Source organism: Bos javanicus, chromosome 14, assembly GCF_032452875.1.
Source record: "Bos javanicus breed banteng chromosome 14, ARS-OSU_banteng_1.0, whole genome shotgun sequence".
Taxonomy (NCBI): domain Eukaryota; kingdom Metazoa; phylum Chordata; class Mammalia; order Artiodactyla; family Bovidae; genus Bos; species Bos javanicus.
The window spans coordinates 45,187,190-45,475,547 of NC_083881.1; the positions used below are offsets into that span (position 1 = coordinate 45,187,190).

The window sequence follows — 288,358 nt, forward strand, 5'->3', positions numbered from 1 at the left end:
CTCAGTTTTTTTTTTTTTTTTCCCCCTTTGGAGTCACCAGTATTACCCTAAAAGCAGTTTCACTCACTCCTTTTTGTTTAAATGACAGTTTAGCTCTGCAGTTTTATAGAAACTGATTTTTCAACTGCTGTTACTAATGGATGTCAAAATACCAAATGTATACTGTTGAGAAAATGTACACATGTATATATGTTTTCAATTGCACACAAGTGACATTTTGATACCCACCAGTGAAAAGAGTTGAAAAATCAGTTTCTATGAAGTTTTGGAGCTAAATACTCTATATAAGCTGAGTATCTAGTATCTGAGTATCTAGTAACTAGTATGTAACTAGTTACATAGTTTGCATGTATGTGAAATATAATGTTTGAAATTCACATTTTATATTATATAAGCTATATAGTCTATATTTATATGTATATATGATATATACTAGATGTTCATAATGGGCTTCCCTGGTGGCTCAGACGGTAATGGATCTACCTGTAATGCAGGAGACCTGGGTTCGATCCCTGGGTTGGAAAGATCCCCTGGAGAAGAGCATGGCAACCCACTCCAGTATTCTTGCCTGGAGAATTCCATGGACAGAGGAGCCTGGCGGGCCCCAGCAAAGAGCTGGACACTGCTGAGCGACTAACACACTTTCACTTTTCACTGCTTATCAGGAGCATCACTTGGAGCAAGTACCTTTACCTCTTTGTGTCACAGTTTCTATTCCTGTTGAAAAGGAATAATAATAACACCTTCCTCCTGATGTCAGAATGAGTGTTAGTGTTTAATCAGAGAGGAGAACCCAATGAGTGATGATTAAAGGCTACATTGCAGGAACTCAACCTTATATACTGTGGGAAGAATCTGGGGAGTAAAGGTTAGGAAAAAGTTTTTAACCATCTTCCCGGGCCTGGGTGAATGAGCAGGAGATTTCCAGAAGCTAGACACCTCCAACTGTGTAGAAGTCTGTAGAGGCTGTTGTCTCTTGTGACGGCTGCCTCTGTGAGTTCTCGGGAGAGACCCTGGAGGTAGGCCTATATATTAAGAATTATAAAGTGCAGAATGCCCAGTTAAATTTGAATTTCAGATAAACAACAAATAATTTGGGGGGTACAAGTATGTCCCAAATACTGCATGGGACATACTTAAACACCTTTTAAAAATTGCTGCTTATATGAAATCCAAATTCATCTCAATGTCTCTGTATCTTTATTTGCTGAATCTGGTAACCTTAGGCTTAGGTCACTTTTGGTCAGCAGGGGCAGCAGTTGGGATGGAGAACTGGACATGGAAGAGGGGGAATCAAGAATAAACTGGAAACTACCAACACCTTTGCCCCTGCCTCTCATCACCTCTAACCAATGATGACAGAGCACAGTGGCTGCTGCTTCACTTCAGTCTCACCAAATCTCACCCAAATCTTTTCTGTAACCAATCTTGACCTGGAACTATACAAGGGAGGGACTCCAGGAAATCAAGTTCCAGCTTAGCTAAAATTGACCAAAATTCCACGTTGTGGAGTAAATGAATTCTCAGGCAGCGCCTATGCATGATACACACAAAGAATACTAGGAGGCATTCTTACAGGTGCTGTTGTCTTAGCAAGTCTGCCAGATGGCACCTTGGGCTGAGAAGGGGCATGGAATTTGGTGAAGAGCTGTGAATAAGAAGGAAGATGTGGAGCTTACTATCAACCCACAAAAAGTTTCTTTACTGAGACAAAAGACAACTGCCTTATGAGGATAAAAAGGAACTCTTTCCAGGCAGTAGACAGCTTCTCCCAGATGGCCCGGGGCCTAAAGGGCAGGCCAGGGAAGAGTATGATAACCCTGGGCTCTTGGCCGCTGGTGCCTTTGGTCCTGTCTTGATGATTGCTGTTGTAATGACTACTGGACACTTTAACCTTGGTGGTGCCTTATAATCCTTTCAGTGCAGACAGAAGTGTTTGAAAATGGGCTGGGAAGAGGTCGTGCAGCACTGTTTTACATACATGCTCCTAGACATGGGGACTCCTGGCAGCCGGGCAAGAGACAGATGCTACCTGAGCACTTTACTACCTCGGTCCTTGCAGGACCATTTGGCATCCGTTGTCCCTCTTTCTAGTATCAGCAGCCTAATTTTGCTTTTAAGGAGCTGCCTTTCAGTCATCCATATAAAGATTGATGTTCCTTGGCTCGGGAGTGACCATGTGATCCACAATTGCCCAACCTGATGTGTGCTTCCTGGCATAAAGACCATCACCAATAACAACAGAAAGCAGGATTTGATTTTCACCATCAACAAAACTATGACTAGACCATCATAATTTTCTGCCACCTAGATCCTTTTTTAAAAAAAATATATTGAAGTATATTTAATTTACAATGTTGTGTTAATTTCTTCACAAAGTGACTCAGTTATACACTGCTGTTTTTGTTCAGTTGCTAAGTTGTGTCTGACTCTTTGAGACTCTGGACTACAGCTCGCTAGGCTTCCCTGTTCTTCCCTATCTCCCAGAGTTTGCTCAAACTCACGTCCATTGAGTCGGTGAGGCCACCCAACCATCTCTTTCTCTGTTGCCACCTTTTCCTGCCTTCAATCTTTTCCAGCATCAGGGTGTTTTCCAGTGAGTATATTCTTCTCATCAGGTGGCCAAAGTATTGGAGTTCCAGTTTCAGCATCAGTTCTTCCAATGAATTTTCAGGGTTGATTTCCTTTAGGATTGACTGGTTTGATCTCCTTACTGTCCAAGGAACTCTCAAGAGTCTTTTCTAGCACCACAGTTCAAAAGTATCAGTTCTTCAGTGCTCAGCCTTTATGGTCCAACTATCACATCCGTATGTGATGACTACTGGAAAAACCATAGCTTTGAATATACAGACCTTTGTAGGTAAAGTAATGTATCTTCTTTTTCATATTCTTTCCCATTATGCTTTGTCATAGAAAACTGTTCCCTGTGCTATACAGTATGACCTGTTGTTTATCTATCTTATATATAATAGTTTGCCTCTGCTTATCCAAAACTCCCAATTCCTTCCCTTCCCTACTGCAGCCATGGGTCTGTTCTCTATGAGGCTGCTGTTTTTTTGTTTGTCTGTTTAAATTTTTATTTATTTAATTTTTTAAATTGCACTGGGTGTTCGCTGCTATGCAGCAGTGTGCAGTCTTCTCATTGCAGTTGCTTCTCTTGTTGCAAAGCATGGGCTCTAAGGATGTGGGCTCAGTAGTCGTTGCTCACAGGCTTAGTTACCTCAAGGCATGTGGGAATCTTCCTGAAGCAGGGATTGAACCTGTGTCTCCTGCCTTGGTGGGTGGATTCTCAACCACCGGACCACCAGGGAAGCTCTGAGGCTGTTTTTGTTTAATGGATGTGTTGATTTGTATCTCAGATACAATCTGAGAAAGATCACACAGATCTTTCTCTGTGTGAGTTACCTCACTTAGTATGATAATCTCTGGGTCCATTCATGGTGCTGCAAAAGTCATTACTTCACTCTTTTTAATGGCCATGTGGAAGCCTGACGTGCTACAGTCCATGGGGTCACAGAGTTGGACACGACTGAGTGACTGAACTGAACTGAATGGCCAAATAACACCACCGGTACTTTTTTTTTTCTTCGCTGCATGACTTGTAGGATCTTAGTTCCTTGACCAGGGATTGAACTCATGCCCCCTGCAGTGGAAGCATGGAATCCTATCCACTGGACTGTGAGGGAAGTCCTGGAACAGCCCCACTTTTGACTGTTTGGCGTGCCTTTTCCCCTTTTGGTATTAGGTGATTACATTTTCTTTAATGAGGTATATGTTTCCAATCTCAGTCCATGTAGCTTGGGCAAGGATAATACCATTCTTACCTCCAATGTTAAAAATGTGGCGGAAGCTTAGGCAATCTTCATATTTCATTCATAGCTCAAATCAGCCCTTTGAGGTTCAGTTTTGTGATTCCTATTGGAATGTATGGGAAAGAGAAAACCTGCTTTCACTGGATTTACCTCTAAAGATCCTGTGAACCCGGATGCGCCTGGGACCATCTTATGGAACTAGAAGGTGTGAAAGCACCATCAAACAAAGAAGTAAGTGGTCTATAATGAGCAGAGAGAATGCATCATAATTTGAGCTTTTGGGTCCAGTTTTCAGTTAAAAGGGTCAATTCATTTCCTCCTCTCGAGTAGGTTTCGGTTGTGCACACATTTAACACAGGCAAAGCCAAGCCTGGTGCCTAAGCGATTTGACTGGTGAAGACACAGTGAACCACTTTTAGAATTAGACAGCTTATTACCTACACAGAGAGCAATCGGAAGAGTAAGCCAAAAGTCTTTGTAAGAGTAAGCTACACCAGTCTTTGTCCCACACACCAAAAAAAAGTAAAATGTTACTCTCTCAGTTGTGTCTGACTCTTTTGTAACCCAATGGACTGCAGCCCACCAGGTTCCTCTGTCCATGGGATTCTCCAGGCAAGAATACTGGAGTGGATTGCCCTTTCCTTCTCCAGGGGATCTTCCTGACCCAGAGATCAAATTCAAGTCTCCTATATTGCAGGCAGATTCTTTACCATCTGAGACACCAGGGAAGCCCCACACATGAGAAAGGATGACATGGAAACAAAAGGAGCCAGATGAATGAAACCCAAGTTGTGAAATACACTGTTGCTGAAGAGCCCATTCTAGTTGGCAACTATTGAGTTTTCTATGCTGCATCTCAGTTCTGAGGAGACTGGAGCAAAAGTCTTACACTTCATCCGAAGCCCGGGAGGCAAGGAGGGAGATAGGAAGGCAGGCGGTCCATGGCCTCATAGCTGTTTCTTATAGACCTTTCATCCCCTTGTGTACCTGGGGAAGCACAAGTTCTTCTGCCAAGACTCAGATAAGCCGTGACTTGAGCCTTTGCCTCTGTGGATGCATGCTAGGTGTCCAGGGCACCAGGATGAACTGTTCCCTCAAATGTCCATCTTCCGTTTTGGACACTTGTCCTTGTTTTTGTCTACAGTGCAGGAATCTCCTTCCTAAAGTCAGGACTTCTTCCTCCTTGAAAAAGAGCCCATCTCCCATTACGGAAGTTAACAATGTTAGATGCTTTCTAAAGTCCTTTGCAGTTGGGATTAAGCAAGTTACATACCCTCTATCACCTATCACATGCTCTCATTTCCAACTTTGACAAAGAACAAGTGTCAAAATGAAGCTGAGACCCCATAGAATCTATCCTGATAAGAGTCACCATTTCTATAGCATAAATATTGAACTTTCAGTGGCTGCAGTGGAAGCTTTCATCATGGGAAGCAAAGGGCAGTGACCCAGACCAATGGAGGCAGGAGAAATGTCTTCATCACATATTTAGAATGATTTTCACTGTCATTTTGGGTGCATCACTTGCCACCTTTATCTTTGGACTCTCCTGGAGATTTAGTGAATTACTCAGTATCCTTTAAGAAAACCATTTTATATTTAAAATAGTTAAAGTATTTTTTTCTCAATGGCATATAGGGTCCTTAAATGATACATCCTCTAACACAAAATTTCTACAGCTAACCTGCCACCTTCCATTTTCCATTGATAGTACTCAGGCAGCCCATCCATCCATCCATCCATCATTAAGCCATCTTAATATGTGTCTTGGTTATCAAATACCTCAATATCTAAAGAAATGCAATTCTAGTGATGGCATCTCAGGTTTCAAGATTGAAATTGTGTTTGACTAAAAATGATGCACATTTGGAGGCAGTATGGAGCATACATTATACGGAACACATATTAGAGCAGAAAAAAAATCATTCATAATCCTGTCAGCCAATACTTTTATTTTTTCTTTCCTATCACTTTTTTTTCATACCAATCAAGGAAATTTAATATTTTCTTTGAATTACATACCACATAGACGCTATAGCAATTTTTTAACACTCATAATTGAGTTTGTATTTCTTAACAAGAACAGCTACTTTGACTTATTCTCCAGCATTTTTCTATGCTGTTTGAGATTTTGCAAAGTTCTTTTGCTTATTCCAGTCACTTTTTGATGCTTATTTTCACAGTACTGATAATAGCATCTCAAGAGCTTCTTTTTCCTTTTATAAAATATAACCATTTCTCATAGTATTTAGAAAACTAATTGGAGGTTACTTTGCCTATTGTGGTTTGTAGGCTGTTTTCAGTATTGCATTATTGTAAATACCTCATGTTTTGAATATATTTGTTCATAAAATATTTTTATGTTTCAGGTGAGTTTCTTAGCATGTATTCAGCCCAGATATAACTGCTCTTAACTTTTTCTTCTTCCAGTGACCTTGGGAAGTAATGATGGATTTGCCCCTTACTTGCAGACAGCATGCCTGATATAAGTGGGACAGGATTTTTACAGCCAGAGATTTATTCTTCCAGGTCACATTTATCTTTTCTGGAAGATGATGTCTCATCCCAACACCCTTGTCAGTAACGGTAGCCCAGCATTGTTGTTGCTGTTGTTTGTTATTGCAAAATGGCTTCCTCTTTTCTTTGCATCGTGGGTGGCATTACTTGATTTTCTTGTTGATGCATATTTTATTGGCTGCTTGTTTCTTAATGTGTGTACATTTCCCCTTTACATTGTACATTTAAAAATGCCTCTTGTAGGCATATCGAACTTCTGACCTTACCAAGCTTCATATTTTGTATGAAGCTAAAGAAGGGATGTACTGGATGCCTTAGAAGTGTATTGGTCTCTTTAAAGCAGGGGTCACACATTAGCTTATCATGAGTTGTAAAGGCCCATAGACATGTTTGCCATGAAATATGTAAACAAAAGCAAATCACCAATGTTTAAAAAGTGTGAGATTTTATTTACAAGTTCATATTTCAGCTTCCTCTCTGAAAAAAAAAAATTCTTATGATCTGGGAACACTGAGTCCACATTTTTTTAAAACGTTTAGACTGTTGCCTGCACATAATAGCTGCTTAAGACACATTGGGTGTCATTATTAACTGCCTGGTCCTGTAGCGGTTGAGTCTGCAACCTTGTTTTAGAATCTCTAAATCTGGCTTGAACATCCCTCACTGATGCAGTATGTTCAAAACAGAATGAAGATTTCCTTGTGGGAATTTTCACTTTCTTCTCAATAGAACCTCATTGAGAAAGGTGGTCTTCCCCATCACCCACAGACAGACAGACATACACACACACTACCACCACCACCACACCAGGTGTCAAGATGGATACTACTACAATACTGGAGAGAGTTAGGGATCTCTGAGCAATGTCTTTTCAGCTAGACAGCCCAACAACTGCTGCCCTTAGATTAAGGGAAATCCAAAGGCAGAGTGTTTATTTTTATTCTTCCTTTACATAGAATGGTGGTCTCTTATGGAAGGATAATCCCTTTTATTTCTCTAGATTCCACCTCCTCTTACACCTTCCTCAGTCAATTTTTTTTTTAACCACAACCACTCTTTTGTATTTTCCCCTCCTATTATTTCATTTCCTTTAGCTCAAACTCCTCTGAGTTATACTGTGGGTTTATTTTTTTTCCCTCTTCACAGCTAGACTTTTTAAGAAAGAGATCTATACTCATTGTTTACACATTCCTTATGTTGGCTCTCTCCCAACTCAGATTGAAGTTGTTCAAGCCAAGGTCACTAGTTACCTCCTAGGTGTGAAATCTAATGCTGTTTTCCTTTCCATTTTTTTTTCAAATTGTATTTCTTTTTGTGTTTATTTTTTATTGTGCTGGGTCTTCCTCGCTGCATGGGCTTTTGTCTAGTTGCAGCAAATGGGGGCTACTCTCTAGTTGCAGTGTGCAGGCTTCTCATTGCAGTGGACTCTTCTGTTGCTCAGCACAGACTCTTGGGCACTTGGGCTTCACTAATTGTGGCTCCCAGGCTCTAGAGCACAGATTCAATAGCTGTGGTGCATGAGCTTAGTTGCCCTGCGGCCTGTGGCATCTACCAGGATCAGGGATCGAACCTATGTCTCCTTCATTGACAGATGGATTCTTTACCACTGAGCCACCAGGGAAGCTCCTCTATTTTTAATATAATACCTTTCTTAAGATATAAATCGTATCTCTCACATTTTACCTAAAGTATGCCATGGAATTGTTCTTAGGATACTCAAAGAATCCTTCAATCATTACCACAATCACTTTTAGACCATTTTCATTGTCTCAAAAAGAAATTTCATACCTGTAAGCTTCCACCCCACCTCCTGCCCAGCCTCAGACAACCACTAATCTATATTTTCTCATCTGTATATATTTACTGATTCTGGACACTGGATGAAAATGGAATCATCAATATGACCTTTGCAACTGGCTTCTTTAATTTAGTATAACATAGCCAAGTTTCAAACATGTAGTAGTATATAGAATCAGTGTGTGTGTGTGTGTGTGTGTGAGTACTCAGTTGTGTCTGGCTCTTTGCAGCCTCATGGACTGTAGTCCGCCAGGCTCCTCTGTCCATGGGATTTTCCAGGCAAGAATACTGGAGCAGGGGGCCATTTGCTACTCCAGGAGATCTTTTCGACCCAGGGGTTGAAACTGCATTTCTTGTGTCTCCTTCATTGGCACACAGATTCTTAACCACTAGCACCACCTGGGAAGGCCATAGTATCAGTGCTTCATTTGTTTATATAACTGGTTACTATTCCATTGAATGGAAATATGCCACATATTGTGCATTTATTTATTAGATGACAAGCATTTGAGTTGTTTCTACTCAATGAGTCTATTGTGAATCAATCTATTAAGAATAATGTTCCTATGATCATTTGCATGCAGTTTTTCATGTGGATATATTTTTTTAATTCTCTTGGGTTTTGGTGAATTTTTAACTTGTATCTTTCATCTCTAGAAATTCCGTTTGGTTCTTGAATGTATTTTCCAGTTTTCTTCTTTCATGTTTATGTTTTAACTTTAGGTCCTTGAGCATATTGAACATATCTACGGTAGCTATTGTCTGCTAATGTCACCGCCTTTATCATTTCTATGTTTCAATTGATAGACACCTACTTATAGGTTACATATTTCTGCTCCTTGGCATGGCTACTAATGTTTGCTGGGTGGTGGACATTTTAAGTGTTATATCATTGTCTAGATTTTGTTTCATTTTCCTTTTCATGTGGCAGGTAGTTCTTACTTGTAGATGGATTTTATACTTTTCAGGCTTATTGGTCAGTCTTGCTACAATGAGTTTAGAGTAGCTTTTTCTCTAGTTCAACTTTAATCTTAACAACTCAAATACAACCCTCCTGGAGTCTCTACTGAATGCCTTAGTTATTATCATAGTGTGGTTCTTTGAACCAGCAATGTGGGCATCATCTTATTCGTGATAATAGTAGGTCTAGTCCCACTCTAGACCTACTGAATCAGAAGCTCTGGGGTTGAGGCCCAGTTATCTGTGTTTTAACAGGTGCTCTGGTGCATTCTAATGTCTGACAACCATTATACCAGAGCAATCCTTCTCAACGCATTTTCTGATTCAGTAGTCTGGATAATGTCTGAGGTTATAAAGTTTTGACAGGCTCTTAGATACCGGTGTTGCTGCTGAGCCTCTGATCTCAGTTTGAATAGCAAGGGCCTAAAAACCTTGCTTTCAGCCAAGGAGTCCAATTTCAATGTCACAAGAGTGTTTCCTTTTTAAGTATCTACATAATGATAAGCAATCTATTCATGAATTTCTATATTGAGGCTACAAAAATAGGAGCCTTACTGGATAAGTGAAAGTGAAAGCCACTTGGTCGTGTCTGACTCTTTATGGCCCCTTGGTCTATACAGTCTGTGGGAATTCTCCAGGCCAGAATATTAAGGGAAGCACACTGATTGAAACCACCTACACTGGCCAGGCACCATAGTAACCATTTGCATGAGTTGTTTTATGATAGGATGTTCTGGTAAGGAACATGGAACTAATAAGCCACCACCAACTGGAAGAGTTCCGGAAAGCTCAAAAGGAGACACCACATGTCTGACCACCTCCCAGAATCCTTCTCTCTGGCATCCATCTTGGCTGAACAAGGTGAGCACCACCAGGAAGGACTCTGAGTCAGAATGATTGGCTAAAGACAACCCGGAAACTAATCCCATCACCATAAAACCCGAGACTGCAAGCCATGTGACAGAGCTGTACTCCTGGGTTCCCTTACCCTACTACTTTCCACCCGGGTGCCCTTTCCCAATAAAATCTCTTGCTTTGTCAGCAGATGTGTCTCCTCAGACAATTCATTTCTGAGTGTCAGACAAGAGCCCAGTTTCAGGCCCTGGAAGGGGTTCCCTTTCCTGCAACAAGAATACTGGAGTGGGTAGCCCTTACCTTCTCCAGGGGATCGTCCCAACCCAGGGATCGAACCCAGGTCTCCCTCATTGCGAGCAGATTCTTTCCCAGCTGAGCCACAAGGGAAGCCCATTACTGGATATATCCAGTAATATACTGGTAGCATATTACTGGATATGCAACCCATAAAAATATGTATTTTTAGGTGGAAATAGAGTAGGTATTTCTTTTAATTCCTAAATCTAAGTGCAAATAGGATAAAGACATTGAACTGGTAATAAGGATAAAATGTTATTTGCTAAAAATTTTTATATTCTAGATACTGCCTAATTCTTTAAATCCTGACATTAACCTGAAGAGGTCAATATCATTATTTTTACTTTTTTATATTTCCTATTTTAATCCCTCCAATGGAAACTCAGATTAAACTACTCATTTGATGCCATCCAGGATTGTCAAAGACTTCCCTGGTGGCTCAGACGGTAAAGCATCTGTCTACAATGTGGGAGACCCAGGTTCGATCCCTGGGTGGGGAAGATCTCCTGGAGAAGAAAATGGCAACCCATTCCAGTATTCTTGCCCAGAAAATCCCATGGATGGAGGAGCCTGGTAGGTTACAGTCCATGGGGTCACAAAGAGTCGGACACAACTGAGCTTTCACTTTCAGGACTATAAAGTTCAAATCCCAATACTACAGTGTTTTTGTCTGTTGTTTTGCTTTAGTGTTTTAGTTTGAATGCAATATTAAAGTGAAAAAAAAGAACCAATGAACTTCCTATGTGTTAAATTATCGTGATTATTACAATAAATCTAAATTAAACATGGATTCCATGTAATGCCATCCCACAGACTGCGTGTACTGCTCTGCGTTCATGTTGGCCAGTTTTAAACAAGATTTCCATTACCTCAAAAAGTCATGTACTGGCACAAGTATTGTATTATTTTCTTTATATTAACCAGCAGAACAATGCCTCTGTTTTAATAAGTAGGAGGTTAATCTTGGCAAATAAAGGAAAGACTTTGAAAGGACAGGCAAAAACTGGAGCTTTGTATACTGTGGTTAAAGCTATGTCACCTCTGTTTCAAAGTCAGGACACCATGGTTGGTAAATTGAAGTGGTTCAGTGAGGGCTCCAGTGAAGGAAGACGTGGGTTTACCCAGTGTGCACGGCAGCACACTCACTCTCTTTTTCTCTTTCTCTTTCTCTCTCTGTCAGGCAAAACTCTATTCTGAAACACAGATTTAAACTCTGTTCTCTGCAGCAGTTATTCTTCTGTAGCCTGAAGTATGAGATTTCATGATTAATATCTTGGATAAGAAAACAAATTATTATTAGTTAAAAAGTTTAAAAAAAATAGCGAACCAGAACTGTGCTTTCTAGTTTTAGCTATTACATACTGAATTTTACATCTTGGGTAAATGCCACTGGAAAGACTTTCTCCCTTTATAAAAATCATTCAAACTAATTTTTTTTTCTTTTTTTGTAACTGAAACTCTTTCTTAAATCTCGTTCCTTAAATCTCCAGTATGAATGGCTTGAGGTGAAAGATGTCCTAAACAGATGATCCCCTGAAGATTTTTTTGTAGAAATGTGATTCACATTCTCTTCCTCCCTCCCTGTCGCCCCACCCGTAAACTTTAGCCTGTTCTTACCTGAGGATAAAAGGCAGGCTAAATGGCCATTCAGAGATCTCATAGCCTTGTGATACTGTAACTATCTTCTTGGGCCAAATTTATACATAAACCAGATTTCACTGTCTGGGTATTCAGCTTGTAAGAAGTAACTGGGTCTAATCATATCCTACGTCCTTAATCAAAACAGAGAGCTTCAGTGTCACATCACAAAGCTCTTTACAACTTAATTTAGAAAAATAAGGCAATATTATTTTCTACATGCTCAGTGGTAGGAGCTGGTGGAAACAGAGATGTTTCTAAGGATGTCTCTTGTTAGGGGTGAGATGAAAAGGACTGGCAGGCCTTGGGTTGGAGAGCCCTATAGATGCTTGGCAACCTGGAGGAAACTGGGTTCTGCCTGGGTGGTGCTTGGCAGGTGGGGCTTTGAGGGGACAGAGAGGAGGTGAAACACTGGAATATGGGTAGCCCAGAGTTGGGCATAACCCAAGGAGGAAACAAGGTATACCCAGGTGAACAGTTAGGACTCAGGAGGCTAGATACCCGAGGGCAAATTAATATGAGAACTCCAGAGTCTGAGCCGGTAGGTAGTCATAAACTGAGAATGCCACACGGAAGCAAAGCCAGGGAACCAGAAACTTGGCAAGCTGTGTGAGCACTGGCATCAGTAACTAAAGACCTCAGTCACAGGAGTGGAGCCCTGTTTATGATGTAGTTGGAAAGGCATGAGCTGAAAGAATCTGACCTCAAATCCCTCCCCACCACACCCTGTGACCCTGAACTTGTAGCCCAGTGCCCCAGTGTCCCGCACTGTGAAAGGAGAAATGAATCACCGTATAGTCCAATCTCTAACGTGCAGTTTAGGGACTTTACCTGCCTCACAGGGTTGCTAAGAACAAAATGAATGTAGTAAAGGGATCAGGAAATACCTAACATGCCTTGAACAGGTGTTCTGTAAACACAAGTCCCTCTTTCTTCCTTTCAGTGATGATCTTCCATATTTACTTTCACCTGGGGCTGGTGACAAGGGATGAATGATGAGAGCAAGTAAAGGCTAGTGATTCATGCAGCTTGAAAGGGAGTGAGAAGCAGGAGAGACAGACTAATGCTGACACAGGGCTGGGGATTCGTTGGGGGAGGTGGTGTATTTAAATTGTTGATAACTTTCAGAAGCAAGTTCTAGCTGGAAAGTCCTGTTAGGACAGGATGACGGAGGGATATTTTCTATTTTGAATTAAAATAACTTCCTGCTTAAAAAAGAATCCTGATCTGTTTCTGCTTGTGGTCACTTGACTTTATCTCGATGGTCAGTGAACTTTCTTCTAGGAGGAGATGACAGTCTGGTGGGAACTGTGTATGTATCCATGTGCAGTGGCTGAGATGGAGAGATGGAGGGATCATCTTGAAGATGTTTTTGCAAAGCAAATCTACTGTCTTTACTTACATAGTGTGTTGCTGAGGGTGGTTTTTCAAAGGGAGGAGAGAGTTTAAAGTAGATAACTTTCCACTACAAAAAGTTGTTCTAAAATTAAATTCTGATGATGCTCTTCCCTTGGTTATAACCCTCAGTGACCCAACCTCCCCTCCTTCCCACACTGGTGCCCCAAGGATAAATTCCAAACTCCTTAATATGACAGATAAACCTTCACAATCTATCCTTATTATGCTCTGTGGCCTCATCGGTCACTTCTCCACCTCCCGCCCACTAGCTTAAATCTGAACTAAACTATTTAAGATTCCAATAGTATCCCATGTTCTCTCCACATCCTTATAAGTGGTATTCATACTACATGTAATATTTTTCTGCTTTACTCTGTTTATCTTTAAACTCCTGCTTGTGCTCTACATCCTAGTTTGAAAGTCACTTCTTCCAAAAAGTCACCCCGAATCCCTTAAGACTAAAACCAACTGTTCTCTTCACCACACGTGTCTATAGTACCCTATGTTTATTCCTATTGCAGTAATAAATAAATAAATCACATTGTGTGGTAATTACCTAAACACTAATTTTTCTCTCCCACAAAGCTGTGGATGCTTAAGGGACAAGAACTGCCTGGTCAACCCCATACTAGGAGCACCTGAAAGATAGTAGATATTCAGTAAACACTTGTTACATAAATAAAAGAATGAACTGAATGTGAACAAAAAATTTCCTAACAACAACAAAAATAATCCAAAGCAATTTTAGTGCTAATAAAGCACATACTGGAATATCAGTGGCTCTTGAGGAAAACTGATTTAAAGTTATGCAGTGGCACATGAAGATGCTCAACATGCTAATGATCATGCTTCATGTCTGCTTAGTTGATCAGTCATGCCCAACTCTTTGTGACTCTGCGGCCTGCCAGGTTCCTCTGTCCATGGAATTTTCCAGGCAAGAGTACTGGAGTAAGTTGCCATTTCCTCCTCCAGGGAATCTTCCCAGTCCAGGGATAGAACCCATGTATCCCGTGTCTCCTGCATTGGGAGGTAGATTCTTTACCACTGAGCCACTAATTATCAGAGAAATGCAAATCATGTGATCCAACCTATTAGGTTCTTAATAAAGATTGTTGAATTTACACATTAAGGGAAAGAGGTTTTTTTAAGTCTCAGTGGCTGGGCCTGAGTCCAGTTGCCCCCTCTTGCTGTTCCCTAATCAGAAAAGCCAGAAAGATCACATGGGTGAGCAAGTCCCACTGCTAGAAGTCACTTTTCCTGTATTTTCTTGCTCTGTAAATTTAAAAACTACAATCAATTATGGAATGTGAGCAAACGCCTAAGACAAAGACCAGAAACCTTGATCTCATAAAGTGTTTTGCAGGAATTTGCTAAGCAATCCTGGCAACAGCCCTGAAAGTAGATGCTATTTTATTCTCACTTTACAGACAAGGAAATTGAGACAGAGAGTTGAAGTAACTTGCCCAGAGTCGTGTTTCTTGAGAGTGGCAGTGCAGGGATTCAAGCTCAGTGTGACTCCAAAGCCCACCCTCCATGCCTTTGAGAGGCACCAGGTGGAGGAAACACTGGTAGCACAAGATAACATGTGAGAAACACGTGTGTGACCTCCTGCCCTTGCTGGGATGGGTGTCTCTGAGTCCTGGCATGCTAGGGAGGGGTAAGGTCTTAAAAAGGATTGCCTAGTACAGCTGAGCACGGTGAGCCCCATTATTGATGAAAAAACATAATGCTGCTGCTAACTTCCTCCTGCAAAATAGTGAGTTCAAGTTTTCTGCAAGCATAGGAGCTAATATTTATTGCCATAAAACTGACATTTTATAAACCTGTAAGTTTAAACAGTTTAGAAAGTTCAGAGAAAAGAGGAGCCAAGGAGAACGGGTCTGTTTGAAAATAAAATAATTGCATACAAAACTCCTTGAAGTACTCATCTATTAGGGTGAAACTAAGAAATGTCAATGAGCAAACTCCTGGAGACGGTGCAGGACAAGGGAACCTGGTGTCCTGCAGTCCACAGGGTCGCAAAGAGTCAGACACGACTTAGCAACAGAACAACAACACCAACAAAAAGCAATGTAAACTATTATTGTGTCAACATCCATAATTTTATTAGGATAATTTTACTTGATATGTTTATTTGTGTCCCAGACTTATTAAGGTATAATTGACAAATAAAATTGCACATATTAAAGGTGTACAATGTGGTGATTTGATATATTATAATTGTGAAATGATTACCACAATCAAATTAACTAACACATCCATCACTTCATAGAGGTACCTTTTTTATTTTCATGGTGAGAACATTTAAGATCAAGTCTCTTAGCGAATTTCAAGTGTAGAGTACAGTATTATTAACTCTAGGTACCATGTTGTACATTAGATCTCAAGAGTCTATTCATTATATAGTCAAAATTTTGTACCCTTTGACTAACATCTCTCTATTCTCCCGACCCTCAGCCCCTGGTGACTACAATTCTAGCTTGTTTCTATGCTATTGACTTTTTAGAGTCCACAAATAAGTGATATTGTATACTATAGGTCTTTCTTTGTCTGACTTACAATAACTAAATTTTCATATTTTTATATTGCAGACAATTTCCTGAGAGTTATCATTTTGCAAAATCAAACAAGGTCTAGCAAAAATATAATCAATGGGTTTTAAATAATAACAATGGTAGATATAACATTGCCTTACTGGCAGCTTGAGTGTGCTAATTCAGAACTCTGGGGTTTTGTTATAAAAAGGCTGTTAATCTAGTCTTCTGAAACTAACAACATGATGCTGCTGTGTGTCTCATTGCAAACCTTTGAAGATACAAATGTCTAAGATTTTTTTCTGTTGTATTTAGTTGACTTTCTAAATATCAAGAGAAACAGTTTACAAGGCAAATGAATGACGCCAAAGGTAAAGGAATCTGCTGTGTTTCATCTCGTGGTGTGTTTTACCAAGGAGTAATATCCTTTTTATGACTGAGGAAGCACTGGTGTTCAAACTCTCATTGTGGTGTCCACTTGCAATTTCCTTCTTTATCATTCCAGAAAAGAGACAGACAGTGAGGGGCACTCAGGACCCTCATTTACTCTATGTGTAACACCGCAGGTTAAATGGAACTTCTGATTCAATTTTGTCAGATATGGTATTTGTTGAACGTCAGCTATTTACGAAACAGATTGAGAGTTGATGCAAACAGCTAGAGCTGTTGATTGATTGCTATTATTCAACCTCTTCTCCTGGAGCCCATCAAAAGTCAAAAGGACTGGCTGTGAACACGTATACCTGGAGGCTAGGTAAAAAGAACTTAGTCAGAGGTGTGCTTCCATGGACCCAAGTCCCTGCTCAGGAATTCACTCGAATGAATGAGTTTGGTAAATATGTACTGTGTAACTATTTTGTGCCTATCTCAAAACACAAGTGCCAAATAATTCATTCAGTGGGCACGCAATGTGTATTTATAGAACTCCTGTCATATGCCAGGCACTGTTGAGTGTAGGGCATTCCATATACAGCAATAGAATTTACTTCAAAAGATCCACAAGATAACAAGTGCAACAAAGAGGTGACAGCAAAATGAGTCAATAACGGGGGTAGATACCAGACAGCAGAGCCTTGGGCAGTTCAGTGTTCAGCAGGAGTATCTTGGGAGTTTCCCTCACCCGTCTTATAAATGGTTCCTTTCTTCATCTGTTCTCAAATGTCTCCCTGTGTGCTGCTGACACCCAGATGGTACAGTCCTAAAATTACCAGGTAAAGTGGAATCTTCTGCTGACCTAAAGCCAACTGTTGTTGGCTTATGCCTCTGAATGGAGGTTAATTGACAGCATCGCTAACAGGACTGAGGCCATGTGTGAGGGTCTGAAATACCATCCAAGTCTACAGGATTAGAAAAGAGCATCTCAACAGTGTGGCTTTCTCAAAAATAAAAGAATACATTTTGGAAGGGAATGAAGTATGTAAACAGGCTCCATGCTTGAGGGGTAATCGGAATTTGACATACCTGATGGCTGAAAGCAGAATTTGCAGCAAGATGCCTCTCTTCGATAGCCCTTTGAAGAGCTGAGCTCAGTCAGGCACTAGACATTTAGATATTTCTTCTTCTGATCCCCCTCAGGTGGTTTCTGCCAGATATGCTGCGGGAATGTGGTCCTGACATTCTCCCAAATAGGAATCCAAAAAAGTGTGGGGAGCACTGCTTATCTTCCTTTCCCATTGTTTTCCTTCAGTGGAGAGTTGGAGCTCACTAGAATATAAAGCAGTTTAATTCAAATAGAAGAGTTCAACTTTTGCCAGGAATTTGGCTTAAGTCACTTGAATCCACATGGATATTTATACAAATCCAAAAACCATTGAAGCAAAACTGCCAGGCTTTGAATTACCTTAGGCAGAAGCAATTATTTATTTTTTGTTTCATCTTCAGCACACAGCACAGACCTTCATACAAAAACTCAACAAACATTTATTTAACGAATGAGCAAATTCAGGACTAAAAGAATAAGAATACAGACAAAAGTAAATTAGAATAAATTTCTTTGTATTTCTGCACATTTTTTAAAGTAGACATAGGTGGCTCAGATGGGAAAGAATCTGCCTCCAATGTGGGAGACCTGGGTTTGATCCAAGTTGGGAAGATCCTGTGGAGAAGAGAATGGCAACCCTACTCCAGTATTCTTGCCTGGAGAACCCCATGTACAGAGGAGCCTGACGGACTACAGTCCATGGGGTCCCAAAGAGTCTGACACAACTGAGTGATCGACACTTTCACTTTCACAAGAAAGTAGCAGGTAAGAGTGTTTTCCCTTAAAGTAATCACCTTTGGGTCAGGGTGAGTAGTAGGCAAAGACATTTCAACAACAATGGCACCCCACTCCAGTACTCTTGCCTGGAAAATCCCATGGATAGAGGAGCCTGGTAGGTTGCAGTCCATGGGGTCGCTAGGAGTCAGACACGACTGAGCGACTTCACCTTCACTTTTCACTTTCCTGCATTGGAGAAGGAAATGGCAACCCACTCCAGTGTTCTTGCCTGGAGAATCCCAGGGACAGGGGAGCCTGGTGGGCTGCCGTCTATGGGGTCGCACAGAGTTGGACACGACTGAAGTGACTTAGCATAGCATAGCACTGGCGAAGTGGTAAAGAATATGCCTGCCCATGCAGGAGACACAAGAAATCCAAGTTCAATCCCTGGGAATAGGAAATGGCCACCCACTACACACACACACACACACACACACACACACACACAAACACTGCTGTTTATATACCACTTTTAGAGTCAGTCACACATTCTCTTGCTGCTGCTGCTGTTGTTTAGTCACTAAGTCATGTCTGATCCTTTGCAACGCTATGGACTATAGCCTGCCAGGCTTCTCTGTCCATGGGGTTTTCCAGTCCAGAATACTGAAGCGGGTTGTCATTTCCTTCTTCAGGAGATCTTCCCCACCAGGAATCAAACCTGCAGATCCTGCAGGAGTATTCTTTACCACTGAGCTGCCTAGGAAGCCCACACAGGCACTCCTAGAGAGTGGCAAATCTTCATCATTTGGGAAAGGATTTAATTTTTTTTGAAGCTGGTAAAAGTTATACAGAGTCACGTTTTGTATGTAAGATGAAAAATCAAAGTAGGTCATACTATATATCAGTTCAGTTCAGTTGTTCAGTCGTGTCCGACTCTTTGCGAATCCATGAATTGCAGCATGCCAGGCCTCCCTGTCCATCACCAACTCCCGGAGTTCACTCAAACTCATGTCCATAGAGTCGGTGATGCCATCCAGCCATCTCATCCTCTGTCGTCCCCTTTTCCTCCTGCCCCCAATCCCTCCCAGCATCAGAGTCTTTTGCAATGAGTCAACTCTTTGCATGAGGTGGTACTATATATATATGTATGTATGTATTTTATATCTATATATGTATCTACTTATAAATATACACACAAAATATATGTATATATAAATAAAGTGTGAGTACAAAGTAATGAAATATCTTATTTTTATTTTTCTTGATGACACTCAAATATGCTTGGAAAGCATCAGATTTCAAAGTATGGCAATTCCACAAATATTCTGAGCAATGACAACTTGAAAAAATGAGTATGTAGTTTTGCAACATGATTACTGTAAAGAAAAACAATCTTTTGAATATTTAGTTTCTACCCTGTTCATTGAAGAAGTGGTACTATACAAGGCCTGATACTTAGCATTCAATACAAACTAGTTGCATGAAATGAAAGTATCATTTCCTTATAACTGTACCTCAGTTTTCCCTCCCTCTCTCTCCCTTCCTTCCTCCCTTCCGTCCCTCTCTGGATCTCTTGCACAATTCACGGCACCCTCTCATTACTGGTCTATGGGACTTTACTTTTAAAAGTATTACTTTAACATTTTCCCATTATTTCAGATCTCCACTAATATTTCCTACCCGTCCTCTTTTGTACCTTTTTGAGTACATTAGCTTATATTTTCAGATATATTTGTGTCTATGAAACTGCTTAGTGTTGTATGGTGAGATACATTTTTTTTCTCTATTTTTTACTCAATATTATGTTTTTAACATACTGTCCTGTTGCCAGATATGTCTCCCGGGCATTGCTTTTAACTCTTGCATGGCATCCCTTTGCACCTGGTGATGGATACCCAAGTTGCCTTCAATTCCCTGCTACATGTTCCCTTATGGAACTATGGATGACTTTTGTCTCTGGGTACCAATAAATTAGGTTACAAATTCAATTCCATGGTGCTGTCAGATTTCCCTTCAAACTATACTGTAATGTACTCCAACAAATAGGGCCTGTGAGTCCCTGTTTCCTTTCTTGAAATGATAGCTTCATTTGGAATTATCTTTTTCATTTTCACCAACCCAGTGGATGTAAAATAGTTCCTATTAGCATTTTAAGTTGCATTACTCATAGCACTTGTGGGCTGAAGCATGTCTTCAGATGCTTATGATCCACTTGGGGCTCCTCTTCTGAATATTCTGTTTTTATTTTTGCCTCCTCCCACCACTTAGACCCATGCCTATCATCTTGTTGATTTACCAGAGTTCCATATACATTCTAAGTTTTTTTCCTAATAATCTGAATCTATATTTATTCTTTTCTAAGTGATTCAAACCCTGTGACCTTCTGGTTTTCCCTAGACTATTGGATTATTTGAAATCAATGACGCTAATTAAAAATATATCATAAGAGTTTTCATGCTTCAAGACTTTTGAGTTTCATCCTTTTTAATGTGTGTTCCCAATAAGTGTATTCTGTAGGGAACTTCTGCCACTGATGCAGATTTCTTTCTGATCTAGCAATCACTGAATTCTGTTTTCTGATTACAGATCTCATCAAAGGTACTAATAAACTTAGGACTGGCTAGCAGATGAATCCTTCAGTCCTAAAGACTGAAGGCTGAAATACCAAATAAATCACAACACCTAAAGCAAACAGTCCCAATGTTTGTTGAGTTTAGATTACTCTGTTTACATACATTTTTTTTCTAGCACCATATATTAAAAACTGCTTTTTTATTTCAAAGTAAGATTACATTTTAGGAGACTAGTAATATAAAAAGAAATTTCTTCTAAGAGTACTTTGTCCTTATCTCCTAAAATAAACAAAGAATTTAAGATTAACTGATTGCAACAGAAGACCTAGATCATCTCTAGGTAAGTAATGATGAGGATATTTCATGAAAAATAAATGTCAGTGTAGCAGTAGCTCCTTATACTGATTTCCTTTTTATTTTTATGTTTTTTAGCTAACAGATTATTCTAAATTCAGTAACCTTGGTTGCATATAGCAGTGCTCATGAAGAATGAACTAATCAATTTAGTTAACATAGAACATATGTGTACCCAACAGTGGACTGGAGTTAAGACTTAGACTGGAATTTCAGCCCCTTGTCATCTGGCTTCTAATTCAGTCTTTGGATTTTACCTCTCACAACCTTCTTATACATTCCAAATTGAACTGGACACTTCACAATTTGTTGAACGCTCCAGTACATTCCCACTTTTCTGCTCTTGATCCTGTAACATCCTCTTCTGGCAGTTCCCTTCTTTCATGCTGAAATCGTCCCCATCCCTGAGGGTTCAAAAAACTGCCCAGTGGCCAGTTCTCAGTGATGTCATCTCACCGCCCCCTAGATGTATCCTCCTTTTTCTGTTAAATCCCATCACATTTAAAACATGCCTCTCATGTGGCATTTTAAAAATACTCTATTTCCTAAAATTCTGCATGTTGGGGTGTTTGCATCTGTTACCAGACTAGAGTTTAAACTTCACAGGGGTAGAGCTTGGGTCTTGTTGATCTCCAGCCCCAGCAATGCCTAGCTTAGTGTCTTTCATAATTAATTGTTATTGTTCAGTCACTAAATCATGTCCGACTTTGTGACCCCATGAACTGCAGCACGTCAGGCTTCCCTATCCTTCATTGTCTCCCTCAGTTTGTTCAAACTCATGTCCATTGAATTGATGGAGCCATCCAACCATCTCATCCTCTATTGCCCTCATCTCCTCATGCCCTCAGTCTTTCCCAACATCAAGGTCTTTTCCAATGAGTGGGCTCTTTGTATTAGGTGGCCAAAGTATTAGAGCTTCAGCTTCAGCATCAGTCTTTGCAATGAATATTCAGGGTTAATTTCCTTTAGGATTGACTGGTTTGATGTCCTTGCTGTCCAAGGGACTCTCAAAAGTCTTCTCCAGTGTCACAGTTCGAAAGCATCAATTCTATGGTACTCAACCTTCTTGGGCCACCTGATGCAAAGAATTGACTTATTTGAAAAGACCCTGATGCTGGGAAAGATTGAGGACAGGAGGAAAAGAGGACAATAGAGGATGAGATGGTTGGATGGCATCACCAACTCAATGTACATAAACTCCGGGAGTTGGTGATGGACAGGGAGGCCTGGCATGCTACAGTCCATGGGGTCACAGAGTCTGTCATAACTGAGCGACTGAACTGAATTGAACTGGACAACCTTCTTTATGGTCCAACTCTCATATCTGTTTGTGACTACTGGGAAAAGCATAACTTTGACTATATGATTGTCAACTTGGTTGACAAATGATTAATTATATTTAATTATTGAATATTAAATGAATGTCTAGGAGATCAATGAACTGTTAAAAATATTGCACCAAAGGTGAGGAAGAAATTGCTTCATATTGACAATGGATCGAGGATGAGTGGCAGTGAAATCAATGAAGCCTGGGAAAGCCGAGACAAACCTTGTCAGTTCACATCCCTGTTCCACTCTTCAGAAGGTTGCCTTCCTCGACCAGATGGTTTAACCACTTGATTTCCTCATTTGTATAACAGAGATAATAATATCAGCCACCAAGATGGTCTCAGTTCAGTTCAACATATCACCAAACTCCAGGAGTCCACCCAAACCCATGTCCGTTGAGTTGGTGATGCCATATAACCATCTCATCCTCTGTCGTCCCTGTCTCCTCCTGCCCTCAATCTTTCCCAGATGGTCTCAGTTAGGATTAAATAAGTTTTAATAATTTAAGCATAAAATCAAAAAGTTTCCCTGAATGTCTATACATTCATTTATATGTCAGTTGAAGTGAACTGAAGTGGCTCAGTCGTGTCCGACTCTTTGCGACCCCATGGACTGTAGCCTACCAGGCTCCTCCATCCATGGGATTTTCCAGGCAAGAGTATTATCATTGAGTATTAATTTATTTGTCTGGGAATGGAGAATGGAGATGCCTCACTTTAGGATTTGTTGGGGGAGGAATGAAAGATTATAGAAGACATTTTTGGAACTTAGCTGGTACTCAAAAAGTGTGAATTCTTCTACAATTTTTTTTCTGATTAATTTTCTTTTCCTGTAGTCACCTCAACCTTAAGAAACCTTTGATACAAGCTAAAAGCAAGGGTTAATGGGTAATACAGGAAAACGAATAGATCTGAAGATAACATGCAAAATAGATATCTACCCCAATGAATTATCATTGCCTTGTCTGTCCAGTCATCTTTTCTTCCTTCTGGAAATTATTTCTCCTTCTTTATTCCCTCCTGGGAGATAATATTTATCTATTTTTGGCCATCTAGTCGGAGAAGGCAATGGCACCCCACTCCAGCACTCTTGCCTGGAAAATCCCATGGATGGAGAAGCCTGGTGGGCTGCAGTCCATGGGGTCGCTAAGAGTTGGACAGGACTGAGCGACTTCCCTTTCACTTTTCACTTTCCTGCATTGGAGAAGGAAATGGCAACCCACTCCAGTGTTCTTGCCTGGAGAATCCCAGGGACGGCGGAGCCTGGTGGGCTGCCATCTATGGGGTCGCACAGAGTCGGACACGACTGAAGCGACTTAGCAGCAGCAGCAGCAGCAGCACCAGCCATCTAGTTGGAATGGTAGCTGCCACTCCCAGCCACACAGAATGATCAAGATGAGTCAATAAAACATGAGTGACAACACTCATAGACTGACCTTAGCTGATTGGTCTGGGAGTGAGGGCTTCCCGGGTGGTGCAGTGGTGAAGAATCCACCTACCAAAGCAGGAGAAGCAGCTTCAATCCGTGGGTGGGGAAGATGCCCCGGAGAAAGAAACGGCAACCCATGCCAGTATTCTTGCCTAGGAAATACCATGGACAGAGGAGCCTAGTGAACTACAGACCATGGGGTCGCAAAAGAGACTAAACAATAGAGAAGCAATATTTATTATACAGATACTGATGCTCAGATACAGATACAAAGATACTCCAATCAAAGATGACTGTGACTCCACTTTCAATGAAAAGAGTGCTTGCTGTTAAATGGATGATATGGATATGGACAGAATGTTATCCCACCTAAGCTAATAATTTCATTGAGAAGAGAGACAATACTCAAATGACAGAGTTCTAATTCTCCATGTGTATTGTCTCTTGGTTCAATGTAGTTCCTTCTGGATCATGAGAGAGGCTCTCAAGTCAAGGGAAAAAGTCATAGTGAAGTTATGTTCCCACTTTTAGAATATTAGGCATGTAAAAGCCTAAATTTACAAGGCCATCATTTTTTTACAGTGAAGGGGTTCTTTATTCTGCAAAAGATTTACCACACCATTTCTTTAATCAATAAAATCTCTTTCCAAAATAGTTAAATATGTAACATTTCAGGATATGCACATCTTACATGAAGAAAGACAAAACTATAAGCACAATAAATTGTCCAGTGTATTTAATCTTGCAAGGTTTAGCCTAATATAGATGATACATGAGAGTTCAAAGGTTGGACTCAAACCCATCCCATTGCAGATGAGATAAATATACTTTATTATTTTAACAGTTCTCAGATTCTCTCATACCTACCATCAAGAGAAAAACATTGTAAGCTCTTTAGAATTCAACATAAAAAGTCATAGATTCATTAATACTATGGCAAGGACTACTGTATGGAAAATAATAATCACCATTCTTAGATGAATATCCTTTATAACAGAAAGCATGTTCTCATTTATAATCTTAAAGGAATCTTACAGCAAATCATTTGAAGTAGGTATCATAGCCTTTTTAAGAATTATAAAATTGAAACCAGAACATTAAATGACTTGTCCAAGATTACACATGGAAGTGGTATATGAGAGAGATAGGATCCTCATCCTTTTTTTAAAAAAAGTGAAAGTACAGCTGGCATACAATTTTATGTTAGTTTCAGATGTACAACATAGTGATTCAACATTTAAATACATTATAAAATGGTAGGATAAGTCTAGTAATCATCTCTCCTCACACAAAGTTATTACAGTATTATCAACATATGTGAGGGAATGCTCAGTCGCTCAGTCACATCTGAGTCTTTGGGACTCTGTGGATTGTAGCCTGCCATTCTCCCCTGTCAATGGGATTTCCCAGGTGAGAATGCTGGAGCAGGTTGTCATTTCCTTTTCCAATCAACCACATCTTTGATGCTGTATATTACATCCTGTGACTTATTTATTTAAAACAGGAAGTTTGTACCTCTTGATCCCCTTTACTTATCTCCCTCAACCTCCCAAGGCCCTCTCCTCTAGCACACCAGGTTGTTTTCAGTATCTAAGAGTCTGTTTTTCATTTTGTTGTGTTTATCCTTTTTTTTTTTTTAATTAATTTATTTTTTATTGAAGGACAATTGCTTTACAGAATTTTGCTGTTTTCTGTCAAACCTCAATATGAATCAGCCATAGGTATACATATATTCACTCCCTTTTGAAACTCCTTCCCATCTCCCTCCCCATTCCAACCCTCTAGGTTGATACAGAGCTCCTGTTTGAGTTTCCTGAGCCATACAGCAAATCCCCACTGGCTATCTATTTTACATATGGTAATGGAGAAGGCGATGGCACCCTACTCCAGTACTCTTGCCTGGAAAATCCCATGGATGGAGGAGCCTGGTAGGCTGCAGTCCATGGGGTCCCGAAGAGTGGGACACGACACAGTGACTTCACTTTCACTTTTCACTTTCATGCTTTGGAGAAGGAAATGGCCACCCACTCCAGTGTTCTTGCCTGGAGAATCCCAGGGATGGGGAAGCCTGGTGGGCTGCCGTCTATGGGGGTGCACAGAGTCAGACATGACTGAAGAGACTTAGCAGCAGCAGCAGCAATGTGAGTTTCCATGTTACTCTTTCCATACATCTCACCCTCCCCTCCCCTCCCACCATGTCCATAAGTCTATTCTCCATGTCTGTTTCTCCACGGTTGCTCCGTAAATAAATTCTTCAGTACCATTTTTCTAGATTCCATATATATGTGTTAGAATATGGTGTTTATCTTTCTCCTTCTGACTCACTTCACTCTGTATAACAGGTTCTAGGTTCATCCACCTCATTAGAACTGACTCAAATACATTCCTTTTTATGGCTGAGTAATATTCCATTCTGTTGGCTTAAAGCTCAACATTCAGAAAACGAAGATCATGGCATCTGGTCCCATCACTTCATGGGAAATAGATGGGGAAACAGTGGAAACAGTGTCAGACTTTATTTTTGGGGCTCGAAAATCACTGCAGATGGTGACTGCAGCTATGAAATTAAAAGATGCTTACTCCTTGGAAGGAAAGTTATGACCAACCTAGATAGCATATTGAAAAGCAGAAGCATTACTTTGCCAACAAAGGTCCATCTAGTCAAGGCTATGGTTTTTCAAGTGATCATGTATGGATGTGAGAGTTGGACTGTGAAGAAGGCTGAGCACCGAAGAATTGATGCTTTTGAACTGTGGTGTTGGAGAAGACTCTGGAGAGTCCCTTGGACTGCAAAGAGATCCAACCAGTCCATTCTAAAGGAGATCAGCCCTGGGATTTCTTTGGAAGGAATGATGCTAAAGCTAAAACTCCAGTACTTTGGCCACGTCATGTGAAGTTGACTCATTGGAAAAGACTCTGATGCTGGGAGGGATTGGGGGCAGGAAGAGAAGGGGACGACAGAGGATGAGATGGCTGGATGGCATCACCGACTCGATGGACTTAAGTTTGAGTGAACTCCGGGAGTTGGTGATGGACAGGGAGGCCTGGTGTGCCGAGATTCATGGGGTCGCAAAGAGTCAGACACGACTGAGCGACTGAACTGAACTAATATTCCATTGTGTACATATACCACAACTTCTTCATCCATTCATTTGTCAGTGGACATCTAGGTTGCCTCTACATTCTAGCTATTGTAAATAGTGCTGCAATAAACAATGGGATACATGAGTCTCTTTCAATTTTGGTTTTCTCAGGGTATATGCCTAGGGGTGGGATTGCTGGGTCATATGGTGATTTTATTCTTAGTTTTTTAATATTCATTTGTTTTTGTTTCTTGTCACCATTTTGCTTTGCAGTACGATACATCTGCTTCACAGCAAAAGACCTTATCTATCCTTGAATGCGGAGAAGGCAGTGGCAACCAAATCCAGTACTCTTGCCTGGAAAATCCCATGGACGGAGGAGTCTGGTAGGCTGCAGTCCACGGGGTAGCTAAGAGTTGGACACGACTGAGCAACTTCACTTTCACTTTTCACTTTCATGCATTGGAGAAGGAAATGGCAACCCACTCCAGTGTTCTTGCCTGGAGAATCCCAAGGACAGAGGAGCCTAGTGGGCTGCTGTCTATGGGGTTGCACAGAGTCGGACACTACTGAAGCAACTTAGCAGCAGCAGTCCTTGAATGAGCTGTCTAAGATATCTTACAAATGACAGTAACAACTTCCTCTTAAGGCAGTTTCCTGTTTTCCAAGCATGATACTGCATAATTGGCAGAGGACTGAAATTCTTGAAAACTGTTCAGAAATCAAATGCCAAAATCCATTCAGGCAGTTTCTCTATGACCTGACACTAAACTGTTTCTGGCTCTGATTCTGCTGTCGGATAACTGAAAGACATGCTCCAGTTTTTAACTACTACTATTTGTCTGTGTTAAACTTATTTAGGAAAATTTATTTATTCTACAAACAGCTGAACTGTGCTAAAGTAGAGTAGAACTTTTGGTTGTTAGTTTTGTACAAATAGGTTAAAGAATGTAATGTCAACCTCCATAAAGTGGTCCAGAGTCAAAACCATCCCAATTAGAATCATGGTAGGATCATCTGAAAACAAATTTACAAGCTGATTTGTAAAGATTTTGTGAAATTGCAAAGGACAGGGAATTGTTAAAATGAGCTTGAAAAAGGATAAATTAACAATTTAATTTGTACTTAAATATTTGGATAGTTTCCCATTTTAAAGAGGTTTTATAACATTTTAGAGGTTTATATATGTATAAACCTATAATGTATAAAAATATATATATTTTTGTGAATCTGAGAGATATGTAGCCATTATTTTTATTGCAGTATGTTTGCTCTATTGAGCACATCCTAGGCTAAAAATTCATTTGAGAGAAAGGATAATTGCATAGGATAATGAGATTGTTTTGTTTTAACCGATGAATAGATTTGGGAAAGAACAAAATATTACACCCTTCATTGAACTAAAACACTTTTTTGGATCAATCAAACGTATTAAGGAAAGCTTACATGTGCTTATAATTTCAGGCAAGAAAAAAGATTAGAAAATAGTTGATTATCTGGGTTCTATAATAAACAACTAGAAAAAATTCTTCTCTAGTCAACCAGTTCAGCATATTACTTCTTTTCTCCAAATGGAAAGTTTTAATTATGTGTTAAAACACTGTTTGTATCAGGAATGACTAACATTAGGTTTAACATTTTCTCATTATGGTTTTATATACAAATTTACAAGTGGAAAAAGTAAAAGGAAAGAGTCACTTTACACTAGAGATTTTTGAAGGGCCCAAAGCTTTAAGTGGCTTCCCTGGTGGCTCAGTGGTAAGGAATCTACCAGTCAATGCAGAAGACACTAGAGACATGGGTTTGATCCCTGGGTTGGGAAGATTCCCTGGAGGAGGAAATGGCAACCCACTCCAGTATTCCTGCTAGGATACTCCCATGGACAGAGGAGCCTGATGGGCTACAGTCCAGACTGAGCAACTGAGCACACAGAAAGCATTGAGCAGCCATTATTAATCTTCAAAATCTATATTAACTCAATCGTATTAATGATGGTGACATTCAGAGAATCCCTTAGTACGTATGTTCAATCTTCAGTTAATTTGAATCTATGAAAAGATAATGGGTTTTCTGAATAAACCTGTTGCAATAGTTGCTTCCATCTTAAAATCAGATAATGTCAGTTGAGGCCTTTTTCTTCAAGTGTATATGCACAAGACATTTAATTTATTTCTTCATTTAAATTTGTTATTTACAGGACAAATTTTGCAGTAAGAATTTCATGCTTGGAAAAGTCCTCTTGAAATAACTGCTTGTTTTGCTTAATTTACAGTGTTGCAATATGCAGTCAACTTTTCAATAAATACCATATTAACAGGAAAATTATTCACATGTGGGCTCATCTTAAAGTAGGAAAATCCAAGCCTTTCATATATTGTACCAAACGCTGTGTCACAAAATTAAGTCAATAAAGCATCATACCTGCGCATGCTTGAAATATAGGTATTTATAAAAAAATTTTTTTTCCAGACATCTGGCCTGTATTCATGGCCTTAGGGAAAGTGTCTCTCAAGGGAAACCAACCAGGGTTGGCACTTTATCCTGTCTTGGAATAAGATATTTGTGGGTTGGATTCCAAATGTTATTTAAGTTGCCTAGCTACCACATCTCAATAAAAGGAGAAATTGAAAATTGTTACAGAATTGGCCATGAAGCAAATTACCATGGCCTTTTTTGACAGATGGGTTGTAGGGAGTTTTCCATTTTCACCTACCATATTTCCTTTTATTGAGACCGACCATGAGCAAATGCTAAGGTTAATAGTCTTCCACTGCTCCTGAATCACATCAAGTTTCAGTAGCTCTCAGGTGCTCATGAACTGGAAGAGAATTACAAGGTTAAATATTTTTGAGCCCTGATAGCATATGTTGTAGGCATATATAGTATCTGATCTGAGGAAGTGGTGATGGTGAGGAAGAATTTCCCTGAGGAGGCAATCATTAATCTGGAACCGGATAAGTGTGTTAGCACAGAAAAGAGCAAGAGCCCCAAGCAACTGGCTGTGTGATGACTCAAGGACAAAAGCTTCGTGTGTTCAAGGGTCTCAAGAAAGCTTAACTGAGCTGAAAAGAAGACAACTGTATGAGAAAAGCAAGAAGTAAGTCTAGGCCAATTATTACAAGGTCTTAAAATAATATTAAGGAGTTTGGGCTTTATCCCGAAGACAATAGAAAGTTAATAAAGGACCTTAACAGAGGAACTTAATGAATTATGATTATGGTTTTCAAGAGATCCTACAGCTATGATGATAATGGAGCATGGATTCTGCAATATTAGATGTAGGAGACCAATTAGAAAACTACTGTACATTTATTGTAATTTCAGACAAAAGATAATGGAGATATATATTAGGGTGGTGCCACCAGAGATGGAAGAAAGGAGATGGATTCAGGGGGCTATTTTAGAGGTAGAAATGGATAACTGGCTGTGCGATGTGATAAAGAGAAGGTAGGCATCAAGGATGAATACATATTCTCATGCATGATCATGAAAAACAGAGGAGGAGTAGGAATATTTTTCTGGGAAAGTAGAGCTTTGGATGCTGTAAGATGTCTAAACAGAAAGGTTGCATGTGACCAGAGAAATAGAAGAAAAAAATCAAAAGCAGAGGTATCAGGGAAACCAAAGGAAATGATGGTTTCAAGAAAGACAAAATGTCTCTGTTGAATGAGGCTAAAAGATAAGAAGAAATGAGGACTGAAAAGTATACTTTAGTAATGTTTACTTTTAAAAGTATACTTTTAAGTAATGTTTAAATTATTAGTGACCAGGTAAGAACAATTTTAGTGAAATGGTAAAAGAAGAAGACTAAGTGGGTAATGAAAAGAGAAACCAAAGAGAATGAATATAGACAACTCTGAAATTTTGTTGTGGAAAGGAAAATAATTAGGACAGTAACTAGAAGTGTTGTTAGTCTTGATGGTGGAATACATACATACTACATGCATGCATACATACATACATGTATAGAACAAGTGCATATATTTGACAAATGATGGAGATGACTAAACATGCTAGGTTCCTAAGAAGGTCATTAATACGATTAAAGGAGAACAATTGTGGAGTCGACGACTATTTATAGATTTCTAGACTGGAAATTGAGACAAATTTCATCTGATGGCTTCTCTTTTTTGGATAATTTGGAAGATTACTTGAGATCATCTGCTGAGAGGGACTGAGGATAAGGACACAAGAAATGCTTGAAAAGAATAGAAAAAGAACTATTGTAAGGTGTGCACAATGAATATCATAATAGGGTAGAGTTTTCAATCCATACTAAGGGCTCAGCTGAGAATGCTGAGTATATATTGATAAGGATGTCAGTTTGCCCAATAATGGGATTTTCCCCAGGAGTACTCATCAACCAAGTTTGTTGTTATTATTGTTTCTTTGCTAAGTCATGTCTGATTCTTTGGGACCGCATGGATTGTAGCCTGCCAGGCTTCTCTGTCTGTGGGACTTCCCAGGCAAGAATACTGGAGTGGGTTGCCATTTCCTCCTCCAGGGGATCTTCCTAACCCAGGGATTGAACCTGTGTCTCCTGCCTTGGCTGGCAGATTCTTTACTGCTGAGCCACCAGAGAGGACCCTCATCACCCTAAGTGTAGTCACAAAAGTGATAGATAACTAGGTTCTTGGCTGTTGGTTGGCTACCTGCCATGGAGGAGCAATCAAAGGACAAAAAGCAAGAGAGTTTAGGATCTTAGTATGGCATACCATAAAATCAAAATGAATAGGAATAAAACTAAAGAAGTTAACACTAGGAAAGATGGCATACTTGATTTATTTCCCATCACAACACACACACACATCTTTATCTTGTTTATTCTCCTTTAATATTGATGATACTTGCCTTTCAATATGCATCAATTCCTCTGTGTGTTATGAAACATTAATAAATTCCTTTAATTTTTCTCATTCCACACCCCTCCTCTTGAAGTATAATATTCTTTATGGCAGGGGATTTAAAATTTTTATCTGCTTGTACACTGTTGCGGTCCATTATTTTCCTAGACCATAGCAGTCTGTGAGGTGCTAATGTGGTCACATTAACTGTACAAAAACAAACATTTTCTTTTGTCCCAGTCCCCTTTCAGGACCTTGGACTCTCCCATCTTTTCTGGGAGTCCCTGAGGGTATTTTGCATATTCTCTTAGTCACTTTGGCCAAAGGTTCCAGCCATTCAGGAAAAGAAAACAAATACCAAGAATGCTATTTCCTGTTTCTTTGAGAACAATAATGCTACCTCTATATCTTGCTCCTCCCTCCTTCAGATTTTGTAGCCTTGGTTCTGAATGCAATAAGGGCTCCCCTCTGCATACTAATTTACTCAAGGCAGTAAGAAAGGGGCTGGAACCTTAAGGGTAAAAAAGCTTCATTAGATTTTGTGTACCATGGGAAAATTCACTATGTTCTATGCTGAGAAATTTTTCTCTCTAGAGATAAAACCAAGTAGCTTTCTCTACTTGGCTTGTGGCTCAATTCTCTTTTGTTATTACCATAACTTTTTCCCTAGCAGATTGTTCTTGTTATGCAAAGAATTTGTATTCGGTACATCAACCAATGTAGACCTGTGAAAGAACTGGTCCCCATGCTCAAAATTCCATAATCAAAACCTAGGATTTCCCTAAGTATCTCTTTCTATTTACCCATCAGCCAGGAGAATCGGCATTTCCCTTATGTTCTCAGTTCTTTCTAAGCAAATCTATGAAAAGCCCCTTTATATGCAGACACCAATCCCAAACCAATGCGATAGTGACAGCCATTTGTCCGTACTTCTCTGTGAATCTTGAAATTTTCTTTTTCTTTTTTTTCTATTGTTCCTCTTCTCTATCCTGAGTGATCTCTGATTTTAACTGGCTCTCCGTGATCCATGGCTTATAGCCAGTTGGCTCATCTGGATTTTTGGTGGAGCTGCCTTTATGTTCATTGCTTGGCTCTGACTTCTTATAGTTAATTTGTGAATATGATGGGCTTCTCTAGTTGCTCAGACAGTAAAGAATGTGCCTGCAATGCAGGAGACCCAGGTTCAATCCCTGGGTCAGTAAGACACCCTGGAGAAGAAAGTGGCTAACCACTCCAGTATTCTTGCCTGGAGAATTCCATGGACAGAGGATCCTCTCAGGCTACATTCTATGGGTTCGTAAAAAGTCTGACATGACTGAGTAACATTCAGTTTTCATGGACAGGATAATAGGATTTGGATGGGAAAGAAATTTCTCCCTTATTTGTGTCTCAATAATATTGTCCACAGATTTATTTTTTGAGACCATCCAGAAAGGGTATGAAGAATAGAGTGGAAGGTTGTGTGGGTGCGTGGATGAGTGAATCACTTTTAGTGTCTTGGGAAGTTTTAGCTTGTAGAGTTTCTACTGATGATTGCTAAAATCACATTAAAACCATCATTCCTAAGACTTAAACTCGAAAATGTATGATATTTTAATATAACAGCTCTGTAGGGAATTTTTAAAGAACTGTGCCTTTTGCTAATAGAAAATGCATGATCTCTCTTGTTACTGAGCTTGTGAGATTGTTGTAGCCACGCATTCCAGGAAACAAACTCACTCAGAAGGACAATGCAGATAGTGGAGTGCAGTTTATTACACCAGCAGGCCTGAGGCAGAGTCTCCTCTTAGCCAAGGACCCCGACCAGTTTTTGTGAAAATCTTACACACCCTAAGTGTACATGGATAAACCCGCCTCCCCAAATTCCCTGAAGTTAATCTGAAAAGGAAGATACAATGAAAGGAAAAAGAAAGATACAATCAAAGTTAACCCGTGATTCATATGCCTTAACCCTAGGTAGTTAACAGTGGACAATTATCAAAAGGCATGTGGTCATACCCCAATGTGGAAAAGGCAATGGCAAACCTACTCCAGTCCTCTTGCCTGGAAAATCCTATGGACGGAGGAGCCTGGTAGGCTGCAGTCCACGGGGTCCCTAAGAGTCGGACATGACTGAGCAACTTCACTTTCACTTTTCATTTTCATGCATTGGAGAAGGAAATGGCAACCCACTCCAGTGTTGTTGTCTGGAGAATCCCATGGACAGAGGAGCCTGGTAGGCTGCTGTCTATGGGGTTGCACAGAGTCGGACACTACTGAATCGACTTAGCAGCATCAGCAGCATACCCCAATCAGTTCAGTTCGGTTGCTCAGTGGTGTCCAACTCTTTGTGACCCCATGAACCACAGCACACCAGGCCTCCCTGTCTATCACCAACTTCCGGAGTTCACCCAAACTCATGTCCATTGAGTCGATGATGCCATCCAACAATCTCATCTTTTGTTGTCCCCTTCTCCTCCTACCCTCAATCTTTCCCAGCATCAGGGGCTTTTCAAATGAGTCAGCTTTTCGCATGAGGTGGCCAAAGTATTGGAGTTTCAGCTTCAACATCAGTCCTTCCAATGAACACCCAGAACTGATCTCCTTTAAGATGGACTGGTTGGATTTCCTTGCAGTCCAAGGGACTCTCAAAAGTCTTCTCCAACAAAAAGCATCAGTTCTTCAGTGCTCAGTTTTCTTTATAGTTGAACTCTCACATCCATACATGACCACTGGAAAAACCATATCCTTGACTAGATCGACCTGTGTTGACAAAGTAATGTCTCTGCTTTCTAAATAAGCTGTCTAGGCTGGTCATAACTTTCCTTCCAAGGAGTAAGAATCTTTTAATTTCATGGCTGTAGTCACCATCTGCAGTGATTTTGGAACCCCAAAAAATAAAGTCAGCCACTGTTGCCACTGATTCCCCATTGATTTGCCATGAAGTGATGGGACCTGATGCCATGATCTTAATTTTCTGAATGTTGAGTTTTAAGCCAACTTTTTCACTCTCCTCTTTCACTTTCATCAAGAGGCTCTTTAGTTCTTCACTTTCTGCCATAAGGATCGTGTCATCTGCATGTCTGAGCTTATGGATATTTCTCACAGCAATCTTGATTCCAGCTTGTGCTTCCTCCAGCCCAGTGTTTCTCATGATGTACTCTGCAGATAAGTTAAATAAGCAGGGTGACAGTATACAGCCTTGATGTACTTCTTTTCCTATTTGGAACCAGTCTGTTTTTCCATGTCCAGTTCTAACTGTTGCTTCCTGACCTGTATACAGATTTCTCAAGAGACAGGTCAGGTGGTCTGGTATTCCCACCACGTGAAGAATTTTCCACAGTTTATTGTGATCCACACAGTCAAAGGCTTTGGCATAGTCAATAAAGCAGAAATTGATGTTTTTTCTGGAACTCTCTTGCTTTTTTGATGATCCAGTGGATGTTGGCAATTTGATCTCTGGTTCCTCTATCTTTTCTAAAACCAGCTTGAACATCTGAAAGTTCATGGTTCACATATTGCTGAAGCCTGGCTTGGAGGATTTTGAGCATTACTTTACTAGTGTGTGAGATGAGTGCAATTGTGAGTAGGTTGAGCATTCTTTGGCATTGCCTTTCTTTGGGATTGGAATGAAAACTAACCTTTTCCAGTCCTGTGGCTACTGCTGAGATTTCCAAATTTGCTGACATATTGAGTGCAGCACTTTCACAGCATCATCTTTTAGGATTTGAAATAGCTCAACTGGAATTCCATCACCTCCACTAGCTTTGTTTGTAGTGATGCTTCCTAAGACCTACTTGAGTTCACATTCCAGGATTTCTGGCTCTAGGTGAGTGATCACACCATCATGATTATCTGGGTAGTAAAGATCTTTTTTTGTAAGTTATCTTGTGTATTCTTGCCACCCCAATAAGCATAATGAAATGTATGATTCTACATGGTTACACAGATAATTAGGGTATTCTTTTAGGTGATGGAGAGTGTAGGTATGAGCCATGGGGTTCTTCCTTCTGGGGGCCTGGTTTTCCAGTTGGTATGTCATTTCCATAGATACTGGGCATATAGCTCAAAGTCCACAGTCTGGCCCAAGATGGAGTCCTGCTTTCATGATATAGCCTGTTCTGTTTCCTCCTTCAAGATAATATGAATTGCTCTATTGCCTAGAAAAGAGTCCTGACAAACAATGGCAGGGAGGGAAATCAGAAGAATCCATTTCCTCCCTCTGTTATACTCAGAACAGTTTTTGTTAAGTGTATTCAAAAGTCCTATCGAAGTTTCAGAATCCACATTGTTTAGTAATTTCAATTACTCACAACAAGATGTATATGAAACACATGTAATCTTAAGCTTCCTTTGTAATGGAAGAATTCCAGCTAAGAGATGTAGAGAGAATGGGAAAATAATAGAAAGCACAATTTTTATATTTCTTAATTAGGTAAAAGAAGGCTCATATTTGATTTGCTTCAGCTCCTCAGAACCTGTAATTCTCACAGAGTCTCAGGGCCAGGAATCACCTGGTTAACTGAGTAGACTGAGGTGGCTTGATTCTAATGTCACCACTTTCTACCCACGTGACCATCCAGGAAAGAAATACCACCAGAAATTTTAATTTCCAGTTTTCTTATCTGTAAAATATTGCTATGAATAGTACTGATCTCTTAGTAGGATGAAATTGTCTATGACCTAAAGTGTGTAACCTGTATTAACAAAAAAATCACCTACTCTAACAGACACTAATTTGACACTCACTTTGTCATAGGCCTCACTCTGCTGCTGCTGCTAATTTGCTTCAGTTGTGTCCGACTCTGTGTGACCCCATAGACAGCAGCCCACCAGGCTCCCCTGTCCCTGGGATTCTCCAGGCAAGAACAATGGAGTGGGTTGCCATTTCCTTCTCCAATGCATGAAAGTGAAAGTGAAGTCGCTCAGTTGTGACTGACTCTTAGTAACCCCATGGACTGCAGCCTACCAGGCTCCTCCATCCATGGGATTTTCCAGGCAAGAGGACTGCAGTGGGGTGCCATTGCCTTCTCTGAGACCTCACTCTAGGTGCTAGAAATAGAAAGTGGACAAGAAGAACCTCTGGCTTCATGCAGCTTAACTTTTGTTGGTGGGAAGACACCAAACACAGTGCAGAGGCAAATTAACAATTGATTACAAGTTATAATAATTGGTGGGAATAAAGTAACTCTCCCATTCTTGTAACCTGGAAGGGTTAATTTTGAATTTATACTGGATCTGCTTCTGTGACTTTAACTCTTTTTGTTATTATAAGCATGCATAATGGTCACCTGATGCGAACAGATGACTCATTGGAAAAGTCCCTGATGCTGGGAAAGATTGAGGGCGGAAGAAAAAGAGGGAGTCAGAGGATGAGATGGCTGGATGGCATCACCAATGCAATGAACACGAACTTGGGCAAACTCCGGGAGATGATGAGGGACAGGGTGGACTGGTGTGCTGTAGTCCATGGGTTTGCAAAAAGTAGGACATGACTGGGTGAGTGAGCAACAGGACCAACAATGGCCTACCTCAGGGATATAGCCTGACCCTGCCTACCTGTGAAGGAATGTGAATCCTCTGTGTGACAAATGGTGTGTCGCCCTGCCTCTCCTCAGCAGCTTACCAGTGCTGCCCAGAAATTCACATTTGGGGAAGCCAGAATGACAGATAGATATGAAAACTTTGTTTGTTGATATGACAGAGAATATTTCATTTCATACCACCCATGAAATGACTGAAAGGAAGTGGAACTAACACGTCCCCTTACCCGAGGCTTGTCATTCTAGGAGATGATTGCAGGAATTAAATGGTATTTTAAATTTTGTTTCTTTACCTCCCCCTGTACCTCTCTGATCCGTAAAAGAATCAGACATGTAGGCTCCAACAAGATGGTTATTTTGAGGTGCTAGCCTGCTATCTTTTTGGCCAGCTGGCTCCAGAATAAAGTCCCTTCCTGATCCCAACATCTCGTCTCCAATTCATTGACTTACCTCGTGGTGAGCAGAGCAAACTTGGACTTGGTAATAGTCTAAGTAGAGTGGTCAGGGAAGGTGCCTCTGAGGAGATGACATTTCAACAATGCAAGAAGATGTGGAATCTTTGGCAGAACATGGAATGTTTGTGTGAGGATCCTAAAGCCTAAAGCTTCTTTTTGGAACCTGCTGTAGATTGAATATGTCTGCCCCTAAATTCATATGTTGACAGCTAACCCTCAATGTGATGATATTAAGAGGCAGGGAACCTTTGGAAGGTGATTAGGTCATAAGGGTGGAGCCCTCATGAATGAAATTAGGACCTTAACAAAGACCCCAGGGATTTTACTCATCCCTTCTGCCATATAAGGACACGGTGAAAACACAGCTGTATTTGAATAAGGAAGTGGACCCTCACCAGACACAGACTCTGTGGGGGTCTTGATACTGGACTTTCCAGACTCCAGGACTGGGAGAAATAAATTTCTGCTGTTTACATGCTACCCGATCCATGGTGTTTTTATTATAACAGCCTGAATAGACTAGAATAGTCAATTCTTTAGAAAATCAACCTTGAATATTCTTTGGAAGGACTGATGCTGAAGCTGAAACTCCAATACTTTGACTACCTGATGCAAAGAGCTGACTCACTGGAAAAGACCCCAATGCTGGGAAAGATCGAAGGCAGAAGAAGGGGACGACAGAGGATGAGATTGGATGACATCACCAACTCAATGGACATGAGTTTGAGCAAACTCTGGGAGACAGAGAAGGACAAGGAAGTCTGGAAGTCTGGCACGCTGCAGACCATGGTGTCTCAAAGAATCGGACACAACTTAGCAACTGAACAACAACAAAGAACCCATGGAGATAAAGCCAGCAGTGAGTCAATGAGCAGCAGACAATGAAGGTGCGGGGAGAAAATGAGAAAATGAGCATAAAATGAGTCTGAAAGGATAGGCAAAGCCAGATCAGTCAGGGTATTTCAGGGCCAGGGTTAGAAATTCAGATTTTGTTCCAAGTGCTGCAGGAAGCTAATGCTAGGTTTTGAAACAGATAAGTGACCCCAAGGTGTGTTTTACGTATACTTTCAATGTTGAATGGATTTAGAGTGAGAAAGAGTGAGAGGATCTGTTTGGGGGCTGTTGAGTGATCCAGGAAAGAAGCAATGGTGGTCTGGGCTAAGATAGGTGGAATGAAGGTGGAGAGAAAGACATGGATTCCACACCTACTTATGACAGGATAAAGAGGACTTGGTGGAGTGACATAAAAAGCACTCATGCTTACAACCTAGGATCGCGGCTGATTCACTGGTAGGGTGGTCACACCATTTACAGAGTTGAGGAGAGGACAGGAGGAAGGGGGACAGATTTGGGAAATAACCGAATCAAGTTAGCAATCTTTTCTTTATGTTCTTCAATTATGATTTTGTTCTCGGCCCCCCGCACTCCCCAACCTTTGACTGTGACGTGCAGGCATGCAGGATCTTAGTTCCCTGTTCAGGGATCAACCCTTGCCCCCTGTAGAGGGAAGCTTGAAGTTAAAACTTCTGGTCCACCAGAGAATTCTCCTCAAGTCCACAGTTCCTTTTAAGACATACTAAATTTGAGATGTCTCTGAGACAATCAAGCACAGCTACTCTATCCCAGCCTGGGAATAAACAAATATCATTTTATTTTTTAATAATAACTTTGATATCTTAGTGAATAAAATTGTTTTGTATGGAGTTTTTCCTTAGCAATTCTTAATTAAGAACCCACCATAATCATAAGTGACTATTCAAAGATTTGAGGATTCTATTTTGGCTAATATAATTTTATCATGATTAAATTCAGTGTATTAAATAATCTCAAAATCTGTTAACTTTTGAAAAGCATGATTTAAAAAAAATATATAAGTATAAAAAATATATAAATATGAAACCTTTTGTGGCCAAATTGAAATAGAGATCTTGGGTAGCCAAATTGAAATAGACACTCAGTTCATTTAGTTAGCACTATTAGTGAATAAAATTGTTCAACTTTGACAGCCAAATGATGGCTTCCCAGTTTTCATCTTAGTTATATGAATGGAAAACACCATTCTTGGATTCAGTTAACGTGTTTGTTTTAGGTTCTGAATTACTTTAACAGTAGCATTTTTGAAAAAGCAAATGGTATAATATCTTTCCCTTGTGTCCTGAAGAATTTAATCTAAATTAGTTTAAAAACAGGTATTCATTTACACTGTCATCTAAAAATATAGATACAAGGCCCCAATGTGAAATAACTCAAAGTTATGGTTCCTTCAGCAATTATAAATTGTTTCTGTTCACTGACGTTTCTAGTACAATTAGGCTAGAATGTGATGCTACAAAGTGAAATGATTGCTGGAGGGATTGTAACTGAGAACTGAATGGTTTGAAGGTTTGCTTTTCTTTATTATTTAAATAATATAAGGCATCGAATTTTCTTATTGCTTTTTCAAATAGTGAGATAAATAAAGTGTATTACTTAAAGTGTATTCCTTGTCAAAAGATCAAATTCTTGGTTTGAGCACTAATTAGTTCATATACTATTCCTAGCAGAGTGCTGGGCATACATGAGAAAAACAAGGCATATTTTTTTAAATTTGGCTAACTTGAACCTGGTCATGCGTAAGAAGCGTGACCACCTGTCTCAGCTGGCTTGGGACTGAGAGGGATTTTCAGCATATAGGATTTCAATTCTAAAACTGAAGTTTCCTTGGGAAAACCTGGAAGAGTTGTTCACCCTTTAAGGAATCTGGTTAATCATGGCCTTTGGAGTAGGAGGTGGGGTCGGGGGTGGGGGGAGTGTTGTCTTTGTTGTTTTGTTTAGTCGCTAAGTCCTGACCGACTCTTTGGTGACCCCACAGACTGCAGCCCGCTAGGCACCTCTGTCCGTGGGATTTCCCAGGCAAGAACACTGGAGTAGGTTGCCCTTTCCTTCTCCAGGGGATCTTCTTGACCCAGGGATCGAACCTGAATCTCCTGCACTGGCAGGTGTGTTCTTTACCACTGAGCCACCAGGGAAGCCCCAGTGTTATTTTTGCATACAGATATATATATTTTTTAATTTATAATTCCCCAGCAAGAACCAAAAATCAGTAAAAGTAATTAAAATTGAATCTGCTGATCTTAAGACTAAAAAATATAGATCTTAAAAAATATCTAATAGACTTTTATTTGTCCTTTGAAAGACATGTTTCAAGCTGGAACTGTGTCTATTCACTTTATTCTTGACATTTAATATTAATGTCCACAATAGGTACTTTATATACATTGATTTAACTCAGTGGTGATTTGTCTAGAAAATGAAAGAGAAGAATGACACCACAATGTAAGCTGCCTTTCCTCCTCCAGGCCCCTGACTCTTAGATTCCCATGAAAAGGGAAAATGACGATAACCTATGCTTTATAAAATTTATCTTGGGGGGGGGGGGAAATATGAGAAATTTCCAGTTCCAAGGCTGACACAGAAAATTTTATGAACCAGGATGCAATCTCTTGGTAATAAAACTAAATTTTTAGAGCCAGAGTTTTCTGTGTTGCTATAACAAAGTCAAATTTTAAACCCACTTTTTTCCAATTGAATCATTCTTGAATGTATTTTTTCAACATTTAACTGAAGCATTAGATATGTAGATTTTAATGAAACCCAAAATTAAAGAAAACATTTGCTTCCTGCTTCTTTTCATTAAATGTTTTAAAAATAAATAAAACCAATCAAACCAGTTCATCTACATTCTTGGTAAAGCATTACCTGTTTCTTGACACAAGGAAGTAAAAATACACAATACACATATAAAGAAGTCTTGGATCAAGGCCATGTACCTTACTACTTGTGTTGGCCTTTGAGATCAAGGATCAAAAACCTCTCTTAATCTAATGATTAATCATGCATCATTAAGTATGACCAATCATGCTGTTGATTCAATGGAAATGCTAATTACACGTATGCACACAAGTAAAGTTTGAGTGTAAACGGGAAAAGGAACAATTTGGAGATGTTTGTGGGTCATCTCTTCACGGCATTTAAGCGTGGGAATAAATGAAAACTGTCACACGAGAGAATTAGGTGTGGGGTGCCAAGTAACAGGTGCGGTGTTTACCGTCAGCAGAAGGTGGAGCTTCCAGTGCTGCGCAGATTTCTCTGAAGAGTGGTGGAATAAGCAATTTCTCACCATGTCAATTGTATCCTAACTTTTACAAAATTGAACACATTTCATAGTGGCAGATATTCTTGAATTATTGGAAATAGTTGTGTCAATAATAGGTGTCTCGTTAAGACAGAAATATACTTGCTAGTAGTTTTTCATGCCTGCCTCCCAGCACACATACATATACACATCTTTTTTGCCCTTTTATATAAGAACTCTGCATTTAAAGACATGTCTGACTCAAGGTACTCATATTTGGGAATTTTAATTAAACTAATCTGAGTTTTTGGTGGCAATTTGTAATGCATTTAAAGAGGTTTTGATGTGCTATGGGCTGTTGCTGCTGCTAAGTCACTTCAGTCGTGTCCGACTCTGTGTGACCCCATAGACGGCAGCCCAACAGCCTCCCCCATCCCTGGGATTCTCCAGGCAAGAACACTGGAGTGGGTTGCCATTTCCTTTTCCAGTGCATGAAAGTGAAAAGTGAAAGTGAAGTCACTCAGTTGTGTCCAACCCTCAGCAACCCCACGGACTGCAGCCTACCAGGCTCCTCCATCCATGGGATTTTCCAGGCAAGAGTACTGGAGTGGGGTGCCATCGCCTATGGGCTGTTAGAATAAGCCAATTCTGAAAATATGTAAAAGAAAAGGTATTAGTTGCTAATGCTTTTGTAACAAATTTGGTGCCAAGAAGCAACATAAATTTATTATTTTAAACTTCTGAAAAGCAGAAGTGAAAACATATGTTTATGAACTTTGTAAAACATGATCAGAGTAGGTTTTTTTCATAATAGCCTCAAGTTAAAAACACTTTGAATATTTACCAGTAGTTGAATGGATAAGCAAATTGTGATATTACTCAGTAATGTATTTATATACACAGCTACATGGATAAGTCTCCAAAATATTGTGGTATCAAAAGAAGTGGGACAAAAAAGAATACATTCTGCAGGCTTCCATTTATAGAAAGTTCTAGAATAGGCAAAAGTAATCCATGTCCATAAAAATCAAAACAGGGATTGCCATGAGTTGAAGGCATTGATTGGAAAGAAACATGAGGAAGGTTTCTGGGGTGACAGAGCCACTCCAAACCTTATTGGGTATGTGGGTATACTCACGAGCCAAAACTCAATGAATTGTGCTTTTAAATGAGTGAATTTTACTGTATCATAGTTTTACATTAATAAGTAAATCAAAATAATAACACAAAGTAAATATACAGCATTATTCTAACTTTATTTTAAATAATGTGAGCATACTTTATGCTTTCCACAAATAAATTACTAGAAGTAAATAAGCTGATTTATAAACAAAGGAGATTGTCAAGTGGTAAAATCATTTATTTTTTTGTTTCTTTACACTTCCAATATTTTCTCTATTCATTTTTTGTAATAAGGTCATTTAATAAGTAGTGCAATCACACAAACAGCAGATCTATGGTTAGACTGTCATTTTGGGGTCCTATTTTACATTTATTTTATTTATGTGTTATTTATTGATAGCACTAATTATACTAAATTTATTTATTTACATTATCTTATATGTTTATATATATTGTGCTTTATTTATTTTGTTGTATTTATATTTTAATTGCTTATTTATATAATATAGTTTTGCTTTAAAATGTTTATTGTATTTAGTTATTATTTTATTCAAATAATGTTTATTGGAATACAAACATAATTCATTAGCATGGAAATTGTTCAGTAATTAAGATTAAATATTAAAGAGTCTCTTGAAGAAGTCAAGCTTTGGTCTTGGAAGCATGATGGAACTCTTTAAATCTGGTTATTTCTAGGCTTCCTCTCCTTGATTTCCTATCTTTTTTTTCTACTCTGTGTATCATTTTGAGTGTTTAATCACTTTAAATAATTGCCTCACCCCCAATGGCACCCCACTCCAGTACTCTTGCCTGGAAAATCCCATGGACAGAGGAGCCTGGTAGGCTGAAGTCCATGGGGTCGCTGAGGGTCGGACATGACCGAGCAACTTCACTTTCACTTTTCACTTTCATGCATTGGAGAAGGAAATGGCAACCCACTCCAGTGTTCTTGCCTGGAGAATCCCAGGGACGGGGGAGCCTGGTGGGCTGCCGTCTATGGGGTCACACAGAGTCGGACACGACTGACGTGACTTAGCAGCAGTAGTAGCAGCAAGCTGACAATTCCCAATATCTTTTTCTATAGGGTTAATCTCTCTGAGTTTCACTCCTACATGATTATCTGCCTTCTGAGTATCTCCAACTGAAGGCAATTACCTCAAATTCAAGATTTTCCTACTAGACATAATTAACAAACCAGTTTTCTAAATCTTCATGCATTTAGGGGGCACATTTTTTCATAACTTAACCAGGAACCTAAGGATTTTCTTTGTCCCTTTACCATTACATCTAATGGATGCTAAGTTCTGGCCAAGCAGTCTCCTAAGTAGCTCTCGCCTTTGCCTCTTCCTTTTCAGATCCATGGTCACACATGGCTTCAGTCTGGCCTCTTATTAGCTCAAGCCTGACCAAGGTCAGTAGTAACCTGCTGATGTATTTGTCTACTTCCACCTCAAGATTTACAGTAATTGCACTTGGGCCAGTTGCTCATGTGCCCTTAGCAAATGCAACCCAACTTCCAAAGAGTTTGGGTTTCCCAAGTAGCTCAACTTCCCGACTTCCCTGGTGGCTCAGATGGTAAAGCCACTGTCTATAATGCAGGAGACCCGGGTTCGATCTCTGGGTTGGGAAGATCCCCTGGAGAAGGAAATGGCAATCCGTTCCAGGACTATTGCCTGGAAAATCTCATGGACAGGGGATCCTGGTAGGCTACAGTCCATGGGGTCGCAAAGAGCCGGACACGACTGAGCGACTTCACTATAAGCAGCTTGAACAGTAGAGAGTCCGCCTACCATGCAGGAGATCTGGGTTCGATGTCTAGGTCAGGAAGATCCCCTGGAGAAGGGCATGGCAACCCACTCCAGTATTCTTGCCTGCAGAATCCCATGGACAGAGAAGCCTAGTGTGCTACAGTCCGTGGGGTCGCAAAGAGTTGGACACAATTGAGCGACTAACACTTCCAAAGAGTTTACAGAGCAGTGAAACCGTATGCGTGATAGAGTCAATCCGCCTGTATTCAGATGAAGCTCTAGCACTTGCTCTGTGTAACCTGGGATAGGTTATTAACTTCCCCTTTCTCGGCCTCCTGATGAGGAAGTAATAACACCATCAAAGAGCAGTTAGGAACAGCAATGGGATAATTCAATGAAATACCTGGCTTATGTAAATAATGTGATACCTGGCTTATGTAAAGAGATAAATAACTTATATTTTACATAAATATGAATTTTTAATATAAACACATATTTAAATATATATGTATAAATTACATTTTTATAAAGTATAATTGCTTTACAATGTTGTGTTAGTTTTTGCTGTACAATGAAATGAATTAGCCATACGTATTGGGGGCAGGAGGAGAAGGGGATGACAGAGGATGAGATGGCTGGATGGTATCACTGACTCGATGGACGTGAGTCTCAGTGAACTCCGGGAGTTGGTGATGGACAGGGAGGCCTGGCGTGCTGAGATTCATGGGGTCGCAAAGAGTCGGACATGACTGAGCGACTGATCTGATCTGATCTGATACATATTTTGAACTATGGTGTTGGAGAAGACTGTTGAAAGTTCCTTGGACTACAAGGAGATCCAAACAGTCCATCCTAAAGGAGATCAGTCCTGAATATTCATTGGGAGGACTGATGCTGAAGCTGAAACTCCAATACTTTGGCTACCTGATGTGAAGAGCTGACTCATTTGAAAAGACTCTGATGCTAGGAAAGTTGGAAGGCAGGAGGAGAAGGGGATGACAGAGGATGAGATGGTTAGATGGCATCACCAATGCGATGGACATGAGTTTGAGTAAGCTCCGGGAGTTGGTGATGGACAGGGAAGCCTGACGTGCTGCAGTCCATGGGGTCGCAAAGAGTCAGACACGACTGAGTGACTAAACTGATACATATATCTGAGGAGGGCATGGCAACCCACTCCTGTGTTCTTGCCGGGAGAATCCCCATAGACAGCCTGACGTGCTGCAGTCCATGGGGTCGCAAAGAGTCAGACATGACTGAGTGACTAAGGACAGCACATACATATGTCCCCTCACTCCCTCACTCCCTCTGTAACCTCCTTCCCACCACCCCCATCCCACCTTTCTAGGTCATCACAGAGCCCTGAGTTGCGCTCCCTGTGCTATACGGCAGCTTCCCACTAGCTATCTATTTTACACATGGTAGTGTACACATGTCAGTCCTAATCTCCCAAGTTGTCTTACCCTCCCCTTCCTCCCCTGTCATACAGAGTAAAGTAAGTCAGAAAGAGAAATATAATGTATTTGAACAAATATGTATGGAATCTAGAAAGATGGTACAGATGAGCCTGTTTGCAGAGCAGGAATAGAAATGCAGACATAAATTACATTCACTGTCTAAATGATAACTCTCTCTGCAAGCTGCATACAAAGCTGTGCAGACAGACTTGCGGCATTGATAAAACTTCTTCAGCTTGTATGTTAGGCATCTCAGGACATAATTTCAATTTTACATCAAGATAAACTTAGTTTCCACTTCATAAAGAGCAATGGAAAGGTCCACCTTGCACTATCTTGGCCTGTGATAAGATCTTTTATTTTCCATCTGTTCTGGGCTCCAAAATCATTGCAGATGGTGATTGTAGCCATGAAATTAAAAGACGCTTACTTCCTTGGAAGGAAAGTTATGACCAACCTAGACAACATATTAAAAAGCAGAGACATTACTTTGTCAACAAAGGTCCGTCTAGTCAAGGCTATGGTTTTTCCCGTGGTCATATATGGATGTGAGAGTTGGACTATAAAGAAAGCTAAGCGCCGAAGAATTGATGCTTTTGAACTGTGGTGTTGGAGAAGACTGTTGAGAGTCCCTTGGACTGCAAGGAGATCCAACCAGTCCATTCTGAAGGAGATCAGCCCTGGGATTTCTTTGGAAGGAATGATGCTAAAGCTGAAAGTCCAGTACTTTGGCCACCTCATGTGAAGAGTTGACTCATTGGAAGACTCTGATGCTGGGAGGGATTGGGGGCAGGATGAGAAGGGGACGCCAGAGGATGAGATGGCTGGATGGCATCACCACTCAGTGGACATGAGTTTGGGTGGACTCCGGGAGTTGGTGATGGACAGGGAGGCCTGGCATGCAGTGGTTCATGGGGTCTCAAAGAGTCGGACACGACTGAGCAACTGAACTGATGGCTAAATTTAGCTTGATTCTGTGGAATCTTTAGTATACACAAAGTCTCAGAATACTTGGTGCGATTTGCCATTTTCTGTTTACTTAGTCATTCTGTTTACTCTGTCTGCTCTGTGCAATACAAAAAGCAAGCCTGAAGTGAAAAAGGATGAGTGACCTATGGAACATACTGCAGTGTATATACTGCACAACTTCACCCGGTTAAACTGGCTTTTCTTCCTGCATTAGGTGACATAACCTGGTTTATAGCTGAGTGGCCTTTATTGATGTATACTTAATAGGATTGATCAGGAACTAATTAACTACCTTTCTTTCTTCTCTTTCCTTCCCCCACACCCCCACTGTGGTCATATAAGAAGCTGGTCGAACTGTAAAGATGACATTGTTTTCCATTTATTTTATAGTGCCTGTAGAATTACACTGTTTCTTTCTCTGTAAAAGAGGATAAAATTATACTTACCTAGTAGAACAGTTGTGAGGATTAAATTAATTCATACATGTCAAGCACATAGCTTCTGGTACATAGTAAGGGCTTGATAAACATTTATCTATACTATTATTGCTATTATTTTTATTACATTCTCAGCATTCAAAGTCTATGATAATCTAGAAATGACATCAAAACAGATACATGCAATACATACTTATATATCAATATCAAAACCAAACACATGTATGAAATATATGAAAGATTTTAGTTAATTTCCTTTGATGTAGGTTTAATTTCCTTTGCATGTTGAAATGTCTCATTATACTTTCAATAAGTGGTTGGAAGAGCTTCTATGTGACTTTACCTTTCCATTTTGTTCTTTTCAACTGATATTTATTGGATTATTATGTGGCAGATGCTTTTGTGTGCATTGGACATCAAGTGGAAAACAGTACTAATACATCCCTCTCTGATAGGGTTTAGAGTCTAGCAGTGAGTATATTTATTAAACAAAATATTCCAAGTTTGGTTAATTATGTTTGGGGAAATACTATGGGAAGGTATAACTATCATCCACTGATATTTTAGTCTTCAGACAATGAATAAAGTGAGCTATTTAATTCATTTTAATAATAGTTTCTCAGACTATATATCCTAAATAAGTAAACCTTTGCTCATTTTGCCTAAATTATTTTAAAACCAGACCTTTGTGAGCAGTGGACTTATCCTGGTAATCAGACATTTAATAGCTTAGAATAAATAAACAAAGATTTTGAACCAAGTTATTGACAAAATCAGAGTGTACAAAGTTAATAAAAGAAATTTAGGCAAAAATTCCTCAGCAGTAAATAATACTTTTGAACAATCAGTGCATTGAATGAATGAATAAAGGAATTCAGCAAACAGAACAGAAATTTAGTTCTGAATGTAAAATTCTGAAATATATTCTTTAATTTCAGATTGATTCCACAAATTGACTATAAATTTTGGCAGGTCATATTTTATCTCTTTTAAAGATAAAGATTGTTGCCCTTTTAAAACAAAATAATTAAGAGAAGTAAAATTGTATACTTTAAGTTTATAAACTACATTAACTCTTTTAAATTAAAGTAGGTAATAAATGAGATAATGTTATAAAATTTTATGTTTCAGTTTTATCTGACACTTAAAAGAGCTATGTTGATCAATACTGCAAACATAAACAAACCTTAGATATCATAATGTGTATTGTATTCTTCAAAGAAACTACATCCCTCTTCAAGGCAGAGACTATCTTTTTAACCCAATTAAATTAAAGACTATAAACATCTTTGCAAAGAACAAAGGTTTCTATCTATAATTAAACAACCAGTGAATAATTGTTTCCTGGTATATTTATCTATATATTCATGCATAGGTATACCTCTATAGCCAGGCAACCAGTCATTTAAGTTTTTGCAAGGGTAACAGTCATTATTTCAATAAGCCTTTTTTTGAGCATCTGCTATGTGCAATGCTGGGATAGACGTTGAAAAAAGACAAAATAAACAAAATTGGTCCCTGTTTTCCATAGGCCATGATTATTATCTAAAGATCATTCTGTAGATATAAATTTTGTTAATCATTTGTTTGCTTGAAGGCACTAATTTTCTTTACAGAAACCATTTGGTTCATGTAATTTGGAAATACCATAGAATATAGTGTGAACTGAATATTTCTTGAAATAATTTTCAGCCTTTATATTGAAATTCTTTTCTATTCTGAAATTTCAGAATTTGAAGTTTTGGACTTCCATTAGTCTAAAATTTTTGTGTCAAAGTTTTTGTCTTGATCTCTTTCTTACTCTCACTCACTTTGCTACATCCTCAAGTATACACATATAGTTAGAATTTTCTATTTTTAAATCATTAACCAACAGCCCCCTTCCTTCTTTATACCATATACTTTCTTATTCTCTGTGTGTTTGCATATGTGTGTGTTTACATATCACACACAGTATTATTACTTTCACATCAAACATGAGACTACCGCTGTATGTAGGGCACAGTGAGATACACAAAAATGAAAAAAAGAGAAAGAGGTGAGTGGGGTGGGATGGGAAGAAATTCTACTCGTTGAGAATCCAAAATAGCTGGCAAATTAAGCACAGCTTAGAGAGTCAATGAATCTACTATCAGGTTCATCTATTTTAATTCTTTAAGAAACCACCAAGTTTGATCACAATTTGGTTTTCAATCCAGATTTGATGTCTGCTTGCTTATGGCTTATAATTTTATTTTTCCCCTTCTTTTTTGTTTCTTCCTGGTCATTCACATTCATTCCTCTTCCTTCTGTTAACCCCAATTTTCATCCTTAATAGAAGGCAGTAATTGTGGGATATTTATCAGGTTTCTCTGATCTTCCTGAGCCAAGAGGGATCTAAAGTCTCAAAGACTGAAATCCAAATTAGCATAAATGAGTCATACTAGAATGCAGGAAGATTCTAGCTTTTATACTTTATATCAGAGAAAGAATTGGTAACAATGTATTTTTATGTGCTAAATTAAGTGATTATTTTTATGAGTTATTCCCACTCTTTTCTGGTGTAGGTGGCTTCCTCCATTAAAAAAGGAAAGATGTCTGTGACAACTCCAGTTTCCATCACCTTTATTATTTGTAGTCCCAGAGGAAGAAAGATACTTCATATCTTCCATTATCCATATGTTAAATCTCAACAAAAAGTGATTGGCTTGTGCTTGAGCCACATTCTTGAATCAATCACAGTGATTAGGAAAAGAAGTTTATTTGCTTGGCCAGCTTAGAGCATGTTCCCTCCCACACAGGGACAGAGATAGAGTAACATGTTTACCAGTCCCTGCTACAGCCACTTGGAAAAAGAAATATTGAGCAAATAATCAATATCCATTATAGGGAGCATTCCAGGGCACTATTTTCTTATAGACCTGGCTTTATTTGTCATATTAGACACAAAAATTCTACATTAAATAAGTGCTAACTGCTAAGTCACTTCAGTTGTGTCCGACTCTGTGCGACCCCATAGACGGCAGCCCACCAGGCTCCCCCGTCCCTGGGACTCTCCAGGCAAGAACACTGGAGTGGGTTGCCATTGCCTTCTCCAATGCATGAAAGTGAAAAGTGAAAGGGAAGTCGCTCAGTCGTGTCTGACCCTCAGCGACCTCATGGACTGCAGCCTTCCAGACTCCTCCATCCATGGGATTTTCCAGGCAAGAGTACTGGAGTGGGGTGCCATTGCCTATCATGTGTCAAAAGCCCATTGTTCAGACATGTAACTTTGTCTAAATGATACATGGTAAATTGTTACCCTGAGTGTAGGTTGACTTTTTTTTTAAGCATGTCTGTTGCTGCTGCTAAGTCACTTCAGTCGTGTCCGACTCTGTGCGATCCCATAGATGGCAGCCCACTAGGCTCCCCCGTCCCTGGGATTCTCCAGGCAAGAACACTGGAGTGGGTTGTCATTTCCTTCTCCAATGCATAAAAGTGAAAAGTGAAAGTGAAGTCGCTCAGTGGTGTCCGACCCTCAGCAACCCCATGGACTGCAGCCTTCCAGGCTCCTCCGTCCATGGGGTTTTCCAGGCAAGAGTACTGGAGTGGGGTGCCATTGCCTTCTCCGAAGCATGTCTGTTAATAGTGCCTAAGGATGACAAGTTGCAACATAAAAACAAGGAACATGAAATCTAGATCATGTAAGAGCAGAATCATGTTAACAGCAGTGCAGTCTATTTTAAATCCATTAGAAAAGCTTCAGTAGGTACCAGTAATGAGTTTTAAAGTACCCAGGTCAGAAATACCAAGCAAGCTGCTAGTTCATGACACAGGATTCATTAATCATTGACACTGCCTGCAAAACTAGGCTGTTAAAATGGACCAAACAGGCAGTTGGAGGAGATGCCGATCCATGAAATTTTCAGACATGAGGATTGCACAGAAATTAACCATCATTGACAGCTTTGATAAGAAACTGAAGACTGTTGATATTGTAAGAAAAGATTAGATAAAATGACTTGAAATATTCTAGCCAGACAAATGTTTCTCCATTTAAGATATCAGAGTAAAACAACCAGATGCTTAGCAACTAGAAGCTCTCTTCCTTGCCTTTTCAATCCTATTTGCTGGTTTCACTGATGTACTTCATCACTTGTTAAATTACAATGACCCATTGCACTGAATTCTTGCAGAGAGTGGACATCTGGGTTAGCCTGCCTGCTTCAATTATCACCTGTTAATATGTGCGCTTACTAAGAGGCAAGTGTGTTTGCTTCCAAACTTGTTTCACCAGGTCACATTACTATAATGAAATAATTCAATATCAATGAACAGAGGTAAGTAATATTTACAGTAAAAGAGGGCTGTTTCTATGAAGATTAAGTTAAATCCACTGTAAATTCTTGACTAACATAACTTCCCAGAAAAAATGCTGTATAAATAGGTGAGTGTACCCTTTATGAAAGTGTACCCTTTATGGCTGTGGTGACTACCTTGGTTGCCACTTCAGAATCATTTTCCTTCATTTTCCACTTGGGGTATCTTCATATGCTCCCTTCTAATTCACTCTCTTTCTTCTTTTTCCAACTTCTTATTTTCTGCAAGAAGCTGAACAGCCTCTCTCCAGCTTCCAAGTGCTTTAGGCGAATGAGAAACGCTGGCAGGAGTTCCAAGGGAGGGAGACTTTGAGTATTTATGGCCCTTAACCCTTCCCTGTGGGGTCACAGTGGGTTTCATAAGTCCCTGGAACTAAGTTCTCATTTTTTTTAATTTTAATTTTTGGGGCATATAGTTGATTCACAATGTTGTTTTAGTTTCAGGTGTACAGCAAAATGATTCAGACATATATATATATATATATATATATATATATTCATTCTTTTTGAGATTCTTTTCTCATATAGGTTATCACAGAATATTGAGTGGAGTTTCCTGTGCTATACAGCATGTCCTTGTTGGTTATTCATCTTATACATATTAGTGTGCCTGTGTTCATCTCAAGCTCCTGGCTTATCCTTCCTCTCACATTTTTCCCTTTCTCTGACTTACTTCACTTAGTATGATAATCTCTAGTCCATTCATGCTGCTGCAAATGGCATTATGTCATTCTTTTTTATGGCTGAGTAATATTCCATTGTATACACACACATCTTCTTTATCCATTCATCTGATGATGGGCCTAAGTTCTTATTTTCTTATACGTAGGCTCCTCTCTCTCACTTCCCATAGTTATTTTTTATTCTTTCCATTCAGACCTGTAGGTGGGAACTGTGCTCAATTCCACACTGCCCACAATTTTGTTAGTAGTTCCTTTTTTTCTGAACATTAAAAAAAGTATTTATTTTTAAATCTTTGGCTGCACCGGATCCTCATGCCTGCATGTGGGCTTTTCTCTAGCTGCAGAGAGTGGGAGCTGCTCTCCACCGTGGTGGAGACTTCTCATCGTGGTGGCCTCTTGTGGTTGAGCGCAGGCTCTAGGCATGCAGGATCCAGTAGTTGTTGACCAGAGGCTTAGTCGCCCTGCCACATGAGATCTTAATTCTTGGAGCAGGGTTCAAACCTGTGTCCTCTGCATTGGCAGGCAGATTCTCAATCACTGGGCCACCAGGGAAGTCCCTATAGTCCCTTTTTAAAACCCACCTTGACTTAGCCATTTTGAGTGTACCAGCGGTTTCCCGCTAGCACTCTGCCTGATATGCTGGAGGAGGATAAAGAATCTGGGTGCTGGCACGAGATCTCCTGGATGCAGATCTTCACTTCATTTCCTGTGTTAGTGAAGAAAAGTAGAGCATCTATAGCACCTTCTCAAACTCCAACTTCTAATTTATTAAAATGTAGATAATAATGAATTCTACTCCACAGGCACACAATCTTCTACCACCAGGTGGAAAATCAATTATTTAGAGCTTTTTTGTTTAACTCCATATCTGGCACATAAGAACTGCTTATTAACTTTTGGTAAATAAACTGTTTTATAAATAAAAGACAATATTTTCTCATTCACATTCGATTCCTGGTGACTTTGGCAGTCATTAATCAGATAATTCCTTTACAGCCTTCAGGAGGAGTATTTCTTACGTGAGTATCAAATTAGGCCCATCTGAAGAATTTTCACGAGTGTCTTATCCTATTGGCTCAACACACAATCTAAAACAAATCTTGCGAAATTGAAATGAGCTAAAATAGGACACAGAATGAGAGGCGTGCGTTATTTTGGACTTAGAGCCACACGGGCTGGGATTTTTAAATATCTGTCTTTCTAGTCAAATCAACTTATTATAAAACGGCTCCTTTGCTAATTATCTTGGTGTGCTCTGTACTGACATTTCAACAGCTTGCTATGTAACACTTTTATATAACCTTACATAGCACTTACTGTGTGCCAGGCTTGCTCTAATTACTTTATGTATATAAACCTATGACCCTCTGATGTAGTTACTCTTTCACAATCCCCGTTTTACATGGAAAGAAACTGAAGCACATGGAGGTTAAGTAACTTGCTTAATGTCCCATGACAATACACAGTAACATCAGGGTCATTATACTTAACTACCAGTTTGTATTCGCAGGCAGCAGAGAAAATGGTATGTGTTTACTTCATTTTCCTCTTCCAACACACAGAAAGGCTTCATTTGCTAGATTGCCTTGCAACTAGATAGGGCAAAATATGACTGAGTTCTAGCTAGAAGAATGTAGGCAATAATGATATGAACTTCCTTCCAGGCATGGCCTTTAAAGTAATTTTCTGCAGTCTTTCAGATCTCTCTCTCTCCTTTGTGGCAACTAGGAAGCTAGTGGTTCTACATAGGGCCACCAAGAGATGGAGAAGTACTCCCCAGTCTATTTTTAAGGGTCATATGAATGAGAAATAAACATTTGGTGCATTAAATCCCTAAGATTTGAGAGTGCATTTACTTAGACATACCTCAGTGTATCCTGACCAGTAAAGGAATTGGTATTTTGAATCAGACCACTTTAAATAAGTTATAATATGTGACAATTGGCTTCATTATTAGGCATCAAGAAGATCCATGTCACAGGCTGGGATTATGAGAAACTAGCTATTCTATTTATACTGTAGAAGAGCAGCTGGAAAAAACTGTACTTCTAGTAACTCCAGAGACAGAATAAGCGCCTTTAACTTGTTAGCTTTAGGAGAAATGGATGCATAAGATGAGAACACTAGTGTCTATTGGCTATTACTGGCTGCCTTTGGCAAGGTTATTATGCAAAAAAATCTGACAGCAACTAGCCAGTATGTAAGTAGAATTGAAAGAGAGTAGCATGCAGAAATTGAGTTCTTGCCATGTCAGAAGGCTTCCAAAAATTAAAGAAGATGCTCCTTTCTTTTAGTTTCTTTTCAGAACTGCCATCTTTTAGTAATTTGCCAAAATGACCAGCACAAAGGGAAAGGCATTCCCACTACACATTCTCTAGGCCTTCTAGAAAACTTGGAGTTGTTCCTTTGGCTACATACAGGTGAATCTACAAGAAAGGTGTTATTGTAGATATCAAGGGAATAGACATTTTTCCAAAAGGAATGTCCGACAAATGCTACCGTGGCAAAACGAGAAGAGTCTACAATGTCACCCAGCATGCTGTTGACATTATTGTAAACAAACAAGTTAAGGGCAAGTTTCCTGCCAAGAGAATTAATGTGCCTTCCAAGGCTATTAAGCACTCTAAGAGCAGAGAAAACTTCCTGAAACGTGTGAAGGAAAATGATCAGAAAAAGAAGGAAGCTAAAGAGAAAGGCACTTTGGTTCAATTGAGGCACCAGCCTGCCCTACCCAGAGAAGCATACTTCATGAGAACGAATGGAAAGGAACTTGAGTTCAAGTTGAAGCCTATCCATATGAATTCACGGCGTGATGGGTGTAAAAAAGATAGAGGACCTGGACTGTTAAAAAAAAAAAAAAAGATGTGATGCTAGAAGACATTCAATAAAAGGTTTAATAAAACTTCTCAGTTGAAATAAAGTAATCTGGGCAAAGACAGATGAAGACTGTAGACTTTCCAAGCACTGCCCCAGAGAGTCTCCAAGAGAGGAATGGGACAAGCACAAAGCAAGCAAGCAGAGAAATACATCAGGTTGGAAAATTCTTCCTATCAGAGAATTATGTGTGTGGTTGCTGGCACATGGAACCTAGAGCAAGAAGAGGAGAAGACTACTTATTTTGAAAGGAATTGCTTTCCTGAAGAGATCACAACTCTGGCTTTAAAAATTCCCTTGGATGAGACCTGACACAATCCTTTGGTCCCAAACTTTGGAAGAAGAGTCAAGCCTCAAAGGGGCTTCCCAGGTGGCGCTAGTGGTAAGGAACCCACCTGACAAAGCAGGAGACATAAGAGAAGCAGTTTCAATCCCTAGGTCAGGAAGATCACCTGGAGGAGGGCATGGAAACCCGCTTCAGCATTCTTGCCTGGAGAATCCCATGGACAGAGAAACCTACAGAGGCTACAGTCTATAGGATAGCAAAGAGTGGGACATGACTGAAGCGACTTAGCATGCACACACACGCAAGCATCAAAAGCTATTTAACCCCGAAAGAAGGCATGGTCTTTAACACCCGCATCAGTACAGGCCAAGGAGAACCATGAACAAGAAGGAACTTCCCTGGTGATAGAAACAGGGGTGCTAAAGATCAATGGTTAAATGTATTCCCTGTCGGACCAGAAAGAGTGGTAGGTCAGCAGAATAAAAGACCACACATGCACTTATTCTTGTAGCTGGAACAGCTTTAGAGTCTCAAATTGACTGATGGTGCTGTCAAATTGCCAGGTATAATGTGTCAACTTAGCAGCCATATGTTTTTTAAATCACAGAAAAAGCCTTTCTCACCTTGAAAATGTCAACTTGATAAAAAAAAATAGATACATAGGATCACCATGAACATAATGAAATGCCTCATGGTCATTGCCATAATTGCTAGTTCTTCATTTAGGAAATGTCTGGTAATTGTAAAAATATTCAGGGCAATTAAAATTTCAGTGAGTGTAAAAGTGATCCTGCACAATCAAATTGATTTCCAGCTGGCAATCACACCCCCATGGTCTTACCCAAGTTGGGTTTCTGTGTGAGGCAGTAACATACCCCTGCTTATTGGACCAAGATATTTCTAGCAGTGTGCCAAAGAGGTCCAGCGCAAAGGAGAAATATGGTCCGTGTTTCTCTACTGCCTGAAACAGCCAGTAGGCATATTGTTTTATATTAAAACAAACATACTGTATTGTAGATGAGATTGCAGCATTGAGATGAATTTTTGAGATGAGATATGGAAGTGCAAATACATTTATTTTTGCAGCATTGGCAAACTTCAGCTTCCATGGGCTGACTCACTTGGCAGAGACAAGCCTGCCTGCCTTCGTTAACTGAGAAACTGGGAGGCGAGGATGAACAGAAGGGGAGAATGGCTGTAGGAGGCAATTTACAATTTAGCAGGATGGATATTGGTGCCTCCTTAGATATTTATATCAAAAATCCCAGTGGTCTTAACTCACTGGATACGAGAGCAAAATTCAGGTCTAGGACTTTCAAGGATGCATGTTCCTTACAAGTAATTGGGGTTGATTGTGATGGATGATGTCTCCTGGGCAAAATGAAGGTGGAGCAATGGCACACCTAGGTCCTTTATCCCTCTTCATTTCTTTCCCTTCTTCCTATTCAGGCCTTCAATTCTAATCAACACAATTCAAAACAGTATTACTCCATACAAAGATAGATGCATTTCTAGATAGGTAGATGATTAGAGAAATCAAAATACAGAAAGAAAAAAGAGAGACATAGAAAGAGAGAGATTCCATGAGTTACTGGAATTGTTACTTACTCCTTCCCCATCCCACCTGTTCTCCTGCCTTAGTGCCGGGACAGACCAAAACCAAGCTCTGTGGGGACAATGGGATCTTGTGCCACAGCCAGCAGGACACACTGTATTTTCGCTGGGGTTGGTGAAGAGGAAGAATGAGAGTCTACATGAGGCTGACAAGTGGCCAGCATCCCATCAAGGCTTGAGAGTCTGTAAGGACATAAAGACAAGAACCCAGAAAAGGCAGAGTCCTTGCAGGACTTGGATCCAGATGAATCACAATGTAGCAACAGTGTTTCCCACTTTCTTCCCCTGCTTCAGTCGGTCTGAGTTGAGTTGCTCTTTCTTGCTGTTTAAATATTCTGGCCTTGGCATTGACATGTACACACTGCTGTGTTTAAAATGGATAACCAAGAGGGATCTACTGTAGAGCAAAGGGAACTCTGCTCAATGCTCTGTGGCAGCATAGCATGTGGGTGGGAGAGGAGTTTGGGGGAGAATGGATACACGTATGTATATGTATGCTCAGTCGCTCAGTCATGTCTGACTCTTTGCAATCTCATGGACTGTATGTAGACTGTCAGGCTCCTCTGTCCATGGGATTTTCCAGGCAAGAATACTGGAGTGGGTTGCCATTTCCTTCTCCAGGGGATCTTCCTGACCTAGGGATTGAACCTTTGTCTTCTGCACTGCCAGGCTGATTCTGTACCACTGTGCCACCCGGGAAATCCATGTATGTGTATGGCTGGGTCACTTTGCAGTGCACTTGAAACTGTCACACCATTGGTAATTGAGTATACTCCAATATAAAATAAAAAGTCAAAAAAATATTCTGGCCTGAAGCAGTACAAAGGGAGAGCTCTAAGCCCAGAAGTAGTGGTGCAGAGGGAATGTGGAAACACACTCTTTGTACAAATGACTTTTGCTTAATTGAGTTGACTCTGATTGAGAATAAAATTTGAGTCTTTCTTTATGTGTTGTTATGATTAGAATTAAAATAGACTCATGATAACCAATTTATTGGTAACTTTTTGAAGAATTTAAACATAAAGCTGTATATACACATTTTCCTTTCTTACATATGATGCCCATGATAGCAAAGAATTTCAGGGTCTTGTGGAAACATTTTTTTTAAGTTCTCAAGGATTAGGGATCACAAGAGTGTGCTTAGATGTGAGATGATAGAATATGCAGATATGGATGGCATAGTTGAATTCCATCTGACCCTTTTGCATTGGCGATTTAAAAACTCCTAAAGTTTCAAGCTGGTTTTAGAAAAGGCAGAGGAGCCAGAGATCAAATTGCCAACATCCGCTGGATCATGGAAAAAGCAAAGGAGTTCCAGAAAAACATCTATTTCTGCTTTATTGACTATGCCAAAGCCTTAGACTGTGTGGATCACAATAAACTGTGGAACATTCTGAAAGAGATGGGAATACCAGACCACCTGACTGGCCTCTTGAGAAATCTGTATGCAGGCCAGGAAGCAACAGTTAGAACTGGACATGGAACAACAGACTGGTTCCAAATAGGAAAAGGAGTACGTCAAGGCTGTATATTGTCACCCTGCTTATTTAATTTCTATGCAGAGTACATCATGAGAAACGCTGGACTGGAAGAAGCACAAGCTGGAATCAAGATTGCCGGGAGAAATATCAATAACCTCAGATATGCAGATGACACCACTCTTATGGCAGAAAGTGAAGAACTAAAGAGCCTCTTGATGAAGGTGAAAGAGGAGAGTAAAAAAGTTGGCTTAAAACTCAACATTCAGAAAACAAAGATCATGGCATCTGGTCCCATCACTTCATGGGAAATAGATGGGGAAACAGTGGAAACAGTGTCAGACTTTATTTTGGGGGGCTCCAAAATCACTGCAGATGGTGACTGCAGCCATGAAATTAAAAGACTCTTACTCTTACTCCTTGGAAGAAAAGTTATGATCAACCTAGATAGCATATTGAAAAGCAGAGACATTACTTTGCCAACAAAGGTCCATCTAGTCAAGGCTATGGTTTTTCCTGTGGTCATGTATGGATGTGAGAGTTGTGAGAGACTGTAAAGAAAGCTGAGTGCCAAAGAATTGATGCTTTTGAACTGTGGTGTTGGAGAAGACTGTTGAGAGTCCCTTGGACTGCAAGGAGATCCAACCAGTCCATTCTGAAGGAGATCAGCCCTGGGATTTCTTTGGAAGGAATGATGCTAAAGCTGAAACTCCAGTACTTTGGCCACCTCATGCGAAGAGTTGACTCATTGGAAAGACTCTGATGCTGGGAGGGATTGGGGGCAGGAGGAGAAGGGGACAACAGAGGATGAGATGGCTGGATGGCATCACTGACTCGATGGACGTGAGTCTGAGTGAACTCCAGGAGTTGGTGATGGACAGGGAGGCCTGGCATGCTGCGATTCATGGGGTTGCAAAGAGTCGGACACGACTGAGCGACTGAACTGATCTGAACTGAACTGGAGCCACTTAGCATGCACACACGCATATTATCTCTACTTCTTTGCAGTCCATTACCCTCTAAACCCAACTCTACTTTACCTCCTGATTCTCTTGTCATGTTGAGATTTCTTTTGCTAAGTTCTTTTAGGACTTCATGTTGACTTCACGTACCAGTCCAACAGGTACTTGTTAATGGTTTGTTTTTGAGTTCTCATAGACTTTGAATAAAGTTGACGCTCCCTTCTTGAAATGTTCCTGAGTCTACTACTATTCTCTGTCTACTCTTTAGCAATGTATCCTGAGAAACCTACCCCTATCCTTCTCCCTAACCTTTAAATAATAGATTAACTCAGATCTCATGTTTGGGATATCTGGTCTCCTTACTCAACATTGTAACCCAAAGCAACCTACCTCATTTCTGTACCTTCAAATCCCACCTCTATGTCCAGGATAGCTGTGGGGAACTCTGGTCAGGACTCCCCATGAAAAGTCTCTAAAATAACATGAATGGGAAATGTCTATGTGCTATGATACAGACTCAAGTAAAGTGAACTTTTAAAATTGCTAGCATAGAATTTCAAATTCTGGAACCTACTCTTTAGGCATATATGATGTGGCTTCCTGATTTGCAGAATTATTGTCATATAATAACATAAATTGTTTTTGACAAGGACTTTCGAAGAGAAGGAAGCTTGATTTGCTCAGGACTTCTCATAGTATAGTACTCTCCTCATGTGGGGTGCTGAGTATTACCAGTATTTTGAGTGAATCTTAGTGAGAAATGAAAAAGGAAACTTATTCAGATGTATAATTTGATGGATAACACTCTTGCTAATTAATAAAGCATTGATGATTTTTATTTCTTCAGTCCTTGAATTCATCCTTGATTTCTTTGATCTAAGCTTAAGACCTTTAGCATCATGAGCTGGATGGTAAAATTGATCGAATAGCTTATATGGGAGAAAAAGAAACAAGGAGAATACAGCAGATTAGGTTAAGGCTAAGCCTAATACCAGGTGATAAAAGAATCAAAGTCTTATTTTGCATAGTCCGTTAATGAGAAAAAAAGAATTTATGCTTCATTCAAAAGGAGGTAGATGAGAGACTAACTCTTCCTTATTGTCCTAGGATAGTTGGAGAGGTCAAGTTTAGCAGAAAGATGGGATGCTGAGAATGTGAACATGGAGACAGAAAACAGAAGCTACGTCTTAAAAAATGACAGTGCGTGAAGCTGCTGATTACGTAGGTCACAGGACCGTGGCCAGAAACCTCAATGCCCACAAAATATCTTGAAGTTAGAGGTACTTGATTTTAAACATGAGACTTCTGAGAAGCCGTGGAAGAGTTGAGATACAGAAAATGATAAAACATGACAAAGTCTCAAAGGTTTAATTCCTTGAGGTTTTTAAAGTCCAGTGAGTCTCAGGTTCTTCTGCTGCTTGCCATTGAATATTTTCCACATTATCTTTTACCACACCAAATAGCCTCAGCCAAGGTCATCCAGTAGAAGCATGGTGAGAAGTGTTTGTGACCCCAAGCTACACAGTATATCAGTAAAAATGACATTCTTCTATGACAAATATTTCCCAAAGCTGTGATACCAGTTAGAATCGATTTGTCTGGTTCTGGTGAGGTGAAGTGGACTTTATTGAACTTGAAGGGAGGGAGATTCTCTAGATCAAATGCTTATCCAAAGATCTCTTATGGATGCTGAGCACAGAAACATAATGAAGGTGCGGTTACTTCCAGAGATCTTTGCACAAAATAAAGTGGAATTGCCTTTTACTCTTCATCACTGGGTGTCAATGGAAGAAGCCAAGTTAAGAATAAAGGAACTAAGGAATTCTAACCCTGGTAACCATGTGATACTTATACTTCTGCCAAGAGTGAGGATGTTTTCCAACAACTCTGGCTAGGAGTTCTCAGGAATTCATAAACCATCACAACTATGTTACATGTAAGATTTCAGAATCCCAAGTATGCAAATTATTTAGGAGTGATTATAAAGTTTGACAGTAAAGATTTCCAGTGGAAGAAGTTTACATACCAGGACCCAGATATCATGTTATTTCTGTCCAAATGGACCTGAGGCTTTGTGGTGATCAAAGGAATACATCCCCCCTTTTTTTTTTCTTGCACAATTTCACTCTGTGCCTACCATCTTGATAATCCATACAGGCATGAATTGGTGAGACCTGGATATTAGTTCATACTGAGCTGTTGAATTTTTTAAAATTTCTTTTTGGTTGTGCTGGGCTTCCTTGTTGCTGTGCGTGGGCTTTCTCTAGCTGTGGCGCTCGGGCTTCTCAGTGCAGTAGCTTCTCTCATTGTGTAGTATGGGCTCCCGGGTGTGCAGGCCTCAGTACTTGTGGCACATGGGCTCAGTTGCCCCTTGGCATATGGGATTTTCCCAGGCCAGGAATCGAACCTGTGTGCCCTGCATTGGCAGGCAGGTTCTCAACCACTGGACCACTAGGGAAGCTCTGAGCTCTTGAATTTTTGAAAATGTAAGAATGAGGAAAACTTAAAACACAACATTTTAAAAGGAGAAGTCATGTAATGCTCCATCCCACCCCCAATAATATAGGAAATTATATGAAGAAAGAAGAGCTTAGGAATTTTTTTCTTTTACACATTCAAAGATGGAGACACAAACATATATATTTATTCCCTGCCCTACATTTTTTATAAAATCTCTCTGTGCAAGGGTGTTTAGGGTTAGAAAACTCAGAAAAATATTTTCAAGCTTCTCAAAAAAAAAAAAACTGTTTTTTGATATTTCACTGCAGTGTCTCAAAATGTATTTTTGGATTTCCTTTTTCTCAAATGTAGAGGCCAATATTTTGGACTGTGTTGGAAATAGCTTCCTGTGTTGGCTCACTCTATTCGTTAAGTCCTAAGGTCCTTTAGGGCAAAGATAATATCTTGGTTTTGTGGATGAGAGAACTTTGGGGCTTGTAAGTGCCTGTACAAAAATCCTTCATTCTTCCCGGAGATTGAGTCCCTGAAATGTACCAATGTCAGCAGAATCAAAGATAAGACCAGAAAAATCAGGGAGCTTGGGGAAATATATTCTGAAACATATTATTATTTTAAACATAAACATTTCCAGAAAACTTCTATGTATAAAAACACATATACTTCTTCTGGTAAGATTTCTTCAGAATCATCTTCTCTGAGTTGATTCAGGAAATATACATATGAAATTGTGATCTCCTAGGAAAGAGTCTCCCACAATTATCCATTATGTGTGCTATATTTCTTTTTTATATATTAATCTTTTTATTGGAATATATTAATAATTGGTTTACAGTCTTGTGTTAGTTTTTGCTGTGCAACATCGTGAATCAGCCATATGTATACATATATATCCCCTCCCTACCACCCAACTCCCATCCCATTTTCTACACTTCTTAGTAAAAATATTCACCTAGATTTTATTGGATTTAAGTTGAATGTGTTTTGTAATTATGTCTCCACTTATCTCATTTTCTCAAGACTTAGGAAATGTTTCTGTATCTTGGCTTTTCACATATTGTGATGGAGCTTATGATTACTCTTCGCAACTGACATTCTATAAATGTATCAGGGGATGGGCTGTATACAATCTTCATCTCCATCACCTCCCCCCAAAGCCCACAACCAGATTTGTACAAAGAATAAGGCTTACTTAACTCTTGATAAATTAGCCTGTGTAAGGGTTTTAAAGTGAAAAATACATCAGCCAAAGTGTTATATAGATTTTTAAATTGTATGGACACAGTTTGATCTCTTATTTTCCAGCTGCAGATGCCAACATGGTGATTAATTCAAGGTAACCGTACTCACATTTTAATAAATTATAAAATGTCTGATTCACTTCTCCCTTCTTCCTACCTGTCTTTATTATGAAAGTGACAATCTGTGGCAAATCTGGGTTTCATTGAATTTTGGTGTAGGTCACCAGAAGAAAATAATGTGGAGGAACGTTTATCAGGGGTCAGTGTTCATCCAAGCACAGACACAAGGATATATTCTGTCTTGTAAAAAAGTGGTGTGGGTGGGTATACCCAATGATGCAGGAACTTCTTGTTCACATCAAAATTAGTCAGCCTACAGGAATGTAAAAATGTATTTGAAGAAATATGTTAATGTTGCTCTTCAAGAAATGGTACTGTGGTACTTTTATCAAAAAAGTTTCCTTGTCTGACTTGTTTCAGTATAATTTTGAAAAGGTGTTACATTGAAGAGGAAGTAGGAGTAAAAATAGAATAGGTTTATATATTCCACCCCCAACAATGGATTAACTTTTCGGCTTTATTATGGTAGCGTTGATGTTCGATGAGCCAGAGGAGAGTTCTGTTCATGAGGCTGGGAATCTGATCTGTCTTCATTTTCATTGTGCCTCTGGCCCTCATATCATAGTAAACGCTCAAGTATATTTGCTGAATTAATGAGTTAGTGAGCTCTACTCTCCACCTAAGTCAGTTGTTCACCATGTATGTTTTAACACATCTGGACTCTGACCTGGACTTCATCCCACTGGCATTGGACACCTGCCTTGAACCCACTCAATGAGGTCTTACCAAACCACTGACCTCTTAATAGCCTCCTCCCTTGGAGTTTAATCCTGTCCACCATATACCTTCTCCTAAACTGGGTTGGCCAAGAAGCTCATTCAGGGTTTTTGTAACACCTTACAGAAAAACCCAAAAGAACTATTTAGCCAATCCAATAAATAGATTATTTATAATTGAGATTCTCACATGATTTTGAATCTCAGTTCTACTCTTTATCTGTGCCTCTAATGCCTCACCAACAAAATCTGAACTCACTGGGTGTAGGGCATAACATCTAGGTTTAGAGACATGTGCAAAACTTGATATTCACCTTAGTAACCAGTGCCATAGTGAGCACAGTTCTCCTGCCCTGATTTGTATTTTCATTAAGAGCCTGCCCTAGCTTGTCTCAGGGCCAGGCCTTTCAGAGTTATAAACAGCAGAAAGACAGATGGACATCAGAGGGAAGTATTTTAGTTCACTGTAAGAAAAAGAATTCAAATGGGGTTAGCAAATTACTAAAACCCTTCGGATATGGACTTTATGGCCATCTGTTGGGGGGCAGTAAAAGAAAGTCTCATATAAAAAAATGTATGTATACCATAACTGCGGCAACTGCAGTGGGTACTGCTATTTTGTTAACTTTTCTTATTCCATAGCTGTTTTATGTCTCCAGGTATGCAATCCAGAGAGCTAAAAATTAATTGGTTAATAACAGTCAAAGCAGTTCATATTTGGGCAACACACGTCTTAGCAGGAAAAAATACATTTTTTTTAATACCAGTAGTTTTTATGGGTGAATTATCCAAACTGTAATCAATGTTGGTTATATGTGTCTCAACACAGGACCTTTTTATTGTGTTTAGGCGATGACTCTGGACATAAGCTCTTTCCTCTTGCCTAGTTATAGAATGTGTTGCTTTGAGAAGGCAGTGTTGTGCAGCTGTGAATAAATTTTTAATTTTCATCCCCTGGAACCTTTGTGTCATCCTTGGGAAATGCCCAGCTATATTCCTAAAAAGTTGAATCAATAGTTATCTTTTGAGAATGAAATTTATTTTAAATGCTATTTAAGGGAATGCTCTACTTAATTATGTTATGGGACAAATAATTGCTTGCTCATTTTATATTTTTATATTGGAGTATAGCCGATTAACAACGTTGTGCAGTTCAGGTGGACAGCAAAGAGACTCAGCCATACATATACACGTATCCATTCTCCCCCAAGCTCCTCTCCCATTCAGGGTGCCACATAACTTGAGCAGAGTTCCCTTTGCTATACAGTAAGTAGGTCCTTGTTGGTTATCCATTTTAAATACAGCATTGTGTATCTGTCCACCCCAAACTCCCTAACTGTCCCTCCCCCTATCCTTTCCCCACCCTGGCAACCGTAAGTTCATTCTCTATGTCTGTGAGTCTGTTTCTATTTTCTAAATAAGTTCATTTGTATCATGCCTTTAAGATATTTGTTTTGCTTTCCCTATAGTTATCCCTGTAAGTTATCTGTAAGACTATAGTGATGCTGCACTGTCACCTCCTCAACTTTAATGACATGTGTGCTGCTGCTGCTGCTGCTAAGTCGCTTCAGTCATGTCTGACTCTGTGCGACCCCACAGACAGCAGCCCACTAGGCTCCTCTGTCCCTGGGATTCTCCAGGCAAGAATACTGGAGTGGGTTGCCATTTCCTTCTCCAATGCAGGAAAGTGAAAAGTGAAAGTGAAGTCGCTCAGTCGTGCCCCACTCTTAGCAACCCCATGGACTACAGACTACCAGGCTCCTCCGTCCATGGGATTTTCCAGGCAACAGTACTGGAGTGGTTGCCATTGCCTTCTCCGAATGACATGTGTAGACATTCTCAAATTTAAAGAGAAACCTGCTAGAACCATATCTGTAACACACATTTCTGAACTGCTAGCATCTCTGTTAATTAGCCCTGATCTTTAACTTTGGAAAGTAATAAAGAGAGATTATCTGAACCTCTGTTATCACAAGAGAATCATGGATGAAATTCCATTCAAAATAAGAGTAAAATCAGGAGAGAACACTGGATTGAGAGCTTTAATCAGCAGGCTGGAGTTCTGCTTTTCTCACATATTGATTTTGGTAAATTGCTTGGCTTCCTTGGACCTCAGTATTCTCTTTGGGAAGATGGCATTAAAAATGTCTGCCCTTCATACTTAGAGTTTATCAGGATTACTTGGAAAATAAATATGTGAGGGCATTTATTTTGTAAGCACAAAGTAAGTTTCACCACAAATCTAATCAAGTATGTGGTGTCTTCGAAATTTCTCCCAGGCAAGATTGCAGGATAAATCCTATTTACTGAAACTCTGTCATCTTCTCTTGGAAGTACTGGCAGCAAAGATGAGTCATTAAGAGAAATGTTGTTATTATTACAAAGATCATAAGAGAAATAAGAATAGAGTTGACAGTACACATGATTAATATTCACACTTAGGGGAGCTTAGAACGACTCAGAATATGGGTCCCGATGTGAGCTGCCTGTCGGCAATGTTTGGTGTCTGTTCCCTCTCTATTTTCTTATCCTGGAAGTCATCCCTGGTGGATCATTCGGTAGAGAGTCTGCCTGCAATACAGGAGACCAAGGTTCGATCCCTGGGTCAGGAAGATCCCCTGGAGGAGGACATGGCAACCCACTCCAGTATTCTTGCCTGGAGAATCCCATGGACAGAGGAGCCTGGTGGGCTACACACCTGGTGGGTGTGACCTCATGGGGGTCACACGAGCTGGACACGACTTGGCGACTAAACCTACCTACCAAAGTATTTCTAGACTCTTGTTCCTTGAGCTCTTGGCTGGCATTCTACTCAAGGATCCTGACTTTGATCTAACGTCTCGCTCTGTAATTCTGATTTAATTGCTCTGCCTTCAAAATATGCCATATTCTCAAAAGTCTGAATCCATAACTAGTTTATTAACCTGATGAATGATAAACATTGACCAAATTCCTGTTATTGAGCTGAATTGAATGTGGTATAAATGGCTGGCCTTGACTTTGGAGCTGAATTGAGTGTGGTATAAATGGGCGACCTTGACTTTGACGTCACTGTGTCCTAATGACCTACTATATAGTTAGAACCTTCAGAACTTTTCTTCAGAGGTGAGAAGTGGAGAGGTCACAGTTTTGTCTAGCAGACTGTTTTATATGACTTAGAATTTAGATTAAGAATCATGAGTCACCATCTTTTAAAAATAGAAAACTATCTCACAAATTTCCAGCTTTCTGACTTCTCTTAAATATCAGATCATGTAGTGGCCCTGGGTCCTTCACGGCAAAAACAGCAACGACTAAAGCAGTTTCTTTAGGAGGGCAGTCTGTGTTCATTGTACCAGGGTCCCCACCTGTACCACGTCATTTATTTATGTCATCTGTGTGGCCCCTGTAGGACCTGAGTTTGTGACCCTTGAAACATTCACGGAAATAACCTAATTAAATCCATTCTCCTAACCAGTTAGTCATGGATGAAATCATGAACAGATGGTTTAAGGTGAACATATGTTGTTGATCTGTTTCTCTTACTTCATTAACTATTTTGCCAGCATTTTAAACAGTCTAATTATATGTCACAAACTACAACAGGAGCAGCAGTTTACAAGGGGATAATCTAGGGTTTGGCTGAACTTTTATTTTTAAATTTCAAATGAAGCTGCTTTGAGGTTTGATCTGCAGTTCAAAGTAGAATTTTACCAGTTTAGTATTATAATATAGGTGAGTCTTAGGCATGTTCCAAATGCCATACTTGACACACTGTTGTGATGTCATGGGAGAAATGTCATAGGAAATGACATCATAGGAAATGACATCATAGGAAATGACATCTTGTGATATCATAGGAAAGCACCACTGATGTGAGGTTTTTACAACATACAGTTACACAGAATAAAGCACCTGCCGTGAAATGTCACCATGAGTGATATATTAGAGGCAAAGACCTTAGAGACATGATGTTAGTAGCACTGTGAAGTTTCCAGAGTTCTCTGAAGGCTTCACAAACTCTTTCCCTCATTCTCCAGGCCCAAGAGAAGGAAAGTTGCTATGGATAAACCTAAGATGAGGAAAAAATGGAGACATATTAATAGAAGGAGGTCATCTTAGCACAAGAGTATAAATGATATTGTTTGGGAACTAACCTTTGCTCTTTTGGGATGGTTCTTTTTTGGGCGGGGCTGTATAGTTGCCTTGCAACGTTGTGTTAGTTTCTGCTACACCACCAAGTACATCAGCTATAGTATACATACATCCCCTATCTTTTGGAACCCCCTCCCTCTCCCCTACCCTACCTTTCCAGGTCACCATAGAGCACCGAGCTGAGCTCCCTGTGCTATACAGCTGCTTCCCACTAGCTATATGTTTTACACATGGCAATGCAAGTACATCAACCCACATCTCCCAGTTCTTCCTCACTCCCTCTTCCCCATTTCCACATGACTGTTCACCACATCTGCATCTCTGTTCCTGCCCTACAAATAGATTCATCTGTACCATTTTTCTAGATTCCACATACATGCATTAATATACAATATTTGTTTCTCTTTTTATCTTTTCAATTTCTAGAGTTCCCTTTTCCTCAGATCAGAGGGTTAATATCTGGAGGCCTGGGATTAAGTTGTGGGTGTACATAAAGGCGGCCCATGTTTGGTATACTTCAGTGAAGGCTGTCAATCAGAAGCATAAAATTTAACTATATGATTCCACATGGCCTAGAATAGGTCACTAGGCTAGAAGGTCCTCACATAGAGGTGTAAGGTTAAAGTATTTCAATGCCTGTGCAAACAGAGGACCTTGCAAGTGTGGCTATGGCCGTGGTGGGTGACTGGTCAAAGAACTGGGGACCTTGGGTTCAAAGACAGATAATACCTTGACATTACTAATAGAAGCCTTCTCATATATCTGGCTTTGAGCCTAGTCATCAACCCACTGTCCAATTCATCATCCACTGGGCCATATAGACAGTGGTTCAGGGCCTTAGAGAGAGTCAACAGAGCAAATGTCAAGAGAGCATTCCATTTGAGAAGTAGACAGCCATCTCCTATACAACGAGTGATTCACGTTCTCTCTTGGGACACCTAACCTGGTGAGCTACTGAATCAATAACATACCATGTATGAAAATGATCAAAATCATCGTGGATAAGCATGGCGATGAAGATCCCAAAGTTTAGTCTAGCATTTCTCACTTGGCTGGAGTCAGAATGAATGTAGTATAATTAGAAAAGGATGGATAAAAATAACAGCGACGATAGTCCCAGGGAAATGACGAATGTGTAGGGTGAGGGACGTTACTTTTTCTTCTTGATGAATTCACAGACAAAGTACATGGTAAGATGGCACTCGGTATCATTCCACCTGCCTGAGCTCAGCATCTCCACACAGTCCTCGTGGCCATAGGGGTCGCTGGGCTCACCCTCCTTCCAGTTGCTGTAGTTCTGCAGGGGAGTGTTATCTGTGAACACATACTGACCCTCCCTCTCCAGGTCGTTCACCCCAATGAACACCCGGAAGAAGCCACTCTTGGAGACGTAGTCAGCCAGCAGCGTGTTGGCAGCTTCGTCCTTGGGCATGGCTAGCATTCCACCCCGGATGCGGCAGTGGGTCAGGGATTCCCTGTAGTTCTTCTCCTCCTGCACGATGTAGTAGAATTTCTCTTCGGTTTCCCTAATCCCTGCTATGACTTTGCAGTGAGGAAAAGAAGAAGGTGATTATCTGTCTCAAACAGAGAAAAGCTAAGTATATAATATTGCTAGATTTAAATAAATTTATTCAAGATTTAACAATTCTTTTGCCTATCATGAGGTAGGCACTGCTTCAGTGTTTTGTCCACCTTTGTAGCTGTCTGATGGAGAACCAATTCCTGTCACTGGCCCTCCCCTGTCTTTCCTCCTTTACTTCCCACACAGTGTGAAGCAGAGAGCTGTTTGGACAAAGATGTGTTATATGAACTGTCACCCAGCTCATCTCAGATAATCTTTCCCCCCTAATGTATGCTTTTTCCACCCTTATAGTTCCATGAGCACACCCTTCCCTCTTCCCCTTCCATGCCTTTCATGCCTGGAAAGTCTTCTTGGTGCTTAATCTGGCAAATTCCTACCCATCCTTCAGATTTCCGTCAAAACGTTTTCTCCTATAAGAGCCTTTCCAATGCCCCTGGACAGAGACAGGTGCTGTTGCGCTTTCTCCCCTGTGTTCCCACTGACCCCTTCACTTCATAGCACTCAACACATTTTAGCCTAATTGTGTATCTCTTAAGCTTGTGAACATCTTAAGGCCCAAGACCATGTCCTTGTCACTCTGTAGTCTCAGTGCCTGCAACAGTGCAGGATAGTGGTAAAGGCTTATTGGACTGATACAGAAATAATATAGAATTTCATCCACTTCTGGCCAGGTTCCCAGACTGTGAATATATGCATCAACTGAGATGGTCTGTACGTCACTCCTGGACTGCAAGGAGATCAAATCAGTCAATCCTAAAGGAAATCAATCCTGAATATTCATTGGAAGGACTGATGCTGAAGCTGAAGCTCTAATACTTTGAACACCTGATGTGAAGAGCTGACTCATTGGAAAAGACCCTGATAATGGGAAAGATTGAAGGCAAGAGGAGAAGGGGGCCATAGAGAATGAGATGGTTGGATGACATCAGTGAATCCACGGACATGAGTTTGAGCAAGCTGCGGGAGACAGTGAAGGACAGGGAAGACTGGTGTGCTGCAGTCCATGGGGTCTCAAGGAACTGGACAGGACTTAGCAAACTGAACAACAACACATAATTCACTTCAGGTACATAAAATAGATTGAGCTTCTGAGTAAGATTCAGGAGAGAATTAGGAAGTCAGTATCATCCCAAGATCATGATATGCTATATATGTTTTGGGCTTTGTGGTCCAAGCACACACAAACACATATATATGTATATATACCCTTAAGGGCCTATAAGTTAAAATTTACAAATAAAACTATGAGAACTCAAATGTTAAGAACTATAGCACTATGTTAAACCTCTGGAGTTTGGTTTATTCATTGGGGTCAAAGTCAGGTCAGAGGCAGCATCTGTACAGGTTATAACCAGAGTTATAACTGAGGGTTAATTAATATCAAACATTTCCTATGCCTCTAGTATTACAAGATGAGGATGGACACAAGGTAGCATTTGTGTGCCTCTACTAATGTAAATAAATACTCCTGGATTATAATATTTCTGTACCATTGTATGGAAAACCCCAAATGAACTTTTTGGCCAACCCAATAAATAAAAGTACAACAAAGTGAAAATAGTTGTAACAGCAACTAGAACAGCCCCCTGATTCATACTGTCTCAGGAGCGAGCACATAAGCCCCACTTTAAGGGTCTTACTGCTAACCATCCTGGGGAAATACGAGAGAAAACAAAAAGGGCTAACGTGGACTAGCACAGTTTAGAGAAATGCATGACGTTCTCACTGACTTGTACTGAGGGCAGAGGAGTCAGTGAATTCAAATCCTTGTATTCAAATCCTTCCTCCACTGCAAATTAGCGTGTATCTATGGGCAAGGTAATCTCTCTAAACTTCAGTCTAATCATAAAAATTAGTATTATTGCAAGTAATCAACAAAGCAACTACTGTTTTCATTACTATTTTTATTTTCTAAGATGCTGGTTGTTGGGCTCTTGTCTCTTTTTTTCTTAAGGCCCAGGTACTCAAACTCTGCCTTTTCTCCCTTCCCCTCTGTCACTAAAATCCCCTTTGCTACCTATAGGAATGGACATATGTATGTCCACAGGACCTGAAGTATACTAGAGTAAGTGGATAATCAGGATTCTAAGAGAGCTATAAACTGGACACACTATCTCAATAATCCTTTGCCCAAACTAAGTTAGTTTCTGCTAGGGATATTGGAATTGCAGTGGTTTGTTTTTGTTTCTTTAAGAAAAAGATTGTTTTATTTTTAAATTTGTATTTATTTATTCATTTAGGTCATGTGACATTCAAGATCTTGGTTCCTCAGCCAGAGAAAGAAACCATGCCCCCTGCAGTGGAAGGGAAGAGCCCTAACCACTAGACAGCCAGGAAAATCCCAGAATTGCCATGTTGAAAGAGATAGATCCGTGGATAAATATCACAAAGCAAATGAGAATAGACTCACCATTCTTAACAAACTTCATTGAAGTCTTAAGGCGAGCCACACTGATGTCTAGCTGTCCAACAACTTTTCGGTATCTTCCACAATCACAGACAGTACCTTTTAAATGACAAAGCTGTCAATTCATGTTGATGCCCATGAAGAATGGATAAGAGAGGCAATTGCTCTCTTCCCAATATTTACTGTCTTTTTCTAGTCTAGCTATGTTTTTCTGTGAACGGTGATGCTTTTTGTCTTTTATTAAAGACAAGGTTTCCAATATACAGGAATTCTGAATATATCTTTTACAATAATTTGAAGGAGTTAAAAGAGAGTTCTAAACCAGTTTTTTAAAAAGAACAGTAAATGTGACAAACCACTGCTCACATATTGGGAATCATTTGGCGTTTTTGTTGAACACAGAGTGTACCTCTACAGTCTCAGAATAAAATCTTTACAGCGTTTTAAAAACATATTTCTAGTTTTCTCTTGTGTTACTGTATTGTTAGTTGGGAGAAACCTTTCATGACAAAATTAATGTTAATTCTGATTATCCATTTGGAGTATAGCTTAATGTTTCGAGGACTAAGTTTAAATCTTGTGAATAGATTCATCTTATAATTTTAAGAGCAAGTTGTCCCATTTGTGGATTAACTATGATTTTAATTTCTGCCACTAATTTCCCTTCACTCATTTACCTTTTCAATCACCTACTGATAATGTGGCTGAGAAAAAGCTGTAAGGAAAATGATGTAAAGTAAATGCTTCTTTTTTCCTATTTAACGATGCTTCATGTCAACATTTCCATTTGCTTTTTTCTCTGATGGTTGAAAAGCAAAATGAATTTTACTAGCCAAAGGGGGGGGGGAATCTGTGGCTTTATTTATCCATATTCACAGTTAAATATAAGGAATTTAAAACAGTTCTTAGAATTACGCTTCTCTACATCTTTATGGATAAGGGCTTCCCAGGTGGCTCAGTGGTAGAGAATCCACTTGCCAATGAAGGAGATGCAAAAGATGTGGGTTTGATCCCTTGGGTTGGGAAGATCCCCTGGAGGAGGAAATGGCAACCCACTCCAGTATTCTTGCTGGGAAAATCCCATGGACAGAGAAGCTTGGCAGGCTACAGTCCATGGGATCACAAAGAGTCTGATATGACTGAGCAACTAAGCACGCATGCGCTCACACCTTTACGGATAGAAATAATAGAAGCTCACCAGGAATGGGCTACTTTCTTTCCCTGCATCAAGCACTGGAAAGAGTCCTCTTTTCAGTATCAGGGAGAGGCTTCCGGACCACTGATGCATGTTCTGTAACCGCCAGGACTCTGTCCATCAGGCCAGTTTGCTGGTGGCAAAATGCTTGGCCAGTGTTTGGTTGAGACTCTGGTGAAAGGCTGAGCCTATTGCTGGTCCTATTGCTGAGGCCCTTGTGGATTTTCCTCTTGGTCTAGGGGGATGAGGGCTGCTTCCTGATGTACTAGAATTGCTACCTCAAGCAAGCGTGGCAGAGGTGGAATGAACCACCGTCCTTCCACCCCTTCCACAGGGCCTGAAAAGTCACCACTAGAGAGAGAGGAGAATTTCCTTCCTTCCTTCCCTCTGGCCCAAGGAAAAGGAGGTTAATCACACTGAACAGACTATTGTTCTTCTATTAAATATATTTATTTTTGAGACAAATAGTTTTGTAATGATGTTAAAAATTAAAAAGAAAAGCAACCTGAATATCTATCAACAGAGGAATGGATAAAGAAAATGTGGCTGATTCATTTTGCTGTACAGTAGAAACTAATACAACATTGTAAAGCAACCACACTACAATAAAAATTAATTTAAAAAAGAAAAAATGAGCATATTATACCTGCTTTGCCTTTTCCACCAGGTATTCCAGGCAAACCCTTTTCCCCTTTGTCACCTGAAGAAAAACAATAGCCATGAAAAGAACAACTAAATAAAATAGTACTATTAAGGAGTAGAATTAAATGCATAAAATATAATGAAATATAATTATATCAGGCAGACAATATATTACATACCTAAAATAAGAAGAAAGAGGTTTTAAACTTCATTTGTAATATCTCCAAGTAATATTTACTAATATTATAAAAATAATTTGGTTTTGAGTTGGCTGCACAGGTATAACTAATCAAATAAGTCATAATTTAATTAGATGGAATACAGAATTCCAGCTGAATGTATAAACATTTAATTTTGTGTCATTTATGCCACTAACATGTTTTTATAATGTGGCCTTCTAGGCACAGCTAATACAATATTTTGCATGTTTTTAATTTTTAAAGTTCCATTGCTTTACATATCTGAATCAATTGATTAGCATAACACAGTGTCTGTGTATTTATTATATTATGCTCCTAAGTTCTTCCATGTGGCTTTGCCCTTGGATTTTCAAAAACATATATTGTGCTTTTTCAATTTAATTCAACAAATACATACTATTTACTTACTCTATGAAAGACAAAACATTTGCTTGGTACTTTGAAAAGAGATAAAGAGACACAAGATTAAACTTTTGGCTTGAAAGAATTTATGCTTTTTGGAAGAGATGTGATGTATGCAAATACTGATAATATTAAGTTGTGTCAAAAATCTTATTCTGAAATGTCAACCTTGATAATTTTCCTTTCTGCTCTTTTTTTTATGTGACCTTTTTCTTAGTCAGAGACATCGACAAAATAAATTTGAGAATCAGAATTGTTAAAGCAGAGAGAAAAAAAAGTTGACTTTTTTCAACTTCAAAATAGGCTCTTGAAGTCCACATCAGACACAATAATTGAAAGCAAAAGCTTTTGATTTATAAGAGGAAATGTTTGGCTGAACTTTGGGGGAATCAAAAGAGAAGATCCTGATAGAAGTAAAATAGAGCTTATGCTTCAGTGGAGATCTGGAAAAAGAATAAGAAAAAATTCAGGGAGATAAATACAGGATGATAGTCATACAGGCTAAAGAAGAGTATGAGGTTTACTCTTGTAGGACAATGATATGGCCAGGAATTGGGTAAATAACGGAGGGGACAATGTAAAGGGGAATGGAGTCAGCATTGAGGTTCTGCCTAATTCCTTCCTTTCCCAACAAAAAGGGAAAACTGAAAGGATCCCCCATATTGCCTGTCCATTAGCTATTCTGTCTTTGCTGATCACTTTTCATTAAGAGTCCTGTGCTTGTTGATCATTGATCATCCAGAAATTCATGCTGACCAGGGCATCAAGGATTTGCTGAGCCTTTCCTAATTGACCCACATGGATGCTTTTCTTTACAGTGATGCCAGACCTTCAGGAGCTCCCCAGATAAAAGGAGGGGGCTCCTTGAAACTCTGAATGTAGTTTGAGTATGCACTGGAATGTCTCTGAACCTTGGGCTTAGATGAAATGAGACCATGGTGAAATCTATGACAATGGAATGTGGTAAATATTGTAAGAGATACCATGAACAGAGATAACATACTCTGTCCAATGTTAGAGGGAGCTGGCAGAGATAGTGCTCCAGCTGGAAGAATGGAGGAAGGCTCTCCTGAGGCGATGGTGCTAGAGTTTCAGCAGGTGGAGGTGGGAGCCAGGTAGTAGATCCCGTACAGCAGTAGTTGGGAAAGAAGCATAAAAGTATGCCAAGCATCCTGATAAGGAAGATTGATCTGGACACATCAGATCTGTGTCCTGAAAACTCCTCATTTCTCTTATGTGTAAACTGGAAAAGATAAGACTGGATTTGAGACAATGTTAATGGAAGAAAGGGAATATATGTTTGCTGAGTGCCAATCATTTGTCAAGTACTGTTTGGATACTTTAGAGGTATTGTTATATGAAATCCAATGAGCTATGTGCTATCATTATCTTTATTCTATCAACTGAAGAAATTGAGAGGAAGGCAAAATGAATGACTCAAGGACATCCAACAATTCAAAAGCAGTGCTGCTATTAAAACCCAACCACTTCTGACTTCCCAGATTGCGGTACTTTTCAAATAATTTAACCAACAATATAATGAAGGGAAGCAAAATCTTCAAAAAGAGCTCTAATGTTGAAAGTAATGTAAGTCTTATCATCACCAAAAACAGTATGGACTTGAAAGATCATATGAATCTGGCTTCATATTTTAATTTAAAAATAGTTTATTTTCTTTATATGTGAATCTCTTTCAATTCAACATGAGTTGAAAAGTGATTCTAGCTCTGCTATGATCCTAGTTCTGGTCTAAGTCCAATAATAAACATTTAAAAAGTATTCATAAAGTATTTGCTTTAGAAAATTTTAGGCTCTTGGAGAACTTCGCTGGTAGTCCAGTGGTTGGGACTCCATGCTTTCACTGCTGAGGATGCTGGTTCAATCCCTAGTTGAGGAAGTAGGATCCCACAGGCTGTGCAGCACGGCCAAAATGTTAGGTTTTTAAGGAAAACAAAGCGCACATAAGAGACCAAGGAGATGAGACACTACCTTTATTACTCCCTAACAGAGAGAAATAAAAGAAATGTCTGGTGGGTATTCAAAGAAGGCAAAGATGACTACGGATCAGAGTAGGAAAGGAAGGCCTCTTTGAAACAGCAGCCTTTAACTGGATGTTAACAATGTGGAGAATAGATTCTTGAATAGATACATGGACGTTTTCTGAGAAGATGTAAGCACTGTGACTATGTTCCAGTATTTTGACATGAATTCCTTTCCTTTTTTTAACAGATGGGGAAGTCAAAACAGTATGGTGGAGTGAAAAACTGCAGAAGTCTGAACAACCAGGGTTTGAATGCTGACTCTGCGTCTTACTAGCTAAACATGGACCAGTTACTTAATTCCTTTAAATTTCCATTTCTTCATTTTTAAAGTGGAATGATGGTGCCTAAAGTCATAAGAAGGATAAATTAGACAATGTCATGGGATTAGGTCTGTGCTTGACTTGTAGAGGGTATTTAACCAATGTTTGCTTCCATGCATTATATCAGAGTTACAGTAACAGAAAGCATGCCAAGTAGTTAGCCAGTTCATGGTGGATGTGAGCTCATTGTGTCTATTTCCCCAAAATGAAATCTGGTTTAAAGCCACATATAAAAATTAATTTTTGACCCATAAGTAAGAACACCTCTGTATTAACTGTCTTAAGGTTGAAGAATCAGAGGTTGCATTTAAACAAACAAAACACTGTGATACTGTCACTGTAAAAGGATTATCGACCTTAAATAAAAGCATCTATTTTGCTATGAGATTGAATTTACCTATACTAAATCATCCTTTCCTATTCCTGAAATGAAATATTGACATCCAGAAAGCTACCTTCTCCATTCAAGTGACAACATTAAGGTCAGCCCAGAAAGTTGAGATTAATCTGAGTCAGTGAAAAATTTAGAAGGACCAGCGACAAAATGAGGACAATAAATTTCAAAGTACAGATTAAAAATGAAATTAATCCAGGTGAGCCAGAACACTGAACCTCCATTTTCAAAAATATTCCAGGACATGCTCATAAATTTTCAAGGCATATCTCTGGAGGAGAAAAAAACTTAGCCAGTATTGAAAACTAATGTTAAGGGAAAGTAGTAGCTAACAGAAATAAAGAGTAGAAAAGAGAGTCACATCATAGGAAATGACATATATCATTTATTTTTTCATTCTTAATGCAATAAACATTTAGTTTCTCCTTTATAGTAGACATTAGAATAAAATGATTAAAAAGCAGGATTTCCCCAATACAACTTATATGTATTTAAACAAATAGATCTGATATAGCTTCCGTTCATTTCCTCCAGAAATTCATAGCCTGTTGAATGACAGACAAGTTAACAAGGCATAGTGGTAATACAGTGATAGGTGTGCACTAGGTGCATATGTATAGGAGTTTGAATAAGGAATTGGCCTGAAGAAGATCAGATCAGTTCAGTTCAGCCGCTCAGTCGTGGCCGACTCTTTGCGACCCCATGAATCGCAGCACGCCAGGCCTCCCTGTCCATCACCAACTCCCGGAGTTCGCTGAGACTCACATCCATCGAGTCAGTGATGCCATCCAGCCATCTCATCCTCTGGCGTCCCCTTCTCCTCTTGCCCCCAATCCCTCCCAGTATCAGAGTCTTTTCCAATGAGTCAACTCTTTGCATGAGGTGGCCAAAGTACTGGAGTTTCAGCCTCAGCATCATTCCTTCCAAAGAAATCCCAGGACTGATCTCCTTCAGAATGGACTGGTTGGATCTCCTTGCAGTCCAAGGGACTCTCAACAGTCTTCTCCAACACCACAGTTCAAAAGCATCAATTCTTCAGTGCTCAGCCTTCTTCACAGTCCAACTCTCACATCCATACATGACCACTTGAAAAACCATAGCCTTGACTAGATGAACCTTTGTTGGCAAAGTAATGTCTCTGCTTTTGAATATGCTATCTAGGTTGGTCATAACTTTCCTTCCAAGGAGTAAGCGTCTTTTAACCCTATCCGTTCCAGACTGCTGCTTCTCCAATATTTGGAACTTCATCCATTTTGAGGCTCAGATAATCATAGTACAGTTTTCGACCTTCCCCTTGTCTCTGTTGTTTACCACCCTCTCTTCAAGAGTTATCTAGTCTTAATCTATGGAAGGATTAAGACTTGGCTCAAAGTCATGAACTTCAACTCTCCTGGTTGGTGTCTCATCTAGATTTGACATATCTAAATCTAGGAAAGTTCAACATCTAGAATAATTCACTGAAAAATGAAGGTCTTGAATTTTGGATGTGTTCATTGCAATAACTTAGTCTTCCCCTCCACTTCTGCTCATCTCTAGGGAAATACTTGAGATTTTAACCTTATATAATGTGATTGCATCTCAGAAATCTTGAAGTCCAACATCCCATACTCTAGTTACACCTTTCCATCCCTTAACCATTTGTTAAGTGAAGCTGATATAACCAGAGGCAGATTCATGATGATTTTATCCAAAGCTTATACAATTTGAGGAGGCTTTTTAAAAAAAATACCAAATTCCAAATTAAAAAGTACTGATAAAAATCAACACATTATAAGAAAAGAAATAAAACTAAATGACTAAATTTTACAAGTAAAGTGCCACATTACAAAATTCACTTAAAAATGTAACATTTTAATTAATAAATGAATTTTGTACATCTATAATTGTTCTTTTCATATATAATATGCTGTGTATGTTTGGCTGCATTCATATTCATCCACTTGACCTAGCAATATTTATTGATAGGTGTCTCATTTCCCATTTCAAAATATCACCTTTGCATAACTCAAGTTTGGGGTCTGTTTCTGCATTGTTTATTTCTTTCCACTGGTCTATTTGTCTCTGCACTAAATCAACATTATCGTAATTGTTTAGCTTTATAATAAATGCTTAAATTTATTACATTATATAAATTAATACATTAATTTATAACATTTATTTGATTTAAATCTTTCACTTTTGTTTTTATTTTTCAAGATAGTCTTTGGGTATCCATGGTCCTTTTCATTTCCATATAAATTTTGAATTTGCTTATCAGATACCAAGAGAACTACTTCTGGGATGTTAATTGAGAGAAGAATGAAACTACAGATCAAATTTGGGACATCTTAACAATATGTTTAAGGGATGTGTTAAGGGATGGAAAGGTGTAACTAGAGTATGGGATGTTGGACTTCAAGATTTCTGAGATGCAATCACATTATATAAGGTTAACATAGATTGAGTCTCCCAATCTATGAATGTAGCTTTACTTCCATCTCCTTAGATAATCTTTAATTTCTCTCATTATAATCATGTAGTGTTTGTTGTAGAGAGCTTATACATCTTTTGTTAGATTTATTTCTAGACATTTGCTATAATAAAGGGAATCTTTTTAATTTCAGTTTTTAAAATTGTTTCTAGTACTTAGTAACAAAAATTGATTTTTGTAAATTAAAGCTCTGCCTGCATGTTTAGTCATGTCCAACTCCCACCAGGCTCCTCTGTCCTTGGGATTCTCCAGGCAAGGATACTGGAGTGGCTTGTCATCCCTCCTCCAGGGGATCTTTTTCGCCAGGGACTGAACTTGCATCTCCTTCAGCTCCTGCATTGGCAGGTGGATTCTTACCATAGCACCACCTGGGAAGCCCCTTGTTAAGCTATCTTTAAAAACAATACAAATAGCTTATCTGTAGATTCTTTTGATTTTTCTGGGTATGTTACATGATCAGGAAATAATCACCTTCTTAATCACCTTCTTATTTCTCCATTTCCAACTATTGTGATTCTTATCTCTTATTCTGGCATTTTTCCTCTGGCTAGACCCTCTTCTATAATGTTGACTAGACTTGATGAGGGCTATACTTATCTCATTTCCATTATCAGGAGAGCAGTGTTCAATATTTCACTACCAAATATGATTTTTAAATAAGTTTTCATTGATGCTATTCCTTTTTATTTCTTTTCATATTAAATGTTCCCCTTGATTTTGTTTGCTAAAATTAAAAAAAAATTAATGGGCATGTGTTGACTATTTTATTCAAATTTCATAAGTTCTAACTGGAGGTTCTTATTTTTGAAATGAAAAATAAAAGAGTCCCATTTCCTGGGCCACTCATCTCTGGCAGACTTTGAACACCAATTAAGTCTGAGCAACTTTCTGCTCGAGTCTCTTGGTCCTTTACTGCCTCACATGTGAATCTGTAAATAAGGAAAAATGGATCAGGATGTAGAGCCTACCTTAGTGCAGTCCCCTTCTTCTCCAGATCACAGCCCCTAAAGTCTATTCAATTTGGTTGCCCTCTCATGCCTTCAAATATGTTTGTTTGTTTGTTTTTGACTCAACTAGTCATTCTTAGCAGAAGGATTCATGCAGGTGAATCTCTCATAGCCTGTAGCAGAAATCTGAATTTTGTCTTTGTTATAAACAATGTAAGTCATTTTTCTCACCTCACAACTTATTATTGATGGTGTATGTAAATTAAAAATATTGTCAAACTTGAAAATACCTCTGTAAAGTCTTGTTCACATATGAGCTGTTAGATTTAAAAATTTTTCCACTGATGAACAATGCCCGGTACATTTCATACCCTGTTTCTTTTGTACAACCTACACATTTCTTGGGCTGGATGCCCTGGACATATTCCTATGATGATCTGACCTCTGCCCCTGCACTTTTCCATCATGACTTTGGATACATCTGCACGGTAGGTGGTAGAAGTATTCCTGGAAGCTATTCCTACATCAGAATTGTCAGCAGGAGCTTAACTGTACGTGGAAGTGACGACAAACTACAGAGATATATTCCATTAAGTCCAAATGAAATATTTCCTCTATTCAAGTTCTTCTTAACTAGCTCCCAAAACACTTGTATCCATTCCAAAAACTGATACAAGGAGAAGTATGATGGAAGAAAGTTGGATTAGAAGACAGGACTCTTTTTTTTAGGCTGTTATTGTCTTTATTTTGTCCATGAGGGAACTGAAGCACAGATAGATTAAGGAAAGTACACAAGGTCAAATATATATAAGAAAGACCCTGAGTGGATTGAAACCCAATCATTCTGATTTCAAACCTCAAGAGCTTAAATACTCTGCTGTATGACAAACCAAATAATCCCTGGTACAAGATGTTCATAGCTTAATGGATGATCAAGCTCAGGCTGGGAGCACAAAAGAAAGGAGGGGTTCAGGAAAAGCCTTATCAAGAAGTCTATTTTTCTATGGTTTCAAAGAATGAGTGCTGTTTTGACTGACAGTGATGGACAAAGAGGTGTCGAGGGGTAGAAAATTGTCTGAGTAAAGGCAGAGGGCAGGAGAAGACACCTTGACGTGTCGGGGAAAGAGCGAAAGGAGACAGTACTCTTAATCCATGCATTCCAGTGGGGACAGAATCACCTCACAGACCAACAGGCAGTGCAGCAGGGGTGAAACATCTTACTCTTTTGAAATTCATAAAGTAGAAATATACACAAACTACATAACGTGGTCCACTGGTGGGAAGTTTTTGGAGATTCGCAACAATTTGAAAAATCTCACATATAAACTTCATAGACTAGACATACAAAAAAAATTAAGATGAAGGTATGTCATGAATACATAAAATGTATGCATTAAATAGAATAGATATACCATAAAATATCTACAAATTGATTATAGAAGCTAATATTTATCAAAACTTCCATACACAATCGCAGACCATACATGGTGCCATTCCCAGCTATGAGAAATGTAAACATAATGATGCAGTATTAAATCATAACTGTATAAATTTAACTGGAGTAAATACTGTCCCAACAACACAAGAGAAGACTCTATACATGGACATCACCAGATGGTCAACAAAAAAATCAGATTGTTTATATTCTTTGCAGCCAAAGATGGAGAAGCTCTATACAGTCAGCAAAAACAAGACCGGGAGCTGACTGTGGCTCAGATCATGAACTCCTTATTGTCAAATTCAGACTTAAATTGAAGAAAGTAGGGAAAACCACTAGACCATTCAGATATGACCTAAATCAAATTCCTTATGATTATACAGTGGAAGTGAGAAATAGATTTAAGGGCCTAGATCTGATAGATAGAGTGCCTGATGAACTATGGACGGAGGTTAGTGACATTGTACAGGAGACAGGGATCAAGACCATCCCCATGGAAAAGAAATGCAAAAAAGCAAATTGGCTGTCTGGGGAGGCCTTACAAATAGCTGTGAAAAGAAGAGAAGTGAAAAGCAAAGGAGAAAAGGAAAGATATAAGCATCTGAATGCAAAGTTCCAAAGAATAGCAAGGAAAGATAAGAAAGCTTTCCTCAGTAATCAATGCAAAGAAATAGAGGAAAACAACAAAATGGGAAAGACTAAAGATCTCTTCAAGAAACTTAGAGATACCCAGGGAACATGTCATGCAAAGATGGGCTCGAGAAAGGACAGAAATGGTATGGACTGAAGAGAAGCAGAAGATATTAAGAAGAGGTGGCAGGAATACACAGAAGAACTGTACAAAAAAGAGCTTCACGACCAAGATAATCATGATGGTGTGATCATTCACCTAGAGCCAGACATCCAGGAATGTGAAGTCAAGCAGGCCTTAGAAAGCATCACTACAAACAAAGCTAGTGGAGGTGATGGAATTCCAGTGGAGCTATTTCAAATCCTCAAAGATGATGCTGTGAAAGTGCTGCACTCAATATGTCAGCAAATTTGGAAAACTCAGCAGTGGCCACAGGACTAGAAAAGGTCAGTTTTCATTCCAATCCCAAAGAAAGGCAATGCAAAGAATGCTCAAACTACTGCACAATTGCACTCATCTCACACGCTAGTAAAGTAATGTTCAAAATTCTCCAAGCCAGGCTTCAGCAATATGTGAACCGTGAACTTCCTGATGTTCAAGCTGGTTTTAGAAAAGGCAGAGGAACCAGAGATCAAATTGCCAACATCTGCTGGATCATTGAAAAGGCAAGAGAGTTCCAGAAAAACATCTATTTCTGGTTTATTGACTATGCCAAAGCCTTTGACTGTGTGGATCACAATGAACTGTGCAAAATTCTGAAAAAGATGGGAATACCAGACCACCTGACCAGCCTCTTGAGAAACCTATATGCAGGTCGCGAAGCAACAGTTAGAACTGGACATGGAACAACAGACTGGTTCCAGATAGGAAAAGGAGTACGTCAAGGCTGTATATTGTCACCCTGCTTATTTAACTTCTATGCAGAGTACATCATGAGAAATGCTGGAATGGAAGAAGCACCAGCTGGAATCAAGATTGCCAGGAGAAATATCAATAACCTCAGATGTGCAGATGACACCACCCTTATGGCAGAAAATGAAGAGGAACTAAAAAGCCTCTTGATGAAAGTGAAAGAGGAAAGTGAAAAAGTTGGCTTTAACATTCAGAAAACGAAGATCATGGCATCTGGTCCCATCACTTCATGGGAAATAGATTTGGGGCTCCAAAATCACTGCAGATGGTGACTGCAGCCATGAAATCAAAAGACGCTTACTCCTTGGAAGGAAAGTTATGACCAACCTAGATAGCATATTCAAAAGCAGAGACATTACTTTGCCAACAAAGGTTCATCTAGTCAAGGCTATGGTTTTTCCTGTGGTCATGTATGGATGTGAGAGTTGGACTGTGAAGAAGGCTGAACGCCGAAGAATTGATGTTTTTGAACTGTGGTGTGGGAGAAGACTCTTGAGAGTCCCTTGGACTGCAAGGAGATCTAACCAGTCCATTCTAAAGGAAATCAGTCCTGGGTGTTCTTTGGAAGGAATGATGCTAAAGCTGAAACTCCAGTACTTTGGCCACCTCATGAGAAGAATTGACTCATTGGAAAAGGCTCTGATGCTGGGAGGGATTGGGAGCAGGAGGAGAAGGGGACAACAGAGGATGAGATGGCTGGATGGCATCACTGACTCAATGGATGTGAGTTTGAGTGAACTCCGGGAGTTGGTGATGGACAGGGAGGCCTGGGGTGCTGCAATTCATGGGGTCGCAAAGAGTCAGACACAACTGAGCGACTGAACTGAACTGAACTGAAATACTGTTCTAAGGTATAGTTTTGTAGCCACCTCCCACTACTATTGTGTGAGCTCAAGTGTTGCAAGTGTCTGCTTAAAATGCTCCTCTGATGCAATTTATCTCCACTGGAGCAGTTGGTAGGTTCAAGCAAATTGTGTATCCAAGTAAAAAGTGATCACTCTGCATCTTCAAACCAATAGTACAATGTCTGTATGAATTGGTAAATATCAGAAGCAGTAAGAACCAGCTACCGTTGCGGGGCTTTAGGAAAAGAAGATAAGAATGCTGAGATAATAAACAGAAGGCCATCTCCATTTTACATAATAGTGAAGCAGGAATGTGCAGGATCAAAATATGAGTGAAAACAAAAGGATGTAGATATATACACTTCAGATTCCTACTCTGTTAACAGATCTCAGACATAGAATTATTATTATTCCACTCCAATTAAAATACAATATTATAGTGTTCTTGGCTATCTTCATTTTTATGAATGATTGTTTTCTACAACCGAATGTGCTTCATGGTCATGACATCCATTTTAATGATTTAAAGGATTATAACCAGTAGGTCCCAGGAGACATTTCTATGTAGAGTTTAACTGAACTTTATATTTGACTCTGTCCTTGAATTTCAATTGAATTTTGCTCAAGGTCTTTTTGTAAAGACACATTGCTTACATATGGAAGAAACAGCCAAGCTAGGAAGAGAGAACTCATATTTTAAAAGAACTCATATTTGTGATACAGAACATTTCAAAATAGATTAAGGGTAGGTTCCATCTGCTTTAAATTGCTACTGGAGAATGGTAGAATACAGCTTACCCTTCTTGCCTATGGGCCCAGTCTTGCCAATATTGCCTTGATCTCCTACATCACCCAGTTCTCCCTTAACTCCTGAAAAGCAAAATGTGTCATCTTTATATCTTAAGGTTTTATCTTCCTTTTAATGATATGCTTAACATATGATATTCACTTGAAGGAAATACTTAAAAGTGCATTCTTCTATCTGCGATATATAATATATATTCTTTGCTATATCACCTATTTTAATAGCATTATAATGTATGCACTAAAATTAAAGTGTGAGTAAGTATGACTCCTGGGTTTGATGATATTAAAATGCTTACAGATTCAATATTTCTAAAGAACTTGAGCAGAGGATGTTTAATCTAAAGGTCAGATAAAGGACTGAGTGAAAAAATTATTGTATTTTATTCTAATTCTATTCCTCCTGAGATCCATTTTAGCTTCATGGGATTCTATTTCCTCACTACCTTAAAATAAGATTTGACTATCTTACCATTTTTTTAAAAAGGGAGCAAATGCACAATAATAAAACCTAATAATCAAAGGAACATCAAAGATTGTTCCACCATATTTTTATTTTTAAAAAATATATATATATAATCAGGAATTCCTGAGTTCCTACAAAATTATTATTAATTTGGGTTTTTAATCTGTGATTATCTAAAAAATAGTTACCAGTTGTAAAGCTGTCTATATGTGAGAATAATTCTGCAGTTGATTGTACATATTTCTTCCCAATCCAGGGATCTAATCATGTCTCTTACATTTCCTGCATTGGCAGGTGAGTTCTTTACCACCGGCAGCACCAGGGAAGCCTATTTTCAGACTAAGAAGAGTTTAAGTCAGCATTTCTCAAATTGAGGCCTCAAAAGCCAAGAGTCTGCTTCTCTTTAAATTACTGAAGATATGAAAATCAGTGGTCCAGGGCCGCCACCTTGCAGCAGTTGGCGAGGAACGGTTCTAGCGTTCAGGACACACACACACACATCACAATGCAGAAGCTGTATTTTGTCAAGGTTAAGTCTTGTCTTGTGATGAAAACATTCACAAAAATCCTTTGTGTTATTCTCATTTCCTTTGCTTGTATCTCTCCCATAAATACCCCAACACTTGCTGGGAGATCTTGGGGAAAAGTGAGTAAATCCATGGATCAGACAGTTCTTTCTGTTCTTTCTTATCTTCCTCCTCACACTCTAAACCAGAGCTGCTTAGTGTGGCTTCTGAGAAGAGACACAGCAATTAACAAAGCTGTATTTCTAACACTAATGGTTTCTCAGATATTCCCAGAGACTGCTATGCTCCAGAATTCCCAGGGTGTTCCTCTTTCATCAGCCCTAACAACGCAGCCTGAGAACTGTGTCTGACTCTTGCTGACAAGCAATCTCATGGGAACTGTCTGGTGGTGACTAAATTCACATGTGAAATACAGTTCCTGACTCTTTGGAGCAGAGGGTGTTATGGAAGCTGCTAAACTCCCAGGCCAAGTCCTGTATAGAGAAAAGTGTCAAAGTCACGTCGTGTCACCTACCTTTCGGCCCCATGCGTCCCACTTTGCCAAGCTTTCCCTCCTCTCCTGGATCTCCTTTTTCACCATCATCTCCTTTTGAAATGAAAAATGAATGAGTGGAGTAGCTCAAATAGTAACATAAGCACAGATTCCCCAGGAGAAACTGAACGTGGTTAGAATTCATCTCTCAGCTCAGTGCTTGCCTTACAGCTTCAAGGTGATTATGCCTAATAGGCACACGTGAACTAGACACTCAGAGATAGAGAAGACACTCCTGTTAACTCTTTTCTTTCACTTTTCCCTTGTTGTTGGAGGAGGTAATCAAGAGGAGGTGACCGTTGGTTGACCAGCAAGCTAGACCCTAGCTCCTCACCCTCTCCCTTGTCCGTGGCATGTACATTCCAGCCTGTTTGCGTAGCTCAAGCCATTTCAAGGATGCGGCCTTGAGACAATAACGTGTTGAAATCACCAAGGCTGAAAACATGACTGAGCCCAGTTAAGGCATCTATGTAAATAAACCTTTAAGATTCTGGTGGGTGAGTGCAGAGATATTCTTGTCTTAAGGCTGTTCAAGACAAATCTTGAAACTTTCATTGTTTATGAAACATTCCACCTACCAATTTGGAGTGCGCTGCCTTTCTTTTTCATTCCTTGCCCTCCTTGTATGGGGACATGTTCAAATTTCACTGAGGAAATTCCCCAAATTGCAAACCAACACACATCCAACTTGGTATTTAAAGAAATATCCTTGTTGGTAAAACCCTGAGAAGTTTGTTTGGCCTGGAAAATCTTTATTCTTGCTGGAGAATCTGACAAATTATGGAAGCATGTGCATGTATATACATCCATATACATGCATATCAATGTATTATATGTATAAATATATATATTTATATATTTTATATATTTATATATATAAATATATATATTTTATTTATTTATATATTTTATATATAAAAAATATATAAATATATATATTTATATATATACATAAATTGTGTAATTGTGTAATTGTGTGATATATATATTTTATATATTTATATATATATAATATATATATTTTTTATTTATTTATATATTATATATATATAAACATATATATATTCAATATATATATACATAAATTGTGTAATTGTGTAATTTTTTAATTTATTTATATATTTTATATATATATATTCAATATATATATACATAAATTGTGTAATTGTGTAATTTTTTAAATTTATTTATATAGTTTATATATATATATTCAATATATATATACATAAATTGTGTAATTGTGTAAATATTTTTTATTTATTTATATATTATATATATAAATATATATATATTCAATACATATATACATAAATTGTGTAATTGTGTAATATATATATATAAAAATATATATAATTTATATATATACATAAATTGTGTAATATGTGTATATGTGTCCATGCTCAGTTGTGTCCATCTGGAAAGCCCATATATATTTACTGCTCTCTGACTTGAGAATCACAGATGCTTAAGAATCCCAAAATCGTAGGCATGGACCTAGAAGGTAAGAACAGAAAACTAGCCAGGAGAGGGGAACAGCTGCAAAGCAGGTCAGTGTGAGCAGTGACCATTCTAGTCACAGGTGGGTCGAGCTCTAGCAGTTCACCAGTCAACAAGGACTGAATGAGTGGTTTGGTGGAAGGTGTCCTAAACTGTGACCCAGGAATCCTGACTTTATGTCGTGTTAGTCACTGATGGGTTAAGCAAATTTGCAAAAGTCAGTGACTGAGCTTATTGGCTTTGGTATGAGATCAATCTGGAGTTTCTCAGCTGTAGTATTCAGTATCTGGAGAAAGTTGAATATGTGACTTCATTTTATGAGCCTCATTTTTGTCTTCTATTAATGGAACTAATAACATCTAGTAAAGAAGGCTCCTGAGAAATTTAAGTTAGATACTATGTGTAAAAGGAGGGCTTCCCTGGTAGTCAACAGTAAAGAATCTGTCTGCCAATTCAGGAAATGCAGGTTATATCCCTGGGTTGGAAAGATCCCCTGGAGAAGGGAATGGCCACCCACTCCAGTACTCTTGCCTGGAAAATCCCATGGACAGAGGAACCTGGCAGGCTATAGTCCATGGGGCCGAAAAAGAATCAGACACAACTTAGCAACTAAACAACAAAAATGCAGAAAAGACTGAAACATTGCGTACACCTGAAACTAACACGACATTGTTAATCAACTATTCTCCAGTATATAATAAAAAATTTAAAAAGACCCAGAATGTAATGATGCTTAGAAGTGGTGGTGGCTTTTGTTCTTTCCTTTATAGTTCAGTTTCACCACCCTTCAAGTGGGGATAATCACCGTCCTCCTCAACTCTCCCAGTGTATTAGGATCAACAAGGAAGGCATGTGAATCTGCTTTGAAAATAAAAAGCACAACCCACAATATTATTAAGAACAGCTACCTGCCTTATCACCACAGCAATCTCAGGACAGGAAGGAGTCCTGGTCATCTCCAGTGGAAAGTGGTAGATAAGAGACTTCAAAAAACAAAAATGAAATTCCTGGGATTAGATTAGATTAGTGTGGGAGAGAGAATGTTGAGACATTTATTTATCCAGAAAAAGCAAAATCAGCCATTCTCTAATTTTTTTCTGAGAACAGAATGTTTAAATGAAAGCATAGCAAAGTATGGAACAGGTTAGATTTTCAGATCATGGGACTGGTCAGGCACTGGAACCCTGCACACATGAAACTCTAGTATCTCCTTCAGGGGAAGGCTTTCAGAAAAAAATTCACAGGTGATTAGTGTGATTAGGCCAGTGACATTACGTGGATGAACTAGATGGCATTTCTCTAGCTACAGTTATTAGTGAACGTTTATTGAGCAATTATAATGTGTGCCAGCACTGTGCTAATGTGCTCATCACAGCAATTCTAGGAGATAGAAAGGATTGCTGCTCCATTTTATGGATGGAAAAACTGAGACTCACTGAGATTAAGTTGTGACCCTATTGCCATAGAACTTGTGAGTGGCAGAACTAGGATTCAACAATATGTCTGTCTCTGGCCCTCTGGATCCCTACTAAAAAAAATTTGTCCCTTCTGCTCTGCTGCTGCTGCTAAGTCGCTTCCCTCATGTCCGAGTCTGTGCGACCCCATAGACAGCAGCCCATCAGGCTTCCCCGTCCCTGGGATTCTCCAGGCAAGAACACCGGAGTGGGTTGCCATTTCCTTCTCCAATGCATGAAAGTGAAAAGTGAAAGTGAAGTCGCTCAGTCGTGTCCGACCCTCAGCGACCCCATGGACTGCAGCCTACCAGGCTCCTCTGTCCATAGGATTTTTCCAGGCAAGAGTACTGGAGTGGGTTGCCCTTGCTTTCTCCACCCTTCCACTCTAGAATTGTGCAGTTCTTAGCAGATTGTGGATTTTATAGAACTTGACGCTGCACCAGATTTTTCAAGGAGAACAGGGGAGATGCAGAAAGTGAATTTTTTGTTCCTCTTTAAGTAAGAAAGAGAGTGGGGAAGACAAAACCAGCTCAATGTCTCAGTGACTTAATTCATAGGGAATGTATCCTTGAGGCAATTTACTATAAGTGAGATCTGGCTCTGCCACTCATGAGCTGAGGGACCTCTGGAAGCCCTTGACCTTGGACCTTGTTTCACTCATTTGTAGAATGCCAGAATAATACCCTTTTCAGAGAGTTTTGGTACAGGTAAAATTTAAAAAGTATTTCCTTCAGGAAGCTCTCTCTGACTCCCTCAGGCTGTACTAAATTCTCCTTAAAGTACCACCTTCTATGCATCTGTTCATCCATGCTGTGTGTTTATCTGTTTATCCTTTATACTCGTCTGTGACCTGTGGGATCCCTGAGGTCTTGAGTGATTTTTCCAGTACCCCCAAAACTTAGCAAAGTGCTTGACTCTGGAGCTTAATAAATATAGTTGAACCGGGTATGTTTTATGAGCCATAAAACAAATAGAGTGATAATGTTTATTGAATATTAAGCACCAAAGAGTTCCTAGTCCTGGACCTGCATTCTGTCATTTGAGCTCCACAACAACCTCTGAGATAGATATCTCCCTTTTACAGAAGAGAAAATGAGGTCAAAAAGAGGTTAAATAACTTCCCAAGGTCACATCGATCATAAATAATAAAGCTAGAATTCAAACCAGGGAAAATGCCTTCAAAACCAATGTTCTGAACAATGTGTATGATTGGGAACAAATTTCTGTTCCAACATTTCTGGGTCTGGGGATTGTTATTCCGAAACAATGAGGCTTCCTTGATGGCTCAGTGGTGAATAATCCGTCTGTCAATGCAGGAGGGAGAAGGAAACGACAACCCACTCCAGTGTTCTTGCCTGCAGAATCCCGGGGACAGTGGAGCCTGGTGGGCTGCCGTCTATGGGGTCGCACAGGGTCAGACACGACTGAAGCAATTTAGCAGCACCAGCAGCAATGCAGGAGATGCTGGTTCGATTCCTGGGTTGGGAAAATCCCCTGGAGAAGGAAATGGCAACCCACTCCAGTATTCTTGCCTGAAAAATCTCATGGACAGAGGAGCCTGGCAGGCTACAGTCCCTGCAATCACAAAAGAGTTGCACATGACTTGGTGACTAAACAACAATTCTGCACAATTAGACCAAAGATGCATGTCTGGCTCACCAAAAGGCAAGATCAAACGCAGGCAGGTGTGTGCTTTTCTGAATCATAAAACCACACTAATAGGAATTATTAATGCCATGATTATTTCTCCTCTCTCCCTTCTTGTAAGCTTTCCTATTCATTTTCAAGCAAGTACTTAACTGGAGGCAGCCAGATGAGTGACTTAGTCATCTGCTGCTCCCTGGTGGTTGCTGATAGAGACCTGGGAGGGTGAAAATAGGATTATTATCCTTTTGACCTGTATGCCTGAACCCCGCCTGGTGGTGAGAGGGCTGCTGGCTGCTATGAAGTAAACAACTTGTCCCCTTGCCTTGAGCTTGGGCTCCAGCTTCATTTGATCTTTGGGACTTGTTTTAATGAGAACAGAAGAGAAGCATAAAAGCAAGCTTTGGAAAGGATCCCCGCATGGCTCACAGTTGTCTGCTTTTATCCTCTTGGCAATATTTCATTGGATTAGTAGGGCAATTTAGACTTACTTTCCTTCTTTTAAAAATAGCCACTTTACATTTAAAAATTAAATGAAAAGCTATCAACTGTAATGAACTCATTTCAATTTTACAAAAATGATTTGTTTCAGCCCCCCGCCCCAGGCCACCAGCTTGCTGCGGTAATCTCTCCAGCATAATTCCAGCAGAGCACACAGTTGAGCAATTTTTCTTTAGGTACAATTTTTTTTTTTCCCCAACAAGCAAAAAGTCTTTTAAAATTAAATTCTAGTTTGAAATGAAATAGCTGAGCCTAGGTCATTACCCCCTGCTCAAAGGAAGTAATTATTAAAAATTAGAGAATTCGTTTTGGAAATGTTAAAGAAAATTTACAGGAAGTTTTGTACTTTTTCCACTGCCAGAATAATGTTATATATGATGGGGGTGGGGATGGGGGACATTAACAGTCTTTCTCCTGGTTTCAGGATGATTCAAGGGCATTACATGTATTCCTAATATTATTACATCAGCTCCACCTCAGATCATCAGGCATTAGATCTCAGAGGTTGGGGACCCCCGGTCTAAATGGTTTTATACTTGAACTGGTACCGATTGGTTAATGGGAGCCAATAAGAGAAGATTATCTTTAGATATATAAATATATTTCTTTAAGGAAAAGATTAAAGATAATATTAAATATTATTATTAAAGATTATCTTTAATTTAAAACCAGGCATGACTTGCTGATTCCCCCAAAGATAGCACTGGGGGATAGTGTAGTGAGATTACAGATCTATGGTGACATTTTTTATCACAGCACTCTTTCTTCATTTGAGATTCTAAGGGGCAATTTTCTTCATATTTTTTTTTTTTAAATGAGCAGGTATGATTTCTAAAAAACAGTATTTTCCCCATCTTCATGGCCGGGAGGCATGCTATCTGTGGATAAGGGAGATCCTGACCTTGGTCAACCTTGCTTAAGAAAAATAAACAATATGTTTCTCCATGATTAGTAAAGAGATGGCGGTAGCACACAGGTTCTCTAAGATATCTTTCTGAGATGCTTCCCTAACATTACGTCACTTCCTTATGATGAATGTGCATGAGATAAGAGCATTCTTGTAAACAGCCAACACTTTTCCTAACACATTTAAAATGTTCACAGGGACCTCCTTGCTGGTCCAGTGTTTAAGAATCTGCCTTGCAATGCAGGGAACATGGGTTTGATCCTTGGTGGGCAACCTAAGATTCCACATGCCACAGAGAAACTAAGCCCGTGCACCACAACTAGAGAATTCATGCACCACATCGAATATCCTGCTTGCAGCAACGAAGACCTGAATACAGTCAAATAAATAAATAAATACTAAAACATTCACAAAATATTGCTTGTACCTGTCCAGAGGAGGAATATGGTTACAAAAGAACCATGTTCAGGAAACTGCATGCCTTCAAGGAGAAAAGCTGTCCCAGGGAGAATCTTACATGAAAGGTAACAGCTTTTGATCAAGGTGAAATTTTCAAGGGGCTCAGTCTTAAGAACCATGTCTATTCAAGTTGAATGTAGCAATGGGGCCATCATTTAGGTTTCCTCCAGAAGCTTGATGCAATGGATAGAACAGGAGTTTCATAGTCTATTATGGGCTGAATTGTATCCTTTCTCCAAAATTAAGTGAGCACTGAAGAACTGATGCTTTCAATTGTGGTCTTGGAGAAGACTCTTGAGTCCCTTGGACAGCAAGGAGATCAAACCAGTCAGTCCTAAAGGAAATCAACCCTGAATATTAACTGGAAGGACTGATTCTGAAGCTGAAGCTCTAATACTTTGGCCACCTGATGCGAAGAGCCAACTCATTGGAAAAGACCCTTATGGTGGGAAAACTGAAGGCAAAAGAAGGGGGCAGCAGAAGATAAGACAGTTAGATAGCATCAGCAACTCAGTGGACATGAATTTGAGCAAACTCTGGGAGATAGTAGAGGACAGAAGAGCCTGGTGTGCTGCAGTCCATGAGGTCACAAAGAGTTGGACATGACTTAGAGACTGAACAACAACCATAACCCCAGAATCCATATGTTCAAACCCTACATAGCACTTTAGAATGGGACTGTATTTGGAGATAAGGCCTTTAAAAAGGTGGTTCACTTAAATTGTGGCTTTTAGGGCAGTCAATCTAATCTGATTGGTGTCCTTATGAGAAGAGAAACTTGAACACACAAAGGAATATGAGGGATACTTGTGCTCATCCCTGACAAGGCTATATAAGGACACAGTGAGAAGACAGCCATCTGTAAGCCAACGAAAGGGGTCTTGGCTAAAAGAGACTAAATCTGCCAACTCTTTGTCCTTGGACTTCCAGTCTCCAGAATGGTAAGACAATAAATTTCTGTTGCTCAAGCAACCTAGTTTGTGGTATTTTGTTATTGCAGTCCTAGCAAACTATTGGAGAAGGCAATGGCACCCCACTCCAGTACTCTTGCCTGGAAAAATCCCATGGATGGAGGAGCCTGGTAGACTGCAGTCCATGGGGTCGCTAAGAGTTGGACACGACTGTGTAACTTTCAAGTAGACAACCTGAGCGACTTCACTTTCACTTTCACTTTCATGCATTGGAGAAGGAAATGGCAACCCACTCCAGTGTTCTTGCCTGGAGAATCCCAGGGACAGGGGAGCCTGGTGGGCTGCCGTCTATGGGGTCGCACAGAGTCGGACACGACTGAAGCGACTTAGCAGCAGCAGCAGCAGCAAACTATTAATAAATCATAGTCATGCGGGATCTAGTTCCCTGACCAGGGATGGAACCCCAGTCCCCAGCACCACTAGACCACCAGGGAAGTCCTCGTTCCTCCTTTCTGTCTCCCATCTTGATGCTTATTTTTTCTGACATCCATCCTTTCTTTTTCCTTCCATTTCTACTGCCGTTATTTTACCTCTTCCTGTCCTCATACACTAACCTTGCAAGTGAGCACTAAATGGTCTCCACAGTCTTTTATTCCCTGGTGATTCCAAGTGCCTAGAACTGTGTCTTTTCAATACATAGTTGTTGAAATACTGGTTTCTTTGACACTGAACTTCAGTTTTTCAAACCACTGTGCAAACTTAATCTTTATAAAATCACATTTTCATTATAAAACTGCCCTATTCAAAACATTTCAGCAGTTCCTCTGTGTTTCTAGGTCAGGTCCAAACTAATTAGTCTAGTGTTTGGACTTTCGCAGACTGGCAGGAGTAGAACTTTCTGGCATTATTTTTTGACACTGACCTGTATAACCTTCTATTCCTGCCCAATGTGTCTGTTCATTGTTCATTAAATGTCTTTCAATGTGTGTCTCCATTGAAAGGCACAAGTATTTCTCTCTATTTGAAATTCATCTCCTAGGAAAAAGTTATAAAATAAAAGACTTATATGACTATATGAGAAATTTAAAGTTTTTATATGATAAAAGATGCCACATAAATATATAAAGTTTACCAACAAAAATATGATAGATATGAAAAAATCAAACACTAAGACATAAAAACAATTAATATTTTTATCATACAAAAAGTTTTTGCAAATCACTTTCCAAAAAAGACAATAAATGAAATTAAAAGATTAAAAGATAATCTAAAAATATTAACAGCAAATGATGGATGAAAATGTCCAGATTCGCTATTAGTCAGAAAAACATATATCTGTGTAAATGTCTGTATCATATTTTGCCATCAGATTTAGTAATAATTTCAAAAGATTAATTGTATCTGAAGGTACCAGAGAGAGAAAACAAGGTCATTGTTTTTGGCAACATAAATTGTTACAACACTTTTGGAAAATAATCTATCGATAATGATTAAAATAAAAAATCCATACACTCTACCTTGAAAGGAAAATGAAAGTGTTAGTTGCTCAGTCACATCTGACTCTCTACGACCCCATGGACTCTAGCCCACCAGGCTCCTCTGTCCATGGAATTCTCCAGGCAAGAATACTGGAGTGGTTTGCCATTTCCTTCTCTGGGGGATCTCCCTGACCCAGGGATGGAACCCGAGTCTCCTGCATTGTAGGCAGATTCTTCACCATTTGAACCACCAGGGATAGGAAACCTATTTTATGGGAATAACTATAAGAACAAATGTATGTCTGTATATATGCCTGCAGTGGTAAAAACAAAAAGCCATTAACAATCTGAAAGTTTATCATCATGAGACTAATGAAAATATGAGGAATGTTATGCAACTACTAAAAATAATGAAAGATCCCTGAATTAAGGAGTGAACTCCACGTTCTATTATCTGAAGAATGCCTTTTGGAAAGTCAGATGCACACGATCCGATTTAGAAGAAAGAACAAATAAACAGAAAAAATACAGAGAAAAGTTAATATCAAGCTATTAATGATGGTTACATGAGAGAATTGGATCTGAAAAGGAAGCCACAGTGAAAAGAGAGATCATTAGCTTTTTCTTTATGCATCTTTATTTTATACACATTTATACATGTTATATGTTACAACAAGCTTGAATTACTCTTGCAATTAAAAAAATAAATCGCAAATAATATAAAGGAATCATAGCCCTTTTCTCCTTTTATAAATCCTACCCGTAAGTCTTGTCTCAAATTAAATTCTAAATTCTCTGAATTTATTGATGGAATTATTTCCTTGGAAACTCACCATCTGGTTCCTTGTTACTACTTTCTAATTGCTGCCTTGAAGTATTATTTTTAAACGCATTGTTATTTAAATTAAGAGTGTAAGTTCTTTGTGATAGGGGCAGACATTCTACACTTTGTTCTCAAGAGTTGTTCAGAGCTGCACAATGTGCTCACTCATTCATTGCTTGAACACATATTTATTGAGTTTCTACCAGTTCCCAAGTTCTGGGCTGGATCCTAAGGATACAACACTGCCCCAGACAAAACATGATCTAAGACTAAAAGTTTGGTAGGAAGAAGGCACCAAGCAAGGTCCTTTAACTGTCATGAAGTTATAAAAGGGGGAAATTACTGTGTATTTTGTTGGCAACTGACACAACTGAAGCGACTTAGCAGCAGCAGCAGCAACAATGATGTTGGAGAAGGCAATGGCACCCCATTCCAGTACTCTTGCCTGGAAAATCCTGTGGGTGGAGGAGCCTGGTAGGCTGCAGTCCATGGGGTCGCTAAGAGTCGGACATGACTGAGCGACTTCATTTTCACTTTTCACTTTCATGAATTGGAGAAGGAAATGGCAACCCACTCCAGTGTTCTTGCCTGGAGAATCCCAGGGACGGCGGAGCCTGGTGGGATGTCGTCTATGGGGTCGCACAGAGTCAGACACGACTGAAGCGACTTAGCAGCAGCAACAATGATGTAGGGGTAAGGAGACTAGGGCCTTCCCTGATGGCTTAGCAGTAAAGAATCTGTCTGAAATGCGGGAGACACAGGAGATGTACAAGACATGGGTTCGATCTCTGGTTTGGGAAGATGCCCTGGAGAAGGAAATAGCAAACAACTCCACTATTCTTGCCTGGGAAATCGTATGGACAGAGGATCCTGGTGGGCTACAATCGATGGGGTCGATAAAGGATTAGACACGACCTGGTGACTAAACAACAACAACAAAAGAGACTCGGCTTTTATTCATCTGTACTGCTCTTTCCTCTGATGACAAAATAACCTATCAAATAAGAAAATAAAATGGAAGTGCTTTTCCTCTATTAATACACTAAACAATTGCAAGGTAATACTGGAATAGGTAGCCATTCCCTTTGTCAGGGGATCATCCCAGCCCAGGGATCCAACCCAGATCTCCTGCATTGCAGGTAGATTCTTTATCATCTGAGCCACCTGGAAAGTCCTTAAGGAGATACCTGTAATGTACTAGGGGCTTCCCTGATGGCTCCGTGGTAAAGAATCCGCCTGCAGAGCAGGAAATGCCAGTTCGAGCCCTCCATCAGGAAGATCCCCTGGAGGACAGCAGGGTAACCCATTCCAGTATCCTTGCCTGGAGAGTCCCAAGAACAGAGTGGCCTGGTGGGCTACAGTCCATAGGGTGGCAAAGAGTCAGACATGACTGAAGCACCTGAGCACGCATGCATATTGTATGAACTTATCTACTAATGATATCAATGTTAATAATGATAACAGCTAATGTTTATTGGGTGCTTACTATGGGCCAAGCCGGGATGTTAATATGCATGGCCACGACGTCAACCAGTCTCTTCACTGTGTTTCATCAACTCCGGGGACCATAAACTTCATTTCTCCTTCACCTCACCCGTGTATAACCTAGCAAAGTAAAAGGAGAATCTCAAGAATCCTACAATCTTTCTTACTTGAAATACAAGTACCTACTCTTTGTTTTCAGGCTTATCTACCTTAAAAAGATTTCCTCCTTGGAACCTTCAAGTCTTTTGCAGTCACTGCATGTCTGAGTAACAAGGAGGAAAACAACAGCAACTAACATTATCCTTAATGTCAAATACAACATTAAGCTTTGTGGGACAGCTTTTCTTCTGCCTGAACATACATTCAATATTTAAACGGACTCATAGCCAAGTCAGTAGAAACAAATGCAAGGAGGGTGTATCCAATCTGTCTAGACTGCGTGGTGACCCACAATGCAATGCGGTGGTGAAGAACAGGGCACGGGGGATCGGCACTCACAGGCTGTGAGAACTTAGCAACCCGCATCAACTCTTTCAGCCTCGGTTTCCTCAGTAAATCAGAACAGTGAAATATCTTCCTCAGAGTGCTGTGGAGATGAGTAAAGTGATGATACCTGCAAGGGCCACGTGGTACTGGAATGCAGTGAGTACTCGAGAAATATTACTGGGTTGGTAAAAAACATCATTGGGTTTTTTCATAAGATGTTATCTGATCAGATCAGATCAGATCAGTCACTCAGTCGTGTCCCCGACTCTTTTCGACCCCATGAATCGCAGCACGCCAGGCCTCCCTGTCCATCACCAACTCCTGGAGTTCGCTGAGACTCACGTCCATTGAGTCAGTGATGCCATCCAGCCATCTCATCCTCTGGCGTCCCCTTCTCCTCCTGCCCCCAATCCCTCCCAGCATCAGAGTCTTTTTCAATGAGTCAACTCTTCACATGAGGTGGCCAAAGTACTGGAATTTCAGCTTTAGCATCATTCCTTCCAAAGAAATCCCAGGGCTGATCTCCTTCAGAATGGATTGGTTGGATCTCCTTGCAGTCCAAGGGACTCTCAAGAGTCTTCTCCAACACCACAATTCAAAAGCATCAATTCTTCAGTGCTCAGCCTTCTTCACAGTCCAACTCTCACATCCATACATGACCACAGGAAAAACCATAGCCTTGACTAGACCAACCTTTGTTGGCAAAGTAATGTCACTGCTTTTGAACATACTATCTAGGTTGGTCATAACTTTCCTTCCAAGGAGTAAGCGTCTTTTAATTTCATGGCTGCAGTCACCATCTGCAGTGATTTTGGCACCCAGAAAAATAAAGTCTGACACTGTTTCCACTGTTTCCGCATCTATTTCCCATGAAGTGATGGGACCAGATGCCATGATCTTTGTTTTCTGAATGTTGAGCTTTAAGCCAACTTTTTCACTCTGTTCTTTCACTTTCATTAAGAGGCTTTTTAGTTCCTCTTCATTTTCTGCCATAAGGGTGGTGTCATCTACATATCTGAGGTTATTGATATTTCTCCTGGCAATCTTGATTACAGCTTGTGTTTCTTCCAGCCCAGCGTTTCTCATGATGTACTCTGCATATAAGTTAAATAAACAGGGTGACAATATACAGCCTTGACGTACTCCTTTTCCTATTTGGAGCCAGTCTGTTGTTCCATGTCCAGTTCTAACTGTCGCTTCCTGAACTGCATACAAATTTCTCAAGAGGCAGATCAGGTGGTCTGGTATTCCCATCTCTTTCAGAATTTTCCACAGTTGATTGTGATCCACACAGTCAAAGGCTTTGGCATAGTCAAGAAAGCAGAAATAGATGTTTTTCTGGAACTCTCTTGCTTTTTCAATGATCCAGCAGATGTTGGCAATTTGATCTCTGGTTCCTCTGCCTTTTCTAAAACCAACTTGAACATCAGGAAGTTCACGGTTCACGTATTGCTGAAGCCTGGCTTGGAGAATTTTGAGCATTACTTTACTAGCATGTGAGATGAGTGCAATTGTGTGGTGGTTTGAGCATTCTTTGGCATTGCCTTTCTTTTGGATTGGAATGAAAACTGACCTTTTCCAGTCCTGTGGCCACTGCTGAGTTTTCCAAATTTGCTGGCATATTGAGTGCAGCACTTTCTCAGCATCATCTTTCAGGATTTGGAATAGCTCAACTGGAATTCCAACACCTCTACTAGCTTTGTTCGTAGTGATGCTTTCTAAGGCCCACTTGACTTCACATTCCAGAATGTGTGGCTCTAGGTCAGTGATCACACCATCGTGATTATCTGGGTCGTGAAGCTCTTTTTTGTACAGTTCTTCTGTGTATTCTTGCCATTGCTTCTTAATATCTTCTGCTTCTGTTAGGTCCATACCATTTCTGTCCTTTATCGAGCCCATCTTTGCATGAAATGTTCCTTTGGTATCTCTGATTTTCTTGAAGAGATCTCTAGTCTTTCCCATCTTGTTGTTTTCCTCTATTTCTTTGCATTGATTACTGAAGAAGGCTTTCTTATCTCTTCTTGCTATTCTTTGGAACTCTGCATTCAGATGTTTATATCTTTCCTTTTCTCCTTTGCCTTTAGCTTCTCTTCTTTTCACAGCTATTTGTAAGGCCTCCCAGACAGCCATTTTGCTTTTTTGCATTTCTTTTCCATGGGGATGGTCTTGATCCCTGTCTACTGTACAATGTCACAAACCTCATTCCATAGTTCATCAGGCACTCTGTCTACCAGATCTAGGCCCTTAAATCTATTTCTCACTTGCACTGTATAATCATAAGGGATTTGATTTAGGTCATACCTGAATGGTCTAGTGGTTTTCCCTACTTTCTTCAATTTAAGTCTGAATTTGGCAATAAGGAGTTCATGGTCTGAGCCACAGTCAGCTCCTGGTTTTGTTTTTGGTGACTGCATAGAGCTTCTCCATCTTTGGCTGCAAAGAATATAATCAGTCTGATTTCGGTGTCGACCATCTGGTGATGTCCATGTATAGAGTCTTCTCTTGTGTTGTTGGAAGAGAATGTTTGTTATGACCAGTGCATTTTCTTGGCAAAACTCTAGTTTTTGCCCTGCTTCATTCCATATTCCAAGGCCAAATTTGCCTGTTACTCCAGGTGTTTCTTGACTTCCTACTTTTGCATTCCAGTCCCCTATAATGAAAAGGACATCTTTTTTGGGTGTTAGTTCTAAAAGGTCTTGTAGGTCTTCATAGAACATAAGATGTTATACAAACACTCAAATGAAAGTTTTGTTTGGTCAACCAGTGCATTATGATAGGCCCCTAGAATTTCTAGCCACTAGAAGAATTAGAGGGATACAAATTTTGTAATTACCTATAAGGGAAAAGAATCTGAAAAAAAAAGCATATATATATATATATATATATATAAACTGAATCACTTTGAAATTAACCTGAAACTAGCACAACACTGTAAATCAACTATACTTCAAATTTAAAAACTAAAATAGAATGAGAACCCCCCTCAAAAAAAAATGTGAAAAAAAAGAAAAAGAAATTATAGCAATAGAAAGAGAAGCCAAAGGGAAGCAATGTCCCTCTCAGCTCACACTTTGGTCGTGCTGGTTTCCAATGCCCTGGGTGATACGTATTTTTGCTTCCAGAGATCTGTGTTTCTGGCATTGAAATGTTTACAAACTCTATAGATGGAACATACAATATCTTGTCTAAAGTTCATTCCAGTACATAATTTTGCCGAAGCAAATTTAAAGAAAAAGAGTAGTAGTCTTATTATTGTGTAAGTCATAACTGTTACTATATAAATGAACAGCCCAATCCATGGACATCCAAATTGTCTGTGAGAAAGGCAGTCCTCCCTGCTGACTCTCACTGAAAAAGACCAAAAGTTACTGAGCAGGACCCATTGGGCCTTCCTAGGACAGGCCTTCCCCTACCTATATCCTTTGCTTTAGCTCCTCTCTGAAGTACCTAGATAATGGTATCTGATGCACATTTCCTGAGTTTTTTTGCAGTTGTGAAAACCCCCACCAAATGAAGATGTTCCACTACTTGATGACCATGAGCACATAGCCCCAGGCCTCCTGGAGCCTAAAGACTATAAAATTAACCCCTGTGACACCACCCTGTTATTGCACCATCAGCCAGTCAGAGACTTGTACACAAGCAGATCAGGTACCCTGTGGAGCCCACCACCAACACACCTCACATAGCTCTTTAAAATGCTTTGCTGAAACCCTTTGGGAGCACGAGGCTTTCTGGGTCGTCAGGAACCTCATCTCCTTCACGGCCCTGCAGGAAATACGTCTCTGCTTCCAAACTCCGACGTTTCAGTTTGGCCGCACTGTGTGTTGGGTGCATGAACTTGGTGAACAAAAATATAATAACTAAGAGTAAAGACTGTAGGTCATGTGATTATCTTCTATAGAGAGGAAATGCCTAAAAATTATTTAGGATCTCTGTTTTCAACTGCCTATTGCATTTTTACATCTGGATGTTCACAGGCAACTCAAAGAGAATTTGGAACTCAGTATAATCTGCCAATTTTCTTTTGAAATATACACCCCCTTCACCCTCTCCCAACAGCTCTAATGTATGGCTTCTTTTTAATTTATGTTCCACCAGGACCTTCTCACATCCTTCAATCTATTGTCACCCCTTCCAAGAGATTAATCTACCTAAAAAACAAGATGTGATTTATGTCATTCTCCTACTCAAAACCTTGCATTGGCTCCTTGGGTTTAAACTATCATTTCATTGGTCAGACCTGATAAATATCACTACTTCTACAGAACAGCTGTGAAAACTTAAAAGAAAAAGAGAAGAAGAGAGAAAAGAAGAAAAAAGAAAACCCAAAGTACAATGAAAATTAGATTAACAAAGCATAAGGAAGCATATGAATATTTTCATAGAAGTCATTGGAGCTAGGATAGGGAAAATAATTCTGCCTTCTACTTTTTTAAAATATCAATCTTATTTACCTAAATGGAGGTAGAATAACACTTAACTCCTCCTCCGCTGGATACCACTTCTCTAAGACTAGGTTTCTGATGACCAGAAAATTGAGTCAATAATTTTGTTACATTGTGATACTTTTTTTGACAGGGAAGGGTACTGCATCCTAACCTCCCACCCCTACTCATATTTCTAATTTCAAAAAGTAAGACAGAAAGAGATGGAGAAGGATGGGCAATGGAATGAAGCATTTTCGTAGATTCTGTTACCAGTAAAAAAAACTTTTCAGGAAGATGCAGAAACACCTTGGCTGCCATGAATGCTGAACATTTTAGTTTTGCACATGCTCATTTGTTGAGAGTTAAAATATGAGTGAGTCAGAAAGAGGGAACAGAAAAGTGTGCCATTTTTGTATGGTTGAACAACACTGGAATAACACCAACATGGTATTATTGCTCCCTGTGATCATCAGAAGAGGATGATATAGATGATATAGATCTAGATCTAGATATTGTCGACTAAAAAAATATGTACAACCTAAAAGCTGAGTTATGTTTTATTCAGCAGAAATTTTTAGTACTTCAAGTCCAAGAGGAAGGTAGTATCTCAAGTAACTTTGAGAGAACTGCTTCGAGAAGTAAGCAGGGAGCTAGGATATATAGGAGTTTTGCAACAAAGGACAGCTAGTTGGAACAAAATATTACTGTTAATTAAAAAAAAAAAAAAACTAAATACCCCATGGAATCCAACACTTTTCTATGTATGGGCGAATGCAAGAGTCGTGGCTCACTGAAATAATTTCTTTGATGTGTACCTCAGTTATCTGGGCCAGTATCCTGTGTTCTCACATCCTGAGTTTTCTCAGGGCTCATGTAGGGAGTGGCTGCAGTCTGATCGCTACTGTTTGCTATGCTAAATCACTTCAGTTGTGTCTCTCTCTTTGCGACCCTATGGACCATAGCCTGCCAGTCTCCTCTGTCCATGGGATTCTCCAGGCATGAATACTGGAGTGGGTTGCCATACCCTCCTCCAGGGGATCTATTCCATGTCTGTTAGTCTCCTGCGTTGGCAGGCAGGTTCTTTACAGGTGGCACTTTACCACTAGTGCCGCCTGGGAAGCCCTGATGGCTGCTAGATGAAAGGTATTCTTCATTTCCTTTCTGAGTTCCCTCAGGGCTCACTGGTTGATCCTCGGAAGTGGCTGCTATCACTGACGACTATGACATCTTTTGTTTACTGATATGGCAGGCAATATTTTATTTCTCAATATATATACATATATATGTTCATATATGTACATATATATGTACGTATATATATATATATATACACACACATATATATATTAAGTGTGTGTGTGTGTGCTCAGTCATGTTCAGCATTTTTTTGCAACCCTAAGGATTAAGACCACCTGTTCCTCTGTCCACAGGATTTTCTAGGCAAGAATACTGGAGTGGGTTGCCATTTCCTACTCTGGGAGATCTTCCCAATCCAGGGATTGAACCTGAGTCTCTTGCATTTCCTGCATTGGCAGGTATATTCTTTACCACTGAGCTGTCTGGGAATATATATTAATAAAAGTGGCCCATTTTAACAAAAGTATAATATCCCCTTAGGAGTACTCTCATCTAGGAAAGCAGGTCATATCCCTCGCCTTTGCACACTCTGTGTGAGCTTTATTTCAATGAATTTGGTCTCTGTCTATGGTCTATCACTGGCTTTGCCCCGAGATCATTGGTCACATTGTCCAGCCTTGCTCTTCAAGTGCTAGGGCAGCACTGATAAAAACAGATCGAGAGACCCTCCTTTTTGGTATATCAAAGCCTTCCAATCTCTGCGGACTTTCATTTTGGTCTGTTGCACGTTGCCACACTTGCTGCCTCACTCCTTCTCCCAACTTCCTATTGGACATATGGGCCTCTTCCTTTTGGTTGTCTGGTCATATGGTCACTCAGCATGTGGTCTGATGAAAGAGAGGTGACTTTGTCATAGCTCTGAATATCAAAATCTTTTTCTAGATATCTGTTCATCTCAGGCCAGGCAGAATGAGAAAAGGGATATTTCCACCCATATCAGCAAAGAAAGGATGTTAGAGTCAACAGCGACTGCAAGTCACCACTGATGGTGAGTGCTGAGGGAACTTAGGAAGGAAAGAATATCTGCCATTTAGCAGCCACCAGAAGAAGGCAATTGCAACCCACTCCAGTAATCTTGCCTGGAAAGTACCATGGAAGGAGGAGCCTGGTAGGCTTCAGTCCATGGGGTTGTGAAGAGTCAGACACGACTGAGTGACTTCACTTCCACTTTTCACTTTCATGCATTGGAGAAGGAAATGGCAACCCACTCCAGTGTTCTTGCCTGGAGAATCCCAGGGACAGTAGAGCCTGGTGGGCTGCCGTCTATGGGGTTGCACAGAGTCGGACATGACTGAAGTGACTTAGCAGCAGCAGCCACCAGACTACAGCCAATACCCAAACCAGATTGATTCATTTTTTGCAGCCAAAGATGGAAAAGCTCTAAATAGTCAGCAAAAACAAGACCAGGAGCAGACTGTGGCTCAGATCATGAACTCCTTATTGCCAAATTCAGACTTAAACTGAAGATTGTAGGGAAAACCAATAGGCCATTCAGGTATGACCTAAATCAAACCCCTTATGACTATACAGTAGAAGTGAGAAATAGATTTAAGGGCCTAGATCTGATAGAGTGCCTGATGAACTATGGAATGAGGTTCGTGACATTGTACAGGAGACAGGGATCAAGATTCAAGGGATTAGATCTGATAGAGTGTCTGAAGAACTATGTACACTGTACAGGAGGCAGTGATCAAGACCATCCCCAAGAAAAAGAAATGCAAAAAGGCAAAATGGCTGTCTGAGGAGGCCTTACAAATAGCTGTGAAAAGAAGAGAAGCTAAAGGTAAAGGAGAAAAGGAAAGCTATACCCATTTGAATGCAGAGTTCCAAAGAATAGCAAGGAAAGATAAGAAAGCCTTCCTCAGTGATCAGTGCAAAGAAATAGAGGAAAACAATAGAATGGGAAAGACTAAAGATCTCTTCAAGAAAATTAGAGATACCAAGGGAACATTTCATGCAAAGATGGGCTCAATAAAGGACAGAAATGGTATGGACCTAACAGAAGCAGAAGATATTATGAAGAGGTGGTAAGAATACACAGAAGAACTATACCAAAAAGATCTTAATGACCCAGATAACCATGACAGTGTGATCACTCACCTAGAGCCAGACATCCTGGAATGTGAAGTCAAGTGGGCCTTAGGAAGCATCACTATGAACAAAGCTAGTGGAGGTAATGGAATTCCAGTTGAGCTATTTCAAATCCTAAAAGATGATGATGTGAAAGTGCTGCACTCAGTATGCCAGCAAATCTGGAGAACCCAGCAGTGTCCACAGGACTGGAAAGGGTCAGTTTTCTTTCCAGTTCCCAAGAAGGGCAATGCCAAAGAATGTTCAAATTACTGCACAATTGCACCCATCTCACATGCTAGCAAAGCAATGCTCAAAATTCTCTAAGCCAGGCTTCAACAGTACATGAACTGTGAACTTCGAGATGGTCAAGATGGATTTAGAAAAGGCAGAAGAACCAGAGATAGAATTGCCAACATCAGCTGGATCATGGAAAAAGCAAGAGAGTTTCAGAAAAACATCTACTTCTGCTTTATTGACTTTGCCAAAGGCTTTGACTGTGTGGATCACAATCAACTGTGGAAAATTCTGAAAGAGATTGGAATACCAGACCACCTAACCTGCTTCCTGAGAAATGCAGAAATGTATGCAGATCAGGAAGCAACAGTTAGAACTGGACATGGAACAACAGACTGGTTCCAAATCAGGAAAGGAGTACATCAAGGCTGTATATTGTCACCCTGCTTATTTAACTTCTATGCAGAGTACATCATGACAAATGCTGGGCTGGATGAAGCACCAGCTGGAATCAAGAATCCCAGGAGAAATATCAATAACCTCAGATATGCAGATAACACCACCCTTATGGCAGAAAGCAAAGAAGAACTAAAGAGCCTCTTGATGTAAATGAAAGAGGAGAGTGAAAAAGTTGGCTTAAAACTCAACATTCAGAAAACTAAGATCATGGCATCTGGTCCCATCACTTCATGGCAAATAAATGGGGAAACAGTGGAAATGGTGAGAGATTTTATTTTTTTGTGGGCGGGGGGTTTCCAAAATCACTGCAGATGGTGACTGCATTCATGAAATGAAAAGACACTTGCTCCTTGGAAGAAAAGTTATGACCAACCTAGACAGCATATTAAAAAGCAGAGACATCACTTTGCCAACAACAGTCCGTCTAGTTAAGGCTATGGTTTTTCCAGTGGTCATGTATGGATGTGAGAGTTGGACTATAAAGAAAGCTGAGTGCTGAAGAATTGATGCTTTTGAACTGTGGTGTAGAAGAAGACTCATGAGAGTCCCTTGGACTGCAAGAAGATCAAACCAGTCCATCCTAAAGGAAATCAGTCCTAAATATTAATTGGAAGGACTGATGCTGAAGCTGAAATTCCAATACTTTGGCCACATGATGTGAAGTACTACTGGTTGGAAAAGACCCTGATGCTGGGAAAGATTGAAGGTGGCAGAAGAAAGGGACAACAGAGGATGAGATGGTTGGATGCCATCACCGATGCGACGGACATGAGTTTGAGTAGGCTTCGGGTGTTGGTGTTGGTGTTGGACAGGGAAGACTGGCCTGCTGCAGTTCATGGGGTCACAAAGAGTTGGACAGGATTGAGCGACTGAATTGAACTTAACTGTGACTACAGCCACTCCTTAAAAAAACTCACCTCAGGATGAGTTTTCACTCCAGATATGAAAACAAAGAACACTGGCTCCAGGTAGCTGAGATGCATATCAAAGGAACAGTTTCTGAAGTGATAAATTCCTTAACTTGAGATATCTGGTTTTCCTTTAATTAACAATAGTCTTTTGATGTTCAGACTACCTGCCCTTTGTTGCAAAACTTCTATATAACCTGACTGCCCCCATCACCTCCTCAGAGCAGTTCTTTCAAGGTTACTTGAGATGCTCCCTTCCTGGCTTGAAGTCCTAAAAATTCCCACTGAATAAAACATAGCTCTCAACTTTTAGGTTGTGAATACTTTTTAAGTCAACAAGAACACATCATGTGAATTATTTTTGACGCAACTGATATTGTAATGTCTTATATGTATACCCATCCTGGGTGATATGTCAAATAAATGACCTTCAAAAGGATCATAAGCTTTAGTTTCCTTCTCTTTAAATAGAGATAATGATTCCTATAGCATGTCAGTGGAGCCAAAGCAAAATAATGGATAAACCTTTGTGAATTCTAAAAACTCATATTCATATAATTTATTTCATAGATACAACTATTTTCAAGAGACTTGGTGTTTTTAGATCAAGAATAGCCATGATAAAAAATTTGAAAACAATTAAATTATTCAGATGCTACTTCACTTGAGTCTCTGAGTGTCAGATTTTAATCACATATATTTATAACTCCTTCATAAAAGAGTAGAGAAAACTGTAAAGTATAATTTAAAGGATTCTAGAAAATTATAGAATATTACAGATCAAATAACAGTACAAAAACCAGACAGACTGGTTATCAGTTGGAATATCCTGTAAAGATGTGGAGGTACCAAATAAAACCATTTCTAACAGAATTAGAAAGTGTCCAGAAGTAGAATTTCATAAGTACAAATAAAAAGTTAGATCTAAGTTGTATCTGGCATATATATACAGCTAATGACCTAAGACCAACAGAAATGCCTGCCCAGGGCACAGACTGTGGCTATAGGAAAATGGTTCTTAAAGGAAAAAAAAGAAGAAAAACCCAGGAATATCATTTTCATTCTCCCTTGGATTTTGCTAATCTATGATTTTCTAATACTTAAAGAGTCCTTGATAGTGTGTTAGGGATAGTGCTAAGCGCTTTATGTGGCTTAACTCATTTCTCCTCATCACAGTCCTATGAAGCAGTCATGCCACCATCAACCCATCTTACAGATAAAAAGACTGAGGCTTGGTTTTTTATGTCTTATTCATTTAATCCTACTACATTCCTGGGGAGTATTTACACTATTATTCCTATTTAACTGACAAGAAGCCCCAGGTTCAGTTGGAGTTAGGAAAAAGAAGCCACATTAACAAAGAGAAAGGGTGGACTCAAGTTTGTGAACTTTGATAAATGAAAGTTTACTTTGCAGTGAGACTAAAATAGGCAGGAAATGGCAGCAAGCAGCAGAAGTGGGTAGTGGATATCCTTTTCCCTGGTAGATTTCTGTCTGTAGAGCCAAGGTTACCACCTATGAGCCTTTGTTTAGGGATGTGGGGAGAGGCTTATGGTGACTAGTAACAGCAGTGGTTCGGTTCAGTTCAGTTCAGTCACTCAGTTGTGTCTGACTCTGTGACCCCATGAACTGCAGCATGCCAGGCCTTCCTGTCCATCACCAGCTCCTGGAGTTTACTCAAACTCGTGTCCATTGAGTCGGTGATGCCATACAACCATCTCATCCTCTGTTGTCCCTTTCTCCTCCAGCCTTCAATCTTTCCCAGCATCAGGGTCTCTTCAAATGAGTCAGTTCTTTGCATCAGGTGGCAAAGTATTGGAGTTTCAGCTCCAGCATCAGTCCTTCCAGTGAATATTCAGGACTGATCTCCGTTAGGATGGGTTGGTAGGATCTCCTTGCAGTCCAAGGGACTCACAAGAGTCTTCTCCAACACCACAGTTCAAAACCATCAATTCTTCAGCACTCAGCTTTCTTTATAGTCCAACTCTCACATCCATACATGACTACTGGAAAAACCATAGCTTCGACTATATTGACCTTTGTTGGCAAAGTAATGTCTCTGCTTTTTAATATACTTGTCTAGGTTGGTCATAACTTTCCTTTCAAAGAGTAAGCGTCTTTTGATTTCATGGCTGCAGTCACCATCTGCAGTGATTTTGGAGCCCCCAAAAATAAAGTCAGCCATTATTTCCACTGTTTCCACATCTATTTGCCATGAAGTGATGGGACCAGATATCATGATCTTAGTTTTCTGAATGTTGAGCTGTGGGAGCTCATGAAAAAAAAGAAATAAATAAATAAAATGATAGCTGAGCTCTATGCTATGCTATGCTAAGTCACTTCATTCGTATCTGACTCTGTGTGACCCCATAGACGGCAGCCCACCAGGCTCCCCCATCCCTGGGATTCTCCAGGCAAGAACACTGGAGTGGGTTGCCATTTCCTTCTCCAATGCATGAAAGTGAAGAGAGAAAGTGAAGTTGCTCAGTCGTGTTCGACTCTTAGCGACCCCATGGACTGCAGCCTACCAGGCTCCTCCGTCCATGGGATTTTCCAGGCAAGAGTACTGGAGTGGGGTGCCATTGAGCTCTATGCTAAACACGTCTTAATTTTCAGATTAAGCATTTGAGATTGGCAATATAATTATCTCCATTTAGAAAACAGGGACACCAAGGCTGATAAATGTTGTTTGTTGTTGTTTTAGTTGCTAAGTTGTGTCTGACTTTTGCGACACCATGGACTGTAGCCTGCCAGGCTCCTCTGTCCATGTGATTTCCCAGGCAAGAATACTGGAGTGGGTTGTCATTTCTTTCTCCAGGGGCTTTTCCTGACCCAATAATCAAATCTGTCCTGCATTGGCAGGCCGGTTCTTTACCACTGAGCCACCATGGAACTCCAGATATGTAAGTGACAGAGGTCAAATTAAAAAAACGTATATTCTATCTTCAAAGTGCATGATCTTTATCAACATGTGAGTTTTTATTACTACAGTCCCTAGTAATGATTGATATATAGCCAACTTATTATGTAAGCAAGTTGTAGGAAAAAATGGCATAGGTCGTACATAAAACTTTATTAAATGAAACAAACTATTTTTTTCTTGTCATTACCTACTGACTCATCTTTGTCCACGCTTTGATTGACTAAAGTTTTATTCTTCCTGTCCGGACCTAACCTTGAACTCTTTTCTTGACATCTATTCAAAGGGAAAAGGAGAGGGGAAAGAATGGTTCAGAACACCCACATACTGGAATATAAAGTTGAAAAAGCCAAGCCACTTAAAATTTTGGTCCGTCCTCATGCATAGCATACATATTAACACTCTTAATGAAAGACTGTAGTGAATTAATATAATTAATATAAAGGTTTTAGGGAAATACCTACTTGCTTAACCTCTCTGATAAAGTCACCAGAAAGAACTCAGCAGCTTAATCTGTATCAAGGTGACCGAGCTAAAACAATTCTGTACCATGTTTATACACTGACCTCCTTTCCTAATGTTAATTTATACCTCCAAGGGAAGGATCATTTCATGCCTAATGAGGATGACAAAACGTGAGGACAATGATATAACACGGTGAAATGGAACAATGTTTACTGGTTGGGAATCTGGAAGATGACTGTTAGCTCTGCCGTCAATGAGCAGCTGTGTGACCTAGAACAAGTTACTTTATGTCTCTGGGCTTCAGTTTTCACAAATGTGAAAATAACGGGGGTTAAATTAAGTAATCTGGAGTTACTTTAAAAGGTAGTTACACTTCCAATCAGAGTGTGAAAGTAACCCAGATACTGCTGGGCATACTGGCCATCTGTTTGGAAACTGAAAACACTCTTGAAAAATAACTCATGTGTCAATTGCTGGGATCCAGGGCCATGTTCAGAAAAATAGTGAGTGGCCAGATGAAGTCCAAATCCTAGAGGTAAGGGGTTTGCTGAGAAAGAAATTATCCCAAAGAAAGAGGTTTATATACTGGCAAAGCCATGTGATCTCATAGTGTCTGGCACTCAAAGATTAGTGCTCTCGTCCACCCACGCATGGGCTCCATAGGGATGGATAGGATTTTTAAGCCAAAACTTAAGTATAATAGCTATTTCATCCTGCCCTGTAAAATCCTCTGATGTCTTCAGCACTGGTTGGGACCCCTCCAGCTGATTAGATGGTTTAGCACTATGACTGGAGCGTGGAGTCCAATTGGGATTGAATTGAGTTCCAACCCACCACCTTCCAACTGTGTGACCTTAGGCTAGTGACTTAATAGTTATGAACCTGTTTCTTCATCTCTCAAATGAGAATTATGTCTCCTCTCTCAAAGTCTATTGAGAGAGTTTAACTTAAAAATTGCTGGAAAGCATTCAAGCAGCGCCTTGCCAGTGGTATCTGTTCAATGTGTGCTGGTTACTATTGCTACCACCATGACTGAGACTGCCATTACAGTCAAGCTGAAGAGGAGAGAGCCTTTCTTGGCTGCTTGAGTTCATCACAGGCCACAAGTGTGGATTGATGATCATTACTTGTAAATTTGCAGTGTCCTCAGAAGCAAAGGGAAGCCTTCCTTACTGAGTGAAGTGTCATTGAGTTAGTGGTCAGGCCAGGCCAACACAGGGGCACCAGGGGAGCTGTGCACTGCTGTGCTTACAGTGGCCACTGGTGGGAAAGTTCTTTAAGTACTGAAGGGGTGAAATGACAGCGCCTTCCAAGAGCAGTTGTTTTTTTTTTTTTTTTGAAGCATTGCACAACTTATGGGGGAATCTGCAGCATATCCCTGGAAAGTATTTTCAAGGAACTGTCAGGGGATCTTGGAAAATCTGGGTTCATTCATTGTGTCAAAAGGGAAGCCCCAGTGACTCAGTGGTAAAGAATCTGCCTGCTAATGCAGGAGACACACAACAGGCTCAGGTTCAATCCCTCGATCGGGAAGATCCTCTGGAGTAGGAAACGGCAACCCACTCCAATATTCTTGACTGGGAAATCCCATGGACAGAGGAGCCTGACAGGCTACAGTCCAAGGGGTTGCAAATGAGTTGAACATGACTTAGCAACTAAAAAACAATTGCATCAAAAATATTTACTGAGCCATCACTATGTGTCAGGAATTCTTCTAGGGTCTCTGCCATCATGAAACTTTCATTCTAGGACTGACAGTATGTATATAAATAGCAATCAGTCTGTGAAAATAATAAAATGTCTTGGAAACTATGACAGAGAGTACAGGGGTCTTCAGGCAGGGCCCCACTGTGCAGATGGCACTGGAGCTAAAACCAAAAACGAGAAGAAGGAACTCTCCTTGGGAAGATTTGGGGCAAGTTTGGGTCAGACAAAAGGAACATCAAGTGCAAAGATCCTGGGTTGGGAATGAGAGACAAAGCAAGAAAGGCTGCAGCAAACAAGTGGGCAAGTAGTATGAGGTGGGAGAAGTTGGGAGAAGCCAGATGGATCCAAAGGACCTCTGAGTCCACATAGACACACACACACACACACACACACAAATGTCTTTGAAAGAAAAGCCTCCTAAACTAAAAGCCAAAATAAGCAGTAGGGTAAAATACCATTCTAAATATAATTTCTAAACAGACAAATGAAGTGATGGAGTTCATTATCAGAGAGGCGGGTCATCACATTCAGCATGTAGTACAGTACAATGCTGGACTGTGAGGTTGCATAAACTCCATGTTTTGAGGCAGGGTCCTACTCATTTCTTATCAAAAAGGGGTCAGTGGGCTGTGTTTTCAAACATTATTCTAATAGAAACTAGTAGACGTCACAGAATGACCATGGACCCATACTAGAAGGTCAGGGGTCAAGCTCAAATTGCATGACTATAACATCTTAAGTGGAAGACCTTGGAAACTCCACTTGACCTCATTGAGAGTATTTGTTTATCCTTGCTTTTGCACTGTGGTGTTGGAGAAGACTCTTGAGAGTCCCTCGGACTGCAAGGAGATCCAACCAGTCCATTCTGAAGGAGATCAGCCCTGGGATTTCTTTGGAAGGAATGATGCTAAAGCTGAAACTCCAGTACTTTGGCCACCTCATGCGAAGAGTTGACTCATTGGAAAAGACTCTGATGCTGAGGGACTGGGGGCAGGAGGAGAAGGGGATGACAGAGGATGAGATGGCTGGATGGCATCACTGACTCGATGGACGTGAGTCTGGGTGAACTCCGGGAGTTGGTGATGGACAGGGAGGCCTGGCGTGATGTGATTCATGGGGTCGCAAAGAGTCGGACACGACTGAGCGACTGAACTGAACTGAACTGAGGTTTAAAATAATTGTTACCACATAAGTCAATTATAGGGTTTCCCTCATAACTCAGTCAGTAAAGAGTCTGCCTGCAATACAGGAGACCCAGGTTTGATTCCTGGGTTGGGAAGATCCCCTGGAGAAGGAAATGGCAACTCCAGTATTCTTGCCTGGAGAAATCCATGAACAGAGGAGCCTGGCAGCTACAGTCTATGGGGTCGCATGAGTTGGACATGACTGAGCGACTAAACCCAGGCTGTGAAAATTAAACAAAATAGTGAAGGACAGGGAAACCTGGCATGCTACAGTCCATGGGGTCAAAAAGAGCCAATCAGGACTTACTTATCACCCAAATATTTCTTAGTGGTTTTACGTTTCTTTTTTAACATTTCTTATTAAAATTTCTTGTCACTGCTGTTTTGAAGTAAAACCACTAGAGGTCAGAATTTCACGTAAATTGTTTAAGGAAACCACCAACGTTGGGGGAAGAAAGAATGTCTACTAAGCAGCATAAAATAATAAATTTAAGGTGAAGAAAGAAAAATAAAAATGGCTTTCAACAAATAATTTTTGATAACTAGAGCAATACTCATTCTCAAAACTGCTATTCAATGGACTTAGCCAAATAGGAAGAAGAGGGAAAGACAAACAAAATTTGTTAAGTAACTGTTCTCGACACCGATACAGTTTAAGGTTCACATTGATTATCTGATGTTATTCTTAAAACATGTCTGCCATGAAACTCATTTTGCAAATAAAGAAACTAAAGTATAGACAGATGTGATATCATCCTGAATGAAGATCAAGCAGGTACAATCCAATGTTTTCCACTAAGTCAAGTTTGTGAAATAGTGCAGGAAAAAATGGTGTCTCTGTGTTAGATAACATACTATATGACAGATTAACATTAACAGTTTTCTGTTTGCCATTCTATATATTTTTATTTAATTCCAAGCCTCCTAAATGAATCTAGGGAAAGTTCCTTTTGTTGTCTGTTTCTCAGAGTATTTAGAAGTTTCTGAGCACAGTGCTGATAAATATGGTATTGAGATGATTAGCCATGAAGAAAAACATAGACCAGCTTGCTTTTAGGAAAAATATTTTGAACAAGGGCAATAATCTAGTTCTTTAAAAATGTTTACTTAGCCATCAAACCTTTCTTTTTTGTCATTTTGTAGAGATAAATATATAAATCTGCCTTATTCAGGGGTGGGGAAGACTATCATCACGTTCATAAGAGGATGAGGCAGTCTATATCTTGAGGGAAGACAAAAATCATTTCTGTGTTTTGGGGTATCCACAATGTCTAGCACAGGACAGAGAGCAGAGGTAGGGCAGTGATGAATAGGCTCTTGATGCTATACGTGTTGTGTACATAGAGGCAATTTGCAAATTAAAAAAATGAGTTACGTGGGTCCTGACCCCAAGAGTTTTTAATCTAATACCAGTTTGAAATGTAGGTACAAGCTTTTTCCTTAGCTTGAAACCTTTAGCATTGTACATGATGCCTGGGTTCCCTGGTGGCTCAGACGGTAAAGCATCTGCCTACTATACGGGAAACCCGGGTTCGATCCCTGGGTTGGGAAGATGCCCTGAAGAAGGAAATGGCACCCCACTCCAGTACTCTTGCCTGGAAAATCCCATGGACAGAGGAGCCTGGTAGGCTGCAGTCCATGGGGTTGCAAAGAATCGGACATGACTGAGCGACTTCACTTCACTGATGCCTGGGACTTAGTAGGTATTCAGTATGCTCCAGAATCTTGGAATCACTTTAATAAGAATTTCTTTAATAAGAAATATGGAATCCATTTGATGCCAAGTCCCTGGGCTCTAGGGGAAGAAGAAATTGTACCAAGTCCATAACAGACTTAGTTCTGGAATCCGGGGTTCTTAAGGGGTCCTTTCCAAGTCTTTCTTCCCTGGGAGCACTCACTTCTTCCTTCTGTCACATTCTCACTTGTAATCATCTCATAATTTCTACATACACTCAGAAAGAGAGTTAAAGGGGTTTCCACTGTTTGGAGTCTTAAGAGAGTTGCTAATGGGAAGGGAAAAGTTTTGTGTTAAATTAAAAAAATGAGAGTTGGAAGATTCATGTGGACACTATGCTGGTATCCAACACATATTAATTGCTCTCTGCTTTCCCTCTTAAATTATTTACCATTTCATTGCTCATGACACTGATATATATATATATATATATATATATGAAAAATGTAAAAGTGTTAGTTACTCAGCTGTGTCTGACTATTTGCAATCCCATGGACTGTAGCCCACCAGGCTCCTCTGTCCATGGAATTCAACTGGAGTGAGTTGCCATGCCCTTCTCCAAGGGATCCTCCCAACCCAGGAATTGAACCCAGATCTCCTACATTACAGGCAGATTCTTTATCATCTGAGGCATCAGGAAAGCATATATATATATATATATAATTTAATGCATCTCTTGTACATAAAATAGTGCTTAGCACATTCAATATATGTTGGCTGAGTTGAAATGACTAGAATCATTGAATTGGAGTACACTGTCTTTTGGACATTATTTTAACAATACTTTGTCCATTCTTCCTCCAGTTTGAAAGTTGCAGTTTCTCTGTAAGGAAAACTGCTTAACATTTCTATTCTCAAATGGATTCTCCCTTTGAAGGGACAGAAACATTTTAATTTTCCTCTATTCTGTGGAAAGTCCAGTAATGGTTTTAAGTAAATACTTTGTTTCTGACTGAAACTTTCTTTTCTGAACATTGACCCTCGCATTATTCATTTATTCACCCAAGAAATTATTTGGAAGCCCCAAGGTCTCATTGTTCTTCCTTGCATTTATTTTATGGTATCAAAGGTTAAAACTTAGATTGCAATCTTAGGAGGAAATTAATTCACTGATTAAGAAAAATGCATTTTAAGCAATACACATTTAAATCACTGACAAGCACAGGGCGATGTTTTTCTGTTGTGTCTGTGTGTGTGTTTTTAAGACCTTTTTTTCAACTTAAAATTTTAAGTAGCTGCAATTCTTCCACCCTCTAGCCTGGAGAAACAGAGCATGAATTACTAACGAAGGAGCACCGATCTGTACTGCAGTGACCACTTCCAGAACAAAAGGGTCAGAGCTGAAACCAAGAAAACAGGAGCATTTTTTAATCAACCAGTTGCTTGAAGCGCATTTGGACCTTGGCCCTACTTGAAAAAAAAAAAAAATTCCAATATTCTATCGTCCTTCTGTTGAAGGCTCTTGGCCCTAAAGTCTCCACTTGCAAATAAAGAAATGCTTATTTCTATACCATCTCCAATCCTTTATTTGTTTTATTTTTATTATTTATTTTTTTTGGAGGGGGTTGTTTGGTTTCGAAGAACATAGAAGTATAATTATAAACATACTGATCTTTCAACATTTACAATAAACAGTATTTGGAAAAAGCAGGCTACAAGAAAAAGGGGAAACATGTCTGATGTTTGTTATGCAACTACTATGTTCCAGACATTAAATATTTTTTTGCAAATATTACTTTATTTAATCATTACTCCAGTGGTGAGTGGAGAGGATGATAACACTTTCCCCCACTCCTAATACGAAAGAGCTTAGGTTCAGAGAGTTAAAACGTTTCCTAAAGAGCATGTAGCTAGAAAGAAACGAAACAGAAATTTTCAGCCTGGTCCATGTCTCACTAAGGTAATTTTTTCTGTTATCCAACACTTCTCAAAATGGACCACACACTTTGATTATGACTGTAGAAAAATATGATTAATAGGGGACACAAGTTTAAGAGACATGGAAGAAATAAAAACAACATGCTGAGATGACAGTGCCATTTTCCTTTTTTGGCATTTTTTTTTTCTTACTGCCACCTCCAATTCTTGATGGACCCCTCTTCATTGGAACCCAGGAGTCCATTAATTTATGAAATGTATAAAAGAATTAAAGTTTACTGAGCTTTTGTCTAGTAGCTTTACCAGAATCAGTATGAGAAAACAGTTGGAGTAAAAACAGTCCATGAATAGAGATGTTATTAACAAAAGGAATCCTGTCTGTGTATCCCCCCTGGAGCTGCAAGGAAGGCGGAATATCCCCCTGTCCCAGGTGAATTCTATCACATCCCTGTCCCAGGCTTCTACTCCCTCCCGGGGTTCTCTTACTTAACATCAAGGGAGTACCAGGACATTGATTTTCCTAAAATAGAAGGAGAGTAGAACTCTAGCGGGGAGAGTAGAAAACTCTAGGGAGGAGAGTTAGAGAAAGTGGGAGCTAGAGTGGCACTGAGCCATGAAGTAAGAGAGCCTACTTATTAGATGGGAAAATTTCACTTTTTTTCTTTCCTCACCTTTGGGTCCTGGTGAAATGGTGTGTGTGGCACAGACTTCAGTCGTAGGACGACTGTCGAGGTCCAGACCCAGACTCTGAATTTGCAAAAGAAAGAGCACCAGGAGAATGAACTGGTTTCTTCGAACTTGGGCTCCAAAGCCACCCATTGCTGCGGTTTCCTCAAAAAAGGGCTGCCTCAAAGTGCCAAATAAACAGTTCGATTTTTAATGAAAACTTCTTCTTTGGGGAAGAAAGGGAAATATCTGGAACACACATTCCAAAAAGGGCTGTAAAGACAGGAAGGAAGCATATCTTAGGTTGTTTATTTTCTCAGTGTTCCAAATGAGCCGTACATTTTCCAGACTATTTACTTTCAAGTGACAAGAGTTTATTGAAAATTATCTCTGAACTAAACACTCAAGTGTGCAGGTCAGTAGAAACACTCCAGAAAATAGAACAGATATACCTTTGGCTTAGTACATGAATGGATAATTTAATGCCCAAATTGCACTTAAATGTTGGGGTTCCAGAAAGACTGAGCCAGAGATTTTATGAATTACCTACATATTATATAATCATTGTGCATGGCTTTGAGCTTTTTAACAAGGAAATATTCATTACCTGTTTCTGGTGTCAGTTGAACACTAATACTCTTACTGCTCTCCATAAGCTTATTTCCTTCTCTTGCTACAAAGAATTGTCTTGGGGTTAAACCCCAAAGGAAAGAACACCACTTACTGCAAAGCAATTAGGCAATAAGTATCAAGAATGTTAAAAATATGTATAGCCTTTGCCCTAGTAACTGGCCTTCTGGTACACTGCCTTAAAGAAATACTGTGAAATGTGGACAAAGCTTTGATTAAAAGATGTGGCCAAAGCAGGAAGGGGCATCAACTGCCTAATGACATATTGTTGTTGTTTAGTAGCTAAGTCATGTCTGACTCTTTTGTGACCCCGTGGACTGTAGCCCACCAGGATCCTCTGTCCATGGGATTTCCCAGGAAAGAATACTGGAGTGAGTTGCCATTTCCTTCTCCAGGGGATCTTCCTGACTCAGAGATCAAACTTGTGTCTCCTGCATTGGCAGGCAGATTCTTTACCACTGAGTCAATGATATGTTGCTGCTGCTGCTAAGTCGCTTCAGTCGTGTCCGACTCTGTGTGATCCCATAGATGGCAGCCCACCAGGTTCCTCCTTCCCCGGGATTCTCCAGGCAAGAACAGTGGAGTGGGTTGCCAGTTCCTTCTCCAATGCATGAAAGTTCATGAAAAGTGAAAGTGAAGTCGCTCAGTCGTGTCCGACCCTCTGCGACCACGTGGACTGCAGCCTACCAGGCTCCTCCATCCATGGGATTTTTCCAGGCAAGAGTACTGGAGTAGGGTGCCATTGCCTTCTCCGCAATGATATGTTAAGGGTTGCCAGATCATAGTACATACAAATGTGTGAGCGTGCAACATGACAATTTTATTAAAAGAAGGAAATGGCGACCCACTCCAGTATTCTTGCCTGGGAAATCTGATGGGTATAGGAGCCTGATGGGTTGCAGTCCATGTGGTCACAAAGAATCAGATACAACTGAGCTACTAAACAACAATTATGGAGGCTAGAAATCTGAGTTCAAGGCATTGGCAAAGCATGCCTCTTCTGAAGACACTAAGAGAGGATCAGTTCCAGGCTCTCTCATAACCCCTGGTAGTGCCTCAAGGCGCTACAGTATGAGGTCTTGGGAGTAGGACTTCAACATAGGATTTTTCTATTTTGGCCTGCTGCTACTGCTAAGTCGCTTCGGTCGTGTCCGACTCTGTGCGACCCCATAGACGGCAGCTCACTAGACTCCTCTGTCCCTGGGATTCTCCAGGCAAGAATACTGGAATGGGTTGCCATTTCCTTCTCCAATTTTTTTGGCCTGAGGAGACTCAATTCAACGCATAACAACAGACTAGTACTATGACTAGACTTATCTTTTCATAAGTCATACAGGGAAAGGGAGGGAAAGGAACTGGCATTGTTTGAATAGTCATTATGTGCAAAGATAGCCTTGGTCTCTTAACTTGCTTATTTTCTTTAAACCTGAAGATAGCCCTGTGGAATAGATAGTAATTCCCTTGCTTTGAAGCTCAGAAAAGTTGAGCAGTTTTCCCAAGGCCTCTGTGATGGTTGCTTTTAGGAGTCGACTGGATCATGGGAGCCAGACCCTCGGCTATACAGTTTTTCTGGGCATGTCTGTGAGAATGTTTCCAGATGAGCTTAGCATTTGAACTGGTAGACTGAGTAAACCAGTTTGGCCTCCCCAAAAGAGGGGCTCTCATCCAATTCTTTGAGTGCCTGAGTACAACAAAAAGACAGAGAAAGGAAGAATTTGCTCTTTGCCTGAGTGACAGAACTGGGACTGATGTTGTCCTACACTTGGACTAGAACTTACAGCATCATTTATGCTGGTTCTAGAGCCTTTGGACTGGGACAGGTATTTATATCATTGTCTTCCTCAATTCTCAAGGTCTTCGGGCTTAGCCTGAAGGTATGCCACTAGCTTTCCCAGGTCTCCAGCTTGCAAATGGTAGATCATGAGACTTTACATCCTTCACAATCATGTAAGCAAGTTTCATCTAATAGATCTCTTTCTTGAGGTATAGATATGCATATCTATAGATATGGGCATATACAGAGGTATATGCTGAAGAATGTATAGAATGAAGCAGGGCAAAGGCTAATGGAGTTTTGCCAAGAAAACGCATTGGTCATAGCAAACACCCTCTTCCAACAACACAATAGAAGACTCTACACGTGGACATCACCAGATGGTCAACACCGAAATCAGATTGATTATATTCTTTGCAGCCAAAGATGTAGAAGCTCTATACAGTCAGCAAAAACAAGACCGGGAGCAGACTGTGGCTCAGATCATGAACTCCTTATTACCAAATTCAGACTTAAATTGAAGAAAGTAGGGAAAACCACTAGACCATTCAGGTATGACTTAAATCAAATCCCTTATGATTATACAGTGGAGGTGAGAAATAGATTCAAGGGATTAGATTTGATAGAGTGCCTGAAGAACTATGGACAGGGGTTCATGACATTGTATGGGAGACAGGGATCAAGACCATCCCCAAGGAAAAGAAATGCAAAAAGCAAAATGGCTGCCTGAGGAGGCCTTACAAATAGCTGTGAAAAGAAGAGAAGCTAAAGGCAAAGGAGAAAAGGAAAGATATATCCATTTGAATGCAGAGTTCCAAAGAATAGCAAGGAGAGATAAGAAAGCCTTCCTCAGTGATCAATGCAAAGAAATAGAGGAAAACAATAGAATGGGAAAGACTAGAGATTTCTTCAAGAAAATCAGAGATACCAAGGGAACATTCCATGCAAAAATGGGCTCGATAAAGGACAGAAATGGTAGGGACCTAACAGAAGCAGAAGATACTAAGAGGAGGTGGCAAGAACACACAGAAGAACTGTACAAAAAAGATCTTCATGACCAGATAACCACGATAGTATGATCACTGACCTAGAGCCAGACATCCTGGAATGTGAAGTCAAGTGGGCCTTTGGAAGCATCACTATGAACAAAGCTAATGGAGGTGATGCAATTGCAGTTGAGCTATCTCAAATTCTTAAAAAAGATGCTGTGAAAGTGCTGCACTCAATATGCCAGCAAATCTGGAAAACTCAGCAGTGTCCACAGGACTAAAAAGGTCAATTTTCATTCCAATCCCAAAGAAAGGCAATGCCAAAGAACACTCAAACTACTGCACAATTGCACTTAGCTCACACGCTAGTAAAATAATGTTCAAAATTCTCCAAGCCAGGCTTCAACAGTATGTGAACTATGAACTTCCAGATTTTCAAGCTGGTTTCAGAAAAGGCAGAGGAACCAGAGATTAAATTGCCAACATCTGTTGAAACATCAAAAAAGCAAGAGAGTTCCAGAAAAACATCTACTTCTGCTTTATTGACTATGCCAAATCCTTTGACTATATGGATCACAATAAACTGTGGAAAATTCTGAAAGAGATGGGCATATCAGACCACTTGACCTCCTTCCTGAGAAATCTGTAGGCAGGTCAGGAAGCAACAGTTAGAACTGGACATGGAACAACAGACTGATTCCAAATAAGGAAAGGAGTACATCAAGGCTGTATATTGTCACCCTGCTTATTTAACTTATATGCAGAGTACATCATGAGAAATGCTGGACTGGATGAAGCACAAGTTGGAATCAAGAATGCTGGGAAAAATATCAATAACCTCAGATATGCAGATGACACCACCCTTATGGCAGAAAGCAAAAAAGAACTAAAGATCTTCTTGATGAAAGTGAAAAAGGAGACTGAAAAAGTTGGCTTAAAACTCAACATTCAGAAAACTAAGATCATGGCATCTGGTCCCATCACTTCATGGCAAATAGATGGGGAAACAGTGAGAGACTTTTTTAGGGTGGGGCTCCAAAATCACTGCAGATGGTGACTATAGCCATGAAATGAAAAGACGCTTACTCCTTGGAAGAAAAGTTATGACCAACCTAGACAGCTGCCATCTATGGGGTCGCACAGAGTCAGACACGACTGAAGTGACTTAGCAACAGCAGCAGACAGCATATTCAAAAGCAGAGACATTACTTTGCCAACAAAGGTCCATCTAGCCAAGGCTATGGTTTTTCCAGTTGTCATGTATGGATGTGAGAGTTTGACTATAAAGCAAGCTGAGTGTTGAAGAACTGATGCTTTTGAATTGAGGTGTTGGAGAAGACTCTTAGGAGTCCTTTGGACTGCAAGGAGATCCAACCAGTCCATCCTAAAGGAAATCAGCCCTGAATATTCATTGGAAGGACTGATGCTGAAGCCAAAACTCCAATACTTTGGCCACCTGATGAGAACTGACTCATTGGAAAAGACCCTGATGCTCGGAAAAATTGAAGACTGGAGGAGAAGGGGACGACAGAGGATTAGATGGTTGGATGGCATCACTGACTCAATGGACATGAGTCTGAGTAAACTCCAGGATTTGGTGATGGACAAGGGAGGCCTGGCATGCTGCAGTCCATGGGGTCGCGAAGAGTCGGACATGACTGAGTGACTGAACTGAACTGATATATACGGGCTTCCCAGGTGGCTCAATGGTAAAGAATCCATCTGCCAAGCAGGAGACATGGGTTCAGTCCCTGTGTTGGAAAGATCCCTTGAAGGAGGAAATGGTCTGGAGAAATTCTATGTATAGAGGAGCTGGGCGGGCTACAGTCCATGGGGTCACAAAGAGCTGGACTTAGCGACTAAAACAACAACAATAATACTGATATATACAGACAGATACAAACACAAAGATACAGATAAGATATAGATAGATAAAGATATATCCTGTTGGTTCTATTTCTCTGGAGACCCTATAGTCCCCATTGAAAAGGGGACAAAAGAAATTCAAATACAAATTATGTCTAAAAATTTCTGCTTTAAAATGCTATTTTCATTCCATAAAGCTGAATATTCTCTAGCTTTGAAAGTGCATTCATTTTTATACATGCTTAAAATGTCCAAAGTGGATGCATTTGTCAAGTTAACTGTGATAGGAAAATGGAATTAATAGAATGACGTTAGAAGCCTCAAATTTCACATCTGTCATAACCAGATGTATGACACAGAGCAAATCACTTAACTGCAATTGCCTCAAGGCATATAAAGTGAGTGTGGGCTTGATATTTAATGTACTTTCTGAATTCTATGATTCTTTGAAAATAGGTGTTCTTTAAGCTATTTAGACTATTCTAAATCTATTTCACTTCTTTCATTTCTTTTTTAAGCACTGCCTGGCACACAATGAAAATGCATTCATTACATCTATATACAGAGATCCACTGGTAACAGTTTAAAGCAATAGTCCTTAGTATTTTTCCTTGAATGCCCTATTCCTGCTTCTTTCCAACATTTTTTAAAAAAACTCACCAGTGCATATAATATCTTTCCATATTAATGAATAGACTATCATATCAAAATTTGAATTAGTTCCGATTATTCATCACACATTTTATATATAAAATGTGATTTAGTCAATCAATGCCCTATTGTTGGGAATTGGGACTTTCTAATATTATAATATTGTGATAAACATCTTTAGAGCTCAAACTGTGTTCTTATTCTTTTTGATCTTGTAGAAGATGAATGTATGTGACTTGGTAACTCACTGAATGCTGAGAGCAAGAGACAAAGAGAAATTTCTAAAAAATAATTCATATATTGTCATCACATTGTTCTGTTCTTTCTCATGGAGTCTATGGTCTCCAGATTGATTTCTTTCTAATCTGGCTTGGAAATTATAGTTTGCTTTTCCCCTCACTGATAAATATGGGAGATTATAAATAGGTGGATATTCAAAGAAGAGGACTTTCATAGACTAGAGAGGACTGCTCTACTTTCAGCTATGATTTACCAAGAAATGTGATCTTAAAAAACACTTTTCAGTTTTAATCTGGATGACAAGAAAAACACTGCTGCCACTAAGAAACCCTGGTTATGGAAAAAATAATTCTGAAAGGAAAATAATGAGGCTGGGTAAGTTTAAAGGTCAGGGAAATAACAGGATGGAGATCACAAGGCAGGCATTTTGGAATGCAGGTTATGATTCCAGGAGAAAGTCTAGAATTTGAGATTTCAATTGGAGAGTGAAAAGAATGGAGATTATAGATAAAAGTGGAATTTTGAGTGAGAAAAGAAGTTCAAGAGTATGAATGCCAAGAGATTCTAAGTTCAGGGGATCAGAAGGTGAAAGGAGGGTTAGCAAACAGATCAAAGAGGGAGCAAAATGTCAAGGAAGCCAAAGGACAAGAAAGTCTAGGTGTATAATTGGTCCCAATGAATGCACGGAAGCATAAGATGAAGGCTGAGATAAGCCATGGGATTTAGAAGTCAGTAATTTATAAATAGCACCTTATGAATGAAAGAGATCACTTGGTAGAGAGATTTCATCAAGATGACAGAAAAGGAGTGACAAGGAGTCCTATGACCACTGGGAAAGTCATTATTGAAAAGTCACAATCATAAGAAAACTATAATAATACAACTTTATTGACATATATTTCTCCTGCTTACTTACCTTCAACATCTAAAAACATGCTGTATCAGTTCTCCTTAAGAGTTCTAAACAGTGCTTAAACCAGAGTGCTATTAAAAATTAAATGTTGTGATGAGTGAGAAATGGAATCTAGAATAATTTACTATATAATCTGTCAATGAAGAAAAGAAAAATAATGTAAAGAAGGTACTAATGAAACCACATTTGTGAACCCATTTCAACCACATTTAAAGTTGTGAGCCTGTCGCTATTGTTTAAAAATTTTGTACAGGTTCCCTGATAACCCAGTAAATATGGAATGAATGAATGACAGAAACTTTAAAAGGGGAGAGAGGATTGAATAAATGAAAGGAAGTCATCAGATGATGTTAAATGTATTTCTTGTGAAAAATATCTGTTGCTTGCTTGAAAAATATTGAGATATAAGAAGTAATTCTCCATTATTTAGAAAATGAAGTCAGAAGTTGAAGTACAAGTCAACTCTGCCTTTTCTTTAAAACATAGTTCTGAAATAAACAATAAATCAATCAAGTTTTCAGTTCAAATAAAATTAGAAGAGGTTAGATGGAGCTAGTAGTAAAGAATCCACCTGCCAATGCAAGAGAAACAAGGGATGCGAGTTTGATCCCTGAGTCAGAAAGATCCCCTGGAAGATGACATGGCAACTTACTCCAATATTCTTGTCTGGAAAACTCCATGGACAGAGGAGCCTGGCAAGCTATAGTCCACAGGGCCGCAAAGAGTTGAACAAGACCAAGTGTGTGCACACGCGCATGTGCATGCGCACACACACAATAATAAATCTAAAAAGACAAGAATTAGTGACTCATTTATGAAATTGTCCTGTGATCCCACATTTTCCTGAATTTTTCATCTTCCATTTCCCAAGGCATTTGAAATTGTAGGCTTAAGATTTATTCTTGTCCAAAATGACATACCACTGAAGTGAATAACAAGTGGTATTTCACCCCCTTCCCTCTCTTCTACCCATTTTTCATGGTGAATGGTGACCCCATAAAAAATTTGTGCACATTTCAATGCCCCAACCCTGTGAATGTGATCTTAGTTGGCAAAAGGGTCTTTGTAGATGTAATTAAGCTAAAGATCTCAAGATAAATTATCTGGATTATCCATGTGTTGTGTTAGTCATGTCCAACTCTTTGCGACCTCATAGACTGTAGCCCACCAGGCCCCTCTGTCCATGGAATTCTCCAGGCGAGAATTCTAGAGTAGGTTGCCATTTCTTTCTCCAAGAGGTCTTCCCAACCCAGGGAGGGAACCCAGGTCTCCTGCATTGACGGTAGATTCTTTACTGTCTAAACCAGCAGGAAAGCAAATTATCTGGATTATCTGGGTGGTCCTTAAATCCAATAACAAGTGTCTTTATAAGAGACACTAAGAGGAGACACAGGGACAAAAGGAGAAGGTCACATGAGGACAGAGGCAGAGGTTGAAGTTATGTAGCCATGCTCAGGAACCCCTGGAGCTACCAAAAACTAAAAGAATGTAGGAACCACTGTTTGCCTAGAGCCTTCAGAAGGAGCTCAGGCCTGCATCTCAATTTCATACTCTGACCTTCATGCTACTGCTACTGCTAAGTCACTTCAGTCGTGTCCGACTCTGTGCAACCCCATAGATGGCAGCCCACCAGGCTCCCCCGTCCCTGGGATTCTCCAGGCAAGAACACTGGAGTGGGTTGCCATTTCCTTCTCCAATGCAGGAAAGTGAAAAGTGAAAGTGAAGTCGCTCAGTCATGTCTGACCCTCAGCGACTCCATGGACTGCAGCCTTCCAGGCTCCTCCGTCCATGGGATTTTCTAGGCAAGAGTACTAGAGTGGGGTGCCATTGCCTTCTCCTCTGACCTTCATAGTTGTGAGATAATAAATTTGTGTTATTTTAAGACACCAACTCTGTGTTAGCTTGTTACAGCAGGCCTAGGAAACTAAGATACCATTCTTGTGATATTCGTTCCCAGTTACTGGGAAGGAAAAACATAATATACATGTACTTGGTGCCTGACAGAGACAGTGTAACATCTGTTCTTGTGTATTTTAATTATTGTGCATCCAGCTTAGATGCTATCTGGAGGGAAATGAAAAACAGAATATGAAACAAGCATATCCCAAGGCCGAAGTGTTTTACTAGTTAAAACAGGAGAACAACAAAATGACAACCTCATCTCCTGAAGGAATTTCCTGACAAGGTGACATAACTCAACTCTGGACTTGGTTTGGTCTTTGTCCATTCCCATATAAGCATCTTATTTGCTTAAAATTCTCTCTTGTAAGTTAATTTAATTGTTTGAAGTTTGTAAAAAAAATAGAAGTTATTAGAAAGGCTTTTAAAATGACATATTTAGAAAGCAAAATGCTAACAGACATTCATAAAATTATTTTTTTATATTTTAAGTCATATTTATAAAAGCACATCTTAAAAAAATCAAATTGTTTTAATAGGTTTATGAGATAAAACACAATCCTCCTACTATTCTTGCCCTAATCTTTATTCTTGCTCCTGTGAGGACATTATTATAGTCATTTCTTCTTCTTTTATCTTTTCCATATTTTTAAGCAAAAAATTTATACTGGTATTCTTGAGTTTTATTTTTTCAATTAAATTGACTTAATTGGAAAGTGGAGATTTCTTTCTCTTTCATCCTTAGTCCTACATCTTCTTCCACATGTTTCATTTATTTCTCTTTATAATTTAATATTATCATTTAATACAATATTCAGTGTATTATCATGACTGTAACAATTATTCATAGCTGAATCACATGGTGCATTATGATGACATTTTGTTTCCTGAACTAATTTTGTTTTCACAATATTTAATAACTGTGTTGTTTTCTTTTAAATGGCTTTCTATGTACCAACCCTATAGTAACTACTCATTCTTTGAGATTTGTCAGTTCTGTGTAAAGTGTAAAATATTCAAAATATTCAACTAGTTTCCACTATTTTTCTTAGAAATACTTCTTCCTCTGCTTTTCTTAGAAATGCCTCAAGATACTTGTACCGTCTGGACTGAATGTTATTTAGGCTGAGGTAGAGCTTTCATTTTGGGACTTTTCTTCACTGTCTAAAAACATGTATTACCACTTCTTTTCCTGTGTCCACACTTTTTCCCTTGGTTTTATCCTTCACCTTGTGTTGTATTTTCCTGAAAAAGAATGAAGCTGTAGATACACTTTTCAGATGCTGCATGTCTGAAAATGTAATAATTCTATCTCCAAATTATGTTGTATTTTGGCTGGGTATAGAATTCTGGGTTGGAAGTAATTTCACCATGACATGTAAAAACATCATTCTACTTTCTTCTAGCTTCCAGTATTGCTATTAAGAGCTTTGATGTCGTTCAAATTGTCTACTCTTTGTACAGAATATTGTTTTCATTTTAGGAGCATTTCTTTATCTACTGAAATTTCAGTAGTATGTCCTTAATTTGAGCCTTTTTGCATTCACCGCTCTGCATTATCTGTAGTCACTTTTCTATTGCTTCTTCTTTTCTGTAGAATCTATCATAATAGATTATTATTATTATTTGTATTCTATTATTGCTATTTTGGTGATATTCTGGAGGAAATAGAATATAAATATGTAGATTCAAGCTGCCATATGGACTCAGATACTCCAAAGATTACCTTATCATATAGTTTCAAGCAACTCCTTCAGGCAGATGTCCTAAGGTAAGACTCAATGAGCATATTCTTTCCCCTAAAAATTAGTCTTGGGGAGGATATGGCTACAGGAAGAGAGTAGAGCATCCTTTTCACATAACATGTATGAAACTAAACAAAATTATTAAAAATAAACTATTTCAGAGTTCCAAAAATTGACCAAAGCAGATAATAAGTGTAGAAACATTTATTCTTGAAAAGCTGTCATAGCTTTGTATAAGAACAATGAACGTACGAGTCCTTCATGTGTGATGCCAATTCCATCTTTCCTCTATATAAGATTATGAGCACAGTAGTTTTATCAGTAAAAGGAAGTCCCCAAAATCCAGCAACTTTGCTGCCACAGACAGACTTAATATGGAACAATGTATGTGAAACATACTTATACATTAATGTGACCAACTAGTGAGTACAGAAATAAATTTTCACACTGATTGTTAGCCAAAGTACCAAGGCAATTCAGTGAGGAAAGTGATAGTATTTTTTAACAAATGATGTTGCAGGGAAAATTGAATTGCTACACAAAAAGAACTTAGAACCACATCTCACATTGTACTCAAAAATTAACTCAAAACAGACCAAAAACTGCAATATAAGGGACAAAACTATAAAACTTATAGAAGAAAACATAAAATAAGATACTTGTGACCTTGAGTTAGGCAAAAATTTCTTAGATATTATACCAAAGCCATGGCCCACAAAAATTGATAAATTATATTACTTTCAAATTTAAAACATTTGTACTTAAGCACACATATACATCATTAAGAATAAATAGACAAGTCACACATTGGAAGAAAGTATTTGCAAACCATATATTTAATAAAGGACTTGTAAAAAACTGAATAATAAAATGCAACTGACTAAAAAAGCATGAGCTAAATAACTGAGCAAACATCATCACCGACTCCAATGGACATGAGTTTGAGCAAACTCTGGGAGATGGTGATGGAGATGGAAGCCTGGCGTGCTGCAGACCATGGGGTCACAAAGAGTAAGACACAACTGAGTGACTGAACTGAACTGACATTTGTACAAAGACAGTAAATAGCTAATATAGGTATGGAAAGATGCCCAATGTCATTACTCCTTAAGTTCCAATGAGATACCATTAGCCACAGATTAGACTAGTCATAACAATAAACCAAGTGATAGTTAAGTGTTGGCTAGGATGTAATAAACTGGAACCCTCCTTCTTTATTGGTAGGGATGTAAATGGTATAGTCACTTTGGAAAACAGTTTGGAAGTTTCTTTGAAAGTTAAATATAAACTTAAAATATAAGCTAGCAATTCAACTCTTTGATAGATTTCCAACAGAAATTAAAATATATGTCCATACAAGTACTTGTACATGAATGTTCATAACAGTGTTATTCATAATAATCAAAAATTGGAAACAAGACAAATGTCCATCAAGCAGTGGATAGATTTTGTCCATCAAGTAGTGTACGCATACAATGGATCAATAATGTCAGGAACAAACTACTGATACATGTAACAACATAGGTGATGGTGCCTCTCCAAGTGATCCTTAAGTAGAGGAACCCAGGGGCTTCCCTGGTGGCTCAATGGTATAGAGCCCGCCTGCCAATGCAGGAGACATGGGTTTTATCCTTGGGTCTGGAAGATCCCTGGTAAAAGGAATGGCAACACATTCCAGTATTCACACTTGGGAAATTCCACAGAGGAGCCTGGTGGGTTACAGTTCATGATGTCGCAAAGGGTTGGACAAGACTTAGTGACTGAGCATGCAAGCAGAGGAAACCAGACAAAAACTCCTACATATTATATTATTCCTGTTCCATGAAATTTCTAGGATTGGCAAGATTTCCAAGATAGAAAGCAGATGAGTAGTTGCCTAAGGCTGGGGGTGGAAGCAGAAATTGATTTCGCATGGACACAAAGGAACTTTGGGAAGTGATGGCTCTGTTATAAACTTGTGTTACAGTTGCAGTTGCAGAACTACATAAATACATAAAAATCCCAACTCCTCACTTACAACTGGCTAATAGTATGGTACATAATTTATACCTCCCTAAAACTTAAAAAAATCACACAGAAGTGAAAAACAACTAACGTTAAAATTACCTTCCAAACTCTTGAAATGTTTTAATTCTCAAGAAGTGTTTGTAAGCCTAGAATACATCAATTAGAAAATTTTGCCTCTGCCTCCACTTTGGAAATCAGTTCTGGTAGATTCAATCTTAAAACTGCTGCCATGTTAGCCCCTAGTGTCTTTATGTGATGCTTTTTCAATCAAAGGAATCAATAAAAAACAGTAACCAGAGAAAAGAAAAAACTTAATATATTACAAATTACTAAATTCTATTATTTAAATAAATCTGAGTATAAACTTAATTACAAAAATTAATTACACCAAAGAGCATGAGTATCCCCAACCATTCGCTTACAGATCAATACCTTCTTCTGGTTCTAATGTGTCTTAAGGCAAGTTTCTGATTTTCATTATTTTGTTCTGTGATTAATTATACACTGCAATTTCTTGAATAATATTGGATGAATTAGAATGGGTAATTATATGGGCACATAATGATAGGGGTTTGAGTTTTAATGATAGATATGTGTGACACAAATGCATTTATTCACCTACTGATTCAACAACTGTGTATTATTTATCAGATACTGTAGTATAATATCTGGAATTATTTATCAGATATTATAGTTTAATATCTGTGTCCATAGGCACAGAGTTTTCCTTAGGGAATTCATTATCTTTTGAGGAAGAAGGAGAAGTTTAAAAAATACTTGCCAGTTTAAGTTATTTCTTAAATTTTTTCCCATTCTGATAAGGACAAACACCAGGTATCCAGTTGTCCTGGAGACTTAGATGAGAGCGACTTGACTTAAGTTTGGTAGATTAGAAAAATTTCCTTTAGTTGATGTTTCCTAAGCAGGTTTTGGAAACTTTATTGGAATCAGACAAATAAAGCTGAGAAGGGGTAAAATGAAAACAGCTTCCATAGACAGAGTAGTATATGCCAAGACTCGGTTGAGAGATAGAAAGATATGTGTGGGGAACTGAAAGTAGTTGACTGAGGCTAGAGTTTGGAACTTGATTGGATGGATGAGGCTCAAGCTGAAGGTAAGGACTAGATCCGAAGGACATTATAGGTGTTGCTTAGGAGTTTGGAAAAGATACTAAAGGCAGTGGACGTGCAAGAAAGGTTTTAAGAAAGGGGATGCTGTTGCTGGATCTGAAAATCAGAATATGAGAGATATGTCAGAGGTAGACCTTCATTAATAGAAACAAAAAACAATGGTTTATTTGCTTAACAATATAAGTGTTAGTCACTCAGTGACTGACTCTTTGCAACCCCACCAGGCTCCTCTGTCCATGAGATTTTCCAGGCAAGGATACTGGAGTGGGTTGTCATTTCCTTCTCCAGGGGATCTTCCCAACCCAGGGATCAAACCCGGGTCTCCTGCACTGCAGGCAGATTCTATACCGAGTGACCTACAAGGGAAGCCTGCTTAACAAGATAGGTGATGGGTTTTTCAGTTTGCTTGTTGTTGTTGTTATTGTTGTTGTTTTCTTCCCAAATCTGAAAGCAGAGAATCCTAATCTTACTGATCACATAGTAGTACCATGCTATCTATCGTCAGGGACCAAGATGTCTATTCTCTGGCTTCACTGTATTTTCATGTGGCTTTTCTCCCCATAGCCACAAAAAAGCTGCCATAATTTCAAACATTGCACCTACATTCTAGGCAGGATGACCAAGGGCTGAGATAATCAGACAGCTCGATAGTCATCATTGCAAAGAATTATCCCAGAGATAATTCTTTGAAAAGATGACTATCGAGCTGTCTAATTAGGAAGTCAAGAAACACCTGGAGTAACAGGCAAATTTGGCCTTGGAATACGGAATGAAGCAGGGCAAAGACTAATAGAGTTTTGCCAAGAAAATGCACTGGTCATAACAAACACCCTCTTCCAACAACACAAGAGAAGACTCTATACATGAACATCACTAGATGGTCAACACCGAAATCAGATTATATTCTTTGCAGCCAAAGATGGAGAAGCTCTATACAGTCAGCAAAAACAAGACCAGGAGCTGACCATGGCTCAGACCATGAACTCCTTATTGCCAAATTCAGACTTAAATTGAAGAAAGTAGGGAAAACCACTAGACCATTCAGGTATGACCTAATCAGATCCCTTATGATTATACAGTGAGAAATAGATTTAAGAAATAGATTTAACAGCCTAGATCTGATAGATAGAATGCCTGATGAACTATGGAATGAGGTTCGTGACATTGTACAGGAGACAGGGATCAAGACCGCTCCCATAGAAAAGAAATGCAAAAAAGCAAAATGGCTGTCTGGGGAGGCCTTACAAATAGCTGTGAAAAGAAGAGAAGCAAAAAGCAAAGGAGAAAAGGAAAGATATAAACATCTGAATGCAGAGTTCCAAAGAATAGCAAGAAGAGAAAAGAAAGCCTTCTTCAGCGATCAATGCAAATAAATAGAGGAAAACAACAGAATGGGAAAGACTAGAGATCTCTTCAAGAAAATCAGAGATACCAAGGGAACATTCCATGCAAAAATGGGTTCGATAAAGGACAGAAATGGTATGGACCTAACAGAAGCAGAAGATATTAAGAAGAGATGGCAAGAATACACAGAAGAACTATACCAAAAAAGATCTTCAAGACCAAGATAATCATGATGGTGTGATCACTGACCTAGAGCCAGACATCCTGGAATGTGAAGTCAAGTGGGCCTTAGAAAGCATCACTACGAACAAAGCTAGTGGAGGTGATGGAATTCCAGCTGAGCTATTCCAAATCCTGAAAGATAATGCTGTGAAAGTGCTGAACTCAATATGCCAGCAAATTTGGAAAACTCAGCAGTGGCCACAGGACTGGAAAAGGTCAGTTTTCATTCCAATCCCAAAGAAAGGCAATGCCAAAGAATGCTCAAACTACTGCACAATTGCACTCATCTCACAGGCTAGTAAAGTAATGCTCAAAATTCTCCAAGCCAGGCTTCAGCAGTATGTGAACCGTGAACTTCCTGATGTTCAAGCTGGTTTTAGAAAAGGCAGAGCAACCAGAGATCAAATTGCCAACATCTGCTGGATCATGAAAAAAGCAAGAGAGTTCCAGAAAAACATCTATTTCTGCTTTCTTGACTATGCCAAAGCCTTTGACTGTGTGGATCACAATCAACTGTGGAAAATTCTGAAAGAGATGGGAATACCAGACCACCTGATCTGCCTCTTGAGAAATTTGTATGCAGGTCAGGAAGTAACAGTTAGAACTGGACATGGAACAACAGACTGGTTCCAAACAGGAAAAGGGGTACGTCAAGGCTGTATATTGTCACCCTGCTTATTTAACTTATATGCAGAGTACATCATGAGAAACGCTGGGCTGGAAGAAACACAAGCTGGAATCAAGATTTTCAGGAGAAATATCAATAACCTCAGATACGCAGATAATACCACCCTTATGGCAGAAAGTGAAGAGGAACTAAAAAGCCTCTTGATGAAAGTGAAAGTGGAGAGTGAAAAAGTTGACTTAACGCTCAACATTCAGAAAACGAAGATCATGGCATCCGGTCCTATCACTTCATGGAAATAGATGGGGAAACAGTGGAAACAGTGTCAGACTTTATTTTTCTGGGCTCCAAAATCACTACAGATGGTGACTGCAGCCATGAAATTAAAAGACACTTACTCCTTGGAAGGAAAGTTATGACCAACCTAGATAGCATATTCAAAAGCAGAGACATTACTTTGCCAACAAAGGTTCGTCTAGTCAAGGCTATGGTTTTTCCTGTGGTCATGTATGGATGTGAGAGTTGGACTGTAAAGAAGGCTGAGCACCAAAGAATTGATGCTTTTGAGCTGTGGTGTTGGAGAAGACTGTTGAGAGTCCCTTGGACTGCAAGGAGATCCAACCAGTCCATTCTGAAGGAGATCAGCCCTGGGATTTCTTTGGAAGCAATGATGCTAAAGATGAAACTCCAGTACTTTGGCCACCTCATGCGAAGTGTTGACTCATTGGAAAAGACTCTGATGCTGGGAGGGATTGGGGGCAGGAGGAGAAGGGGACGCCAGAGGATGAGACGGCTGGATGGCATCACTGACTCGATGGACGTGAGTCTCAGTGAACTCCGGGAGTTGGTGATGTACAGGGAGGCCTGGCGTGCTGTGATTCATGGGGTCACAAAGAGTCGGACACGACTGAATGACTGATCTGATCCTGGAGAACTTCTGGGGTGAAACCCTCTTACAGCTCATTTGCCAGGATTATGTCCCCATGCTATCAGCAAGGGAGGCTAAGAGATCAAATAGTTTGATTAGGTAGATCAGGGCTTTGGAAGCAAGAACAGATATAAAGTGAAGCAAATGGATTAAAAAAAAGTGAAAGTAACAAGACATACTGATTATTTGGAAATGGAGGGCAAGAGAGAGGAAGGGGTCAGGGAAATTCCCAGGTTACTGGTTTGAACAGTTGGAAGTGATGTCATTTACTGATACAAGAAATGCAAATTTCAAGAAAAGATGAAAAATTAAAATTTGAGTATGTTATTTCAACATCCTTGTGGAATATTCAAGGTGAGGTATTGGATGGCCCCAAAGAAATCTCAGCCAGAGGTACAGATTTGAAAGTCATCCACATATAGGTTGTAATTAAAGTCATCAGAGTGGATGAGGTCTTGAAAGAATAAGAAGTGATATGCAAAGATTATCAATGTAGAATAAAGGAAGAATCAATAAAATTTGGTAGCTTTTCAAATTCATATAAAAGAAGAAAGTTCAGATTTTATAACAGAGATTCATTCTTTTGGCAGTATGAAAGGGAAATTAATACTTTGTGCACTTCTTTTTCCTTTTTGACATGGCATTTTTTTTCTTTGTAGTTAGCTCAAATACATGATCTCTTTTAAATTGCTTTATGCTCTCTAGGAAAAATAGATGATTAGACTGAATATTTCTAACAGAAACTGTGTTAAACATGAATGGTGACTTGACATTTAAAAAGCCTGCACCCAACTTTCAATTTTATTACAGATTTTGTCTCTGGGAAGATGATCTCTTGTGCCACATCATATTTCTCAAATGTGGAGACCAAGATCCATGCTCTGCTTATGGAGATGGGTCAAACAAAGGTTCATTGTACCTGAGTTCCCTGGAGACAGCCACTAAACAGATACAGGCTGAATTACTAAAGGGCATCTTTGCCTTTCTCATCATTGTGTATAGAGGTCAGGGATGAACATTCTTCAGGGTAATTGCTGTTGACCACTTCTTTTGCCCTTTGCTTCTGAGAAGCCACAGCAACAAGGTCTCCATACAGACTGAATAGCATCTGGTTGACCTGCTCTATTTGCTTGACATTCAATACGGAGAAGTCAAGAGAGATCATCAGGCATTTGTTGAACTGATGAAATCCAGAATATCACCCATTCCTGGGAAAAAATATTTCCTGCATTATAGAGATAAATATTTACTTCAGCTCTGCTGGGAAACATGTGCCTAATAAAAGATATGTTCCTTTTTTAATGGTCTGTTTATATTGCAGAGATTTCACATTATGAAATTTGGTCACTTACATCATATATAATTTTCATCACATATTTTCACAAAATACTTCTGAGAAGATCTAAACTTAGTAGTCAAGCAAATACCTCATAACAGACATAGATACAGAAGTCTTGTACTCCTATTACTTTTTCTTCTGCAGGATCGAAAAATCTCACAAGGACGTGTCACAATGTATACAACACCAAGGAAAGATGTTGGTTGAAAGTGAGCATTTTGTTGCTACAATATTTTTAAACAAGTTAACTTCAGAGGCAGACTATATCAGAGAAAACAGCAGCCAGAATTTAGGGACTCCCAGAAATAATGCTGTGTGTGCTTCCAGACACCATGGGAATATGTACATCGGTTAATGTGTTATGATATCTGGGCCACACCATTGAACTCAACTCAATTTTGGTTTTGTTTCAATACTTCAACCCCAGGTCCATGGTATCTCTGTTAAGTGGCTCCTTGCCTGTTGCATGCTGCCTCTATGAATATGTTTAGTACATTTAGTTTAAAATACAAGCATTATCATATGACTTGTTGGCAATCTATTGCTATGGAAGAGTTTCCTTGACAAAAAAAATCACATTCACTAATTACATTCTTAAATTATTTCAAGTCAGTCAACTAAATTGAGACTGAAGGGAAGACTATACGCCTTTGTGTAAGTTCAAGTGTGTGCAATCCGTCATACGAGGGAGTTTAATCTCATGTTATACTACCTGCAGTCCTGAGTGGTTGGCAATTACTGCACTTTGCAAGTAGGGAACTTTAGAAGTTCCTTGAGTAACTTACCCAAGGTTTCAGGGAAAAGTGGTGGAGGCAGGGTTCAAACCCTGACTGCTACTGCAAAACACCTGCTAAGAACAACTGCTTTTGTTGTTCTTTAGTCCCTACGTCATGTCTGACTCTTCTGCAGCCCCATGGACTGCAGCCTGCTAGGGTCCTCTTTCCATGGGATTTTCCAGGCAAGAATACCCAAGTGCTGAGGATAAAAGAGGGTGAGTATTTCATCAAACAACTTAAACTTGACTATAAGGGACTCATCTTCTTCAAAATTCTCTAGCCAATAACATACTAGGAATTTCCCCTTTGTCACCTTCTCTCCAGCATTTCCTTCTCTACATTTTCCTCTAGAAATTTACCTTTGAGGGACTGCCCTGTGTTGGTCCAGTAGTTAAGACTCTGTGCTCCCAATAGAGGGGGCTGAGTCCCCAGGAGCTGCAACTAAGACCTCATGCAGCCAGATAAATAAAAATAAATTAATTAAAAAGAAATTTGCCTTTGATCTTCTCTTCTTGGTTCTATGTATCCTCACTCTCCCTCCTTCTCGGGCTGCCAACGTTTCTCCAAAACCATTTTTTGTTGCATTTTGCAAATATTTTTTGCTTTCTCATTGTGTGCCTTCCACTAAAATTTCCCAATAATCTAACATAAAATACCCTTTTTAAAGATACATACCACCACCAGCAACATTTTTTCAATTAAATTAAAATTGATAGAAAATACACCAGATGCCATATTTATTTTTCTCTCCTCTGAAAATGAAATGGACACAAAAATAACATCAACTGACCTTGGGAGAGAGCATAGCTTGATTTGCTATTTGTAATTTGTTCCACAGATATTATATTAAACTGAGAATCTTATTAACTCTGTGAGTAAACAAGACTCAGAGAGACTTTAGGAGACATAATAAACTTGTTTAACCAATAAGTACCTCAACCAGAACTCGAGTTCAGATCTTAGAAATTAAGGTGAGTAATGATAGCCTTGGAGCTCTAGAAATTTAATGATATAATGCCTTGAATAATGGAAAGACTTGATTTTTTTTTAACTTAAAATACTCACCTGGCAGAGAAGACTTGTAAGGAGCTCTCAGAATTACACCTGCTTGCATGTGTGCTCAGTCGTGCCTGACTTGTTGCAACCCCATGGACTGTAGCCTGCCAGGCTCCTCTGTCCATGGGATTTCCCATGCTAAAATACAGGAGAAGAAAGAAATTGCCATTTCTTTCGCCAGGGTATCTTCCTGACTCAGAGATTGAACCTGCATCTCCTGTTTCTCCTGCCTTGCAGGCAGATTTTTTACCACTGAGCCACTGCGGATGCCCAGAATTATACCTAAGTGACATTAATATGACCTCTATGAGAGATCAGTATATGCACAGACCTGTTGCTACTATTTCCATAATTTGTCTAACTTCTGACGTCCTATTTAAAAAATGCATGCATTTTGCTAGCTCTAAGCTAAAACTGTGGAATGTTGCTAGGAACATGTTGGCTTAAACCAAGTCAAATGAACTTTGGCTAAGAATGATAAACTTCAATTGTTTCGATAATGTTGTAGATGGAAATAATTATAGCAACATTGCCATCCTGGTATATTTCCCATCAGCTCTTCAAAGAATGACAAAGTTACCCCAGAAAGGTCTTTATTTTGGGGAGTACTGAATACTTTTGTTATCTGTTTTGATGCTTAGAACACTAAAATAATACTTTTATCTTTCCCATTTGACATGTGACAAAACTGAGGCACAGAGTATTTAAGTGACTTGCTTAATATCACTTAGACATTGAGGTGCAGAGATGGGATTCAAGTACAGGATCCAAAAGCTGTACTTGAGCTGAGCCAGAGCATTTCCATGCTCTGCCACTGGATTCAGAATCTGTACCTTTACAGTTGGCCATATTGCTTCCATATATTGAGCAATGTACACATTATACGTTAGAGAAACTGACAACTTACATAATGTAATCACGGTCTAAAAGGAGGAGGATGTTGCTGCTTCTATTATTATTATCTTTTTTTTTTTTTTTTCTGCTCAGACTGGGGAATAAATGTCACTGTTTTATCTACTATGATGTTGTCAGTCCCTCAGTCGTGTCTAACTCTGTGACCCCATGGACTTCAGCATGCCAGGCCTCCCTGTCCTCCACTATCTCTTGGAGTTTTCTCAAGTTCATGTCCATTGAATGTATTATCTACTGTACATTCATCTATTTATTCAAGCATTGATGAATCTTCAAATGAATATTTATTTCACTCCATCTGTGTGCCAGGCACTTTTGCTTGTGATCAAGGCCCAGACTTTCTGAGTTGGATACTTTAATTGATGTTGTAAAACATGGACAGCAGTTTCATTAGGCTCATGATCTCTATCTTCCTCTTAAAAATCTGATTTTATAAGTGGAGTAACAGAGGCTCAAGAAGGCCAAGAGGCTTGCCTTCAGCCAGATGGGTGGGTGGGACATAACAAGGATTTGAATTCAGATCTGATTTGCTATCTAGGTACTTATCTCACTACATCACTAAAAAGGAAAAATGTTTCAGTAATCCAAGTACCACCTAAAACAGTAATCTGGAAAGAGCAATGAATGAGTTACATTACTTATAATTTGTGCTATGGATGTGAGAGTTGGAGTATAAAGAAAGCTGAGTGCTGAAGAACTGATGCTTTTGAACTGTGGTGTTGGAGAAGACTTTTGAGTGTCCCTTGGACTGCAAGGAGATCCAACCAGTCCATCCTAAAGGAGATCAGTCCTGGGTGTTCAACATCAGGACTGATGTTGAAGCTGAAACTCCAATACTTTGGCCACCTGATGCGAAGAACTGACTCATTGGAAAGACCCTGATGCTGGGAAAGATTAAGAGCAGGAGGAGAAGGGGATGACAGAGGATGAGATTGTTGGATGGCATCACCAACTCAACGGACATGAGTTCGGGTAAACTCTGGGAGTTGGTGATGGACAGGGAGGCCTGGCGTGCTGCAGTCCATGGAGTCGAAGAGTCAGACACAACTGAGCGATTGAACTGAACTGAACTGTGCTCTTATTTCTACTTCATTTTTAATAATTAATTAAGCTTTAGATTTCATTACAGACTCTTATGATTCATAAGTAAATGAAAAAAATTTTTAAAAATTTGCAGCCCTTATCCCTCTAACTTGAAAAATGGGTTTCAGTCTACAGCTGTAAAGGACATGGGTATTTCACTCAAACACTTAAACTTTGGAAAAAGGATGGAAGTAGGATTTATTCATTTTGAAAAAGCAAATAGCTCTCACTCTTGCTCTGTTTCATCTTTAGCCTAACTGTTTATTGATACTTTAACTTTTCTTGTTGGTAGTGGGACTCAGAATATTTTAGATATCAGATCAGATCGGATCAGTCACTCAGTCGTGTCCGACTCTTTGCGACCCCATGAATCACTGCATGCCAGGCCTCCCTGTCCATCACCAACTCCCGGAGTTCACTCAGACTCACGTCCATCGAGTCAGTGATGCCATCCAGCCATCTCATCCCCTGGCGTCCCCTTCTCCTCTTGTCTCCAATCCCTCCCAGCATCAGAGTCTTTTCCAATGAGTCAACTCTTGGCAGGAGGTGGCCAAAGTACTGGAGTTTCAGCTTTAGCATCATTCCTTCCAAAGAAATCCCAGGGCTGATCTCCTTCAGAATGGACTGGTTGGATCTCCTTGCAGTCCAAGGGACTCTCAAGAGCCTTCTCCAACACCACAGTTCAAAAGCATCAATTCTTTGGCTCTCAGCTTTCTTCACAGTCCAACTCTCACATCCATACATGACCACAGGGAAAACCATAGCCTTGAGTAGACGAACCTTTGTTGGCAAAGTAATGCCTCTGCTTTTGAATATGCTATCTAGGTTGGTCATAACCTTCCTTCCAAGGGGTAAGCGTCTTTTAATTTCATCACTGCAGTCACCATCTGCAGTGATTTTGGAGCCCCCCAAAATAAAGTCTGACACTGTTTCCACTGTTTCCCCATCTATTTCCCATGAAGTGATGGGATCGGATGCCATTCGTTTTCTGAATGTTGAGCTTTAAGCCAACTTTTTCACTCTTCACTTTCACTTTCATCAAGAGGCTTTTTAGTTCCTCTTCACTTTCTGCCATAAGGGTGGTGTCATCTGCATGTCTGAGGTTATTGAGATTTCTCCCGGCAATCTTGATTCCAGCTTGTGTTTCTTTCAGTCCAGCGTTTCTCATGATGTACTCTGCATATAAGTTAAATAAACAGGGTGACAATATATGGCCTTGACGTACTCCTTTTCACTGTAAGAGTGATGGAAAGATCACAGCCACCTGACCAACATAGGCAGCAAGCTCCTGACTTGGTCCTGTTTTTCCCATTTTATAAACAAGTCAGTAAATCCAGGATAGAATCACTCAGATATGCTTCCATAGTGGCAAAGGATTGCTTGGTATCTAGTGACCTGGATATGAACTGATTTATTGTCTTTTTATCTCCAAAAAAAATTTTTTTCACATGAGTCTTAGAATTATACAATATTTTTTTTCATTGTCTTAAAAAGTATAAGCTGTTGTATTAGAGTAAAATAAATTATCACATCAAAAATTATAAAATGTTTTTCCTGAGGAATAAAACAGACATCCAGACATTTAATCAGACTATGTGTATGCTAAGTTGCTCAGTCATGTCCAACTCTTTGCAACTCCATGGACTATAGACTGCCAGGCTCCTCTGTCCATGAGGATTCTCCAGGCAAGAATACTAGAGTGGGTTGCCATGCCCTCCTCCAGGGGATCTTCCCAACCAGGGATTGAACCCTGAACCCAGGTCTCCCACATTGCAGGTGGATTCTTTATCATCTGAGACACCAGTGTGTCTATATTGTTTCTTGCATCCTCTATCTGATGATTTATAAGCTTCTCTTGGATAGAAAATCTCTTTACTAACTTCTGAAGAAATCATATCACTTTAAGGCTGTCATAAAATGATTTCAAGAGATAATGGTGAGTTTATAATTAAATCAGTACTTCACAGGCCAAGTAAACTTTCTTATTTTTCCTTGACATCCAGTAAAATATTAAAAAGAAGATCAGTTATGTTCTGATTACCGTAGAAATTCTTAGAAATTATGTGACAAGCAATCTGAAATAGAATGCTTTCCTTTTAGTAATCCAGCAAAATAAAATAGCTAAGACTTACGAAGTGCTGGGGAACATTCACTTTTACAAGTGCTTTACATGTATGAACTAGATGCTCCCCAAAAGCCAAGTAGATATGCACTATTCTTACCAGGAAACAGGTATTTAGAAGTTAAGTGGCTTGCCCAAGGTTTCACGGCTAGTAATCATCATTTGAACTATGAGTAGAGGCAATCAGTTTCAGAGTTGCAACTTCAGCCTTGAAAGCCAGTTTGTCTCTCCAAGCAAAAGCTAATTCAACCACACTGACAGTGTATTTCTGAAAAATGGGGGAAACTGAATTTTTAGATAATTGAATTTTCGGATCATTGATGGAGACAGACAGGAGTGCTAGAAGTTATAGCATGGTTCTTTTCCAGACGCAGCCAGTGCTGAGATGGCTTTTTGTTTCTTCTTCAGGGTCATTTATACAGCTCCTATAATTGGTATTAAAAGAAAATTCCTTTGATTCGTCAAGAATTTATGAGTACTGACTCTGCCATGTACTTGCCTAAGCACTGGAGACAGTACAGTAAGACTCAGCCTTTGAACTTGAGAATATTTCTTTGTTAAAAAACTAATTTAAAAAAACAAGCCAAACTTAAAAAATTCGATTATGCTGTTCTTGTGGCTTAGTAAATAAGGATGCTTTTAAAAATTATCTCTTTCTTTGATGATTGAGTATAGAGCATTAGGAGTTACCGTGTGGAATGATGACTCATTCTACAGTAGACAGGTTTATGTATGGAGATAGATTAAATTTGTTCCAACTCTAGAATTTATCTTGAAAATCATATTTTGCTAACATCTATGAGATAAGCTTGTTTTCCCGACATGCTTTTTAAATAAGAGGATAATTCAGACTTTCCACTTATTTGCATTATTGCTGAGAGCTGTGTTTTATTAATTGGATTTTTACTGTAATTGGCATGACACCTTTGACATTGGACTTTCAAGGCCATCTGTTTTCTCCTATTAGTTTTTAGTTTTTCTTTATACTATGTAATCACATTCCTATAGAAAAATGTAGAAAACTGGAGGGCTTTAGTTCAGAAATAAAACAATACCTCTCGGGGGGTTTATGTTTAAAAGAGTAAATATATATCCTTATTTGCACATTTTTCAGAGAAGAAACATCTCCATTCCAGCTGATGGCGGGGGGCGGGATGTTGAAAAACCTGCATCTGAATAGTACGTGTATATTAGCCCTCTAAAAAGACAAGAGTAGAAACGCCACTATTAAGAGCTGGAAAGTGAAAGTCCAAATTTCACTTTGAGCATTAGTCTCTCTACCTTTGTGCTTCCTGATCCCTATAATTTAAATGAAGCTTCCTTGCTGGTGTATCAGTGCAAGAAAGACTCTCTTAACTTGATCTGGAAGGCTAATGGCTGGATGTGACACAGTATATGTTGTAACATACTCTTGGTTACTGAGTACACACAGAGGCTTGAGACAGCTGGCCATGGCCACACTTCTGGCTTGGAGTCACGCCCTGAACTTCCACAGTTGAAAAGAGTCCATGCTTCTCTAGCTGCCTGATCCATTACCCATGTGGAATTAGAGCCAAAGTGGTAAACCAGTTTCACCAAAGCTCAGATGGACCCAAGATGTTTACCTTGTACACTGCTCCATGTACTCTTTTATTTGAAAGTGGTTGCTTCTCTGTGATAATGATGTACTGTTTCTTTTGAGAAGGTACCCATTAATAACGTGTTGGTATATATTCCTCCTCACACACATTTTTGAGTAGAGTCCAAAGTAGAAGAGCCAGATTACTTAGAACTAAGTCAACTAAGCTAAGGTTTCCTAAGGGAATGCTCTTCCCAAGACCTCATCACATTCTTTGCTGAATTCTTGACATGCAAGTTCATGCTGGTTACTTCACATGAAAGCTAAATGTGGGGAAGAAAATTCTATGGTTCAATATGTGGTAAAGCCATTGACTAACTCATAAGGCCATAGGAAGACAGTCTATAGCTCAATATCAGGTCTAAATGAAATAAAATTTATTTCTAAATAAGCAACAACATTCATAACCTTCTCCAGGGGATCTTCCCAATCCAGGGATAGAACGTGGGTGTCCTGCATTGCAGGCAGATTCTTTACCATCTGAGCCACCAGGGAAGCCCCAGATAAAGGAGAAGAGCGTGGCAGAGAATGAGATGGCTAGATAGCATCACCAACTCAAGGGCATGAATTTGAGCACACTTGGGGAAGCCCTATGCCCTAGTGGCTCAGGTGGTAAAGAATCTGCCTGCAATGCAGGAGACCCAGGTTTGATCCCTGAGTCAGGAAGATCTCCTGAAGAAGGGAATGGCAACCCACTCCAGTATTCTTTCCTGGAGAATCCCATGGACAGAGGAGCCTGGCGGTCTATGGGCTGCAAAGAGTCGGACATGACTGAGTGAGGTTGCAATGAGTTGTACTCTTCACTTGGAGTAACTTTCATTTCACTAGGAGAACAAAGGAGCCTGGAGTGCTACAATCCATGAGGTTGCAAAGAGTCCGATCTAAGTTAGTGACTGAACAACAACAACAAAACCACAATAAAACAGATACAATACCACGTAAAACTCAGGAAAGTCTAATTGTAAAATTACAATTGTTTGAAAATTAAGGCATCTTTCATGTTTAGAAGAATTCCAACATCTCTAGCTTCAATATAGAGACTGGATGTGTTGAGTGAATAGTTTGAACTATCTATTGTTTCTTTAAGTGGTACCATTAAAAGGATGGGTTGGCCAATATAAAATATGGGCAAAGCAACTGTTGAAATAAGACGAGGCTAATATTTAATCTGAATGATAAATTCATGTCAAGAATTCCAATTTACTGTACATCAACGGACTTATGATAATCACCCTTAATCATACTGTTTCTGAAAGAGTCCATTATAATCTGCACAGAGCCATCAACAAAGCAAAAGCAAGGCTAAAATGAAAAGAGTTTGCCAGAATGAAGGCTGCAGAATCTAAACAAGGATCAGTGACACATGTTGGGTAGGATAAATCTACAAATAGCTTGGGGCCAGACATCAGACATTATTTGAAATGACAAACTTCACATTAACTAAAAGAAAAAAAAGAAGATCACAGATGGAGACAGACAGTGGTGCTAAAAGTTATACAACTGCATGATTCACTTCCAGAAGAAATCAATGTTGAGATGACTTTTTTCCTCCTTCAGAACCAATAATGAGCCTCCTATAATTAGGTAAACTTTCTACGTCCTATCAAAACAAACTGTTAAGCCACAGAGAGGCCACTGACACATCTGCCGCTCAACCAAAGCTATAGTATTTTAATCTAAGTACAATGCAAAGATGCATGAGTCAATCTACCGTAAATTTTCAGCAAATAGTATGTGTCATTGGAAATAACTTTTGCTTTTCCAAAGACCGTAGATTTATTCTGTAGGAGTTTTAGAAACAAGCAACAATAATTTTAGCAAAAGCAATTCCCTGCGTTCACTAAACCATAACTGTCTGAAACTAGTTATTTCTAGAATTACACAGAACCAAAATAGCAAACATGTAAACAGAGAGCTATGGGTTAGAATTCATCAAACTGAGGTGGGGGGTGGGGGGGAGTTTTGAATTTTAAGGTATAAAATATCACAGCTGTTAACTATTTATAGTTGCCCAGTTTTAATGCATGATACAAACACTAATTAAAAACATTCTCCATAAATAGAAAACCAATTTGCTGTGTGTGCAGAGTGAATGATACAATCAACTTTCCCAGCTATCAGTTTTCTCTTCAAACAGGCGGTCAAAAAGTAATTGACCTTTGGACTTCTCATTAAAACTCAGCAATGGAGTTCAGAAAAAATGAAGCTGGGTCTATTCATGCCATCAAATGAGGTTATAGCATATCTAATCCTATTGTTTCAGTTTTCCCTATTGTCATCATGAGTTGCTGGGCCAAATTCTAAGCCAACTGGGGAGAAAAAGCAGAGCTGAGCCGATTGGTCATGCCACATTTTATCCACTCCTTGTATACAGGTAGAGCCTTCGTTTGCCACTGAGCTAAAAAGATAAAAACATGAAACATGCAATGACATCCCAGGACACTGGGATGGAGAGATGGACCCCTATTGTTCTGAACTCACGTTGTTTTATGTTGTTGCTGTTTTTAAGATTATTTTTTTTTCTTTAATGCATATCATTTTAAAAGTCTTTATTGAATTTGTTACAGTAACAAATTCTGTTGTTTACATACTATTTTTTTGTCTATGAGGCACGTGGAATCTTAGCTCCCCCACCAGGGATCAAACTTTCACTCTCTGTATTGGAAGGTGAAATCTGAAACATTGGCCTACCAACATGACCTTAAGTTGTTAGGTTGTGGTAAGTTGTATTAATGCCCAAGGCAAATTCCAGATGGAGAAATTCTTTGTGGTTCTCATTTTCTGAAATTTCTGAGGAAATTTCATCAAGAGCTTGAGGCAAATTGGTGATGGTGATGGTGGAGGCGGGGGTGGCTGTATGAGTAATAATTTTTCCTGAGAAATGATAAAATCATGAAAGCTAATTAACAAATCCATGGGAGTCTAAAATTGGAGCTAGAAAGAAAACAAAGAGTCTCATCGAGTCATTTTACTTTATAAACAATGGAAATGATAAGATCCAGAGATTTAGAGTAATAAGCCTCAGGTTACATTTTGCTGAAACATGAGTTTGGGTCTCAATGTGTTTGGGTCCCAGCTGTGTTTTTTCAGTCACAGCATAGCTTTACTACTCTTTCATGTGTGTTTGTTTGTTAAAAAAAATAAAAATAAAAACAGAACCAAAATTCTCATTGAAGACATCTTGCAAAGCTACATGTACATGCTTGGGTCTTTCTGGTAGTGGTTAGTTCTACTCTGGGCTTTCCAGGTGGCTCAGTGGTAAAGAATCCACCTGCCAATGCAAAAGACGCAGGAGATGCAGGTTCCGTCCCTAGGTTGGAAAGATCCTCTGGAGTAGGAAATGGCAACCCACTACAGTATTCTTGTATGGGAAATTCCATGGACAGAGGAGCCTGGTGGACTACAGTCCATGGGGTCGAAAAGAGTCAGACACAACTGAGTGACTGAGCACAGCTTTACTATGGCCATTGTGTGTGACCTTGCTCATTTTCAAGCACACAGTATTTCCCATCCCCCAGCCTCTTTTCAATCCCAAACGCTTATAATAGCTTGTGTATACTTCCTTACGGAAGGCCAAGTTAGAATGTACCTTCAGGTTCTTTGCAAGTAAAATGTGACTCTTCACATTCAACAAGGAACTTGTGCCTTCATTAAGGTGACCATAGAAATTATCTTCTAAATCACACAATTATGAGAGCAAATGGGGGACTATTGATGATTACAACAGGACAACAGATGCAGACTGAACTACTCTGGACAAACTAGGATATGTGATCTCCCTAGTTTGAGTGTTTCCAGTATCCACAATAGTAAAAATTCCCCTGTACAGGTATTTGTTCTAACTTTTTTCTTAAGACTTGTTTTTGTTGACTTATTTTGAAAGGCAGCATTATATAGTGGAAAGGTAAAAGGAAATAGAAAGAAGATATGGTGGTCTCACTTCTAAGTGTGAGATTTTCAAAGAATCATCATCCTCTCTTGGGTTCAGTATTTGCATCTGACTAAGTCACTATGGGGCTTCCCAGGTGGCTCTAGTGGTAAAGAACCTGCCTGCCTAGGCAGCAGATGTAAGAGATGCAGGTTTGACCCTGGGTCGGGAAGATCACCAGGAGAAGGGCATGGAAACTCACTCCAGCATTCTTGCCTAGAGAATCTCTTCCCTTGGAATCCTCTTCATTTGGATAGAGGAACCTGGTGGGCTACAGTCCATAGGGTCACAAAGAGTTGGACACGACTGAAGTGACTTAGCACACATGCAAGTTACTATTAAGTCTTCTTCTAGCCCTAATGCTCTAGGATTTCTATGCCCCTCAAATTTCTATTTGCATTTCCATATGCATATGTGAAAATAGAGACCAATTATGAAAATAATATGAAGTTTCAATAAATATCAGATAAGAAAACAAACAGAATTTGAGTCTGGAATATACTGTTGGTAATGTTATCTCTGAAAAAAAAAAGAGCAAGACTGTTTATCTATATTGAAAGTCACACCCATACATCAACATGAATCTGCCACAGGTATACACGTGTTCATGTTGATGTATGGCAAGACCAATACAATATTGTAAAGTAATTAACCTCCAATTAAAATAAATAAATTTATATTTTTTAAAAAAAGAGAAAAAAAATGAAAGTCACACCCAGACACATAATGTCACAGCAACTTGGTAGTTCAGCACAGACAGGAAATGTTTTTTTCATGTGTGTTTTTGGCAAAACTCTACGGCTTAGGATACTGGTGGGGTTTTTTGTTATAACAGTCTTTCATGTGGGAAAGTCACATTAGACGCTGTCTGGTTGCTCTTGGTTACGAAGACTTTTCCTATTTGACTCACCTTCAATTTTTAGGTAAATTCTCTGGCTTCCTGCTATTGTTTCTGGGTGTCTGCAAGTCTTCGTGTCATTTGAAAGTCTGGGTGATAAAAGTGTTACATGGTCCACGTAACTTCAGAGGTGTAAATTATTAAAAACATAAAAGTGGTTGGATAAGAAACAGAAACAAAATTTATCACAAATTCTAGATCCTTATCTAGTTTAATAAATCTCCCCTTTTAAATTAGAAGTGATAAGCTTTATCTACCTTCTGCATATGCCACAGGCACAATTTGGTATATTGTTTTGACTTTCCATATTGCTTGTCTGAATTCTAACATTTCAAAACTTCCTCAAGTCATCTTGCTGACCCTGGGAGACAAATACAAATATAGTTTCTCTCTTCCGTTATGACTCTTAGTTATAAATTTTAGGTGCAAGATTGCTTCTTCATTTGATTACTATGATGCATTCCTACCCAAGCTGCAGTATAAAGAATAGTTTTTTAAAGAGCTTATTGAGCTTTGATATTAATAATGTGCTAAACATTTTCTACACACAATCTCAACAAATTCTCAAAATGATCCACTACATAAAATGAGGGTCAGAAAGATTAATTACTCAACCAAGTTTGCACAGCTAGTAAGTGGCAAAGCCAGGATTCAAACACAAGTATATCTGAAATCCAAGGCTTCCCTGGTGGCTCAGTGGTAAAGAATCTGCCTGCTAATACAGGAGAGGTGGGAAATGTGGGTTTGATAGCTGGGCCAAGAAAATCCCCTGGAGAAGGAAATTACCACCTACTCCAGTATTCTTGCCTGGGAAATCCCATGGACAGATGGGTTTGGCAGGCTACAGTCCATGGGGGCATAAAAGACTAAAGTCTTTTTAGTGACATTAAAGACTTTTTAGCGACATTAAAGACTGTTTAGTGACTAAACGGCAACAATATCTGAAATCCAAGCCCTGTGTTTTTAACAACTACAGTGTCACCTCAGGGTATATCATGGGATAACAACCTTCCTCTTTACATTTGCACCAAGTCTCATGTTTTTAACACTCTTACTAGCACATCCATTTAGCTTATTTGATCCTAATGGTGTTTTATGGGGGCAGCACAAAAGGGTAGATGCTAGGTTCATTTTACAAATGAGGATGCTCAGAGAGGATGGTCCAGCAGCACAGAGCCAGCAAGTTGTAGTGCTAGCAACTGAGCTTGTGTCTCTGAGCGGCTGCCCCAGTGAAAATTCCATAAAACCAGGGTTATTTCTTGAAAAGACTTTTTAAAATGTTAAAACCTTAAAAAAACAAAAGTTCAAACGTATCACAAATAAGGAATGACTGTCATATTGATCACAAAGTTTGGTTTCCCTTCTTGCCTATTTCACATCTTAACCATTGTCTGGCCAGTTTGAATTTGTGACAACACCAGTCAATAATGGTAGTTAGTCGTGTCCGACCCTCAGCGACCCCATGGACTGGTAGGCTGCAGTCCATGGGGTCGCTGAGGGTCGGACACGACTGAGCGACTTCACTTTCACTTTTCACTTTCATGCATTGGAGAAGGAAATGGCAACCCACTCCGGTGTTCTTGCCTGGAGAATCCCAGGGATGGGAGAGCCTGGTGGGCTGCTGTCTATGGGGTCGCACAGAGTCGGACACGACTGAAGCGACTTAGCAGCAGTAGCAGCAGCAGCAGTGTAACTCAGACCTCTATGACTCTCTCTGAATTGTCATGCAATTCCTTATATTAACTAGTCTGTTTTTCCTACCAAGTTCTGATGTTAAGTACAAAAACCATTTTTTATAGGTCTTCCCTGTAGAGTGGGTGTCCACTAAAAGTTTGCTGAATAAAAAGCACAAGGTGTTATTGTTAAGAGATGTAATAATACCATTTACTGAGTTTTAATCATTTTTTCTCTAAATATGGATTTAGCTGAGAGTCACAGTTGTTTTTTCTTAAAATTTTATTTATTTTTGCTCGTGCTGGGTCTTTGTTGCCTCACAGGCTTTTCTCCTGGTAGTGGAGAGTGAGGGCCGCTCTCTAGTGAGGCGCATGGGTTTCTCATCGCCGTGGCTTCTCTTGTTGCAGAGCACAGGCTTTAGGGGCAAGGGCTTCAGTAGTTGTGGTACACAGGCTTAGTTGCTCTGCAGTATGTGGGATCTGCCCAGAGCAGGGATTGAACTTGTGTCCCCTGCATTAGCAGGCAGATTCTTAACCACTAGACCACCAGGGAAGTCCCTTTAATCTGTAATATATACCAATCACTCTTCAAAGGACTTTAGGTACATGAAAATATTGATTCCTAACATCTATCTTATTTCACCTCAATCTCACAGGTACAGAAAATGACATACAAAGAATTCAAACAGTTTGCCAAAGTCATATTATAAGTAAGAGGCAAGGTAAAAATTTGAACCCAGTTGGCATAGTTTAGGAAAAGGAAGATTTCAAACTTATTAGCACTTAGCAAATGCTATTAGGTGGTATTCTTTTAGTCTTGGATCCATTTCATCAAAATGATGAAAATGCATTCTTATTGTGTTTTGCTACTGAACGGATGTACTGAAGGAAATGCCATTAAAAAAAAATACACCTTCAGATTTTCCTACAAGAATGAAATGGTACTCCATCATTTGGAGATCAGACTGGAAAAAAGAAGTGCTGTTTCAGCAGATTCTCTGCTGAGGATCTGACAACAAGAGCCAAAAATAGTTGGTACTAGATAATAGCATGGGCTTGGGAGCAAGACAAATAGGTTTAAGACCCAGCTCCATCCATGTTAGGGGCCAAATTCCATAGACGTCCACTCTGACAAGGATTTGCATGCCCCTTTGACATGGTGCCAAACTAACTGTGACGTTTCGCAGGTTACGTCTGGGCACACAAAGCACAACCCCATGTGTCTGGAAATTATTTTGTGTTAGCTATTCTCCATTTGCCCCTGTTATTTTTTTCCTGGGGGAAAATCCAAGAAAAAAAAAATCCCACTGTCCCTTTTAGACCAGATTAGAGTCTCACTTGTCCTCTAGTTTCTGGGTTTGAATTTGCCAAATCGCTGAGCATCATCAGCTGGCGTTCAGGAGGTGGGGAGGGAGAGAAGTAGAGGTGTTCCCTCCACACTCCCCCTGTAGGGCCAGAGTCTGACACTGGCTCTCTCGTATCAATAGTCACAGCTCCTGTTGAATGACTCTCTTGCATACAGTTAAAACTCTTCCTCTTGTGGATCCCAAAACCCAGCTCCTCTTTCTGATGCTTCCCCTCTGTTGATAATCCTTAGTGCTTCTTCATCTCTTACTGGCTCCTTTAATTCTGTCCATACCTCTCTGTAAATAGCCCTTTCATCAAATTTTCTTTGCTCAAAGCTTTGAACGTACATCTTCCTGCTAAAGATGACTAATATATCCCTTATCAGTATGGAAATTCTTGTTAGGGATTTAAACGAAGCGGAGACCCACAGCATGGCTTCCTTGGTGACTTGGTGGTAAGGAAGCTGCCTGCCAATGCAGATACATAAGAGACTCAGGTTCTATCCCTGGGTTGGGAAGACATAAGAGACATGAGAGATTCGGGTTCGATCCCTGGGTTGGGAAGATACCCTGGAGTAGAAAATGGCAACCCACTCCAGTATTCTTGCCTGGAGAATCCCATGGATAGAGGAGCCTGGTGGATTACAGTTCATGGGGTCACAAAAGAGTCAGACATGGCTTAGCGAATAAACAACGACAGCAACAGAGACCCACAGCATGTGTATTTCACTACATGCTTCCTGTTGACTTTCTTCTTTCTCCCCACGTGCTCTAGGATGAATGGGCTTTTGCTCTTCCCTTTGTGATAACTATATCCCTTAGATCATATTCTGAACTTCACTCCACATGGTTTAATCTTCCACCTTGATATTAAGAGATATTAAGGAACTGAGAACATCTTTTTCTCCTTCGAGAATGTCTGCTTTTAAGACTACTACTATGCTAGGTCCCCCAAAACAAAAACAAAATAATAGTTAATTTCAGAATCAAGCCTAACTAATGATGTAATTTTTGTGGTTGGTATCTGCTTTCTTCTTTCTGGTGTTTCATGCATCATGACTTGGAGTTGTCATAAAGAAACAAAATTTACCAGGAAGAAAATAGTAGAATCCATTCACTGGATAGTTTAATATTATATATATTGCCTGGGCCAGAGGCAGAAGATTTCTTAGAAGTCCACTAACCCCATCTCTTGTTTTACAGATATGCTATGCTATGCTATGCTAAGTCACTTATTGGTAAAGAATCTGCCTGCAATGCAGGAGACCTGGAATAGTTCCCTGGGTTGGGAAGGTTCCCTGGAGATGGGAATGGCTACCCACTCCAGTATTCTTGCCTGGGAAATCCCATGGACAGAGGAGCCTGGGGGGCTACAGTCCATGGGGTCGCCGAGTCAGACACGAATGAAGTGATGTAACATGCATGCACACAGGGATCATGCACAGACAACAGGTATATAACAAGAAATCAAACAACTCACAGGTCCTTTCCTCTGAGGTCTTATAATATAAAGAAAGAGTCAGGAAGTTAAATCACATGCATTTGTATAAGTGAATTACTTTGCTATACAAACACAACATTTGCTGAAACTAACACAACATTGTAAATCAACTATTCTCCAGTATAGAATAAAAATTAAATAAAAAAAAGAAAGTTAAATCAGCATTAACATTGACATAGGGAAAGCACTACCCATTAGAAGAGCAGGGTGCCAAGGATGCCCTGGCAGGGTGAGCGACCCCAGGAGGGGTCAGGAATGGCCTCTGTGGAAGCTGCTGTTTCAAGCAGAAAACTGAAGGGTGAGCAGAGGGAACTGACCTTGGGAATGTGAGTGGAATTGGAAGTTGGGGCACAATGGAAATAAACAGAAGGAAGTGCATGTTCCAGAATTAAAAAAGAAAGCCTTGGTGAAGCAAAAAGAAGGTTCTGTCTACATGACTGGAATAAAGGCTTTAGAGAGAGCGTGGTGAGGGAAGGGGCAATTAAGGTGAACAGGGACAGGGGGACAATGCTATGCATGCCACACACTGTGACTCTTGAGCCTTTAGAAACAGAATTTGGGTGATATAATTCAATGCTATTAGTAAGACTGCTACAATTGCACATATTTAATTTTACATATAGTGTCATTTTATATAATTTTAATGTATATTTTTCATGTTATAATTTTATGTATAATACTTACATGGTCATGTAAAACTGAAAAGAACTTGAAGAAAGCTAATGTAGCAGCATCTGATAAGGTTGGGAAATAATCCTGGTGTGTTTATTAAATTGTGTGGACAGGTTAACTCAAGAACAAAATATCGATGATTAATCTAAAGACCCACAAAGATGGATCACAAGATTCATGAATGAATGAGAATGAGGGTATAACACTATCATTTCAACACAAACATCCATTGATTCAAATATTATACATTCCTGAAACAAGTTTACCAGCTTATGTAGAAAAGAGGGGAGTGAATGTACATAAATTCCTATGGTATTTTGTTCAGTTGTTCATTTGATATAGTACTAAGATTGGGACTTCCCTGGTGGTCCAGTGGTTTAAGACCTGAGCTTCCACTGCAGGGAGCATGGGTTCGAATCCTGGTTAGGGAACTAAGATCCCTCGTGCCGTGTGGAGTGGCCAAAAAATAAATACAGAAAATTAAGCAGTACTAGGATTAAGTTTCCACATCTCATGGAAAGGAAAGTTTAATGGAGGAACGTTGATTCCCATCATGCCATGAATTTTTCTAAAATTACAAGGTCTTTAAATGCCCCCATTTGAATCCACGGTCCCATCCTTTGACTTTAACCAGAGCACAGTTTTTGGTATCCTTAAGGGAAAAGAGGGTGATAGAAGTGGGAAAGCTAGTATTTCTTCATGTCAGTGAACTTACTATGTACATAAGCCTGTTACATTCTCTCAGCAACCTCAGAGAAGTTGAATAACTCAAGAAGTTGATAACTCAAGGTTATCAAGCTAGAAATGGCAAAACTGTGATGTGAGCTCCAGTTGGTCTCATATTAAAGCCCAAATCTTACCATGGTCATTTTCATGCTCTCTGTTCAGTAGCAGAAAAGAGTGAGAATTAACTTTATTGCTGTATCTCTGAAGTCTAGGGATGTGTCCAGAAGAGCCTAGAAAAGGAAAGAACGGTTGACCTGAATAAATTCAGCTTCTAATTATTGAGCACCTATTAAATGCCAAGATTCATGTTGTGGATTTCATGATGAAAAAGACAGGGTTTGAAACTTCAGGCAGCTAGACAACAAAATTTATATTTAATACAGTCATTCAAGAGGAAAACAATACAGTTCAATGTGATCACTGCGTTAATGGAATGAGTGTCAATTAGATTCAAAGATTTCCAAGAATAATAATCTAGATGTACACAGGCAAAAGAAATCTCTATCAAGGAAGTTCATACTGTGAACAGATGTTTGAGATGATCAATTGAGAGTTCAGAACCCTTTGTGGACTGAGGATCTAATGTACATTGTGGTAACTATAGTAACTATGGAAGGTGATGAATTGTGTCAATTAATTCGACTGTGGTAACAATGTCCCAAATCATCTCATTGTACTTGCTAAATATACACAATTTTGTTTGTCAATTTAATCTCAATAAACCTGAAGGGGAAAAAAACACTTTGGAAAAAGTAGGAATGGAAACCTCTCATCACCTCGAATGCTGTTTATATGTCTGTAATTATTCCCGTCAACTATGCTGTGTGGGCTTCCCTGATGGCTCATCTGGTGAAGAATCTGCCTGCAATGCAAGAGACAGAGGAGATGTGTGTTTGATCGCTGGGTGGGGAAGATCCCCTGGAGGAGGGCATGGCAACCCACTCCAGTATTCTTGGCTAGAGAATCCCACGGACAGAGGAGCCTGGCGGGCTACAGTCCATAGGGTGGCAAAGAGTCAGCCACAACTGAGCAATTCTGCACACACATACATGCTCTGTGTATGAGTGAAATCCTGTACCCTGGACCTCATCATATAGGTAAGTCCCTTGGAAGAACCAAGCTGGTATGACTTCAGTTCTAGGGTTGGCCTCTCATGAAAGTAGGAGAGCCCCACCATTCTCTAGAAGACAATTTCCCACCACCAGTCCTAGGAAATGAAAATGAAGAAGCTGGCTTAAATAACATTATAAAATGTCAAGTTCAGAAATAAGAAACTTTTTTCTGGCATTTATTTGCCCAACTACTAGTTATTAAGTGCTTCATCTGTGCCAGGCACTGTTCTGGGTTCTGCTAAAAGTGTGATGAATAAGCTAGATATGGTCCCTCCCCATAGATGATTCACAAAATAAAATATTTGGTTAATAAGGAGATATACTGTACAAAAAAAAAGACTCTGCCCCTAGATATGTGCTGAGTTTGTATAGGTCCTTATCTGGTTTGGGATGAGTCATTCTCGAAATCAGTAGTGATAGAAATCATCTTTATGTTGGGGTGATTTTAATTTTTTGCCCTATTCAGATCTATTTTTCACTCTTTTGTAAATTTATTTTTATTGTAGTATAGTTGATTTACAATGTTGTAAATTGTTTACAATGGTTAATTTTAACAATGCTGTAAATAATTTACAATTGTTCATTGTAATTTATAATTGTTCAACTTACATTGTTTACAATTGTTAATTCCTGTTATACAGCAAAGTCATTTGGTTATATATATCAGATCAGATCAGATCAGTCGCTCTGTCGTGTCCGACTCTTTGCGACCCCATGAATCGCAGCATGCCAGGCCTATATACATATATATATATATATATATATATATATATATATATACACCCATTCATTTTTTAATATTCTTTGCCTTTAAGGTTTGTCATAGGATATTTTTTAATTGGAATATAATTGCTTTACAGTGTTGTGTTCGTTTCTGCTGTACAACATCAATCAGCTATAAGTATACATATATCCCCTTCCTCTAGAGCCTCCCTCCCATGCCCCCAACTCCATCCCTCTAGACCATCACAGAGCACCATGCTGAGCTTCCTTGACATGTAAACACTACCATGCATAAAATAGATAGGTAGTGGGAAGCTGCTGTATTCTTCATCCTTTATAACCATCCTGTTTGCCTTGTGAAATTGACTGGTATGGACCCCAGTGAAGAGCATGGGCTTTGGCTTCTGCTTCACTAAGCCAATGGGACCCCTGTCCCCAGGAAACTGTGGGAAAGGGGACCCTCATGATGCCTTGACCCTCAACATATGGCCATGTACAACTCCTCTCAAGGTGAACTTCTCTATGTGACACCCCTGAAGTCCAATATCTGCTCCCTCCTCTCTCCATTATGCCTCAGAGGTTATATCTCAGCCACTATTTACCACCTGCAGATTACTGCATGATTCCATGGGTTTCCCGTCTATCCACTTGCATCATTACAAAAAGTTCTTTGTAAATGACTCATCCTTAAATTATTCTCATTTGAGTGGGTGTTCTATTCCCTGCTGGGACCCTGACTAACACCTTTGTTGTATCCAAGTTTCTATTCTTTATTTACTTATTTTGCTTACATCGATTGATACCACACCCTCAGCCTGGTATAGAGGATGACACACACAGACAATAGAATACCTGCCTAAAACAAGCGCTCACACATACTCTTAGTAGGAACTTTATTAATCTGTCAAAATTTAAGATGCACTGATCCAAGAAATGCCATGTAAGGAATTTATCCTCTCCATTACAGCAGTATTTGCAACAACAAGATACAGAAATCACTAGTTAGCTATATTATGGTACATTCAAACAATAGAATGACTTGCAAATATTAAAAAGAATGCAAAGATCTATATATAATAATATTGAAATGTCTCCAAGAAATGTTAAGAGAGAAATCAAAGTACTCTATAGTATTTTATATTTCTATTTGGGTAAAATACACAATATAGTGTATCTGCTACATGAGTGGGTCTACACATAAAATTCGGTTTTGTATTTTTTTGGACTTATACAAAAAGAAATTTTGAAAGGGATATGAAGAGATAGGAAAACAAGACTGTTACTTCATATTCGTTTAGCTTTCTGTATCTTTTATTTAAGAAAAAAACAAGGGCTTGAATTAATTTTTTTTAAGTAACGTAAAAAAAATAGAGATGTAATTTCAACCCGCTGTTTTGCTTCGCTTAATGCAGGAGTTCCGAAATAGTAGTCAGAGGAAATAAAATGACTCCCTAAAACAAATTTACAAGAAACAACATCAGTACATTAAACAATATCACTTGTGAAATCTGAAATGGCAACATTTTACTCCGCTTATTTCACATGAAAATCTATTGAAACTGACTTCAAAGGCTGAACCACATGTCCTTGACAGCCACCAAGGGCCTTTTAACATAACCTCTGCCTGGTTCCTCTCTTATTATTTTTGCAATACAATTATAACTGAAAGTCCCCAAACCTTGTAATTGTCAACTAACTTTTGGAAAATGTGAATGGTTGACCATAGATTTAATGGGAAGGCCCCTCCTACACTCTCTGAACTTTGTGGTGGTCTTTGGGTACAAAATGACCCAGCTGCAGCAATCCTCAAAGATGAGCCAAAGGAGAAAATAATTGTCTTTTCAAAAAGGGTTTCTCTCTGGACATCAAAGATCTCAGAGAAGGAATCTGTATAATATTATTTCCTTTTCCCAGAATTTATTGGCATCTATCCAAGAGTTTTCACTGAAAATTAACATCCTCCTGGATACAGATAGGTTTGATATCTGAGCTCAGCTGGGTCACCCCATTTTTGTGTGAAGTACAATAATATTTTGTCCATGCCTCGGGCACTCTTATTAATCCAACACAGTTTCATATCTCTTCTTCCTGTTTCTGCTTTTCAAAAATAATCACAACAAACTAGAGATAGCAGATATTCCTGAAAGTACAAAATAATAGCTAATGCACATACAAAGCCATTGTGAGCTTTAATTTCATTCTAGGAGAATACAGATCATGAGCATTATAATTTCTGATAGATACTTCCATGCACGCAAGCACATTACTTTAATTATTTTCCATTCTGCTTGCTTATTGACACTATCTGCTGTGATTGTTACTCATGTGTGCTGTAAAGAGGCTAAATAAACAAGGTTAAAGAAAATATTTTGTAGGAGATCTTGCCCAATGAACAGGGAATTATATATTATTAGTATTCTGCTAACTCAATCCCGTGGATGGAGGAGCCTGGTAGGCTGTAGTCCATTGGGTCGCTAAGAGTCGGACACGACTGAGCAACTTCCTTTTCACTTTACACTTTCATACATTGGAGAAGGAAATGGCAACCCACTCCAGTGTTCTTGCCTGGAGAATCCCAGGGGCGGGGGAGCCTGGTGGGCTGCCGTCTATGGGGTCACAGAGTCGGACACGACTGAAGCAACTTAGCAGCAGTAGCAGCAGCAACTCTGTGAGAGTTGGACTGTTAAGAAAGCTGAGCACCGAAGAATTGATGCTTTTGAACTGTGGTGTTGGAGAAGACTCTTGAGAGTCCCTTGGACTGCAAGGAGATCCAACCAGTCCATTCTAAAGGAGATCAGTCCTGGGTGTTCATTGATAGGACTGATGTTGAAGCTGAAACTCCAGTACTTTGGCCACCTGATGCGAAGAGGTGACTCATTTGAAAAGACCCTGATGCTGGGAAAGATTGAGGGGAGGAGGAGAAGAGGACAACAGAGGATGAGATGGTTGGATGGCATCACTGACTCAATGGACATGGGTTTGGGTAGACTCTGGCAGCTGGTGATGGACAGGGAGGCCTGGCGTGCTGTGGTTCATGGGATCACAAAGAGTTGGACACGACTGAGCAACTGAACTGAACTGAACTCAAAATACTAGTCTTTGCTATTTTTGAATAATGCAGTTAGTTCTCATCTGTTAAATTATAGGCACGCACTGGACTAAGTACATTACATGTATTATTGCCTTTCAACTTCATGATAATCTTTGAAACAAAGATTTCGATTCCTAATTTACAAATGAGAAGTGGAAGTTCAGGAATATTATCTGGGATTGACATAGCTAATAAATGGCAGAGCCAGTGCTTGTTTTCAATGTACATGACTTTTCTTCTAAAACCCAAGAGTAGGATTAACTTTTTTTTTTTTGCATGCTCAGTCACTCAATTGTGTCCAATTCTTTGCAATCCCATGGACTGTAGCTTGCCAGACTCCTCTGTCCATGGAATTTTCCAGGCAAGAGTACTAGAGTCAGTTGCCATTTCCTACTCCAGCGGATCTTCCCAACCCAATGATCCAACAGGCAATTCTTGCATCTCCTGCCTTGACAGGCAGATTCTTTACCACTGCGCCACCTGGGAAGCCCTAACTTTGTAGTTAGCACTTAGTACTACTGTAGTTTAGAAGGACTTTCCTGCTACCAAAATGAATCAGCAGTTCATATCCCAAAGTTAAAAAACCAAAGTTAGAAACTTCTGATATTTCTACTCACCTACTTTTCTGCCCCTATCTGTGGTTTGAAAAAGACCCTTCTATGGGTTTTCCTGGAAATATTCAGACTCTCCAAACCTCTACTTAGAGGGGTTTTTATTGTCCCATATTTGGGCAACAGAACTACAAAGAAAGAGAGATGACAAAATTTAAGCAAATGCATCACAAAAAGTCCCTTTCTGGAGACTCACAGACTTAGAAAATGAACTTATGGTTGCCGAGGTGGGGGGTGGGTGGTGGGGAGGGACAGTCAGGGAGTTTGGGATCGACATGTACACACTGCTATATTTAAAATGGATAACCAACAAGGACCTACTGTAGAGCACAGGGAACTCTGCTCAGTGTTATGTGGCAGCCTGGATGGGAGGGCAGTCTGGGGGAGAATGGATACTTGTATATGTACGACTGAGTCCCTTCACTGTTCACCTGAAACTATCACAACATTGTTAATCAGCTATACCTCAATATAAAATAAAGATTAAAAAAAAAGATGATATTAGTAGTTGGACAGAGCATAAAAGACAAGGAGATACTGAGTACACCTTTCTCTCTCAGTTAGTACAAAATAATGAATAAAAATATCTTTATGTGTAATATATTTCAATACAAGATATGATCAGAATAAAATATTGAAATATATTTTAAAAATCCCTTTCTGAATTGTTTTAAAACACAGACCATGGAAGAGAAGACCTTTGTTTACAAGAGAATGAGATTTTCCTTTTCCAGAGAAATTCCTCTCACTACTTTGCCTATAAACAAAGGGCAATAATCTAATGTCTCAGGCTGAGTACAAAACCACAGCCACGGGAATCTTGGAAAGGGCTTTTAATATATGCAAGGATTAAACTAATGGCCACACTGATTAGGCAATGCCATGTGTTCCTTTTGGTGACGTGCCTACCCTCTGGGTAGATTGTGTGGATCAGTTACCATATCCCTTTGAGCTCAGAGTCACTCTCAGGATGAATACTCCATTATACAATCCAAACCACAGAACACAAAGCTTGAAGGGGCTACAGAGGTCTTTAATTTCAACTTTTCCAATTTCTCCCTGCCCTAGCAACCCATCCCTCAACTCATGTTTTACAGACGAAGGGTGGCATGACTACTGCCTTGCCAATAAATAGCTAAATTAGGACTCTAAACCAAATCTCTGAATTCCTGACCCTCTGCTCATCCCACAACACGAGAGGACTTCATTTTGAATCCTGGCTAGCATCTTAACAGTGGGCGAGCAAACTCTCTAAATCTCAAATTTCCCTATCTGTAAAGTGGGAACAATGGTATACTTGTCTTATAGGCTTGTTCTGTGACGACTGTGAAGAGGTTAATGCTGTGCTTGATACATGTTAAGTGCCAAGTTAATATGTCGTCATCATCATCATCATCATCATTAATATAATGTTCTCAAGTCAAAGTCTATTCTCTAAGATGTGATACACATATAGGTTTTAAAATTACATGTACCCTCTATGAATGCTCAATTGTCGTTGTAAGTTGAATTAAGGTCAAGTATAACATAATATGGGCTTCCCAGGTGGCTCAGTGGGTAAAGAATCCACCTGCAATCAGCTATACCTGCAGATGAAGCTTTTCTCCCTGGGTCGAACCCCTGGAGGAGAGCATGGCAGGCCACTCTAGTATTTTTACTCTTGGAGGATCCCATGGACAAAGGAGTCTGGTGGACTATAGTCCAAGGTATTGCAAAGAGTCAGACTGAGGTGACTGAGCATGCATGCACATAATGTAACATATATGAAATACATAATTTTTCTTCCTGTTTACTCTTCTTTTGGATTAACTTCTAACTGATCAAGGAGAAAAGGTCTGCAGTAAGACATATGAGAATGGGAAGTCCCTCTGTAAATGGTTTTGCTCTTATCTACTTAACCATCTCCTTCAACTGCATGTCCCATGACAGTCATCAGCATCACTATTCACTAATTGATATGCTATGTCAGAAATATGGTGATCGTTTCCTTTTTAAATTAATTTTAATTGGTATACAGTTGATATATAATGTTGCATGATCTTCTTCAACTACTACTTTTCTACATTTTCATCCAACACTTCAAGCTAATCAGTGACTTAGTCCTGTAAGTCTTATTACTCTTATCCGTACATAGTTTACCCTATCGCTCCAGCTTCATCGTAATGACATAAATGTTGACCCTCATCATTTATCATTTGAATTATTTAAGAATCTCCTATTGCTCCCCACTCCCCATTTTCCATGCTACAGCCAGAGGTATCACTCTAAAACAAAACAAAACAAAGATCATGTTTCTGTTTTGTCAAAAAACATTCATGGACCCCAAATGTCCACAGAATAAAGCCTAAACTCTTCCACAAGACATATAAGACAAAAAGCCCTCTTCAACTTCAATTCCCAACTATTTTGACCTCAAATGCTGAAATACTTGTAGTTTCCCAAACATGCCAAGATTTCTGGCCTTTCTTCTAATCATGCTCTTCTCATGACACTATCTAGTTTGATGATTAACTTCTTTTTACCATTCAAAATTCATTTCAGGTTATTCCTCCCTGAAGGCAGCTTCCTCTGTATTTGACAGACCTCACTCCCCAGGTCTCATTGCTGTGAATTTCATATGCCTCTATTATTATACTGTTTTGGAATTTTTTACTTGTCTTGCTCCTCCACTAATTGGAAATTTCCTGGCTAGAGGGTGTTTTCTTTTTATTGGTACCTTCATGTCTATCCTAATATCTGGCAGAGAGTAAGCACTCAATTGATTAGTTTTCATGAATAAGAATCTCCTAGATCCTTGTGATTGATAATCAGTTATTTCTACATGATATTGCATTTGGTTTACATATTTTAGAGATGGAACGCTGGATGAAGCTCCATGTACCATTGGCTGTGGAGTGACTTCTCACAACCATAAAACAGGGTGTGCACAACCACAACTCCAGAGACCTTTAATCTGGTCTGGAATATGATGCAACACTGGCACCACCCTCTGTCTTTCTTTCCAAAGAATACACTGGACCTTTAAATATGGTTTCCATCTGTGATGATTAGAACCCAACATGATGCGATGCTCTCTCACAACTTCCATCCTTCCATCCCAGAGTCATCAGTGGAATTTTGAAATCTTCATATAAAATACAGGATGAATAATTATAAATACTTTTATACACAATAACTCAGAGTTGTGCATGAGTGGTAGGGTAGTCATTGTATTTAATATGAAGCATGGTCAATTTCACAGGCATGCCTTCACATGTTCAGAGTTTTCTGGCAATGTATTGATGTAAAGGACTGCATTTTCTCAAAAATTTCAAAACAATTATATAATAAGTACTGCTTATATTTATTCTAGGCTCATTACACATATTGACTTATTTGATTCTCCCAATAACCCCAATGAAGGAACTACTATTATTATGTCTATCTTAGTGATAGAAATTGATGCTCAGAGATTTGTCTTTACTTTTTATTGTTTGTACCTAGTATTATTAGCATTCAAATAATTTTTGAATGAATGAATGAATACCATACTACCAATAATTAGTTACTGTGATTTTTATTCCTGTCATCAGGAAAAAATAATGTTTATCTACCTAAGATGACAAGACCACATATGAATTGACCTTTGAAATGACTTTCACTTTCTCAAAAAGAAGATTGTGGAGCATTCTCATTTTAAAATAGAGATAACAACTCCTTAAGTTTCTGTGTCATACACTTAACATTTCACTTTTTCCAAAAGTCTGTCCTTTACACTACTGTGAAATTTCAGTATGATATATGATACATGTCAAACTTTTGCCTTAGCCATGTATCCAGCAGTTATTCATTTAATGTGCCAGACACTCTCCTAGATGTCATGGAAACCAAGATGTATAAGACAAGCTCCTTCTCTTGAGGGGCTTATAATTAAATGGAGGAAACATGTAGATAACCACATTAATATTCATATCTATTAATACTGTGTACATACTTGGTGTATTTTGTACACATTTTCTTATTTAATCTTGACAAGGAACTTCCAGGGTAAGCCAAGGAAATCAGGGGTATAATTGGTCCAAGATCACTTCATAATAAAGGTTGAATTAGGATTTAAACCTAGGACTGTCCAATCTCAGGGCTCATCATATGCCACTATGGACAGTAATGTTAAATACTTTAATCCAGAGACTGATGGAGAAGGCAGGATAACATAGAGGAGAGAGAAAGTAATTTTTCCACTGACAGAAAAGAAGATCTGTGTGTTTTTCTGCACTCATGTGTATGAGGCAGAGACAGCTTCCTAGAAAAGATTTTAGCTGTGGAGAGAAGTTAACTCACAAAGCAATTGGTTAAAGTCCCAGAGTTAAAAGTAATTAGCACAATATTGTAAATCAACTATACTTCAATAAAATTAATTAGCTCTTGCTGGGAAATGAGTTACATATAGTTAATGTTAGTCACTCAGTTGTGTCCAACAACTCTTTTCAACCCTATGGACTGTAGGCCACCAGGCTCCTGAAATTCTCCAGGCAATAATACTAGAGTGGGTTGCCAGGCCCTTCTCCAGGGGAGCTTCCTGACCCTAGGATAGAAGCCAGGTCTCCTGCATTGCAGGCAGATTCTTTACCGTCTGAGCCACCAGGGAAGCCAGAGCTACACATAACGGAGTGGCAATAGAAAATGCGATTGTCTAAGAAACTTCTACTTCATCTTATGGGAAATGGGATTTTATGATAATTCAAATGGGATTTTAGGATAATTCAAATAATTGTATTTGAATTTGTATAAAAGATCATTATCTATCCCTAGAGGATTGTTTAAGAAGGAGAAAGATTGAGAGTAAAGATATCGGTCTAGACAATAGCAAATAAGGATCTAAACTAGGGAAGGAACATTGTTGAGGCTGGAGAACACATCACTAGTAGGATATTTAAAACAAAGAATCAATAGAATTCATGGATTGAATGTGGGCACACTTACAGTCTGGCAATCTATTGAATTTAGTCCTGTAGCACATTTATTTCTTTAGCTGTTTTGAGTGGCTATTGAATTTTAAACAATATCTGATTTTACCAGGCACTTACTATGTGCCAGATATAATTTTAAACCATCACAAAAACATGTGGTAGGTACTATCATTGTTCCCATTATAGCTATAGAAAGTAAGACATAGAAAATTTAAATAACTTCCCTAAGGATATAGAGCTACTGTAATGCAAACTGTGAGGCTATGCCAAGACTTCCTGTTCCCTTTAGGAACAGAGCACATGGCTATAATGGCTGGCAGTATTGCTACTGAACAGCCCTCAGCTCCCAGTCCCATTCTAAGAAAGCCACATGGCCCAAAGCCATAATATCGTCCCCAGGGGAAGTCTAGGCGTCCCTGCTGGCTCAGATGGTAAAGAATCTGCCTGCAATGCGGGAGACATGGGTTTGATCCCTGGGTTGGGAAGATCCCCTGGAAGAGGGCATGGCAACCCACTCCAGTATTCTTGCCTGGAGAATCCCCACAGACAGAAGAGCCTGGCAGAGGTCCCAAAGAGTTGAATACAACTGAGCAACTAAGCACAGCACACAGCACAGGGGAAGCCTGCAACCAATAATTGGTAGAAACAGGGTTACAAAGCCTCTCCCAAGTTTGACAAAGTTCTGAAAGCCCATCCCATTCAGTTCAGTTCAGTTGCTCAGTCCTGTCTGACTCTGTGACCCCATGGACTATAGCATGCCAGGCTTCCCTGTCCATCACCAACTCCAGGAGCTTGCTCAAACTCGTGTCGGTGATGTCATCCAACCATCTGATCCTCTATTGGCCCCTTCTCCTCCCACCTTCAAACTTTCTCAGCATCAGGGTCTTTTCCAATGAGTCAGTTCTTTGCATCAGGTGGCCAAAGCATTGGAGCTTCAGCTTCAGCATCAGTCCTTCCAATGAATATTCCGGATTGATTTCCTTTAGGATTGACTGGTTTGATTCTCCTTGAGAGATCAAGGGACTTTCAAGAGTCTTCTCCAACACCACAGTTCAAAAGTATCAGTTCTTTGGTGCTCAGCTTTCTTTATGGTCCAACTCTCACATCCATACATGACTACTGGAAAAAACATAGCTTTGACTAGACCAACCTTTGTAGGCAAAGTAATGCCTCTGCATTTTAATATGCTGTCTAGGTTTGTCATAGTTTTTCTTCCAAGGAGCAAGTGTCTTTTAATTTCAGACTGCAGTCACCATCTGCAGTGATTTTGGAGCCCAAGAAAATAAAGTCTCTCACTGTTTCCATTGTTTCCCCATCTATTTGCTATGAAGTGATGGGGCTGGATGCCATGATCTTAGTTTTTTGAATGTTGAGTTTTAAGCCAGATTTTTCACTCTCCTCTTTCACTTTCATCAAGAGGCTCTTTTTAGTTCCTCTTCACTTTATTCCATAAGGGTATGGTCATCTGCATATCTGAAGTTATTGATATTTCTCCCAGCAATCTTGATTCCAGCTTGTGCTTCATCCAGCTTGATATTTCGCGTGACGTACTCTGCAAATAAGTTAAATAAGCAAGATGACAACATACATCCTTGACATACTCCTTTCCCAATTTGGAACCAGTCTGTTGTTTCATGTCCCGTTCTAACTGTTGCTTCTTGACTTGCATGGAGATTTCTCAGGAGGCAGGTAAGGTGGTCTGGTATTGTCATCTCTTGAAGAATTTTTCATAGTTTGTTGTGATCCACAAAGTCAAAGACTTTGGTATAGTCAATAAAGCAGAAGCAGATGTTTTTTCTGGAACTTTCTTGCTTTTTCTATGATCCAACAGATGTTGGCAACTTGATCTCTGTTTCTTCTGTAAATTTCTTTTCTAAATCCAACTTTAACATCTGGAAGTTCTCAGTTCATGTACTGTTGAAGCCTCACTTGGAGAATTTTGAGCATTACTTTGCTAGCTGATATGAGATCAGCTTCAGGCAACTCCACGAGTCTAGTTTGATAGGAGTCTACAGCTCTACTTTTCTTTTTGTCCGATGTTGCTTCCCTCCTTAACACCCACAGGTTTGATCTCAAGAGCACTCCTTAATAAACATCCTACACTGATCTTCATCTCAGAGTATCCTCTCAGAACTCTCTTCTAAACAGCCACCAAATGACAGGGATAGCATTGCAATTCAATTGGACTGGTTGTATTAGCCATGGTTTAAAACACTTTTCTATGTACCTCTGCAAAATCAAAGATCACAGGGCAATGTCCAGGACTGCAAAAAATGATTAATAAATGAGCACATAAATGAACACATTCTACTTTTTGTATTACTTCATGATGCAGAAAAGTCATTCAATAAAATTATTCTTGAAAAGAATAGAATTGAGAATATGCTGAACTATGTATTGTCAAAATCAAGAGAGGAGACTATTCCTCTAGTTGACTAGAAATAGGAACTAGTCAACTACATCAAGCACTAAGGAAAGACTAAATGGAATAAGGACTGATAAGTGTCCACTGACTCTGGCAATGGGATAGTTTGAGCAATCCAAGTGAAGTTTGTTGACATGATGTAAGCATGAACTATACTACTGTGTTATGGAAAGAACAGGATGATGAGAGAATGAACTGGAAGAACATAAGGTTGAGGAGTTATTGTAAACTATGCTCTCAAGGAGATTGGCTTTCAAGGGAGCCAGGATGGAGACTTGGTGTTTTCTAACATTGTTCATCTGTGAGGGTGAACTGAGTCTATGTCTGCTGTGTAAGCACAGGGATCCTGGAGTAATATCATTTGTAATAAGGTGGCACAGTGGTAAGGAATCTGCCTGCCAATGCAGGAGACGGAGGAGACATGGGTTCAATCCCTGGGTTGGGAAGATCCCCAGGAGTAGAAAATAGGCAACTCACTCCAGTACTCTTGCTTGGAAAACCCCATGGACAGAGTAGCCTGGCGGGCTACAGTCCATAGGGTCACAAAGAGTAGGACACGACTTAGCGACGGAACAGCAACAACAATGAATCTTAAGCAAACATCTGAGGCTCTATGAACAGTCATTCACATCACATCTTCTTTCTCAAGAACTGGAGGTTCCCAAAACTGAATCCTCAAATCCCACACTGTGATGTGGTCAAGCCGTGTGGTTGGTCACTTTGTGCCTGGTGCCCGTATTTGTCAATTTTTTGGAAGCCAAGTTTCAGGTAAGAAGTTCCTGACCTAAGGCCACAGGGGTGGGAGGCCTGGGGAAATAACCACAGAAAGTAGTTCCCACGAACCCACAGAGCACAGAAACCATGTTTGAAGTGCTGATGTTTGTGCTCATTTATTCTAGGCAGCGTGCAGTACCAAGCATTATGTAATAGAGGCAATAGCAGCTAAAACTTTAAAAAATAATCTCTGTGGTAAATTTGAAAACAAAATGCTGAAGCCTGGAACATTTCAGATTTTCCACTCAGTGGATTGAATTGCCAGATACTTCGGTATCACTTTCTCTCCATTTAGCTCTGGAAAGCAAAGATCAAATGCATGACCTCCCAATTTCCATGTTCTGGAAGGAATAGACACTGAAGCTGTGAAATGGAAACCGAGCTCTGAGACATGGTACTATGTAGATGCAAATATATGCTATTGAAGTTGTATGGATATCTTACAGAAAGTGGGATATTTTCTGTTAGTTATGATAATGCATGTAACTCCCAGCTTACTGAAACTCACTGTAACTGGGTTGAGAGATTATGTGTCAATGGTTTTGCCCAGATCTCTTGTAGCTTAAAATAAAAGAGTAGTGTGAGAAGTCTTAATTGATAAATTCTAAAATTCTCCCTCAATTTCCCTTTTAGACCATTTTAGCAGGTATAACTTTTAATCTCCAAACCTCTTAGCAAGAAATTTAATATTATTCTCTTTCAGTAAATCAGATGGCTTGTTCTCATCCTCCATCTTTCTGAAAAAAGTAAGAAAATGTAACCAGGCTTCAGTATGACACCTCCTCCTCAGTGTAATACAAGAATAATACAAGAACAGTGGCAGTCTCATGCCATCTAGGACATTCAGTTACGGACACTTTGCCCACTACCCTTACAACCAGGTGACTGTACAACGTTATAGATGTGTGTGTATGCACATTGTGTGTGTGTGTGTGTGCGTGTGTTTGTGTGTTGGAAGAGGAGTGATTCTCCCCTAAGGGTTGAGCCTTAACAATCAGTGACCAGCATCCCAATCTATGTAGCCATTCCCATTTGTTGTCACTCATATAATCTAGGTCTTACAAAGGGTCCCCCTATTAAAGAAAACAAGTAAAACACCATCTCCCCCAATTTCAAAAAGTGAAAGTGAAAGTTGCTAAGTCGTGTCTGACTCTGCGACCCCATGAACTGTAGCCCACCAGGTGGCCATGGAATTCTCCAGGCAAGAATACTGGAGTGGGCTGCCACTTCCTTCTCCAGGGGATCTTCCCAACTCATGGATTGAACCCTGGTCTCTCGCATTGCATGCAGATTCTTTACTGTCTGAGCCACCAGGGAAGCCCAATTTCTGGGGAAGCTTTAAAAATAATTTTAAAATGTTTTTTCCTAATTTATTCCACTTCTATCTTTTCCAATTCCTGAAGCCTTTCTTCATAAAAGGTGAGACTCAAGGTCCCAAAGGATATTCTAAGAATGGGTGAGAAATAACTGGTTGGTAATCATCAACTCTGTCTTTTGTCAAAAGCTAATAATACAGGCCCCTACCCAACCAGAGGCATGGAAACACAAAGTTTAAAACACTTTCTTGAAATGGAAGCTCAAAAGAGTCACAGTTTTTTCTCATAGCAGCACAAATTTAATGTCTGAACTGTGCTATACACTCTTCACCTCCCAACCCTTATCATATTGGCATGTTTCTGACAAATGAGACTTCCCAGAAGGAATATGCATCCGTGTGAGGTTTTGACCTTCAGTGTCTGGCTCTGGATGAAAGCAGCTGGGAGTACACGGCTGTCACATTCTCTCTTAAAACGACAGCAGCAACAAAAATCCCACTCCTGCCTCTCAAATAGCTATTCCTCCAACTTCAAATGAATGTCTGTAACTGCAGCTTTCACCAAATGTCTTGACATCAAATTACTTGATTGAAAGATAAATACAGAATAGGATGTTGCTTTTGCTGAAAGATATAATGATTGAGATATACATTCTAACAGAAACATCATTGCTTTGTTTCACTAAATGTTATCCATTCTTTCCACACAACTAAAATTTAAAACCAGAATATTATCCAATTTTCATAGAAGTCACAAAGAGAGAACTAAGCTGAATAGTAAAATGTGTAGAAACTGGGGGTTTTAAATCTGGAATATATAATCTCAGTTTTATTTCTGTTCATTAAATTCTATCCCACCATTCTCCTTCTATAACTCGATCACTTGTTTCCTCCCATTTAAAAAATACTCTTTTCCCAGCTGTCTGTTTGTCTCTGAAGTGTCCCTCAAAAATACCACCCTCAAGAATATCTGGTCAGGAAGATCATCCATTTATTTATTCTCCAAATGGGATACATAAATGAAACAAATAGACATAAATCCTTGCATTCTTGGAATTGATAATGGGGGAAATGGATGGAAGACAGGCAATAAATAATAAACAGAATAAACAAGTAAAATATATGGCATACTACATGGTGATAAATGCTGCAGAAAAACATATAGCAGGATCAGCAGTACTAAGAAGCAGGAAGCGGGTGTGCAGTTTGTGATTTTAAATAGATAGGGTAGTTGGATGGACTTTCTTGAGACAACAATATTTAGGCAAAGGTTTGAAGCAGGTGCTAGTGCAAGGTGGGTGTCTGGGGGAAGAGCGTAGAGGAAAGCAGTTGCCTGAAGCAGAGCAGATGGCCAGTGCAAAGATCCTCAAGCAGGAAGTGCCTAATGAACAGGAGGAAGATCAAGGAATCCAGAGCTAACAAGGGAAAACTAATAGGGGTAATATCACAGAGACAGAAGTTGGGTACGGAGGGCCTCCTGACAATTTCAGGATTTTGGCATTTACTCAGTGAGATGTAAATCACTGGAGTGCTGTTCTGAGATGTAAACCATCGGAGTGCTGTTTGTTTTTTTTTCTTTAGCCCTAGTCAATCACTGACTTGCATTACGCCTCTACTCATGTACTTTTTAAAAATATATATTTATTTTTAATTGAAGGATAATTGCTTTACAATACATTAGAGGGTTTTTAACAAAAGAATGTCATGATCCTTCTTGCTTTTTAGAAAGATGACTCTGACTGCTGAGTTGGGAACAGACTGAGAAGGAAGCCACAGTGAGAAGGACTGGTTAGGAGGCTACTACAATAATCCAGGCAATAGGTGATTATAGCTCACATGAGGGTAGAAGAAGAGGAGGTGGGAAGAAGTTCTCACTTGACCACTTTTTAGATCTATTTTGAAGGAGGAGCCAAAAGAATGTCCTGAGAGATTGGACGTGGGGTGTGAAAAAAATGTCCGCCTTTCCCAATGTCAATACCCTGCGTGAAAGATAAACTCTGCTTTAACTTCCCCACCTCAAGCAGTTTCTTCTTCTTAGTGCTAAAATCTTTTTTTTTTTTAATTTAATTAAAAAGATTAAAAATTTGGCAGCACCATGCAGCATGTGAGATCTCAGGTCCCTAACCAGGAATCAAACCTGTGGCCCCTGCATTGGAAAAGCAAAGTCTTAAACACTGGACTGCCAGGGAAGTCCCTGAAATAGTTTATATATAACACTAACACTTCACGTACATTCTTCTATCTTTGCTGTTTCATCCCACACAGACATAGATGGGAAATAAAAAGTTTAAGGGGTTATAACTGTTTGACTGTAGGAGAGGCCAGTCTGTATGGAAGTCAGACACACGGAGTTTTTTTGTTTTTCATTTGCTCTCCTTAAAAAAAAACTGGCCAGCGATTAAATTTTCAAAGAACAAACAGAACCTGTACTCGGTTCACAATTTATGAGGCTGATCTAATTTATGAGGCTTATCAATTTATGAGGCTGTTGACAATTCCATCACAGTTCTGACAGTTACAGCTTTTATTTTTCTCCAAAACATCAAGATACTCTATTTGGGTGTTGCTGGGACAGAAGTGAGGGGAATCTTGGCATTTGAGCAAGATGATTGTCAGAGGAAGCAATAGTAACCATGAGATGGTCTTGCCCATTTCTGTCCCAAAGCCAGCTTTAAGGGTAATAATAATCAAGTACAGAGAGTGCTTCTCAGTGGACTGAGCTCTTTCCCATGCATCCACCTATGTAATCCTCCCTGCAACTGGTGGATTATGTGTTGTTGGCGGCATAGTACAGAGAAACATACTGTCTCATAATATGTATATTGGTTTCCCCAGGTCATATCACTGGTAAATGACAGAGCTAGGTTCAAACTGGGTTTAGAATTTAACTCTAGTCATGTTTCTACTATGTTGCATTGACAGATCTGGAAAGAGAAAGTAGACCAGAAAAGAACAATGTTATTTCACAATCTTGTTAAGGATGGGTCTTTCCAGGAACATAAGGGGGTGGTGTTCAACAAGCCTGTGGAATCTCTAAGGCCTTGACCTGAGATGCAGACTCACCCAGGACCAAACTCTGCCTATTCCATTTCCTTCCATATGGAAGCCTTCAGCCTCCACCAGCTCCAAAAGGAGTAATTCCTCCAGACCCTATGTTTTGATTGTAGAGGACAGTCATTTCCTGCCCCTAAACTCCTTAGGTGCATCCCAGGTGGTACTAGTGATAAAGATTCTGCCTGCCAATGCAGGAGATGCAAGAGACACAGGATCGATTCCTGGGTCAGGAAGATCCCCTAGAGATGGTAAAGGCAACCCATTCCAGTATTCATGCCTGGGAAATCCCATGGACAGAGGAGCCTGGTGGGCTACAGTCCCTGGGGTTGCAAAGAGTTGGACACAACTGAGTGATTGAGCACACAAACTCCTTAGAGAGTCCCCACCTTAGATATAATTGCTATTGTACTTCATCTGTGGGGACAAATGAGAGAACCTGTTTATGAAGTCTGCGGTGCTGCAAAGCCCTTCATGAAATGTTAAGTTCTGTTGGTATAAATCTGGAAATAATGTGATCCATGTCCCCTTAACAGGATAGAAGAATAAAAAGTCACCATCTGCCTGTCCCCAAAACAATATTAATGGGGCTAACACCATGGATTTAAATTGAGGCAGCTTCTAAAATTGGGGAAATAGAAGAAACAAAGTTCATTCCATCAGAAGTTTATTGATTTTCCAATTAACATTGAAAGTTTGCTTCTAACATTTTTGCTTACTAGCTCAGAAATGAAGTATGACTGTGGATAATAATTGACATGAATTGCTATATTCTGTATATCATCTGCAATGTCAAAATGACTGATAATGAGCAAGTCCTAGTTGTTTAAACACTCTACAACTGAAGTAGCATCATTAGAAAAGACAAAGATTGCACAGCCTGAGATTCTTGTGCATTTTTAATGATTCTAGCTTAAAACAAACCTACCAAAATATCGGTTCCTAGGTGAATTTGATTTAAACATACTCAAAAAGAAGATTATTCTCTTAAGAAGGACTGCTACTGCTGCTACTGCTAAGTCACTTCAGTCGTGTCCAATTCTGTGCGACCCCATAGACGGCAGCCAACCAGGCTCCCCCGCCCCTGGGATTCTCCAGGCAAGAACACTGGAGTGTGTTGCCATTTGCTTCTCCAATGCATGAAAGTGAAAAGTGAAAGTGAAGTCACTCAGTCGTGTCCAACTCAGCGACCCCACGGACTGCAGCCTACCAGGCTCTTCCATCCATGGGATTTTCCAGGCACGAGTACTGGAGTGGGTTGCTATTGCCTTCTCCAACTAGGTGCTTTTTAAAAAAGAAAACTTAATTAAGTACAATTTTTTTAACCAATTCAAGATTGCCAGCCTTTTAACCTTCAGATCTTTATAGGATGCTTATAATGAAGGGTAAAGCGTCTGCCTGCAATGCAGGAGACCTGGGTTCGATCCCTGGGTCAGGAAGATCCCCTGGAGAAGGAAATGGCAACCTACTCCAGTACTCTTGCCTGGAAAATCCCATGGACAGAGAAGCCTGGTAGACTACGGTCCCTGGGAGCACTAAGAGTCGGACATGACTGAGCGACTTCACTTCACTTATAATGAAAAAGTGAAAAGAATGTTCACCGCTATACTGACATCCATGCCCAAGGTAACATTGGTAAATACTGAAATTATTTGCTAACTTTGGAGAAGGAAATAGCAACCCAATCCAATACATTTTGTCTGGAAAATCCCATGGACAGAGGAGCCTGGCAGGTTCCAGTCCATAGGGTCACGAAGAGTTGCACACGACTGAGCAACTAACACTAACACTATGGGCTAACTTAGCTACTGTTTTGTATTGTGACTGCACAGCTTCAGGGTACTAGGTTCCCCCATAACGGAAGAGATACTGTTAAGCTTAACTCTTAATCACAACCTTGGAGTTTAACACCTAGTATTTAACAAGCTCTGGGAGATGGTGAAGGACAAGGAAGCCTGGCACGCATGCTGCAGTCCATAGTGTCGCAAAGAGTTGGACATAACTGAGAGACTAAACAACAATTTAGCAATTTGTACTAGGTATCCGTGTGCATCTCTTAGGTAAACAGTTACAAAACAAACCTAGAAACCATTATTGGAGTTTTTGAAAAAGTTAAAACCTTCTAAAATGTTTATTTGAGGAGGGAATTTTTAATTCATGTATTCCAAGCACTGAAAACAGTGCCTGGTAAACAGTTGGGTTCTCAATAAATATTTATTGACTGTTGGTTAAATGAATAAATGTTCTTTGTTTTGCACCAACATTTAATCATTTCAGCACATCTGAGTGCTTACCCTGTGCTAAGTAATATGCTAGATCCTAGGAAAGGTAGAATGAAGCATGAGGCAAAAGAACCAGAGACCCAGTTCAGGACTTTAAGTAGCTAGTGACCTAGTGTGCATGCGCAGTTGCTCAGTCGTGTCTGACTCTTTGTGACCCCACGGACTGTAGCTCTCCAGGCTCTTCTGTCCATGGGATTCTCTAGGCAAGAATACTGGAATGGGTTGTCATTTCCTATTCCAAGGGATCTTTCCAACCCAGGGATTGAACCCTCATCTCCTGCATAAGCAGGCATCGTCTTTACCTCTAGCGCTATCCAGAAAACCTATAGAGTAGGATAAAAGGACATAAAGAAGCCAGACTATCAACCAGTGCTGTGTAATCATAGAACGGAAGGCTACTGCTGTCTCGGGAGGTCAGACAAGACTTCCAAGAGGATAGAATACTTGATTTCTGTATTGTAAGAGAGACACAGTGAGGAATGAATGAAACCTCACAGATCAATGATAACTCAGTTGCCTTTACTCTTTCTTTCTCCCCCCCACCTTTCCCTGCCCCCGCCCAAGGTCAATTCTTTTCACTTTTTAAGAAGTCAGATAGCATGGTACTGAAATTTTAACTGGGTTGCTTAGCTTTATTAACAGTTTGCTTCTTGGGTTAAGCCTTCAAATGAACGTTAAGTGTTCAATGCCAAGCACTGCCCGTGCCCAGTGTCAGGCACTTGTCAGTGTAGGAGGCAGCACCATGCCTGCCCTAGAGGATCCCCCTCCTGTGTGTCATCTGTGTGTCCTCAGGTTGGAAAGACCTCCCCTCCCGCAGGAAAAAACTTTGAAGCTGGGACCTGATGAGTGAGAGTAGAAACAAACGGGGCGGCGAGGGAAAAAAAGAAAAAGAAAAGAAAAAACCAGGAGGGGGTGGAAAGTAGGGAAAGACCTTCCAGGAAGAGGGAGGAGCCTGTATGATGCCACCCATTCCCATAGGCTCCGAGGACCAATTTCTTGGGAGTCCTTAAAATGAATGGCTTCAGGAGCAAATGGAAAACAGGCTTTCCTGTCACTCCTCTCTCACCTGACCGTCTCCCGGGGGCCCTGGCACTGCGCTGACAGGCTGTCCAGACGGGCAACAGGGAACCCACTTTCCTTTTTCCGGCATTCTCCTCCCACTGACCCGGAAGTCGCAAGCCGCAGGTTTCTTGGAACTGCGAATACTGTTTGAACTCCAGCTAAAACTGGAGATGTGTTTTGAGTCACATTATGCAAGCATATTTATACCATCTGTTTATGACACTGACAGGTGGACACTATGATTCATTACTCATACTGCATGCTAAACATAGACTCTTGGAAAATCCTGAGCCCTGGAGAGTCACAGGGTACCGGTCAGTGTGCCCAAGGAGAAGGGAGTGGGAATCTTTTCTTAGGATTTTATAGTCTGTCAAATAAAATCCTTATCATGATGAAAATGTTTTTGAAAGTATTTTATACAGTGGATTAGGTAGATAAGGATGGAGGAAACAGAGTCACAAAATATATACTATTTTGACCGATTATGGAAGATATTCCTTTTCTGTGGGTTATGTGTATCTATACACAAGCACACAGATATTAAAGTATCAGAAAATACTTGGTAACTATGGGGTCAGAAACAAGTCATCTCTGTGTCAGAGGTGAGGATTTGGTTCTAAGACAATTACTTCTTTGTCTTCAGTAGAGTTTCTGTCTCACTTGGACTTAGCTCATGCTCTTTATCATCTTATGCAAGTATTTTCTTAGTTGCTTTTGTTGTTGTTCAATTTTTGTTGGAGTTTAGTTTCTTTGCAATGTTGTGTTAGTTTCTGCTGTACAGCAAAGTGAATCAGCTATATGTATACATACATCCCCTCTTTTCTGGATTTCCTTCCCATTTAGGTTACCATAGAGCACTGAGTAGAGTTCCCAGTGCTATACAGTAGGTTCTCATTAGTTATCTATTTTATACATAATAGTGTATATATGTTGATCCCAACCTCCCAAGTCATCCCTGCCTTTTCCCTCCTTGGTATCCACACATTTGTTCTCTATGTGTATGTCTCTATTTCTGCTTTGCAAATAAGTTCACCATTTATTATTATTATTTTAAATCATATTAGGACCCTTTTGACCACAACACACAGAGACCTAAATATGAAGCCACAAGATATATCCATCCTTTTGTTTTTAGGGACTATTCCCCCTACCTATGAATTAGGAAATCTACCACCACAAGCCAAGGCTGGTATCACTCCAGTGCTCTCTGTTTCAGCCAAACGAGCAAACTTTTAACAGCCTCATAAATAACAATAACTTTTAAAGTAGTTTCAATATGCAAGTAGCTCAAAGTCAAGCTATCTGATGGGGACCCTTCCCCTTGGGGAAACAGAAACATCCAAAAGAGTCAAGGAAGAAAGGACTCACTGCTGTATTCAATTAGTTGAGAAACCATCAAAGTAAATAAGGCAATACCTTCAAGAACACACAAAAAAAGAAGGCAGTGAAGTAGAACAGATTAAAAGAAAAAGGAGAAGTCTGTTTTAGCTACCAAGTGACCCCAAGGGTGAAGAATAATTTCTTCTTCAGGACAATTTTAGTAAAGGTCTCCTAGCAAGATGGCTCGGTGGAAACGATTTCTTTTCATGTCTGTGGAGAACTGATGAAGTTTGCAGGAAACACAGGCAGTTTAATTCCAAACAAAGTATAGTAGGTCAGTTAGAGGGAGCAACTTCAGAACACTTCTGTCCTCTCTTAGAATACTAATGGCTTTCAAAAGTCCCAGTGGTTATGAGGTAAGTCATTTACATCTTAAGAGACAGGTCAGAGGAAAACCTCCTTAACTCTGTATCAGTTCAAGATGGCTTTCACAGAAATCTCAAGTTTTCTCAAATAGACGACTAATCATGCTCATCCCACAAAATCACTTTTAGCCATAAATCCTTCGGTAACAATGTATTAAGTCCAAAAATCTGCCAGGATTTGTGTCAGACAGAAAAAATACCCAGATACACAAGGTCTCTGATTTCAAGAGTGAGAATGAGAAAAATATCATTAGATATTTATACAGCTATTAATATAAAATCACAGAAGTATGACTATAGGGTTGTAAAATCACCAAAGGGATAACTCTGTTTGGAAGATGCAACAAATAAGAGAACAAATCCTAAAAAATAAATCTCAGTAAAAGGTCCAGTGAATAGCTGAAAAATTTTCCCTCAATCACTACACATGTACCAGTGAAAGCCATGACTAATCAATCATTTATTTTGACAGAGCCTCAGCATCCCTCTCAACACAGCTGATTACCACCAAAAAGTCATAGCTACTGTGGACACTACTTGCCAATCTGGCTCAGTAAAAATGCAAGGAATTGTTATTTGTATAGTTCTGAGAGCAATTACTCATCTAAATTGCCCATTGCAAAAAGGTATCAGTTCAATCAATTATTTATAGGCCCCAAGACCAAACAGTGGAGGATACGCATTCATTCCTTAGCTTTGTGACTATGGCTAGACCTTACATCAAAATTTCTTTCCTTGTCAGAAATGGGAAAATACTTTGGAAGTATTAAATGTTCAATATAAAAGTATTTTTTATGACTACTTTGATAACTGAAGTGTTAAAACAACATAAGATGTGGATTACCATGATGACATCCCTCATAATACCAGTGGTACTGGCTTTAACTAATTTTTTCTTAGTACTCTGGGAAATCTCCCATGACATTACCCCTCCTCTTCAGCTTGCAAAGCCCAACATAAGTATAATACAGTGAAACTCCAAGGTATCCTTAAAGGGGGAAAGAAGTTTAAAATATAAGAGAGAAGAGGTGGAAGAGTTCCTGGGTAGTAGTGTAGTGACTTCAGAGCAAGGGTTTTAAAGCCAGATTATGTGTGTGTGCATCTTGCATCTGCCACTAACTGTGTGACACTGGGCAAGTCACTTACTTGCTCTGGTCTTCATTTCCTCATCTGTAAAGAGAGTCCTAAATGCAGTACTTGGGTACAATCTCAAAAATGACAAAATGGTCTCTGTTCGTTTCCAAGGCAAACCATTCAATACCACAGTAATCCAAGTCCATGCCCCAACCACTAATGCTGAAGAAGCTAAAGTTGAACAGTTCTATAAATACCTACAAGACCTTCTAAAACCTAACACCAAAAATAGATGTCCTTTTCATTACTGGGGACTGGAATGCAAATGTAGGAAGTCAAGAGATACCTGGAGTAACAGGCAAGTTTGGCCTTGGAGTACAAAATGAACCAGGGCAAAGGCTAACAAAGTTTTGCCAAGAGATCGCACTGGTCATAGTAAACATCTTCTTCCAACAACATGAGCGATGACTCTACACATGGACGTCACTGATGGTCAACACTGAAATCAGATTGATTATATTCTTTGCAGCCAAAGATGGAAAAGTTCTATACCGTCAGGAAAAACAAGACCAGGAGCTGACTTGGCTCAGATCATGAACTCCTTATTGCAAAATTCAGACTTAAATTGAAGAAAGTAGGGAAAACCACTACTTTCTTGGTCTAAGCCATTCAGGTAAGACCTAAATCAAATCCCTAACAATTATACAATGGAAGTGACAAATATACTCAAGGGATTAGATCTGATAGACACAGTGCTTGAAGAACTATGGACGGGGTTCATAACATTGTACAGAAGGCAGTGATCAAGACCAGTCCCAAGAAGAAGAAATGAAAAAATGCAAAACGGTTGTCTGAGGAGGCCTTACAAATAGCTGAGAAAAGAGAGACATGAAAGGCCAAGGAGATAAGGAAAGATAAACCCATCTGAATGCAGATTCCAAACAACAGCAAGGAGGGAAGTGAAAACCTTTCTCAGTGAACAATGCAAAGAAATAGAGGAAAACAATAGAATGGGAAAGACTGGAGGTCTCTTCAAGAAAATTAGAGAAACCAAGGGAACATTTCATGCAAAGATGGGCACAATAAAGGATAGAAATGGTATGGACCTAACAGAAGCAGAAGATATTAAGAGGAGGAGGAAAGAATACACAGAAAACTATACAGAAAAGATCTTAATGACCCAGATAACCATGATGGTGTAATCACTCATCTTGAGTCAGACATCCTGGACTGTGAAGTCAAGTGGGCCTTAAGAAGCATCACTATGAACAAAGCTAGTGGAAGTGATGGAATTCCAGCTGAGCTATTTCAAATCCTAAAAGATGATGCTGTGAAAGTGCTGCACTCAATATGCCAGCAAATTTGGAAAACTCAGCATTGGTTATAGGACTAAAAAGGTCAATTTTCATTCCAATTCCAAAGAAAGGCAAAGTCAAAGAATGTTCAAACTACCACACATTATACTCATCTCACATGCTAGCAAAGTAGTGCTCAAAATTCTCTAAGCCAGGCTTCAACAGTACATGAACTGAGAACTTCCAGATATTCAAACAGGATTTAGAGAAGGCAGAAGAACCAGAGTTCCAATTGCCAACATCTGCTGGATCATCGAAAAAGCAAGGGCATTCCAGAAAAACATCTACTTCTGTTTTATTGACTATGCCAGCCTTTGACTGTGTGGATCACAACAAACTGTGGAAAATTCTTAAAGAAATGAGAATACCAAACCTCCTAACCTACCTCCTGAGAAATCTGTATGCAGGGCAAGAAGCAATAATTAGAACCAGACATGGAACAACAGACTGGTTCCAAATTGGGAAAGGAGTACATTAAGGCTGAATACTGTCACCCTACATATTTCACTTATATGCAGAGTACATCATGCAAAATGCCAGGCTGGACGAAGCACAAGCTGTAATCAAGATTGCTGGGAGAAATATCAATAACCTCAGACATGCAGATGACACCACTCTAATGGAGAAAGTGAAGAGGAACTAAAGAGCCTCTTGATGAAGGTGAAAGAGGAGAGTGGAAAAACCTGGCTCACAATTCAGCATTCAAAAAATGAAGATCATGACACCTGGTCCCATCACTTCATGGCAAATAGATGGCGAAACAATGGAATCAATGACAGACTATTTTTTCAGGCTCTAAAATCACTGCAGATGGTGACTGCATTCATGAAATTAAAAGACGCTTGCTCCTTGGAAGAAAAACTATGACCAACCTAGACAGCATATTAAAAAGCAGAGACATTACTTTGCCTACAAAGATCTGTCTAGTCAAAGTCATGTATGAATGTGAGAGTTGGACCATAAGGAACTGATGTTTTGAACTGTGGTACTGGAGAAGACTCTTGAGAGTCCCTTGGACTGCAAGGAGATCAAACCAGTCAGTCTTAAAGGAAATCAATTCTGAATATTTTTTGGAAGGATTGATGCTAAAGCTGAAGTTCCAATACTTTGGCCACCTGATGCGAAGAACGGATTCATTGGAAAAGACCCTGATGCTGGGAAAGATTGAAGGCAGGAGGAGAAGGGGATGACAGAGGAGGAGATGGTTGGATGGCATCACCAACTAGATGGACATGAGTTTGAGTAAGCTCCGGGAGTTGGTGATGGACAGGGAAGCCTGGTGTGCTGCAGTCCATGGGATCTCAGAGTCAGACACGACTGAGCAACTGAACTGAACTGAACTGAAATAGGAGATAAACTTTTATTCTCTAAACAGAAATTTATTGAGTGTCTGCTAAGTTCCATATCCTCAGCGGTGTGCAAATGCTTACCTCAACTCTCAGCAAACCCCAAATTTGTTCAGTTTAAGATTAGCATTGTGATAGGGTGAACCCAAGAATAATCTGTGTTTCTTATGAAAAGAGTTTCCTAGCTGTGGGGTAAAGATCAAGACTGTTTACAAAATCTGTGATCTTAAAGATAAAATATTGTGTAAAAAGAAGTCACCTTTCCCTTTCTCTTTTCCTCTCTTCCTCCTTCTTCCCTCCCTTTCTCTTTCTTCCTTCCTTCAGTATTCTTTGAGAGTTTAGTATGCACTAGATTCTATAGTAGAAATCTGAAAACTTTGTATTATCGTGAATACCTCAGACATATTGATAGTTTTGATATTGCACATAAATCCAGTGATTGTTGAGAAGACAACTTAAATGATCCTGTGAAAGCATAAATTGATCCACCGCAGTAAAGCATTAAAGGTTAGTTCCCTAAATTTTAAGGCCTCCAAACTTGTTGTAATATTCTTCTCCATCAGAAAAGATATTATTGAGGATTAATCTCCAATATAAGTATAATATGAATTTATAAATCACGTAGAACTCCTGTAATAATAATATATTGCTTATTAAAAATAATATATTGCTTATTAAAATAATTAACAATAAAGAAATGAGATAAAATAAATGATCTAGTATTTCTTTTTGTACTTCCAAGAATTTCTCTGTGCACACCTCTGGGGTTCTCATACCTTATGTAGAAGACACCTCTTCTATGGGATTTATCTTGGCAAAAGAAGAATATATAACTATAAAATATGGGAAAATATTTTCTTTTTACAAGGCCAACATCTTGAGAAATATTTGGCCAATTTTACACTCTGCCATGCCAAATAAGACTTTACCAGAGATACAATATGCAACAAAAATTTCTCAAAAAATGCAGTACATTTTCTTGAGATGTGTTACCTTTTAATTAAGAGCTGCTAAACCCACTTGCCAAATTCAACAGTAAAGCATAATGGTTAAGCACAAAATCTCTGGGGGCCAATTTCCTGGAATCAGATTTCAACACAACCATCCTTGGATGTGTTACTTAAACTTTTTATGCCTCTATTTCATTTGTAAAAGGTAGAATGATAGTATGCCTATATCATGAAGTAGTTGTGAGGATTAGATAACTCCCCAGCACACACTATGTGCCCTAGAGTTACTTATTTTTTTTTAAACTAACTTTGATAAAGATAGCACTGAAAAGCTAAGCTTTCTTTACTTCATTTGTGAGTAAGTTGTTAAACTACTTTATAATCATCAAGCAAGAGCCAAAGCACAGCCTTCTTGAAGTGCATTTAATCCTTAATCCACAGATAAGCAAATCAAAGGTGATTTACCCAACTTCTCAAAGGAATAGAGCAGGAAATCAAAGTCAGATCCCCATTTGTGCTGTGCCTCCTGAATCTGTCCTTTCTATAGGCTTTATTCTAGCTGCCCACAATCTGTTCTTAAGGGGGAAGGGATCTGCATGGGAGGTTCTGAGCCAGTGGTGCCCCCTCCCTCCCTCGCTTGTCTGTGTTTTATTGAAATGAACCTCAAAGGTGAATTTTAAGGTTGAATGTTGGCAGGAGCATATATCAGGGTATGAAAGGCACTACCCTAAGGAGGCTATTGGAACACTATGTGTGTTTGTATTCAGGAATTCCAAGTTAGTGCTCAATAAGTTTGCTAATTAGATTTTACAAACTGATGCCACTTCTTTTCACTCTTGCTTAATTAGGTAGAAAGGAAGGAAGGAAAAAATGGAGGAAGGCAGGGAGGGAGGAAATGTCGAGTACCTATTATGTGCCAGATATTTAACCATCACAATTCAATGGAGGTGGGCATGGTACAGGAAGAAACTGAGGCTCAGAATGTTGAAGTAACTTTCTCAAGATCACAAAGATATTAAAAGACACAGCCAGGATTTATTATATAGTTGTGTAAGATCATCACACACACATCTGTCTTAATGCCTCCCATGAGACACCCACCATTGCCCAAGCATCCAGTTTTCTGGAAAGATTATCTCCCTGAATAAATGCAAACCTCTGAGCTATCATAGACCCAAAACTCAAGCACAAGCTGAATCTCAGTGACAAAAAATTACTCTTTTGATAATGATTCAGTCAATTTAGCTCTTCCCTGACCCTACAGAATTACATTTACTAGATTACTCATTTTCATGGAAATTATGAAGAATACTAATTCAGAGTAAACTGGGAAAATAGGAAGTTAAGAAGGGGGATGGCATTTGGGACTTTCCAGCCTCCTCAATGAGTTCCCAGAGGCACTCTTTCCCATACCTCTTCTACTCACACTGCTTGCGATTGACTTGAGTCACATTATCATAAAAATATCTTCCCAAAGAGTTCTCAGTTTAAAAAAATTATTGTGTTCCGTAATTCACTTAGAATTCATTGGTTTGCATTTTGAACTGCATTTTCCCATAGGATTAATGGTTTCAGTTTAGCTACCAAAACCTCTCTAACGTATAACATAGCTGAAATGTACTTAGTACCATACTGGTAAAGTGCAAATAATAGACTTGATAAGAAGATTCTTATAATTGCTAAAATTTAATAAATATGATCATAATAATTGCAACCTTGTATCAGGATCTGCATTTAACACAATCTCATGAAAATCTTCGAAGACATACCCCATTTTTATAAAGAAAACTTTCTTGAGCCAGATTAAGTAATTAACAAAAAAACAAATAATTATTCAATTTTCAGGATTTGAACTCAGATCTAATACAAATTTGATATTTCCAGTTCCTCAAACTCTCTGAATGTTAATGTAAGAAAAAAAAAAAAAAAAAAAACTGGCATCAAAGGTAAGAAATTCAATTTTGCTTCCAGGTCTGTTGAAAATATGCTTTTGGCAAGTCCTTTGACTTCCCTGGATTTAATTCACTGGTGAGCTGAACAGTTTGGACAACTGGTCTTTAAATTTATCTCGATTATAAATTTCTCATCCCCTCTAAATGCAGCCCTTTTAAAAACTCTTTGTTCCAGAGCTAAAAATTTTAGAAACTTTTCTTCCTAGTCAATCAAAATATATCTCCCAATAATTTCCAAAAATTTTTCTCCTAGAACCATATGCCCTTCTGCATCCATCCAATCAGTACCAGCATTAGGGAACCCAGAAAGGCTATAGTTAAGTGGGTAGAAATGAAACGAAACTATTACAATTGATATTTACTTATTTGATACAGATCTGAGTTCAGTAGGAACATAGAGGAACTCTGTATGTCTGTCTGGAATATATTAGTGATGGTGTGGTAGGCTGTACTCAAGTATTAATAGGAATAAAGACTAATATCCTAGGGGCTTAACACAAATTTACTTTTCACTCAAGTAAATTTCAGTGTGGTTTGGTGATATTTCTATGCAACTCTCTCCCAAGTGATAAACTAGGAGCCAGGTTGCTTCCAACTTACAGTTTTGTCATCTTTGATCCTTCACTTATAACTACATAGACAAAAACAGAAAATGGAAAATCATGCATAAAGTTTTGTGGCTAGGGTTGTAAATCACTTTTATCACTTTTGATCACATTTCCCTGACAAGAACTCAGTCACATGGTCCTAGCTCCTTGCAATACTGACTGGGAAATGTACTCTTTCAGTACTTCCACAGATCAAATTGTTTGGTGCTCAAATTGCATTACGTTTCTTATAAGAACTCAGGGAGTTTACATTGCAGAGTTGCAAATAAGTTAAGATTTGAAAAATGAGCAGGAGTTTTACAGATGATAAATCTGATGGAGGTGTTTGGGTTAAAAAGAAATTCCTGAGCAAAGATCTAGACAGACCCAAAGGAAGAACACGGCAGGTCCAGAGACCAGTATTTGTTACCTAAATATTTATTGGGTCCATATCATCCATCAGTTCCTTTGCTTAGTGCTGTACTTATCTTGGGAAAACTGGATGTCTCAGCAAGAGTTCTCTCTAAGACAAATCCTTGAGTGAAGATTCTGTATTTAGAAAGTGGTTCCCCAAAGCAAAAGTGAACACACGGGAAAGTGAAACAGAAAAGGAAGAGAAAAAAAAAAAAAGAAAAGGAAGAGAAGCCAGTATGAGGTTGCATCTTCTAATTGGCTACTGATACAAGCAACATGTCACTTGAGCCTGAGGCTTGAAGACTTATGTGTCTCATAACTGCTCTAAAAAGATTTGAAGTTGTGCACAAAAGATGTCCAATAGCATCCTCTTCCAGCACCATCCACCCTTATATTACTCAGATCCACTTTCGCCTTCCATTAGTCCAATCCAGGACAAAATTCCATTTCAAAGGTAGTTAGTTATTAAAAGTAGATTAAGGGTACAACTCCAGTTCCTGCTATTGTAACTGGTACCAGAGCACATGATTTTAATTCATTCTCTTACTCATATACTATCTGTTATGGGCTGAATGCTTACGTCCCCCCAAAACGTATGCACTGAATCCCTAGCCCTCAATGTGACTACATTTGGAGATAAGGCCTCTACAAGTAAGGTTAAATGAAGTCACAGGGTTAGGCCCTAATCTAGTAGGATTATAATTAAGAGAAACCAAGGAGCTTGCTCTCTCCCCCTCTTTCATCACCTGCACCAAGGAAAGGCCAGGTGAGCACACAATGAGAAGGAAACCATCTACAAGCCAGGAGGACAGCTTTCACCAGGAACACATGGACTACCACCTTGATCCTGAATTTCGCAGCTTCTAGAACTGGGAGAAACAGATTTCTGGTGTTTAAGGCATTTAGTCTCTGGATTTGATTATAGCAGCCTGAGAAAACTGACACAAGCTATTCCAAATCCTGAAAGATCATGCTGTGAAAGTGCTGAACTCAATATGCCAGCAAATTTGGAAAACTCAGCAGTGGCCACAGAACTGGAAAAGGTCAGTTTTCATTCCAATCCCAAAGAAAGGCAATGCCAAAGAATGCTCAAACTACCACACAATTGCACTCATCTCATATGCTAGTAAAGTAATGCTCAAAATTCTCCAAGCCAGGCTTCAGCAATATGTGAACCGTGAACTTCCTGATGCTCAAGCTGGTTTTAGAAAAGGCAGAGGAACCAGAGATCAAAGAGCCAACATCTGCTGGATCATGGAAAAAGCAAGAGAGTTCCAGAAAAACATCTATTTCTGGTTTATTGACTATGCCAAAGCCTTTGACTCTGTGGATCACAATCAACTGTGGAAAATTCTGAAAGAGATGGGAATACCAGACCACCTGATCTGCCTCTTAAGAAATCTGTATGCAGGTCAGGAAGCAACAGTTAGAACTGGACATGGAACAACAGATTGGTTCCAAATAGGAAAAGGAGTACGTCAAGGCTGTATATTGTCACCCTGTTTATTTAATTTATATGCAGAGTACATCATGAGAAATGCTGGGCTGGAAGAAACACACACTGGAATCAAGATTGCCAGGAGAAATATCAATAACCTCAGATATGCAGATGACACCACCCTTATGGCAGAAAGTGAAGAGGAACTAAAAAGCCTCTTGATGAAAGTGAAAGTGGAGAGTGAAAAAGTTGGCTTAAAGCTCAACATTCAGAAAACGAAGATCATGGCATCCCGTCCCATCACTTCATGGGAAATAGATGGGGAAACAGTGGAAACAGTGTCAGACTTTATTTTCCTGGGTGCCAAAATCACTGCAGATGGTGACTGCAGCCATGAAATTAAAAGACGCTTACTCCTTGGAAGGAAAGTTATGACCAACCTAGATAGCATATTCAAAAGCAGAGACATTACTTTGCAAAAAAAAGGTCCATCTGGTCAAGGCTATGGTTTTTCCTGTGATCATGTATGGATGTGAGAGTTTGACTGTGAAGAAGGCTGAGTGCTGAAGAATTGATGCTTTTGAACTGTGGTGTTGGAGAAGACTCTTGAGAGTCCCTTGGACTGCAAGGAGATCCAACCAGTCCATTCTGAAGGAGATCAGCCCTGGGATTTCTTTGGAAGGAATGATGCTAAAGCTGAAACTCCAGTACTTTGGCCACCTCATGTGAAGAGTTGACTCATTGGAAAAGACTCTGATGCTGGGAGGGATTGAGGGCAAGAGGAGAAGGGGACGACAGAGGATGAGATGGCTGGATGGCATCACAGACTCAATGGACGTGAGTCTGAGTGAACTCCGGGAGTTGGTGATGGACAGGGAGGCCTGGCGTGCTGTGATTCATGGGTCGCAAAGAGTCGGACACGACTGAGCGACTGATCTGATCTGTTCTGATCTGATCCATTGAATATTTTCCTCGCCGGTTTTTGGTTGGTCTAGTGGTCTTTCATAGGAGTCAAGGTTGCTTGCCTAATGATACAGTCTAGACCTTCACTCCTGAGGACTTAGGACTCATGCCTTTGTTAGGTCATGGCCTGACATGACATACACTGGCCCATTCATCATAATCAGTGGATACAGAACCCCAAGTAAATAGTCCGGTTAATAAACACTCCAACTTACCTCCTCTGTATAGTAACAATGCTAGCTCCTTATGGAAACTATGATCAGTTACCCACACCAGTGCTATAATCATTTTCTCACTTGCTGGTTCACTAGCATGAAGATTCCAGAATGACTAAAAGGTTACTCTAGCTTCACAAAGAGTAGAGCTCTTCCTTTTTCCTTTGGAGGTAAATCCTTTAGGAAAATAGTTCCTCAAGTCCATCAGAGTCCGAGCACAAATTTTACATGTGAATTTCAAAAAACAGTGCCTATTTTATGTCAATCTCTTGCTTCTTGGATTCATGTATTTCACCTGTTGCAGACACAGCAGCATCTCTTGATCCTTGACTCAAATTATTTACTCTATTCTGACGATAATGCTGAAACCCTGAGGGCAATATTACTGAGCTGGCACATTAGTTGAGTGTTTAATAAGCATTTCCACTATTCTAACAGGCTTTTTGATGATTGAATCTAAAATAAGTAGATCCCACAGTTATGATGGTATTTTAAGCATTTTGTAAGCCTTTAATTGTGGTCCTAGTTGTAGCACTGAAGGCAGAAAAGGCAAACCCATATCTTTATATACAATAATTCCAGGAAAAATAAATGATCTCTCCCTCCAGGGTGGAAAAGGTTTGGTGCAATCAATCAGCACCAAGCTGACTGGTTTCACTGAGGGAGGAGCCCATTAATGGTGCTGTCCACAAGTTAGAAGCATAGACTAGGGAAAAGTTGGTTGGTGTGGGTGAAACACTGGATATATACAGTTCACTTTAGATATGTAGAGTTTGAAGAATGGGTTAGGAATTTAGATTTATACATTCAGAAGATAATTGGGAATATCAGTATGGAGTTCAAGAGTGAGACCCTGGGCTGAGTAAGGTGGGGAATGAATAGCCTATAGATGGTCTACTCAGAATAAAAACTTCAGTCTCAGAGAGATTGCTATTCATTCCCGTAGTCCTCTCAAGGATAATTCTTGGCAACTGTAAAGGAAAAGGGAGAAGACTGAAACTGAAGCAACTTCAGTCTGTGACACTAGGAAAGGTGATATATTAAGAGGATTCTTGGGATTTTTACTCTTGTTTTCCCTGATCATATAGCTGAAGTTGCTAGAATAGATGGTGGGTATCAATGCTGAACCAGTACTTCATGTGGAAGAAACTATTTCCCTAAGGATCAGAAAAGTTCTCCACACTTACTTTTCCTGTAAATAACAATAACAGCTAACCACTTTTGAGTGCTTAATATATCAGCTATCATTTGAGTCTAGAACTTCCCTAAAAGTAGGCTGCTTGCTGTGATGGGTTATGGTTTGGTTGAACAAATGTTCTGGTTTTCCCAGTAATATTTTCAGTCTCATACTTCAGTAATATTTCAATCACCCAGTAATATTTCAGGGCCCTCCTTCCAGGTAGCTCAAATGGTAAAGAATCTGCCTGCAATGCAGAAGACGTGGCTTAAATCCCTGGGTCAGGAAGAAGGGTTAAATCCCTGGAGAAGGGCATGGCAACCCACTCCAGGATTATTGCCTAGAGAATCCCATGGACAGAGGAGCCTGGTGGGCTACAGTCCATGGGGTCACAAAGAGTCGGACACGACTGGGTGACTAACAGACATACCCACATTTCATTTTCTGCCTAGGGTACCAATCCGGGTGCTATTATTAATGTGCCCAATTTCATTCTCAGAAGTGTTGATATCTATATTATCCAGTCCTCCCAGTTATAAATATGGTAAGATATCCAGTCCTCCTAGTTGTAAATATGGTAAGATATTGATCCCTTCAAGGAGGCTAGACAGCTTACCACAGTTGGGAAACCCCAAGTTAGTATTCTCTGGCCTCATCCATTTGTCTTAGTGTGCTCGGCAATGTTACAATTTTTAATGTGTGCAACAATGTGAAAAAGGTAGAGAATCTGGGCAACTTGCTTGGTATTATCATCTCAATTTTAGAGGTAAGGATATGGCTTAAGTGGCACAACCAAGATCAAACTGGAAAAGAGAAGATAAAAATCCAGATCCCTCTAAATGATATCATCTTGCTTTCCAAGCATCCTAAAAAGGACATCCAGTTAATTCATCCTATGCTCAGGGATGCCAATCACATACTCATTCTGTTTATGCTGAAATCATTTTGGGACAATGATATGAGACTCTATTGGAAAGAGAAATACTTCTTACTTTTTGGAAATAATTGTGCCATTTGGGACCCAACCAAGTATTTCAGACAAGTATTAAAACCAGTGAGCTAGAATCTGATACAGAGTATAATTTATTCTGCATACAATTTACATTTATGTGGTTCCTGACTTTGAATCCTCACATCACACTGAAACACAGCTCTCTTGTCAAGCATAGTTTCAAAGTGACTCAGCAGGTAAAGAATCTGCTTGCATTGCAGGAGATGCAGGTTTGATCCCCAGGTCAGGAAGATTCCCTGGAGTAGGATATGGCAACCTACTCTAGTATTCTTGCTTGTTAAAATCCATGAACAGAGGAGCCTGGTGGGCTATACTCTATGTGATCACAAAGGGTCGGACATGACAGCATCCGTGCACAACTTATTTACAAGTAGTTGAAAAACACAATCTGATAAAGACTTCGACTTCTTCTCTCCATTGTAACTGGTAACACAAAGAGCTTTCCTGAATGTTTATCTATACATTTCAGTCACCAAAATAGTAATGATATTCTCTTTGTAGTAGCAAGAATATTTCTCTTTGCAAAGTGTAAGTTCAATTGGAACGAAGTGAGTGAAGAGAAAATTAAATCACATATGATTATGGAAAGAACTTTCCTGCCCTAACTCATCCAAAGTTACTCACTTACTAAGTGGAAGAGTAGGGAATTAAAGCCAGATTTCAGTTCAGTTCAGTTCAGTCGCTCAGTTGTGTCCGACTCTTTGCAATCCCATGAATCACAGCACACCAGGCCTCCCTGTCCATCACCATCTCCCGGAGTTCACCCAAACTGATGTCCATCGAGTCGGTGATGCCATCCAGCCATCTCATCCTCTGTCATCCCCTTCTCCTCCTGCCCCCAATCCCTCCCAGCATCAGGGTCTTTTCCAATGAGTCAACTCTTCACATGAGGTGGCCAAAGTATTGGAGTTTCAGCTTCAGCATCAGTCCTTCCAACGAACAACCAGGACTGATCTCCTTCAGAATGGACTGGTTGGATCTCCTTGCAGTCCAAAGGACTCTCAAGAGTCTTCTCCAGCACCACAGTTCACAAGCATCAATTTTTCATGAAAGAAAGCTCAGCTTTCTTCACAGTCCAACTCTCACATCCATACATGACCACTGGAAAAACCATAGCCTTGACTAGACGGACCTTTGTTGGCAAAGTAATAGCTCTGCTTTTGAATATGCTATCTAGGTTGGTCATAACTTTCCTTCCAAGGAATAAGCGTCTTTTAATTTCATGGCTGCAGTCACCATCTGTAGTGATTTTGGAGCCCCCCAAAATAAAGTCTGACACTGTTTCCACTGTTGCCCCGTCTATTTCCCATGCAGTGATGGGACCAGATGCCATGATCTTCGTTTTCTTAATATTGAGCTTTAAGCCAACTTTTTCACTCTCCTCTTTCACTTTCATCAAGAGGCTTTTTAGTTCCTCTTCACTTTCTGCCATAAGGGTGGTGTCGTCTACATACTGTACTCTTATTGAAATTTGTGCTTTCCTTTCAATGTCCTACTCCTCATTTCCTGGCCAAACTTTTCTACTATGATACTAATTTTTAAAAGCCTCAACTCCATCACCTAATGCATTCTGACTTAAGAGTAACCCCTAGGAAACCTGAGACCCCTGTGCCTCATTCACATGGAAGCTTTTTATTCTCCCTTATTCACTCAGGCTCAGGGTTGACAGGAAGACCGGGGCTCTCCCCACGATCACAATGATCTGTAGGCCATGACTCTTCCACTCTTTTGTTAACATCTCGTATCCTGTGTGAATTCACCCATGTGAATTTCATGTGAACTTGTCATGGTCTTCACCACTCTCTCTGAATTCATGATTGGCTTCACCACAAAGCCCACTATCTTCCTCTCCACCACATTTCCTGCAATCATTCTTAACAGCCTCAACATTTCTATCTATCCATCACAGTGGTCTATACCCCACCTCAATTACATTCATATGAACATCCTTTCTGCCAAATAACTGGGCCATTTTGGAAACGTCCTATGATTCCAATTCACTTACTCTTAATATACACAATGAACCAGATCTCCATTACTTTCCTTCACCTCTTCTTTTTAAAAATTTTTTTCAGCTGCACCCTTGGGCATGTGGGACCTTAGTACCCAAATCAGAGATTGAACCTGTGCCCTGCACCCCAGCCCAACCACATCTGAAGGCAGAGTCTTAACCCCTGGGCTGCTGGGGAAGTCCCTCCCCTATCAGTTTTAAAAACATCCATCACCCTCTTCTGCATTGTGCTCCCTTCCCTGCTTAGATCTCATCTTCAGAAGTGCTCTCACTTCCTTGCAAACACTTTTAAATCACTTTCCCCTCCTCTTTATCTTACTCTGCCATTCTTTGCCGGGTGAAACTCAAGCTTGATTAAACTCAGCTATCCTATTGCTCTGTGCTTGCACCTAAGAGGCTATATGTTGCTGGAAGAAAGGACACAGGTATGCTGATAGACCTCATTTTAATTTATGAACTCTGCAATGCCTGATAATCCTACCACACTTCTCCAGAAAAATTACTTCCCTATTCTCCACTCTAACACTCTTTTCTGATAGCCACCCTTTCCTTCTATCTCATTCTCAGCTGAAAACATTGCAGGATAATTTCCCCCAAAACAATCAGGAAAGAAACAATTTCATCTTCTTCTCTCTGATGCTAGCACTTCCTTCTGTTTGCCTCTTCTTCTTGCCATTGTCTTCTTTCTGTTTTAGTGGATCAGGTATCCTGCTCTCGTAGAAAGCCTTCCCCTTCATTGGTGCTCTGGAGGCCACAATATTCCCTTTCTTTACTGCACATCATTTTCTTCCTCACCACAGGATCATTCATATTTGCCTACAAATTTGCTGGTAGTTCATGGGCTTTCCTGGTGGTTCAGATGGTAAAGAATCTGCCTATAATGTAGGAGACCTGGGTTCGATCCCTGGGTTGGGAAATTCCTCTGGAGAATGAAATGGCAATCACTCCAATATTCTGGCCTGGAGAATTCCATGGACAGGCAGAGGAACCTAGTGGGTTACAGTCCTTGGGGTCGCAAAGAGTCAGACACAACTAAGCGACTAACTCACTTTCATGCCTTAATACTCATCTTTTAAAAAGACCGCATAATTCTTTTCAGTTTTCATTTTGGTATCTGCTCCATTTTAAAGAACCCTCTATACTCACTGCTTCCCCTTCCTCACATTCTATTTGTTCTTAGTGTGACTGTAACTGAACAGCCATTAACTGAAATAATTTTTTTCAGGGTCACCAACATCTTCCATCTTCCCAAAGTCAATGGCAAATTTTCTGTTCCCCCTTTTCTCAACATCTTAGTGAAGTGAAGTGAAATCGCTCAGTCGTGTCCGACTCTTTGTGACCCTGTGGACTGTAGCCTACCAGGCTTCTCCATCCATGGGATTCCCAGGCAAGAATACTGGGGTGGGTTACCATTTCCTTCTCCAGGAGATCTTCCCGACCCAGGGATCATACCTGGGTCTCCCACATTGGAGGCAGATGCTTTAACCTCTGAGCTACCAGGGAAGCTCCAACATCTCAGTAGGAGTCAACAAATCTGACTAATCTTATCTCTTAATTTCATTTTCAAGGTTTTTGAGACCATATTTATACAGTGTTTTTTCTCCCTTCTTGGGACATTCTTTTTCAATTTCCTTTACTGGCTCCTTCTCTTTTTTCAGATCTATAAATATAGGAAACTCTTAGGGCTCTGTCCTCAGCCTTTGTCTGTTCTCTAGAACACACATCCTGAGGCAATTTTAACTATTCCCATGGCTTCAAATGTCATCTGAATGCCGATTTTCCTCATACAAAGTACTGCAATTAATCTCGATGAATAAACAAATGAATGGCAAAAGGGCAATCATTTCCATAATCTTGTATGTATCTCGTATATGTCTTACTGTGTAACCTTGGGAAAATTACTTAATGCATTTATGCCTCAATTGGTAACATTACTTAATGTCTGGAGTTCTTATGAAAATTAAATGATAATGTACCCAAAGCACTTAGCCTAGTGCCTGACAAACAGGAAGCACTCAATAAATTCGAACACAACAATACATATTAGTTATATCAGGGATGGGCTATTATTAGAAAACACAATTAAGCCAAACAAAACCAAGTTCTTAAATTTTCATCTCAAGATCATATTTACAAGAATATCACAATCACTTGGCATTTCAGGAACTTCTATTCATGAGCTTTTGTATTTAATTAAACTTTTTTTTCAGCCAAAGTGATGGTTTCATTGCTCCTCCACACATGACCAAAACCAACCTGTCCCCTCTATCACATATAAGAACGGAGTCAACTGATGATGCTCATGGCCCATAGTTAACATAAAAAAATTACTCATAAACTTTGAGTGTCACCATAAAATAAAACTAAACAAAAATATTGATAGGAAACTGCTTTAAAACGGGGAGGGAGGTGGGAGGGGGGTTCAGGATGGGGAACGCATGTACACCTGTGGTGGATTCATGTTGATGAATGGCAAAACCAATACAATATTGTAAAGTAAAAATAATAATAATAAATAAATGATAAATGGTTAAAAAAAAAAGAATGGAATCAACTGAATAGACACTTAGGGTAGGTGTTAATTATTAAATACATACATGGGGTTGAAGTCTATCCACAATGGGAATAACTGGAATATTTACTCCCTTTGGGGAATATTAGCAAAAGGAAAACATAACTGATTTCTTTTAAATTCTTACAGTTTTATAGGGATGCAAACAATTTTTACCTACAATGTCTCATTTTATCTGTAAATCAATCGTGTGAGGTGGCAGGAAGACTATAATTTTTATCTTATAGTTGAAAACAGTGAGGTTAATTGACTCCCATGGTTTATAATTGGCAAATCCATACCTGGAAAAAAACAGGTCTTGATTGCTAGTCTGCTGAACATTCTAGCACTAGTTCTCAGTGCTTTGCCTCGGTAGATATTGTGATGAACTGATTTTATTATATGAAATAGAACAGGTTGTTCTTCACTTGGTAACACCAACACCTCTATTTTATTGCCATCCAAAAGATTTCCTTAATACCCCTTGACTGAGAAGCTGCACTTATCTGTGCTTTAGTCTACTGTATATAACTTTAGAAACCATGAAATCTGGTACATTAACACTTGAGAGTTTCCATAAGGCAGAAGACACCCAGACACTCACCAGTTATAAAGCATGACCAATGAAGGAGAAAGGGGCATGACAAAAGCAGAGCCTACAGAGAGATTTCCTTACGAAGCCTAGAGTAGACAGCAGGTTCAGAATCACTCAGAGCCGGGTCTTCATCACCTTGTCATGGCATTCGAAGAAAAACAAACTTTTGAGTGTATTTTCTCAACTAAAACCAAGGACCCTAAAATCTAACTCACAGCATCATCATGAGGATTAGTGCCTAACATATTACTGCTGCTTAATAAGCATTTGTTCCTGCCTCAATTCCCACAAAAACCACTGGTTCATTTGGGTTAAAGACGTCACCCTGCAGGAAGAGGGAAGACCAGTTCCAACTGGGCATTTTATTACCAAGTGCAGCAGAGAGTAATTAAAATCAAATGTGTACCCTTGTTTTGTTCTTTGTTTTGAATGCATTCATCTTGTTTTTGAAAACCGTCAATTACAATGCAGGAAAAAAGCTGTATGAAAGGTATTAGAATGTTTATATTCCTCAGCCTACTGAAAATGTCATTTTAAAAGTAAAAGTTTAAGAAAAATTTGATCGAGTTTAATTTGAATAAGAAATGAACTCTTAGACAAGTATTGCTTTGATTCTCTCAATGAGATTTTTGCTGATAAATGAACATAATCTCATGTATTATATACAGAGACTCCTTTAAAAATCTGCCATTAGCCTTTCAAAAATGTCATCTTTTACTCATCCACATCACGGTTTTTCTCCCTCAAATAGCCCCTAATTACTAGAAAGGAAAGAAGAAAAAGGACTAGGATATGAACTGTATTACTTTTCAGAATCTAGAAATCTGCTTAAGATGTATTTTCATAATTATAGCTTACACAGATATCCTGGAAGTAAAAGACACTGAGTATTTCTAATTATCTCATAGATTATCAAGTTAGAAGAGAAAATGGCCAAAATACTTAAATGAGCACCTTCTTGTGAGGATCAAACTGATTAAATAACCTTTATGAGCAAAAGAGAATTTCCACATTCACATCATAAATGGATCTATTAACTTTTAAAAATCTTTTTATTTTGTATTGGGGTATAGTCTCTTAACTTTTAATATTGTTTTGAAGTTTGAACTCTTAAGCTGTAAAAGTTGTAAGTTTTAAAATGGTTTTACTCATAGCACATATAAATTACTTTTTGGTCAGAAAAGATATTTCAGATTTATTTCATAACAATCCAGCCACAGGGTGTTATTTTAGTCCCACTTAGCGGACAGCTAGAAAATGAATATCACAGATATAAGTAATCTGTCCAGGATATACTTCAAATAAGTGGAATGAATAGTTTGAACTTGAGTCTGGGTCTCTTGAGCTCACTTTGCCAGTGCTTTTCACTATTCACTTTGCTTTAGACTTACAAGACTTTGATTTGAGTCCCATATTAGTTGCTTCTGGGCAGTAACTTTGTGTAAGTCAACTAACTTCTCTGAAGCTCAGGTATCTTTTTTTAAATTTAATTTTATTTTTGGAGAAGACTCTTGAGAGTCCCTTGGACTGCAAGGAGATCCAACCAGTCCATTCTGAAGGAGATCAGCCCTGGGATTTCTTTGGAAGGAATGATACTAAAGCTGAAACTCCAGTACTTTGGCCACCTCATGTGAAGAGTTGACTCATTGGAAAAGACTCTGATGCTGGGAGGGATTGGGGGCAGGAGGAGAAGGGGACGACAGAGGATGAGATGGCTGGATGGCATCACTGACTCAATGGACGTGAGTCTCAGTGAACTCCGGGAGTTGGTGACGGACAGGGAGGCCTGGTGTGCTGCGATTCATGGGGTCGCAAAGAATTGGACATGACTGAGCGACTGATCTGATCTGATCTGATCTGATTTTTCAATATTGTACAATTGTATTTGTCAATTGCATCTCAATATAGGGATGGTGGGAAACCTCATCTCATTCGGGTTCTTTCTTTATGTCTTCAGTTGTAGATCTTTTCTAGTAGGTTTTGGTCTTTTTCTTAGATGGTTATTCTGCAGATAGTTGTGATCTAGGTGTGCTCCTGAGAGGAGATGAATTCAGTGTCTTTCTATTTTGCCATTTTGCTAATGCAAAAAAAAGAAAAAGAAACAGCAACATACCCTCAGGTATCTTTCTTTTCAGGTGGGTAAAGTAATATCTAGTTTCCTTTCAAGGATTTAGAAAGAGCAAAGGACATAATGAATATTAAAACACTTCACAACAGATTTTAATATTCCCATTAAAAAGTCAAACAGTTATAGAGACTGACTGCCTGGCAAATGGAAATAACAAGACCCCTAGTGAGCCTCAGATATAAATATAGGTCTAAATTCTTATTTTTTCACTTCCTAGCTTTGTACCTGACCCACATTCCTTATTTTCTGAGGATCGCTTTCCTCACTTGTAAAACTGGCATACACAATAAGTGCTGCTCCATGATCTGTGCCCGATTTACTCCCTTTTAAACTGAAGTAGTTATTATTCAGGTTTTATTATATTCTGGATATTTGTTTAAAGACAAATTTAATAGCTACTCAGCCAAGGCATACTTGCCTTCTTTGCTAGTGGTGGTGGTTTCGTCACTAATTCGAGTCCGACTCTTGTGACCTCATGGACTGTAGCCCTCCAGGCTCCTCTGTCCATGGGATTTTCCAGGCAAGAATCCTGGAGTGGGTTGCCATTTCCTTCTCCAGGGGCTCTTCCTGATCTAGGGATTGAACCTGGGTCTCCTGCATTGCATGCAGATTCTTTGCTGAGCCACCAGGGAAGCCCTTCTTTAGTGTGATCAGATTTCATCTTGTAACTGCAAATCCCACCCTCACATTACAGACAGGTCTATCAGACTGAATAAAATAGAAGTAATTTATACCCTTTTCAGTGGAAAACAAAACACAACAAAAGCCTATCCTGAGATTCAAGCAGATGAGAGGAAGATTTGAGAGAGAAAAGAAAAGATCTGTATGAAAATGAAACTTTGGCCCAGCTGCCAAGCATACGGAGAAGCACAGAGGTTTTGATCACTGGGTAAAGAGCAGCCTGTGGGGATCCTCTCTGTGTGCAAAACAGTGCACTTGGACCACCTGGGAAGGTGTGAGGCTTAGACACCTGAGCCACAGGGATGACAGTGGCATTGAAAGATCTCAGAGAAGCTTGCTAACGCAAACTAGCTTTCCCTAAAGGCCCTGTTAAAAAGCCACCCATGGTCAAGTTTGAGCATCAAAATATCTATTTGCTTTCCTGGTTTCTGTATTATTTGATTCTCAAATTCCTTCTTGCAAAAGCAGCACATGTCCAAATAAAAATTCTGTAAATACAAGGGCAGCCAAGACTCATATCTTGCCATCACTCCCCCAAACTGCTCTTGAGAGGAACCTGGCACAACCCACCCACGAAATCTCCGGCTGAGACCCTGGCAGAAAACAGACTGCTTCACGCATTAGCAGCCCAGAGTTATTTTGGGTCTGCCACTTACCAGCAATGTGTGCTTGTGGGGGTCACTTAACCTTTCTGGGCTTCTGCTTCTTATCTATAAATCTACGAGGCTGGGCTGAAGACTGAATATCTGTCAGATCCTTCTTGTCCCAGTGTTCTCTGATCCAACTTATGAACCAATAATAAGGATTCCCAAACTAAAACAAAGTCAATGTTGCCTCCAATTTGGAATGCACTGACGTGATGTTACTAGATTTAGTGTATCTGTGGAGAGGGGGGAAAAAAAAAAAAAACAGTTTACCGGCAGCCTGGGTGAGTCAAAAGGCCAAGCTATTTTTGGTAAAGACCACTAAACAGGCTTGGGCATTTATATGCACTTTCTCAGCAACAGGACACAGGCATCTTGCCCACATTCCAGGGAAAGACCTACCAACACCTTTGCTACAGTCCAGTAGTGAAATAAACGTACTTAGCTGAATAAGGACAACTCACAGTGAATGCTGGTTTTTGTTGTTTTTGTTTTTTTTTTTTTTGCAGTCTGCAAGTTGGTTATCTTGTCAAGCTGGTAGTCATCAGGTGGGACTCACAGCTTCAGTAGGGGAGTTAAGAAGCATTTCTGGACTACTTTTTTTTTCCATTTGCCTATACTAAATTGAATTAAGAAGTCATCACCTTATAAAGATCCCTGTGGCGAGGGCTAAGAAATACAGTGACCATCGTATATTGAGTTTGGATGACAACTGTGTAAATGACAGGCCGACAAATGGTCTTTCTAGTACATAAGGATGATTAGGATAAAGAATATGTTTTCCTTTTATCATCAAAACTTTGAACATTTCAGGTAGTGCAGCTCTGATGGAGAGAGCTAACTCCAGGCTGTAAAGTATCATTTACTGATGCTAAGTAACCCGACTGGGTGGTGCATTTGGAAACCGCCAAGAGAATCAATTCTAAAAGTTCTCTTCACCAAGAAAACACTTTCCTTGTATCTATGTGAGCTGATGGATGATAAAACTTATGGTGATTAATTTTTCATAATAAGGTCAGTCAAGTCACAAAGCTATAAACATTCAACTTACACAGGGCTGTCTGTCAGGGATGACTCAGTAAAATTAAAAGGGAAAAAGGTTTATAAGGAAAATGTTTAATGAAAATTAATCAATTTTAAGAAAAAAAAGTGCTAACACCCATAGTTAGCACGTTAATGAGGCAGCAGAATACGGCATTTAGAAGTGAGAATTTGAAAACCACAGTGTTGAAATGTGAATTCCAGCTCTGTCTCTTTTATTCACTCTGACACCTTGGGCAAGAGATAGCCTCTGGGAGACTCAGTTTTCCTATCTGTATAATGGTGAGAATCACTGCACCTAATGTGAATATAAATACACATATGATGCAGTCAGCATACAGGCTAATGCATAAGCACTAAGTCAACACTATCAGCATTAATAATCTATTACAAAAGTAAACTTTGAATTATGCTTTGTATAATTATATACTTTGTATCTTTTGCATTAGGTATTGTGTTGTAAAAAGTTAACCAGATTTACCCTCAACTCTGATAAACATGACCCTCTGAAGACACAGGGGCTTGGTCAAGCCATCTTCCAACCACCAGGGAACTGAGAAAAGGAGGTGACACTGAGAAAACAGATGGAAGAAATGTAGAAAGAACAGTCAGGCTGCTAAAGCATTATTTATACTACAGTGTCATTTAGATTCTTGATCTAGGAAAAGAAACTTTAGTCTTGAAATGTTCAGTTGTGTAAGCTAAGGAGTTTCTCTATTTTAGTTGAGCAAGCTTTAGATATATCTTATGCTACTTACAAAAAAAAAAAACAAACACCAAACCAATGCCTATTGGATCCTTGCTAAAAATGCAGTTTCCTTGACCTTCCAATCTTCAAGAGTGGTTCTAAGGAATTCAGAATCCTTAATGAAGTCCCCAAGTGATTCTCTTACAAAACCAGTGTTAGGGACTGAATCGTGTATCCCCCAAACTCAGTTATTGAAATCATCACTCCAAAATGGCAACCCACTCCAGTATTCTTGCCTGGAGAATCCCATGGGCAGAGGAGCCTGGCAGGCTATAGTCCTTGGGGTAGCAAGAGTCGGACACGACTTAACGACTAAACCAACCAACCAAACAGTACCTCAGATGACTGTATGTGAAGACAGGGTCTTTAAAGAGGTTTTAAAGTGAAATGAGGCCATTAGGGTGACCTCTTATTCAATACGATTGATGTCCTTATGAAAAGAGATCGGGACAATCAGGACACAAACATACAGTGGGGAGACCACGTGAAGACACAGGAGAAGACCGCCACCTACAAGCCACAGAGGCCTCGGGAGAAATCAACTCTGATGATACCTCCATCTGCAATTGGACAAAATAAGCTGCTGCTGTTTAAGCCACCCAATTGGTGGTACTTTCTTACCATAGTCCTAGAAAATGAAGATAATCAGCTGTGGGAAACATCAATTCTGGAACTCCTCGCTCCATGTCAATATCTGGTTTGCAACCTTCCAGGCAAGCAGTCCCGCAGCCTTTGTTTAAATCCCCCTGCAAAGGGAATCCTCAAAATTCTAGTGTTACCCATCTCATCTTGGAACTGCTCAGTGTGAGAAAATCTTCCTTACTTTACACTGAAATTTATGTTATCATAACAGTTAAGCTTTCTAATGATAACACTGGGACACGCAAAGATTCTAAAGCAGTTTCAGAACAGTCAAAGAAAGCATTTTACTTGCTGAAAGTTGAATGCTATGCTTACTACTGACAGTATATTATTTGATTTGAATATTCTAGCTTTTAATTAACTTAGGATATTTGACAAATATTATTTGATTATAACTAGCACTCTCAATTTACTGATCATTCTGGATAAACAGAGTTTATCATAGTTTCTAAAATGAAAATATTATGTGTGAAGTTTTCTTCCCCAAGGCATTTTGGACATCTGAAGTGCAATCAACAAATGATGATAAAGTCTCAATAAGTTTGGCTGCATTGTCCTTTCTAAGGTCATATCCTTTAGCTTCAAAGGAAGTGCTTGCTGCATACAATTTCTACCTGCAGTCCGCAGGCTGCCTATTTCTATAAACCTATAGGTAATATTCCTGTCAGGAAGTAATATTTTTACTGTTTTATTTAAAATAGTCCTATCAACTGTTTTACTGAAACAATGATTATTTTGGACAGGTTCTGCCCAGTGGAGTTGTTCAAACTGATTCAATTACCTGTGTAATTGACCTCCAAAGCTTTCCCATTTTAAAGAGGATATTTCTCATTTTAAAGCAGACACTGACGGTCAGGCTAAAGTTGAATAAAGGTCCTTTCACTTCAGTTGACTCTACTGAAACTCGTATTAATAGTGTAACAACAGTAATAATAATAACTAACATTTATTAACTGCTTACAGTGATTCTATAGTGGGCTTTATGCATATTGCCTTATTTAATGCAGTTACCCCTTGATAGAGGTTGTATGTGCTATCTGCATTTTACAGATGAATCTCAGAGAAGTTTTATAACTCCAAATCACACACTTCAGTAAGTAGCTGAACTAAGCTTCTTACCAAGCTTGATTTGGCTTTAAGGTCTTGCTCTCATTTACTGTGTGCATTCCACAAAGAAAATACACAGTCTGGGGAAAGAAAAATTTATCCTCTCAACAACATCTGTATAACATCTGTAAAACAGGGATATTAACACTTGCCCCTTGAGACTGTTGTACAGATTAAATATGGATGCAATTTATTTCAGTATCTCACCCTAGTTCTTGGCAGACATTTCTTCAGTGTTTTATAAATGTCAGTTTTCTCTTTTTCAGCAACTCTTGCCCATGTGTTTCCAGGGTACCGATCTGGGCCACGTGGGAAAATCTACAACTAGAAGGTACAGCTAATCCTGAGTTTCCTGAGTTTATATCCAAGTGTAAAGGCAAAAGACTGTGATATGAAACAGTTACAAAATAATATATTTTAATGAGTGCTGAGAGCAGGGGCTTTGTAGTCAGAATGCACTTGATTTGCACTCTGTCTCCACCATTTCCACCCACCATTTGGAAAATCTGGGACTAGTTGCTTTCCCTCTCAAGGTCTGAGCATTCTTGTCTGTAGCACAAGGATCTACCTCACGAGGTTGATATGAGGATTTTAACAACTATTCTTCATTGGTGTTAATTTGTTCCAAGGAGGGCTGTGAGAAATGTGCTTATTGTATCTCACTCAATCCTTACAACAAGGATGAAATGCCCTCTATTTCACGATTCTCGTGTTGAGATAATCAAGACACAGGGAGGTATATATTTGATGAATGTCACTTGAACAGTGTCATAGCTGGGGTGCTTTTTCAGGCAGTGTGGCTCTATAGCCCATTCTCCTAACATACTACACAACACTGACTTCTAGATTATAAATGATATATGAGATGTTTCAGAAATATTTCAAATGCTAAAAAACAGTTTATTATAAGTTGTTGTTTACTCACTAAGTCACGCCCACCTCTTTCACAGCCCCATGGAGTGTAACCTGCCAGGCTCCTCTGTCGATGGGATTTCTCAGGCAAGAATACTGGAGTGGGTTGCCATTTTCTTCTCAAGGGGATCTTCCTGACCCAGGGATAGAACCCATGTCTCCTGCATTGGCAGGCAAATTCTTTACCACTGAACCACCAGGTAAGCCCATTAATTTGTAAAAATAAAAACAAACTAATTAAGCAGCTCTTCCTTGGGCTGAAAGGAAAGAATAAAAGGTTGTCCAATTTGTGAGGATAATAATGGCTTTAAGCACAATGAATAGCATTATGCCTTTTTTTTATTCCCTAAAAGAAAGAAAGCCCCATGTCTATGAAGTTAATGACCTTTCCAGACTTTTTCAAGATTGTTGCTTCTTCATGTCATTTCAAAAGATAACTTCCAATTTGATGACTGTTCCCATTAGCTCTGGGCCACTTGGCTTGCTTTTTCTAACAAAGGTCCACAGATAAATTGTGCGTGGCGGATGTGATTTCCTTGAAGTTCTCAGTGGTCTAATCTGCCTTGATGTGGTTCCTTTCATGGTTTTACATGGCACTTGTGGGACATAAGTGGGCATAAGGCCAGCTGGGTTATACTGTGTCTATTTGTTTTCTCTTCAAAATGAAGATTGTGTTTAAATGAAAATTGTGTTCCAGGAACAAATTATTTCCCTTTGAAGCGCTATCTCCTAACATGACATTTGAAGGTTTTGTGGAGAGAAATAATTTGTGTTCTCATACAGTTCTTCATGTTAATTGTGCCCTTTCATTTACACTGCAGAAGGAGAAATTCAGACCCATCCTCCGTTCTTCAATATTAAGACAGGATCTACACAGAAAGGCTGGTAGTTTTAAAAAATCTTTTCCAGATTATATGAACTCTACACAAGCATACATATATACACACACACAAGTGTGTACATATATATACAAGAGGTAAGAAAAAACGTTTTTTCTCTTTTTCCCACTTCAATTCTCTTCCTCCTCCTAGGAGTATATTCTTCTCAGGTTTTTTGGTATATTTGCCTGCAATGCAGGAGACCTGGGTTCCATCCCTGGGTTGCAAAGATCCCCTGGAGAAGGGAAATGCTACCCACTCCAGACCTGGAGAATTCCATGGACTGTATAGTTCACGGGGTCCCAAAGAGTCAGACATCATGTTCTTTTTAATGATCTCAAATTCTTCAGTGTAGGTATAAGTTTGCTGATACATTTTTCTTTTTTAATCTATCATTTTCCCTCTAGTGTTTCAGAAGTTATATGTCCTGTTTCTAACTCCCATCCTGTTGCTGTCCTTATAGCTTTATAGTATGTACAGACATATCTCCTTTTATTACACTTTGCTTCATTGTGCTTCAGAGACATTGCATGTTTTTTTTTTTTAATAGATTGAAGGTTTGTGGCAACCTTACATTGAGCAAGTCTGTCAGCAACATTTTGCCAACAGCATTATTTCATTATTGAAATAAGGTATGTTCAGTGTTTTTTTTTTAAGACATAATGCTATTCCATACTTAATGAATTACAGTATATCAGTATAATATAAAAGTAACTTTCACATGCACTGAGAAACCAAAAAATTCGTGTGACTTATTTTATTGTCATATTCACTTTATTGTGGTGGCCTGGAACTGAATCTCGAGGCAGTATCTCTGAAGTACATAGAGAGTATATGAAATCTATTACTACTTAGAGCTAGTCTGTGTATTTACCTTATGTATAAGAAAAGAAAAATTTTGCTTACATTTTATCCCTTGTCACATGCTACTAGCACACTTATACAATCTGAGAACTTTCAAGATTATGATTTTACTCATTGTTCCAAGATTTTCTTTGCCTTTAGTGTTCTGCAGCTTGAATATACTATGCCCATGTATGAAGGTGTTTTTGGTGTTTATCCTGCTTGGTATTCTAAGATTCCTGGATCTGTGGTTTGATATCTGTCACTAATATTAAAATTGTTACTGCAGCCATGAAAATTTAAAATGGTGACTGCAGCCATAAAATTAAAAGACTCTTGTTCCTTGGAAGAAAAGTTATGACCAGCCTAGACAGCATATTAAAAAGCAGAGACATTACCTTGCCAACAAAGGTCCCTCTAGTCAAAGCTATGGTTTTTCCAGTAGTCATGTATGGATGTGAGAGCTGGAACATAAAAAAGGCTAAGCACCAAAGAATTGATGCTTTTGAACTGTGGAGTTGGAAAAGGCACTTGAGAGTCCCTTGGACTGCAAGGAGATCCAACCAGTCAATCCTAAAGGAAATCAGTCCTGAATATTTATTGGAAGGTTGGATGTTGGATGTTGAAGCTGAAACTCCAATACTTTGGCCACCTGATGCAAAGAATTGACTCATTGGAAAAGACCCTGATGCTGGGAAAGATTGAAGGCAGGAGGAGAAGGGGACGACAGAGGATGAGATGGTTGGATGGCATCACCAATTCACTGGACATGAGCAAGCTTCAGGAGCTGGTGATGGACAGGAAAGCCTGGTGTGCCACAGTCCATGGGGTCACAGAGTCAGACATGACTGAGTGACTGAACAACAACAACTAATTTTAAAAAACTGTTGAGCATCATTTCTTCAAGTATCTCTTCTTCTCCATTCTCTTTTCCTTCTGCTTCTGATATTCCAGTTATGGGTATGTTGCATCTTTTGATATTGTTTGATGCATTCTGTTTTATGTATACTGCTCTGTTTTGTTCATTATTTTTTTCTCTTTGTATTTCAGTTTGGGAAATTTGAACTATTTTCAACTTCACTGATCCTTTCCTGAGCCGTGTCCAGTCTACTAATCAACCCATCAAACACAGTCTTCACTTTTGTTACTTTGTTTTTTATTTGTAGCATTTTCATTTGATTCTTTCTTAGGCGAGTCATCTCTGTGCTTACATTATCTACCTGTTCCTTCATGCTGTCTACTTTTCCCATTAGAACCTTTAATGCAGTTCTTTAAAATTCCCTAATAGTCTGTCATATCTGACTCTGGAGTTTGCCATGTGACACTGGTTCTTTAATGGGTCCAAGAAAACTGGCTGATTTTTAGTTTGTTCAGCTTTTTCTTGTTATAAGGGCAGAAATGTTGACTTCTAAGCTCTACCTCTTAGAGCTGAAATCAGAGCACTATTATTCTGAAGAAAATGTTTTACTGGTTTTGTTGCTTATAAATGTTTCTGATGAAATGCAGCTTGAAGTTTTTTTTAAAGTTTGTTGAAATATAACTTTAATAAACATTTCAGCAGAGTTTGCAGTGATAAATATTCCAAGTCTAGGCATGTCTTCCTCTGTCATTATTTTGCCATTTATGTGAATGATAATTGGTCTGGGCATTAAATTCAAGGCTCGTAATCTTTTTTCTCAGCATACTGAAGATACTGTTAAATGTTTTCTTGAGCCAGTTTTTAAAATGAGGATTCTATATCAATCTTTCTTGTTCCTTTGTAAGTCCCCTGTTTTTCTCTCTGGAAGCTTTTGGGATTTTCTCTTTATACATACATGGAGTTCTAAAGTTCCACTTAGAATATATATGTGTGGGTCTTCTTTTTTCCACTCTCCAGAAGCAGTTCCACAAGCAGTCCCATTGTTATCTAATGTAAGTCCATGTGCCTGATGCACAGTGAGGCCAAAAACAATACCAAAACATCAGAGTTTGGAGCAGAGAAAGGTTTATTGCAGGGCCATGCACGGAGACTGGTGGCTCAAGCCTTAAAAACCCCAAACTCCTCCCGAAAACTTTCAGCAAAGCACTTTTATAGGGAAGATGGCGGTGCAGGGGGTGGGGATGGGGGGTTAGTTGTTGCAAACATCTTGGTGTCAGATCCTTTGTTCTTGCACTCAAGTCACAAGGTTCGGGAAACCTCACCAAAACAAATGTTATTATCTGTTCTGACAAGAAAGGACAAAGGTCCCAAGGCTGAATTTTGCCCTCAAAGGTTCAGGCCTACAGCACATGGGACTTCTTAACTATTGTTCGGCAGTCCATATGTTCAGATGCCGCTCTTCAACTGCAGGGGGCGCAGGTTTGATCCCTGGTTGGGTAACTAAGATCCCAGACACCACGCTGCATGGCCGGAAAGATAAAGAAAAGGCAAGCCAGGCTGAGAGAAAACATATTGACAATACATATAGCTGAAAAAAGATTGGTATCTAGAATATATAAAGCATACTTACAACTCAAATACAAGCTGCAAATTAATTTTTTTAATGACCAAAAGATTTAGCCAGACACATCATTAAATTATATATATTTGAACGGTTAATAGGCACATGAAAAAAGGTTTAAAATGATTCATCATTAGATTTTGACTATGCAAATCAAAACTCCTACTGAAATGAGATGCCTAGCAACCACGAGAATAGCTCAAATTGAAAATACTGATGCCACCAAGTGGTGGCAAGAATTTGAAGCAACTAGAACTCTCATATAGTTCTGGTGGAAATGTGAAATCATACAGTCACTTTGAATGACAGTGTAGCGGTGTCCTACAAAGTCAGACACACACATTATATGAGCCAACAATTGTACTTCTAGGCGTTTACCTAAGAGAAATGAAAACATCTGACCACACTATGACTTCTACATGAATTTTCACAGCAGTATTTTTTTAGTAAAGATTAAAAAACCTAGAAACAACCCAAATATCCAATAGATAGTGAGCAGATGAATGTTGTGGTACATCCATACTACGAAATACAACTCAATCATAAACAGGAAGAAAATACTGATAAACAAAACAACAATGATGAAAATTAAACCATTATGCTGAAAGAAAGTAGCCAGACATGAAAGCGTATCTACTTTATAAGTTCTTATATATGAAGGTCTGTGTATATCACATCTAATCTTTACAGATAAGACAGAAAACAGATAAATGGTTGCCTGGGACCAGAATGGGGAGAATGACTGAAATGAAGCACAAGGAAACTTACGTGGGTGATACATTAATATATGTTCTGTTTCTGTATGTGTATGTTCTATATCTTGATGCTTACATTATTATAGGTATTTATCAAAACTCATTCAACTGTACACTAAACTATATATAATTTGGTAGGTAGATTATACCTTAATAAAGCTGATTCAAATAAAAACAATCCTTGAGAACAAAAATAAAAATGCAAATAGTTATCTTGTGAAAGATGGAAATTTTTAGGAAAAATAAAATGCTTTTATACAGTATTTGACAGACATCCACATTTTAGATATGTATTAAACTGGTTCTGTGGACTCCTCAGATGATAAGAATGATCTTGGAAGAATATAAATAAAATGTCCTGAAAACTGAAAGTTTTTAAGTTTGATATTTGAGAACTTTCCAAATTTTCTGAATTGATAAGATGCTGAAGTCCTCTAATGTTTAGAAAGTGTTGATATCATCTTGATTTATTACAATTAATCTTATTTTAATTCCTTTGATAAAATTGATGTTTGTGATCTCCGTTGAAATATCTGAATTATGAAAGTAGAAATTAAAATTATGTTCAAATATGCATTATTATAATAAGGAGAAAAGCAACAAACTGGGTTCTATCCTTGGCTCTATGTTACCTAGATATATGAACTTGCAATGAGTCACCTCTATGCCACTCTAATTTGTAGTGTGTAAAATCCATGTGTGGCTTACATTTTTTGGCTCTTTCCACTAATTAAATCCCTCTATTAACTGCCCTAACTCAAGACTACAATTTTATGTTTGGCTCTAGAAGGATTTGTGTAACCATAAGAGGGCAGCATTCCATTTAAACAAATTCTTACACAATTTCCTGTAAGTGTTCAGTACACTACAATTACAGGCATTGAGATTGCCATAATATTCGCTAGTATTAACCCCCTTAGGATTATGTTAAGAAGAGTAATTTGTCGGTTTTAAGTATGAATACACAAATTTATCACATTTGTGTATCTCTATTTAAAGAGATATTTTCTATGGATTCTGTGTAAACTGCTATGTTCAGGGTTGCAACTATTTCAAAATCAGCATGCCTGTCCCACATCAAAATCACATTTCAGGAATAAGAGGTAAAGTGAGAAAATAAAAGAGGATAAGGAATCATTTATGGATGAGAATTTACTTGGATCTTATTCGGTGCTCAACACAATTTTAAAGTGGAAGATTTAGAAACTACTGTTAAGGCACTTAGACCATTTAAAGACACCGAATATGTATTCCTTAAACAATAAAAGATAATTGACAAAAAATAGATTCCATCACAGGGAAAGGGATTCTAATTTTCTGTATCAATGTTCCAACTGTTAGCAACTTTATCTACTTTATAAGCCCATCAATTGATAGAAACAGAAGGCCATGGAGGCTTGCACAGCTCAAGATTACAGTAACAACTTCATGGTTTGTGGAACTAAACACCCTATCTCCTGGTCACTCATCTCAACCTGGGAATGTACCTTTTCTCTCTTCTTGGCCTTCAGTTCATCCTTCCTCTGCACAGTGTTGAATACCTTTTCACCGTCTTAGAAAGCCACCATCATCTTTCATAGTTAGAGGAAAGGAATGTTCAGTGGTTTGGAAAGGAAAGGTCCAAGTGCAGGAACTCAAGGAACATTTATCATTTCTAGGTTACGTCTATGCCTACAGCACAAACTGTCACCCTCTTGGCTTACTAGGGATGTCTGAAGAACCAAATCAAAGAAGATTTGATTTACTTAAAATCACTCTTTTCATTACACTCATTAGTGTATATGGAGATGGAAATGGCAACCCATTCCAGTATTCTTGCCTGGAGTGTTCTATGGACAGAAGAACCTGGTGGGCTACAGTCCATGAGGTCACAGAGTTGAACACAATTGAGTGACTAATACATAAGTGTATATGGCTTCTCACAATAATGGAGTGAACATTAGCAAATAACCGGTATGGCAAATCATACAAGAATCATCTTTTTTTTGAAAAGAACATTTATGCTTGAAATAGAGCCTTGCTTGGGCAAAATTATTAATGGATTACACAACAGAACTTACAAGTTGAGGGAATTTAGAAATGCTCTATAAGCTCACACCTTGCTACAAGACAAGAGGGAAGCCATGCCTAAAAATGAAAAAAAAAAAAAAAAGGTCATTTGATTATAAATGTTACTCTCATTTTACGATTTCATTTTAATATTTAAAATTTATTCCAATATAGTGTTAGCATGTTAATAAAAGGTAAATTGCTTTTATCCTGACCTACTGTTTTATTGTTTTGCCTCAGCTTTTATTATAGAATTGTTATTGCTATGGAAATGTTAACTTCCTGTTTGTATTTCTGGAGTCCTGAAGGGCATGGAAGTTGGCCAGTTTAAGCTTTATTAGGGAGCTACTGAGAGAAAAATGTCTGCAGCATTTTTGCTTTGTACTGCTGCATTTCACGAAATGAAAATCTGTCCATTAAATGTAAATTGTGTGGTCAATGCTATAGCAATGTCTCCCTTTTCTCCCAGTAAAACTCTATAAACCTTAAGCTCATTTAGGTTAATTATGAAGATCCACAATTGCTATATCTAAACCAATATGAACTTGAATCTAACCAGTCTCAAAATGTATATGCCTCTCTGGATTGCAGAGGAGAGTCATGGATAAGGTTGGGTAATCTTTTCAGATATGCTTCATCACGGCTGCCACCTGTTGGAGGAAAATCACAGTGGAGAGCTGAGACCTTGGCTTTCCAGGTTCATAAACCTGATTTTGTGAGTTTACCTAAATTTTAGCTCCAATGTTTCCTTATAAACAAGAACGTCACTTTACTGATTACTAAGGGAGATACAAAAAAAGTGGGAATGAACAACTCTAGTGATCAGATTGCTTATGCCCAATAGCTCTGCATTCACAGTCCTGCCTAGGAACAAAGTAATTAGAAAACTGACTGAGTGATAGAAAAGTTGCTTAATGAGATAGCAGTAAAGGGAAATGAAAGTCCTTAAAAGAATTCTCGTCTTAATTAAAGGAAGATACACCTCTCTGCAGGCTTCCCTGGAGGCTCATATGGTAAAGAATCTGCCTGCAATGTAGGAAACCTGGGTTCCATCCCTGGGTCAGGAAGATCCTCTGGAGAAAGGAATGGCTACCCACTCCAGTATTTTTGCCTGGAGAATTCCATGGACAGAGTAGTCAGACAAGTTACGAGCATGGGGTCACAAAGAGTTGGACATGATTGAGCGACTAACATATATACACACACACATTTCTGCAGTGATCAGAATATGGTAATACTTTGGTTTACTCTTTTTGATGATTACAGGATAGTTATTAGAAGAAATATGCACTCTTTTTTTTTCTTCTTTCTGTAGAGTTTGTATTTGTCCTAACAAAAGTGAAGTCACTCAGTCATGTCCGACTCTTTGAGATCCCGTGGACTGTAGTCTGCCAGGCTCCTCCATCCTCAGGATTTTCCAGGCAAGAATACTGGACTAGGTTACCATTTCCTTCTCCAGGGGATCTTCCTGACCCAAGGATAGAACCAGGGTCTCCCACATTGCAGGCAGACTCTTTACCATCTGAACCACCATCACCTATTGTCCTAACAAACTTCCCCTTTATTTAACCAAATGGGTCATTTTACATATACTGCATGAACAGAACAGACAGTATTTACTCCACATAGTTTTCATTTCAGTGGTGAAAAACAGACAATTAAATGTGGTATATAATATTTCAAATGGTTAAAAAACAGTCTTGAAAATAAAAATAAAAAAGAGTAAGGAGGCAGAAAGCAATGAAGGAAGTGCTGTTTTAGATAGTACAATCCAGAAAGGCCTCTCTAGAAACATAAAGAGTGGAGCAAAATGACATTGAATTAAGTGAAAGGCCGGCCATAGTTTTTCACATACCTGGGGGACTTAGTGACTAAACAACTGAGACCTTTCCAAAATTAAAATGTAGTATTCCAGTCCTACAGAAAAAGGGGGCCACACTCAGCCTAACACTTACGCAGCTGCTCCTTTCCAAATGAAGGCTCAGCATGGCTGAAGTTGACCTTATATCAAGTTGTTTCTGATAACAGGGAAACAGAAAGACCAGTAGACAGCATGTGGGCATGCTCAGTTGCTCAATCATGTCCAGCTCTTTGGGACCCCATGAACTGTAGCCCATCGGACTCCTCTGTCCATGGAATTTTCCAGGCAAGAATACTGGAGTGGGTTGCCATTCCCTTCTCCAGGGGATCTTCTCAACTGAGGGATTGAACCATGGCTCCTGAGTCTTCTGCATTGGCAGGCAAATTCTCTAAAATTGAACCATCTGGGAAGCCACTCTGTAGACAGAGATAATGCTAAATACGGCTTAATCTTTGGCCACAACAAAGTCAGACTCCATGCAAATCACAAAGAAAGATCAAAGACTATAAAGAGAAGGGGCTTTGGGTCCAAAACTTGAGCTCAAGTCATACCTGTGACAAGTACTATCTTTGTGATCATTAATCAAGATGCTTAATTTCTTTGTGCTTCACTTTATCTATAAGATTGGCATCATTGTAGTTCTCACTCATAAAATTTTTGGGAGGATAAAGAAAATAAATGATGGATGCAGTATATGATGCATGGAAAGGGCATTGTAACCCTCAAAGACATATAATGCTTTCTCCCAGAGATAAATAAGCAAAAGGAAGTAGTCAGTCATACTTGTTTTAGAAGGGGAAAAGTGTGAACACATAATGAAAGTCCACTAGGCCCCAGACACTGCTTAACATACATAATTATTGACCACCAATAAGATGTCAGTATTTCAATTTCACAGGTAAGAAAACTGGGTCTCAGAGAGACCACACAATTCACTCAAGATTGGGACTTCCCTGGCAGTCCAGTGGTTAAGACTCCGAGCTTCCATTGCAGGGGGTACAGGTTTGATCCCTGGGTGGAGAACTAAGATTCCACGTGTCATAATGAAGCAACATGAATTTCCAGATGATGTTTTTATTCCCCACACCATCAGTCCTGCTTAAGCTACTGCAAGAATACAGAAAAACTATGTATTTCATTTAAAACCACTCCTGGGCATAAAGAAGCAGCTCATCAACAGCTACTGTAGAATCCTTCCCACTCCCTCTCTTGGTGAGGAGCCAAGAAGTGCACTCTGCTTGGTAGCATCCAGGACTGGGGCATCTCTGCCCAGCCCGAGGTGCTGACCGCTGGATTCAATGTGCAGCGGTGTTCCTCCTTGATTTTCAAAGTCCTGAACTGCCAACGCTCCCTTCTCATGTGGGAGCGCACAGAACTGCAACAGGGACCTCTGCCTTCCCACCTTGGTGGAACAAGGGCCCACATCACAGAGCTCATGCCTGCTGCCAGGAACCCACTGAGAATCATCACCATGCTTCCCAAAACTGTCATTCGTTTCCAGAAAGGGAGTGAAATAAATAGCCTTTTGATTGGTTGCTTCTCAGCTTCTTCAGAAAGTTAACCTAAGGCTGCCTGGTGGGCTGCCATCTATGGGGTTGCACAGGGTCGGACACGACTGAAGAGACTTAGCAGCAGCAGCATACCCAGGTGGGTCTAACACACCCAGAGTGGATGGATGGTAGATCAGTATGGGAAACATTCGGCTTTATTTTGGTCTCAGGGGATGGCGGGGCTAGGCAGAGTGTGAGTGCATGTGATAGAATGAGGCATGACTTCCGTGTATGTGTGTGTGTGCTTAGTCACTTCAGTCATGTCCAACTCTTTGTGACTCTATGGACTGAAACCCGCCAGGCTTCTCTGTCCATGGAATTTTCCAGGCAAGAATACTGGAGGGGGTACGCATTCCCTCCTCCAGGGGATCTTCCTGATACAGGGATTGAACTCACATCTGCATCTTCTGTATTGCAGGTGGAGGAAGTCCCATTATTTCCATAAGAGGGCCATTTTGTTGGCTGCAATTGTAGCATCATGGGTCAGGGAACTCAGGGCAGAAGCACCAACAAGGGTGCCACAGCCCTGCAGGAATCACACTTCCCGGCTGCCCAGAACCAATGTCAACCAGCCTTCTTGCTGACGCACTACATGCATTCTTAATCTTTTTTGTTGGATGGCACAGCCCAAAATATTCATGACCTACCAGAAAAAAACACAATCTTTAATTAATCAAAACGGTAATTTCTAGGTGTCATTTTATAATACCTTGCTGCTGCTGCTGCTGCTGTTGCGTCACTTCAGTCGTGTCCGACTCTTTGTGACCCCATGGACTGCAGCCTACCAGGTTCCTCCATCCTTGGGATTTTCCAGGCAAGAATACTGGAGTGAGTTGCCGTTGCCTTCTCTTATAATACCTTAGGGTTTTACTAATACAATTAAAAGGGGCTCTGGCATTCTAAATGCTAATATAATTATTTAAATTAAATATGGATCCAAAATTTATAACACCTAGGACCTAAAACAAAATCCCACTATGGATCTCAGGCTTTAAAATAGTCTATCTATTAAACAAAAATGCTTTTATTTATAATTACTCATGTTTTCATTTTTTAAATCAAAGATATTAACTTCTAATCTGAGTCCCTGAGCAGCCTGAGATAATGAAGAGTTGACATTGTCTGAATAACTATTTTATGTCAATGTATCAGTAAATACTTTATGTTTTTAATCTTATATGTAATACATAATTAAATCTCCCAAATACTACAGGTATTATTATTATACTTATTATAAGGAGAATAAACTTAGGTTCAGAGTGGTGACTTAATTTGATGTAGGTGACATAGCAGAGCAGAAATTTGAATCCAAAGAGTTGGTCTCTTAACCGTGATACTCTCTCTGTCAGTTACCAGTTTTGCCATACTGGTTAGCTATGCCTATAGTCAGGTTCAAGGGGTTGTCTATGCAGCCTTTGTTTTTCTATTTCTTTTCTTTTTCTTTTCTCTCTCTCTTTTTTTCTTCTTGAGAGTAAATTTATGATTTCCAACAGTGTGATGGTTTGAACCAGATCTGTACATCAGAATAACTCAAAAAAGAATTTTCAGGTATGTTTTTGACAGGCCCAACTGTAGAACTTCTGATTTTGTGCACTAAGGCAAGTAGATGCCTGGGTGTAGGTAAAAGCTCCCTGTGTAAGTCTAACCTGGACTCCTGAGGAAGAACACTGCATCAGGTCTTATTAGACACTGAAAAAAAAGGGCAGAAATTGCATCATTATCTTCAAGGACTTGGGCAAATACAGGAACTCCAAGTGGTGTTAGAAAACTGGTCAACAAAAGTATATAACAACTTTAGAAAGATTGTGAATCTAGTCTAGATGGAGAGAAAACTTTATAACAGAAATATGGTACCTTGCTTGACACATCACAGCAAACCCCATGAAAGATTTAAAGATGAATCAACCACCTATGATACTTTGCAGCCCCTTTTCCTGAGTTATCACATGCCTTTGCATCCATGAGTAGAAAATTAGGGTGGAGTGGAGCAAAAGAATAAAACTCTAGATTAAAAAAAAACCTCCACTGGAAATACATTGTGGTTAGAGCTAAACAGTCCCAGTCATTTAAAAATGGAGCGACTACTTCCAGGAGAGAGCAGTGCGAAATAACCCCATATATTTTATTCCTCTTTAATGCTTTCTGTTCTACAGACAAGCCCTCACAATTCTGCAAAAGGGTTTAGCCGGCTTAAAAAGACACGGTGAGAAGTCATTTCAAAGGATCAGTGTGTTTGACATGCTCAGACTAATTTTGCAGTCTCTCTGCATTATTTCATATGAATTATTTAAAATAATCTACAACCCACCAACACAATGACTTGTGCCTTCTTTCATTCTCTATTTAATGTTCTTGTTGTTGTTAAAGTCAGAAGACAACTTTTTGGCTTTCTGTTCTATTTATACTTCTGAGAAAGGCAAAGGAATTTTTTTTAATTGGAGGATAATTTCTTCATAAAGGAAGCTTTAAAAAAATGTTGATGTCTGTTTGTACATAGAGTTGATTTTTTTAAATGTCCTAATTTGGTGTCCTAATTTTGCTTCCTTGTTGTGTTTCCATGTGTAATCAACAGACACTAAGTACGTCATTGCTGCTGCTGCTGCTAAGTCGCTTCAGTCGTGTCTGACTCTGTGCGACCCCATAGAGGGCAGCCCACCAGGCTCCCCGTCCCTGGGATTCTCCAGGCAAGAACACTGGAGTGGGTTGCCATTTCCTTCTCCAATGCATGAAAGTGAAAAGTGAAGTCACTCAGTCGTGTCCAACTCTTAGCAACCCCCTGGACTGCAGCCCACCAGGCTCCTCCGTCCATGGGATTTTCCAGGCAAGAGTACTGGAGTGAGGTGCCATTGCCTTCTCCAAGTACGTCATTAGGACATACTAAATTTTTTCCATAGCCCTGGGGCCATCTTACACTCTGTTTTTTTCATTAGAGCCCCACACATGGTATTTTCAGTAAATTTTCAATTCTTAGGATGTGGTCTTTTTCCACTGAATACAAATTTTTCCCTGATTTGCTTCTAAATTATATAACTGTTGCTAAATTAGAGATTTAAAAAAAAAAAAAAAATCACCACTATCTCTCTTGATGTTGAATTAGTATTTAATTTAGCCTACTAGTAGAAATGTCAACAGTCACCCATTCAAGTGACAAAATTAAAAATTTTTTTCAAGTCACGGTGTGGAAAGAATAACTGATTTTACTACTTAGTTGCAGGACCTGACATTGATTTTCCATTTCTATGACAATGATCCCACAATCAGCAAATATCAATTGAATGCCTACAATTCAGAAAGCAAAGGGCTGTGCCAGGGCCTGAGTTGGAGATCCATTAATAACTCTCTACTTCTTTTTTTTTCCTGTTTTGAAGACAGTATTGGCAGCTTACCTGGCATCCACACCATTCCCCACTTCCTCCCTCACACACTCACTTCCTCCCAGCAGACAGAATCTGCCATCCAACATGGAGACTGAAAACACCAGGTACGTATTCTTCCAGCCTCCCTTGCGTTTGGAGTGCCAGTCATGGCCACAGCAAACTGAAGGGAAGTCTGCTGAGACTGGGTAAGAAACAGAGGAAACAGGGCAAGAAAAACATGGTTCTTCTCTCTGATTAAAAGGATTTTGAGAAAAGTTGCCCCCTTTCAGTTTTTTTTTTTTTTTTTTAAGATACTGTTGTTTTAAAAAATGCTGAGGGATTAAGCAGCCATCTTGCAATCATGAGGCAAAAGCTAAAGACCAGAAACCAATATCCTGAGAAAAAGACCAAGCACAAAAGAAAGAGATTGCATTCTCAATGCTATTTTGAGCCATTGTATTACACCTGGAATTTCCCTGCTCCTGCAATTTGTATTATGTGGGATAATAATCGCATTTTTTATTAATCCATCTTCAGTGGGGTAACCTGTATTTTGCAACTGAAGCCATCCCAACTAGTATGAAAGAAAAAGTGAAAGAGAAAGTCGCTCAGTCATGTCTGACTCTCTGTCCATGGAATTTCCAGGCCAGAATACTGGAGTTCGTAGACATTCCCTTTCAATCCCAGGTCTCCCACATTGCGGGCAGATTCTTTACAGTCTAGGCCACCAGGGAAGCCCCAGTCCCTCCCAACTAATATACCTGCTTCAAAATTTAACTGACACATTAATACTCTATTAAACTTCCCTCAGTAGCATCTCGGACCCACTCTACAGCACCTCCCACCTCCCATCACCATCCATGTAAAACAAAATGACCCTTACTTTCAATTCCCATGATACCCTGGCATACAAATGCTCATTTTCTTACTTAGGTTTTCAAAGCTCCCTCATTCACTAGCTCTCAAATCCAATGCAACAGGTCTGACTGATGTAACCACTTGCCCCATCTGTTGGTGGCAGGCAGAATTAAATGTCTTTACTAAGAGAATCTGCTCACTCTGGGGTAGGACAATGATAGTAGCTGAAAGTTCAGAAGCAGAGGGAATTGTTTGTTCCCTTATATTGAAGCCATCAATCATCTCCTCCTCAAGATGGTAAGCATCTTAAATGAATGGATTATTTCTTTCTCTTCTTTCATCATAATTCCTCCAGTACCCTGCAGAAAGTTTAGCAGTTCAGCACATCATATCTCCTCAATAACTGTCAAAATGGGCTGATAATTATGAAATTTAAATGTTAAAAGCTCAATGACACCTTAGAGATTATCTAATATAACTTCTGAATTTCAGATGATGTATATAAAAAGAGCCTAAACTTAAAGGAGACTCAATAAATGATGGTATTTTTTTAATCATTTACTCAGTAACTCTTCAACTGAATTCTAGTTGATATCCTATTTGTTTCTTTTAACTGTTGGACCCTTGCCTTGATATGCCAGCTCTGGGCTTCCCCAGCCCCGACCCCAGCTACCCCGATGACCTCCCATAGCACTCTGTGCTCACCTTTAACACCTTCTGTTTCAACTTGTCACTTATCTGTCTTCCTTACTAGGTTGTAAATTCCTTGAACATGTGAACCCTGATTTATTTATATCTATCATATCCAGAATACAATGCTTAGAACCTAAAAGTTTCTTACAATATTTGTTGAGTGACTGTAAGAACAAATATATTTATGTTGGGAAAAGGGCCTTCCAAGAAAAGTTTTTATATAAGCCTTTGTGATATACACATTAGACATTCATCTATTCACTCAACAAAATTTTTATGGTTTTGTCTATGAGCAATTGATTCAGAGATTTGTCTATGAGCAACAGATTCAGAGATTACTGCTTCTTGGAATACATGGGTACATCCCATGGAATAAGTAGGTCTTTATTTATCTTGGCTTTTCCCAGCCAGCTAGTCAATCTCTACTATAGGTAGTTACTCATCCAGTTTGACTTGGACTTGCTGCTCCAGCAGTCCCTTCCATGGAAAGTTGTTAACTTTATGAGGTTCTAAAGAGACTGCAAATGTTTCTCAACACTTTTTTTATGGGAGCCAGAATTTACACACACCACTGCTCTGCGGAAGGGCTGTCTTTTTGGTAATGCAAAACAACAGGGGGCTGACTGGTTTGCCTGCCTCCTCCCTACAAGTGTGGCTTGGAGAGCATGAGGTCAGCTCTAGGCCCACAAGCTGACGTGCCAACTGGCAAAGTCATTTCTTTGGAAATCATTTAGCACTTTTTTAAAATTACTTAAGAACTGAGCAGGGCATTAAAAAATGTCCAAAACGAAACTCCCCATTGAAAGGTTGAGGTCTCTCTAAGCAAGAATAACCTATTCCCAACTTTGTGGGTCAAGAAACCATTAGAAAGAAATCATCGCAACTGCCCAAAGATGGTCTCGAGTCCAACCGCCAAGGTGCCAAAGCCAACATCATGTTGACGCAGACGGGTAGCCAGCCAGAAAAGGTAGCGCTCTGATGTTAGGCTCCCTCTGCTCCTTTAGCCTGGGAGTGAAGGGACGGGAAGAAGGGAGGAGAGGAAGGCAGGCCAAAAAATCAACAAGATGCAACATGTCTCATAGCCACGTCAGCCATGGCAGGGTCCTGTGATGCTGTTGACTAGTTTCAGCTTTATGGAGACAGAGCCAGCTTCTGTATCAGATGAGTCACTTGTAATCTTCCATCTTGGTACCTGCCCACAAGCCTCAAATAATCAAACAAGGAACTGTTCTGGTAACAGTTGAAAATACCTTTTAGAACTTCCTTGGTGGCTCAGTGGGAAAGAATCTGCCTGCCAGTGCAGGAGACACGGGTTCGATCCCTGATCTGGGAAGATTCCATATATAGCGGAGCAACTAAGCCGGTGCACCACAGCTATTAAGCCTCTGCTCTAGAGCCGGGGACCCGCAACTGCTGAGACCCCGTGCCGCAACTTCTGAAGGCAGTGCACCCTAGAGCTTGCACTCTGCAACAAGAGAAACCACCATAGTGAGAAGCCTGTGCACCGCAGCTAGAGAGTAGCTCCAACTCTCTGCAATGAGAGAAAAGCCTGCACAGCAACAAAGACCCAGCACAAAAATAAATAAATAAAATTATTTTTTTAAAAAAGAAGAAAACACCTTACCATCAAATGATGGACAACAGCTTGAATTAAGCAGAAACAGCAAAATATAATGGAGCACAGAAGTTTTGAATCTACAGTTCAAGCTCCTGCTTTAACTTTGAGCTTATTTCTTGTTAACTCTGCCACCTTGGACTGGTCACTGGTCCTCTCTGAGTGCTACTTTCTTATTTTTTCTAATTTTCTAATAGAAATGCTAATTATATTTTAACTTACCTACCTGTCAGTTATTGGTCAAAGGTTAAATGATTAAATGGTCTCATGATGCTCTCTTGATTTAAAAGAACTGTACAAGGTATTGCCTGGTGACCCAATGGTTAGGACTCTGCCATGATCTTACTGCCAAGGCCTGGGATCAATCCCTACTTGGGGAACTAAGATCGAGCAAGCCACTGTGTGGCCAAAAATAAAGAAACACACAAATAAATACATAAGAATTTTTAAAAAGAACTATAGAATGTTGGATTGTGTCTTATGGGTTACATGATAAAATAAGAGGTATGTTTAAAGTGAGCGTGACGATATAGGTACCTCTGTGTGTGTGCTCAGCTATGTCCAACTCTCTGTGACACTATGGACTGTAGCCCACCAGGCTCCTCTGTCCACAGTATTCTCCAGGCAAGAATACTGGAGTGGGTTGCCATTCCCTTCTCCAGGGTTGCCATTCCCTTCCCCAGGGATCTTTCTGACCCAGGGATCAAACCTGGGTATCCCACATTGCAGGCAGATTCTTTTATCATCCGAGCCACCAGGGAAGCCACCACCACCACCAACACATATCCACTCCTGCCTGCGTCTGGGCCTCCAGTAGCCTTGTTTTTTCTGCCTGGAACCCATTTCCTTCTCATCTCTGTCTCTGAAAGGCCTGCTTATTTCTCAAAGCCCTTCACTTTCAGGAAGACTTGCCAGGTAGCCAGACCTTCATCAGTCCCATTTCAATGTATCCTTCCTATGTGCTTGTCAACTTAAAATAGAGCCATAACCCAAAAGTTGAGAGTTATGTTTTATTCAGAGGAAACTTTTAGGACTTAAGCCCAGTAGGCAGCATCTTAAGTAGGCTTGAGAGAACTGCTCCAAGGAGGCAAGGGGAGGAGCCAGCTTATACAGAAATTTTGTAACAAAGGGCAGGTAGCCTGAACATCAACAGATAATTATTAATGAAAGGAAGCCAGATATCCCAAGTGAAGGAATTTAGCACTTTTCTATTTATGGGAAGATGCAAGAGTCTGGGCTCACTGAAATCATTCCTTTCATATGCATCTCAGTTATCTGGGACCAGTTTCCTGCATTTTCACACCCTGAGCTCCTTGGGCTCCCTGGAGGTAGTGGCTGCCGGACCTGCAGATAGGCTTCTCCTTCTGTGTGCCCTGGAGGGCTGGAATGGCTGAAGACCATGACATCCCTGTTTATTAATACGGTAGGAAATACTCCATTTCTCAGGCTAAACTCCTAAAGACTTCCCATTATGCTGCTGGACTTAGTCACTCAGTCATGTCAGACTCTTTGCGACCCCATGCACTACAGCCTGCCAGGCTCTTTTGTCCGTGGGGATTCTCCAGGCAAAAATACTTGAGTGGGTTGCCAGGCACTCCTCCAGGGGATCTTCCCAACCCAGGGATCGAACCCAGGTCTCCTGAATTGCAGGCAGATTCTTTTTTTTTTTTTTTCAATTATTTATTTGAATTGGAGGTTAATTACTTTACAATATTATGGTTTTTGCCATACTGTCTTTATGCCTCTGACCTTCTGTGCCACTTCTTTTCTGTAATTATTTTAAAGCATGTGTAACAGTATAGGCCAAGCTATGATTAAGAGACAGGCGATAAACTCCCAGAAGGCAAGGCTGACACCTGGACATCCATTTTCAGCAGGCTTCCCTCCACCCCTCCCTGATTTGACTGCCATGGATGCTGGGAGGTTTCCTGCTTATATCCAGTTTATACTTTTAAATAGGTGGTAACTGTAGCATGAACAGTCTTTGAAACTATAAAATCTCTCCATTCAATGGCCTAGACATCCGTGTCCACATAGCACCTGTTACAATCATTTTAAACTAATACATCAGTGAATTTGATGACAGAGGTGCTGATGTTTGTGGAAAGCTTACTGCTTGCCAGGCATTGTTCTTACATATATATCCCTATTTACTAGTCAAAACACTCCTAAAAAATGAATACTGTTACAGCTTCTCCACTATGTAGATGAAAGAAGTGAGACCCAGAGAAATGGAAGGACACAGAGCAAGGCAGCAAAGATTCAGATGCAAAGAGTTCAGCCTCAGAACCATAGCTACACTCTGCTCTATTGCTTTTCATCTAAATGATTACTTTGGCTGCAAAACTGATCTTTATTCTATGCAATTCAGGAGACGCAGCAGACTGGAGTTTCATCCCTGAGTCGGGAAGATCCTCTGGAGAAGAAAATGGAAACCCACTCCATTATTCTTGCCTGAAAAATCCCATGGACAGAGGAGCCTGGTGGGCTACAATCCATGGGGTCACAAAGAGTAGGACATGACTGAGCAACTGAGCCCACGCACATGCACACACACACACACACACACACACATGCATGCACTCACACACCCCTAGAACTTATCTTACTTGAGTTTAAAGGAAAAGCCACAAAAACCCCCTCTTCTACACTTCCCACTGTGCCTGCCCCTTGGGACTTCTGCTTTTGTGTTCTTTCACCTCCCCAGCATCTAACAACCACTGAAGAAGCAGCAGGGCTTCCTTCAAATGTAAACTGTGGTAAGTACCAGGTTGTTTGGAGCCCACGGAGCTACTGAATCAGTCACTGTTCCCTGCTCCTGCTAACAAATATCTCTTTGAGATTCTCCAGTGACTCAATCACACAGCCCACACCTGCCAAGCAGAATCAGCTGCCCTGAGATCTGAGCTGAGCTGCGAGTACACAGTGTCAGAGGTCAAGCCCGTTTATAGACTCCGTCAGGACAGTGATGCACTAGTGAGAAGAAAACAAGCTTCATTTATGTAGTATTGAAAATTCAGGATGGGTAACCTAGACGAGAACCCAGGAAACATAAATATTGAAACATGACAAACAATGATACAACATTATTACTAACCAAGGTACAAACATCTCTTTAAAACGGAGCCGCAAAATGTTTCATCATATTCCAAATCGGTTTCCCTCCTGGAGTCACAGGCTATGAACCTTCTAAAACTGAATGCAAAATTCATGTGTTTACACATTTTTTTTTTTTTGTCCTGGAAGACCCACAGCTCTCATGAACTTGAAAGCCCCGGCCATGAGGCTACTCCTGCCAAGAAGGCTTTCTCCTGCTGCACAGTCAGTGGAGTTGGATCCACTCAGTCATGATCTCCGTTGTTGTTGTTTAGTCGCTAAGTCATGTCTGACTCTTTGCAACCTGAAAGACTGCAGCACATCAGGCTTCCCTGTCCTTCACCATCTCCCTGAGTTTGCTTAAACTCATGTCCATTGAGTCGGTAATGCCATCCAACCATCTGTCCCCTCCTTCTCCTTTTGCCCTCAATCTTTCCCAGCATCAGGGTCTTTTCCAATGAGTCATTTCTTCGCATCAGGTGGCCAAAGTATTGGAGCTTCAGCTTCAGCATCAGTTCTTCCAATGAATATTCAGGGTTGATTTCCTTTAGCATTGACTGATTTGATCTTGCTGTCCAAGGGACTCTCAAGAGTCTTCTCCAGCATCACAATGCAAAAGCATCAGTTCTTTGGTGCTCAGCCTTCTTTGTGGTCCAACTCTCATATCCATACATGACTACTGGAAAAACCATAGCTTTGACTACATAGACCTTTGTGGGCAAAGTGATGTCTCTGGGTCTAGGGCCAACTTTCAGTTCCATTGTTAATGCAAGTACCTGTGCCTCACACATAGTTAAGCCAAACAAACTGAAATGTCAGAGTTTGGTGCAGAAAAAGGTTTACTGAAGGGCAATGCAAGGAGATAGGAGGCTCATGCCCTAAAAACCCCTGAGCTCTCTGAAGGGTTTCAGCAAAATACTTTTAAAAGCCAGGTGGCAGGGAAGAAGAGAGCTCTATAGGGCCAGCTGGTGCACAATTCTCTGACTGGCTGATGGTGAGGTAAGACTGGTGTCACAGGGGTTAAAGTTATTAGTCCTTAAGCTCCATGAGGGCTGAGGCTATGTGCTCATGGTCATCAAGAAGTTAGTATCTTCTATTTGGTTAGGGTTGGGGTGTGGTTTCACATCTGCAAAACAACTCATCAAATAATATTATCTGTTACCTAGGTATTTCAGAGAGGAGTTAAAACAGAGGATAAGTGGGGAGGCCTGTCTCTTCCCCGCCCCTCCCGCTGCCCCTTCCCTCCTGGTCTCGCTCAGACCTCATGCGTCCTTGTGATTTGGAACGCCACAGTTTAAAATCCTTTCTAATGTCCTAATTTATAAGAACAAGTGTGTCTTTGCCTCTACTGGAATGCCTCCCATCAGAAGCAACATGTCTTTTAAGAGAAAAAAAAAATCATAACAGTTAATGCTCTTCTTGTGCATGTGCTCAGCCGCTTCAGTCGTGTCCGACTCTGTGCGACCCTATGGATTGTAGCCTGCCAGGCTCCTCTGTCCATGGAGTTCTCCAGGCAACAATACTGGCCTGGGTTGCCATGCCCTTCTCACTAGGACCCAAAAGGTAACCTTGACTGTTCTCAGGTTCTACTGACTACATAATTCTTATTGACTACCATGTGGTACCTACAGAAATATGAACCTTCGAAGGCCATTTCACTTCACATACAGGAGGAGGAGGAGGACTGTAGTGACACAATTTGTAGATGAAACGATTTTTCACTTATACAGGTTTACATTCCTCCAGAATCATATCCTATCCTCTCTCTCCTATTATTGTCTAAGCTATTCCCCATATACAGCTCTTTCTCTGCCACTCCCTTGTTCTGAATTCCTGTGTGTCTGAAATTTATTGTAGAATATTTTGGCACTGCGTGTATATAATGTGTTATATACACATTAGTCATGTTAATCTACCCTGTGCCTGTAGGCAGCTGACTTAACCAGGACTCCCACTTAGCAGGAAGTGAATTAGCATTTCAACAGAAAGTCCACATTCCAGGAATTCAGCTCTGTCCATCTTCCAGCAATACCAAAGACTTCTTACTCTGCATGCATAATGGTGGTAAAATGGGCTCTCACTGCTGAAATTATGGGTATTTAATCAGGGCATTGGCTAAAGCATGCATTCTCAGTGGGAGACATATGTTCCGCAAGTGGCAAAATTTATTTGGTGGGGGAAAGGTAAAAAAAAAAAAAAACAAACCCTGAAATATTGCAAGGGATTCATGTTCCAAAGCACAACCTCATGTGAAAACATCTTATGCCTTAGTATTTAATTTCTCTCTTTAAACTGAGTTATATCGACTTAAAAATTTCTCCTTTGGGAGTAATAATGAAAAATATGTGGAGAAACATGTAACTAAACTATTTTAACACCCTCTACAGACCTTCGTAGGAATACAGAATGTAGCCAATTCTTTGTCCTTTATTTTTAGGATCACTGAGTACCTTAAGCACTGACCTGGTCATATGTGACCTTTATTATGCTGAGGTATAGTCCTTCTCTGGGGATTCCTAGGTGGCACAGTGGTGAACAATCCACCAGCCAAAGCAGGAAATGCAAGAGAGGAGAGTTTGATCCCTGGGTAGGGAAGATCCCCTAGAGAAGGAAATGGCATCCCACTCTAGTATTCTTGCCTGGAAAATCCCATGGACAGAGGAGCCTGGAGGGTTACAGTCCATGGGGTCACCTAGAGTTGGACATGAATGAAGCGAGAACCCATGCACATTCCTTCTATACCTAAGATACCAAGAGTTCTTATTATGAAAGGATATTGAATTTTGTCAAACTTTTTTTCTGCATCTATTGAAATGATCATATAATTTTTATCCCTCCCACTCTGTTTATGCCCTGTATCATATTTATTGACTTGCATATGTTGAACCATCCTTCCAACCCAGGGATAAATCCCACCTAATCATGTTGGATCCTTTTAATGTGCTGTTGAATTTGGTTTGCTAGTATTTTGTTAAGGATTTTTGCATCTGTATTCATCAGGGATATTGGCCAGCAATTTTCTTTTCCTGTATTGTTGTCTGGCTTTGATTTCAGGGTAATGCTAGCCTCATAAAAAGAGTTTCAAAGTGCTCCTTTTGCTTCAAATTTTTGGATGAATTTGAGGACTAGTATTATTTTGAACTGTGGTGTTGGAGAAGACTCTTGAGAGTCCCTTGGACTGCAAGGAGATCCAACCAGTCCATTCTGAAGGAGATCAGCCCTGGGATTTCTTTGGAAGGAATGATGCTAAAGCTGAAACTCCAGTACTTTGGCCACCTCATGTGAAGAGTTGACTCATTGGAAAAGACTCTGATGCTGGGAGGGATTGGGGGCAGGAGGAGAAGGGGATGACAGAGGATGAGATGGCTGGATGGCATCACTGACTCGATGGACGTGAGTCTCAGTGAACTCTGGGAGTTGGTGTTGGACAGGGAGGCCTGGTGTGCTGCGATTCATGGGGTTGAAAAGAGTCGGACACTACTGAGCGACTGATCTGATCTGATCTGAGTATTATTTTTTCTTTAAATATTTGGCAGAATTCACCTGTGAAACCATCTGGCCCTGGGCTGTTATCTTTTGAGAGATTTTTGATTACTGATTTAATCTTCTTCCTGGTAACTGGTCTGTTCAGATTTTTCATTTTCCTAATTTTAGTCTTGATGGATTGTGTTTCTAAGATTTTTCATTTCTTCAAGTTTGTTCAGTTGGTTGGAATAAATTGTTCATAGTAGCCTCTTATCATCATTTATATTTCTTTTGTATCAGTTGTTATACTCAAGAGTGAAAGGTTAAGTCTTTCCTCTAAGATCAGAAACAAGACAAGGATGCCCACACTTCTATCCAACTTAGTACCAAAAGTACCACAATTAGGCAGCAAACATAAATAAAAAGCATTCAAATTGGAAAGGAAGAAGTATAAAATGATCTTTGCTTGCAGATGGCATGATATTATATATAGAAAACCCTAAAGACTCCACCAAATAGCTGTTAGAACTAATGAATAAATTCAGTAAAACTGAAGAATACAGAATCAGCACACAAAATCAGTGCATTTTATATACTAACAATGAACTCTCTGAAACAGAAATTAAGAAGGAAATTGCTTTTACAATAGCATCAAAAACAACAAAATATTTAGATGTAAAATATTTTCAGTATCAATGCCCTAAATTTGATCCCTGAATTAATCCACTTCTGATGTTAAGAATACTTGTTTGCCTGCTGGAGGCATTGTTGCTACATCTTGTCACTGGCCCCTGCATGGTCTAGTCCTGTCCATCAGTCTGGGCACATATGGTTTAAATCTCTCTCTTACTCCCTTGGTTTTATCCCAGTCATATTTCTCATCTGGGTCACCACACTTGTTCTTTGCTCTACCTGGAAGACTTTGACCCCTCACCCCCGCTCCCAGAATACACAATGTGTTCATCATCCCATCGTCTGATCAGGAGTTATACATCCTGCTGCTGCTGGTAAGTCGCTTCAGTCCTGTACATCCTGAGAAAATCACAATTCAAAGAGACATATGTACTCCAATGATCTCTGCAGCACTATTTACAATAGCCAGGACATGGAAGCAACCCAGATGTCCATCAACAGATGGATGGATAAAAAAGATGTAGTACATATATACAATGGACTATTATCAGCTATAAAAGGAATGAGTTTGAGTCAGTTCCAATGAGGTGGGTGAACCTAGAGCTATTATACACAGAGAAGTAAGTCAGAAAGAGAAAAACAACTATCATATATTAATGCATATATATATATATATATATATATATATATATATATGGAATCTAGAAAAATGGTGCTGATGAACCTATTTGCAGGGAAGGAATGGCAACACAGACATAGAGAATGGACATGTGGACACAGTGGGGAAGGAGAGGGTAGGACAAATTGAGAAAGTAGCATTGACATATATACTCTAACATGTGTAAATAAAACAGATAAGTAGTGGGAGGCTGTTGTATAACACAGGGAGTCCAGCCTGGCATCTTGCAATGACCTGGAGGGGTGGAATGGGAGTGGGCAGGCAGGTTCAAAAAGGAGGGAATATATATATATATATATATATATATATATATTCATATATATGTGTGTGTGTGTGTGTGTCCCAGGTAGCACCTGTTATAAAGAACATGCCTGCCAATGCAGGTAGACATAAAAAGATGTGGGTTCGATCTTTTGGTCTGGAAGATCCCCCGGAGGAGGGCAAGGCCATCCATTCCAGTATTCTTGCCTGATGAATCCTATGGACAGAGGAGCTGGGCTGGCTACAGTCCATGGGTCACGAAGAGTCGGATATGACTGAAGCGACTTAGCATTCATATGCATGCTATACGTATATATATAGTATATGCATGCTATATATATATATAAATTATGATTCATTCACCAGCATATGGTAAAGGAATGATTCCCCAATTAAAAAATAAATAAATAAAAGAAGTTGCTTCTTTAAAGAGCTTTTCCCTAAGAAACTCAGCTAATGTAGCCCCTTTCTAGGCAAGTGCCATTATGCTAACTTGTATTATGGACTTCAACCCTCTTATCACTTTCTGAAACTGGCTTATCACATTCAAAGAGTTTATTTCCCAGTTTATTTCATTACTCTCTCTCCCCAACCTGACTGAAAGCTTCAGAAGTGTGGTTAACTATTTCTGTCTATAATGGGGGTACGGCATCTGGTACCTACTAGGTATTAAATACTTTATCACTTATCTGTTGAATAAATAAATGATAAAGTACTTTATTTGTACTGAAACCTGTTGCATTAACAGTGTCCCTTCAGCTGGATATTAAACAACTTAATTTCCCTCTTTAGCTTAACAGTAACTTAGAGATAGTCCATGGGGTCGCTAAGAGTCAGACACGACTGAGCGACTTCACTTTCACTTTTCACTTTCATGCATTGGAGGAGGAAATGGCAACCCACTCCAGTGTTCTTGCCTGGAGAATCCCAGGGACGGCGGGGCCTGCTGGGCTGCCGTCTATGGGGTCGCACAGAGTCGGACATGACTGAAGAGACTTAGCAGCAGCAGCAGAGATATTCCTTTAGGCTAAGCCTTTTCTAGGTAAACTCTCATTGCAGGAAGCAATTCTTTCTTGCAGGTTAGTTTCTCTGAAAATTATTACATCAAAATCTTTGTTTACAAAGGTTTGTTTTAGTTAAAGGAGGGGACTTTCCCAGGCTGAAGCACCTAATTGACTACTAAGAAAATAGTTCTAAGGATTTTTATCTATCTTATTTTCATTTGCCAGGTGCAAACAAAATGAATGAGGGTTTGGGAGAGGGGCAGAATCTTTGAATTGACACTAGAGATGACCAAATTTCTTGAAGGACCTTAGAAGAGGAAACTGTGTAGGCATGCTGTATTTTCTAACACTCGTCTGATAGGAAGATATCACACATATTTGTTCAGAAGCCTTCAGGTGAGTGGTTGTTTGGATGTACATCCTTGTTTAATTAGGGAACCCATTTCGTGGGCCTGAGTAGACACTAGATGGTATCTAAGTTTCAGGAAACCCTGGGTGAAGTAACTGGAAGTATTGACAGACAGGTATGTCTCTTCCTCTAGCTGCAGAGGAACAACAGACACCATGTTTTGGTTTATTGAAATGCCTTTTTCTTTTCCCCCAACTTGCCCACTGAGAGTTACCATGAATTTGGCACCATCCTTGAAAATAATTTCAAAGAGAAAATTGTGATGGGTGTCGCATGTGCAGAAAGGCTTGATTTATGTTTTTTCTCTGTTTAAGAGGGCAGGGTATGCTATGCTATGTAACATAATACAGCTCATCTATTAAGAACTTTTTCAAAACCTTGTTTATTTTGCTGCACCAGGGCTTAGTTGCAGCATCTGAGACCTTTTAGTTTCAGTATGTGAACTCTTAGTTGTGGCACGTGGGATCTAGTTCCCTGACCAGGGATCGAACCTAGGGCCCCTGCATCGGGAGCATGGAGACTTAGCCACTGAACCACCAGGGAATTCCCTCTATTAAGAACCTTTATCAAAGAATGTACAAAAATTTCCCCTGCTAGTATCTTGCCAACCTCATTCAGTCAGGGAAACCAGAATCTACAATCAGGTGATGTATTCAGAAAGAAATACAGACATAAAGTGAAACTGCCTGAACTATGGAAGTTATTTTCTTAAATTGAGTAGGAGAAAGAGAATCCCGAAAAGGAGGCAGAAAGAAATTTGAGGGTAAGAAAAACTATGACTTTACAGTTCTATATTCATGGCATTTATTGAGCACTATAGCAAGTACTGCAAAAGTCTAAATTCCCTTGAAAATTAAGCATGAGCTTATACACCCTAAAAGAGGGGAATAGAAATATGCTGCTATGGATTGAATTGTGTTCCCCCTTAAATTCATATCTTGAACTCCTAACCCTCAGTGCAACTCTATTTGGAGATAGGGCTTCTAGAAGGGAAACAAGTTTAAACTAGGTCATAAAGGTGGAATCTATAGAACTGCTAACCTCATAAAAATAGGAAAAGAGACCTCTCTCCCTTTGAACACACACAGAGAAGAGGTCATGCTTGCACACAGCAAGATGCTGATCACCTGAAAGCCAGAAAAAAAGGACTCACCGTAATCTCAAACTCAAACTCAATATCAATCTCAATCTCAAACTCACCTCAACCTCAATCTCAAACTTCCAGTCTCCAAAACTGTGAGAAGTAAATGTCTGCTGTTAAAGCCACCCAGTCTATGGTATTTTGATAGGGCAGCCCGAGCTGACTGAGACAAATTTCCCACCTTGCACTTCTCTTGGAGGGCTAGCAGAAGTTGCTGAGCCCTGAATCATAAATGAGGTAGCTTTCCTTATAGAGCTTGAAAGACCAGACTTCCCTCTTAAAGTGCTCCCTCCAGTGCTACGTGACATGCATTACAGAGAGTAGTAGTCACTTATTTTAGGTACTCCTTCTTGCCCCAAACACACACCAAGTGGTGAGATTAATATTAAGAATTTGTAGTTGTTTAGTCGCTCAGTCGTGTCTGACTCTTTTGTGACCCCATGGACTGTAGCCTACCAGGCAGAGTCTCCTGTCCATGGGCGTCTCCAGGCAAGAATACTGGAGTGGGTTGCCATTCCCTTCTCCAGGGGACCTTCCAGACCGAGGGATCAAACTCACGTCTCTTGTGTCTCCTGCAATGGCAGGCAGATTCTTTACCATTACTGCAAAAACAGGATATCTATTCATAAATATGTGTCTTTATATGATCTGAACAATCATATAAAAACCATTGATAGTAGAAGCTTCTATAAATGGGCAGTGGAGGTCTGAAGCAAAACGGAAATTTACCCTCCATGGTATATGTATTAATACTATTTAAATTTTTACCGTAGGCAGGCATTTTAAAAAGCTTAAATTTAATTAACTTAATAAAACACTTTCCCATTTTTGCTGTGATTTTCTTAATTTAAGAAGGCTTTCTATTGTGCACTATGCTTGGATATGACCCTGAGGTTGGCAAGGTAAAGTTCAGAGAATTTCCACCCCACAGAAGCTATAATGATCATGTCACTCTCACGCTTAAACCCTCCAGAGCTTCCTTTCAATGTCTGAAGGAAGAATAGAATCAATTACACTTTGCAGCCTGACCACTGTCCACTCTCCTTTGCAGCCTCTTCCAGCCCAGGCAACATCTTGTTCTCTGCCATACCAGGCTTCCTCTAGTTCCTGGAAATCACACCTCACTTCCTCTTACCTCAAGGTCTGCTAACACATTGTTCTCCCTGTCCAAGGGCTATCTTCTCACTGCTAGTTAACATATGTGAGATGTGGCTTACAATCACACTGGCCCAGTAGCTCCTATTGTTATTTCTTTCCATGTACTTATAGATTTGAATATTTACATATTTGTGTGATTGATTTATGCTAGCTTTCAATGAAAGGGTTATTTTAACAAATGACTGACAATGTCGGAATCATTCTACTACTGAGTGGGAAACTGTAACTAGCCCTTAATGACTCCTGGTCTAATACTTTCAGATCTTTAAGAAATGGGTGACCTACTGAAGCAGAAAGTGCTTCAGCTATATATAAACTTGCCTTTCTGGATGCTACTTTTTTAAACTTTTTATTTTGTATTGGAGTATAGCCAATGAACCGGAGAAGGCAATGGCACCCCACTCCAGTACTTTGGTCTATAAAACCCCATGGACAGAGGAGCCTGGTAGGCTGCAGTCCATGGGGTTGCTAGAGTTGGACACGACTGAGCGACTTCACTTTCACTTTTCACTTTCATGCATTGGAGAAGGAAATGGCAACCCACTCCAGTGTTCTTGCCTGGACAATCCCAGGGACAGGGAAACCTGGTGGGCTGCCACCTATGGGGTCACACAGAGTCGGACACAACTGAAGTGACTTAGCAGCAGTAGCAGCAGCAGCATAGCCAATGAACAATGTTAATGACAGTTCCAGGTGGACAGCAGAGGGACTCAGCCACACATATACAGGCATCCATTCTCCACCAAACTCCTCTCCCCTCCAGGCTGCTACATAACTTTGACCAGAGTTCCCTTGTACACTGTTTTTAAAGTAAGTACATATCCATTTTCACACAGAGCCTATAACACCTTAAAACATTACTGTGCTGTGCTTAACCGCTTCAGTTGTGTCCGACTCTTTGCAACCCTATAGACTATAGCCCTATGGACTGTAACCAGGCTTCTCTGTCCGTGGGATTCTCCAGGCAAGAATACTGGAGTTGATTGACATGGTTGGGAAGATCCCCTGGAGGAGGGCATGACAATCCAGTCCAGTAATAAAACATTAATAGCTAAAATTAATGTTTTGTCTAAAACATTAATAATTAAAATTATGTTTGTTAATGAAGAAGTGGGCAAACATTAATAAAATAAAATCAATAGGCTAACTACCTATTTCTCCTCTTTCTGTTCCATCTCCTATGAAACCAGAAAAAGATTTAGTAACAGCGAAACAACAAGGAATGAGTTCTTGTTCTTCTACTATTAACCTTTCCCATACACAACCTCAGAACTTGTGTTTCCAGTTTCTATGTGTGGGAGCTTATGTGTAAGATGTTCTAGGCGTTCAATCAGTCTCTAGGGAACCCACCAGTTTGTCTTGATTCCCAAAGGACCAAATCAATCCCTGTCCTGAGTTTCAGGCATTTCTGTTATAACGATGAATATAAATGGCCTCCTATAGCAGGTGCTTTGCTGTTGTGTTAAAGAGAGGAAGTATTTTCCTCAAGGGGGTCCCCAATATTCAGACACCATTTCTTAAAGCCATACCAGTGACTGAAATGGAAGCAGGGACAATCATAAATGTGTGCAATGAAAATGTGTTTAATGGTCACTGAAAATGGGACCAAACTCAGAACAGTTCAGGGAAGAGAAGATGATGGCTATCTGATGAGGTGTCACCTACAGTCAGCATCACACATCTCTGGTGATCAGAAAGAGAAGGTTAAATTTACCAGACACTCTGTTTCATGTCACCCTTGGCCCCTGCCAATGAAGGATCTGTCATGGGAAGATGGATGTAGTCTGTCCGCCAAGCGAGTGTTCAGACATCGCCCCATGGATTCAGTTCTGAATCCCCGGGTCCCATCCAGTCTAGACTGAAGATGGACTCCAGCTTCCAAGTGTTCAGGGCCTGCTGCTCACTGTAGTGGGTCCCTTGGGAAGAGCCAGGGGGATCGGCCAGACTGCTCCAGGAATATAACAAATGACGTGACTGCAAACTCAGAGTGTCTGTTTCCTGTCAGTGGGTGATTAATAAACAGCCCACGGTCAGGTCCCGAAAGGCACAATCAATACACTGTCTACTCTGTGACTCTATAAAAATGGGGCTTTTCTCAAGATGACAGCTAATTACACTTCCTCTCCTCCCTTCCCCAACACACACACACATACCAACCACCACCACCACCTCTATTACCATTATTCATCAAATAGTTATAGGGAGGCCAGATGTGGAGCTAAAAGTTTTAAGAAGTATCGTAAGAAAATATATGATTCCTGCTCCCAGGAGCTTAGAGTCCAGACTCACCTAGTGCTTGTATAAATGTGCCTAAGAGCACCTCAGATAAGTATAACAATAATAGCTAGACTTAGTGAACACTTACTACATGTTAAACAGTGCGATGAGCACTTTACACGTTTTAGCCGATTTAATCCCTTTGAGGGTGGTATGATTTTTATCGTCACTATACCAAAAAAGAAATCAAACAGAAATACAAATAGGTTAGTTAAAATCTGCCTGAGGTAATAGAGCCAGAGTGCAGGAGATCTGGGGTTCAAGTCTAGGAGTCAGTCTGGCTCTAAAGCCTGGTATCTTATATGTACTCCCTGTGAACAATCATAGCTATAATTTAGTAAATGTTTCCTATCCAGGCAATGTGCTAGGTTATCTCATATGCATTTACTTATTGACTGCTCATGGTTAGTGATTAACCTCATTTATGCATTACTAATCTAATTTATGCATTACTTTTTAAAATGCTTTCATTTGTTCCATTCCACATTTCTGTAATAACTACTATTTTTAACTGATAGATTTTTAACTGAGTCATAAACACTTTCCCAGGGTTAACACTGCAGGGCTCAGTCCTTGATCAGTTTTCTCCAGAGTTTGACTCCTGCATGTGAGCATTATACGACAGTTCAAGAAAAATGCCTTCAGGCAGTATCCCAGGTAGGCGTCACCTCATAAAGACAATAATACTGCCATTTACTTAGTATTTTACAACTAACATTCAAATTTACCTGAGTCCCATGGTCAGTCTAAGTGCTAGTAGCTCAGACTGTGGATGTCAAAGCTAAAGTTCAGAAGCTGAGAGGCAGGGCTGGAGTTAAACCATTTGGTCAGTACTCACTGACCTTTGTTCATTCACTAGTTCACTTAAGAAACCATCATGCTGTGGAGAAAGAAAGCTGAGTAAGACGCTCTGTCTTCTGTAATTCACAGTCGGAGCAGAAGAGCTGAATTTGTTCCCTCTAAATATTTTCTACTCGGTCTATGGACCCACTTTGACCTTCTGGTGGAAAGATGTTGGTTTGAAAGCGCAGATACTCTGATCCCTGCTGGTAATACTTGCCCCTGGGGGCCACTTTTTATTGCCTGGGATAGTTTGAGCCAGAGAGAATCACTTCATCTCTCTCTCCATGAACTCCGGTGAAAAGCAGAAACTGATCTTCTCAGGAGACAAGAATTGAGCACGTGGCCCTGATGGGGAGGCTGGCTTTGCAGTGTTTTTTTTTTTCTTTTTTTCAGCCTCTGTAAGTGAAGGGCTCTGGTGGCAACCTAAGAACAAATCAGCAAACTGCAGGACCTCAGAAGGGGCCTACACTTTAGAAATCATGGGGTCCAACTCTCACAAAAGCAGCTGGTGGGAGTGGATGGGGGAGCCAAAAACCCTTTAGGCAGAGCCAACTTCCACCAAAAGCTTGGGGGCAATGGAAAGACCTGGAAGAGGCAACTTCAGCAGTTCAGTAGGTACCAATAACCTTTGGATGATGATGGTGTTGATAAAGACGATCAGTTCAGTTCAGTATAGCGGCGAATCCTACGGTGGTGTTTTTTCTGCCCTAGGCAAGTTTGTCCTCTGCTGATTCTCTCTGGCTGGAACTACCCCAGGCAACAAAAGTGAGTGGGGAAAGGCATGGGCTTTCGAATCAGACATAAGTTAGAGAAGTTTCTTCTCCATCTGTGCAACCTTGGAGATTAATGACTGCAAACTCCCAGAAGAGCCTCTGAGCGCAGCGCGTGAATGAGAATACTTGTTATTGGGGATCTCAGAACCCCTGAGAAGCGGGTCAGACGAGAGCGGGGTGTAGTGTCTGGGGCGCACTGCAGGCTGCGCTGAGATCTTGGCTGGATCCGACGCTCAGGGTGGAGGAGCCCAGCACAGCGACTGCTCAGCGTGCGCCCAGTCCTCCCACCACTGGTTGCGGCTGCCAGGAGGCCGGCCGCTGGCGGGAAGGGGCCAGGAAACCTCAGAGCCGCACGGAGACAGCAGCTGCCTTGTTCTGCAGCTTTTTTTTTTTTTTTTCGCCTCCCAGGGGCCAGACATCCCCGCCCCATCCCCTACTCCCACCTCTCGTGCCACTTCTTTCCGCCCTGGTTCTGAAAGTGTTAACCCCGGAGCGTTTCGCGCCTCCCCCTCCCGTCCCCCACCCCCCACCCCTACTCCCCGCCCGACTCCCGCCCAAGGTTCCTAAAAAAGAAAGGTGCAAAGTTTGGTCCAGATAGGGAATGAATGATCAAAGCCCAGCCGATACTTCCTGTTGCCGGGACACTATATATAAAGTGATGAGTGCACGGGCAGCCGAGACGCACCGTAGCGCTCGCCCCGCAGCCGCCGCCTCCGAGCGCCTGAGGTTTCCCGGGGACCACAATGAACAAGTTGCTGTGCTGCGCGCTCGTGGTAAGTTCCTGGCCCGGGACGCCGGCAGCGGTGCTCTGCGCGCCCGCGGAGGCTCCTCGCCCCCTGGTCTCCCGACCTGCCCGCCTGTTGATGGGGACAAAGCTCAACTTGCTCCCTTTCCCAGGAGAGATCTGGGGTCAGGTTGGAACAGGAGACACCTCTTTTCAAGCTGATTGTGCTTCTCCTAGGGTGTCCCTTTACACTGGAAAGTTCCTGCTGGGTTTATGAAGAAGAGCTCCTGACCATTTTTATTGGAATGATTTTTTTATACATTTTATTTATTGGCTTTCTTCATCTCAGATGGCTCCATACCATCTTTGCTTAACTTGAGCATCCTTATTATTATTATTAGCGGTAATAATAGTATCAAAGTAATTTGAGAGATTATTCTTAATGCTAAGAATAATAATTCTTAAAACTACTGTAATTAGAATGAAAGTTGGATGCAGTGAATATGACATCATTAGTGTCATATTAAGTGGCTTATTTGCCACTTAAGCAAATATTATAGGAAATTTTGAATAATTGGCACCAGAGAAAAGATCATACACACACACATATTTCTTATTGTGCAATTTAAAATTTTAATAACATTCTATTATTAAAATGGGACATTTCAATTTCAATGTAATGTGGAAAATACTGGTGAGATAATGTTAACTGGGTTACAAAATAGATTTAAATAATTGAGGTTCTGCACTCAATAGGGCTAAAAGTTATTTTAAATTTGGAAAAAGAAAGGAAATTTGGAAAAGAAAGGAATGTCTGTAATTTTTAGCTTCTTTTACTTAAATTTACATTTTGACCAATCAAGTTAATAAGATTTCTATGTAGATTATTCTGTGACCAATGACTTATTTCCTTTGTCACTAAAATGTAGACTGCATTGAGATATGAATCAGACATTCATGAAAGGACAGGAAAATCCATATTTAAGCCACATATGTGTTTTGAAAGTTGTTGCAGTAACTGCTTGAATGTGAATGTCCAACCCACTAAGAGTGAATGGAAGGCTAGCAAGTCCTCCAATTAGATCTTGGGATACACACACATGAATAAGTAAATAAACAGCAAAGTCACTAAAGGAAAGGTAGATTAATAAGAGGTCACACTTAAGCAAGCTAATCTTACGTATAGGTACTATGTATACATATATGTGTATAAATATATTTGTATATATGTGGGTATATATTATATATATATAATATAATTTCACTAATATGGAGAACTTTTTAAAAAGTGAACCCTTATTTAAAAAGGACACATATAAAGAACTGCACAAATCATAAGAACCTAATTAAGTTTCCAAAAGTGAATACTTGTAAGCCAGCACCCAGCTCAGACACCATCACATTACCAGCACCCCAGAAGCTTCCTGAGCTTCCTCCTTATCACCACGACAGTCATGGCCAGAGGAATCAACATTCTGACTTATAATGCTATCCATGAGTAAATGAACTTTATGTACTTTTTTGTGTCTGGCTGCTATCACTTAAGGTTCTACTGTGAGATCATCTCCAGTATTGGATGCACAAATGCCTATCCATTTCAGTGCTGTATAATATTCCATTACATGGCTATACCACAAGTGACTTAATCATTCTAGGTTTTGGCTAGTATAAATAATTCTGCTATTAATATGGGGACACTTTTATTCTTCCTAGGCTTTTGTATGCTGTCAAAGATTTGATTAATAATAAACATATTATCAGTAACTTTTAAATTTCAGAATTTCCATTAAATAATATGTATATCTAATAATGGGCTTCCCTGGTAGCTCAGATGGTAAAGAATCTGTGTGCAATGCAGGAGACCTGGTTTTGATCCCTGGGTCAGGAAGATCCCCTGGAGAAGGGAATGGCTACCCACTCACACCAGTATTCTAAGTGTTCCAAAATAATAAGTAGACAAATGTTTTGATATCTGGTCTGTATAAGGATGTAGATATGTATGTAGATAATACGATCTGAAGATGTTACATTATCAAAAGAGAAACCTTTTATTGTGTCTTGAACCTAGTAAATACTTCAAATAGGAATGTGCTCCCTTTCCCTTCTGTAGCTTCTGAGATTGATTTTATTTTATAAATAAGTGAGAAAAGATACTTTGCAGTTACATATGAAGAGTCCAGATGCCCTTTCATAAACACCAAGAGGTAGTGCTAAGAACTGGAAGCATTACGGCTATTTAGTCCTTTGTACCAGGCAGGCCACTGGATACAAGACACAGAATGGAAAACATGGACACCATTTCTGTCCTCATGGACCGCACAGCAAAACGGAGAAGGCAGATACTAGAATGTCTAAATGAGAATAACAAAAGGGGAAGTACGAGGTGACTTGGGAATATAAAAGATCCTGCCTTCCAAGACCTTATAAAGGCAGCTGCTGTGCAGTGGTTATGAGTTTGGTTATTTGGGATCAAAATTCAAAATTCAAATACCAGTATTTTACTTGATAAAAGATGGTGGGCAATTTATATCTCTCTTGTGTTTTAGTTTTCTGTAAAATAGAGATAATAATATGCACACGTGCAAGATAACCACACATAATATAGAGTTCCTATTCCACAGTAACACTAGCTTCTAGTCGACATTCTAGACCCAAGTGAATTATGTAAACAAAGTGCTGATGATGCTCAGAGATGGGGGAGAGATGGCCACCAACTATTACCTTGCAGGAGCAATAGAATGTTTATTATTCTCATTATACATTCCAAATGTTTCTTATTTGGAGATAAAATCAAGGCATCCTGAATTTAAGAAGTGGAAGAAGATAAAATTGTGAGGCAAACTAGAATTCTAGATTCTTTTTGTGACACCAGAGGATATGCTGGTAGGTAAGCATGAGAGGGTGTGGTCATTAGGACTAATGCCATAGTCGTGGGCTTTCTGAAATGCTCACTCATGTAGTTAGAGACCTGCTCTGCAAGGTGAGGTGGTGACATCACCAAGTCGCTTCTTTCATGGTTGCTCAAGGAGCCTCCTGATGCTTTGGGAACATCCTAGTCTAGTCTTAGATTTTCACTGGTGGCTGAAACTTCCCATCAAGGAGCTCCAGAACTAGCCACTGACCTTCTCAAAGCGAAGGTCTAAATTAATGTTAAGATGCTAGGACTTGGGGTGGGGGATGGGGTGAAGCATTAGGAGGTAGTAAATTTTTTTTTCGGGACAACTGCCTGATACATTGGTCCTCCTTATGTTTATTTTGGTTTCCTTGCCCTCCCCCAGTGGTTGAGTATATCTGTCTAGCCTTTTTGTTTGTTTGTTTAAGAGAATGATAACTTGAAGTTTCTAGGAGAATCTAACATACACTCCGCAGCAGTCCTGTACTTCTGGCTCTAGCAACCTCTCTGGCCTCTATCACCCATGAACCCTCAGCACAATTCCTAATTTCTATCTGGCCTTTAATTTTACTTCTTATTCCTAATTTCAATCTGGCCTTTAATTTTACTTCTTAGGTTAAAACCAATCTTAGGTTGTCAGATTCCACTGGTCAGGGAAGAAGGCGTTCTGTGACAGATGTTTTATCTACATAGTTTAGAAGGAGAGGTATATCAGAGTCTCTCAAAGGGGCACTAAACACACTCAAATATTCTTGTCCTCCTATCCACTCACTTGCCAGCTGGGTCTTGCTCTAAGCAACCCTCAGCCTCCCTGCCTGCATGTTCCCTTTCCATGAAGGCTTTCTGTGAGAAGCATTACCTTCAGTATCTCATTGACCAGAAGTACTTCATTCAACCTGAGTCTTTTCTTTGCAGCCCAGGAAAAAAAGGACAGTGAAGTATATTGCAGAGAAAGAGTACTTTCATTAAAAAAAAAATTATGTTTACATTATTCAAAGTCTTGCCTAATGACGCCTGGCTGCCCCTGATGTTTTTACTATGGAGCAGAGATGCCAACATTATCGGTGTACCTGTGTATCTTACCTTGTGGAGCAGTAGTTCTCCATCAGATCAGACTTCTTCCATGCGCTTATTAAATAAATCCTTTGTAACAACTCCCTTGGAGAAGGCAATGGCACCCCACTCCAGTACTCTTGCCTGGAAAATCCCATGGATGGAGGAGCCTGGTAGGCTGCAGTCCATGGGGTCGCGAAGAGTCGACTGAGCGACTTCACTTTCACTTTTCACTTTCATGCATTGGAGAAGGAAATGGCAACCCACTCCAGTGTTCTTGCCTGGACAATCCCAGGGACGGGGGAGCCTGGTGGGCTGCCATCTGTGGGGTCACACAGAGTTGGACACGACTGAAGGGACTTAGCAGCAGCAGCAGCAGCAACTCCCTGGCTCTCCTGAAATGAAATTGAGAGTGCTTATATTTTTACCTACATACAGAATTTTTTCAAATCAATATACTGGCATAACTATACTATGAAGGAGAAATAAAAAGAAAATGATTTATAATGAAATAAGCTTCACTAGAAGATTTAATGAAGTAATGATACATTAGCATCTTTATGTAGAACTGTCATGAACAGACCATGAGAAACAGATGAGAGCACGTGGGGTTCAAAACCATGATTGGCGTTGGCTTTGGGCTGTGATTTTTTTTTTTCTTTAATTTTAATAGGTATACACGTGCTCCCCATCCTGAACCCTCCTCCCTCCCCCTCCCCATACCATCCCCCTGGGCCGTCCCAGCGCACCAGCCCCAAGCATCCAGCATCGTGCACTGAACCTGGACTGGCATCTCGTTTCATACATGACATTTCACATGTTTCAATGCCATTCTCCCAAATCTTCCCACCCTCTCCCTCTCCCACAGAGTCCATAAGACTGTTCTATACATCAGTGTCTCTTTTGCTGTCTCGTATACAGGGTTATTGTTACCATCTTTCTAAATTCCATATATATGCGTTAGTATACTGTATTTATGTTTTTCCTTCTGGCTTACTTCACTCTGTATAATAGGCTCCAGTTTCATCCACCTCATTAGAACTGGTTCAAATGTATTCTTTTTAATGGCTGAGTAATACTCCATTGTGTATATGTACCACAGCTTTCTTATCCAATCATCTGCTGATGGACATCTAGGTTGCTTCCATGTCCTGGCTATTATAAACAGTGCTGCGATGAACATTGGGGTACACGTGTCTCTTTCCCTTCTGGTTTCCTCAGTGTGTATGCCAAGCAGTGGGATTGCTGGATCATAAGGCAGTTCTATTTCCAGTTTTTTAAGGAATCTCCACACTGTTCTCCATAGTGGCTGTACTAGTTTGCATTCCCACCAACAGTGTAAGAGGGTTCCCTTTTCTCCACACCCTCTCCAGCATTTATTATTTGTAGACTTTTGGATCGCAGCCATTCTGACTGGCGTGAAATGGTACCTCATAGTGGTTTTGATTTGCATTTCTCTGATAAGGAGTGATGTTGAGCATCTTTTCATGTGTTTGTTAGCCATCTGTATGTCTTCTTTGGAGAAATGTCTATTTAGATCTTTGGCCCATTTTTTGATTGGGTCATTTATTTTTCTGGAGTTGAGCTGTAGGAGTTGCTTGTATATTTTTGAGATTAGTTGTTTGTCGGTTGCTTCATTTGCTATTATTTTCTCCCATTCTGAAGGCTGTCTTTTCACCTTGCTAATAGTTTCCTTTGATGTGCAGAAGCTTTTAAGTTTAATTAGGTCCCATTTGTTTATTTTTGCTGTGATTTTTTGAAATGGTGAACAAATCTCGCTAAAGTTTTAAACAAAATACAACCCTCTTTCAGGCTTCCCAGATAGCACTAGTGGTAAACAACCCGCCTGCCAATGCAGGAGACTAAGAGATGCGGGTTCGATCCCTGGGTTGGGAAGATCCCCTGGAGAAGGGCATGGCAACCCACTCTAGTATTCTTACCTGGAGAATCCCCATGGATACAGGAGCCTGGCAAAGTACAGTCCATAGAGTGGCAAAGAGTCATAGATGACTGAAGCGACTTAGCATGCATGCATGCACAACCCTCTATCAAATTTTATGTTGTTAAATTCCTTGAAAATTCAATAGGCATAAAAATCTTACAACACACATACATAGGTCTACATATGTGTGTGTGTATATATACACACACATATATATGTATGTATGTGTGTGTGCTCAGTCACTCAGTTGTGTGCGACCCCATGGACTTTAGCCCACCAGGCTCCTCTGTCCATGGAATTTTCCAGGCAAGAGTACTAGAGTGGGTTGCCATTTCATACTTCAGAGGTTCTTCTCAACCCAGGAATCAAATCCACTCTTCTTGCTTCTCCTGCATGGACAGGTGGACTCTTTACCACTGTGCCACCTGGGAAGCCCATATGTGTGCATATATATACACATATGTGTGTGTGTGTGTATGTATATATATACACATACACACATGTGTGTTTATATTATATACACATATGTATATATATACGTGTGTTTGTGTATATATATATATGGAGTTTGAATCCAGGCTCATATAATGATAAATATTTTTTTTTAGCTTAGATCACTTATACCATCATCAGTAGGACATTTGACAGTGTGTGTGGGATTTCCCTGGTGGTCTGGTGGTGAAGACTCTGTGCTTCCAACACAGGGGTAGAAAGTTCAGTCCTTGATCGGGGAACTAAGATCCCATATGCCAAATGGCACAGCCAAGAAAAAGAAAGTGTGTGGAATATGGGATTATTCTTGGTCACTGGGGCATCTAGCAGCACACAGAAATTGTGACAAGAGAAAATCCCACACAAATTTCCAGAACTTCTAGGGGATGGTACGACCCCTGTGGTAAACAAAATATGAACTCTTTGCAAACAGAGATTTTTTTCCCAATTCATATTTATAGCCTCCAGGTCTCCACAGTGCCTGACACTAAATGTGTGTTTGCTGAGTCAAAGGAGCTACGATGAGATTTGCTGGGGTGTTTGTATAATGTACCAGCAGTTTCCATGGATATTCCAACAAAATGTAGCTTACTGTCAGAGATTTCACATGCTCATGTCAGCTTTGATCTCTTTCAAAATACAAATATAATGCCCTACCCACCTGACCAGTATTTTTCCTACTTATTTTTGTCCATTTCTACTGTGAAGGTACAATACCTTCATGGAGGTCCATTCTTAAGAGAGCAACAACAATGAACCAGACTTATATACTGACCCTTGCAGGTGCTACCTAACTGAATCCCCTTTCTGACCTTCCCATCGATGTTCATTTTTTGGTTTGATAAATGTGATACATTCTTAAAATATCCTAATGGAGATGTCAAATAGGCATTTGGATTCAAAAAGTTCAGAGAAGCCTGGACTGGAGATCAGAAAATCTGGGTCATGAGCAGAGAACGGGTTTTGAAAGCCATAGGAAAGGAGGATTTCACAGGGCAAGAGAGGAGGGCAGGACACAGCCCCAGAGTGCATTTCTGATACTGATAGGTTTAAAAAAAAATGCACATATGAACAGTACTAGCAGCCATGTTTAGAAAAGAAAACAAAAATCAAAATAAAACTTCACAACCCACAAGAGCAGGAACTAGTCAATCGGAAATCCTAGCAACATCTGTAAACTATCCATGCAAGAAGAAGGAGTGAGGTATAGCCAACTTGAAATACACATGGTATTTTTATGTGACATGTAATTAGTTTTAGGAACTCACTACCACAGAATATTTATTTTGGGGTAACTAGCATAGAAAGTCTAAAAAAAGAATTCTTTTAGACAGTTGTAAGGGATAAGAATAGTGTTACAACACATTAGGTAAGAAGCTGTGTGGTACCCACTCCCTCTCACATTTACCTGGCCTTGCTAAATGAATGTTCCAAAGGCCAGAACAGTCTACAGACACACTAAAATGGTTTCTTTCAACTACAAGGTGACATAACTTCCCAGGTGCTTGGGTAGTTTTTTTCAAGCCCAGTTTCTCAGAAGCACCTGAATCAGCCAGACCATAAATGGATAGAGGATACGGGAGGAAATGCAATGTCATTTCTGGAGCCCTTCTAAAAAAGTAATGTGCTCCCAAAAGTTCTGATTTATTACTTTCCTATTGAGATTTTTTTTTAAATCCACCTCTTTTTATCATAGTTTTAATACAGTGAAAAACATTAATTTCCTAGAAGCATCTTCTATAAAATTAAAAAGAGTAGCCTTAGGATTCTTCACCTCCATTTAGTCTGTACCTTGGAAGCATTTTCTATAACAGCCTCTTAAATAATCAACTATAAAACAGGAAAATCAGTGTCAAGATGAATATAGATTTAAAAGACAGTAATTCATCTAAGCTTTGTGACTGCCTTTGGTAAATTCAGTTTTCGTCTCTGGCCTTTGATCCCTAAACCTCTATTGCCATGTAATATTACTTTCTTGTTCAAAAACGTATTTTATTCTTAGAAAATGTGGATATCAAGGCCCTATTCTTAAATTCCCTCTGGCATTCATACCACCATCATCACCACCAACAGAAGTAATTTAGGAAGTCATCTGTGAGGTGTAATGAGAGTAAGACCTCCGCAACAGCAGTCAAGAAGCAAGAGACCTTATTCCTCAGTTTTGCCTTAGACTCTGAGGTCCAGTCTGTGACTTCATTTCTCTGGGTCTTTGCTCACCTTTAAAATAGGTGTGTTGTACCACATGATATCTGGAAGCTCTGCTATAATTTTATACTTTTGGCTCATCCCCCTGGGCCTCTCATAGTGTCCCATGCCAGAGCAAACCCAGCCCCAAACTATTGCCTGGCCTCTGCCAGTAGGCTGCAGGCACTGAAGCAGTTTGCACAGTGGGGAAAAAAAAAAAAAAATTACGTTTTTGTCATTAAAAATAAATTAAAATGTTTTATTATATATTGATACTATTTAAAATGCCAGACATACAAAAATCAAATGGACTTAGTTATCTATGAAAAAAAGCATACTAAAGAAAAATTTTTTAAATCTACTTTGTTGCAATTGTCAAAGTTCCTTGTGCCCAACTGGTTTCATTGATAAGAAATTCTGTTTAAGTGAAGGAGATCAAAAGAGGAAGCAGCTTTTTGAAATGTCACCTACTTTTAAGCAGTAAGAATTCTGTGTTTTAGGATCAGATTATTCTTTTAAGCTAAAAACTATTTTTTTTTTTAATTCGGAAACAAGACCTTTTTGTCTTTAGCTAGCATAGAAGCCATTAATGTGCATATTTTCATATCCTACTTAGAAGCCCTATTCCCTCAGGACTTACTAAAGAGATGTAATTATGGTCACCAGCAATCTCTTTAGCCTCTTTGAGCAGAGTTTTCTTTGAATTTGTATTCACAAGGAAGCATTTCACCTTCAGGCGAAATAAGCATGTTAATGGGTAGATTGGCATGACCATTAATACTGTGCTGGAATACTACATTGGGCTTCCCTGGTGGCTAGATGGTAAAGAATCTGCCTGGAATGGGGGAGACCTGGGTTTGATTCCTGGGTCAGGAAGATGCCCTGGAGAATGAATACTACGTGGGCTGAGAGACAGAATCCTCTGTTCCCACACTCTGTTTGCTGTCTCTTAATAGCCAGTAAAAGGGGAAAAAATCAACAAGATTGTGCTAAAATAATGGGTCAACTACAAAGTATGAGTGATGTTTACTGAACAATGATGTAGCTATTCCTGCTGTTTGTAAGCCTTCTCCCTTGTCCTACCTTCCAGAAACATGGTAACATTGTACCTTCCAGCTTTCTCTGGTGAGGAAGGAGGTGGATGTGATAGTTCTGGCAGATTTGTGAGTTTAAATGATACAAGTCACTTGTACATTAGAGCACCTCATTGCCTGTATATGACTCCCAACATTTTCTTTCCCAGCAAACCAACCTTGTTCCAGATATTAATTTTTATAAGATCCTAGGTCCTGGACAGAGAGGACAATGCTAACAGCCTTCATTTTCACAAAAACCCTCTGATGCAGAGACTGGAATCTGTTTTACAGGCAAGGAAATTAAGGTTCAGAGAAGTGAAGTAATTTTCCCTACGGTGACCTAGCTGAGGATTTTTTTTTTTTTTTCTCTCTCTCTAATAGGAGCTGAAATCTAGCAGTGGAGTCCAGTGAAAAATACTCACAAAGCAGAGGAAAGCCTCTGAGTTCCTTCAACCAGAGTTCTTTTCTCTGCTGGAGATACAAACGTCCTGGGATGGGACTCAGAGTCATATCCTTGGGCAAAGTGATCCCAGTGGATTTTTTAAATGCTTTTTTCACCTGCTCCTTCAGCTAGAGGAGGCCACTGTTGTTTTTCTTTCCTGATGAAATTAAATATCCCAGCTTCCTTACCGGACTTGAGTTCTAAGTCCAGACCCTTCAGGATAGAGAACATGAGGCAAACACTTTATAGTTTAGCTCCTTTATTAGAAACGGCAATCCTAGGGAAGCAGGGGCTAGCAAAAGAAGAGTAAGCAAAAAAGGAAGACAAATTTAAGCGGGTGCTTGACTGACTGAGAAGCTGCTGTTTTGTATAAAGTACAACAGACTGCTCAGTCTCACAGGACCATCTTCTAGAGAAGTTGTGTGAACTACTGCATTTCAGGACAGAAGATCGAGGAATTTATTCACCAGGATAAATGATGTAAATGATAGATAGATAGATGCATAGATATAGGATGAGGTGGCATGGATGGCTGTATGGACAGATGGACAAAATATAGATCTTCCAGAATTTTACATTGTGTCATAGGTGATCACTTAAATGCCTGTCTCCTTCCTAACACTGCAGGTCCCTAGCGAGAAGAGTCAATTGTTAAAGGCTTAGGTTCAGACAGGATTAGGTTTGAATCCTATCTTCAGTGTATACTAGCTCTGTGACTTTTGAGCAATCACTCAACTTCTTTGAGGCTCCGTTTCTTCATCTATAAAATGGGGATTAATACTATCATCTCAGAGGTGATTGGAGGGGTAGATGACAAGTGAAGTATAGAACTTACTATGTCATGATGTTATAATATACTATGCTATTATTATTCACCATGTCATCCAGTACTTCCAAAAGGATGTTTCACATTGTTGTAGGCACATGATAAACATCTACATGTTTAAGTCACATCCTGTTTTATTCTATTTCCATTTCTAGTTTCTATTTCATTTCCTAACCACCATGGCTGTTCTTTTCTAAATTTCTCTCTCCAGATGCCCTTAACCATATATTGATTGGGCTTCAATCTAAATCATCACCAACCAGAGTAATTCATAAGATGATGTGAACAAGGAATTATCTTCAAAGAAAGGTAGAAATAAAATGGGACTTAATAATTGATGTTCAAAAATATCAACATACTAAAATGTATTGCCAATTCTGAGTCCAAAGTGCCAGGAACTTTGTAGCTGGAAAATTCTGGAAAATTCTAGGGATGTCACCCTTGTGCTTGTCTGGTGGGCTTGAATGGATATAATTAAAAGGAAAATTGTGGCCAGCTCTGTTGTTGAGTTGAAATTTTCAAAATGGATGTTATATCCCAAATCTGGTGATTATGACCCAGCAATTCACCTGCAATGCAGGAGACACAGGAGACATGAATTCAATCTCTGGGTCAGGAAGATCCTGTGGAGAATTAAATGGCAACCCACTCCAGTATTCTTGCCTGAAAAATCCCATGGACAGAGGAGCCTGATGGGCTACAGTCCAGGAGATTGCAAACGGTTGGACACAACTGAATGAATGACTAAACAAATAAGCAAAGAGAAGAAATTAAGATCTGAGATTCAAAATGCGGGAGATGTCCACACATCTGCCTTGGAAAGTTTGACGTGTTTACTTGCATCACAAGTTCTTAGAGATTTTTCTCATTTATTTGTTAATCTAGCAAATGTTAATTATCTGTAAAACTCTGAAGCAGCAAAAGCACCAGAAGCAAATCTGCTCTGACAATTCTTGTAGATTCCAGACATAAACAAGGTACTGCTAATTAATTCTAAAAGCCTCCAAACAAACAACTAAAGGGAAAGTTCTTGAAGGGAACAACAACAAAAAGCATTTAACGTTAAGTTTTACCTAGAGACAGTTCTTCAGCCTCACGGGAAGCAAAGAGTGTAAAGTCTGGCCCAGCGATTCATCTAATAAATCATAATTGTTCCTGTTTCCTTTCTCCTGTTTATGTAGCAAAAGCTGTTGGCAGCACATCAGTTCCTAATCGATGAATAGATTTAATGCATTTGCTCTGCATCCTTACCTAGAGACCTCATCCTGGCTGTTCTGGAAATGATTAAGCAGTGGCAGACCCTCAGGTAGAGAAATGGAAGCAGCAGATAAACCTCTCAAATGAGCCACCTGCTTTTCCCACATTTACCTTCAAAATAGAAGCTAAATACAAACAGAATGATCCATGCAAAATGCCAAGCAAAATGAAAGATGCTTAAAAAAAAAAAAAAACTTCCTTTAGGCAAATTTTGTCATCACTATCATTTTACAGATAAGAAAGTTACAGATTTTGTGCTTGTCCTTGAAAACGCATCCTTTACCTGGAGGCTCTGTATGTGTCTATAGAATCACCAGCAATCCTAATTATACCTAGTAGGTATTCAATATCTACTGGATTGAATAAAATTAAAATATATATTGGATACTTGCTGTGTATAAGACACCATGAAAAAAGCAGGGAATGTGTCAGTCACTCAATCATGTCCAACTCTTTGTGACCCCATGGACTGTAGCCTGCCAGTCTCCTCTGTCCATGGGATTCTCCAGACAAGAATGCTGGAGTGGGTAGCCATTCCCTTCTCTAGGGCACTTTCTGATCCAGGGATTGAATCCAGGTCTATTGCGTGACAGACTGATTCTTTACCCTATGAGCCACCAGGGAAGCCCATAAGACCTTATGCATGCTGCTTGCTAAGTCGCATCAGTCGTGTCTGACTCTTTGCAACTGTAACCCTCCAGGCTCCTCTGTCCATGGGGTTCTCTAGGCAAGAATAATGGAGTGGTGGCCATGCCCTCCTCCAGGGAATCTTCCCAACCCAGGGGTTGAACCCACATCTCTTACAACTCCTGCATTGGCAGGCAGGTTATTTACCACTAGCGCCACCTGGGAAGCCTGTAAGACAACCACGCTAAACATTTAAGGTATATGGAAACAAATCCTTTTCTATCTGAGCCCTTTAATCAAATCTGTGGAACTGCCTTTCAACCAAGTCAATGATACAAGTTGGGAAGATACTGGAACTGATTTTAAAAACGAGTCAGAGATGCTTTTTCTGAAAACAACTTAAGAATAGGATAAATAACTGACTGGGGCACATTTTAGGTTTGTGACTTCCTACTGAACAAGAGACTTCAAAATGTCTCCAAAAATGAATCTGATTCAAAATGTTCCCTATTTCCCACCTCCTGTGTAATTAGCATATGTAGTCATGACTCATTCTTGTCTGGAATCTTATTCTTTAGCAAGTTTATTTGTGTCCCTTTACTCAATTGAAAACAATTGTATAGGAATAGATGAAATAAGAATTATCTCTTTTTAGAGCTAAGATAATGGCCAAGGGTTATTAAGCTGGTGGTTGAACTGAATTTGGAACCCTAATATGCAGGTTCCCAGCAAAGAGATCTGGTTAGTTCATATCAATCTAATGGATCTAAACCCTGTACATTTTTCATATCTTATTATTCATCATCCATTTAGCATTTTTCTTGAAACTTTCTGTAAAATCCCTACTCTTTTTTTCCTTCTTTTTTTTTCATCTCATCTTGCAAATGTTTGTAAAGTCCCAAAGGTTATATTTTAACATTTTTTTATGTATAAAATCCCTGGGTAATGCCATGCTACTTCTCTGTTTCTGGAACCATTTATGTGCTCATAACCCTGTGCTAAGTCACTTCAGTCGTGTCCAACTCTTTGCAACCCCATGGACTGTAGCCTACCAGGCTCCTCTGCCCATGGGATTCTCTAGGCAAGAATACTGGAGAGGGTTGCCATGCCCTCCTCCAGGGGATCTTCCTGACCCAGGGATTGAACTTGCATCTCTTTAAATCTGTGTCTTTAGCTGCATTTCTCTCCTGAATACCTGATACATATATTTAAGTGTCTACTCGACATCATCACTTGAGTCTCATTGTTGGAGGACCCAGAACCAAATTCATTGTCTTCCTCCATAACTGCCTCTTTCTCCTGCTGTCAGTAATTAACAGCAACACCACATACCTAATAGTCATAATTCATGGGCATGTCCTCCTTTACTCTTTCTAGTACCTCCCTCCACGGGCAATTAGCTAACATATATCTATCTTTTCTCTCCTCCTTACTACTACCTCATTTCAGCTTCTCATTTCTGACCTGTTTCTCTTTTGAGTCTTTTCTTGATCCTTTTTTTACCTTTGTTTTCCCTCTCATTGTTTTGCAGTGATTTGTGACTTTTTACACCAACAGAGGCTTTTGGATGAATTCTTGTAGGAAATAGGAACATTAACTTCCTTGGCTCTATTGTTCAGCAATATTTCCTGAGCATAGTAATTGTCTCAATAAGTGTTTGCTGAATGAATGAACAAATAAATAATTTAAGGATTGGAAGAAATAGGGAAGAGGCCACTATACCAGGTGTATGCTTAATTGCTTAGTCATGTCCGACTCTGCTATCCCATGGACTGCAGCCCTCCAGGCTTTTCTGTTCATGGGATTCTCCAGGCAAGAATACTGGAGTGGGTTGTCATGCCCTCCTCCAGAGGATCTTCCCAACCCAGGGATCGAACCCAGATCTCCTGCATCGCAGGTGAATTCTTTACTGTCTGAGCCTCCAGGGAAGCCCCATTATACCATAAGACTATAGAAAGTTAAATAAGCTAACCTTCATAGCAAAAGAGTTTTTTTTTTTTTTTTTAATAAGCTTTGTAGTTTATACTACAAGAAATCTTTAGGAAACTCACTGTGGTATATATCCTGAATGTTTCTTTTCTTGGCTAAGATGAATTGTAAAATATCATGGTTTCCAAATTGACCAGAAGTTTAGCTAACTCTGGTAGTCCTCAAATAGTTCTTTGCGGCAAAGATCATGACGAGGGATCACAAAAGGAACTCCCAAACCAAGTAGTTATTTCAAGCTTTGTGTGGGCTCCTTTTAATGAATTTTCCATAAACGGAAACCCACTGGGTCACTCGTGGTTCTTCATACCGGAGAATAAGCGCAGCAGCAGGGGACTGACTGCATTGCATCACGCAAAAGTAAACTTGATGGAGAAAGTATATTCCTGTATCCTTTAAGCAGCAAATACCGGTAGTCAGCTATACTGAAATCACGTGTCATCTAAGACATTTCCATATCAGTTACTTGGACAGGTGCTAGTCTTAGCACAAAGAAAGAAACACCATCCATTCATGTGGACTTAAGGAAGGCACTGGGTGATCTCACTTCTATAATCTCCTAACACTATGCTCTTGAGTCTGAATGAAAAACTAGCATGTTAGGGCTATGCAGTGTTAAAGGATTTGGTCAAAATATACTATTCTATGGCACATGCTCTGGGTTTTAATTCTGCTTCCACTAATTACTGTGACCTGGACTGGTTCCTCATTTACTTTTGTACTTTTGTAGCTGGTGGACAGATATAGAGTGGGAAGAGGAAGAAAGAAAAAATGGAGAGAAAATTCCATTTTAATGTTTCTTTATCATTATCACATGTAAAATAGACAGCCAGTGGAAATTTGCTGTGTGACACAGGGAGCTCAACCCAGTGCTCTGTGACAACATAGAGGGGTAGGATGGGGAGGGAAATGGGAAGGAGGTTCAGGAGGGAGGGGTCATATGTATACCTGTGGCTGATTCATGTTGATGTACAGCAGAAAACAACACAATATTGTAAATCAATTATCCTCCAATTTAAAAAAAAGTTAAGCATGAAAAAGCAGCTTCTTTTATAGGAAACTATAATATAGGACACTCTTATATAGGATACTTCAGGCTTCTGCAGAGACACCTATGCACGAGTCCTAGCTTTTGCAGATATTCATCAGTATTTATTCACTTCACACAAAAATTACTTTTGTACTCTTCTTAGACTTTAAATGTTATCAGCTGGCAAAGGACACAGAGCCAGTGTTAAGATGGACTGTCCTCCTTTGGCATGTTTTTCATTGCTTTTCTAGAAAATGCAGAAGAAAGAAAGGGGATTGAGATGAAGAGGTTTATTAATTTTGCCAATCCTCTGTCAAGAATTGGTTCCAGAAATTCCATGCGGGAATTGAGGCTAACCAGAGATGGAGAGCTAAGCATCTAATTTTGGCCACACAGAGCTCTGTCTTTTTACCAAAGTGGAAAATTTTCAAGTAAATCACAGAGGCCCATAGAATTTGCTGAAAACAAGTCTGCAGTTCTTTAAGGCTTTCCAATGTTTAAAAATATATATGATAATTCCATGCGGTAGCCTAGGGGAAATGATCTTCACTATTATATAATTGCTCTCTAATCCTTAAGTCAACCTAATTTATTATTTTTTTTCTCTGTGGATTCCTTTCACCTCAGCTTCCCTGTATTTTGAAGAAATGGCAACTAATTTCTTAAGCATGGTTTCAGAAAACCAACAGTGTCATGTCCAATTGCCTAGAAAAATACAAATTGCATCAGTATTCTCGGTCAGATCTTGTATTTGTGTGGCTGCTTCTAGTGAGGAACACATGCACCATCTGTGGGGTTTTCCCATTTCATCCTCATCTCTTCTTGGTAAGAGAGAAAAGAGTCAGCTAATGGGTAAATGAGCTGCGTTGTCATGGGAAGGGCAGGATGATGGGAAATCAGGCAGGGTTAAGTCTCAGGACTGCCAGCCCTACCAGGATGGGGCTCACTCAGCCACAGTAAGCAAGACAAATGTGTCCCTGTGGACCTCTGAGCTGGGCCTCTTGAAAAAACAGAACCCTCAAAAGTGGCTTTTCAGGAAATCAAAAGTGAACATCAAGACATAAAAAAATAAAAACATTTCTCATTGCTTTCATGTGTCTTTGCAAGTTGCATCAGGAATACTTCGTTCCCTAGCGTTGAGGATGTTAGAAATAATTCAGCCAAACCCACACAAAGGGCCTTTCAGAAATATAGTACAATATTATTAGAATGACCAAGTAGCAACAAAGTTAGTTCGTCTTGCTTCATTTCCTTCAAAAGAGTGATCGTTATCTGTAAGTATTTATTCCTTCACTTCTCTGTCTTCTCGCTAGACTGTGAGCAGTCTGAAGAGCATCCTTGTTTTGTGGGTCACCATATGCTAAGACCTTCTACAATGCCTGGTACACAGTGGGTGGTCAAGAGACATATGTTGAATGAATAGATTTCTGAAAGATACAGACCAAACCAGAGCTTTCACTCATTACTGGTCCATTTCTTTCTTCTACTGTTGACCCACTTTATCTTAGCCAATAAAAAGCCCCAGGGGAATTCAAGAACATCCTTTTCCCCAAAACCATTGGGTCATGAGAGTGTCTTGAAAATATCAAGGCAGCCCCAATTTTCCACTGTAGTCTATCTTTTGTTGGTTAGCGGTCCTTTACATTATAGCACTCTGAAAACTGCTCTCAGTTAAAAGGTCTGTGGCCCTAGGGAAGATATTTTATTCAATTCTGGTTTATCAGCTCATATTAGGTCCAAACTGCCTAGTTGCTAGTCATATCTCAATAAGAAATGAGGGCATGTGTATATGCATGCTCAGTTGTGTCCCACTCTTTACGACCCCATGGACTGTAGCCCACCAGGCTCCTCTGTCCGTGGAATTTTCCAGGCAAGAATAGTTGAATGGGTTGCCATTTCCTTCTCCAGGGGATCTTTCCAACCCAGGGATCAAACCCGCATCTCTTGCATCTCCTGTATTGGTAGGTGGATTCTATTGCTTATTAAAATGCCCAAATGCTTATGAAAAAGGCCTTTCTTTACCTCTGTCATTCCTCATTCAAAAAGGAGTGCTGTTTTCCTAGCTTGGCACACTTTCCTCCAGGTCAAAGGGTTTCTGTGAGATTTGCTGAGTTCTGCAAAGAAGAGAGTTTAGAAAAAATTATTGTGTTTAGCCTGTTGCTTCCCAAAAGTCTGAAAATAGTCAGTGTTGATCCCTGTACCAAAAACAAACAATAAAAGCCAAACAAACAACCCCTACACAGAAACAACACTTTTTCTCTTAATTAGTGTGAAGAACTACTTCAGTGTTCCCTTGAAGACCTTTTGAGATCTAGAATACAAGATAGAATACTCATTTGGAGCCACCTTCACAAGCAGGATTCTGGCCCACACAACTCTCTCTCTACTATGCACACACCTCTTTGGCCATTATGGATAGAAACTTCTGAAACCCTGCCTACTCCCTCAAGTTTTCCCCAGTTTACCTCAAGAGAGGTGATCATTTCATTTTCTAGACATCAGTCACCTATAAGATTCAAGACTACACTGATATTCTGGAGGAAATATCAGTCTTAAAATTTTAATAGTTTTCCAGCAGATTACCAGCTGCACAAAGATTACATCTTCTCATCAGCATATTTCTGGTAAGCATGCAATACATATCTGCTGCATGAGTGAATGAATGACCAGAGTGAGTATAATCACCAACTGTTTACATACATGTGAAATCATTACATCTTAGAACAGGAAAACTGAAAGAAAAATATCTGATCTTAAATATACTCCTGTGACCATCACCCCATAATAAAGATTGTAATTTCTCCACCTTCCCCTCCATATTTCCAATCTTTTACTTGCTCACTTTTTTACAACATTCATCTTCTAACACATAATTTATGTATAATTTGTTATTAAAATAAAGTCCATAAGATAGAGTTTGTTGACTATTTTATTCACTCCTGTATCCCAAATACCCAGAACAGAGCCTGGTACATAACTACCAACAAGTGAATAAGTGAAATAATATTTATTGTATATGGGTTCTACAGATGGGAATCATTGCAGGACATTTTTAAATCCTCAGTCCCATCTGAGGATTTAAAATTCAAAATTTTAAATTTAAAATTCACGTCTGTAGAATCAGAATTTTTAGGAATATAAATTCCAGGAATCTACATTTTTATCAAGGAGTCTAGGGATCCTGGTATAGCTATCCTGAGAATCTAGTTCACCTAACTCATTAGTTCACCCAACTCACTAATCTAATGATTATCCTAAAACCCAAGGAGATAAAGTATTACTCAAGGCACACAGGCTATTTAGCGGTGCATCTAAGTGTAATAATTTCTACTTTGATGAGCTTTCCACTCCAGCTATCTATGAGCTATGTTTTCCTAATATACTTTGCTGGTACTGCCATCATGGTCTTGGAGATTAATCTACTTAGAGGCAAGAGTTATGGCTTCTGAACTTGTTTTCTGTGGTCCTAGCTCCGCAGGCAGGAACAGCATGAGGTTCCAGGTAGTAAAGGACTCTGAGGTTAATGATGCTTTTGCACAGAAGAATCACCCCATTTCCATGCTAACATACCACTATTTCCCTTTCTTCTTCTAGTTCCTAGACATCTCCATTAAATGGACCACCCAGGAAACCTTTCCTCCAAAGTACCTTCATTATGACCCTGAGAGCTCTCGTCAGCTGATGTGTGACAAATGTCCTCCTGGCACCTTCCTGAAACAGCCCTGCACGGCAAGGTGGAAGACCGTGTGTGCCCCTTGTCCTGACCACTACTACACGGACACCTGGCACACCAGTGACGAGTGTCTGTACTGCAGCCCAGTGTGCAAGGAACTGCAGTATGTCAAGCAGGAGTGCAGTCGCACCCATAACCGCGTGTGTGAATGTGAGGAGGGGCGCTATCTGGAGCTGGAGTTCTGCTTGAAGCACAGGAGCTGTCCCCCTGGGTTCGGAGTGCTACACCAGGGTATGTACCAGCCAAGTTCATTAACATCACACAGAGTCAGGTAGTGGGGGAAGTTTAAGGGAACAAGCTGGTCCTGATGACATTACAGGATAGCAAATTACAAAGGTAATGGAATTTGCTAGGTATGTACTATGTGTCTGGATGGCTGCCAAAGAACCATTCCTCAGAGGAGCACTTTGCCACGACGGGCCAATTTAGTGACAAATCTCAAATGCAGCAAATCACTCTCTAATGAGATGTGTGATGGATTGCTCTTTCTTAAAGGGACACACTCTTAGTTGCACCATTCATAGCTGATCTATGTCTGTGTTTCACTTTGGCATGGACAGCCTCAGAGTGCAGTGCTTTTGGACAAACATCAGAAATGTTAATTGATACCAAGAGAGTAATTATGCTGATATTAATGAGGCTCTGGCGTGCAAACAGTGAGTAGTTATAATTAATTATATAAAAAGTGAGAATGGCTAGGGGAACTGCAGCTCATTATTAAAAATGAAGCTAGTTTTTCCTTTGGCAGGGGAGTTGAGTGTCTGGGAGGATAACGGCTATAGCAGCATCTCTTCTATGAAGCTGATTCTTTATCTTAGACAAAACAGACTGGCAAGCCAAGAGTAAGTACTTGTCTACAAACAAAGTACTTTCTCTTTTTGCATTTTGAAGAGCAGAGATTAAGGCCACTTTGCACTGAATTTTTTAAAGCTGCAATCCACCTTTTTTTTTCTTTTTTTTTTTGCTACGTTCATGAAGTTTCAGTATCGTCTGCATGTTCTCCTGGCCTGGAAAAATTAAGAGTATTCACTCACTTTTCTGGAGGAAGCAGTATGGGTATAGATTCCAGTTATTCAATTTGAATCAGTGTTTCTCAGTCTCAGCACTACTAACTTTGGGGGCTGAATAATTCTCTTCGTGGGCAGCAGTCCTGTGCATTGTAGCATGTTCAGCAGCATCCCTGGTCTTTAGCCACTAAATGCTAAAATAGTACTCTTTCCACTAAAGTGTCCCCTGGATGGCCAAATCACCCCTAGTTGACAACCATGGGTTCAGAGCATGTGAAGTACTTGTAACCATTTTGACTTTCAGAAGTTGCAATATAGAGTCTAAATTATTATCAACATTTTAGGTTTCTGGAGAAGGAAATGGCAACCCACTCCAGTATTCTTCCCTGGAAAATCCCATGGACGGAAGAGCCTGGTAGGCTGCAGTCCATGGGGTCACAAAGAGTCGGACACAAATTAAATATATTCAAAAACTGAACTATTAAGTGTCCTAAGTTCTGAATTTTATAAAATCAGTCACAGAGGGTGCAAATTGCATGACAGTTCCTTAAAATGCCTCTAGTATAAGTCTTTGAGGGAGAAATTGGTGACACTTCCTAATTTTTACTGGATGACAATTTGCAACTCAAAAGCTAACCCAAGTTGTAGAGGGAGAAGCCCATCCAACAGAAACAGATGCATTTAATTCCATTCAGTAATTTATATATGTAGGAAAATTCATTAAGCAGGGCATTGCAGTTTGGAAACTAGAAAGTTTTGAAAAATAATGGAAATAGTAAGAATTTTACTCATATAAGCATGAAAATCTGTTTGTAGAATGAAGTAAGCACGCAACCGAAGTCTTAGCACAAAGGTACACAGAGGTTTATTTATTTACTCACCTCTCTCTGCCTAAAATATAAAAGGTTTCCAGACCAAAGAGAAGGCAAGATTCTGCAGTTTTAGTCTAAAGAGTATTTAACATTCATTCTCAGTTGTTTTGAAGTCAGATTGCCTTGTCTTCAGATTTTACAGCTGACCCTTGAACAGCATAACATGGGTTTGAACCTCGTGGGTCCACTTCTATGCAAATTTTTTTCAATAATACTACAGTAATACCTGATCCCAGTTGTGTGAATCTGTGAATGCAGAACTCTGGCTATAGAAGGCTGACTATAAAGTTATAATGGGATTTTCCAATGCAAGGAGGTTGGGTCCTCTAACCCACCATTGTTCAAGGATCAACTGTAGTTAGTTCTATTAGTTGTATAATTCTTATTTAATTGTTTATGCCTAGCATGGTGAATTCTCAACTGAAAAGCAAAATTCCTCTTGCCATTCTGTTTCACGTTTTGCCTACCAGATTATACTTTGGGTATTTCTCTTGACATTAACAAGGCAAAATCATTTACTTAGATGGATACATCCTTTTATAAGAAGTTCTGTCAATCATGAGAGAGGGAAGCCCTTTACAGAAAGGTCATTACATAAAGCCTCCACATATATTAAGAAACTTTCCTTCTATAATTCTTGGATTCCTCTTGGTAAGGAACTTTAAAGGCTAAATTACCTGGAAGAGTGTCTTGTGCCTATGACCTTCTCATTGGAATGCAGAAGAACACCCAAGCCATCAACACGTATGTGAAGAATTAAAGATTCTTCTTTGTGCAGCTGACAAAGGGAGATTTGGATCCAGATGTCTAAGACCATTTATTCCCAGAATATTCACAATAAAATAATACCATGCAGTCCATGCCCAAATACCTCTGCTTATGATACTGTAGAATTTGGTGTGGAGTTGGATCCCCTTTAAGGAGAGGAGTATAGTAAGAAAATACTAAAAAAAAAAAGAGAGACCTCTTTGTAAGGTGGTTCCTAAGATAATGTCACTGCAACCCTGGAAATGGCATTTAACATGTTAAAATTTCATGCTTGGTCTCCCCTTTTCTTTTTTTCTGCCACCTTTTTGTCATTTTTATTGGTCAATGCATTATCAAACCCTTTAGAAAAGAAAGAAGCCAGAGGTGAAAATAAAACCAAATTCACTGTGCTCTTTTTCCCTTTTTTGGTAGAGAATGCAATGAAATGGGAGGTTAAAAGTTTTAATAAATGAAGTTTATTAACTTTCTCTAACTTTCATTTGTTTCTTTAGTATTTGATATCTTGTGTCAGCCAGAATTGCCCTGGAATAGCTACATTTGAACACTGGAGTCTAAATCTGTTCAACTAGCTTACACTAGATGGAGGTATTTTCATATGCAAATACACTATAATGTATGATCTACTCAGGCATAGAGTCAAGGGTTTTAAAGATGTTTATTTTTAATAGCATCTTGGGTTGTTGACTGGTTCAAGTTTTTCTGTCAATGATTTCCCCAAATTTATCAAGTATCTTTCCACCATGAAAGAAAATGCCCTTTCAGTCACCCTTGCCTGAAATTTTAACGACTGTGCCCTTTTTAAACTCAACAGTTTAAGCAAATGGTATATCATCTTCCATTTATTATGTAACTGCAGGCTTACGCTTAAGTCCACAGTTAACTTTATTGCCACCTTCAAAAGTTTATTATAATGTTGTAAATTTTTACTTCTTGGGGTTAGCACACTTACGAATTGCTTCACAATTAGGATTCAGAAAAGAAAGAACTTCCGTAGGAATCGATTGGGATTTAACGATGTGGCATACCATGGGTACTGATTTCAAAGAATGATATTACAGTGGTTACACAGCAGTTATTTTCATGATTTTCCAGGGATAATTGTGTGGAGAATATGGCTGACAACAAGATCTTCCTGACAACTTCAGCACAGGCAGGACTAATTGAATATCCTACCCTTCTTTTCTTCCCTCTCCCATTATGTGCTTTGTAGGTAACAACAGAACACATTTGTGTTTGTATTACAAGGAGGAAAGAATGCCTAAGGGGTTCACTGTAGAAGTTTTGTTCTGTCTAATGAAGTGAAAAATGAAAATGCCTGAAGTTTCCTGCAACATAATAGTAGCAGTAAAAACCAAGTGAAAAGTCTTACCCCAACTCTGTTAAGATGGTTTCTGCTGCGAGAGTACTTGAGAACAATGTGCTAAACGGCTTGATATTTTTGTAGGAACCCCGGAGCGAAATACAGTTTGCAAAAGATGTCCAGATGGGTTCTTCTCGAATGAGACATCATCCAAAGCGCCCTGTAGAAAACACACAAATTGCAGTGCATTTGGGCTCCTGCTAACTCAGAAAGGAAATGCAACGCATGACAATATATGTTCTGGTAGCAGCGAATCATCGACTCACAAATGCGGAATAGGTAATTATGTTTCAAAATATCAATCTTCGTACCACCTCTGGGTTGAATACAAGACTCTCTGGTCCTTCTTAGTTAAACTTATATTTCCCCTTTCTTGAATTTTAACCAACTAAGACTATTCTCTGTGCATCATTGCTAAAGCCACAACTCAAAAATCTTTCAAAAAGTCTCCATCTTCCTATAATAGTGCTCCAAACCCTGACTTTCACACTTGAATCATGTTACCCACAGAAAAGGGGTGAAGTAAGATTATGTTGAAGGTCACATTATCAGAGTCCAAGTTGCAGAATGTTTTTAACCTATGCATTTTTATCACTTTTAAGCACATCTGTATTATTAGCCAAAGTATAAATTGGCAACTAAGAAGCCAAGTAATTGAGAGTACTTGGATTGGATTGTGTTAGTCGCTCAGTCGTGTCCAATTCTTTGCAATGCCACGGACCGTCCCAGCCCTCCAGGCTCCTCTGTCCATGGGATTTTCCGGGCAAGAATCCTGGACTGGGTTGCCATTTCCGTCTCCAGGGGATCTTCCCGACCCAAGGATCAAACCCAGGTCTCCCGCATTGCAGGCGGAGTCTTTACATCTGAGCCACGGTGATATAAATAGATGACAAATTAGAAAGGCAATACTGGCTTTGTTACCTGTGGTATTACTGCACCTATTGCACAGAAGTACTGAGTTCCTGTATATGTCTTAAACTCTATTCAGGAAGGGTCACTAGCTCCAAGTTCAAGGTATCTGAATGCACCCCATGTTGGTGATGACACTAATCAGGTTGGTATCCTCATCTTGTTACTCCTGCCAGCACACTAGTCTCAGACCTCCTACCAAGGACTCATCACACCGAGGATAACTGACCTTTTAGTATTTAGTCAGCTTGACTCTCTTCAAACATCTTTTTGTGCAACATAGATGTATATAAAACATAGCAACGTGGATTGGGAGATTTAAGATTTAAGCCTGGTTCCAACATTTTTTCTGTTTTATAAAAATCTTAGCTAAGTCATTCATCCTGTCTGGTTTCTTATTAAATGATGGAATGTGGGGAGGGATGTTAAAAGGAGTAACATCTAACTTTAACATTCTCTTTAATCCATTTATAATTTTATTTATATCACTCTTTGAACACTTACTATTTGCCAGACACTTTTGCTATATGGGTTTTAATCTTTACAAAAACACTGTGAAGTTTGTTCAAGTTACTGTGTGAACTTGAATGGCAGAGTCAGGATTCAAACCCAGACCTAATGAATCCAAACACAGACTCTTAATCCCTACGATAGACTAATGCTACCCAGACACTCAGCTTATTGGACCTTTTTTCTAAATGACAAGTTTTTGTGTTTGATTATTTTCCCACTTAATGTATGCTTATACTTCTGTATCCATCCTTGTTCCCAAAGATACTGTGTGTATGTGTGTGTGCAGAAAATAATATGCTATTTCAGGTTACTTTTCAGGCTTTCTTAAAGACAATGATTTGACACTGGCCTTGAAGTAACTTTTAGATACCAGCCAAGCCTTTAAAAGAATGTTTAATAGTTACTTTAAAATATGTTAATATTATATTAAGTAATAGAATTTTTGCTGTAATTTTTTATAGCAATACTATATTTTTATTAGACATTTAGTAAACTCTTCCCCTCCAAAATATTCTAAAAGAATATTTCATGGGACCGAGCTGGATTGGCAATCTGCCATTAACATCAGGCAATAGAAGGTTGATTTTATTCAAATTTTTCATTTTAGCATGCAATATTCTGGAAAATGCAACTGTGTTGGTTTTTGTCCTTTTTTTCTCTATCTCCCTCTCCCTTTCCTTCTTCTTCTTCCTGTTATTATTATTATCCATTAGACATCCAAGATTCCAATTACTGAGTGAAAGTCAAAGTGTGAGTCGCTTAGTCATGTCCGACTCTTTGTGATCCCTTGGACTGTAGGCCACCAGACTCTCCTGTTCTTGGGATTTTCCCAGGCAAGAATAATGGAGTGGGTTGCCATTCCCTTCTCCAGGGGATCTTCCCTACTGAGGGATTGAACCCAGGCTTCCTGCATTGCAGGCAGATTCTTTACCATCTGAGCCACCAGGGAAGCCCAAATTATTGAGTAAATCTTCTTAATCTTCCCACCTTCCTTTTAGACATGACCCTGTGTGAGGAGGCGTTCTTCAGGTTTGCTGTTCCTACAAAGCTTACCCCGAACTGGCTCAGTGTCCTGGTAGACAATCTGCCTGGCACCAAAGTAAATGCAGAGAGCATAGAGAGGATAAAACAGCGACACAACTCACGAGAACAGACTTTCCAGCTGCTGAAGTTATGGAAGCATCAAAACAAAGACCAAGATATGGTCAAGAAGATCATCCAAGGTATGGTAGCCTGAACTAAACAACTCAAACAGAAATCAGAACACCTGCTCATCATACAACAGAAATGAGACTATGTACCTGTTTAGTTGTATGGATGCTGTTTCCCTTTGGGAATTATTGTTGGACTGAAATAGTTTTCAAATGATAGAGGAGAAGCTGTTCCTAGATCAGTCATGCGAGGTTTTATTTTCACCTACTCTACTCTCCAATTTTTCAACTGTCTCTCTGGAAGGAGAGAAAATACATTTCAAATGTAGGAATAAACCTCAGGAAATCTGACTCTGGATCCCTTAGTAGGTGTGCGAGCATCCTGTCTGATATATCTAGAAGTTCTTTAACTATTTTAGATCTTACCTCGCAATTCTACCAAGAAACTATGTGGTATTTATCTGGTAATTCTCTCCAGAGAGAATCTAAGTGTCTAGGTATCCTCTCATTAATCCTCACAATACAGTCTATTTTAAAATTACCATTTTAATAGCACATGTCGTGAGGATTAATGAGATAAGTTCTTTAAAGTGTTTGAGCTTCTTGGAGAAAGGGGCTATTTAAATCCAAGTACTCTCATGTTTTAGTTTTGTAAAGAATCTCCTTTTGAAACTGTGTGTGTGTGTGTGTGTATTATGATGGGAGTGAATTAATACAGAAGGGAAAAGGGAGTAAGTTTCATCCAGAGTGTACTATAAGCTTTGGGATACACAGAAGAGAAAGTTCTGACTTGAATTAGCATTGGGAGGACATTCTGGAAAAAAATGGTCAGGGGGCTTTCATGATGCAATGTTAATGAGAAATCCATTCTGCTCTTCACGTGTAGTTAAATGATTGAGGAATCCTACACAACTCTAAAGCCTCAAACATCTGAAACTGAGGCAACAGATTTTAGGAGACTAACATCTTTGACAGTTGAATGCTTTCACTTGTGCAGAGTAAACTTGTCTTCTGTTTTTGGCAAACAAAATGTATTCTTTGAAAGTATAATTAGCCCTGAAGCAGAAAGAAAGGGAAGTAGAGAAACAGAGACAGTTAGAATTGGATGGGATAGAATTCCCTGTTTTATAAATGAAGACATTTTATCCCAGAAAGATGAAGGGACTTGCCTTAGGTCTTACAGATACTAAATGACTCATGTCATCAACAGAAACATTACTTACTCATCTATGTTTATGTCCTAGCTCATTACCAAAATATTCTCTAGGCCATGTGTATCCTACTGTTCTCTGGCCTCGTATTATTGGATTTTCAGATCTCCTGTGTGCTGATAATCCTCTGGTGCTATTTATTAAAGACTATTTGAAGCAACTAATTTTTCAAATAGCACATATATTGGTATCAATTAATGAAAGTTTATATTACAAAATAGCTAACTGTATTTTTTCTAAAATGTTACGCTTTTCATTTCTTCAGATTTTCTTAGAAAACTGAGAACAATGTGTCTCTAGTTTCTTACTGTTATTTTCCAAATGTGGGCTTTTCACAAAGCTCTGTTGGATGCCGAGAATACAGAAAGCATATTATTCTGTTGTAACACAAAATAATATTGAACTCAGTTCTCAGAAATAACTAGCGTGACCTGAGCCCTCCCTCAAAGGAAAGGAGGAGGTCGGCCTTTAAATTATGAAATGCTGGGGAACTCCCTTTTGCCTCGGGGTAGTTCTGTAGTGGCTTTAGATAGACTGTGTGAATGAATGTCTTGTTTTTGCTTCATTCAGACATTGACCTCTGTGAAAACAGCGTGCGGAGGCACATTGGACACCTGAACCTCACCTTTGAGCAGCTTCTAAAGTTGATGGAAAGCTTGCCGGGGAAGAAAGTGACGACCGAAGACGTTGAGAAAACAGTGAAGACGTGCAAATCAAGTGAGCAACTCCTGAAGCTGCTCAGCCTGTGGAGGATAAAAAATGGCGACCAGGACACGCGCAAGGGCCTGCTGCACGCCCTAAAGCACTTGAAGACTTACCACTTCCCCAAGACTGTCATTCAGAGTCTCAAGAAGACCATCCGGTTCCTTCACAGCTTCACCATGTACAGGTTATATCGGAAGCTGTTTTTAGAAATGATAGGAAACCAGGTCCAGTCATTAAAGATAAGCTGCTTATAACCGGAAGTGGTCACGGAGCTGTTTCCTCACCATGGACCAGATCTGATGAATGAGTAGACTGTTTCTCAGGCGCTTGAGGAGGGAACAGTGATTTCTTTCTCATCACCAAGGACTAGCTTTGACCCCAGGGCCCCAAAAGAAACTATGGTGTGGAGAAAGAACTCTTATCTCTCCCCCAAAGTATAATAAACCCCAAATAGTTTATCCAGCTGACACATCTGGTCCAGTATCTACTGCCTCTATTTTCTCTTGTTACTGCTTGCAGTAATTCAACTGGAAATAAGAAATGAGACTCCATTGTGTCTTACTAAATATCAGAATGTCTAATTTAAATAGCTTTGAGATTTCAGCTGTACTAGAGGCTTTTATTTAAAAGCCATTTTTTTCTGTAAAAGTTACTAATATATCTGTAACACTATTATAGTATTTGCTATTTATATTCATTCAGATATAAGGTTTGTACATATTACCATCCTAAAGGGAAACTGTGTAAGACTTAATTTTAGAAAGAAAAATATATATATTCTGTTTATTATGATACATGAAAGAGATAAAAATATATATTTTTAACAGAATGTTTGTAGCATTTCCTAATATGTACTGCCATTCTTCCTGTGTAGAGTATTTTTGTAATATACTTTAACCTATATAAGCTGTAATACCATTTTATAGAAAATGCATTATGTAGTCAATTGTTTAATGTTGGAAAGTGTATGAAATATAAATTATCTGAATATTAGATGCTCTGAGAAATTGAATGTACCTTATTTAAAAGATTTTATGTTTTTACTACATAAACAACATCATTAATTAAAGTTTTCAAATTATTTTTCATCGCTTCTCCTCTTGCTTTTATTTGAATGGCACATGAATGGATCTGAGGTTTCACGATTTTCCCTTTCTTTTATCATCAGGACCATTTGGGAACACTGTTAAAAATGCAGATTCCTGGGCCAATTTTTTTGAGAAATTCTAGGGAGGAGGGCAGAAACCTGCATTTTTAACATGCTCCAATGTAGTTTTTACTACACATAAGTTGAAGAATTTCTGAAGTCAAGTTTAGTAAACAAACGACACAAGCCACTTACTTATAACTGCTGCCACTAGCATCAAGAGACCAAACTATATAAGTTCTTTTGGTTGCCAGTAATGGATACTTGTGGGCTTCCCAGGTGGCTCAGTGGGTAAAGAAGCTGCCTGCCAATGCAGGAGACACAGGAGACATGGGTTCAATCCCTGGGCCAGGAAGATCCCCTGGAGGAGGGCATGGCAACCCATTCCAGTATTCTTACCTAGAGAATCCCATGAACAGAGGAGCCTTATGGGCTACAGTCCATAGGATCACAAAAAAGTCTGACATGACTGAAGTAACTGAGCAAGCAGGCATGCACTAGAAACTGGCACTATTTAATTTAAGAAAACATTAACTGGAAGGGTGATGTATTTGGTAGAATGGTACTCCCTGCCCAAATTATGTTTATACCATATTCTCCAGAATCTGTCAATGTGCTTTAGAAAAATCATCTGTCTTTGTACGTGTAATTAAGTTGTCTTGAGATGAGAAAATCATCCTTGATTATCCAGGTGGGCCCTACATGCAGTGGCAAGTGTCTTCATAAGAGACACAGAGCAGAAAGACAGAAGAAAAGACAATGTGCAGACAGAGGCAGAGATGGGAGTGATGTGGTTTCAAGCCAAAAAGCCATAAGCGAGAGAAGAGAGGAGCACTTTCTCCCTGAGAGCCTCTGTAGGGAATACGCCCTGCTGACATCGTGAGTTTGGACTTCTGGCCTCCAGGACTATGAGAGAATTCACATCTGTTGTTTTAAGTCACCCAGTTTGTGGTAATTTGCCACAACAGCCATAGGTACTAATACAGGTTGTATCTAAGCGTCAGAAACAGTAGAATTAAGATAACACTGGGCCCCTGAGTGACAGAAGTTCCTACACTTTGTCTTAGTCTTATATTTCTGTATCTTTCAGTTCAAATTTCTAATTCCTAGCAGAGAGACTCTGGTTGTTCAAATAGGGACTGGTGTAAATACATGGCCAGTGAGGGTCTGTCTTCATCAGCTTCAGTTTCCAAGAAGGGGATATCACTGTGAATAGGGTCCACATCTCATCCTTTCACAGTCTGCATTTCTCTTTTCTGTCACTTTACTAAGATGTAGATGCAACACCTACATTACAGGTGAAACCTTAATGTAGGTCAAGCCTACCTTTGTGAAATCAGATCATTATGGCTGCTTTGACAGAAGGGTTACTGTTGTCTAGTCGCTAAGTTGTGTCAAACTCTTTCGTAATCCCATGGACTGTAACCCATCAGGCTCCTGGTTCATGGGTGTTGCCAGGCAAGAATATTGGAGTGGTTTGCATTTCCTTCTCCCAGGGACCATCCCAAGGACTGAACCCACATCTCCTGCACTGGCAGATGGATTCTTTATGACTGAGCCACCAGGGAAGCCCTTGACAGAAGGGTAGATCCTGGTAAATGTCACACAAGCTCATAAATCTGGGGAAATAAACGGCAGAGGTAAAGTCAAGAGGCTCCAGCCTGGAGAATTAGAGTCCCAAGCTGCAATCCTGGGAGTGGAAAATGTGGAAATTAAGTGCTGAAGGCATAAGTAGGAGGACGGGGGTTAACTAACAGCCAGCATGTTGCCTTCAGAAGTTCCAGTTCCTCCACCAAAGTTCTTGTGCACAGAAAATGAAATGGCCTCATACACATCAGTTAAGCTTAAGAAACGTTTGGAAGTTTAATGGCATCAAGTATAAATCCTTTAAGTGCTAATTTGATTGGTTTCCTTGCCTGCTCCTTTGGGTTGAGTCTGCCTCAAGCCTCTCCTCCAAGAGAAATATATGTAAATTCATGTCAGTTTCTCTCTTTTTTTAACTTTTAATTTTGAAATAATTTTAGACTTACAGAATCATTGAAAATATTATATAAAATATCCCCAGCAAGCTATTTTGTAAAATACATCTCAATTTCAGTCTGTCTATTTTCTCATGAACAGATGATATTATGGATTTGGGAGAAGAATATCACATAGGTAATTGTCCTGGTAGGCTGCCGTCCATGGGGTCGCAAAGAGTTGGACACAACTGAGCGACTTCACTTTCAATTTTCCTTCTTACATCATACCAGGGGCAAATGATATCAGCATGACTGCCATTGATATGAACCTTGATAAAAATGAATTTTTATATAAACTGTGACATATGTATTGAAGTCCCTTTCTTTTCCAGATATATGATCATTCACTTGTTCCTATAGGATCTGTTGAAAAGACTAGCATTTCTTTCTTTAATTGCCTTTGTGTCTTTGTTTCAAATCAGTCGATTATATTTCTGTGGGTATATTGCTGGACACCATTCTATTCCATTTATCTATCAGTCTGTCTTTTCACCAATACCACACAGTCTATTTTCTTCCAGTTTTGTTGAAATATAATCAACATACAACACTATATATAAGTTTAGGGTGTACAGCATAATGATTTGACTTATACATCATGAAATTATTATCCCAAGTGTAGTGAACACACATAATCTCACATAGATACAAAATAAAAAGGAAAATATATTTTTTCTTGTGATGAGAATTCTTAGGATTTACTCTTTCAACAACTTTCATATACAATATACAGTAGTGTTAATTATTTAATCATATTGTACATTGCATTCCCAGTGCTGTGCATGCTTAGTCGCTCAGTCATGTCCAACTCTTTGGGACCCCACAGACTATAGCCCGCCAGTCTCCTCTTTTCATGGGGATTCTTCATGCAAGAATACTGGAGTAGGTTGCCACGCCCTCCTCCAGGGGATCTTCCCAATCCAGGGATCCAACCCAGGTCTCCCGCATTGCAGGCTGATTCTTTACCCTCTGAGCCACCAGGGAAGCCCAAGAATACTGGAGTGGGTACCCTATCCCTTCTCCAGGGGATCTTCCTGATTCACGAATTGAACAAGGGCCTTCTGCATTGCAGGTGGATTCTTTACCAACTGAGATACCAGGTTAGACCTACATCCCTAGTACTTATTTATAATTGGAAGTTTCTACCTTTTGACCATTTTCAACCAATTCCCCGTCCCCCCACCTCTTACTCCCTGCTTCTGGTAGCCACAAATCTGATCTCTTTCCCTATGAATTTCTATGTTTCTTTCTGAATTACAGTTAACTTACAACATGATATTAATTCTGGTGTACAACATAAAAATTGGATATTTCTGCACATTACAAAATGACCACCATGATAAGTCTAGTTATCATCTATCACCATACAAAGATATCACATTATTAATGTTGTACACTTCGTCCCTGTGATTCATTTGTTTGGTAACTGGAAATTTGACCTCTTAACTTCCCTCACCTATTTTATTCATCCCCATACTTCTCCCTCTGGCAACCACTTGTTAGTTCTCTGTGTCTATGACTCTGCTTCTGTTTTTTTGTTTGCTCATTTATTTTGTATTTTGCTGCTGCTGCTAAGTCGCTTCAGTCGTGTCTGACTCTGTGAGATCCCATAGACGGCAGCCCACCAGGCTCCCCCGTCCCTGGGATTCTCCAGGCAAGAACGCTGGAGTGGGTTGCCATTTCCTTCTCCAATGCATGAAAGTGAAAAGTGAAAGTGAAGTCACTCAGTCATGTCTGACTCTTAGCGACCCCATGGACTGCAGCCTACCAGGCTCCTCAGTCCATGGGATTTTCCAGGCAAGAGTACTGGAGTGGGGTGCCATTGCCTTCTCCGATTTTGTATTTTAGATGACATATATAAGTGAAATCATATGACATTTGTCTTTCTCTGTTTTAATTCACTTAGAATATTATCCTCTAGGCTCCTCTATGTTGTCACAAATGGTATGATTCCATTCTTCTTTATGGCTGGATAATATTTAATTGCATATATACACCACATCCTCTTTATCCGTTCATCTATGGACAGCACTTAGGTTGCTTCCATAGCTTGGCTATTTTAAACTATGCTGCGATAAGCATATGGTGCATATATCTTTTCATATTGGTGTTTTTGTTTTCTTCAGAAAACTATCCAGAAGTGAGATTGATGAATTGTATTGTAGTTCTGTTTTTAATTTTTTGCATACTTCTTTGCATAGTGGCTGCACCAATTTACATTCTCACCAATAGTGCACAAGGGTTCCCTTTCCTCCACATCCTTAAAACTTCTTTGTTCTTTTGACGATAGCTATTCTGACTGGCTATCAAAACTCGTTGAAGTTTTGATTTTCATTTCCCTGATGATTATTAATGTTGAGCATCTTTTCATGTGTCTAATGGCCATCTGTATGTCTTTTTTGGAAAAACGTCTATCCAGGTTCTCTGTCCATTTTCTAACTGATTGGTTTTTTTAGAGGTTGAGTTGTATAAGTTCTTTGTGCGCTTTTAAAATTAACCTCTCCAGTTCCACTGTCATGGGCACTGTTTTCCTTCTGCTAAAATTGTAAAGGAAGCCTTTCCATTAATCCAGTTAGTAACTGGGCTAGTTTTGTGATTTGTTGTTGTTGTTGCTAGGTTACATGCCATGAATCACAGATTTTCAAATCTCTATAGATACCTGTTTCTAAGGTGGCTGATGTACATCAAAGCAATGGCTGTAGGAGCCTGAGTTTCTGGTGTTCCCTTTAGGTTGTGCCTCAAACTGGTTCTCTGTGCACATTCTTATTCCTCTAACAACCCTTGCCCAGAAATATTTTTGCTGTTGTCATTTGAAGTTTCATAGTTTCACAGTGCGGGGTGGGAGGTACAATTACCGTGTTATATTTTTTCTTTTCTCCTTCTTTTTATTTATTTATTTATTTTTGGTTTCACTGGGTCTTGGCTGCTGTGCTTTCTCTAGGTGCAGTGAGTAGGGGCTACTCTTCATTGCAACGTGCAGGCTTCTCATTGCAGTGGCCCCTCTTGTTGCAGAGCATGGGCTCTAGGGGTTCAGTAGTGGTGGCACACAGGCTTAGCTGTCCCACGGTTATTGGGATTTTCCTGGACTAGGGATTGAACCCATATCCCCTGCATTGGCAGGCAGATTCCTTTTTTTTTTTTTTTTAAATTTTATTTTATTTTTAAACTTTACAATATTGTATTGGTTTTGGCAAATATCGAAATGAATCCGCCACAGGTATACATGTGTTCCCCATCCTGAACCCTCCTCCCTCCTCCCTCCCCATACCATCCCTCTGGGTCATCCCATTGCACCAGCCCCAAGCATCCAGTATCGTGCATTGAACCTGGACTGGCGACTCGTTTCATACATGATATTATACATGTTTCAATGCCATTCTCCCAAATCTTCCCACCCTCTCCCTCTCCCACAGAGTCCATAAGACTGTTCTATACATCAGTGTCTCTTTTGCTGTCTCGTATACAGGGTTATTGTTACCATCTTTCTAAATTCCATATATATGCGTTAGTATACTGTATTGGTGTTTTTCTTTCTGGCTTACTTCACTCTGTATAATAGGCTCCAGTTTCATCCACCTCATTAGAACTGATTCAAATGTATTCTTTTTAATGGCTGAGTAATACTCCATTGTGTATATGTACCACAGCTTTCTTATCCATTCATTTGTTGATGGACATCTAGGTTGCTTCCATGTCCTGGCTGATTCAAATCAAGACAGTATGGTACTGGCACAAAGGCAGGCAGATTCTTAACCATGGTCCCCAGGGAAGCCCATACCTGGTGGTGTTCTCATTAAGGCCCGTAAGCATGTCTGTGTCCCTGGGGTGTATGGCCTTCTCAATTTTCCTGCCCCTCCCCTGGCTGCAGTTCTGGGTTCAGTACTTAATTCTGTGCTTTGTCCCAAGAATAGACTTTTCCCTTCTCCTGTTCCCTTTCCTTAGCTATCAGGACACATCATTATCCCCCAAAGTCCATAGTTTGCCTTAGAGTTCACTCTTGGTGTTGTACATCCAAAGTTTGTTTGTTTGTTTGTTTTTAAGTCTGAGATTTGAATTGAGTTTGGTTCCTTTTCGTCATAAGTTTGAGAATGTCACTCACTCCAGCTCTCTACATCCTTCAGCTCTACCCATTCTTCCCAAGAGGAAGTCAAAATTTAGTCAATTCTGTTGTTTAAAGAATTAATGTGAAAGACTGGATGGGAGTTAAAACTATCCTCGTGAGTGCAGTCCCACTATCTCCTCTTGTCCATCTAGAAACTTACACAAGTTGTGAAGCAGTTTTAATGAATTAGTATAATGGGGAAAAAAGATTCAGGCCAAGGAACAATTTTGAAATCCTTATTCTACACTTGTCATGAAAAATTTCCTTGAAGTTTTAATCTACAAAACCATGTTTTTCTATCCTATCTATTTTATTAAGCATCTAATTCAATAGACTACCTTCAGTATTTTATTCATATGATGAAAATCTAATGTGTTAACTTATTGAAAAAATATTTGTGTTCCAAATTAGAGTACTCAACACAATATACTTTATACCCAGGTTTACACAAGTTGCAAACCATCACTACTCTCAAGAGTGTAGACTTAGGTTGTTTTAATTTGCTAATTGTGAAACTGTCCCTGTCAAACAGAGAGGTATTTATATTCAGGTATAGAGATGAGTGTGAAAAAAAGGACCTTAAAGATAGAGAACTCTACACTCTTCTTTACCAATGCAGAGATAGCCCTGGAAGTGCATGCATGCTCAGTCACGTCCAACTCTTTGCAAGCCCATGGACTGTACCTCATCAGGCCCTTCTGTCCATGGAATTTTCCAGGCAAGCATAGTGGAGCAGGTTGCATTTCCTACTCTAGGAGATCTTCCTGACCCAGGGATGGAACCAAATCCCCTGGATCTGCTGCATTGGCAGGCAGATTCTTTACCACAGAGACACATGGGAAGCTCAGCCCTGGAAGTAGCTCCTTTCAAAATACTGAGAACATTTGAAGATGTTTCCCTAAGTGAGTGAAAGACGTTCAGTTGTGTCCGACTCTTTGTGATCCCATGGACTATACAGTCCATGGAGTTCTCCAGGCCAGAATACTGGAGTGGGTAGCCTTTCCTAAACTAATACCCACACTCACTGAGGGATAAACTTCTACCATGCTCTTTCCTTGATCAAAGTTCATAACAGTGGCGGTTATCAGTTCAATTAATATAAGTTGTTGATACTGAAAGCAACTGTATTCTCATTCTTTGACTTCCTTGCTGTTGTTTGCCAAATTCCTCTCTCTTCACATCTAAGCTAAGCTAACTAAGCTAAGCTAAGTCGCTTCAGTCGTGTCCAACTCTGTGCAACCCCATAGACGGCAGCCCACCAGGCTCCCCTGTCCCTGGGATTCTCCAGGCAAGAACACTGGAGTGGGTTGCCATTTCCTTCTCCAATGCATGAAAGTGAAAAGTGAAAGTGAAGTCACTCAGTCATGTCTGACTCTTAGCGACCCCATGGACTGCAGCCTATCAGGCTCTTCCATCCATGGGATTTTCCAGGCAAGAGTACTGGAGTGGGGTGCCATTGCCTTCTCCGATAAAGTAGGGATTTAACAGTAATAATAGCCAGCAGCAATCATCTCTGTAATGGAGTTTAAATACATCTGTTCTGAGGATGGTTATAACCTATTAGGTAAGACAGGATATACACATGAAAGAGTAACTGTTAATACCAGACAGGATACTCTAAGTGCCAACTGAATTGTATAAACATGGCATAGTCATCACATGTCACCTTTGAAGCCCAGAGAAAGCCAAGAAGAAACAGTAACTTCAGTTAGGTCACGTAGCCACATCTAAGCAGAGAGAAAAGGTAGGATATTTGAGATATAAGAAATTGTACTACAAAAGTCATAGAAGCTGAAAGGTACATAATGTGTTGAAGAAACATTGTCTATACTTATGTCGTTTTATATAAAAATTCAAAGAGTAGCATTAAATGTGTTCATAGAAGTTTATTTAACCCTCTGTGTGCTAGCAATAGATAAAATTGCTTGATTTACCCCCAAATCTTCATTTTAGTCTGATAAGCACCTCCTTCTTTTAAGGAACTGCTCTCTCCCACTCCACCCCAAACTCATCATGTAGTTCCAACGGGGGCTGATACGAATTCCTTCTCTGTCAACTTCTACACTTTCCCATTGCTATCCCAAGGTATTCAAAGAGATATATCTTCTTCAGGATTTATAATTTGAAATGACTTGAATATTTTTTTCTGTCCAATGAAATAACTATAAAAATGTAAATCTAAAGCCACTAGAGGTCACAGAGAAAGGGAGTGTCAACTACAAATTAGCATTTGCCATGAGCACTTGCCATCTACCTCTACAAGGATTACATCAAGTGCTGCTGCAGATGCTGACTTTCAACACCCCCTTGAAAGGAGTTCAGGGTGGAGAGAAGAAATAAGGCACTCTGTGCTCTGGGAAAAACTGGCAGAACAAGTCTTCAGATAGTTAGATATTTTCAAGAGATGATTTTATGAGTCCAGTTCTCGTATCTCCTCATATCTAGAAAAGCACTAAAATCCTTCATGGTGTTGTCTGCTCCAGTGACTAGCAGTAACCTTTATGAGACTAGAAGTTTTCGGTAAAAAATATGTGCTTGATTGTATATACTCCCCCTTCACCAAAACCACATACATGCTGACCTCCCCACTGCCTTTTTGGAACAGTTTCTCAGAGCTATCTAAGAAGCTGTCTCCCAGACTATAATCCTCATTTTGCCCCAAATAAAACTTAACTCGAAACTCTCATGTTGTACACTTTTTAAGCTAGCAGAAGCTAACAGAGAGAACTAAGGAGAAAAGGTAGGCAGAGAATCCTAATGATGTTTAAGCCCCTGGTTCTAGCCACATTTTTTCTTCCTGATACTTAGTTTTGTGAACCATTGACTTTTCCTTCTCCCTCAAGCCAGTTTCTGTCATTCATAAGCAGGAGTCCTTATTTAGGTCCCTAAACACCGGACAAAGTTGTTTGGATTTGAGGAGCTAACAGCAATGACTGTGAGTACTTATCCATCTGAGAATCTTTAGTTTTATAATATCTATATATAAACACAACAGGAGCCATTGAGGTTTAAGAAAGGTATTGATGCTTGCAAGGTAGCATTTCAAGATTATTCTGGCAGGAGTGTAGAGAATGGATTGGAGCAGAAATAGGCTAGAGACAATGAAAGCAGAAGAGTTGACTTATTAGAACAGTTTCAGCCATGAAGTAAATAGACAACACAGACTAGGGCTGGGAGCCCAGAATGGAAGAGGAGGTCACATTAAAGCATCTGCCATCTTTCCAAGAGTCATCAGAGGAACAGCACCATCTCTGGACACTTGGTTATGACTAATGGATTGAGATTCCTGGCTTTTTCCAAGTATTTAATACAAAATAAATCTCCCATTTCCTTGGGTTCTCTTGAGTCTTTTTCCAGGGAAATTCTACCTCATCTTTTGAGACACAAAAGCTTAAGTCATAATTCCACAAAAATCCTTCTAACTAACACAAAGACGTCTTCCAAATTGACATTTCTGTAGCAATTTTGGTTTCTCGTGACTCACTGATTTCAGACAAGAGAGGGTAAACAGGACAGATCATGCATGAAACCTGTGTCATCCTTGTGGAATCATAGGTTTCTAAGAGACAACAAGAGGTCATCTGTTCGCCTCTCATGTCGTGGTCCAGTCATTTCTAAACCATCCTAGGGAATGATGACCTCAAATTTAACCATTTTACAAGTAATCTTATTGCTTAGTGACTTCCCTACAACATATACACATGGACCCACACTGCCAACAGAACACAATTCCAGGACTTAAGAGCTTTCACTCTGAAACTGAAACTGAGGGAAAAAAAGGTTTCCTTAATAGAAATTCTTACTTAGAATTTTAGAGCAGGTGGGCCCTTCTAGATTGTTCTAACCTAGTGTTTATCAGAAATAATCTAATCATAAGTATCATGTGGGATGTTTATTCAAAATACACATTCCCAGCACACTTTCAGGATGATTTTGATTCCATGGGTTAGGAATTGGTGCTAGAATTCTTATTGGGCAATTTTGGAAATGAGTGTATTCTAACCATTAAGGATCCCAATCAAATTGCACAGCTGGAAGAACTCAGAGCTCCTAAGACTCAGAACTCTACTACAATGCTCCTTTAACTTTGTGCTTCTCTTGATGAAATGGAAAACAACTAGCTTTCCCTCTCTGAGTACATTTAATCACTGTGTATGTATCTATCATTTCACTTATCAAAGGACAGTTCAACTACCTCTTGATACTGATGTTAATGGTAATAATAACAACAGCAATAATAATTATAATCTCTATCATTTATTACATGCTTTCCTGTTATCCCAAGATTTGTGTGTCCATTTAGGTTCCTAGAAAACAGTGTTATGTAAGTGAAGTAAGTCAGAAAGAGAAAAACAAATATCGTATAATATCCCTTATATGTGGAACCTAGAAAAATGGAACAGATGAACTTATTTTCAAAACAGAAACAAAGTCACAAATGTAGAGAAAAAACTTACCATTAGTAAGTTGGGGGAGGGAGGGAGGGATGAACTGGGAGATAGGGATTGACATATAGACACTACTCTGTATAAAATAGATAACTAATGAGAACCTACTGTATTAGTGCTGGGAACTCTACCCAATGCTCTGTGGTGACCTGAATGGAAAGGAAATATAAAAAAGAGTGGATATATATAAACATATAACTTATTCACTTTACTGTACAGCAGATAGTAACACAACATTGTAAAGCAGCTATACTTCAATAAAAAATAATTAAAAACTAAGATGAGAAAATGATGTTCTATAAAGCCAAAAGCTAGGAAATCCTTGATCCATCCTTGATTTGCTATTGCTTCTACACTGACCTTAGAACTCACAGGAAATGCCCTTTAAGAACTTGCTAGGAACACAGCCCTGCGCTTAAGCTCATAACAGACATCATCTCATTAAATCTCAACAACCTAATTCATTAACTCTCCCTAATCCACTTGTTATATCATTTCACTAGGTCCTCACAGCCCTAGCAGCTGACTTCCCCTGACATCCACCATTTTAAAAATTGAGACCTGTCTTATAACCTACTACATGGACTGGGTGTGTCACAACTACCCCAAGTCCTCTACTTCCTACCACTGATCTATCTCGATTACACCTTTGGATTTTAGCTCAAGATGCCAAACACCACTCCTGAAATAGGATGACAGTAAGAGCCCAAAGTCATACTTTGAAAAACAAAATTCACTAGCCAGCAATCCAAGACTAATAGTTTTGTATGGAAACTTCCATCTGTTTTTTGTGGCACCTGGATCAGATTTTTCCCTCCTACCAGGAGAATATGCCACTCAAAAAACTCTGCCTTGGATGATGACATGATGTATTCTGCCATTAAGCACTCAAGGCAAGGAAAGCATCCAGGATTTGATTACTAAGAGGAGATGGCAAGAGAAGCAGCTTTGCTAAAGCCTCCAGAATAAATTTCCGTTTAAACTCAAACTATGAAGTTGAAACTGGGTATTAAAAAAACCTAAAGCCTGCAAACTCACACTTGGGTATAAGTTGTACTACATCTTTTCTTGATTATTTGAAAATAGCTTCTGTTGACTAAGCCACATTTAGAGAATAAAGAATTTCATAATAAAGTTTCTAGAAAACATAAACTTGATGGAATCTGAGAATAAATATAAGAGATGATTCCACTTCGAAATAAGTAGCCATCTTTCTCAGAAGCAGGCCCACGTGAGTTAATAAACCTTCAGTAAAGGAAAGGGGCTTTAAAGTAAGACACACTTGATTTTAAATATTTTTGGATTTTAATATTCAACATGTGTGTATATAATATTTTAGGAATTATATCAACAGTTTAACAATATTTATGATGACCATGTTTACTTCAATGGAATTATTCATTTTGTCTTAGTAATTGTTGTTCAGTTTAGCAACTAAGCTCAGTTGCTAACTTGCAACTCCAATTCTTTGCAACCCCACGGACTGCAGCACACCAGGCTTCCCTGTCTTTCGCTGTCTCTTAGAGTTTGCTCGAACTCAGGTCCATGAAGTCGGTGGTGCCATCCAACCATCTCATTCTCTGTCGCCCCTTTCTCCTCTTGCCCTCAATCTTGTTTTAGTTAGTGCACACCAATTTTGTACTATCTGTCATCTTGTGTTCTTACTTTTAGCTCATTTCTTGATTAACTGAAGGATGTTTGAATAGGTGTAGTAGAATGCATGAAATGTTGTATATTAAAAGGTTGTTTTCCCTTGTGTGATTATGTTAAAAAAAATAAGATCTTGTAGGTTTGGCAGCTTATTTTCAGTTTGAGGCTATTACAATAAAGCTTCTACGAATATTTGTGTAAAAAAATAAATAAATCCTGTCTCTTCTCTTAAGCAGTGTGATTGTTTTAGGGCTCAGCCTCTCTGTCTGCATAATGCATAGACTAAAACCTTAGAAACGTATCTGGATACCTCATGTAAATTTCTAACACAGTACATGGCAGAGCAAACAAGTGTTTTTTAAAACTTCACACAAAGGATGGGTCCCAACCATTCTGTGTGATCATTTTGATCAGGGAAATGAAATCATTTGACCAGGGAAATGAGAAAGGATCATTCCTCCAGAAAACTATACTGATGATTTGGTTCAGGGTTGTAGCCACTTCACCCCCAAAATGGAAGGGAGGCAGGTCAAAAGAAGGCGGTTAAGGAGACACATAGGTACCCATAGGCCTGGATTTTATTTTGAGCCCTAGGCTTTCTGGGCTTCACTGAAGTTTTGGACTGCTTATGACAGTGCTGCCGTGCAGAGTACGGACACAGAACACCTGCAACTCAGATGGTTTGTGACAAATGCCATACACGCAACTGCAGGCACCATGGAGAGAGCAGATGCAAATACCGTGGAGATGTTCTCTGTTCACGTGCTCAGCAGAGATGGTGGACAATTATGGGAAGACTCTCTTTAAAATAAAACTCTACCCAGTCACTGACATCTGACAGGCTGAGTTAGCCTATTGCCACAAAGTCAGACAGGTCTTTGAGTGTTCAGGGAAGCCACATCAATCATTCTGACTTCCTTTTGATGAATCTGGATAAAAGAAAATCTCTCTCAAAGAACGATTCCAATTGGAAATAATCTTAAAGGACAGAAGAAAATAGCAATCACTGTGCATCTGTCTTTTGCCAAGATCTTATCTTTTTATGTTCATTCCCTTAACGGCTTTACAAATTAGCCCTTAATATTCCCATTTGAAAGATAAAGGGCCATGGCCAAAAGAGAATAAGTTATATGCCCACTATTTCATAGCAAGGGAGTAACGGAGATAGATGTTAAGCTCCATTTTGTTTTTAAAACTCTTGATATTTCATTTTATCATACTGATCCAAAGAAATTTGGAGAAGTCAGAGAGCAGTCAGTTAAGAATCAAGAAGTGGGCATTTAAAAGCTGTATTTAGTATTTCCTGCATTTTCTTGCCCTAGTGTGGAGGGCAAACTGGTTTCATGCAATTTTGAGTTTGGCTACAGATATTTATGTCATGTTTGTGTCTACTTATTCTGTTTCCACCCCAAGTGGGTGAACAGAAATTCTTTTTCAATTGATTGATTTTTGACTGCACTGGGTCTTTGTCGCTTGGGCTTTCTCTTTAGTTGCAGCAAGCGAGGGCTACTCTCTAGTTGTGGTGTGTGGGCTTCTCACTGCGGAGGCTTCTCTTATCACAGAGCACGGGCTCTAGGCGGGCAGGCTTCAGTAGTTGTGGCACATGGGCTTAGTTGCTCTGCAGTGTGTGAAATCCTCTTGGACCAGGGATTGAACACATGTCTCCTGCATTGGCAGGCAGATTCTTAACCACTGTACCACCAAGGAAGTCTTGAAATTCAGTTCTGATGTTAACTAGCCAGAGGCAGCACAGACCTCATAGATTATGAGGAAAGGTCCTCCACAAGACTGCCCTGGCTTCAGAGGCAGCCACTAGGCACACGTTTTAGGGAGTCCCCAGGCCACTTACACTTCTCACTGGCTATGAAGAATGGGTTCCTACAACCTCCTCAGGCTTGATAATTTGCCAGAATAACTTACAGAACTCAGGAAAGCACTGTACTTATGATCATAGTTTATTATAAAGGATACTCCTAGGGGCAAGATCTACAAGGGTCCTGGGAGGACCATGCCTTCTCCGTGTGGAATCAGATGCATCACCCTCTCAGCATATGAATAATGTGTTTACCAACTAGGCAGCTCCACTGTCCAGAGTTTTTATTGGGGTTTCATTACATGAGCAGGATTGATTGAACTCAGTTTCCAGCCCTCTTCCACGTCCCGGAGGTCAAGATAGCTCAAAGTTGCAATACTAATCAACATGGTTGGTTGATCTTACATCTAGCCTCTATGCTAAAATTATCTAGGAGTCTAACATTTGTAATTATATTGGGTTGGCCAAAAAGTACATTGGGTTTTTGGTAAGATGCTATGGAAAAACTCGAATGAACTTCTTGGGCAACCCACTATAAGCATAAAAATGATATTTTTCATCAGTTAGGTTAGTACAAAGATTTAGTCTCCTGGAAGAAAGGCCAGTAAAATTCTCTATTATATACCCTACCCTACCCAACCCTACTCTTCAAACTTGTTCTCTTTCCTAGCATCTCAATTCTGCCATGGGCACCATCAACCACCCTTTAAGTCTGCCACACCTAAAAACCTGAAGTTGTCTTTGACTCTGTCTTTCCTTTGTCCTTCTCAGGTAGGTTAATTTCCCTTGAGCTGGTTTTCTTTTCCAGGTTTCCTGGATGCATCCTCTCCTTTCCATTTCTACTACCAGCATTGCCACTGTCACTCAGAATTCAGACCCAAAGAAGCCTAAGTTGTCCAACTTCCTGAATGATCTGCCTAGTTCCCTCTTCACTGACTTCAATCCTTCTTTCACAAGACTATCAGATCAATCTCTGCCAAACACCCCAGTAATTAACAGTAATTTGAGTCCCTTGTGGGCTTTCCTTGTGGTTCAGCTGGTAAAGAATCCGCCTGCAATGCGGGAGACCTGGGTTCTATCCCTGGGTTGGGAAGATCCCCTGGAGAAGGGAAAGGCTACCCACTCTAGTATTGTGACCTGGAGAATTCCATGGACAGTATAGTCCTTGGAGTCTCAAAGAGTCTGAAATGACTGAGTGACTTTCACTTCACTTCATTTGAGTCACTTGTAATACTTTAAAAACTATTGATGTCTGGATCCCATTCTTAAGAGACATGGATTAAATTGGTCCTAGGTGTTAACCTGAGCAAAGGATTCTTTTTTGCTTTTTTTCACAAAGCTCCTCCAATGACTCTAATAAGGCAGCCAAGATTGGGAATTACTGCTGCAGTGAATTTAAAAAGAAGACAGCAGTCAAATTCAAGTTTTTGGGCTCCACTTCTAACTAGTGATCAGCTCTTGAGCTATTTAAACAATCACCTAGTATCTATGTTTATTTGCAAACTGGGAAGAATAATAATGCCTAATAGGGCGGTTAAGAACATTGAATGATATAATGCACGAAAAGTGTCTAGTGTAGCACATGACTCAGAGTGTGTTCCCAACCAATACTAGCTCTAAGAGTGTTTCATGGCCATTCACCTTATCTCAGAGACTACAAGCTACAGGGTTTGCCTGGGCATAACCAGCCCCTCTTTTTGTGGTCCTCAAAATAAACACTTGTTATTTGATGGATAGGAAACAAGCAAGTGTGGCCAAACCACATGATTGCAGCTCTTTGAGCCATAAATCTTATTTTATTTTTAGTATAGCTTTGTCATATCTTTGCTTTCCAAGTATCTTTAACCAGTGTAATCTGGATGCATCTTAGAATCATTCTGGAGGCTTTTTAAAAATACCAGGCCCAGGGCCTACCCCCCTAGAGATGTAAACTCAATTGGGACCCAGGCATCAGTGTTTTCTAGTTTTCCAGGTAATAGCAATACACAGCAAGGGATGAGAATCTAGAACCTGGACTAAGAGTCTACAGTTGTGCTCTGGGTATAGCCACCTATCAGTAGCCACAGGAGACTGCTTCCAGGAACTCCACAGATGTCAAAATCCAAGGCTCTTCAAATCCCTTATAAGCATAATATGGCATAGCACATTTACCCCTTGGTGTCTGTGGGTCTGCATCCATGAATTCAACCAACAGTGCGATGGATTCAGCCAAACACAGATTAAAATCACACCTGGGGGACTTCCCTGGTGATCCAGTGGTAGGACTTTGCCTTCTAATGCAAGGGATATGAATTTTATCCCTGGTTGGGGAGCTAAGATACACACAAACTTCGTGGCCAAAAAAACCAAAACATAGAGAGGGAGAAGGCTAGAGTGAAGAAGGCCTTGGGGGAGCTTGCCACAGGACAGATACCTGACAAGGGCCTTAAAGTTAAAAAAAAAAACCAAAACATAAAATAGAAGCAACATTGTAACAAATTCAATAAAGACTTTAAAATGGTCCACATCAAAAAAAAAATATCTTTAAAAAATCGCAGTTGGTTGAATTAGTGGATGCAGAACCCTCCATAGGGCACTGACTGTACTTCTAATGCAAGCAGTAACAAATACCCGAGAATGCCATAGTGAGTCTATTGATTGGCAGACAATGGAGTACAGGGAGAATAAAAGAGAGAAGGGATTAAAAAAAGAAGAAACAAGAAATAGATAAAGTAAGGAAAAGAAGATAATCAAGTACACCTATAAGGTATCTCTGGATTATTTATTGGCACTTACTGGCTTTCCTGGTGGCTCAGTGGTAAAGAATTTGCTTCCCAATGCAGGAGACGTGGGTTCCTTCCCTGAGTTGGGAACATCCCCTGGAGAAGGAAATGGCAACCCACTCCAGTATTCTTGCCTGGGAAATCCCATGGACAGAGGAGCCTCGCAGGCTATAGTTCATGAGGTTGCAAAACAGTCAGATACAACTTAGCAACTAAGCAACAACAGAACAACAATAAGTGTCATGTAGTAACTATGATCTTCCACCTTAATTAGGTCCTTAAGGAGAGATGAGTATCTCATTAAGGAGAATCTCATTAGAGTGGAGACTCTGTGCTTCCCAGAGCATATACTCAAAATACATATCAGCAAGCCCGAATCTGACTTCTGCACAGATTTGTTCTGTGGCTACTCAGGTAGGTAGTATTGGAAGATGTGTTAAATAAAGACTAAGTTGAAAGTTTGGGGCTAGTCCTTAAACAGCCATAGAAAGGAAATTCCTTGCTCACCCTAGGTGGTACACTGTCACTATGGGGACTGCAAGGAATGTGAGTCAGAAATTACTTGAGTCAGAAATTACTCAAGAAAGTTACTCAATCTCCTAACATCCGGTGGCAAAGAGAGCAGCTAAGTGACCTCAAGGTGACTCCCAGGCATGAAGCAGTCAACAGCATCAGTCAGGTGGCCTTGCAGGGAATTTTCCTATATGCTACAAAGGGATCTATAGCAAAAATCACATCATAAGTTAAATTTTTATATCTTTTATAATTTTAAAATTCTTTCCCATTTATGAGTTCATTTGATTTTTTTTTCCCCAGGGGAAAAAATACAAAAAAACTGTAAAACACATAGGTAAATAATTACCCCCATACTTGAGATAAAGTATCAGGTAGTAAGTGACTGAGTTTTGCAGATAAAGGCTTCTGATCTTACCTCCTTTCTGGATGTGACCCTTTTTAAAGAAAAGGATAATCAGTCATGGCATAGATAATTCCAAAATAAGCTATAAATATTTTAAAATGAATTATCACTCTGTCATACAGAGTGAGGTAAGTCAGAAAGAGAAAAACAAATACACATTAATGCATATATGTATAATCTAGAAAAATGGTATAGATGATCTTACTTGCAAGGTAGAAATAGAGACACAGATGTAATGAACAAACATGGACATATTTGGGGGAAAAGGGGTCGGAGGAATTAGGATTTACATATATGCACTATTGATATTATGTATAAAATAGATAACTAATGAGAACCTACTATGTAGTACAGGGAACTCTACTCAGTGTTCTGTGGTGACATAAATGGGAGGAAATCCAGAAAAGACAGGATAAATGTATACATATGGCTGATTCACTTTCCTATACAGTGGAAACTAACACAACATTGTAAAGCAACTATACTCCAATAAAAGTTAATTTAAAAGTGAAATATTTAAAAGGTTCTGGAGGGAAGAAAAAAAAGCATCAGTAGGGCACCAATAGGCTCTATCTAAGAGAACTTCCTAGGAAATGTGAATTTGGAGAGGTATTTTGATACTGAATAATAGCAGTACTACCTTTCTGGGAAATGTAATTTCATATAAACAGCATTTTGCAAGCAGAAGGAAGTCATATATATATAGAAAACACACCACCATATACACGCTTCTGAAGTGAAAATGAAATCTCATTTGCCAAATGTCACTGTGTTAAAAGACACTTTCTTCATCATAGCTACTGATCGTTAAATATCTGAACAGCAGCACAATATGACTCTCGACACACATTAACCATCTAAACCTAACAACTCTCCTGTGAGATGGGTAATTATTACAAGAATGTTCTCAGATCACAACGAGGAGACTGAGGTGCCCCCAGTCAGAGCCCCGCAGCCGGTGGACCGCAGAGCCATGATTCAGACCCAGGTCTTTCTGACTCCGAGCTCATGCTTTTTCCGCTGTTCTATGCCATCTCCTCAAAGCCCATAATTAAGCAAAATAATATGCTCTTCACAAATGAAAAGATCTCAAGCACAAGAGTGATGAGACAACATTCGGTTGATGGGCATCCAAATGTGCGGCGGATCCTTTTTCTGGAAACCGCATTTGGCTTCAGGGGCCTCAAGTCCAGACAGTTTTGGTGACGTAAGTCAAGGTCTCCGTGGCTGTTGGCCTTGAGTCTGAAATAGCTCTGAGCCCTCCTGTCCCGGGCGTCTCCCCTGAACCACCCCCTCCCCCGCAACCCTCCCCACCCCCCAACTCCCACCAAGCTCAGACCTGCCGCAGGACTTGCGAGTGGCTGAGGAGACAAGCTCGTGGGGTTGGAGACAAGTTACATTGTGATCTCCTTCCTCATGCCAGTAACTATTTCCAATGCTCTCACTCTCTCCAGAGCTTATTCTCAGCTCTGTAGGGCTTCGTGTTTGTTTGTTTTGCTTTCAGCTCTAAAAAGGACTCTTACCAGCAGTTGAAGACTTTAACAAAATTATTTGTCACTTAGAGCAATCCAGAGGGTGACTGAAAAGGAATGACGGACACTCTGCAAGGTGATGCTAGAGACCGGATTTTAAGTGTAAACTGCTGTGGTGTCTCCCCACTCTCATTCCTATCCACTTTGAGTCAAAGAGCGGCTTCCCTCAGGTCTGAAAGTCAGTCAGCACACAGTACACCCAGGGCTCTCATCACACGCAACTCAATCTTACCGTCGAGTCCTCGTAATTCTGCAGGTGTGGTTTCTCTGTGTGTTGCCATCTCCCCTCAGTCTTCCTTGGTCCAGGTCGTGTCTTCCTGGGGACCTTATCCTTTTCCTACCAAGGTTTGGTTTCTGTTAAAAGGAAGCAATAAAAAGTAGTGAAAGGGGGCAATGGAATTAAAGTCCAAAGAACTCAGGCTCTGTTTACTTCCCTTTTCCCTCACATAGAAGGGGTGGCTATGGACTCTTTTTCTCATATATAAAGCAGAGATCATGCAATACTTGCCCTACATATCTCACAGACCTTTAATAAGGATCAGAGAAAAAAGTAGATGAAAAAGAACTCAATAAATTAAAGGTAAATTCACTGGCCACTCCTGTGATTAGAGATTGTGCTTTAATAGACCTCCCTTTAAAAGAGGGAGGCAGAACTGGAAGTGAAGTATTATATGACGTGAGGTGGTGAAGAAATGTACAGACTGTCATCGGGGCCTGGAGGAAGGAACTTGGTTGATGTCTGGGGACATGAGTGCCAGGTTCTAGAAAGAATCCAGAGAGGAAGTCAGATTTAAGCTTGGCCATGTAGGTTGAATGCTTTTTTTCTGAGAAAGCAAAGGAGCAGAGGGCATTTCAGAAGACCAGCACATACAAACAGCCTCATGTGTTAATATATTTTTTGTATCCTAAGTGCCAGGGATGGGGGTGGACAACAACTGCTTTGAAGCAGAAAGTGAAATAAGAAGACCTTTTTCACTTTTTTAAGGGTGAAACATATGGCATTTTACTTAATTTTTTGACTCTCTATATATTTTGACTTTACATTTTGTTAAAGTAACATATTGTGAAACATTTAAATTCAAATAACTAGTGCCCTTTTTCCCATTTTGTTTTTTTAAACTGAGGTATAGTTGCTTTCTAATACTGTATTAGGCCAAGAGGCACATGAAAAGATGCTCAACATCACTAATTACTAATATTGTGCTGTGCTCAGTTGCTCAGTCGTGTCCAACTCTTTGTGATGCCATGGACTGTAGCCCATCATGCTCCTCTGTCCGTGGAATTTTCCAGGCAAGAATACTAGAGTGGGTTGCCATTTCCTACTCTGGTTATTAATATTTAGTGAAATGCAAATCAAAACCACACTGAGGTATCACTTCACAGCGGTCAGAATGGCAATCATCAAAAAAATCTATAAACAATAAATGCTAGAGAGGATGTGGAGAAAAGAGAACCCTGCTACACTGTTGGTGCGAATGTAAATTCATACAACCACTATGAAGAACAGTATAGAGGTTCCTTAAAAAAAAAATGGGAAAAAAAAGAAGCATTTAAAAAATATTTCAGGGGCAGAAGGGTGAGGTAAACATGAAAAAATTTAACTGCTATTGTTATTATTATCATGAGCGATTATCACCACATGAACCTTAATAGAGGCTGAATAATGACTGGTCCAGGGTTGGGTTATCCACCGCACAAAGAAAGAAAGTGAATCCTGGAGCAAGACCGGGAAGGGAAAGAGACATTGGTCCTCATTTCAAGGTAAGGTGATACTCCTGAGTAGGAAAAAGCTTCCCTTCTAAGGCGGTTGAAAAGAAAATGAACCTGAGAATACAAAATTGACCTCTGAGCCTGAACTCAAAGGAGTCTAGAAAAGTTCAAGGACACTCTTCTGAATGTGCAGGGAGGATATCTTCTGACCCAGAAAGACGGTCACCAGTAGGAATGCAAGGAGACTCTTGGAAGGGACCCCAGAAGAAGAATGCACTTGGTTGTATTATCTCTGAGCCTTTGTATTAAATAGCAGTTGTACTTTCCCAGATTTTAATCCCCTTCAGTTATCCCTGAGACATCAGCCATGTCATGGAAACCTTATCAACTGGTCTCAGCTGTGCCGTAGTGAAATAAAATTGAAGCTTGTCCAAACTGGGATCATAACAATACAGAGAGAAGTGGTGAGAATAATGGTGAGCATTTATTGAGAATTTTCTATGTGCCAGGAATGAAGTGTTAGGAGCTTAAGGGGATACCTTATTTTCTCAAAATCTTGAGATTATAGAACTCTAATTATTCTCATTTTACAGGGAAGAAATTTAAGGTTTAGACTGGTTAAATAACTTGCCCAAATCACACATCTGAGATGTGGGGTTCTGTCTCTAGAGACAATTGTCTTTGCTACTACTCTTGATACTTCCCAGATGAGGCTCACAAGGAGGCTGGAGGCTTCAGTCCAAGGATGCGGTGGCCACAGCCAGCATGGAGTGGGTGGTGTCATGGGGAACTGAGATGGAGCAGCCATTGGGGTCTATTGCTGAATGATGGAGGGGCAGGCAATGACCCACATAAACACTGGAAATGAGAGAAGACAAGGCCCGGGGCTTCTCTGAGAACCAGTAGAAAGATCAGGGGGCCTTAAAATAAAGATCAAGTACCTGTTCATAATAATGAATAACATCAAGGGAGGAAACTGCA

General features: G+C 39.6%; 2 protein-coding genes, 1 non-coding gene and 1 pseudogene across 5 annotated transcripts; 3 read left to right on the forward strand and 1 right to left on the reverse strand.

Annotated features, from left to right (window-relative positions):
- The first annotated feature begins 51,728 nt into the window (after positions 1-51,728).
- LOC133260803 (large ribosomal subunit protein eL21-like) lies at positions 51,729-55,273 on the forward strand (annotated as a pseudogene).
- Positions 55,274-65,225: 9,952 nt separating this feature from the next.
- On the reverse strand, positions 65,226-199,542 carry COLEC10 (collectin subfamily member 10). 3 transcript variants are annotated; one of them, XR_009740878.1, is made up of 7 exons: positions 118,545-118,843; positions 87,081-87,152; positions 85,568-85,639; positions 74,173-74,226; positions 72,335-72,430; positions 69,314-69,884; positions 65,226-68,259 (listed from the first exon to the last, which is right to left on the reverse strand). XR_009740878.1 is itself a non-coding variant. In XM_061439087.1 (7 exons), the coding sequence occupies exons 3-7, from the start codon at positions 87,091-87,093 to the stop codon at positions 69,493-69,495; spliced, it is 627 nt and encodes a 208-aa protein (XP_061295071.1). In that variant the 5' UTR covers positions 87,094-87,152; positions 155,287-155,382; positions 199,398-199,542; the 3' UTR covers positions 65,226-69,492. The 3 variants fall into 3 exon arrangements, 2 of the variants coding, with proteins under 2 accessions (XP_061295071.1, XP_061295070.1); XM_061439087.1 differs by lacking the exon at positions 118,545-118,843 and adding exons at positions 155,287-155,382; positions 199,398-199,542 and having other exon boundaries at positions 65,226-69,884; XM_061439086.1 differs by having other exon boundaries at positions 65,226-69,884.
- A 37,532-nt stretch (positions 199,543-237,074) lies between these two features.
- On the forward strand, positions 237,075-266,361 carry TNFRSF11B (TNF receptor superfamily member 11b). Its single transcript, XM_061439085.1, has 5 exons — positions 237,075-237,285; positions 256,639-257,008; positions 260,869-261,063; positions 263,205-263,429; positions 265,139-266,361. The coding sequence occupies exons 1-5, from the start codon at positions 237,256-237,258 to the stop codon at positions 265,525-265,527; spliced, it is 1,209 nt and encodes a 402-aa protein (XP_061295069.1). The 5' UTR covers positions 237,075-237,255; the 3' UTR covers positions 265,528-266,361.
- Positions 245,872-246,006, forward strand: LOC133260873 (small nucleolar RNA SNORA42/SNORA80 family). Its single transcript, XR_009741012.1, has one exon. It is a non-coding gene; the product is annotated as a small nucleolar RNA SNORA42/SNORA80 family (small nucleolar RNA).
- Positions 266,362-288,358: the final 21,997 nt, after the last annotated feature.

What these genes read in the sequence shown, in the direction of transcription:
- TNFRSF11B (XM_061439085.1), top strand. Translation starts at nt 237,256, where the DNA reads ATGAACAAGTTGCTGTGCTGCGCGCTCGTG. An exon ending in TGCTGTGCTGCGCGCTCGTG is followed by an intron (nt 237,286 to 256,638) that starts GTAAGTTCCTGG and finishes TTCTTCTTCTAG; the next exon opens with TTCCTAGACATCTCCATTAA. An exon ending in GACTCACAAATGCGGAATAG is followed by an intron (nt 261,064 to 263,204) that starts GTAATTATGTTT and finishes CCTTCCTTTTAG; the next exon opens with ACATGACCCTGTGTGAGGAG.
- COLEC10 (XM_061439086.1), bottom strand. Translation starts at nt 118,692, where the DNA reads ATGGGTGGCTTTGGAGCCCAAGTTCGAAGAAACCAGTTCATTCTCCTG. An exon ending in TGGGCCCATAGGCAAGAAGG is followed by an intron (nt 74,227 to 85,567) that starts GTAAGCTGTATT and finishes GTTTTTCTTCAG; the next exon opens with GTGACAAAGGGGAAAAGGGT. An exon ending in AATGAAGTTTGTTAAGAATG is followed by an intron (nt 69,885 to 72,334) that starts GTGAGTCTATTC and finishes CTCACTGCAAAG; the next exon opens with TCATAGCAGGGATTAGGGAA.